Source organism: Sardina pilchardus, chromosome 13, assembly GCF_963854185.1.
Source record: "Sardina pilchardus chromosome 13, fSarPil1.1, whole genome shotgun sequence".
Lineage (NCBI taxonomy): Eukaryota > Metazoa > Chordata > Actinopteri > Clupeiformes > Clupeidae > Sardina > Sardina pilchardus.
The window spans coordinates 7,407,354-7,693,689 of record NC_085006.1 but is presented as its reverse complement, the minus strand read 5'-3'; the positions used below and the strand labels follow the sequence as shown (position 1 = coordinate 7,693,689).

At 41.9% G+C, this 286,336-nt stretch overlaps 17 protein-coding genes and 1 non-coding gene across 37 annotated transcripts in view; 11 read left to right on the top strand and 7 right to left on the bottom strand.

The window, feature by feature from the left end:
• The window catches only part of bcas3 (BCAS3 microtubule associated cell migration factor), a 273,081-nt gene extending 245,675 nt beyond the window's left edge, over positions 1 to 27,406 (bottom strand). For 2 of the 3 annotated variants that reach the window (XM_062552309.1, XM_062552311.1), the window contains exons 1-7: positions 19,229 to 19,304; positions 18,338 to 18,428; positions 17,637 to 17,691; positions 17,109 to 17,184; positions 9,835 to 9,941; positions 4,324 to 4,405; positions 690 to 762 (exon numbers count right to left, since the gene is read on the bottom strand). In XM_062552309.1, the coding sequence (XP_062408293.1) occupies positions 690 to 762; positions 4,324 to 4,405; positions 9,835 to 9,941; positions 17,109 to 17,184; positions 17,637 to 17,691; positions 18,338 to 18,408 (464 nt within the window). In that variant the 5' untranslated portion in view covers positions 18,409 to 18,428; positions 19,229 to 19,304. Of the gene's footprint in view, positions 1 to 689; positions 763 to 4,323; positions 4,406 to 9,834; positions 9,942 to 17,108; positions 17,185 to 17,636; positions 17,692 to 18,337; positions 18,429 to 19,228; positions 19,305 to 27,296 lie in introns of those variants that run through there. The other variant, XM_062552310.1, reaches the window with a different exon arrangement.
• A 2,090-nt stretch (positions 27,407 to 29,496) lies between these two features.
• On the top strand, positions 29,497 to 31,540 carry tirap (toll-interleukin 1 receptor (TIR) domain containing adaptor protein). Its single transcript, XM_062552719.1, has 3 exons — positions 29,497 to 29,612; positions 29,810 to 30,466; positions 31,232 to 31,540. The coding sequence occupies exons 2-3, from the start codon at positions 29,974 to 29,976 to the stop codon at positions 31,402 to 31,404; spliced, it is 666 nt and encodes a 221-aa protein (XP_062408703.1). The 5' UTR covers positions 29,497 to 29,612; positions 29,810 to 29,973; the 3' UTR covers positions 31,405 to 31,540.
• A 28,332-nt stretch (positions 31,541 to 59,872) lies between these two features.
• On the top strand, positions 59,873 to 109,665 carry st3gal4 (ST3 beta-galactoside alpha-2,3-sialyltransferase 4). Of its 3 annotated transcripts, XR_009941100.1 has the most exons (12): positions 59,876 to 60,251; positions 79,617 to 79,685; positions 81,302 to 81,374; positions 81,464 to 81,556; positions 83,835 to 83,932; positions 84,096 to 84,159; positions 85,023 to 85,118; positions 86,444 to 86,633; positions 87,731 to 87,868; positions 106,475 to 106,627; positions 106,775 to 106,955; positions 107,000 to 109,665. XR_009941100.1 is itself a non-coding variant. In XM_062551688.1 (11 exons), exons 2-11 carry the CDS (start codon positions 79,664 to 79,666, stop codon positions 106,862 to 106,864), a joined length of 1,017 nt encoding a protein of 338 aa, XP_062407672.1. In that variant the 5' UTR covers positions 59,876 to 60,251; positions 79,617 to 79,663; the 3' UTR covers positions 106,865 to 109,665. The 3 variants fall into 3 exon arrangements, 2 of the variants coding, with proteins under 2 accessions (XP_062407674.1, XP_062407672.1); XM_062551688.1 differs by having other exon boundaries at positions 106,775 to 109,665; XM_062551690.1 differs by lacking the exons at positions 106,775 to 106,955; positions 107,000 to 109,665 and having other exon boundaries at positions 59,873 to 60,251; positions 87,731 to 87,924; positions 106,475 to 106,609.
• Positions 109,666 to 114,185: 4,520 nt separating this feature from the next.
• Positions 114,186 to 114,272, bottom strand: trnastop-uca (transfer RNA opal suppressor (anticodon UCA)). The gene has a single exon. It is a non-coding gene; the product is annotated as a tRNA-Sec (tRNA).
• Positions 114,273 to 115,650: 1,378 nt separating this feature from the next.
• Positions 115,651 to 127,603, bottom strand: cul5a (cullin 5a). Its single transcript, XM_062552207.1, has 19 exons — positions 127,538 to 127,603; positions 126,373 to 126,482; positions 126,172 to 126,271; positions 125,864 to 126,040; positions 125,540 to 125,681; positions 124,982 to 125,127; positions 123,761 to 123,841; positions 123,368 to 123,461; positions 123,126 to 123,256; positions 122,721 to 122,828; positions 122,237 to 122,301; positions 121,931 to 122,063; positions 121,669 to 121,800; positions 121,433 to 121,556; positions 121,114 to 121,289; positions 120,774 to 120,935; positions 120,397 to 120,515; positions 119,853 to 119,976; positions 115,651 to 119,747 (listed from the first exon to the last, which is right to left on the bottom strand). Exons 1-19 carry the CDS (start codon positions 127,559 to 127,561, stop codon positions 119,553 to 119,555), a joined length of 2,343 nt encoding a protein of 780 aa, XP_062408191.1. The 5' UTR covers positions 127,562 to 127,603; the 3' UTR covers positions 115,651 to 119,552.
• A 550-nt stretch (positions 127,604 to 128,153) lies between these two features.
• Positions 128,154 to 144,697, bottom strand: itgae.2 (integrin, alpha E, tandem duplicate 2). 2 transcript variants are annotated; one of them, XM_062552594.1, is made up of 31 exons: positions 144,544 to 144,697; positions 144,041 to 144,143; positions 143,882 to 143,958; positions 143,714 to 143,793; positions 142,970 to 143,075; positions 142,545 to 142,670; positions 138,774 to 138,895; positions 138,320 to 138,471; positions 137,785 to 137,938; positions 137,539 to 137,695; positions 137,353 to 137,420; positions 137,023 to 137,179; positions 136,806 to 136,942; positions 135,148 to 135,291; positions 134,754 to 134,972; positions 134,513 to 134,646; positions 134,208 to 134,347; positions 133,910 to 134,064; positions 133,555 to 133,668; positions 133,357 to 133,427; positions 133,117 to 133,243; positions 132,925 to 133,020; positions 132,733 to 132,812; positions 132,541 to 132,621; positions 131,396 to 131,465; positions 131,214 to 131,312; positions 131,065 to 131,100; positions 130,896 to 130,976; positions 130,549 to 130,638; positions 130,331 to 130,441; positions 128,154 to 129,359 (listed from the first exon to the last, which is right to left on the bottom strand). In XM_062552594.1, exons 1-31 carry the CDS (start codon positions 144,569 to 144,571, stop codon positions 129,318 to 129,320), a joined length of 3,357 nt encoding a protein of 1,118 aa, XP_062408578.1. In that variant the 5' UTR covers positions 144,572 to 144,697; the 3' UTR covers positions 128,154 to 129,317. The 2 variants fall into 2 exon arrangements, with proteins under 2 accessions (XP_062408578.1, XP_062408579.1); XM_062552595.1 differs by having other exon boundaries at positions 134,754 to 134,969.
• Positions 144,698 to 150,581: 5,884 nt separating this feature from the next.
• Positions 150,582 to 157,302, top strand: LOC134099621 (uncharacterized). The gene is made up of 11 exons (XM_062552560.1): positions 150,582 to 150,872; positions 154,882 to 155,235; positions 155,475 to 155,588; positions 155,717 to 155,764; positions 155,890 to 155,976; positions 156,149 to 156,295; positions 156,392 to 156,418; positions 156,668 to 156,733; positions 156,828 to 156,881; positions 156,967 to 157,029; positions 157,174 to 157,302. The coding sequence occupies exons 1-11, from the start codon at positions 150,803 to 150,805 to the stop codon at positions 157,233 to 157,235; spliced, it is 1,092 nt and encodes a 363-aa protein (XP_062408544.1). The 5' UTR covers positions 150,582 to 150,802; the 3' UTR covers positions 157,236 to 157,302.
• Positions 157,303 to 157,953: 651 nt separating this feature from the next.
• On the top strand, positions 157,954 to 160,166 carry LOC134099756 (zona pellucida sperm-binding protein 4-like). 2 transcript variants are annotated; one of them, XM_062552746.1, is made up of 9 exons: positions 157,954 to 158,097; positions 158,196 to 158,295; positions 158,386 to 158,531; positions 158,651 to 158,745; positions 158,835 to 158,968; positions 159,045 to 159,231; positions 159,327 to 159,465; positions 159,649 to 159,715; positions 159,863 to 160,166. In XM_062552746.1, exons 1-9 carry the CDS (start codon positions 157,957 to 157,959, stop codon positions 159,958 to 159,960), a joined length of 1,107 nt encoding a protein of 368 aa, XP_062408730.1. In that variant the 5' UTR covers positions 157,954 to 157,956; the 3' UTR covers positions 159,961 to 160,166. The 2 variants fall into 2 exon arrangements, with proteins under 2 accessions (XP_062408730.1, XP_062408728.1); XM_062552744.1 differs by having other exon boundaries at positions 158,386 to 158,576; positions 159,863 to 160,163.
• Positions 160,167 to 160,169: 3 nt separating this feature from the next.
• dhx40 (DEAH (Asp-Glu-Ala-His) box polypeptide 40) lies at positions 160,170 to 165,104 on the top strand. 2 transcript variants are annotated; one of them, XM_062552743.1, is made up of 17 exons: positions 160,170 to 160,620; positions 160,695 to 160,840; positions 160,994 to 161,113; positions 161,412 to 161,642; positions 161,816 to 161,882; positions 161,981 to 162,112; positions 162,260 to 162,359; positions 162,475 to 162,561; positions 162,713 to 162,895; positions 163,005 to 163,085; positions 163,253 to 163,410; positions 163,509 to 163,623; positions 163,723 to 163,831; positions 163,916 to 164,010; positions 164,095 to 164,164; positions 164,256 to 164,484; positions 164,621 to 165,104. In XM_062552743.1, the coding sequence occupies exons 1-17, from the start codon at positions 160,458 to 160,460 to the stop codon at positions 164,737 to 164,739; spliced, it is 2,205 nt and encodes a 734-aa protein (XP_062408727.1). In that variant the 5' UTR covers positions 160,170 to 160,457; the 3' UTR covers positions 164,740 to 165,104. The 2 variants fall into 2 exon arrangements, with proteins under 2 accessions (XP_062408727.1, XP_062408726.1); XM_062552742.1 differs by having other exon boundaries at positions 164,618 to 165,104.
• An 834-nt stretch (positions 165,105 to 165,938) lies between these two features.
• On the top strand, positions 165,939 to 186,388 carry cltcb (clathrin, heavy chain b (Hc)). 2 transcript variants are annotated; one of them, XM_062551777.1, is made up of 33 exons: positions 165,939 to 166,303; positions 167,319 to 167,526; positions 170,361 to 170,629; positions 170,813 to 170,974; positions 171,116 to 171,229; positions 171,337 to 171,510; positions 172,747 to 172,944; positions 173,114 to 173,314; positions 173,440 to 173,592; positions 173,705 to 173,827; positions 173,948 to 174,085; positions 174,452 to 174,616; positions 175,195 to 175,375; positions 176,430 to 176,593; positions 176,711 to 176,836; positions 177,008 to 177,150; positions 177,515 to 177,749; positions 178,031 to 178,153; positions 178,371 to 178,516; positions 178,637 to 178,820; positions 178,907 to 179,099; positions 179,186 to 179,343; positions 179,456 to 179,620; positions 179,837 to 179,944; positions 180,222 to 180,389; positions 180,600 to 180,749; positions 180,921 to 181,052; positions 181,177 to 181,287; positions 181,388 to 181,558; positions 182,235 to 182,456; positions 183,071 to 183,091; positions 185,024 to 185,099; positions 185,281 to 186,388. In XM_062551777.1, exons 1-33 carry the CDS (start codon positions 166,262 to 166,264, stop codon positions 185,409 to 185,411), a joined length of 5,055 nt encoding a protein of 1,684 aa, XP_062407761.1. In that variant the 5' UTR covers positions 165,939 to 166,261; the 3' UTR covers positions 185,412 to 186,388. The 2 variants fall into 2 exon arrangements, with proteins under 2 accessions (XP_062407761.1, XP_062407762.1); XM_062551778.1 differs by lacking the exon at positions 183,071 to 183,091 and having other exon boundaries at positions 165,941 to 166,303.
• Positions 186,389 to 187,715: 1,327 nt separating this feature from the next.
• Positions 187,716 to 191,758, top strand: tubd1 (tubulin, delta 1). The gene is made up of 8 exons (XM_062552494.1): positions 187,716 to 188,037; positions 188,214 to 188,361; positions 188,473 to 188,689; positions 189,150 to 189,378; positions 189,486 to 189,650; positions 189,759 to 189,893; positions 190,313 to 190,496; positions 191,416 to 191,758. The coding sequence occupies exons 1-8, from the start codon at positions 187,887 to 187,889 to the stop codon at positions 191,516 to 191,518; spliced, it is 1,332 nt and encodes a 443-aa protein (XP_062408478.1). The 5' UTR covers positions 187,716 to 187,886; the 3' UTR covers positions 191,519 to 191,758.
• An 879-nt stretch (positions 191,759 to 192,637) lies between these two features.
• Positions 192,638 to 208,907, bottom strand: vmp1 (vacuole membrane protein 1). The gene is made up of 12 exons (XM_062552836.1): positions 208,823 to 208,907; positions 207,838 to 207,942; positions 207,423 to 207,555; positions 207,231 to 207,321; positions 206,652 to 206,762; positions 201,046 to 201,210; positions 200,381 to 200,512; positions 198,588 to 198,668; positions 198,266 to 198,382; positions 197,371 to 197,432; positions 193,913 to 194,015; positions 192,638 to 193,508 (listed from the first exon to the last, which is right to left on the bottom strand). Exons 2-12 carry the CDS (start codon positions 207,914 to 207,916, stop codon positions 193,365 to 193,367), a joined length of 1,218 nt encoding a protein of 405 aa, XP_062408820.1. The 5' UTR covers positions 207,917 to 207,942; positions 208,823 to 208,907; the 3' UTR covers positions 192,638 to 193,364.
• On the top strand, positions 208,335 to 237,139 carry LOC134099815 (tubulin-specific chaperone cofactor E-like protein). 7 transcript variants are annotated; one of them, XM_062552830.1, is made up of 9 exons: positions 227,449 to 227,492; positions 228,458 to 228,578; positions 229,200 to 229,367; positions 229,900 to 230,039; positions 230,201 to 230,382; positions 231,083 to 231,339; positions 232,236 to 232,362; positions 233,239 to 233,355; positions 233,744 to 237,139. In XM_062552830.1, the coding sequence occupies exons 3-9, from the start codon at positions 229,226 to 229,228 to the stop codon at positions 234,069 to 234,071; spliced, it is 1,293 nt and encodes a 430-aa protein (XP_062408814.1). In that variant the 5' UTR covers positions 227,449 to 227,492; positions 228,458 to 228,578; positions 229,200 to 229,225; the 3' UTR covers positions 234,072 to 237,139. The 7 variants fall into 7 exon arrangements, 6 of the variants coding, with proteins under 6 accessions (XP_062408813.1, XP_062408814.1, XP_062408817.1 ...); XM_062552833.1 differs by having other exon boundaries at positions 229,132 to 229,367; XM_062552834.1 differs by having other exon boundaries at positions 227,467 to 227,536.
• Positions 212,853 to 216,672, bottom strand: LOC134100063 (uncharacterized). The gene is made up of 3 exons (XM_062553111.1): positions 216,157 to 216,672; positions 215,146 to 216,023; positions 212,853 to 214,689 (listed from the first exon to the last, which is right to left on the bottom strand). The coding sequence occupies exons 1-3, from the start codon at positions 216,670 to 216,672 to the stop codon at positions 212,853 to 212,855; spliced, it is 3,231 nt and encodes a 1,076-aa protein (XP_062409095.1).
• Positions 237,140 to 238,148: 1,009 nt separating the features above from the next.
• usp2a (ubiquitin specific peptidase 2a) lies at positions 238,149 to 261,489 on the top strand. Of its 6 annotated transcripts, none has more exons than XM_062552826.1 (14): positions 238,149 to 238,330; positions 240,309 to 240,403; positions 243,766 to 244,550; positions 254,184 to 254,234; positions 254,750 to 254,873; positions 255,003 to 255,114; positions 255,460 to 255,570; positions 255,815 to 255,879; positions 255,987 to 256,090; positions 256,398 to 256,475; positions 256,889 to 256,967; positions 257,168 to 257,275; positions 257,391 to 257,511; positions 259,962 to 261,489. In XM_062552826.1, exons 3-14 carry the CDS (start codon positions 243,810 to 243,812, stop codon positions 260,044 to 260,046), a joined length of 1,779 nt encoding a protein of 592 aa, XP_062408810.1. In that variant the 5' UTR covers positions 238,149 to 238,330; positions 240,309 to 240,403; positions 243,766 to 243,809; the 3' UTR covers positions 260,047 to 261,489. The 6 variants fall into 6 exon arrangements, with proteins under 6 accessions (XP_062408810.1, XP_062408807.1, XP_062408809.1 ...); XM_062552823.1 differs by having other exon boundaries at positions 256,395 to 256,475; XM_062552825.1 differs by lacking the exon at positions 238,149 to 238,330 and adding an exon at positions 238,611 to 238,837 and having other exon boundaries at positions 256,395 to 256,475.
• Positions 261,490 to 262,073: 584 nt separating this feature from the next.
• LOC134099288 (TLC domain-containing protein 3A-like) lies at positions 262,074 to 265,656 on the top strand. Its single transcript, XM_062552081.1, has 6 exons — positions 262,074 to 262,317; positions 262,399 to 263,634; positions 263,959 to 264,042; positions 264,151 to 264,367; positions 264,461 to 264,556; positions 264,767 to 265,656. The coding sequence occupies exons 2-6, from the start codon at positions 263,513 to 263,515 to the stop codon at positions 265,052 to 265,054; spliced, it is 807 nt and encodes a 268-aa protein (XP_062408065.1). The 5' UTR covers positions 262,074 to 262,317; positions 262,399 to 263,512; the 3' UTR covers positions 265,055 to 265,656.
• A 9-nt stretch (positions 265,657 to 265,665) lies between these two features.
• gemin4 (gem (nuclear organelle) associated protein 4) lies at positions 265,666 to 269,364 on the bottom strand. Its single transcript, XM_062552079.1, has 2 exons — positions 269,189 to 269,364; positions 265,666 to 268,935 (listed from the first exon to the last, which is right to left on the bottom strand). The coding sequence occupies exons 1-2, from the start codon at positions 269,196 to 269,198 to the stop codon at positions 265,787 to 265,789; spliced, it is 3,159 nt and encodes a 1,052-aa protein (XP_062408063.1). The 5' UTR covers positions 269,199 to 269,364; the 3' UTR covers positions 265,666 to 265,786.
• A 276-nt stretch (positions 269,365 to 269,640) lies between these two features.
• dhrs13b.2 (dehydrogenase/reductase (SDR family) member 13b.2) lies at positions 269,641 to 275,567 on the top strand. The gene is made up of 8 exons (XM_062552080.1): positions 269,641 to 269,862; positions 270,064 to 270,249; positions 270,337 to 270,609; positions 270,709 to 271,038; positions 271,399 to 271,734; positions 273,369 to 273,461; positions 273,599 to 273,615; positions 273,878 to 275,567. Exons 1-8 carry the CDS (start codon positions 269,817 to 269,819, stop codon positions 273,890 to 273,892), a joined length of 1,296 nt encoding a protein of 431 aa, XP_062408064.1. The 5' UTR covers positions 269,641 to 269,816; the 3' UTR covers positions 273,893 to 275,567.
• The last annotated feature ends 10,769 nt before the right edge of the window (positions 275,568 to 286,336 follow it).

The window sequence follows — 286,336 nt, the reverse complement described above, 5'->3', positions numbered from 1 at the left end:
AGGCATCCAGCACAGCAGGCTGTGGCTTCCAGCTGGAGCCAACTGTGTTTGTGTGTGTCTGTGTGTGTGTGTGTCTGTGTGTGTGTGTGTGTGTGTGTGTGTGTGTGTGTGTAGCTGTGTGTGTGTGTGTGTGTGTGTGTGTAGCTGTGTGTGTGTAGCTGTGTGTGGTGTGTGTGTGTAGCTGTGTGTGGTGTGTGTGTGTGTGTGTGTGTGTGTATGTGTGTGTAGCTGTGTGTGGTGTGTGTGTGTGTGTGTGTGTGTGTATTTGCATGCACGCACCACCTCTCTCTATCATACACAATGTCCCACGCTACACTGGTCTGAGTGAGAGAGCTGGACAGAGCACTGATGGAGTGAGCTAGAGAGAGAGAGAGCTGCAAAGAGAAATGGAGAAAAAGAGCACAAAATACTTGGAACTCAAAAAGAAAGCCAAAGAGAAATGAAAGGGACACACAGTTCTGCATAGATGAACATCCACACAGAAAGGAGTGTACAAATGAATAGTGAGAAAGTGCTATGTGTGTGTGTGTGGGGGGGGGGGGGCGCATGTGTGTGTGTGTGTGTGTGTGTGTGTGTGTGTGTGTGTGTATGTGTGTGTGTGTGTGTGTGTATGGGCGCATGCGTGTGTGCATGTGTGTGTGTGTGTGTCCACTGTCTCTATGGGCGCCACTACCCTCCAACGCACTCACCCTGAGGACCCCGTGCTCTTGCACACGCCCAGTAGAGGCCTCTTCTCTGCGAAGCTGTCCGTCTTCAGGGGACCTGCACGCAGGGACACAGAGAAGAGGGGGGGCAGAGATGAGGGGGTGTGGGGAGGACGATGACAGAGAGGCATATTGACAAGTAACCGGCGGGGAAAAAAAACAAAACCAAAACACAAAGAGCAACATTCATTAGCGGCTCGCGCATGCGAAGGCTCTTGTCTGTTAGCCAGAGCCAGTCAGCCACCCACCTACCAGCCCACTCAGGCACTGCTACAGAGAAGAGAAGAGAAGAAGAAAAAACTGCCACTACCACCACAGGAAGTATGTTGACTACATTACAACAGTTGCTCTGTAATCAAATTATGCTTTCGGAAAGAGAGAGAGAGAGAGAGAGAGAGAGAGAGAGAGAGAGGGAGAGTCTGAGGACATAAAATATAAACAAATAAATAAATAAAAGCCGTCATTTCTTTCCTGTCAACTTAGGGACTCATCCTCTCTGACCACAAAGTAATTCTGGGTTCGCAGGGAGACTTATGGAGGGATCAAATGAAATTAAAATACCAGCATGCAAAACATTAGTGGAGAGACAGAGAACAGAAACCCCACTCAGAGCAATGTGTTGAACTCCAACCATCTCTGCTCCAACTAGGGCTGCGAGAAGACACACACACTCACACTCACACACACACGCATACACACACACACATGCACACATATACACACACACACACACACACACACACACACACAAAGCCCTTCAAAGCTTCGGAGGAGCCTTTGTCTGACTGTGTTTAATTTTGACGGGGGTGAAAGGGTGGGGAGAGGGATTACAGCATGGCAAATGGCCGGTAGGCATATTTCTGGGTGGAGAAAAACATGTTGCATTAGAGCCTGCAGATCCCATATTTACCTAATTTTGCTGATTTTAAAGAGGTGGAGGGAGAGGAGGATGGGTGAGAGTCAGGGTTGAGGGAGGAGGAGGGGGGGGCGTCCAATCTTGTCCAGATTGAACAAGATGTTAGGCTTTACTGAGGCTGTAATTTGGGGCGGCCATGCCATGACAGTAATCAGCTTCAGGAACGCCGGGATCCTGCGGCGTGGCGTGTGAGCGCAAATGTGCCGCTCTCTACCCGGCCTCCGACACTTTAAAGGGCCTCACTCCTTCCCGCTTGCTCGCACGCGCTTCCGTTCGTCCGCCCGCTCGTCCGCTCGCTTGCCCGCCCGCCTTCCCCTGCTCTGTCATCAGCCATTGCTGCTGCTGCTGCTGCGACTGCTCACGGTACCGAATTATAAGACAAAATATGATGGCTTTTGGTGGCCGACAGCTGCCTTCCATTTCGACGTCACAATTAAGAAGGGGAAACAAACCACTTGGGCCGCTTTTCAAGTGGCACGGGAGAGATTTGTTGACTGGGATGGTTCAGCTTTGAAAATGACAGGGCTTGCATGCGGGACAAGTGGGGTTTTTTTTTTTTCTCTTTGTGTTGGGCTAAATATTAAAATCATCATTTGTATGTCTGCGTCTGATTTAGTGTGAGGGAGAATGAGGACAATGTGTTTGCGTTTAGACTAAACAAAATGTCCTGTGCGCCTATAAATGTCATATGCACAGATTGCGGGTCACTATAGTGTAAATGGTACAATTATAGAGGCCTGGGAAGAGAAATAAACCCAAATGCCACTTCCTACATTCAAACTCTTTGACATTTCATCTAGACAGGACAAGAAGATGGGGGGGGGGGGGGTCCAGATGTCAGTTAGCCGTCAATGCCTGTGTCTTGTCCTCTTTTATCAATAAATACTTCACCAGATGAATGGGACATAAAGGCTATGTCACTAAAAGAATTATGGTTTTCTCCCTTTGGGAAAGCGGAACTTCCTCCTTTATTCGAGGAAGGACCTTTCCTTGCTAAAATCAACACCTATTTTCAGGACTTTCCAAATCCGCCCACCCAGGCTCCCCACAAGAAACAATTAGCCTTTTAACAGCCCGCTAACAGAGCAACACTGTTTGGGTCCCCCCTACAGATTGCAATCAGCTTTCCCCCGGCAGCACAATCCGTTTTATTCTATGCTGAGAATCACTGCACTCATATGTTGGATATCTGCTGCTTCTTATTACGGACACTTGCTTTTATCCGCATCCAGGGGTCTGTGAATGTAATCATTGTGCATTGTTGAAATTTGCCACAACGCCGGAACACGCAGCAGCACTGTGGGGGTGAGAAAAAAAAATGGAGGGGGGGAGGCGGGGGGATCCAGTAATGAATTGCAACACACAAGCCTCTTTCTATGGGTCTCATTAAATAAGCGAGGCAAACTGCAAAGAAGAGAGTCTATTATTTATCTATTTATTTCAATGCTAACTTTCCAACAGCAGGGCACGTATCAGACCTGCGTAAGACACCGGGGCTGTTAAGAGGATTAGGAGATGCCACAACATCAACTAAACGAGATCCTAATGACGCGGAAGCACTCTGGTCGACCAGAGCAGGGCTGCCGCTTCTGCTTTCTGCCTTCTGTGCAAGATATAATTACCAGTCACACGCAGACCCATGAACCAGGCTGCAGCTACAGAGAGAAGAGAGAGAGAGAGAAAAGAGAGAGAGAGAGAGAAAAACAGAGACAGAGAGAGGAGTGCGGAGGAGATGATGAAAAGAAAGAAAGAAAGAGGAAGGGACTAAGAACAGGGCAGATGTGGAGAAAGAAAAAGATGGAGAAAGTGAGAGGAAAGTGAAATGGAGCGAGAATGACAGGGAGACGAAAGAAAGAGAGAGCACTAGAGAGAGAGAGAAAGAGAGAAAGAAGAAGAGAGAGAGAAAGAGAAAGAGAGAGAGAGAGAAGTGGACAAGAGAAATAGAGGAACGTCTCCATGTCTGGCCTGAGCGGAGCTTTGGCAGAGGGGCTCGTCGTGTCTGTGAGTTAGCCAGCTGACAGGAGGCCAACACTAATCTTAAAGCACTGATTTTAATATTAGGATGGGAAGCAGCGGGGCACTGGCACCGGCTCCATGCCATTAAGGAACACGAGGCAGTCTTTAATTTGAACATCTATATATTAGAGGAGAAAAAAATATACTAGCCAGAACTGCATAAATTGTGTCATATTGAGGATCAAAGGCTCCAGAACTACAGCCAGAGTGGAATTTCAGTGACCTTTTCTACTGAACCGATAAATACAAAATATTTTACAGTATTAACAAAACACAATGCACAGTTATTTTACCTTAAAATAACAGCTTCCAACTCATTTTGATGGCACACAAATCTACGGTAAAATATGGACGATGGAGGGGCTGGCATTACGTTGCCCATTTGTGCCCGGAAACCTCACACTGCACAATGCAACGCTGCTGTCCGGGCAGGAGCAGGGGAGCTTTTTTTTGTCTGCTTTAGACAAATTGCTTACGGTACTCAATATATTGAAAATTCCTAAAAACCAGCATCCAACATGGTCCCTGACTTCATGCGCGTGTCTGATGGAAATAAGGGAGCTCTGAGGGGAGCAGCTCATGTGGGCCTGTGGGGCTGGAGGACTGTGGGGCTGGAGGACTGTGGGGCTGCTGTCTGGGGATGGCGGCGCTTTAGTGGGGGCTTGGCAGCGCTGGGCAGATACTCACTGATATGGGGAGCGGGCAGGAGCCGGGCGGCCCGCACTGGACCGTGGCGCACTGAGAACAGCTCCTGTGCCTCTCCACTCAGCTGTGGGCATAAAAACACACACACACACACACACACACGCACACACACACACAAAACAAAACAACAAGGGCTGATTATAGGGAGAGTAACCACCTGAGAACACTTAAAAGTACTGAACAAGTGCAGTGTGTAAGTACAAGACTGAAAACTTGACACAAGTGTGAGACAAACATACAGTAGGTTTCAAATTAGTTTGCATTTAATATATGGCACTGCCTGTATAAAGTATACAAACAACATTACAATTGTCTGTGCCTGTGTGAGTGTGTGTGTGTGTGTGTGTGTGTGTGTGTGTGTGTGTGAGAGAGAGAGAGACAGGGAGGAGTGCGGGTGACAGGTAGCAAAGAACCATAGCTCAAGGGTATCATATGACAGAGGTGCATGATGGGAAGAGAGCACTTAGAGTAGTGTGGGCAATCAGTGACAGTACTCCCGACATTAAAACCCACTATGGAGCAGTCACTGTGTACTTCCAGAAATCTGCCCTTCTGAAAAACCATTCGGCGGTCCATTTTCCCCTGTCTGAAGGGCCATGTGTAAAATAACAATGAGGATAGAGGAGGAGGAGGAGAAGAGGGAGGAGAGAGAGAGAGAGAGAGAGAGAGACAGGGCCTCCCTTGCACTCAAAAACATGAAAGTCAATTTGTTTACAGCAGGGAGAGAAATATCAAAGAAAACATTGTTTAGGCTGTGGTCGTGGAGAAGCGGTTCGGCTGAAAGACTTGCTCAGGGATCGCAAAGCCAAACACTGCTGCGTGTGATGGTAAACTGACTTTGGGGCCACACAGGGGAAAACTGTGTCGAGGAGCTATCTGGGAACGAGGGACGAAGGGGTGGAAAAAAAGGCACAAGTGGCTTTCAACATTGCCACTTGTGCATACAACATACACACGAGTCAGCAAAAACATTTGCAAAACAATTCACTAAAAGCAGGCAAATATAATGTAAGTGCATTATTAATAGCTTCTTACATATACATTATGACAAATTACAATGCGTAACTTAATACAATAATGCTATAGTTGCACCATGTTTGTTTGAATTAATAAACATTTATATTTATTAACACTCAGCCTAGATCAAAATGATAGGACAGAAAAACATTGTGATTACGGTACATTCTTGATCGTCATGAATCTAATGTGCTATAGGCTAAGTGAATACTTACACAGTGTGTGTGTGTGTGTGTGTGTGTGTGTGTGTGTGTGTGTGTGTGTGTGTGTGTGAGAGCGAGATTGAGTGATTGAGAGAACGAGAGCGAGAGAGCGGATCTGATTCGGTGTCTCCTGTAATGCAAAACCTCCTACCCCGCGTCCTCGCGGCCAAGAAACAGTTAAGCGCCGCGGCTGGCTCGGGAGCTGCGCCTGGCCTGGGTAATCAGGCTCATGCTTGGCGGGGTCACCCGTTTTAGAGGGACCTTATTAAGACGTTCCTTATAATCAATACAGACGTACTTCCAATTACGGCGGCTCTCGGGGCTAGAGAGGCCTCGTAATGCAATGATGGAATTATCAATGCTGCTGATAAACTTTGTGCAGCGGGAGGCTGAGGGAGAGGGGGCTGGGGGGGAAGGCAGACGTGGCCGTGAAAAACACAAGAGCCCATGTGGAGTGAGAACAAAGACAAATTTGTCTCACGCTGCAAGACAAATAATATCCAGACAACAGTGCGGAATGGGCTTCACGTGGCAAAGTTGAGGGGGGTAGTTGCGCAGTGAAAGCCAAACAAGTCAAATATGAAAGACGACGACACAAAGCAACGTGTAAACTTACATGTTCTGAAAACACAACAAAACTCAATAACTGTCTTTTCATGTCCCAAAACCATAAAGGCGACTCCTCCTTCTTTTCTCTTCTCTTCTTTTCTGTCTTTGTCTCTCTCTCTCCCTGACCCAACAGGTCTAATCTGCTTAGCTTCTACCTGACAAGACAGTTGGCGGTTTCATTTAGATGCGATTACAATATTTTCATTTCACTGATGACTGTTTGCACGGATGTAGACGTGACTGGATGTAGACAGGACTACCGCCTCCGTGTATGTGTGTGTGTGTGTGTGTGTGTGTTTGGGGGGGGGGGGGTATTAGTGCACCAGCTCTAAAGCATGGCCAGAGAGCCTCCTATCGTTCAGACAGCCCGGCAACTGTCGCTTCAGGTTCACCACCAGCCACCAACACCCCTCCCCCCCTCGCCTCTGTCCACTCCCCCGCAGCTATTGTTTTAAGAGTTGGAGGCTTTGTCATCCCCACCACCCCCCCACCCCCTGTATGTTAAATTACAGACAACGTGCATTATCACATTACTGGCCATAATCCACGTGTCCAAAGCAGATAAGCACATCCTGAGGATGATCGCTCTTTTGCTCAATTAGTAGCCTTTTCAGAGCGCTGGCCCCTGCAGATCAGAGCGAATGTTTTTATTAAGAGTGCTTGCGACAGACTTTAGCGGGAGACTGGGACGGGATGGGGATGGGGATGGGGTGGGGTGGGGTGGTGTTGGGGGTGGGGTGGGGTGGGGGGGGGGGGTGTAACAGCGGGAGAGATTAACGGTGAGATGTGGAGCACAGCAGGTTTAGAGGAGCATCCGCCCCACTCACACGCTCACGCAGGCAGCGCCTCTCCTCGCTCTCCCTTTCTCTCTCCCTCCCTCTCTCCCTCCCTCCCTTTCCCTCTCCCTCTCCCTCTCTCCCGGGTGGCTAAATCCCTTCGGCCGCTGACAAATGGCACGCTGGGAATAATGGAATTTGGCTGGATTGTGAGGTTTATATTAATGCCACTGTCATTCTGCATTACCCGCCACGCTCATCCGCCCCTCGTCTCGCCCTGGCCGCGGCCTCGCTGCACCGGCCATCCATCAGCCAGCGGTTTTGTGCGCTGCCAGCTGCATTACTGTTTATCGCTGCAATATGCAAAATTGCTTCTTTTTCTTGTTTGTCTGTGGTTGTGTGAATGCGTGTTTGTGTGGGAGAGAGAAAATGTGTGTGTGTGTGTGTGTGTGTGCATGTGTGCGTGTGTGCGTGTGTGCGTGTGTGCGTGTGTGTTATTTTGCATTTCATTTCATTCATGTCAATCCAGTGTCAAAACCTCTGCTCTCATACTCCATCTCTCATTTGCCCGCTCAGACTGAAAGAGCACAACACACACAAGCCGAAGGAAGAGATAAAAACAACACAAGGACAGAGAAGCAACGGAAAGGGCATTCTTTTGATTCTTGGATAGCAAAGACTGTCCAAGTAGCAGACATAATTTAAGCAGGAAAACACATATTTGCACAGATGCACCCGGGCACAGCACACACACACACACACACACACACACACACACAGAATGGATGAATAAGTGCTCTTTTGGCTGGATGATTAAGCTTTCAAAACATTTAGAATAAGACTGACTTTCCGAGACAGGCTTTTGACATGTAAAAATACTTCTGACAATGAATGTCAAACTTTTCAGGAGCTGGGAGAGTTTTGAGGACTCATTTAGTAGCCTGTTCAATTGTCCTCTATTTTACTCACATGGATGTCACCTGTCCAACGTGCCATATCCACCTTGCATACCCATGCTCTGATGTAATGACAACGGTAACAATTTCCAAATAAATGTCAAAACCAAACTTAGACACAGACGCAGACACACACATACACAGGCAGAGACACAGAGACAGAGACAGACACAGACACAGACTCAGACTCAGACACAGACACAGACACACACAGAGACACACACACACACACACACACACACACACACACACACACACACACACAGACACACACACACACACACACACACACACCTTAAGCGCACACAACCAATTAGCCCTGTCTAATCAGACTGTTATTTGCTACCCGTCTAAGACACCTCTTAAGTCTTGACCCAACAGTGAGGAGATACCATAAACTACACACACAAACTGAGGAGATGCTGCTAACACCACACACACACACACACACACACATTCCTGTAAGTGTGATTTAATGCACACTTTCAGAGGACACACGTTCTTTGAAGTAAGATCTAACATACGTGCACGCACACACACACACACACACACACACACACACACACACACACACACATACACACAGCTATTCCTTCCTTCCTCGACTCAACGCCATTATGGAGGGTGTCGGCTTAGCAGCTGTCACAAACACTTCACAGTCACTCATGGCCTGATACTGAGGTGCTTTCAACACTTTCCCTGCCTTGTAGAAAACAGACTCCCTCCCTAGGCCTACACAGACAAGAATATGTCAGAGTGATGTCAAGGCAACCACTGACCAATTCAACACTGACTTTTACTTTCCCTCTTATGGTCATCATCAACAAGAAATAATTCCACATGTTGCAAGAGTGGGCTCTATTTTTTTTCCAGTAGTTTGAAAATGAATTTAGACGTTATAATAAATAAAACTATTTGTCCTTCGTACATTTCATTACAGTTTATGTAACATTTTTCTCAGTCAATTGAACTGCATAATAACACCACAGAACATGGGACAGAGTTCCCTTGCAGCACTTCACCGACAGGCTATACTCTGCCTGACAGCACAGACAAACCTTTGTCTTTATTGACATCTAGTGGAGACTGACACAAACTACATCCACTTCAGTTCAGCTTCTGTTCTGCCCTAAACAACATTTGTTAATATTATCTTTTCCATTTGAGGATATTCTTTGTTAAATATTCTTGCATTATCATGAAAATAAACCTCTGTAAACACCTCTGTAAAAGTGTTTTAAGGGCACTAGCTTTAGCACTGAGACCACACAGCTTCAGAATTATTTGATAACACTGTTGCTACTGTGATCATCTCCCATACTCCCATGATGCATCTGATGGGAAAATGGACTTTGGTCACAAGGCCCATACAATATACACACAGATCGGTCTCAGACATTCCTATGCAGTCACACCATCATATGACTCACTATAAGAGTTCAATATGGGTGTTTACTGTTTACTCACTGCAGACACTTATCAAACAGGCTGCCTCAGATGACTTCACCTAATAGCTCACAGCAGTTCAACATGTCTACCGCAAAGACACTACTGAGCATGATAAACCACTGTAATCACTTGTAATTACTTGTAGTTGTATACCACTGATTGAGAAGAGGTGTAGGATCTGTTGATGAGTAGGCTGAAGCCCTCTTTGAGCACTGGGGCAAAGCAGAGGTGAGGGATACCGTAGGTTCTCATTAAGGGGTTTGCTCATTCACGCAGGTAGTTTACAAAAGAGCAAAGTAGGCAACAGGGAACTAAACAGAATCTCTATGGAGAGTTGCACAGGGCGTGAGTTAAGACTGCTTCAGACAGAGGAAATGGACACCACTTTTTTGACCAACACAAAACGGAAATGGACACAATACCTTTTCTGATCAGTTCAGTTCAATCTTTGAAACAAGTACAGGTAGTTGGATAAATACTCACCGATATGCTCCAAATCTGCATGCCGTCCGAGTAGCCGATCATCAAACACAGGGGAGGATCGTTGCCACTGCCCTGCATCTCCAGGAACTCCGGGGAGCGGGACACATCTGTGCACAAACATCAGAGAAACACTTGAGTCCGTCCTCGTACTACAGCTCTTTTATCGGCTTTTGCGAGCACCCAGGGCGCTTTACATATCATGCCTCACACTCATCCATTCACACACCGATGGTGGAGGCTGCCATTTAAGGCGCCAACCTGCTCATCGGGAGCACTTGGGTTAGGTGTCTTGCTCAAGGACTTGCACATCGAGTTCGTCACTTCGTCAGGAGAAGTTGGGCTCGAACCAGCAACCTTCCAGTTACTGGACGACTCCTCTACCTCCTGAGCCACTGTCACTTGTTTTTTTCCCCCATGCAGAAGACACAAGTTTAACTGGATGTTGAAAGACAACTGCAAGTTCTAAAGTCAATTGCTGTGACTGCTTTGGGAACAGACATGGTGCTGTATTTGGAGAGTGAGTGCATCCTAGCCTGGATGTTCCCATCCTGCCCCGCAGTGATTTCATTCACGCTACTAAGGCAGTCTGGAAACTACCGCCCTCATTTTTGCCTGAGATAGGGGACCAATCACAAAACAGGGGGGAATAGAAAGCAAGACGATGATGAGCTATGCACAGACGCATTTGATAAACATCCGTGGCGCCCAATGAACGGATCTGGGCATTTTTTTTTCAAATACGAGAAAATTAACGTCTGGTTGCCAGACTACGTCTCATTTGAGAAGTGGTAGGCGCTAGCCAGGCTATCATCTACCTCAGAGGTTCCCAAACTTTTTTCCCCCACAGACCATCTTCTAAATCCTGACTCGGTTCGCGTACCCCCACCATCTGACACATTAAAAAAGTAGCACATTCTACTAACGCAGCCCAGACATCATGTTTAATAATAAGCCACCTTTTTTAATGAAAACATAGCATGCTATAGAGTTTGCAAATTATTTCCTTTAATTTCATGTTTCTATGTCATTATAACCAGATTCTAAATTATTTATTTATTCATGACAATTTGAAAAGCTACATTTTAACACCTCTCCACCATAGCCCTTTTCATCTCGCATTTGTTGGTAGAGAACCCATCGTGAGTGTGTGTGTGTGTCTGGGACCCCAGATAGCACCGTTCAGCCTTCTGGAGGTGTTGTGTGCCTAATTCAATGAAACATCAATGAAGATGTCTGCTTGACAACCTCAGTGAAATTCTCTCCAAGGTTGTTCTGTTGGTGACGTTTTTGCACACAAAAGTTCTTAATGATTTTGTTTTGTGACTGCAAATAGGCTTGGCTGTTGATTGGCCACTGTGGGAAATCCCCTACCTATCCACGATATTCCTTAGCCAACAATGGACGTCACCATGACACTGGTATTCAGACAACGGTTTACTATTTCCAGCGAAAAAGCATTGTATCGATTTTAACGTGACGGTTGACAGTGCTTAACATATCATAACGCATATAAAAGTAAACTTTTATATTTTATATCGGTTATATATTATGTAGTATAGCCATGCTGAGGGCAGAATTTTCAACATTTCGAAAGAAATCGAAGTTGAAGCATACTCTAGTTAGCGTACTGAGAATGCACAAAGCTATAATGTAAACAGAATGAACGGAAGTTGAAAACCGGACAAATGTCTGGTTTAAGGGAAAAGGTAGATGGCATTAGGAATTTAACACCGCTCCTGTGTATTTGAAATTAGCCATCATTTGTTCATGCAAATTTAGTGCAGTTGTTTTTAGTACATTTTCAATTGTGTTTTTTTCTTCACTGTTCATTTAGGACAGTGAGTAGTGACAGGCAGTGAAGGGGAGAGAGAAATGGGTGGGATTTGGAAATGAATGCAGATTCAAGCCCCGGCCCCCAGGGGTACTTGGACCCAAAGGTGGTACAAATGCTGCAAACACTTGTGCCACAGGGGAACAACTAAGGCATACATTGACGGCAAAGAACCAAAAAACACATATCAACAGAGAAGAAAATAATGATTGTAAAAAGGTGTAGTTTGAAGCAGAGTGAGTGAGAAGTGAGCAAACCCTGATATTTAAGCATACTGCAGCAGGTCTTAAACCAGTATCCAAGCAATATTCCCACAACGTATACAGGAAGATGCTGCTCAGATAAGTCAAACACAATCACCCAAACAGAAGTGGAGCTGGACAAACTGAGGAGTAAACAACTTTAAAAGGGCCAATGTATTGCATCACTAAACAGGCCAGCTGTTGTAAGATCACAGTTCCTATCTGGCTCAAGCACACTGGTGTCACTGTGGAACGCACTAGCTATCACTCATGTCCGTAACGAAAAACAAACCATTGAGTGGTTCACAGGTAGCCTCTCTGTTTAGGACTTGTGTGCCTAAAGTGACAGAGTCTTTCTTTACATTCTAACTGTTGATCATCTGTTCATGATCTGATACAGAGTATGGTACTACATTTCATAATTGATGACTGTGTGTATAGGAAGATAACACGGCTCCACAGACTTTTTTGTGTTATTGAAAAACACAACAGTAGTGAGAGGGAGAAAAAAATACTAAATCGACAAAAAAAAACTCTCAGACCACTCAATGGAGAGACAAAGTTGCGCTTTTCATCTGTTATGGCTTAAAGACACTGTCATCTGTCAGTAACACCTTTTGAATAAACTATTTACAGCAACGACTGTTATTGTAAAGGTGGTCGGTGCCTGTGTAGGCCGGGCTATGTAAACACATACAGCCAAAATGCTGATTCAATTGACAACTGGGCAAGGAGAAAAACAATACTGCAGCCAGCCTCTAGAGGAGGCAAACACAGCTTTAAGTATCCCTTTACTACCATCTTTTCCCACAGTCTCTTATGGGAGTGTTGCCACTCTGTTTTCTCTACCGCCGTGGAGGATGTGCCATGTGCCTACGTTAAAGATAGCTTGAATCCTACAGAATTCCACACACCTTCCACACAACCCCCTTGTATCGGTTCAAGAGATTGGGTTTCAATGACAGATTCATTCAGCCTAATAAAACATAAAACCATAAGAAGGCTGACAGCCGACAGCTGACAGCAAACATTAGAAGGTACTTGTCCTCCACACTGGATCATCCTCACTCAATTCTTTATTTCATATTAAAGAAGCATTACAGACTCAGAGCTCATGCGCAAACTAGCGCTTGGCTTGGCCAAAATAGTTGACATTGATAAATGTATCAAAGTTTCCTAGTTTACTAACTACCAATTAAAAGATTTAGAGAATATTTTATGTATTTATGGCATGGCAGGATAATGGAATATAGACCTAGAGCCTAGTGCAGATTCTGCTCCTAATCTCACGACCACTAAAAACTGCAACAATAGCCTACGTACAGTATATGAGCAACTATTCAATGCTTCATTCAATTAACCCATTTCCTTCAACCTAATCACAGCTACTGAGTCATAGAGAATCAGATCTATCCTAATCATATGGCTATACACCAGCTGTGTCTTCAGTCTGTTTTTGACGTTTTGTCTTCCACATTCATGAAAGGGTTGGTACGAATGTTGTCATGTTTCATGAAACAGTCACGAATCGAATGCTTCATGTGGAGTTCATGACAACTGTTATGAATGTGTTATGAACGAACCCGTCACGTAAAGTGTTCGTTCATAACACATTCATTACATTAAATGTATTTTTTTTCCTGCAGCGCAGCTGTGCAGCCTTCATTGTATACAGTTTGGGAAACAATACTCCGCGTTAGCTACTCTACTCTATCTACTCTAACTTATACCCCTCCAACGCAGATTCTGTTGTTTCTGCCAGACGTTTTCAAACTCTCAAATCTCAGACTTACATAATCATGTCCAACCCAGCAGTTTCTCAAATGTTACAATACAATAGCAAATATGCAGTCTGTTTCCCATGTGTTGCTCCTTGTTCCTTAAGGGCTCAGTATATTCGACACAGTGATCGCTGTGCACACCAGTGTGCCATCAAAATGACATCAATACCAATAGCGTGCAGCACATTTCAGTCCCATTTCAACCAGTCATGTGCATCTCTATTCTTTCTAACTTGCACATCTGCAGGATAGATGAGCTAGAAGCCAAGATCAGATACCAGGTGTAACTCTACAGACATCAGGCACCACATCTTTGCTAAAGTTTATTCATAAATCAACGGAGGACAACATCAAGGCCGAGATCATTACAAATAAACTTTATATATAAGGCTATTTATCTCACACATATTAAATGGAAAATAAATATAATATATTTAAAAATGGGGATCAGAGGGTGAAGTTTGCAGTAGAATTGGAGAGGATTTGTAAACTGTAGAGTTGTGAAGTTTGAATAGTCAGTTGGAGAAGTTATCAAAGTTATCAGCAAGAGTTACAGCACAGAGGAATTAAGAGAAATGAACTAGAAATCAGGGACCTGGCAATATTCCACCAAGAAGCAATGAGGACATTTATTTTCATTCTCTCCCCTGTTCCAACCTCCAACAACAACAACATTCTAACTAGTCCTCTTGTTCACATTTGATGTGTCTTCAACAGTGTACAGATTTGATAGCAATTACCTTTCTACAGCGACGACACATCGAAAACTGGAACTAGAAGTATACAGTGGCAAAAAAAAAGTGTTCACCGGCCCTTCGATATTTACCCTTTCACTGTTTTTATGAATGGAATCTTGATCAATTTCATTTGCTCTTTTTTTATAATCATTTACAAAAATTACCTTTTTAAAATCAAAGTGAACGAAAATTTCTTCAAAGCAAGGTTAATTCATTAAAAACATAGCCTATAACGCAAAATAAGCACCTAAGCAACTTTGCAACTTTGCACAACCTAAGCAACTTTGCACAATTAAAGCATGGGGTCTGCATGGATAGATATCCATGAGGCTTCTGGATACTTAATTTTCACTCAATTTTTCTTTGCAAAACTGCTCAAGCTCTGTCAGGTTGGAAGGGCATCAGGTGTGAACAGCCCTTTTCAAGTCCAGCCACAGATTTTCTATAGGATCGAGGTCTGGGCTTTGGTTTGGCCACTCCAAAATATTCACCTTGTCTTTAAACCATTTCTGTGTAGGTTTCGCAGCATGCTTCAGCTCACTGTCTTGCTGTGAAGTAAATTTTCTTTCAAGTCGTAGTTTTCTTAAAGGGATAATCCGGAGTGAAATGCACTTTAGATCAATTTTTCGGACTATTGGGTGTACATACGTTGAGTTGACACCAAAATCATGTCATTCGGATGTATTTTGAGAAAGTTCGAGCTCACCGTTTTTAGCCAAACTCGTTAGCCTGGAAGTGACCGGGGCGTGTCCTTTCGCCGCTACAAAACGCTATTTTTATACATCTTCTACTGTTCCAAACAACACTACACTTACGTGGTAGTGAGTAGAGGTTCCCTAAAGCCAAACCGAAGTATCCGCACGTCTTTATGTGGTCGGATAGAGAGTCCAGAATGAATTTAATCGAGTCCGTACCTTTCCGGAAATGTTAGTAAAGTGTTGTGAAAACGTTGCTAGCTGCAGCAACGACATTTCCGGAAAGGTACTGACTCGATTAAATTCATTCTGGACTCTCTATCCGACCACATAAAGACGTGGGGATACTTCGGTTTGGCTTTAGGGACCCTCTACTCACTACCGCGTAAGTGTAGTGTTGTTTGGAACAGTAGAAGAGGTATAAAAATAGCGTTTTGTAGCGGCGAAAGGACCTGCCCCGGTCACTTCCAGGCTAACGAGTTTTGGCTAAAAACGGTCAGCTCGAACTTTCTCAAAATACATCCGAATGACATGATTTTGGTGTCAACTCAACGTATGTACGCCCAATAGTCCGAAAAATTGATCTAAAGTGCATTTCACTCCGGATTATCCCTTTAAGGTTACGACTCCCTTGAATCCTTGTGCAATAAAGAGCCAAGATAGAAATACACAAAACAACTCAGAGAAATCATATATTTTGCTGAATTCATTGTAACCTTTACTAGCCTTACCGGGCCTGTTGACATGAAGCATTCCCACAACACACCACCACATTTCAAATTAGGGAAGGTGCATTTGCAAACATGTGCAGTGTTTGCAGTCCGGCAAACATAACATGCAGTCTGATGGCCAAAAAGCTCAACTTTGGTCTCATCAGCCCGAAGAAGTCACTCAGTTTGCAGCCTGCTCTAGGAAGATTTACACATTTGCCATTTTCCTTACATTCCTTAATGTCCAGGGATGTCACAAATCAATGAAATTCGCTTTTTTGCCTTATTTCCAGTTATGTTTTGGGGGGCTCTTATTTTACAACCATTCCTACTGTGAGCTACTAAACAGAAAAGAGATAAACATAGACATAAACATAGTGAAATTCAATAACATGGAACGATAATATTATCATAGCACTCCAAAGTGCCACTCCAGGGGATGTTCAATGACTTAAAACATTCTTTGTATCTCTCCCCTTACTTATGCTTTTCAATTACATTTTCTCTGAGTTGTTTTGTGTTCTTTTGTGTTCATGGTGCAATTGTAGCAAGAAATACCGATTGACCAGTGACTGGCCCTTCCAGGCTTTATATTCTATATTACATTAATACACAGGATTAGATGTTAAAATCCCTTGTGCCAAAATCCAAGGCAAATACGGATTTCAATGAAGCCCATGAATAGGACTTCCTGCTTTCAATGATGTAAAATGATGATTTTTACATCATTGAAAGCAGGAAGTCCAACATTGAAATCCGTATTTCTCCCATCTCAAGGCAAACTGAAGGAATGATGCACGACCATTCAAAAACATGACTGGTTTTCTAAAGATACAAAACTTAATGCTAATCGGTGAAGTGTCCCTTTAAGGTGGGGGGTGAATAATTATGCAATCACTTATTTTGTGCTATATTTTCTTAACACGACTTTGTAGAAAATCTGACACTTTGACATTAAAGAGGGGATGTTTGTCATTTTTAGTAATAAAAGCTCAATTAAATTGATCAAGATTCCATTTTTAACAGCAGTAAAAGGAGAAATATCCAAGGAGGGTGAAGCTCTGACCAAAAACCCAAGGGTACACTGAGCTATTCACTGATGCACGCACCAACACCAACATTCCATACAGTTTCATCTTGACTAGATTATATTTCACTTCATATAATTCATTCATTTTTCTACTATGTTGTAATAATGTATGCAATGCCATGTAACCTGCATATATTCCAAAAACTTGAATGCTGAATGAATGCATGGAAGCAAGCATGAATACTTACCATTAAGATCAGCCTTTTCAAACCGCACCCAAACAATCTTCTCCTTCTCATCAGTTGGTGGAGTTCCTGTATATGCCTTGTTAGATGACAAAAAAAAAGGATCAGAGAAACACTGGAAAGCATGGACTGTTTAAAATGTAGGTTTAGTCATTTCTGACATTATATCCATCTATTGATCACCTATTGAAAAGAAAAAAGCTTAAATTAAGAGGATCTGTTGGGGGTCTGTTATCTCCAACAGCCCTCTTTACACTATTATTCCACTAATCAGTTAATTCAACAACCCAATATATTCAATATGAATGAGCCTGAGAGGGAGCTCACATCTTAAACTTAAACTAACCCAACTCATGTAACAATTCACTAATCCTCACAAGAAACACGAGGCTTGACGTGAGTGCAGTATACACTTTCAATTTACTGTACAGATTCAATGTGAAGCGCTATTGGTGTCTTGTTGTTGTTGTATTTCATTGTCATTTCATTCAAACCTCACACGCCACTCGCCATGATTAACATTACACTCACCTGAGGGACAACATCCTGTAGAAATGTGACCACACTCTCCATGTATGACTGTTCACTGAAAGACAATGCACAATGACAGAAAGACAGTCAGTAATACATCATTCTCATGTGTCCTCAATGCATATTAGTCATTGACTTAGACAGACAGACAGACAGACGGACGGACAGACGGACAGACGGACAGACAGACAGACAGACATCAAGGGTGCTGGACCAATCAGCGATGAGAGGGATGTTGCTAGCATCGAAAGTGACAGTGGTAAACAGTATTTATTATGTGTTCATGTCAGTATCAGTTTGTACAGGTTAGGCGAAGTGGGAATTCCTGATCAATGTGATTGTTTAGGCTGGACAAATTACTTCAAAGTTAATAAGTTTACGCCCCTTACGTTGCTAGAGTTGGAAACGTTTCCCAATAGTGAGAGGCCAGACTCGCTGAAGTACTGTAGCAAGTCTGAAAACCAGGCTATACATTTACAACCCAAGGCCTATGTTCATCAAACCACCTTAGGAGCCCTTTTCATACAGAGCTGTTGAATGGGCAGTGGATACTGTCAAAGAAAAGATCCCCTTCAGCAGTTCCGGTGAGTGTGCACAGATAACAAGGCTGTTTAAAGAATGGTGTTACAAGAAAACACTGAGCTATATCTAGTGTAGTGAATATGTCTCAAAGAGAATGTGTGTCTTCAGAAAATACTTACGTGGCAGCCTGGGCTCGAACAACAACCCCTCCAGCACAGCGGCTTGGTCTGCGAGGGGAGTCACTTGCCATCCTCTTGACAAGTTTTTAACCTGTATCAGGACCAAATGCAAAATGTCACATGAATCTTTTCTATACTGAGGCATGTTAGAACCAGAATCAATCTAAGCTCTCTGCCTAAACTAATTTTAAGACTATAACTACAGTATATGGGCAATATAGTGGTGCTGATTGGGTTATTGTTGCTGGTTCATATCCATTATCTTGGAGATAACGTTAAGGTTACTTGGTTACAAGACCTCAAACGAATTTGCTGCTATGGTCCTCTTGTAAGGTAACGTAACGGAATGTTAAACAATAACGGTACCCTATAAATGCCCATGTTTCATGTCGTTTGAGAGGGAAAGGATGTACGTTTATATTTTATATTTTAGGAGCAGTGAGGAACGTTAGAGTTGCAACTTCTTATCCATGTAAGACAGCTACGTTAACGTTACAAAGCTGGCAAGCTATGTTACTGGATGACTAACTAACTAGCTAGGAGGCTAACGGTCTGTTACATTTCAGGATCAGAAAACTGACAGCTAGGCAAAGTTGTTGTTGTCACACCTGACATGGCATTACAGAGGACACTACCAGCGATATACAATGCATCCCCCGGCATGTCACTTAAGTAAGCAAGCTGGCTAATGAGCTATCAAGCTCTTTCAAATAACTCTGAATACTTTGCAAGCCACCTACCTAACGTTAGCTAGCTGGCTACCGCTAGCAACAGTTCTCCTTTGTAAGGCATGACATTGTATACTACTCATAACATATTTTAGATATGACATTGTTTGAAATCATATCTTAGTATGCAGCAAGGTAGCCGAGATAATGTCATAAAACAAACCTTAATATGAACCAAAGATGGGTTTGCAGTCTTGTTCAAAGCAGAGGTCTTTATCGTACGCCTCAACACAACACAGCACAGCAGAAAAACAGCGGAACTAACCAGGGTACTACCAATCAGAGAAGAGGAAGAGCCTCATGTGACAAATCATCTTAGAAGGAGGGCGGGAGCGTGGCTGATTTTGACCCAATCAAAGTAACCTTCTCTTTGCTCATACTGGATGATTTGACGAGACGAGCACCCAATGTCAACTTAGAATGTTTACCTTATATTTTTTAGTACATAATTAAGGCCTGTCAAAATTCAGTAAACACGTATGTATTTTTTTTCGATAGCAATAATTTGTCTTCATCATGAACTGAATCGATAGGCATCACGCTGTTTTTGTGTTTGTTTACATCGACATCTCTGGTGACGTCAGCAAGCATGTTGCAGCGCACGGTCATTTTCTCAACACTGCATTGAAACCATGGAGGAAAGGCCAACTGGTTTATGGTTATGATCTATGGCTATGGTTATGCTATAGAATTTAAGATTTGGCAGACGCTGTTGTCCAAAACGACAGGATAAAAGTCGTACAATATTTAAAACGAACAGTAAACCGTTTTAAAAAATGGTAAGCCAACATTAATAATAACATAATGTGCAATATCAAATATAGCCTATTTAATGACAAAACAAATAGGCTACCATAGCCTACATATACAAACAGTAACTCTAAGAATTAATGAATTAAGTGTAAGTTGAACAGATGAGTCTTAAACCCCCTCATCCAAAACTGTCGCAGTAACGAGGCAATTCCACTAACGAAGAACCACTGAGGGGAAAAAAGCCTTGTATCTGACAGCATTGGTTGACACAACAGACGGTCTTCGGTGACCGCAGTGGGCAACTGGGGATGTAGGGCTGGATCATAGCATGGACCAGATCCAGAAAGTGGCTATGTGAAGAATTGGAATTTAATTCTGACTGCTGTAGGACGCCAATGAAGAGAAACTAGAAATGCAATTCCAAGGAATTACCAGTGCATGAAAATGCAAAAAAGTACAGATAGACAGGGCTGCCAAGTCACGCAATTTGACCCATTCTCACACCACATGCCATACTTGACATTTCTCACGCAAAATATTCCCCCATTCAGTGCACTATATGTATTTATTTTTCATGATAATAAACTTTGGTCCTTCCCTTGCCGTGGTTCAAGCAACTCTGATTGACTGACCGCAATAACCAATCCATCAGTCCTTTGTGCCTAAATCTAACCAACCACGGAAGGCATCACGCAATATAAACAAATCAGAAGCAACGGAAGGCGGGTCTTGGCGTCTCTAACTTATCTTTCAAACACAACAGCGCCAGCAAGTTCATTATTTTCATTGTTTAGGGTTGCTTACAATTGAATTGCAGACCAAACACCTTGAACTTAATCTTATGGCAGGTGGCCACCCCCACCTGCAGCAGCCCTCTCTCTCTCAGGCTTTAAGCATACAATCTCTCTGTGAAGACTACATATCCTGTTAAACTGTTTCCTCTGTCCACAACTGTTTCAAAATAAGTCCTCACCGCAATAATACACTATTAAATCATTTAACCATTGAAACTACTCAACTATTTAACTGTTCAACCATTCCAACTGTCAGTTATCATCAACTATGCCTCCAGTCAACTATAGATATGAAACCTCCATGTACCTAGCAACCAACAAAGCAACCATTCAAATTAAGTGTTTATGATAGTTTCCATAGCAACCAACATGATTATACTACAGTAACTTCTTTATTCCTGATAGTGGGCACCATGGATACCCTAGCAACTACTGTTTCAAAATAAAAGTCCTCAGTAGCAAGTTAGCTAGTTAGCATTGTTAACATAGTTAACAAAGTTAGCATTGTTAACATAGTAAGCATTTTAGCATAACTGCTAGAAATCATCAACTAAGTTAGCTAATCAACCTGGTTAGCATTGTTAACATAGTTAGCATTGTTAGCATTTTTACCATAACTGTTAGAAATCATTAGCTAAGTAAACCAATCAACCTGGTTATAATTGTTAGCATAGTTAACATTTTAACATACCTATTAATAATCATGAGTTAAGTTGGAACTAGAATGTTTAAGCTTTAAACTGTCTACCTTCACACTATAAACTCTCTTTAAACTATGCAACCACCATGTTTACCCTAGCTACACCTTAGTAACCATATCTACATGATCTATCGTTACATTTTTGCATTTTCATGCACTGGTAATTCCTTGGAATTGCATTTCTAGTTGCCCTATTATGATGTCATAATCACAATGTTAAGTCTATGGGGAAATTTTAATAGTTTTTATTTAATAGTTCAAAAAGTATTAAAGTTACAAAGTTGAAAAGTCATAGCAACCTGGTCCATTAGAAGACCTACGTGACACAGTTTGAATGAAGTTTCTAAGTAAAACGGTTGAAGAGAAATTGCGTACGGAAAAAGTGATCAGCGGAAGCCTAGGAGGAACAGTACAGTGCATTTTCATGCACTGTAATAAGAAGTCTAGGAAGAACAGTACAGTGCATTTTCATGCACTGTAATAAGAGGAGCTACTTGTGTCCTCTTTTGCAGTGGCCTCACTAAGTAAGTCACTAAGCTCGCAATGAGTTGCAATAGTCCATTTTGGAGATGACCATGGCCTGTAGGCTACAAGAAGTTGTGTGGCACACATATAAAGTCAGTTATAAAGAGGATATATGATATGATATGCACCCAGGCTTTTTTCGAGAGACAAAAGAGGACATCGATTTTCTAAAACGACGGCCAAGAGAAGGCTATTCAATCTAATTGAAACCCTTGTTGTTTCATGGGTCTCTCATTATAGATGTCTGATGAGCTTTATAGTGTTTCCCTAAAATGCCATATACTGCCACTGACATGACCACCACCACCACCACCATCACCATCATCATCATTAGCAGCAGCAGCAGCAACATCATCATTATTTGCAGTGGCCTAGGCTTAGTTCAGGCCTCAGTTCAAGCAATTGGACTTTATGTACACTGTTGTTCTGTAGAGCAATATAATTTACGGGCAATTCCATATCAGTTGGAACAGGTCCGACACCATGGTCCTCAGTTTTTCCTGATTTTTGGTCAGCCACTTCAAATGTGGATAGACGTGTCCCAAAAAAAGGCTGAAAATTACTGTATTTAATGAGCACCACTTTCTTTAAAACCTCTCTTACTTATCCTCTTCGTCCCAGTTGGGGCATAAGGCTACAATCATACTCTGCCACTGAACCCTGTCTCATGCTTTGGCCTGTGCTTTGTCCCAGGAAAGACCCATCCCCTTCAGCTCCGTCATCACTGTCCTTCGCCAGGTGTTCTTTGGTCTGCCCCTTTTTCTTTTCCCGATTGGTGTCCATCTCAAGGCAACTTTGGGTGGTCTTTCAGTGGGCATCCTCAATACATGGCCAAGCCATCTTAGTCTGCGCTTTTTGATGTCAAGAGACATATGGAAGCTGCCTGTCCTCTTGTAGAGTTCCTCATTTGAACTGATTTGGCCAAAATACGTTGCAGATTTTACGGAGGCAGCTGTTATGGTAGACGTCAACCTTTCTCATATCCTGCTTTGTTACTCTCCAGCACTCAGAACCATACAGCAGGACAGCCTTGACAATGCTGTTGTAGAGCTTGATCTTTGTTCTAAGGCTGTATTGTTTGGACTTCCAGATGTTGCGCAGTTGGCTGAAAGCACCTCTTGCTTTGTTTAGACGTGCCTTTATGTCTTTTTGTGCTCCACTTTCACTGCTTATAATGCTTCCAAGGTATGAAAATTCTTCATGTCAGCACCTCTCCATCGATGGTTATTGGAGGTGCTGTTGGGGTATTGATGCACATTACCTGGGTCTTTTTCTGGTTAATGTACAGACCAGTTTGCTTTGCATAATTGCTTAGCCGGTCAGTCTTTTCCTGAAAATGGCTATGGATGACTAGCCTAGAAATCTAGACACCCTAGAGGCAGCAAATGTAATTTGGCTGGCGGGGCAGTCTAGGCACGATCTATTGAGCCAGGGAGCTGAGAACCCCCAGCACCAGCGTTCCAATCACAGCGTGTATAGAGTCGGTGGGTGGGCTTAACATAATGGTGACTGACATGCGACCAGAGGTTGCGACGGTAACGCATCCTGTTATTTGAAAACAAGAAGATGATTCGTTTAGCGTTATCCTATTGCGTGGAGAGGGAAGGTTACGCATCCTGCTACTTGAAAACAAGAAGATGATTCGTTTAGCGTTATCCTATTGCGGGGAGGGAATTTGAAAGACAACTGTTTATCCCACCCCTCCGATTGCGCCCTGTCTACGGTGAGTGTCCAGACCCTACATCTTGATGTGGGTCTGGCTCGTCAGGCTAATGGATGACATGATCGCGAGGTCATCTGCAAAGTCAAGGTCCTCCATAAAAGAGAACAGGGTCCATTGGATTCCACGGGGACGGTCTGATGTTGTTTGACGCATCACCCAGTCGATGGTGATTAAAAACAGGGAGAGAACGCAGCCCTGTCTTACTCCAGAGTTGACAGGAAATGACTCTGTCAGGGTGTTATCAAAGATAGATTCAAAGTGTTCATAGAATGTTTTAATGATGTTGACAATTTTGGATGGTATTCCATATGCCCGTAGTATCTTCCATAGGCTCTCGCGGTGAACACTGTCAAATGCCTTCTTGAAATCAATGAAGTTAACATACAGGGGGGCATTCCACTCAATACTCTGTTCAATGATGTTGCGTATGGTAAAGATCTGGGGCCGGTTTCCCGAAGCCTTCTTAACGCTACGTAGTTCGTAACCTCTATCTTAAGCTCTACCTTAAGTACCTCACGCATTTCCCGAAACCTTCTTTGCTACGAATGTCTTTCGCACGTCGTTCGTTGGTAAGAGTGGTCTGGAGCACTCTCAGACCTCTCTTATCTGCACCTTAGCAATGTTTTGACTCGCGACGCTAGTCGCCGCCACTGTACCCTACAGCAATTTCCGTTACGCATGCAACTCATATGATACAAAATCACTATTTTGGTTCGCCAATGATTTTATGTAAGTATGCTAATTTAGAAAATAGTTTCTGGAAATGTTTTCATGCAAATAGGAAACGTGCACGCATTTGGAAATAGTTAAAAGCGCTTTATTCTTTGCTTCCCCCCACCGTCCTACAATGTTTAGGCCTAATGTGCGGGCTTGCTGTCATGTTTAATGTTAACCAATGGCACACAATACTGAATGAGGATGTTGGTCAATCAGCTGTGATTAAAAAAAGTCTACATAGCCTATTTCAACTAGAAAAGCACAAACCTCCCCCAAGCAAACACATGTAGCCTACGCCTCCTGCATCCAGACGGTGATACGAATCACTCACAAAATTAAAAAGTTTCTTCCTTGGGTCATTTCAGATCTTCCCTGGAAATTTAATCGAAATCCATCTTTAACTTTTAGAGTTAGCCTATCTTGCAAACAAACGGACAAACAAACAAACAAACAAACAAACTAGAAAAGCGCAGACCTCTGCTTTCAAACATGAAGCGTTCGAATATTTTTATCCATGCGGGAAACAAACTAACACACCAACAAACAAACCCAGATGAAAACATAACCTACTTACCTACGTAGATCATTTAATTTCTAGACTAGGCCTACGTGTTTTATCATTGTGTGCTAATAAGTTCATCCACGTTGAAGTTGCGTGAATGTTGTGGGGGCGATAGGCTATTATAAGCAATGGTTTTGGTGCAAAGAACGCTTTCATGAGTCTGTCAAGCCTCCGCGTGAAATAAAAAATCGATTTCTGAGCAATCGATGTCACCTAATTCAGCACCTTCATGGTGGACAGTGCCTTATACGTCGGACGTAAGGAGCTTTTCGTAAGAAGACTCCAAAGTGATAGTTCGGGAACCACGACTAGAAAGGTAAACAACTTTGGTAAGTTATACCTTTGGAGTCTTCGTAGCTCGCTAAGAGTGAACGTTATCGGGAAACCGGCCCCTGGTCAATACAGTCTCGACCTTTACGAAATCCTCCCTGCTCCTCTCTTAGCTTAATATCTATGGCACTATCAAGTCACTTTCAACAAGAATTCTCCAAAAGATCTTACTAGGGACGGACAAGAGTGTTATGCCTCGCCAGTTGTCACAATTTTTCCTGTCGCCTTTCTTGGGGAGCCTGCATATGAGGCCCTTAGTTCCAGTCTTTTGGTATGACATTTTGCTCCCATATCTTGGCAAAGAGTTCGGTCAGCACCCTGGAGGCTGTGGTGATATCTGCCATCAACATTTCTGCATGTAGCATGTCAATTCCTGGGGCTTTCCCCTTCTTTGTATTACTGATTGATTTTTCCACCTCAGTTTGGGAGGGAGGATCGGTGTTGATTTCAATGTCATCCAAGGGTTTTGGGTCTGCAGGCTCTTCTGGCACTGGTCCATTTAGCACTTCTTCAAAGTGTTGAGCCCATCTTTCAGCTTGTTCCTTTTCAGATGTTAACAGTTTACCTTGTTTATCTTTGACTAGTTTAGTGTTGATGTTCTTCCGACCACTTAGCTGTTTGGTGATCCTATACACTGTGCTGAGTTTTCCTTTCGCTGCAGCCATTTCTGCTGCACTTGCCAGGTTTTCCACAAATGCTCTCTTATCCCTTCTGGCACTCCTCTTGACCTCCAAGTCTTTCACCTTGTACTCCTTCTTCATAAGTTAAATTAGTCTGGGTGACTTTGCAATCATCAGTTTGTCTTTGGCTTTCTTCCTCTCATCAATTTTCACCCATGTCTGAGGGGTTATCCATTGTTTGTCTCCTTTCTTTCTAAAGCCTATGACACTCTCTGCTGTCTCTTTGTACAGTTTTGCGATGTTCCCCCATGATTTCTCAACATTTCTCTGGTCTCCATTTTCACCCCCATTTTCTTCCTCCAATGCCCTGAAGCATTTTTTAAGTTCGATGGTGAACTCTTTCTGGACTATTGGTACAAGAAGCTTGTTAATATCAAACACTTTGTGTTGCTGTTTGATGGTAGGTGTTGCTCTAAGTTTCAGCCTGGGGCCTATTGCACAAAACTAGGATAAGGGATTAACCCGGGATATCTTGGTTATCCTGGCTCAATTTATCCGTGATCCAGTTGCACAAAAGCGGGATAGGGGGCAGCAGGATATGTTATGGCATAAGTTACCATGGCGATTTATTCTGTGGAGCTAGCCTGCTCCTGACCAGGCTAACATCCAAGATAAGTTGATTCTAATGGTAATTACATTATCTGATTGGTTCAGCTAGCTGTCATTCAAATGAGACCTCCACGTGATTTTTTTAAAGAGCTGTACATTCCATTTATATATTATTTGCTACATGCATTTACTCGCAAAACACAAAATGTCTGCCTAATACCATATGGATGTCATTTAAATTATGGTGGTCTTATAATTAATAACATAGGCTTCTCGTTGTTTGCTTCTTTTTTGACAGATGTTTGATGAATAGGCTGCTGTAGTAGTTGATTGGAAGTGGAGGGGACATTTTTCGAAGGTGTTTTCAACTAATTCGGCTTTTAAGACAAATTAAGATACATTGTGCATCTTTGCGGTGGCAAAGCGCTTCCTTAATGACGTTGCGTGCCGAGACAAGGAAGCTACACACGTGGGTGCATACATAAATTTGCATTCAGTTGATCTGCCACACCTAGGCCTACTCCCGCTATGTAACAGAAATAATCATGATCCCCCATCCAAAAAAGTAAAACTTTACCTCGTTGTTAGTCTATATCAAAAGCGGTTATTCACTTTGTGTGCAAGACGCTATTTTTCGCGCCTTTTTTATTCCAACCGTGAGTTATTTGGGGGAGAAACGAGAACGCGCACACATACCGGATAACTTACACCTGGCTTGATGAATCCGTGTCTGCTGATCCTGGATTGGTCTTTGTGCAACCAATTAAGCCGGTATGCTCTTGTTTTGGATTCATTGAGCGCAGCTCAGTAACTTTAAGTTACTAACTTATAAGTATAAGTTACTAACTTATCCCGGATATCTTAATTCTGCTTTTGTGCAACGGGCCCCTGATCATACCTATCACCATATGGTGGTCGCTGCCGACATCAGCCCCCCGGTGGACTTTGACATCCAGAAGAGATCTTTGCCATTTCTTATTGACGATGATATGGTCGATCTGGTTGATAGTATGCCCATCTGGGGATCTCCAGGTTAGTTTATGTATGTGTAACAGTGCTGCTGCCCATTACAGCTACAGTTTATCTCACACTGGAGCTAAGTACACAAGACTGACAACACTATTTCCAAACACGCTTTATTTGCACACACAGGGACATTTAACAAACATTTCAAACACTCACCATGTGGCATTTTACTTCCCTGTCTGGGGACTGAGAGAAGACCAGACGGGAAGTCATGAGGGACATTTGAACTGTGGAGAGGGTGACCTCACTAACGAGAAGAGGCCAAGTCTGCAGGACCATGGGGGTGTTTGGGGTTTTTAAATATATTTGCTATGTGCTGAATTAGCGATTATTTGTAATTGTGTTGCATTGTGAGCCGTGTATAGTTTGGAGTGTGCTTATGAGGATGTTTATTGAGTTATGTCCGTTTGGTTAGTTAATTGATTTTGCTGCGATGGTTCAGGCCAGGGCTTTAAAGTCTCTGGGGGGAACTGGGCAGGGGGAGGTAGAATGGTCTGAGGTGAGCCACTGTGCACCTGCTAGAGGCCTAATACTCGGATGCTTGAACGTATACCCGATGATTGAAGGGGATTTTGCAAAGTTCATTTTGCTATATTTTGGAGAGTTTAATGATTGATTTGGAGCTATTGTTTGGAGCTTTGGTTTTCCTTTTATTTTTCCATTTTCTCCTTATGGGCGTGCTACCTGCTAACTACGGTGGAAATAAAAACGCTGCAAAAAAAAAGCCCATCTCAAGGCAAACTGAGGGAATGATGCACGACCATTCAAAAACATGACTGGTTTTCTAAAGATACAAAGCTTAATGCTAATCGGTAAAGTGTCCCTTTAAGAGAGGAGAGGGTTTTAAAAAAAGTGGCGCTCATTAAATACAGGAATTTTCAGCCTTTTCTTAGGACACGTCTATCCACATTTGAAGAGCCATATCTCAGAAACTAAACAAGATACCAAGCCAAAAATCAGGGAAAACTGAGGACCATGGTGTCGGACCTGTTCCAACTGATATGGAATTGCCCTTACATCTGATGACTACAGCTATTTGTCAAAGGTGTTTCTGCAAATGCAGACACTTTTGATTCACCTAAATGTAAAAAAAGATCAACTCCTACCAACATCTCCTGTACCCCAACCCCTGTTCCACCAACCCCTGTATTACACATAGACCTAAACAAGTAGGACTATACAAAATGGCAAAGTCAATCATATACGGATGTTTATTTTCAATGTTTAACTTCAATGGGTTTCATCATCTGTTCCTATCATTTACCATTACTGCAACATGTCATTACTTCCATAGTTATGGCTGCTGCAGTAAAGACTTCCTGAAATTACATTTCTCATGCCCAATAGTCACCAACCTTTTTGTGTTCAAAAAACCAAAGACACACACTAGTATAATACTAGGAATTCTTAGGAAGAAGTGAATGGCTAATGAAAAAAGCAGAACCTGAAACAGAATTGCAGAACATAAAGCAGCAATTAGAAACAGCGATATGGATTGTTATCACTAGATATTACAAAGAGAAAAAACATGAACCGGACACCAATCTTAAATTCACTGGCACTGAGTAAGTGCAGCCCCACCCAAGATGAGGCAGTTTAATTAAACAACGTTTAGGGAAAGCTTTTTGGATCCATGAATTTATCACAGTTGAAGCCTATGGATTTAATGAATTAATGGACACTGAGCAAGAAAAACCTAGTCAAATGCACAACAGCTACACAGCTTTTTGAGAGTGCACTGGTGAATCAGTTGTCAGACAAAATGATTTATCTCAGACTACTGTACCAGTATTGGCCATCTGAATTTAAATACCGTAATCCTTCCTTCCTCTTTTATGCATGCGCTTAATGTTCTTCCCTGTTTGCGTCAACTGTAGACTTAGTTGTTATGCTTGCAGTGAGTAGCTCACCCACCGCTTTCATGGATACCGAGCCCCTGGATACAATGTAAGTGTAAATAGAAGTAACAGAAACAAAAACTTGTTTTAGTGACATTTGATGAGATTTTCTGTTTGTGCTCGATAAAGTATAAAGAGAGCAACAGCTGCGTGAATAGATTGCTGGTCTAACTGAGGCACGTTGTCTTGCTAGATTGCTACAAGTTAATTGTGTATTTTTCTTCCCATATAATGGCATTAGGACCACAGGCAAAGAAAGAATTTAGGGTGGTAAGGTGAAAGTTGATATGGTAGGTACTGATATGGTAGGTAACTTTATTGATTTATTGAATGAATAGTTTGTGGACAAAATTAGTATGAAGCATTTTTAAGCATTATTAGTCAATCCCTAAATGTATCAGTGATTGGTTGCCTGCTTAATTTCAACTCTGAAGCAGTTTAACTAACTTTCACATTTCTTTCTATTTGTGGACTGGTTTGCATATAGGCTCACTGAGAAAGGAAATGAGTCACGACTGTCTCAGAGAACACCCCCCATCAGCACTCCTTATACTCCACTGCTTCTTCAGGGGCTTTTTCATCCAGCACATATGGTAATAGCTGTCTGTGTGCAATCCACAGAGACTGCATGCTCTGCTGCTGTTGTTTCTTATGCAAGTGGTCCCTTCCGATGGGGCCTCGCCCTCTCACGCATCTCAAGAGCAGAGTCTTCCGTCGGCCTTGACCAGTGCCTTTCGCTGGAGCCTGGAGTACGACTTGTGTGTGTGTCACAGTGACGATGACTACAGCGAGGCCGAATGTCTGGTCTCCTACCTCGAGGATACGGTCAGAGGCCTGCGCTGTTTTCTGCCAATGCGAGACTGTCCTCCCGGTAGCCCTATACCCACAGAGCTGTGCAGGGCTGTACAGAACAGCCACTGCTGGCTATTCTTGATGACATCACATTTCCTGCAGAGTGAGTGGTGTATTTACCAGATGCACCAAGCGTTGGCAGAAGCACCCATGTCAAACAGGATTATACCCACAGTCCTTCATTTGCCGTACTCAAGTTGTCCAAAGGAGATACGCTTCTATTACATTATAGACCTGATCCCAAAAGCTGGAAAGCATGAATATGATCGGGTTTACAAGGCAGTACTTCAATGTGAGTACAATATTTTAGACACTTTTTACATCATTGGTGCATATATGGGAAATTAATATGCTTTCTGTTGATTAATGATATTGTGGTACAAGCATACAGCACTAAATAGGTGACAGCTAAACATTGCATCTGAAGGCTCAAATAACTGAGGTAACAATATTTAACACCTAATTTCAAGTAAATGCAAGGCTTCAACATTGTGGAGGACCAAATGCGTATATTGCGTAAAATGTATTCCTTCCATTCCATTATACAGTATGTATAAATCCATGAACACGTAGGGTGATATGTATATTTTTATATTTCAAATACTGATTTTTGATTTTCATGTGCCACTCTCATCATCTGCCATTGAGGGTTAAACATATTTTAACCACAACTATAATCATATGAACATAATTCTGTGCATTGGTAAAAATAATGATAACTAGATAAATAAATAATAGTTAACATAATAGTTCATTAGTTTACATTTAGTTAGTACATTGAACAGTAGGCCTATAAGCTTCTAAGCTTATGGATGACTTTACTAAAGAGCTCCATTACTTTTGACACCAGATCCTGCTTATGTTTGTTTGCTGCCCATCAGCAGCTATGATATGGCTGGATAAATTTGTCAGTGATGGAATTTAAATACATATTTTTTACTGTGCACAGCGAAGGGGTCTTCTGTTTTTTTCAAATGTGCATCGAGTTTCCACTCACCCCTCAATCAAATTCTCATCATGATCCTGGTGATTGGTATCTTGTTGCTTTCTGTTTCAGATCTGGAAGGTGGTGTGGAGAAGGACAACAGTAGCTCAACCTCTACAGCTGCCATTTCTGACACGGAAAAAGATTTCAGTTCCTTACCGAAAACGGATGCAAATGTGCTTCATCGTTCAACCGCAGGGCAACAGAAGTCTCCACAGTCACGTAAGGTGTGCAACATCATGTGAGCTCATTGTTTACCGGGATTGGGAAGTGACGTTGACAAACACCTCATCTCAAGAAGACCAAGTATTTTACCTTTAATATGATGCATATTTTCTGCACAATGCATTTAAGCCATTGTGTAAAATGAATAGTAGATTACAACTTATGATAGTAGTAGAAGTAGTATAAGATTACAACTTACACTACTTATTACGTTTTAGCTATTTTTCATGACAAAAGAGTCAAAACCAACATTACAACTGTCATGTATTTTATTTGGGAATCGTTTATTGTTTGACATTTTACAATATTACACTATACTGTTTGACATATTACAATATTATTTAATATGTTTGTCATGTTTGATAGCTATGTTCCACCATATTATTTTAAATAATACTGTGTAGTTCCCCTTTTCATGGGTATTGTTGGATTCTAGTGGTTTGCGTTGTGTTTTAGTTCCAATGTCTGAATTGAAGATGGTCAATAAAGCTTGACAGCTGGATCAGGATCGGCGATTAGATGATGATTTATTGTAGAAGGTACAATTAGTAGATAACAGAACACAGGTTAAGTCTCAGACAGTGAAACTGCACAGTGTGAACAGTCGTGGTTGCTATCAGAAGCGGCGGCAGAGTATCTCTGCAGAAGATGCTCGGCACTTGGCTTTCTCGATCTGATTCAAAAGCTAAGACAATGTTAGTTACACTACAATCATGCCCACGTGAAGGTGGTAACAATTCCACAAGACCCACTCTGACCAGGTGGCAAATCCGGACACACAGCTCTGGCTGTTATCTCCTTTGGCCCATGTTACAGTATGACTGATGTTCCTGGGAAAGGCTTTCCCTTTGTGGTAAACAGGCCTACAGTAAATGTGCACTTAATATCAGAGCTTAATGTCAGCCTTTCTGGAGACTGGAGAAAGTCATGCACAATCATTGTATACCTTCCCACACATACAGTACCCTCCAGAATTATTGGCACCTTTGGTAAAGTTGACTAAAAAACAGGAATAACAAAAAAACAAAACAATTCTTTTGGTGATTTATTGTACTGCACAATGAAAACAATGAGGAAAAATTCACCAAGGAAAGGGTGTTATTGGCACCCCTGAAAAATCTTATACAAAATCTAACAGAAGCATTTTCCTAATTGCAACTTATGTAAGTAAAGTCTGCGAACTTTCAAAAGTAGTTCATGACTTTCTTTTTTAGTCATTCAGAGGCTAAATCCTCTAGAGTCTAGTACTACATTTAAATAAAAAGAAAGTGTGTTGACATTTGTAAGTCAGAGAATGCCTACTGTATGTCTAGCTGTTTTGCTAGGTATAATGCCTATATTTACAGTTAAAATGATGATGCAAAGATTCGGTAACACTTTACCTGACGGGTTCATTCATAACACATTCATAACAGCTATCATGAACTGCACATGAAGCATTCATGACTGATTCATGAAACATGACTCAACATTCATACCAACCCTTTCATGAATGTGAAAGACAAAACGTCAAAAACTTGTCAAAATAAAAGTCCAACAATCGCAAAGCAGCATTGCTGTCTTTTTTGTTTTAGCCAACCTGATCATGTCACATCTTAGTCAACAGATAAGTCCAGTGTCCAGGAGTATTTCATTTTTAGAATTTAGTCTGTTTATTTCATGATAGTAACCTCTGAAGAATGCATAATTGTCTACACCAATGACTATATATAGATATATAAAACAGGAATTTCCAACCATTCAGAGGTCCACAGATGGTCAGTAGTTCACTTCCCAGTATGATTAATACTTCACAACTCGTATAGTAAAGTGACATTTGAAGTAGATTTCATAAAATATTCATGAGATGTTTACAAACGCTGGAGAGGATTCATAATTCACCCTGTATATGGATTACTTGTTGGACTTGAAGTTTTCGTCGTTTTGTCTTCCACACTTGGAGGTCCGGGGCCTTTTCAGGCACTTTGAGGCAGTCAGCTATACCTTGAGATTTTTAAGTTTTTCATCTAACTAAAAACATCTATGCAAAAGTGGCACATATGTTTATATTCTAGAGGTCCTCCACAATAATTATATGAGAGTAAAGTGGATGTAGTGAAATCACTTTTTATTATAATTCAGTGTAAACACAACTATTTAAAAAACGATTTTCAAAGGTCAAAGATCAAAGGTAAAAAACCCACTGTAAATATATCGAGCTAAGACTTTTGAAGTTCGAACCTTCAAAACAACGGTGTTGGCTCCATATAAGTAAAAAAGAACTTTCAAAAATGTTATGCAGTTTGGATAATTGGAAAAAAGTCAGACTAAATGGGTCACTTACTGTAGTGAGTGTCTCTTCCAAATGCAAATTAGGTTCAATGGGTTTTGAATGGGCCTGCTGCAGATGAGAGGACTGAAATCCTAGGATTTTCTTTTATTGTTTTTACAAAGCCCCATTGATACATTCTCTTTTAAAACATATATATTTGGAAAGTAGTTGATTAAGGGTTTCTAATGGTGTCACTTATATGTTTCTAGGACAAAAACTAGCAGAGATGCAGACGTGTGTGCAGAGATTACCTCCAGTGTTAAACTCAGCGATTATGAATACTTCACAACTTGTTTAGTAAAGTGACATTTGATGTAGACTTGATAAAGATATGTGACATGGGTTGGAATAAATACGGTTGCTTCTTTGCGATTGTTGGGCTTTTATTTTGACAAGTTTTTCGTCGTTTGTCTTCCACATTCATGAAAGTGTTGGTATGAATATTGAGTCATGTTTCATGAATCAGTCATGAATGCTTCATGTGCAGTTCATGACAGCTGTTATGAATGTGTTATGAATGAACTCGTCAGGTAAAGTGTTACCAAAGATTCTAATCATCTGGAAATGTGACACATGCTTGGACATAGACCCATGGTTATTTTGCCCCTACAGTATGATGGATGGTATGATAGCCAGAAAATTCCATAAGAACCACTGTTGGAGAGTTACAGACAAAGCTATCATCTTGGGGTCACCAATTCCCCCAAAATCTTCAAAAGTGACCTCACTGCTAATAGATCATTTAGATGGCATGTAATTTTAAAGCCAGTCCGGTCATTTAATTACCTCCGTCAAGGAGGTATATGTTTCCATCGGGGACTGGCGTTTGTCTGTCTGTCTGTCTGTCTGTCTGTCTGTCTGTCTGTCTGTCTGTTTGTTAGCAAGATAACTCAAAAAATGATGGATGGATTTCGATGAGATTTTCAGGGAAGGTCAGACATGACCCAAGAAAGAAACAATTACATTTTGGGACTGATCCATAATTCTGTTGGGATTCAAGAGGCATTTATGTATTTAGCTTAGTGGTGTAATGGCATGGTATGGCCACAAGGTGGCGATTTGAATAGTTTCGGTTCAAATGTATGACAACCTAGGAAGAACAATGCAGGCGGAGGTAGCTGCGCTCTCTGAGTGCTTTTCTAGTTAACAATGTAAATGGCAGGAGTTGCTGAATGGTACAGTGACTTTGTCTGGAGTGTGGTCTATTGTCAGATTAAATGAAGATTGTGCTCTTTGGCTAAAACACTTTAGGTGTGTTTGGTGTACATAGAAGAATGACTATACTGAAAAGAATCCCATGCCTAATGAGAATTATGGTGGAGGGGCCGTGCTATTGTGGGGCTGTTTTTATTCCCAATGGCCTTGGGAACCTAATTAAGGTGTGCGGTATCATGAACACCAAGAAAAACCTGAACATTTTCCAAGGAAATCTGTCAATCTCTGCCAAGGCCCTTAAAGTTGGTCATGGTTGGATCATTCATCAGGTAAATAAACCAAAACAAATGTCCCCAGATCAAAACAAATATGGTTTACTGAACACAAAATCAATCTTCGGACATTACCATTGCAGGCCCCTGATCTAAACTCCATAGAAAAACAGTGGGGCGATTCAAAGAGGAGAATGCACTAGTGTGGACCTAGTCTGGACGATCTGGTGAGGATTTGTAAAGACAAATGATCTTAAATCCCTTGCTTTGTATTCTCCATTTTTATACGTGATTTCAGAATGTTGGTAAACAATGGCCTGAATGGGCCAAAAAATACTTCCGGGTGGCAGAACGCGAGTTGCTTCCATTGATTTACTACTGTAAACGGCTACTGTAAACGTAGTTAAAACATTGTTATTGATCAAGTAGTTAACGAAAACGTGTTGTGGCGACAGTTACATAACCAAAACCTGTTGCATTTAGGGTTGCGCCGCCAGATATTCAGCAAATTCAGTAGGGTTTTATCGGTTTGCTTCAGAAACATACTGTATATCTAGCGGAGACTACGGACTAGGTGAAGAGGGTAAGAGGACGCCAACAAAATGAGTGAGAAGATAGCAAGACTTCAGTTTCATGTGTAAAACTTGGTCAGTAATAAAATATATTAATGAAAGCATTTTCAGTGAACCTTTATTTTGACATTATACCATTTAGTAAAGTCAATAAACTATGTCGATGTATTAGTCTTCAAGTTCACGTTATCTGCCACACTGAAATAGCATGCTTAATGCACATTGTTTGTGTTAGTCTCTCGTACAGCAGTCATAGCCAATACGCTATCTTAAACGATATAGCCTACCGACTATATCTTTCTGTTTAGCTGTCACTCGTCAATTTCACCTGTCTAAAGTCAGTAAGGCGCTCATTGTCCTGGCGAGTCTGCTTGCTGTTCAACAGTGTCAACGTAGGCTAGCAGCTACTGTAAGTGCAAAATACATAGGGAGAAATGTACAAAAACATCGTTGGCTACCGCTGATGGATGATTGATGTGTGTAAAACATTGGTTTCATCGTTACCGCTAGTAGTTTGAGTGAATGCCTAGCGGAGTAGCGCTAGGCTACAGCGACATCATATTTCACCGTCAAAAAAGGTCACCGACATCCGATCCGAGCGACAGAAAACGATAGTGGCCTTTTTAATTGGATGACAGGGAAACAACCATCCATCATAGCCTAACACATTGTGAGTCAAAACAACAGTGACTCAATAACTACTCAATAGGCTGGGGCTCCTTTACAAATTACATGACAAAGGTACAGCATTCATATACGATCTTCTGAGTTTATTCCCTCATCTGTCTGAATTTTCACCACGTCTGTTCTTAAATCAGTTTACCTGTTGGCGATCTGAATCTTGTCCCAACTCAGAGAGAAACTGGGCGTCCGACAAAAGTTATCTCAAGACGTTGCATTGCATGCCTGCAGTCAGGACACTCCGATTAGGATCTTATGATGTTGGCTTTCATCGTGCCTGGTTAGGACACATGTCATAATCCTGTCCTGGCTCTCACAGATGACAACAACGTTTCGCAAATAGCTGTGTAACTCCAGCATATTTATTATGTTCATGCATAACGTGCATACAATCACCCTCTAGCTTCCCGCTTTCCTGCCTGTTCTGTTTTCTATCCCATAACTCCCCCGTGTTCTTAAAGGTATATCCCCCTAGTGCTGCAAACATCACAAAGCACCCAGCAACAAGAACATAATTCATTCAAACCATTTACTACGTTTTCTCAACCTCCCAAGCCTGGTTAAATTATATGGAAATGCTTGTTTAATAGTGAGAACGCTTCGCTTTAGCCACCCGGAAGAATTTTTCGTTTAAATTATGCTATTGTGACGTCGTAGTAAATTCACGTATAGGGTGTCATAGAATGATATTATACAAGCTGTTTTATTGGTAAAGGGAGGTTTAAAAAGTAGGGGTGCCACTGCCAATAATTGTGAGTGACGTGTTTTTGTTCAAAATATTTATTTTATTTGTGAGATTTTACTTTTTCTCAAAATAAAGTTGGTTTCTTTCAATGTTGGATTTTTCAATATGACAATATGAAAAATCCAATATGACAATAAATCACCAATAGATTATTTTTCATACTTTAGCAGAGGCGCCAATAATTCTGGAGGGTACTGTAGGCTATATAATATTCTATATATGAATAACATATCAACACATCAGAATACAGAATACCCCAGAACTCTGCAGTACCCATTTAGCACTAAGGGGGTACCTAATTCATCTGAAACTAATGAAAAGGGTCATGCTCATGTTATAGTGCAAAACCAGGCGGACATTCCCAGCCGCACTCCCCCTCCCGACAATTGCACTCCCACTAGTTTCTATTTATTGCAAATGTACATACTGCATTTATTCTTATACATAATCCTTATTCTACTGCCATTAATTCCATTCTTACGGTTCTGTATTTTGATATTTTTTTATGTTATTGTCGAGTGTTGTACTTTGACAGCAAAGATTACCCGGTGTCAAATTCCTTGTTTGTTTATGCAAACCTGGGGCCGGTTTCCCGATAACGTTCACTCTTAGCGAGTTACGAACACTCCAAAGGTATAACTTACCAAAGTTGTTTACCTTTCTAGTCGTGGTTCCCGAACTATCACTTAGCAGTCTTCTTACGAAAAGCTCCTTACGTCCGACGTATAAGGCACTGTCCACCATGAAGGTGCTGAATTAGGTGACATCGATTGCTCAGAAATCGATTTTTTATTTCACGCGGAGGCTTGACAGACTTATGAAAGCGTTCTTTGCACCAAAACCATTGCTTATAATAGCCTATCGCCCCCACAACATTCACGCAACTTCAACGTGGATGAACTTATTAGCACACAATGATAAAAAACGTAGTCTACAAATTAAATGATCTACGTAGGTAGGTAGGTTATGTTTTCATCTGGGTTTGTTTGTTGGTGTGTTAGTTTGTTTCCCGCATGGATAAAAAGATTCGAACGCTTCATATTTGAAAGCAGAGGTCTGCGCTCTCTGAGTGCTTTTCTAGAGTTTGTTTGTTTGTTTGTCCGTTTGTTTGCAAGATAGGCTAACTCTAAAAGTTAAAGATGGATTTCGATTAAATTTCCAGGGAAGATTTGAAATGACCCAAGGAAGAAACTATTTAATTTTGTGAGTGATTCGTATCACCGTCTGGATGCAGGAGGCGTAGGCTACATGTGTTTGCTTGGGGGAGGTTTGTGCTTTTCTAGTTGAAATAGGCTATGTAGACTTTTTTTAATCACAGCTGATTGACCAACATCCTCATCCAGTATTGTGTGCCTTTGGTTAACATTAAACATGACAGCAAGCCCGCACATTAGGCCTAAACATTGTAGGACGGTGGGGGGGGAAGCAAAGAATAAAGCGCTTTTAACTATTTTCAAATGCGTGCACGTTTCATATTTGCATGAAAACATTTCCAGAAACTATTTTCTAAATTAGCATACTTACATAAAATCACTGGCGAACCAAAATAGTGATTTTGTATCATATGAGTTGCATGCGTAACGGAAATTGCTGTAGGGTACAGTGGCGGCGACTAGCGTCGCGAGTCGAAACATTGCTTAGTTGCAGCTAAGAGAGGTCTGAGAGTGCTCCAGACCACTCTTACCAACGAACGACGTGCGAAAGACATTCGTAGCAAAGAAGGTTTCGGGAAATGCGTGAGGTACTTAAGGTAGAGCTTAAGATAGAGGTTACGAACTAGCGTTAAGAAGGCTTCGGGAAACCGGCCCCAGGCCGGTTTCCCGATAACGTTCACTCTTAGCGAGCTACGAAGACTCCAAAGGTATAACTTACCAAAGTTGTTTACCTTTCTAGTCGTGGTTCCCGAACTATCACTTAGTAGTCTTCTTACGAAAAGCTCCTTACGTCCGACGTATAAGGCACTGTCCACCATGAAGGTGCTGAATTAGGTGACATCGATTGCTCAGAAATCGATGTTTTATTTCACGCGGAGGCTTGACAGACTTATGAAAGCGTTCTTTGCACCAAAACCATTGCTTATAATAGCCTATTGCCCCCACAACATTCACGCAACGTCAACGTGGATGAACTTATTAGCACACAATGATAAAAAACGTAGTCTAGAAAATTAAAGAGTCACTTCACCCCATAACTCCACCCACTTCACATTTCTGAAAACGGCTTTGAAAATGGGCGAGACGTTCTGAAATTTGGAGAGAGAGTGCAGCACTGCTGCAACCAATCAACCATGGTGATTTCGTGTCAATCTGGGAATGAGTGCTGCAGACATGGCTTATCACAGGTAGGCTAATCAGGGCAGCAGGTGTTGGGGCGTTTCAGTCCTAATTTGTAACGACCCGGTGACGTAGTGTCGGACTAGAAGTGCAGGACAACGTCAGCATTCCAATAGTATTTTGGACCAACATGCCATGGCATGTTTTCAAACGGTAGTATGCGCGAGAGAGCAATATCTCCAATACAAAATCAGACGAAATGTTACTTTTGTCGAGAAACACGATTTTTGTCAATATTAACCCTGGTAATAGTACAGTTCACCACTTATAAGTATTTTCAATCAATCAACAGCTCAAAAAACCTATTTTAGGGTGCAGTGACCCTTTAAATGATCTACGTAGGTAAGTAGGTTATGTTTTCATCTGGGTTTGTTTGTTGGTGTGTTAGTTTGTTTCCCGCATGGATAAAAAGATTCGAACGCTTCATGTTTGAAAGCAGAGGTCTGCGCTCTCTGAGTGCTTTTCTAGTTTGTTTGTTTGTTTGTTTGTCCGTTAGTTTGCAAGATTGGCTAACTCTAAAAGTTAAAGATGGATTTCGATTAAATGTCCAGGGAAGATCTGAAATGACCCAAGGAAGAAACTATTTAATTTTGTGAGTGACTCATATCACCGTCTGGATGCAGGAGGCGTAGGCTACATGTGTTTGCTTGGGGGAGGTTTGTGCTTTTCTAGTTGAAATAGGCTATGTAGACTTTTTTTTAATCACAGCTGATTGACCAACATCCTCATTCAGTATTGTGTGCCTTTGGTTAACATTAAACATGACAGCAAGCCCGCACATTAGGCCTAAACATTGTAGGACGGTGGGGGGAAGCAAAGAATAAAGCGCTTTTAACTATTTTTAAATGCGTGCACGTTTCATATTTGCATGAAAACATTTCCAGAAACTATTTTCTAAATTAGCATACTTACATACAATCATTGGCGAACCAAAATAGTGATTTTGTATCATATGAGTTGCATGCGTAACGGAAATTGCTGTAGGGTACAGTGGCGGCGACTAGCGTCGCGAGTCGAAACATTGCTAAGGTGCAGCTAAGAGAGGTCTGAGAGTGCTCCAGACCACTCTTACCAACGAACGACGTGCGAAAGACATTCGTAGCAAAGAAGGTTTCGGGAAATGCGTGAGGTACTTAGGGTAGAGCTTAAGATAGAGGTTACGAACTACGTAGCGTTAAGAAGGCTTCGGGAAACCGGCCCCTGGCCAGTTATGCAACAGAGTTGGTTGTGAATCAGGTTCACCTGCTTTGATGTCAACGAAATTTACTACAGGTGTAGTAGAGGGCCGACTATGAGACGACCCCCAAAACAGGAATGGTTTTACAGGTGGTGGCAACTGGTAATTTTTCCATCTTTATCCTTCTTGACTGATTTTTCACTAGTTTTGCATTTGGATAGGGTCAGTGTTACTACTGGTACTGTAGCATAAGCCAGTATCTGGAGCCTACAGAGGTTACAAAGGTAGTCCAACTCCTCCAGAATGGCACAAGAATACGAGCTTGTAACCGGAGGGTTGCTGGTTCAATCCCCGACCAGTCCACGGCTGAAGTGCCCTAGAGCAAGGCACCTAACAGCTCACTGCTCCCCGAGCGCCGCTGGTTGGTGAGGCAGCTCACTGCTCTGGGTTAGCGTGTGCTTCACCTCACTGTGTATTCACTGTGTGCTGTGTGTTCACTAATTCACAAATTGGGATAAATGCAAAGACAGAATTTCCCTCACGTGATCAAAAAAGTACTTATACTTTATACGTACCATTGCCAGAAAGATTGCTGTGTCTCCAAGGATAGTCTCAAGAGCATTGAAGAGATTCCATGATACAGGCAGTTGCTCTAGGAGAGCAGGGCAGGGTAGGTCCTTAACCTACTGTACAGTAGTAGCAGGACCAGTATCTGCTCCATTATGCAAGGAGGAACAGTAGGAGCCCTAATAGAGCCCACAGAATGACCTCCAGCAGGTCACTGGTGTGAATGTCTCTGGTCACACTGTAAGAAACGGACTTCATGAATGTTGCCTGAGGGCCAAATGGCCTCTAGAGGGACCTGTGCTCACTGCCCAGCAGCGTGGAGCTCAAGTGACATTTGCCATAGAATACGAAATTGGCAGGTCCGCCACTAGCGCCCTGTGCTTTTCACAGATGAGAGCAGGTTCACCTTGAGCACATGTGACAGACACGAAAGGGTCTGGAGATGTCGTGGAGAACATGATGCAGCCTGCAACATCATTCAGCATGACCAATTTGGTGGTGGCTCAGTGATGGTCTGGGGAGACATACCCTTGAAGGGATACACAGACCTCTGTGGGCAAGACACCGACACTCTCACTGCTACTAGGATGAAATGTTCTGACCCTGTACTGGTGCAGTGGGCCTTGGGTTTCTCCTGGTGCACAACGATGGCCACATGTGGCAAGATTGTACAGACAGTTCCTGGAGGATGAAGGAATTGATACCAATGACTGTCCCCCACACTTCCCTGACTTTAATGCAATAGAACAGCTCCCAGACCCGGACATTATATTTTGGTCCATCCAACACCCTCCTTTCATTTCGTAACACATTAACCAGTCCATATCAGCATAGATATCCAGCATGATGTATCTGATGTGTTTTCAAAGTGTCCCATTTTTTGGGGCAGTCTATATATTAAGTCAATTTAGAGGCCTTTTTGCCTTTATTCAGATAGGACAAGCTCAAATGCTGAGGTGAATGAAACAATATCTGATTCCTTATTGAGGAGGAGTCCGTGACGGCACAGACTCAGGACTAGGCGGACACGTTTCAACAGGGAGTTTAATTGAAAAGGAGTAAGTCCAAAAGACAGGAGATCAGCTGACTCAGCAGAAAAGTGCAAAACACAGAAGATCAGCAAACTCACAGCAGAAGTCCAAAACACAGTAGATCAGCAAACTCACAGCAGAAGTCCAAAACACAGATCAGCAAACTCACAGGAAAAGTCCAAAACACAGGAGGTTCCGCAAACTCAACTTAACTGGAAGTGATCCAAAGGAGGTGTTGGGGCAAATCAGATGCAGGGGGAGTCCAGGGAGTCTAGGGCTTTGTTCACACTGGCGGTCGAAATCCGATGTCTTGCATATCCGATCAGAATCTGCTCAGATCCGATATAAATTACACACACCTGGATTCATTAGGTAGAGTTGTACATAACCAAGTCGTCATGGATGAAAGCGGATTTGCAGCAATGTCAATGCGGATGACACAGCAACGGGCCTGGCGCACACGCTGAATCAACCAATCAATCACTTCCGTCACTCAGAATTACGTTGCAATTGTTTGTCGCAGTGCAAATGACGAAAAGGGCATGTTGAAATCCTATTCAAGTGGTTCGACTGCTCAGATTGAGTCATATCCGATGGTAAGTGCTATTAGGCGCGTTCAACTCCAACTGACCTCTTCCAGCAGCAAGATCTGCCGGTGACAGCAGGGGCGGGGATACAAACGCTGCTATGTTGGACACTCTCTACTTCCCATAGTCTAGACGTGACCACGTGACGAAACATCAGGCACAGGCCCTTGTGGACATGAAGAGGCATCTAAACGTCAGCACATACATCAGGGATGTAAAAGCCAACTAGAAAATGTAATTCCATGGAAGGAATTACCATTGCATGTAAATGCGAAAAAGGTTGCTGACTGTGTAAAACATTGTAGGCTATTAGGCCTATAGTTAAAAAGACAACTAGGCTACAGAGAAGAATAGATAGGCTAAATAACAATAACCCAATTACAATTCCACTGAAAAGTCACATTTAAAAAGTGATTTATGAAAATGCATCAAAATTGTGGATATAGGCTATTATAGAAAATAAATCTTAATTTATTAGAATTTAAAAGACTGACATGAAGTTGCCAACTTCAAACGAGTTGCAAGAGCTGACACTTAGTAGCCTACAGTGAAACGACTGGTAGGATAGCTGTAGCCTTCATATCTACACTAATGCAGGTTAAAAGTAGGCCATACTAGACACCATTGGAATACAGAATAGGAATTGGAATACCTACAATCTCAAATAACGCCAATCAACGATGATGCAGCAACAGGTAGGATATCTAGCAAATGTAACGTTAGCTTACAGTAGGATATGTTATGTAGGCTATATTACAGGATGAGCTATGTTCTTCGAAGTGTCTCCAGGTTTGTGATTGTCCTAATAGGAATCTACAATAAGCTGTTAACAAAGGTTTTTAATTTGTGAATGATACCGAAAGCTTTAAATGATTGCCTGGTTGGCAAGTCCCCAAGCTGAAACGACTAGCTTGCTAACAAACAAACGTGAAATGATAGCAATGCAGTTTGTGCTAGAAACGACTGTGAGTAGGCTTGAACCTAAATGTCTATCAGGTTGGACTTCACTTAAAACGCTGGGTGAAGACAAAGTGTCTCTGGTGAAGATCGGTGTCGTGTAGGCTGCTCTGTGAGATGGCTAAAAGCCCTTGTGTAAGCCCTGTTGGCCTTGCAGCCTACCCTACGTTAAACCTAGCCTGGAGCAAGTTTGGTTGCCGTTAGCTACATACAGTGTTAAATTTACGTTGACGTTAGGTTAGATTGTCTTTAGCTGTTGATAACGTTACCGAGAGCAAACCGGTTACTGTAATGATATAAACAAATGTAAGGAGTAGTAGCTAGCCTAACAGGAGACAAGACGATAACGTCCTAGGTTACAGCAGTAGGCCTACAGCTTAATGAGTAGACATAACATTGAGGTTCAGCAGCCTGGTTTAGCCCAGTGGTGTGGATCCTTGATTACGGACAGCTGAGCACTGACGTAACAGAGGCTTCGTTGCCGCCAAAGCTTCTCAATGTTAACTCTATGAGATTTTTTAATTCTTTTATCGTAAATATCTTAAAAAGTATAAAGTTCACAAGTGTGAAAAATACATTCGTCAAATCTCCGTTACAAGACCTTTGTATGAGTGCTTGAATGACGTCAAACGGTTAAGTGGTTTTAGCGTCAAAAACCGTTGATTTTGGTCGGAGGAAGAATAATTATCCCGATAATAATAAAAAGAACAGGGATAACAGTACATTGCATTTACATGCAATGTAATTAGGGCAAAGTCCTGACGTCATGAAGGCAGGGTCTAGGCTACGCAGTACCTGGAGAGATAGCCTACTGCGCTGCTGCGCAGCAGCCGCCTTGCTCCCGCGATAAGTTAAGGCCATGTGATAGCGACTGCAGGGTCGTAAACACACCCATCTAGACCATCGTGGACAGATTTTAGGCGCGTTCAAGTTCAACTCCAAATGACCTCTTGCAGCAGCGAGAGCTGCCGGTGGCAGCAGGGGAGGGGATACAAACGCTGCTATGAAGTTGTACACTCTCTACTTCCCGTAGTGTAGACTTGACCATGTGACGAATCACGAGGCACGGACCCGCACGGACCCTTGTGGATATGAGGAGGCATCTAAACACCTGCATATACGTCAGGGATGTAAAAGCCAATTGGGGCAAAGTCCTGACGTCATGAAGGCAGGGTCTAGGCTCCGCAGCGCTCCGCAGTACCTATAGGCCTAGAGGTCGCTGCGCCGCTGCTCAGCAGCCGCCTGGCCACGCCTTGCTCCAGCGATAAGTTGAGGCCATGTGATACCGACTGCCGAGTCGAAAACACACCCATCTAGACCATCGTGGACAGATTTTTAACCATGTGCATCTTGTGCTGCGCAGTTTTTGTGCTGCGCAGCCATCTTGAACGCGCCTTTTATGTGCATCTTGTGCTGCGCAATTCTGCGCCATCACAAACTCGCCTATTGAAACCACCTTCGTATGTGGTGCGAATCAGCATTGGAAAAATCGCATTTCATGCGGTTTTGTGCCGTTCAGACCCAAAATTCAAGCTAGATACAATCCAGATAAGCAAAAACTCGGATTTCGACTGACAGTGTGAACAAAGCCTAGGAGAGTGTGTCATCTCAGCCGAGGCCAGACAGTGGGCGCCTCTCATTTGGGCTTTTATACGTCCTCCCTCGTTCCTCGGGCCTCGATCCTCACTGATCTACATAAAGAATGATGGGGCGAAAATAATGGGAGTCTATCCATTGTTGGATACAGATCAGTGGGAGCGCCCCTCGAGGATCGAGGATGCATGTTGAGAAGCACCTCCTGACTGAGGGGTTTAAGTAGGGAGTGAGGCTGATTGATGACAGGTGCAGGTCCTTAGTAGTCCGGAGAGTGAACGGATGAGGGGAGCTTCAGGAGAGTGAGCAGTGGGGTGTGGCTGTATGAGAACCTGGTGTGACAGACCTCTGGGAGATCCGGTATCTTGAGATTTTTTTCTACACTACGTTCCAAATTATTATGCAAATCACATTTTTCTCAGACTTCCTTAAATAGTTGATGCAAAAGCCAGTCAGTCTCATTTTAAAGTCATCAACCGTTAGAGAATAATTTGAATTTTATTGAACAAACCTCCCAATGACTACAGTATATTTTACAATTAAAACAAACAAAAAAAAAAAAACTCAGAATGCACTGTTCCAAAGGTTCTCAATAGGTTGAGGTCAGGGGGCCACACCATGAGAGTCTCTCCTTTTCCTGCCCATAGCAGCTAATGACCTAGAGGTATTCTGTGCAGCATGAGATGGTACATTTGTCATGTATAAATATGATTTTGCTACGTAAGGCACGGTTCTTCTTTTTATGCCTTAGGTCTGCACAAATCTGCCTGTGCTATGAATCAGCAACACATTTCTTCACAGTACCATGATCAAGCATATAAGTTTTCAGGAAATATCTAATGATTTCATTCCTTGTCCAAGGAAGTGACAATTTCATGCTTTTAAGCAGCAGAGAGATCCTTTTTCTTTCCCATATTGCTTGAAACCTGTGGCATGGCTGTAATAATGTGGAACATCCTTTTTAAGTAGTTTTCCTTTGATTGGGCTTACCTGGCAAACTAGTTATCACAGGTCTCAGAGATTGGTGTCTGAAATGTCCTATTTGTAGGCGAATTTCAGACCTCTGAAGTTCGCCTACAAAAAGGATCCAATGCCATCTTTGCCCATATGGAGATCCGGGAGTTAATTGAAGCTAACTGCCTATGGCAAGTTACATTTTTTTTATCCTTTATTTAACCAGGAGGGGGTCTCTTTTTCAAATGGTCCCTGGCCAAGAAAGGCAACACTTAAAACACCTAAAATATAGAGAGACCTCACCTCACCTACAGTGGACCAACCATGCACACATAAACAGCAATAAACACCAGTTAGTACAAACAAAGAACATACAAAGCAACAAACAGAGCACACCACATTTCACAACAACAAAACAGCACTGCACAAGCCACACCACATTAAACATAGCAAAGCACAGCACAACACAAGGACAACAATTGATATAACAGCAAACAAAACATAACATATAACAATCAAGACATCATACAACAAGCAATATAGAAAGCCACAAACAGAAAAAACAAGAGACAAGAATAGTAGACTATATACAACTACAGTTGTAGCTGAGGATCTCCGACACTGACACATATGCTTTAAAATCATTGACTGAAATAAAAGTGCTTAACTTCAACTGTTTCTGCAAAGCATTCCAGGTTGAAGGGGCATTGTAACGGAAAGCAGTCTTACCAAATTCAGATCGTACAGCAGGTGTAGCAAAAAAAGAATGCTGTTATTAGACCTAAGATTGTACCTATGATTTTCTATTGGGGATAATACTGATAAGTAGGAGGGCAACAATCCTATCACTGCCTTATAAATAAAAATAAGCCAGTGATGCTGTCTACGCATTGTAAGTTAGCTCTGGGGTATCAAGGATCAAAGTGTGCCATCTTCACCTACTGAAGATCACAGTATCCACTACGGCAGTGGACAAAATTGTGTAGCGTAAAACGTCTGCATTTCCAATGTCATCATCCCCGCGAGAGTTTAACAGGTGCGATAACTGAAAATCCCCATGTTATTTTCCCATAGAAAAAATCTCAAGATCGGATCTCCTTATTTGGGCAAAGATGGTGGCTTTTTTGTAGTATAAAATAAATGTATAAAATTTGGAACGAACCATGCTGCCAAGAGACTTTGAAAACAAAAAAGAAATTAAATTTGTGAACCAAACCTTGTGTGAATAAAATGTGAGAGATACCCAAGCACAAGGAAGGGTCAGGGAGTTTTTGCCAATGATATAACTTTGAAGTATTTGAAATTTTTATTTTTGAAATGTAATCATTTTTAAATGTAAGCCTGTGTAAGGTATGTGGTGACTGCAGGTGCACAGGATGTTCATATAACCACACGAGGGTAGGCTGTCTGCAAAGCCCACTGAAGACAAACCACAAAAGAACACAAGGTGCTCAGAGATATCTGAGTGGAACAATATCCAGAAAAGCAAACGTCAATGTGGCTGATCAGTATCCTGTGTAGGGGTCATAGCAAGGTAAATCATCTGACTGTCAAAAAAAATGGTTTACACCAGAATTGGGTGAAGTGTTGAAGTCTTAGGGAAAGGAGCATAAAAAGAGAGAACAAAGTTAAGTTCGGGGCTTTTTCGTGATGTAGCGACAGAGTTGGAAGCGGGCTGCTGGGACCTGGTGGGGGGTGGTCACGCAGGGTCGCTTCTTAGTTACCATGGGAAGAAGACAAATACTTTTGTTTTCCACTTTATTTGAACCATTTTTCCTGTTGGATTTTTGTGCTTTTTTGGTTGTTGCTTTTGAACCTGCATCGTGATTGGGTTGTTAACCTTTAGTCAGTGGGTTTTTCTTTGTTCTTTTATTTTGTATTCCAGTCCTATTTTTATACCTTATTACCTTTTACTTTTATTGGATTTTTACTTTACTATTACATTTATTGGAACCAAAAACAAAATAAAAACAGCTTCCAGTGGGGAAGAGAAAGACATTCTTTTGGTCCGAGTCTCCATCTTAAGGGGTTCTTTCCCCTCCCGGTGTGTATGAAGTAACCCTACTCTTTCTGTGGACATCACTGGCTGACCCTTGGGGGATCAGTTGTCGGGCTGGACGCCTGAGTCCAGAGAGCCTGTGTGTCTGGATAGAAAGAGGGGTAAGTCAAAGGTTGTCTCTACTCTCCTCCCCTGTTGGCCTGAGGGGGGGGGGGGAGCTCTGGTCATACGGCAAAAGGTTGTGATGTGTGGGTGACATGTTGGTCTGTACAGTAGAGTTCACGGTGTTTGTGTGTGTTTAGAGTAGGGACAGGTTTCATTGTGTGGGTTAGGGAGAGTTAGGCTTTGATGTTCCTAGCATCCTTGGGCCAGAGGTGTAAGCTAGATGAATAGACATTTCAGTAGGCAAACTTCAGAGGTCTATTAGGAAGGACCAAATGTACTGTACATGTTGCTTAAAATTAGTTCCTGCCATTCATTCATGATGTACAGTATGTTTCCTTTTAACGATGTCTAATTCCGTTTTTCTCATTTTGCCACTCTCATCTTATGCCATTGAGGGTTGAACAAATAATAACCATAATCATATGAACATAAATCTGTTTAATCTGAGAAAGAAAAAAAAAAAAGTTAACAAGAGTTTGATGTAGCTAGTTAAGCAGTACCTAGTTCAACTTAAAGAGCACTGATCAAATGCTACAGGAGGAGACGAAGGGCGGACAGAAAAGGCAGTGCGTATTCTCAGAAATAATGGCCAATCTGCACATCTGCTTTTTTCAATGGTATTTCATAATTCTACAACTTTCACATATAGTGAGCGATTGCGCAAGAGATGATCATTGTGTAAGTCAGTGGTTCTCAAACTTTTTCTGCCATTCCCCAATTTGAAGTTGGGGAATTTTAAACTCCCACATGCCACAGCCTTTATTTCCTGTTTGCTGGATCAGATGCTATTTTAATTCATATATCTCTGTTTCTTTATGACTTCTTTGATTCTTCGTTATGACTGATCTATGATCCTCCTTGTCAAAAAAGAAAGGCATTATTAAAGATAGGCACAAAAGGACAAATGTCCTCCTGTCCCTTGCTCCCCATCTGTCATGTCTCCCACCCCACACTTTGAGAACCACCATGGTGTACTGCAAGTCATTGTTTTCCTGGGAATTCTCTGTAATCAGTTTTCTTCACCCACTTCTGCACTTTTTCTCTGCCAGTTATTTAGTAGAGTGGTGTAGCCATCAAGTTAAAATAACATAATTGAAAAAGTATCAAAATTGTTATTTGTTGTCATTATTTTTTATTGTAATCTATCTATGTACCCTGGCTTGTTCTGATGCAATCTTCGTTGTGCAATCAGAGGTTGTGACAGAGCGCACCGCGTCTGTCACGCAAGCAGGCGCTTTCCCGCCAGTAATAACAATGAGAACGGAGTTTGGGCTTGAACACAGACATTACATTCAGTAGACACATACAGGAGATTAAGAAATTAAATGTTGAAATGCATATGTTGAAAAGTAAGGAATAACTATGTATTGTGCCTGTGTAGGATTCGAAGGAATATTGGTTAGGCCGTGCGCTAAACATGGCGGCTGATGCAAGGCATAATGTCGGGGCAGTTGTGGCGGGTTTCGTGTGCGCACAATTGTCATCTGAAATGAAACCGTTGCGACTGTGCCAATGTTTGTCTGTGTATTGGGTGTTTTGTATTGTGTATTGTTCATCTTACCTGAGGTCTACCTGTCTTCCGGGGTGCAACAAGAGTGTCGGAGGTGAGACCCAGTTAAAGGGACGGGGCGCGCTCCCATAAGGGAAGCGCTCATGGAGACAGGGGTGTTTCTAGTTTTGTTTTATTTGTTATTTTGGGGGACTTTAGCCAAGTAGTTATGATTGCACAGGAATGTGGTCAAGTAATGTATTGCGCTGGTATAGTATCTAGCCTAGGAGGATACGTTATTGCGCTAATTGATTGTTTGCTGTGTTTGGTCCGCGCCAATAGGATTTAACAGTATTGGGTGCTTCATTCGGGAGATGGGCCTCTGCCGTGAGAGGGCACATTGTCTCGGTCAGTATGGGTACGTAAAGGGCCTAGCTTTAGTGGGCATTATCCCATGTTTTGTTTTTCGTTTGATCAGTGTTTTCTTTTGTTTATGTCTAATGTCTAAACCTACCGGTAGCCTAATAAAAAAGGAAGTTTTCTTCTACTTGGCATCTCTCGACCTGAGTCTCTACATCTGCACGGACACATTATCACAGAGGTAATTTATGTTCCCCTTCGCAGTGATACTGTAGCAAATTGGCATTGACTTACTTCATTGCTCCATTGCATGTGAAGCTAGCTTACAGACCTTTTGTTGCAGCTGCTTGTGCCAAATAAACTTGTTCACTTCCGATTAGCAGCATATTCTTGATAACTTTGATATGAGCTGGAACAGAGAGGTGGAAGTGAAGAAAGAGAAGTGAGGACAATAAACAATGAGGCACATGTAGGCCTACTTTCCTGTCCCTGGTTGAGGCATGATCAGAGAGGCACTGGCATCTGGGTTCATTTGCTCCTCTGGGCCAGGTTCTGGGAATGTGACTTACAAAAAAAAGGAACAGTAACATAGTGCAGCAATAAGTATTCACAGAAGTGCTTGATTAAGCATGTCCATTTGTTAGTAGTGCAAGGAGAGGAGGTACTCTCGGAACAGTCGGGTCTTCAGGAGGATTTCAAAGGTATACAAGACACCCCTGCACTGGTAAGAACAATGCTTTCCACCAAACGGAGAGCGACAAACAGGTTTGGATTGCCGTGACCCTATAGTGACAGAGGAGCTGGATGTTGTTCATCAGAGGAGCGCTGAGGAAGCTGCATTTGATAGAGGACAGATGCATTCTAATAACAAAATATTGTCCTTGAGCAGGCTATCTATACGGTCTCTCTTCAAAATATGATCAATTAAAAAGGTGTTAATTTGTCCTGCCTCTCCCTGAAATTCAATATCGTAATGCCATCCAGTGAGAGGCTATCCAACCAGGCCAGTATGGTGAAGGAACCAGTTAGTCAAGCAACTTGAGTTTAAGGTGTGTTTAAATATGTAAAATATGTTAAATACATTATGAGTAATGACCCCAGCAATGATAGCCTACTGCAAAGTAAAGAAGCATGCCTCAGATGTTAGCTTCCTTGATTTAATCATCAACCAAAGGTGCATCGAATAATTCGGGAATGACCACAACCGATGTCCATCAAGGAAGCACAATGTTTTTTTTAAGGTGTGCACTTCTATGCATTATGTAATTTTCAATAATCCACTCTGTCACTAAGGGAAAAAACACTCTGTTCTCACATCAAAGGCTGCCAACTCCTTGTTGGAACTCATGGGTTGATTAATTCAGATGTTAGCTTCCTTGATTAATCATCAAACAAAGGAGCATCGAGACAATTCGGGAATGACCACAACCGATGTCCATCAAGGAAGCACAATGTTTTTTCAAGGTGTGCACTTCTATGCATTATGTAATTTTCAATAATCCACTCTGTCATCACCAAGGGAAAAAACACTCTGTCCTCACAGCTCACACCAAAGGCTGCCAACTCCTTGTTAGAACTCATGGGTTGATTAATTCATTTGTGCCCCAGCTTGACCCTCCCCAACTGTATTCAGGTATCCACTGGAGATCAGTTTGATGATCCATTCCCAAAATCAGGTTAAAATGTATATGGACTGAAGAAACATACCAGGGTCTCCATGCTCTGAACCCTGGACATTTTGAAGGGAACGGCAGGAGACGTTCTTGGAGGACAGACTCTTAACTGCTATTGGCCACCAAATGGTGCATTTGTACTCTGCTGTAATACTGAGAATAATTTGTCTCCATTAGAATTTTGTTTATTCTAAGATTTCTTAAGAGGTGTTGCTTGTTTTGGAATCCAAGGATTGTTTCTCTGTTTTTATTTAAGTAAATCAGAGTGTCTGTGAACTTTCAGAAGTACTTCATGACGTTCTTTTTCGATATGAAAATTAAGTTACTCAGAGGCTAAATCCTCTAGTCATTTTTCAACATTGGAAAGACAAGAGAATACACAAAATTGAAATAAAAATAAAGTGTGTTGACATTATTATGTAAGAGAATGTCTATGGAAACTAGGTATTTTGTTGAAAATATGCCTATATTTACCGTTAAAATTATGATTAAAAGGTTCTAATCATCTGGAAATGTGACAAACATGCTTGGACAAAGACCTATGGCTATCTTGCCCCCACGTACAGTATGGAGGATGGTACGATAGGCAAAAAATTCCATAAGCTCCACTGTTGGAGAGATACAGACAATCTTGGGGTCACCAAGTCCCCCAAAAAAATCTTCAAAAGTGACCTCACTGCTAATAGATTATTTAGACGGCTTGTGAGGTTGAAGTCAGTCCAGTCATTTAATTAACGATGTAAATGGAAGGAGTTACTGAATGGTACCATGACATGTCTGGGAGTGTGTCATATTGTCAGAAGAAAAGAAAATAGCGCTCTTTGGCTAAAAACACTTATGGTGTGTTTGGCGTACATAGAAGAATGACTTTACAGAGAGGAATCCCATGCCTAATGATAATTATAGTGGAGGGGCTGTGCTATGGTGGGGCTGTTTTATTTCCCAAAGGCCTTAATTAAGGTGCATGGTATCACAAACGCCATAAAAAAAAATTCAACGGAAATCAACCAATCTCTACCAAGGCCCTAAAAGTTGGTCATGATTGGATCATTCATCAGGTCAATGAACCAAAACAAATGTCCAGATCAAAACAAATATGATTTACTGAACACAAAATCAAGCTTCAGATATTACTATTGCAGTCTCTTAAACAGTGAGTCAAAGAGGGGAATGCAAGTGTGCACCTAGTAATCTGGACGATCTGGTAAGGTTTTGAAAATTAGATGAAGTAAATCCCTTATTTTGTATTCTCAATCTTTATGTGGTGTCAGAGAATAATACAAGCTGTTTTATTGACAAAGGGAGGTTTAAGAAGGTATTACAAGTAGGGTGCCAATAATTGAGTGACGTGTTTTTGTTAAACATATTTATTTCTTTATGAGATTTTCCTTTTTCTCAAAATAATTTGCTTCCTTTCGATGTTGGATTTTTCCTCATTTTGTTTAATTGAAAAATTACAATAAATCACCAGCAGATTACGGTATTTTTTATTCCTATTTGTAGTCAACTTTACCAAGGGGTGCCAATAATTCTGGAGGGTACTGTAATTAATATCACTCAATAATTGGGTGTATCGGTCTGCTGTGTACAGCCCACTAGCAGTAACAGATTCAACAGATTCAGAACCTGTTGATGGGCTTTCTCTGCAAAATGAAGGATGAAGCTGGATGTAAGCATAATGCTTCACTCCAGAATCTATGGGGTTCCAGTTAGAGCTATACCGAGTTATGCATTTGACATCTACCTCTTAATTTTAATCTTAATCTCAAATATGTCCTCAAATAAATATTTACATTTGCACAGCAGCATAATGTTTATTTAAAAACAAAATGTCTATTACTGTAATTGTGCATAAATGGGGGAAAAGGAAGTTTTACCATTTGGCCACTAGGGGGCAGATATGTAGAGTAATTGTATCAAGAAAATCTGACTTTTAATGATAATGTTTCATTGGGCTTCACTGGGTTTAATGATTAATTTCCAGTGGGCTTATATGAGCTTATGGAAGATGGACATATTGTAAAATTTGACTAGGACACATCAGAAAACCCTGACCTGACCATTCAATATGTTATACCTTTCAATAAAAGCTGATGCATGCAATCCATACATGGCAAACAGCTGCATTGGTATGACGTGCATGGCTACAATGCCTGTCAACTATCCATTACTATAATAATAATAATGATAATAATAATTATTATTATTATTATTAGTAGTAGTAGTAGTATCATTATTGTTATTATTATAATACACAGAGAGAATTGGAGGGAGGGATGAAAGTACTTTAAGGTAGAATTGGATTATGATCCTTAAACAGAAAAGCTATGGATAGGGCTAGGCAGAAGAGGCTTTGTGTCAGCAGGAATGAGTCATGCAATTTAGCAAGACCAGCAGCAGCCAATAACCATGGTTGATCAGTTCGGGACCATAAACTTGCATTGAAACACCTGCCTCTAAAAAAAGGAATGTCTTATAGGCTACATTTATAAGTAGCATTTTTACTGCAACATAGATTGTAGGTTTTTTGGTGTGTCTTGAATTTTGTTTGCCTTGTAAAGCGTGGTGTCATATTTGTTTCATGCCTCGCCCATACAATGTTTGGCAACCATCTGTCTCACCCACCCACAAGCCTCTCAATTTAGGTGAAAAACTGAATTTTTACATGAAGGAATTAGAAAAGCAGATCATTCTAATCTTGATCTGATACAAAAACAAAAATGATATTGTGCAAGGGATATAAAGGAAGGGTAAGCTGTAGCATGTAGGCTTGAAAGTGTAGGGTAGGCCTATACTGTACATAGAGTAGACAAAAATAAACACAATTATGCAATTCACTATTTACAATAGGCTTGACAAATTAACTAATTCCACTTATGGATTTGTATTGTTTTACTTGTTATTATTTTCATTTTTCCATGTCTGTCTGTGCTAGGTTGTGGTATACTGGTCAATCACAACATATTGTTTTTCTTAGTTTCACAGTTTCACTTAATTTAATTATTTGTTATTTGTTTGCTTATGTCCTAATGTCTCTGTGTGAAGCACTTTGAGTTGCACTAGAAAATGCACTTTATAAATTAAATGTAGGCTGCTTTACTTTACTTCACACTGATTCAGTGGCCAAAAGGGAGAGGTGAGGGAATCCAATAAGCCTTTAGCTGGAAGTGAACCTGGAATTCTATTCTTCTTATTATTCCTCTGGCTTGGGAGTCTATGCTCTTCGGTAAAAAGTTGATTATGGCAATTTGCCACATTGACTGGGGACAGTCCCATGATTCATGTCACCAAATTTCATGCGTAAAACCATCAAAACTAAAATGCCACATGGAAACGGCACCCCTGTCAAGGTAAACCTGTCGAATACTTTGAAACATTGAAGACTTCTCAAATGTAATGCCAACCATCTGTTCCAAACAAGTAGGTCATGCACCATTTAGGCTAACTCATCATATCCGTAGGTTTGAACGCAAAAATATATATATGGGTCGCGATTCTATGAATATGGGAAATTGTGGTCCAAGGCCAGAAGAACCAATGACAAATGAAACATTCCGCACGCTCCACTTTTGTGTATAGGCTAAATTGTGTTTGTTCAGATATGAAAGTGCAATTGTATTTGACAATGGACAGATGAAAGTTATTGCTAATGACAAAATATTAGCTTTCAGTGTGGTACGATCTGTTTGTTAATTAGGTGTAACTAAAAAGTGTTTCAATTGTCCCGGCTGTCACCTAGCCTGGTGTCAACTGAGGGAACCAAGTTGGTCAATGTGGATTTTAAATCCATTTTTTTGTTTGTTTTTATGTCAACCTGTAGACAGATTACAAGCATCCTTAAGAGCATGTCTGCATCAAACAATACAGAGAGCAAGCTCGCTACTCCCTCCCTCTCCCTCCCATGCACAGAGGAGACAGAGGAGATGCTTGCTGTATGTGACAACTTAATTTTTTATTTTTTTTTTACCTTTAATTAATTCCGTATAACACCTTACAGGATGTTATACTTGTCCCCCATGTTGTCAGTCATGTAGGCAATAGGCATGCATTTCTAGCACAAAAATGGAAATGCAGTTCAGTTTAAAAAGAGGCCGACCTATTCAATTTGCTGTACAGAAATTTATGGTAGGTATAGTAAATATTCAAAAAGGCAAGAGGAGAAAAGGCAATTGTGAAATAGATACTAAGTATGCAGTGTGTGAAGGTTGGCACATGTATGTTCCAAAAACATGTGAATGAGTTTAGTTCCAAACTTTTATGAAGATTTGTCTTAATTATTATAGCTTAAAATGAATACACAAAGGAGAAAATGTCAATATTGTACTCTCTGTAGAGAGAGCATCTGAACACAAGTGTTTGTGGTCAGTGAAACTTCTGTCTGTTCATCAGCTATTTATTCTTCATAACTCATGTTTTACAACATTCTGTCCATCCACTACTTATTTGACAAGAGTCAGGGTTTTTACTTACCAGCAGTTTGTCAGTCAGCTCTTTAAAATGCTATTTCAGGTTTATTATAACCGCTGCTAGTGTAGCGCCCTCCACAATTATTGGCACCCCTGGTTAAGATGTGTTCTTTAGCTTCTAATAAATTCATTTTTTTCCAAATAATATAGGACCACAATGAAAAAAAGCGTAAAATCCAACCTTTAATACAAGTGCATTTATTTAGAAGGGAAAAAATCCCACATTAAGAAATAATTATTCTTCATAAAATTACCTGTTCCACAATTATTGGCACCCCTAACAATTCCTAGGAAATAAATGTAATTAAAGTATTTCTGTCATTTCTGTCATTTCTACAGTAGTTTACAAAGTCAATCAGAGTATGTAGGAACATTTAATTAGTAATTCTTAACATCCTGTTTCCCTGGGCTATCAATATGACGTGACACAGAGGCCATTTCTCTTCAACATGGGAAAGACAAAGGAACACACTGTTCAAGTAAGGCAGATGTGTGTCGACCTTCACAAGTAAGGCAATGGCTATAAGAAAATAGCCACTCGCACACCTGCCCATATCTATGGTCAGAGGAATCGTTAAGAAGTTTAAAACAACTGGAACAGTGGTAAACAAGCCGGACACATGTTTATTTTGCCACCACGCACAGTGAGGAGGATGGTAAGAGAAATAAAAAAAATCTCCAAAACTCACTGTTACAGAATTGCATCAAATGGTTGCATCTTGGGGTCACAAAGTCTCCAAAACAACCATCAGGCACTATCTACATGCCAACAAGTTGTTTGGGAGGCATGCAGGGAAAACAACCTTTCTCACTCAAAATCATAAGCACAAACGTCTGGAGCGGTACTGGGCCTTCAACTGGGACCGTGTGCTTTGGTCAGATGAGACAAAGTTAGAGCTTTTTGGCAACAAACACTCTAAGTGGGTCTGGCGTAACAAAAAGATGAGTATGCAGAACAGCACCTCATGCCCGCTGTGAAGTATGGGGGAGGATCGGTGATGCTGTGGGCCTGTTTATCTTCCAAAGGGCCTGGGAACCTTGTTAGGGTGCATGGCATCATGAATGCTTTGAAATACCAGGACATTTTAAATCAAAATCTGGTGGCCTCTGCCCGAAAGCTGAAGATGGATCGTCACTGGGTCTTTCAGCAAGATAATGACCCTAAACATATGGCCAAGTCTACACAGAAATGGTTCACCAGACACCGTATCAAGCTCCTACCATGGCCATCTCAGTTCCCAGACCTCAACCCCATTGAAAACCTGTGTGGTGAGTTGAGGAGGAGAGTGCAGAGGAGAGAACCCAGGTCGTTGGATGATTTGGAGATTTTGTGCAAAGAGGAATGGTCGAAGATCCCTCTTTCTGTTTTCTCTAATCTTGTGAAACATTATAAGACAAGATTAGGTGGTGTTTTATTAGCAAAAGGGGGTTGTACAAAGCATTTACATCAGGGGTGCCAATAATTGTGGCACACATGATTTGATGTAAAATAATTATTTCTTAATGTGGGATTTTTTTCCTTCTAAATAAATGCACTTGTATTGAAGGTTGGATTTTATGCTTTTTTTCATTGTGGTCCTATATTATTTGAAAAAAAAAAATAATTTATCAGAAGCTAAAGAACACATCTTAACCAGGGGTGCCAATAATTGTGGAGGGCGCTGTATGTTGGAACAGGAAGGGGCCATCCCCGAGCTCGGCTTGGCCTCTTAGTTGCCGTGAAAGGAACTCTGAATGCTTCAGCATTAACCAAAAGATTTTGGACAATTCCATGCTCCCAGTCCCAACTTTGTGGAGCAGTTTGGAGATGGCCACTTCCTGTTCCAACGTGACTGCGTACCAGTGCACCAAGCAAAGTCCATACAGCATGGATGACAGAATTTGGTGTGGATGAACTTGACTGACCTGCACAGAGTCCTGACCTCAACCCAACAGAACACCTTTGGGATGAAATAAAGCGGAGACTGAGAGCCAGTCTCCTCATCCAACATCAGTGTGTGACTTCACAAATGCGCTTCTGAAAGAATGGTCAAAAATGCCCATAAACACACTCCACTTTGTGGAAAGCCTTCCCAGAAGAGTTGAAGCTGCAGCTGCAGCTGCAAAGGGTTCACCAATGTCATGTTAAGCCCAATGGAATAGGATGTGACTAAAGTTCATGTGGGGATCAAGGCAGGTGACCCAATACTTTTGGCAATAGTGTAACTTGTGAAATGATATAAATTATTGGCTATTTGGCCTTGTTGTTTAAAAAACACAGCACAGAAGACAGGAGAGAGAAATAAGACAGATAAGGAAAAGAGTTAGGAGGAGAAGAGAAAGAAATTGACAATATTTGCTACTCAATTCTTAAATTCTTAAAAACAGCCAATTTGGATAAAGGCTCTTGAGATACAGGTGAAAAATAGAATATTGTGGAAAAGTGTGTTGGTTTAAGTTATAACATGCTATAAACTGAACAAATCTATGGGCCATTGTTGGTAAAATGATCATGACAATTTATATTCAATATAGACAAATTGCCAAAAGCATCACTTGACTGGCATATGAACTTCAGTCACACATCCCATTCTTAATCCACAGGGTTCAGTATGATGTCTTGCATAGTCTTGTGTAGGCCTATAGTCCACTTTGCTAAATGAGCCATAGGTCTAATATGCTGTATCTACTTCATAGGAACTCCAACATACAGAATAGCCCTCTGCCATCAATAAATAGTGTTTCTTGTCTCTTGGGGATAGGCTTTCAATAATATGCCTATGCCTTGTCGTTTCTTTTAAAGGTTGGTATACAATGATTATTGAGTGTGTATTTTTCTAAATTACTAATTACTTGTATTTTAATTAAATACATTTTCCGCATCAGTATTTTGTATTTCATGCTGTCACATTTTATGAGCCAGTATTTGTAGCTTTTTTTTTTTTTTTTATGTAATTGTGCACACACACAGTAGGCCTACAGAGTGAAAGAACCACAGAGGCAAACACACACATGCACACGCTCATTTACATACACCAAAGTTGGAAGAGTAGGGGATGCAGTAGGAGATGGAGACAAATTGACAAGAGTGATTAATTTTTGTAGAGAATGTGCAGGACTGGGCAGCGGTCATATTTGTACCGCTCTGCGGTATATCTAGTTTAACATTTAAGGTGTCGAAATGTAGGGTTTCACACAGTGAATAATGACATGTGTAACTGACACTTGTTAAAGTGCTTAATGTACCTGTTTCAAGTTTTTCCTCCGGAATAACTTCTGCAGCTCAGCAGCAGGTTGGTAGAAGAGAGGCTATGGTTAGGGGATACAAGGAGATATGTCTATCTCAGCTGCAGCACATCGGAATGCAGTTAAATTGTGCGCATGCGCCACTCAAAAACTCTTGAATTTTGGGAACGTGTTGTGCCTAGTAGTAAGAAGTGAGTAGCATTGTCGTGCCGCATCCTGATGGCTTGCTCATCTTCCTGCAACTAATGGCAATATCTATTATAACAATGGGAGAAGCGAAATGACGGGAAATGTACCGCTGAAGGATTTGGCTATTTACCACTGTCGTGGCGAGTATCTATCTCATTTAACGTTAATTCACAGTGACCACCACCTCTGAAGCCAGCTCACGGCGCCTCCCACTCAAAATTTGTACCCTTTTTCATAAATTGATTTGTCACTGCAGTTACCACCGCATTTGGCCAGCTGAACTGTCTGGCTTTTTATCATCATCCTCTTGTACTATCAAGTTTCGACCTGTTTCGCGTAGTCCAAGGAACAGTTATAACGTTATAGGTAAGTCTGTTTTAACTTAACATTACTATTTTTTCCTCTCCTAACGTTAGATTACCTTGGTTCATGTAAAACGCTAGCGTTGTATTAGTTTCCAAATGGAGAGCTTTAGTCACTAACGTTGCAACAAATTATGAGGTGGTGGAAAGTTGCCAATAACGTTAACTAGTTCTTTGCGTTTTCAAAGCCACATTATTGTGCTGCTTATGAAGATAACGGTTAATGTTAGCTGACTAGGTTAGCCATCATCAGCTAACCTCAGCCAGAACCAACTACCATTGCATAACGTCACGTTAACTAGAGACTGGTAAATCTAACGTCAATACATAAAAGCAGGTTAAATAACTTAATGTTCGCTGCCACGGTTTTAACCAGTGGATATAACGTTTACGTTACAGGGCAGACAATCCATTGTGGTTAACGTTCATGTGAATGTAACGTTAAATGTCACATGCATTAGTTTTTTTCTTGCTTTAATGTTAACCCCCCGCATCTAGATGGCATCTACATGTCAATTTAGTAAGTTAGCTATCCAGATGTAAAAAAATGTGCAGGAGGACACGTCGCCTAAACAACACGGTAATGCTATCGTTTGGCTAACGGTAACGTACCTGAAGTGAACATGAAGTGGAGAAACCCTAACGTGCAAAATGTGCCCAAAACGATAAATTGCTGGCTGTCGATTAAATTCGACTGCCCTGTCCGACAATGTTTGTTTTTGTACTGTCAAGGATGCATATGATTAGCTGTGGTTAACCGAGCATCGTGTTCGACGTTAGGTAGGTTAGTTTGTTTTTGGTAACGTTAAGGTTAACATCCTTTTTAACATTATTTCTTGCCTTCGTTATGTTAACGTTAACGACATTTGGAAACAATGCAACGTAACTTTCCTAAAGCAGGCATTGCGAAAGCTGTCAATGAGGTTGACGCAATATTCTGAGGAGTGTCTTTGAGTTGTATTGGTATTGTTCATGATACGTTGCTTTCCCCCCTCGTATGTGAAATTAAAATCTCATTGTTGCTGATTTTTGTTAATGTGACGTCATTGCTGTGAATGATTTAGCACTGCACGCCAGGTGTAATAACAAACCAAATATTATTTAGAACATCATCGACTGTCTCTAACTTCACGGCAGTGTAGCCTATCCACTAAGTCAACATGTCTAGTCATCAAAAAGAACGTCCGTGTGATATCTCCGTGTAATATGTTTCCCTTTGTGCCGAAACATTACTCCCGCGTGTTGCACAGAACAAGCTGTTTCAAACACAACTAATGTTAGCCGTATTCAGCATGGGAGGAGAGAGATGGCAACCCACACCTTGAACACTGTTGTGATCAAATCTGGTGTTATTAGTAGCCTTACATGTCTGTACGTTTTTGCCTATTGAGACTGATAAGACTGGGCGTATGCTCTCATCTGAAATCTTATTACCGTGCAAGCTTCAACCAAGATTGCATGCATGGCCTTAAAGGGAAACCTGGAGAAGTACGATTGGAAACTGAGAAGGGGAAATTAAATTGTGTGGAGGGAGGTCCTTGTTAAGAGAGAAAAATGCCCCACTGTCATATTGTAATATAAAAACCAATTAGTCAGTGAAAGAATCAATAGTTGCAGCTTACATAGCCTACTGTGGGACTGCACCGATCTCAGCTGGGACAGGGGCGGTGTTTTTCATTTGGATGGTAGCATTGTTTGCTGTTAAAGGTGCCTGAGCAGTTATAGCCTAATTTTGTAATCAAGATATAATATAGGCCTACCGGTAATTGTGATATGCATCCTGTCAAGTCTCATGCTGTCAATTGATAACAAACACACCGTAAAAAGCCATAGATTTTTTGCTTTGTGATTTGACTCACATGATTCTAATCTAACACATAGTGTGTTGGTATAATATTAACAACCACCAGTCAAGGGCTTGTAAGGACTTAACTTGTGGGTTTCTTTGACGTGTCCATCGTGCATGCATATCTCCCTTGTGGTTTATACAACACACAGATTTTCGTTACAAGATGTTGTCAAGAAACCTTTATCAGTCCCCTCAAGTTACATTAAGGATATCCAACTCTGCCTGCTTTGCATCTCTTACAGCCACTATTTGCAGTCCTCATTTTTAGTAAATTTACCAACTGCATTGCAGGAGAAAGAGTGGCTAGGTTAATTATCTATTAAAGTTGAGTTTGCTGAATATTTTCTGTTCCTGTTAGGCCTGTTGTGGATAATTCAACCAACTTGATGATGGATTTGGCTGAGTTGCCCATGGCAAACTAGATATTTAATGTCATATCAGCATATAATGTTATAATAGTTTTGTTTTTAATACTCCAATTAAAAACTGAGAGATCTGGGAATCTTATTTGCATAACTTCAAAAGTTGTGACACTGGGCTATTTGTCCAATATCCAAACATCCAGTATTGGAGCCACAGTAATTTACCTTTATGATGTATTAAGTGGCTAGTACGCTGCCCAGGAATTTCTATTGTCAGGAAAACATGAACTTTATTTAGGCTAGTTTTCTCTTTCAGGTTGTTTATTGCATGATTCACTGTGCAAACGGTGAACTAGAACAGAAACAGATCATATATTGAAGGATTTATTTATTTAATAAACAATAGCTGCAGCCAGGGCAGCACTAACAAAGCTAATTATGTCACGCTGGTGTCAGAAATGTAAGGAGGTGTGTGCATCAGAGCTGATGTTTTAAATTGTTGGGGCCGGATTCTGAAGACCTGGCATTAGACTTACTTGGCCTATCGCGTTTGCAGGGTGTCTTGATTTTTATTATTATTATTTATTTTTTTTAATGAAAATCACCAGAGCCGGGCATCTCGTATGCTCTCAAGCAGGGATTCCCAAACTGTGGTATGTGTACCACCGGTGGTACACATGCTGCTTCTAGGGAGTAAACGAGATGAAAAGGGCTATGGTGGAAAGGAATGAACTTTTCAAATTTCCGGGAATTATTTAATTCATGAATGAATAAATAATTTTTAATCGGGGTTATAATGATGTGGAAACAAGACATTTAGTCCGGGAGCCAAATGCCATAATTTAGGTGAACCTGGCTTTGTCGGTTAAAGTTTTTTTTTTTGCAGAATCTAGTAGACTAGGGGTACCTCTTTAAGATTTAAGAGGGTGCCCGGTGATATCCCTTGGGCAATTTCATATATTAAGCCTTTCTTGTCCAATGTGTTGACTATAAGGCGGATATACTGCAGGTGAATAGGGTAAAAGAATTAACAAGCAGATATCACTATGAAACTTCACCAGTTGATTACTTAGATCAATATGAAAAATAAATGTATTACAAGTTTTCTGAAATGTAATGTTTGAATATGCAAATTAGGTATGATGTAATTAAATATGCGCTGATTTGCATAAACGTAAAAAGATCAAATCTGAACATTGGACAAAGCCAGCTTAAATTTTTTTCTTTTCATTTTGTTGACATAAGAGATGAAAAGTATTTTAGAGAGGGAATTATAGATATCTCATTTAGTTATTCAGTAAATCAGAAAATACTATACCAGCCTTTAAAAAATCCATTTTCGCCATGTTTTTTGGAATAAAATGTCATGTAAATCAGGCTAAGAATCATATATCAACAAACCCCTCTGCAAAATCCTTCTAAACATGGTTAGGTATAAGACTGAAAAGTTTGGTGTATGTAGATGCTTGTGAAGTGGAGATTTTGTTCTTCGAGTGAGAGAAGAAACTCATCCATATCCGCCTTATATTCAACACATTGGACAAGAAAGGCTTAATATACAAAATTGCCCAAGGGATATCACTGGGCACCCTCTTAAATCTTAAAGAGGTACACCTACTCTACTAGATTCAGCAAAAAAAAAAACTTTAACCAACAAAACCAGGTCGGACCTGGGTTGGTTGCAACCTGACCCCATGGCTTAGTGACTGGTCTGGTCTGCCAAAAGCTCACGAGAACCTTAAAGGAACACTTCACTTTTGTCGGTTAAAGTTTTTTTTTTTGCTGAATCTAGTAGAGTAGGTGTACCTCTTTAAGATTTAAGAGGGTGCCCGGTGATATCCCTTGGGCAATTTCGTATATGAAGCCTTTCTTGTCCAATGTGTTGAATATAAGGCAGATGGATGAGTTTCCTCTCTCACTCGGAGAACAAAATCTCCACTTCACAAGCATCTACATACACCAAACTTTTCAGTCTTGTACCTAACCATGTTTAGAGGGATTTTGCAGAGGGGTTTGTTGATATATTATTCTTAGCCTGATTTACATGACATTTTATTCCAAAAAACATGGCGAAAATTGATTTTTTAAAGGCTGGTATAGTATTTTCTGATTTACTGAATAACTAAATGAGATATCCATAATTCCCTCTCTAAAATACTTTTCATCTCTTATGTCAACAAAATGAAAAGAAAAAAATAGAAACTGGCTTTACCCAATGTTCAGATTTGATCTTTTTACGTTTATGCAAATCAGCGCATATTTAATTACATCATACCTAATTTGCATATTCAAACATTAAATTTCAGAAAACTTGTAATACATTTATTTTCCATATTGATCTAAGTAATCAACTGGTGAAGTTTCATAGTGATATCTGCTTGTTAATTTTTTTACCCTATTCACCTGTAGTATATCCGCCTTATAGTCAACACATTGGACAAGAAAGGCTTAATATACGAAATTGCCCAAGGGATATCACCGGGCACCCTCTTAAATCTTAAAGAGGTACCCCTAGTCTACTAGATTCTGCAAAAAAAAAAACTTTAACCGACAAAGCCAGGTCTGACCCCATGGCTCCCTGACTAATTTAAAGGAAATCATTTGTAAACTGTAGTAGGCTACGTTTTCATGAAATTAAAAAAAAATGGTGATGCCTGGAATGCGTCAATATAATGTGTTACTTTTTAATGTGTCGGATGGTGGAGGTACGCGAGCCGAGTTAGGACATAGAGGGTGGGCGGTGGGGGGGGGGGGTTGGGAACCGCTGCTCCTGCCCTAGAGCATGGCTCTGGTGCGACATGTTGCCTAACCTGTCAACACGGGAGCCAAAATTAATAAAGTCAATAGGCAGCTGTGTCACACATAACACAGCGTGAAACTTGCCATAGTTGGTGATCCTGACTGATGTCAAGTTTATATGGATTGACTTTGCTCATCAATATCAGTTTAGAGCTGTTTGTAAAGTTGGGACTTTGCATTCCCTCTGCCATATTTCTGTTACTCCCAGCTGGATGGAGATTTTAGTGGCAATGGCAACAGCCTGTGTACTAGAAATTACTTTATACCAAGTTGTTTACCTTCTTTGAATAAGAGTGCATACAGTAGGATTTGGTTGTATTTGATTGCTTCCACACCTGTCATTTCATTGTTGTATTGTACATGTAAATGTAAATGAAAATTTATTTCATAAATGTAAATTGTCAATGGTCATTCAGTGTGTTCATTTGTATTGGTTATATCCATTTCAGTCACATTTTCCTGTAAGGTCTTTCCGGTTCCCTCTCTCCACACACACACACTCACACACACACACACACACACACACTGAAATAGCAGCCCCACCCGATCTCACTGAGCATCCGTTGATTGCTTGCACGCCCTGGACCATTGTCCATCACCATTGTGTTGTGCACACAATTGAGCACTTCAAAGTTCATGACATCGCAGCGCAGTTCTGGTCAGAATAGTGGCTGCTATCATTAAATCTTTCAGTGAAAACACTTGGCCTACCTTCACACTAGAAGTGCAAAGTGTATTTAATGGTCTATTTAAAATGACTTTGAAGCATCTGAAATGTTGACATATTGTGGGTGTAACATACATTAGGTGTAGGCTAATTATTCTGGCTTTTGATAAGGTCACTGTAATTGTTTTGTCTACTAGGCTAAATGTTTTAATGAGTTGAAGAAGCATATTGGTTTAGTAAGCCAGTACACTATCTACAGCCAAAAGTCTAAACTATTAGCCGCGGCTTATACATTGATTTTCCTAAATTTCTTCCGCTATGAGGTTAATACAGGGGGGCAGTTAATATGGTGTTAATAATGATGGTTTTGTTTCTTATAACTAGCATAAAACACTGTCCTGTGGCTTATGCACAATACGGCTTATATGGTTATGGTTATGGTTATAATTATTTAGCAGACGCCTTTGTCCAAGGACATACAAATAGATAACAATACAAATTAAATTAACAGTGAACAATTACAAAATAGGGAGAATAGCAATATTATCAATAAAACTGTACATCATTTTAAGCACTAACCTAATGAGAAATAAAACAATGAATATGAAAATAGCAATCAAATAAGTCACTCAATTAATCATATACTAACAATAACTATGGCATGGTAAGGCTAAATTTAAGGACAATAGCAAAATATATCAATGTAAGGACAATATAAGGACAATGTCAAATTCTATCAATGGACAAATTATAACCAAACAATACTATTATACAAACCATAACACATAACAAACGCTCAAAAGACTAAGTGCATATTAAACAAATATGCCTTAAGACCCCTCTTAAAAGATCCAAAACTGTTGCTGGAACGGAGAGCACTGGGCAACTCATTCCACCAACATGGAACCACTGAAGAATAGGATCTACAATTTGACCTAGCATGTATGGTTGGTCGACATAACAGACAGAGACGGTTTATAAAGCGAGACAAGTCATATGAGGGTAAATTCCGGTTACCCTGTGACGTAGTGCCACTCCCATTTAGGAGGCAAACGGGAGAAATAAACCTTATCTCGGATTATGACCATTCCCTTAGCCCTACATTCAGCAATGCAAGTAACGAACCCATATTCTACAAGGCACACGTCTTTCTAACATTCCCACATTTAAATCGTATTTTCCAGCGTGATAAATACATAGAAAAATAACTTTGTTCACGACCTGTCCCTCCTGACCTGACCTGTCTCCGCTAATTGCGCAGGCCACCTGTTATCAACGGCACACTGCTTCTGCTGCTTCTACACTGGTCTAAACCGATTACTCGTCACTGGTCACGCCCAGATAGGAGGCGGAAGTGGGCACCATTTCATTCCATTGAAAACCCCCTTTATGATTCATCTTCCTAACTATGATCTTTGTAACAGACGCTCCTCAGAAGATCGCAATGGGCGGTTGGGAATGTACATGTTGATCAAAGAACTGAAGTAGCTGGGAGCAGATCCAGTCAGTGTCCTATAGGCCAGAGTGAGATATTTAGATTTAATTCTGGCTACTATAGGGAGCCAGTGGAGAGTAACTAGGAGAGGAGTTACGTGTCCTCTTTGGCTGATTGAAGACCAGTCGTGCCGCAGCATTCTGAATCAACTATAGAGGTCTTAATACACAAGCAGGTAGGCCAGCTAACAGGGAATTACAGTAGTCCAGCTTGGAGATAACCATTGCCTGTACAAGAAGCTGTGTAGAATCTTGTGTCAGATAAGGTCTGATCTTCCTAATGTTGTTCAGGGTATACCGACATGACTTTGCAATTGAGGCAACATGCTCAGAGAAATTAAGTTGGTCATCAATTATGACACCCAAGTTACGTGCCGATCTTTGGAGTCAGTGGGGATGAGTCAAGCTGGATGTTGATCTGTTGGGGAATAGCTGTTTTTGCTGGAAACACCAGAGCTCAGTTTTTGAAAGATTAAGCTGAAGGTGCTGATCCTTCATCCAGATTGAAATATCCTTTAGGCATTATATGCGTTATATTATATCATATTTATTACTGTACCAACAACCCAGCTTGTGTATTCTGGTAGTATGAATGCCATTACATGTTTGTGAGCACAAAAGATGTGTTACTCTGTCCTTCACATGACCATATACCAAAGAGAAAAATTGATTTGTAGTGTTTGCATATAGTAGCCTATGTTGTGTTGGTCAGCTCTGACCCCTTTGGAAACAAACAGAGTGAACAGATCAATAGTCAGAGACTTTATTGGCAGTACGTTGCAGTTAAACTCTAACTTTGCTGTCTCTGTTTCGTGAAATGTATTGCAATATATCTGCAACAAGGAGGAAGGGGGTAAGCCACAGAGAAGTGCAATGCATTGGTGAAGTGCAATGCATTGGTGAAGATCTGCAGGTACATGCACCTGAAGCTACGTAGATTACTATTTTGAATACATTTTAATGTTGAACAAGTATGTATTATGATGACGATAATTTTTTAGCCTCGTAGATGATATGCATTTTGTTGAATTCATTGTACAAAGACATGAAAACTACCCATGACTGTATAATGATGCTTGGTCATAGGTGTTTTGCATGCCGGTATTTTGTTTTGACTGTTACAGTTTTGAGAAACATCCATCATGTTCAACATCCATGACCTCTTATCATCAGCCTGGGTTGAAGGTCTACGCACATGGCTCATTTTGAGTTTTATGTCCATTATTTCCATCGCGGCATATGCACGTAGTGTTGTGCTTTGGACCTGTAGACTATAAGCGCCCATTGTGAGAGCAGACACGGGGCAATGAATGACCCCCACTTCCTTCTCAAGGCAGGCACATGCCTCTGCTGGTGTGGTACCTTGAATGAAACCCTTTTCACGTGCCACGTCGTAGAAAAATGCACACAGTAAAACAGGAAAAGGGCGTTGCTGAAATGCAACTGTAGGATTCTGTAGCATGATGGTTTTTTTTTTTTTCCATCCCATAGCCTACATTTTTGTTTCTTGGAAGTGTGTGGCTTGGCACTTATGAACTTGGCAGAGTGTGTGAAGCTTTTGCAGAACTGTCAAGATCAGAGCATTTAGTAGACATTCTATCTGCAAAACTTATACAGTACACTCACGTGATTAACGTAATACAGAAATTGGCACTCTGATCACTGTAACACTGTATTATTTTATTATTTCTTTTTATACATGGTTAATGCACAGCCTCTAGAGTCTAGACATTTCATCTTGAGTAAGCATTCTATTGAGATGGAGCGGTTACTTCACAAAAAACAGACTAGGTTGGCTCATTGCTTGATAGCTGATTTGTAACGTGGAGTAGCAGGCTATAGGCTACCCTCGGAGTGGACAGGTGGAGTGTTGATTAACATCGGTTAATGTCAATGAAGCTTTTGTCCCAAAATGCATGAAACTGTTGCCCCGTAGTCTATTATTAGGCTTCCAGTTTTCTCTTTCTGATATCATTGTTCACTATGAACTAGATACAGTTATCAGGCGTCAAAATGAATTTGTTAAACAAGGGGCCTGGGTAACACCACACATGCATAGATATCTAGAATTCTGATTATTGAGCTTTTGAGTTTTGAACCTGGCAAAGCATTTCATTTGGTGTGATTTTTTTGAAGTAAGACAGTTCCCATGGGATTCCACTGGACAAAGACCCAAACTACAAAAGACCGGCTCCTGCAGCAAATGCTTTGACATATTTACCAACAGTTCAGTTCTTAGCTAACTTACATTCACAACAAAACCTGATGGAGAAGAGGATGTATTAAGTTTAAGTCGAGCTTCGAGCTTGAATCGGGGTGTTGGCGGTCGGTCCGATCCTTGACCAGTCCACGGCTGAAGTGCCCTTGAGCAAGGCACCTAACCCCTCACTGCTCCCTTGGGCAGGCAGCTCACTGCTGGGATAGTGAATACTCCACCTCACTGTGTATTCACTGCGTTCTGTGTGTGTTCACTAATTCGCAAATTGAGATAAATGCAGAGACAGAATTTCCCTCAAAAAAGTATACACTTATACTTAAGTTACCAGGGAGTGTGGCTGTGTTTTACTCTTGATTGAATGTAGTGGGCAGTGCATCCCTTTCAACAGCAGTGGAGAAGGTGAACTCTCAGATGTTCCTAGATTAAGAAATGGGCGTAGCAGGAAAGGTAACTGGAGCTGGAGCATATATGTGGCAAATGTGTTAAATTATGCACTAATTAACATACCACCCTGTGTACATGATACCACTAAGCTTTTCTGCAAGACATACATTTTTGATGAGGGGGATTTTAACTTTTAAAATGTGCATGTAGCTGTCATAGCTGAGCATATCAGTAAGCATAAATAGCACATTTTCTACATCCTAATTTGTTGTTAAAAGAAGCTGTGACAAAGGACCTTAAACTAAGAAGTAGCTTAGTCATTCCAGTTCAGATATGTAGGCTATTGGTTTCCTTCTTTATTATACATTGTAACAGGATATCCTCTCTAGGCGAGCAACTGTCTTGAAACATTGAATGCTCTGACTGTTAATTATGCCCTTCTATCGATGCATATTTCTGAAAGTAAATAGAGATGTGGCATCCAACAAATGTTCTGCTTGATGCACTGCTTTGCATCGTGTACACATTCCAATTGAAAATAATATAATTAAACTGATGTTATCGCTAACAGCATCACATGTAGTTAGGATATGGTGTAAGACGGCAGTTTGTATTCTGAGTATTTCCACAAGACTTATTTGAGTCCCTGTTACGTCCCTCTGCACCCCCACTGCCCTTGCTGTGGCAGTGCTACAGCCTTTGGGTAAAGCATGGGCGGAATAGGTAAAATTGTCCATACCTGGCTGGCAAGGTCAGGTGTTCACCCTCAGAGAAGCATTTCGCACCACCACACCTGAGTGCACCATGCTCCGGTTTGTTGCTTTCATATTCAACCGCTAGATTTGAACCCAAATGACTCATTTGTTGAAATGGAATTCTCTACTTGATGTACTTGATAAACTCTGTTGTCTGTCTCCATTTATATTGTGGTTCCTGAGTCGGTTGTAACATGAATTGAGGCCTTGTCTTGGATATTTTTTACTTTTTGTTGGTGAGAATGGTTGTTTCAGTGTCAGTTTTTGCACTCCCTGGACAGATTTATCTGACTGGAGGCTATCTCAGGTAGTCTTCGGATGCTGCGGTTGGTTGTCCTAGGTTTACTGTGGTTTACGGAGTTTAGTGGTATGCCTCATTTTGATAGGTCCAGATATTGTTTTTTTTGTGCTTGATCTGATGAGCTATGTGATGTTGCAGCTGTGGGCATGGCCACTGTGTGCATGAGTCACCCTTTACGCAGTTGCATGGCGCGTCCGTTTTCAATTCAGCTCCTATGATAACAGGTTAGAGGTTGCACACTTCCTGTGTGATGCGCATGTTTCGCACCCACCACACAACAGACATGCCGCGCTCACGGTTCGCTGGCAGTCTGCAGCCGGCCTTATGGGTGCCTAGATTATATGAATAATCATGAGGTGACTGTTTACACTGATATTAGAACAGCTGTGGTAAGTTGTGGTAGTGCATCATTGCTACAGAACTAAATGTGGTGAAGCTGTATGTGTGCACGCATTGGATTTCTCAGTGCCAGAGAGCCAAAAATAGAAAGAGTTTTTGTAATGACGTGACATTTTCTCTTCTCTTTTAAATGTTTTCAGGTGTCTGATTGATTGGCCAGTGTCACCACCTGTTTGATTGACGTGTTCTTAACCTTTAACGGCTCTTTCTGTGGTTGAAATTGTTTTGAAGGAGAAAAATGTCTGTTTTTAAGAATACCTGGCTAAGTGTGGACATAGCCTCAGTTACTGTTGCCATGAGCTTGAACCAGTCTGGCCATTCTCTTCTGACCTTTGGCATCAACAACAGATTTATGCCTAGATAGCTTCTGCTCATTAGATATTTTCTCTTTATCGGACCATTCTCTGTAAACCTTTTGAGGTGGTTAAGAAATCCCTAGATCGACAGTTTCTGAACTACTCAGACCTGATGGTCTGGCACCAACAACCATGGCACATTTCAAGTCACTTAAATCACCTCTCCTCAATCTGATGCTTGGTTTGAACTTCAACAGATCATCTTGACTTTATTGTCATGCCTAAATGCATTGAGTTACTCCTATGTGATTGACTGATTGGATATTTGTGCTAATAAACAGTTGAACAGACCTGTGTACAGTGTACATAAGCGAATGGCCGATGTGTACCCAGCTGTCCATTTTATCTGGCATGTCATCCACTGCTGCTATAATGGAAATCTTATCTATCTATCTTTTTATTGTTGTTGCAAAAACGTATACACCTAGCTCCCAGTAGTCTAAAAACTCTAAGGGGAAAGCTTCAACATAGTCAGTTGCAGCACATACAGTGGTGAGACATTTGTTTTAATCATGGAAAGTTCAACCAATATTAAAGTAGGTAGGAAATCCTTTCTCATTTCTAGAACAGAATTGTTCAACGAGAGGGAGAGAGACCATGGATTTGCATCTATTGCCCCCTAGATGGACACTCAATTAATAAAATCATGACATGCCAGGTTGTCAATACATGAATAAATAACAAACAATTTTGTCAATTGGCCCAGAAAGTAATGCACTTATAAGGCATTGTCTGAAGGTGGTCTGTGCCATCTTTTTGTGAAGATGAGACCAAATCTGTTACCTGTGAAAATGTTTTTGTGTTTCTGACAATCCAAGATGGCAGCCAGATTGTTGTTTACAGTGACATCACAAGTTGCCATTTGTCAGCCTTAAGACCTACCACATCATTAACCACTAGTAAGCACCAAACACATCAACAGTTTCAAGTCTAAATGCATTTTGCTAAGTGCACATTTCTTGAGCATCCTCCTAATTGGGTCATTAGTCCACCAAGTTTGATTCCTAAAAGAGTTGCTAAGATATGAGCTCACTCCCTGTTTGGCAGCTTCGCTGTGAAATTCAAATGACTGTTGCGGGTGAATGCTTTTGTCAATTGTTCCAGAAAGTAATGGATTTATAAGGCATGAGCTGAGAGTCTGTGCGAATTTTGCTGACGATCAGATGAATTTTGTGACCTGTGAAAACTTTAAATCCAATATGGTGGCTGATCAATTATGTCAATGTTACAAGTTTACATGTGCTAAAAGAAAGACTTGCTGAAGACTTCCCACAGGCCAACATGCAGTTTTGCTAATTGCAGCACCCCCTACTGTAGGTCACAGGAGTCCCCTGATAGGGTCATAAGTGTAAATACCAAGTTTGATCATGATACATGAAACGGTTCCTGAGATATGCTCACCTGCTTTTTGGTGGCTTTGCTTCGCTGCTTGGCCCCTAACTAATAAAGCATAACATTTTTGTAAAACATAAGACATTCATGTAGTAGATATTCAAGCTGAAAAGATGAATGAAGTGATGTTTCATCATAAAGATGTGCAATCATCCAAGACTACCATATTGCTACTGTAACACACTGTTTATGGTTACTCCTTGATTATTGAATTCAGTTCCTTCATACTTCCTCAGTGCTTCATTGGTATTCAGCTGGCATTGGGTACGGTTATCACAATTGGTCTTATCTATTTCTGTCAGATGCCATGACCACATCTAAACAGACGTCTGGTGTTAATACTTCTGACTCACCCCTTCAATAAACTGAACTGAAACAGTGTTTGCTGTTTCCTTCCAGGCAGTGGAATTATGCTATAATGAAGTTATAGATGGCAGTTAGACATTTGAGTTAGGCCTGGTGCTTTTGTGGTGGCTCTGGTTCATGTAGACTTTGCAATGTATGACATTGAATGAATCAGGTTCAGAACTGGTTTTTATGTATAGCAGCCTATATATCCCTTTTTTTTGATCCCGTGAGGGAAATTCGTTCTTATACTTATGCTATGTACTTTTCTTGGATAATCCTTCTATGGTTACAAGAAAGGGTGCATGTAAAACTGTGGTGATTATGTAACGTTAACAGAGCTGCTATGAGAGTGGCTGCCAATTATGTTCAATTTAGTCCAATTTAATGGTAGAGAAAGACATCGTTGTGTTGCATGTGTATTTGACACCATCATCCTATGAACTCTATTGCAGGAATGAATGTGTTAAAAGAACCATATAAAGGACAATTTCTGCTGTGCCATAAGCAGTAAACAGCAGATGTGCCAACCTTTATACATTTTGCGTAGTATGTACCAGGGTGGGAATTTCGTCATTTTAGGGGCAAGGCCATTTGGCCTTCACCTTCTTCTTTTTTTTAGGGGCACCAAGGCCACATGATGGGGCACAAAGGCCACTGAGTAAAATTCGATGGTTTTACATTTCAGGGTTATCTCGACACAAATACATAGACCCGCTAGCCGCTGTAGGCTTTGAGAAACACTAACACAGCCTCAAACTTCTTTAAGTTGAGGCCCAATCATGGCAGACTTGCGTGATCAATTGCGCATCAAATTATCAGGTGAAGCACCGGACCTAATTTCACTCAAAGAGCAAAGAGCGTTCCGTATCAGTTCAATACGGAACAAGACTTTTACGTGTCAAATACGGGACGATTCCGTATCATACTGAATGGTTGGCAACCCTAAGTCAGGGGAATAAAGGCCACTGTGGCCTTATGATGGGTTTTTTTTCACAGGGCATCAAGGCCAAAGTGTAGGGCAACGGCGGCCATGGCCTCATGGCCTTGGTATAATTCCCACCCTGGTATGTACTGTATTTTGACATATAGGCTGGTTAGATTCACTTAAGGGTATGCAAAAAGCTGGTTACGCCTTTTGTTAGTTTGACATGGCAATTTTTGCCTTGCTAGTTCTGATCCGGCCAATTGCGCAAGATGCTACTCAAGTGTACGCCAACGAGCTTCTAGCCTGCCCAGATCCAAAGAGTGGGGATATTAGTAATAATATTGATTTTAATGATAATGATTTTAATTTTAATCGACGCACACATAAATCCTTTTACATCGTAATGTGGTGATTCACTATAGGTGCAACAACCAGCCGGGGGCGTGTAGACACTAAGTTCATTAACAATAGCAGCAGGTTCAAACACACCTGGCTCCACTGGAAACAAATTAACTACCTGAAGAGCCTTTCATGCAGGCCTATTGAAAATGACAATACAGGCTACATAGCTGTCGTTGAGAACTTCAATTGACCAAACCTGGCCAGGGCCCAACTGGTGCATTTGTTTCCCTTATTCATCAAACAATACACAACCACAAAGCAGATGCATCACTGTATTTTGTACATCCATCCAAAAGCCTGTGCAACTCGCATAACTGACTTATACGGTGCTACATAGCTGCCATTGGGAATATCAATTGACAAAACCTGTTCAGGGCACAATCAGTGCATTTTTGTGTCTCTTGTGTCATCAGACAATACAAAACCACAATGGTGTGTATAGCTGTCATTGGGAATATAAAACTTATAAACACATGCTCAAAACCTTGTCAGGACCCAGAGGGAAATGACAAAAGATTATGTCTGTACAGCTGGCAGCAGGCTTCTCCAGTGAACGAACATAAGTGAACAGAAGTCATATTGCATAGAAATCTTGTCAAAGAACGAAAAAAATAATGATATTAACCTGTTAACATTTTAGATAAACGTTCCTGTTCCAAAACATTAAAAAAATATATAAAGTTTCTGGTTTCATTTCTGTTCCTGCCAAAACATCAAACGCTTCTGTTTTCTGGTCAAAGCCTTGCTTAAGAGTAATATTATATTCATGTCCTCTTATCATTCAGTCATTCATGTTCAGGGGTGATTAAGGTTGTCTTCAGAGGTCAATTTGGGTTGGGCTGGGAGGAGTTGTTTCATTAAGAAACAACTCATGGACAAAAAAAATTCAGTTTTCCAATAAACCTCATGTGATAAAAAGAACACACCTACAGTGAACCTGTTGTTAAAACGTCTAGTTAAACTTATCAATCACCTTATCAACACAACTTATTAACATTTGTCCATTAAACCTGCGTAAGAGCTGCGAAGGCAAGGGCTCTTAAGATCCTTATCACTCTGCCCATTTTCCACACATACAAAATTGGTGATACCCTCCCTGCAGCCACATTGTGCCTATCACTGTTCAAATAAAAGAAGTACAGTCAAGTGAAAGAGCCAGATCAGATGAAAGCGGCAACCTCTTGACTGAACATATGACAAAGCATATCAAAATGAACAGCAAACCGGGGGCGCTGTGGCGCAGGCTACAGTGTCCATACCATTTACGGGTCCGAGTGCCCATGGGGACCCAGGTTCGAATCCGGCCTGCGGTCATATCCCGAGCCCACCCCATCTCTCCCTCCCACTTGTTTCCTGTCTACTTCTTCTCTGTCCTATCATAATAAAGGCAAAAAGGCCAAAAAATATACTTTAAAAAAAAAAAAAAAAAAAAATGAACAGCAAACCATACCAAATACGGGGATGTAGGCCTACAGCATGGGGCTTTACAATAAGAATTAACATTTCTACAATTCCAATGTAGAGACAACTCAAAATGATTAACTTGTTGTCCTTATCAAACAATCAAAAGTTGGTCTTGGCATGCACAGATCAACTGCAAATATACATGAACAGGTGACGTCAAGTCACAAATACAGAGTATTAGGCACTTTCTTCATCCATTGATTCAGTGAATAACAAATCCCACCGACCTAAAAATGAATGGTTATTTCTACTACCGTGCTTTGTGGTGAACTTAATGCAAAAGCGCAAATATGTTTCCCCTGATATAAAGGCTGACATAAGAGACATTTGCATATTATCACATTATACTTTCCCAGATAGGTAAAAATCCCTGGCGGTCTTGGGAAATACAACAAAACAAGATACAGTACAGCATGTATGTATACTGTAGCCCTTACAATACAAATGACACTGCCTAATAAAGATTAAAGGTACACTAAGCCGGTTTAGGTCATTTTGGCGCCTGTAGAGCTCCCTCTGAGCCACGCTCTCCTCCTGAACACGGTCACTCTGCCGTGCAATAGCCTATACATTTGCTTAACTCTCCTCACTGAATTTCAAACGGTTGTTGACATAGGCTACAATGTCCGTTTATCTGCTTCAACTTCACTTGCATGCGCGTTGTTTATCCATCCACGTGCTACCGAATTTTGGAACTGAACCAATGTGGAAGGGGAGCCTGATACGAGTTGTTATTGGGCCAGTCTAGTCAATATAGAACATGAACCAATGGGCTATTGACTGCCAACAACTAATTAATTAAGCAAATAATAATTGCATTCGATCAGCCCAAAAGGTAGCCTACGCCAGTCTTCCGGGAAAATGTGGTATGCCAGATGGCCAGTCCAGCCCTTCCCTCAAAGAACAAGATAGCACCTTAATCATATGAATTTAATAATTGACCTTTTTTATCAGAGCCTCCCCTATTCCAAAGAGCATCAACTGCCACTGGTTTATTGCACATAATAGCTCAGGCTACTTTGGATTATCTTTAGACTTTGATTAAACAAATAATTCTGACTGCAACCCATCTTCTGACCGCGACCCAAGCGATAATGCTCCCGAATTTATGACCTGCTACAGACATCGAGTGGTAGACAGGGCATGATGCCAATAGGCTACAATAGACTTGAATCACATCATTTTGATCAGCTACAGACATCGAGTGGCAGACAGAGCTTGATGTCACTGATGGTACCAGACATAGTCACATTGTTGCATATTTGATGTGCATGATGATGATGCATCATTCCACAAAATGGTGTCTCTTCTCTATCATCAAGTTATTCAATAGGCTAAGCAGCCTTAACTCGAAACAACTGTTTAGGCCTGTCATTTTGATCTATAAATTATTATTATTCAGTGCTTAGCTGGAGTGATGTTTTTCACTGTCATCCTATTTTTAAAGCAGGCCTACCTGCGGTCATGTAATTGGGCTATAGTTTTTCTACAGGAATAGTAGAAGGCATTGCACTAGTGCAGTGGTATTCAATCGGGGGTCTGCGGCGGTACTGCAGGGGGTCCGCCAAATTATTTCATCTGGAGCATTTTTTCCCCCTTCTTCCAAAAATGCAAAGCATGGGCTACATAAACATATAGTTGGAAATATATTTTTTATTTGTTTATATAAAAATATATAGGCTGCCTGAGTACCTGCAATCATGTGATCACCATGGGAACATGTGCATCATTTAGCATCAAAATCTTGCATCAGAATCTTTTACTGTCTATGATCAAAACATGTGACCTCCATGTGCCACTCCCCAGGGTCAGACCTCTCACTAGGCAGGCTATAAGATTTTACGTCCATATCTATTTTATACAGTCTATCATACTCAAGCTTATTTGCCCCACCTTAATTCAAATGTGATTGCACTGTGTCTCATCAGCTTAACAGTTAGCAATGTTGCCGGCAACACAGGGCAACGAATGAGGGCAACAGACAACTAGCAACTTTATTAGCAAAACCACCACTAGTTAGCTAAATACCATTCAATCTCAATGGAGCAATGGTAGCTAACAGTTTACTGGGGGAGAAACAATGTCCTCTTAACAACCTCAACAACCTTAGCAACAATATAAAAATAGATGTTAGTTGCTTTTTTAAGCATTTGATGCGTCTCTCAGCCAATAGGTCCTTGGGCTGAAAAAGGCAAGGCCCTTGCACTAGTGTATATGATTGATGTTCTTAACACTAATTACTATTGAGTTGAAGAAAAAAAAAATAGATGAAATAGCAGTATCCAAAGATACATTTCAGAAAAAGTTGTTCTTTCCAGACAATTCCCATTTCATCAAGAAATGCTGTGAGACTAGCCTAACACATCCACTTCAGATGAAATGATGTGAAAAGAAATGGTGTTAAATATTGTAGCACCATAGCAATCACATGGATCTACTTCAGATCAGATATTTTATTTGTTGTTTGTGAATTCAGTGGTCATGCCAAACAAACAGTCTGCTTTGAGTGCCTTTGTGCCATTGAGGCACTGTTGGCCTGAACCACTTTCAATGCTGGTGACATCAGTGGCCCTATAATCCATTGTAATCCTCTCTGAATCCAGAGCCCCCTTGAACACAGTCCGTAGGCACAGGTTATCTGACCTACATGCTACAGCCGGGGGATTGGAATACTCTTGGCGAGGGAAATATCCACCCATGTCATTTACACCCATAAGTCTGACTGCACCGGCTGGCTATTGCCATGGGCTTGCTATGCTGTTCCACAGTCAGTTTAATAACCTACATTTATGATGGGACCAAACGAGAACGTCTTTTTTGGTGTTTACCTATTTTAATTCCGGCTTAATACCGGCTGTTGTATTGTCCTAAGCGATGGGGTTATTGCTTCTGGAGAGGGGAAAGGCTGCTGACTGAAGCCTCCTTGCTGTGTCTTCGTGCCTGATATTCTGTACATCTGATACTCAGTGGATAGGTATGATGAAGTATGATGTCTGGAAATGGACATAGTAACTGGAGTGGAACCAAAAAACAGAAACTGTTGAAGGTTTGAAGAATGGGCATAGTGTTCACGTTCACTTGGAAAGTGGCATAGATCTCACGTGTATTTGTTCAGGTGTTAACTGAGCTGAGGTTACATTTTAGTGTGTGTAAGTATGAACACGGATATAATAATATAAAGTGACGCAGTTTGATGGTTATCTGTCCAGGTCCGCTTATGTGATGTTAACCCTTGTTGCGGTTCCTCGTTGCAGGTTAACATGTGCAGTTCAGAGATGCCAAGGTGGAGGAACATGTGAAGATGTCCCTGAAGGCAGCCAAAAGTAAGTACGGGATGTCAACACACCCACACAGCAGTTTTTGAATTCGTACTTCATAAACTATCTACTTCCTTTTTCGTGTGTGACAAGGAACACGTTATTCCTGAAACCACTGAAAATGTTACTGTTGAAACTGTTGATTACCCGTTTTTGGTAACACTTTACTTGAATAGTCTGCCCACAGATTCAAGTTCGTTGTGTAAAGTTATTGTTGAAGAGTACCTGAACATCACCTTAAATTCAATTCCCAAATTGTTAACAGTGTCAGCAGATAGTTTGAGCATCTGTAGATAGTCCGTGGTTAGACAGTGCAAGTAAAGTATGTAAAGGGGTTCTTGTTTTTTCACTCAGTAGTTCTTCATGTTTAGCTTTTTAATCAAAACAAGGATATGTTGCTTTTGCCTGGATTTAGTCTGTTGAGAAACTTTAAACAGTTAACTCATTCAGCTACTATTTAATTTCTACCCACCATTCACTGTGCTTTTATGTGTAGATAGTGTAGATACAGTGACCTGTCTGTTTGACATAACACATTACCTTACCATAGGTATGGATGAGTAAAATGTGCAGTTTTTGGACTGTGTATGTGTGTAGCGGGGAGCTGGGATGAGTTGCTGAGGAGACTCCTTCAGCATGTGTGCATCGGTTAATGAGCGCTCCAGAAAGGAGCGTCCGCACAGGCGGTGTTTAGCTTGGCCTCTGCCTCTTGACTTTACGGTATTCTGGGAAACCGGCATGGGAGTAAATGTACAGCATGCCTGTGGTAGCAGACTTTTTCTGCACAATTCAACCCAGATTTTCACAAAGACTGTGCATTATCATTTAAAAGCATGATGTTTCCAGGTAGCGTTCACCCCTTAAGGTAGCAAGCGTAATTTTAATCAGGCCAGAAAAAGAGGGACAATAGCTTGCCGCTTCCATCTCTTAGTGGGGGGACTTTGGAAAATATCTCTCAGTCTCCTCTTGGAAGTGCTAATCAATCTCAGGAAGGAGGAAATCACTTTGAGCTCAGCTCTGTTCCCAGCCTCCACAGGCTCTCAGGAAGTAAAGTGCTTTCCCATGCACTTGTGAGCTGGACTGCGTCGAGGGTAGAGTGAATGTTAACGGCAGACTACAGCATATCTTATCAAAGCAGAACGCACACTGTGGGTCAGTGAGCTGTCTTAACACACCCACTGCCTGCGTGCCTGTCTGCCTGCTGGATATCATTTACAGTTGGAACCTCTGAAGTGCTATACATTTTCTGAGGCTAAGAGTGTGTTTTACAAATGCCTAGAATGAATGTATACTTCGGGGTCTGGGCAACTGTTTTGGAAGCTTTGTCCATCTCATTTTGTCCTGCTTCCAAGACATATGACTAACGTTTGAGCCATTTTAAGACTGTTGGGCTCATGTGATTGCTTCTGAAGTGCTTTAGGCTCTTTGGTATCGTATCAATGGCTTGTGTGTTGAAGAGAAGAAAAGGGCACAGCTTCTCTCAGACACAGCCTCACCAAGACATGTGATCACGGTCAGATGAGCATAAAGAGTAGCACATTGGCTTTATTATTTTTACAAAATATCAAAATTCCTATATGCTCTTTTGTGTTTTTGTTGTTGTTGTTGTTGTTTGTTTGCAGCATGGTGCATTCGACTGGTCCCCCTCGTGTTGCTATTCGTTTCCTACTACTGTTTCAACTTCTACCTTCAGAGGTAAGCCTTGTCAGGGGATCTGTCTACTACTAGCTGCCGATTCGGTGGCGGGTTTGCACTGTGCCATGACCGCTGGTTTGTTTTTACAGCAATGGAGGCACCATTAAGGCCCCAGCTCCCACAAAGTCCCTGTGTGAGGAATGGATGGGGCAGGGGAAGAAATGGGAAAACCTCAACTTCACGTGAGTGTGTGTGTGTGTGTGTGTTTGTGTGTGTGTGTGTGTGTGTGTGTGTGTGTGTGTGTGTGTGTGAGAGAGAGAGAGATAGAGAGAGAGGGAGTCGGTTCTGTATGCATATTTTTGAGTCTTCTGATAAAAGTAATGGCCTACTGTTTGGGGAGGAAGAGAAGAGCACACCCCCTCAAATCCAAACAATGCTATCAGTTGGATATGGGTTAGAACATTTGTATGTGTTTGCTTATCAAGTTTCCTTCATGTAGAAGAAAAAGCTAGGAGGTAGCATCATTTTATACATTCTAGACATTTCTAGAATGTTTAAAGAGGAACTACAGTATGCAGGATTGGCGATTTCATCTCTGGTTTCGGTTTCGTTTTTCGTTTTCGCTCGTTTTATGCTTGCATATTTCTCTGCAGAGCTTCCCCGACAGCTTTAGCGTGTATATTTATACATATATAGGCTGTATATAAATATATAAATTGCAATCGTGGTTCTTCTTGTTCCTTACGCGTCTCAGACTTCCAGATGTAAACAATGAGCGATCGTCTCCTGCAGAAACTGCAAGGTTGCAATAGCGGATAGGGACACTGGGGGCGGGAGGAAATATTACTGTTTTCGATGAAACTGGTCAGTCAAGCAAAACAACGATTTCTGAGCGATTTTATGACTATGAAAAAATTGCATAGGGTCTCTTTAAGCCTTCCTTTATTTATTTCCCCTTGCAGACGGCATGGTCTTGAACAGATCCCCTTTGCTTTCTTTTTTTTTCTCCTATGCTTCGTTTTATCAGTTTGTACAGCTGGCTATCCCCTAACGCAGTCAGTGGTGTTTCTGTTCTCTGTTCAAGGATAGGACAGAGCTGCCATACCCCACCTGGGGCTTGACCCCTGCAAGTTTGGGGAAGGGGGTGGAGTGGTGGTTGGGAGGGCCTTTTTAAAAGCCTCTGATACCATGCAGCTGTACAGCTCAAAAAAAATGCTCTGAATCAATACGGCTTTCGGAGTCCACAATTTCACTTTCTTAGTGTCCTTTCTCTGCATCCAAGTTGCAAAGCATTGGAAAGTTGCATCAGGAAAGAGACTGTATCCCTTTAATCCAAGGAAAAGGACCTTTAACTCTTACTGCTGCAAGCATCTGGAACTTTCTCATACCCCGAAAAAAAGGCGGAATCCTCACAGAGCCATAACGCTACATACAGCACACCCATTCAAACTCTACATAGCACTACATAGCCTGTTCTATAAGTATGGATGGGATTTAATGGTTTAACGACTCATTATTATTTATATGATATATTTATATACAGCAGGGGAGAGAGGTCCTATTGTTGTAGTTTTGTTGGTTCACATGGAACAAAGCAAACGCACACGGATGCTAGACTGCGTCAGCTTGCCAGAAATAGTACTGTACATCACACAGTCTTGGCTATTGTAGAAAGGGACAAAAACAATGTCCAGTGTGAGGAATTCCAACCAAAGTCCAAACACAAGGACTACATACACAGCTGACACACTGGTCACATGTCCAAACACTGACCCTGACCAGAATGATGGCCCTGCCTCACGTACACACACAGTCAGAGAGAAAGGGAAAGGGATGCATGTGTTGGCGTATGCACACAGCTAAATGGCTCTGGTATGCCTAGCTCCTCAAGTGGACAACTAGGAACTTGTGGTGTGACATCATAGAAATGCACTGTTTGTCAGGGAAGGCTAATTGAAGGCAGCTTTGCGGTTTACAAGGGCTGGTTGCCCGCCAATTAGGAGCGATTTGTTCTCGGAAGGTCGGTTTTTTCATCTCCAGAGAGTACTTAGGACCTACTCATCAGCGAGACCTGAAAATGTCTGAAATGGATTTTCTCTCCGACTAGGCTCCCAATTCTCACGTTTTGTTTTGGTTTTTTTTTTTTCAGTCTCATGCTTTCTTGACTCAAGAACAAGATTTATTTAGGAGAGTGGCATAGAATCTCATGACAAGACAGCTTAGTAATAGGCACAGAACGTATTCCTGTGATCATTTAAAGCACAGAATACAATTTGGTTGGCCACAACTATTTGGAATCCCAGAGTAAAAATGTGGACATATCCGAATCCCTGATTTGCATGCAATTTACAGTAGCTCTTTTAATCTAAACCGTAGACTTTTTGACCTTAAGCTTTACAGTGTATTTGTTGTTGCCACTGGAGAGGAAACCTGTGTTGTATACATACATGGTCAGTAAATGATATTCTGTGTTGTAAGCTTCTTTTTTTATATGCCGTCCTTTGTCTCTTTTTGAAACAGCATCACCAGGAAGACCGACCTATTTTTACAACTGGAGGATTTCTTCTGGCGACAACATCTGGCAACGCTTGCATTGCCTTATGGTATTAAAGGCAGTGGTATGTTCCATTTTTCTCTCTCTCTTCTCTGCTGGGCCTTCTGTCAAGCCATAGATGAGAATTATATAATCTAATTTAACCCTGCATGACAGTCTGCTATACTGTAGCAAGCTTAGATGGCCAACCGGTTGATTTTGTATTGGCCTATATTTTCTCTTTTCAGAATCACTCCTGCTGAAGATTTTAGCGGTCACTGCCAATTGCAAAATGCCTGCCAGCATTGAGAAGTAAGAAGCTAATAGTAAAAGTTTAGTGTGTGCCTTTTGGGTTTTTGTTTTTTTATTTTGGTTTTGAATAAACTGCTTTAGTAGTTAGTAGCATTTGCAGTGCACTTTGGTTATCAAAGTCGAATGTTGTCAAAACAATAATTGAGGTAATGTGGCAATACATTACCCAAAAAGGTCCTATTGTAGAAGCTCTGTATGTTTAGAAGGTGGTAGTGTAGTGGCTCTGGAGCTGAGCTAGCAATGCATGCAGTAGCCAAGAAAAGTTGGGGGTGCAGTTCCTGGCTACAACCGAAGTGCCCTTAGGCACTTAACCCTAAATTGTTCCTGGGAGGCTGGCCCTGTTACTAATTGATATCTGTAAGTCGCTTTGGATAAAACATTAGCCATAGTGCGTAAGTAACACAACAAAACAGTCATATCAGATTTCTTTGGCCAAATGAGTTAAGTACAGACAAGGAATTTGATTTTGGCTATTTGTGTCACGCCAGTGGGTTTTGCCCCGTTAAAAGTAATGGCGATCTAAACTCACCTGCCAGTGGGTGTTGGCCTTAAAGCCCACTTCACACCAAAGATTGCCGACACGACGAGACAGAGTTGCAGCGGTGTGAATTAATTGTTGCGCGTAGTTGCAAGCCGTCGCAGAGCATTCAACATGTTTAGTGGCTGTTGCAAGGTTTTAGAATGTTGTGGCTTGCCTTGTCTCGTCGGGAATCTTTGGTCTGAACCCTACTTAAGACTCCCTTGATTTATTGTTGCTAGGTACATTGACAAATAGATGCATTGAATATTTTGTTGCAGCAAGATATGCTAAGCAAGTATTTTCAAAGATATTCTGACTGTTATAATGTTTTTTTCCCCTGCAGTCTGGATTGCAGAACCTGTGCAGTCATAGGGAATGGATATGCTATCAAAAATACCTCCCTTGGAGCTGCCATTAACAAGTACGACGTCGTTATCAGGTACGCTTGAAACTTGACCTTGTTTAGAATTTAAGAAAATGAATTATTATTATTATTATTATGTTATTTTTTTTCAACAGTCAGATTTACCAATTCAGTCATCTGAGTTGAACATTTCAAAGTGATCATTATTTTGAGGTGTACTTCTTCACTCCCTAGTAATCACTGCCTCTCTTAACTCTCCCTCTCAAATGCCAGTGAAATGCCAATGCTTCTTTCCACCATACCCTGTAAAATGTTGGCTTGGCAGACCCTCTTAAAAGGCTGTTTCGCTTCCCCAGCCAAGAAGCTCATGTGCCTATGTTTCACAATGTTATTTACGGCTTTAGAACGGCCACGCAGTTTTTAATTGTTTTTAAGCCTCTTACTGACCCCCCCCCCCCCTTTTTTTTGTTAAAGCACCAATCATTAACTGCCACCTTTCAACCCCCCTCCATCTGCATTTCACCCTCTCTTCCCAGAAGCTAAAGTGGAGTAAAACCTGGTTCATTGGCCTCGCTATTACAAACACCAAAGGGGGTCAGAGCATGGCCGCAGTTTCAAAATAGAGAATGCCATTTCACTCAGCCACATTTTAATCACATTGTTGTAAACAAGGGCATTAGAGCCCATGAAAAATACATTTTCTGCACACACGGTGCAGAGGCCTGCACTGTAGGGAGTAGTGGTGCAGAGGCCTGCACTGTAGAGAGAGTAGTGGTTGCTTCTAAGAAACAAGGCGCCAGGAAATGGAAAGTGCCATGTGTGGTTTCGACACGGATGTAGTGGAGGACGCTTTTAGAGAGGTCGCTAGGCTACTTCAGACATGCTACCGTAAGGACCCTTTAAAGCAGTTCATAAGTTCATGTATGACCAAAAATGACATGACAAAATCATTGTAAGCTTTAGTGGCCATTAGCAAAGATTTGGTCTTGAAAATGGTCTCTGGTGGTTTAGTTTGGACAGTATGTACAGTAGTTCTCAGGAAGACGATGCAGAAGTTCCCGTGATGAAACTAAGCACATAGGTTACTCGGAACATGACTGTTTGAGGAAGATTATGGTCTTGTAATGCTGTGACACACTCAGCACTTTACAGTTTGACAGGATTGCAAAATCCTTATAGATAAAAAAGTATAAGTAAAACATGGTCGCAGAAGTGGGTTTTAACTGACCTCATTGATTCTCTTCCCACTGTTCTCTTTCAGTACGGACGGTCACTGAAAGGGCAACACAACTATGCTGCAATATTGCTCAGTTACAGAACATGCTGACACAAACTATCCCTCTCCCTTTTTCTTCTTTTTTTTTATTTTTTAATTTTTTACTCTCATTGGGGTCATGCAGGCTCAACGACGCCCCAGTACGGGAATATGAGCAAGATGTGGGCAACAAGACCACCCTGCGCCTCTTCTACCCCGAGTCAGCCTTCTACAACCCCAGCCTCCACAACAACCCAGACACGCTCCTGGTGCTGGTACCGTTCAAGCAGCAGGACCTGCGCTGGCTCAAAGAGATCCTGTATGACGAGAAAAGGGTACGGCATGCCTGGACTTGCCCCTCCAGTTCCTTTCACCTGTCTTTTCATCTCTCTTATTTCTCCTGACGCTAAGCTCTGTGCTTAATGCGACCCAGCTAGTAGTTTTTGGCAGACTGTGATCGCAGAGAGAGTCTTGCACTCTTTCTCGCTCTCCCGCTCTCTCCCTCTCTCTCCCTCACTCTCTCTCTCTCCCTCTTTCTCTCTCTAGGGTGTTAATGGCCACAGTGGGTAATAAGCACGTTTGTGTACGCCTGGTCCCCAGCCATTGCCATGGCTAGTCGTTGACATTTAAGACGTTGTAACAGTGGCAGGCACTCGTTAAATCCAATTTTCATACTCCAGGTGTTCTGTGAAAAACAACACCGGTTACTTACGGCATGCCGGTCCCTCCACACACAGTGTTCTCTTTCCAGTTTTATGGTTGGCTATCTGATGAATCAGCTGCGTGGGGAGAAACAGTCGGTGCGGGTTTACATGGGCACATTTTGATCTGATTAGACTTGGATTCATGCCTCAATCGGAATAAAAAATGCTCCTATATAACACCTTGATCGAAATGACACCAGCCGATCTGAATTTCCGTCCAATTGAAAGGAGTGGCATATTCCTTTTTTGAATGATTCATTCTGCAGTCTGATTGAGCATTTATTAACATGGCTGCTCAATCAGTTTGCAGAAATGTGCATGACCATGACTTGTCTTATTTTGTGAAAAGAGTTGGCTTCATAACAATTACACTACCACTGTGATCATTTTCTGAGACAACTGGCAACACCAAAAAGGCAGTTTGTTGCGCTTGCTTCTTCCTTAGCTCGATGCTGTTGTTTCATAACTGGACTGAACAGATGATAGATTTGTAGTTTGAGCACATTTTAAGCCGTGCCCAGAATGAAATGTACACATCACACGGCTATTCTTAATAAACTGTTGCATTGTGCACCATACATTAAAATGGAAGGTATGCATGCTTAGAAGGCTAAATCAATAGAGTAAAGGCCACTGACATCACATGTCATGGTAACAGGTTTTTAGAAAATTGATGGTCTTTTTCCCTCTTTCTCCAACACCTCCCCCTCCCCCTGTCTGTCTGTTAGGTGAGGAAAGGCTTCTGGAAGCCTCCTCCACAGATCTGGTTGGGTAAGACCAGTCAGATCCGTGTGCTGGACCCATACTTTCTGCAACACACCGCCAGCAAACTGCTCCAGATCCCTCTAAATCCAAAGGGCAGAGAGGTGAGCCGCAGCCCCCACCCTCATGATGGATGTCAAAACCCTCGGGCCCATTAAAGGTGGAGTCAGCAATTTTGGCAGAAAAGTTAGCTGTTTTGAAACACACCTGTGAAAATAAATACACCCCTCTCACACACGCATGCTTTCTTGGCCAGTACACATGCGATAGGTTGGATCTTGTTATTACCTGTTAGAATATAGAGCTTTGGAGTTCAGGGTTTGATGGAAATTGAAACAAGCGAAAAATTATATATGATTATATTTGCTGACCACACCTTTAATGCTCAATATTTTTCCCATTTTTGATGAGGGTGTTTGCTTAGTCTGATTGCTATGTTATTCTCTTTCAATAATCATAACATAAGACAAACTTCTGTAGAATAACAGCATAAGTGACTTTTAAGCACATCAAATATATTGCGCGATGTTATGCTATAGGTCATTGCATCTCCAATGCTCCCATGTAAGATCCTGCATTGCCATCCCAGGTCAGGCTTTTATGTGCTCATCTGGTCATCATGGGCCCCTGCTGCCACAGGCCAATGAGAGGATGGTGTGACACGGTCACCTCATCTCCCCCTTTCTCTCTCTGTGTCTCTCCTAGCTTATGTCACCACACTTAATCCTTTTCTCTACGCTCCCCTTCTATCTTTGTGAGAAAGAAACATTCTCTTTATCCCACCCACTCCTCTCTTTCTCTCTCCCTCTGTGTCTCTCGCTTTCTCTCTCGCTTTCTCTCTCTCACACGCTCTGTCAAGACATCTATCTCTCTGACATGGGTGCCATGTTCTTGGCATGCAGCCACTGTGCTTAGGCAATGTCTGCTTAGGCAGCGATGACTGGCCTTCTGCCGGCAGACGAGTCAGGACAGGGGCCTCACAGAGGAGCGTAAACAAACATAGCCGTCTGCTAGTAGTCATTCGGACACACATTCACACACACAATTTCCCCCGTATTGAGATGAACAGTATGTGTACTGACACAGGCTTTGCATTCACACATTTTCATCAAAGGAAACACAGAAATAAAAACGCACACTTCACATGCATGCAGTCACACAAATGCAAACTTAGACCAGTCTAAGTCATGTGCATTCACACATATTCACTAACGCTCACATATGTTTAATAAAAAAGAAAAAAGGATCACCGCACACCATTGGACTACACTTTTAAGATTTTATTACTGAGCAACGCGTTTCGCCATAAGCTTCCTCAGGCTCATGATTTTATGATTTTTATTAATCATAAACCTGCAAGTCACCAGCACCCAACGACCCAACTTAATTGGCTGTGCAAGGGGATTTTGGATTTTTTGAGCTCACATATGTTTGTTCTTTGCATTGAAGAAAGTGCATTGTTTTCTTGGCAGTACATTATTCTCATTACACACCGTAGCTCCCACCCCCTAGCTGCCCTCAGGGCCCCAACTCTTCACATCTTATCAGGGTGTGAAGAGACACTTCCTTCAAGCAGTTTCTCTTCCCCCGGTATGGCGTACACTGAAGAGAAGGGGGGGGGGGGGGGGGAGGAGCTTTTCCTTAGGGCCAAGGCTGAAGCAAGGGCCAGACACAGACATCCTTTTTCTCGCAGGAAACGTGAGCCATGTCACAAAAGATTCAGCCTTGGGTGTGGACCTCCACCGCGGCCCTTCTCTGCGCTAGAACATAAAAACGGAACAAAGATTTTTTTTTTTTTAGTATTTAGGAGTGCCAGTGCTAGAGTGCTGGTTCTTGTTATCGCACAGTTCCTCAAACTGGCATTTTGTTATTGTCAAAATATCGGCACTGGCACTCTCTTTTGCTGTGAAAACATGCCAGATGTGACTGAAATAGTCCCCCATATTTGGGCATTCTCACTCTGGTTTGTAAAGAAATCTCAGTGACAAGACACACAACCCTCTAGTGACCGTGTCCTCCAGCGTTTGGCCTGCACCTGTACAGCTGCCACCTCAGTGATTTTGGTCTTTTGGTTTGAAAAGTTATCATGGGGACTAAAAACACATAATATCCTAATATTCAGGTTCTGTAGTTCCTGTACATCTTATTTGTATGCACCAGAGTCCTTTTGCAAGTATTTTGTGGTCATTTATTTTGATTAGGCATTATCAATGAATTTGCCTGGCATTTTCTCTTATAGTTTCTCCCCCTCCTGTGAGAATCATGTCTCGGCTTGTTTCTGCTCTCCTGCTATCTTGTGGGATAATTCCGTCAGGATTCTTGGGTGTGTGTAAATGCTGAGTGCTGGCTCGACAGCATGAGAGTACCTTGGAAACCAGAGCCAATGAAGTGAATTAAAATGGCAAATGACTTGAAACCTTTTCGTGAGAAAAGCAATACCAGAGGCCTGCGGGCAGCCAAAAAGTGAAGTGTTCGGAAACTTCCCCCCCACCCCCCCGCCCCACCCCTTTTCAGCGGTAGTCGTTGAAGGTCAATTCAGTGGATAGTCTCAAGCTTCCCGCTTTAGCATAGTTTTCTTTTTCCCAGTAGCCACTGAAGTGGAGGTTTAATGCTATTACACACTCAGTTCTGATGCACTTCAGACCCACACAAGAAAATGACCCACACAAGACTACAATAGCAAGGACAATTTTTGCACATAAATGTCAACCAGAGGAAGATGATCAATGTCATCGTATTAACATTTTGTGTGACTTAAGGCCTATTCGGACGGGATTAGTTTTATGGGGGGACGTACAGTAATGCAGGTTTATCATATGACCTCTGTAATATAATGTCCAATTCGGACGGGACTAGACATCTCTGTCATTTTACTTGACATGGGAGGAGTAACTACGTTTACGTTCTGCTGTCACATCTTCGTCGCTGTGCACGTGATACTTTGCGTCAGGTACGTGCGGCATTTTCAGATTTGAAAGACTACAAGTTGGTTAAACTAGCAAACGTTAGCTTTATGTTATGCCATAAGTAGTTTGAAATGGCTAACAATATCAAGCTAATAGGCAAACTAGCTAACGTCCTATTAGGAGCTACACAGCATGTCATGTTTTCATTCAGACTATGGTGGAATTGTTTTCCAATCAGGATGTGACGAAATATTACAGACATCTTTACAGAGGGTCGCGTTCGCACGGGATTAATATTACCTAAGGTAATTTCTCCGGACCGTTTTACGGAAGGTGAAAGTCTCTGTAAATTTCACCGACATACTCCGTTATGTTTACTGACATGGCGCGTCCGGACGGGACTACATTACCTGGTAATTATTACTTTACCTGATGTCACCCCATAAAACTAATCCCGTCCGAATAGGCCTTTAAACTAACCAATAAGAGGCATTGTTGACATAAACAAGGTTGTCAGTTATTCCCATGAAGTCCCATGGCAGCATAGAACCCAAAAGATGAGTCAAGTAACCTTGAAGGTCCTTCTTAATGGTTTAAATCCGTAATTAAAGTTGTAGTCTGTGATTCTCATCCCATAAGTGAATAGCTCCTCACGGTCCCATGGCTGTCCATTCAGTGTTTGCGATCAACACTGTGTTCACACACAGTTGCTCTGACTGAACCATAACATGCCTCAACCAGTCAGCTTTCACAAAAGTGAATCACAGACTGCATCTTAAACTTAATGATATTTTTTCTATTATCTATCTATTAATAATGCACAAAAACAACTTTTTTCTAAGTCATACAGAATAATGGCATATGATTTCATATATTTAATGTCTGAATGTGTATAAAGAAGGCTGGTACTATATGTAATAAGTTATTAGTTAATTGCCACTGATGGTTGTCATCAATACCAACACCCTATTGGTAACATACTGTAGGAAAAAGAGGCTTTAAAACCAAACGCTTTTTGCTCCTAGTGCCTGGGCCAGCTGTGTCATGTGCTTCTCCACCCTCAAACTCCCCGTGCTGTGGTGAAACCATTTTATCGGACACTCAGGCTGTAATCTAGGATCTCGTTCGGAAATGTAACCAGTTGTGCTCATGGCAAAGAACTGCAAATTAGCTAATCTTAACTACAGAGCATAGGCACTTTAATGTCTGTCATCGCCTGCTCCCTTGGGGTTAGAAGTCAGGAATGGACAAAAACTGGAGAACACACAGATACTAATACTGAAGTGTGTAATATAAAATGCTTGGCAAGTTGGTTCATTCTAATATCACCTGGGCTGTTTAATGTAAACATATTAACCTAATAATGACCGTTCTTATCAGTTTATGGTCAGATTTTGTTACCACATATCAAGCTGCTTATCTTTGTTGTGCTGTCTTAATAAAACAAGTCTCCTGTTTAACCCTTTCATGCACGCATTATGAAAAAAAGTGTCTAGATTTTTTTAGTATTGATTTTATTACTCTATATGAGCCCAATATTGAAAATCAGTTGGAATTTTTTAAAAATATGCTTTTATATAGAAGTTATGTTATTGTCCACGTATGTGGACAGTGCGCAACAAAGGGGTAAAAAAGAATAAAATGTAATGACAGAAAATGTGGAAACTATGGCCCTCTACTTCCTCCATACTGTTTACTCCATACCCAGCCCTCTACTACCCTCATACTACCCACCCACCTCTCTACTACCTCCATACTACCCACCCAACCCCTCTACTACCCCCATTATTGCTCACCGACCCTCACCCACCCCTCTACTACCCCCATATTACCCACCTCTACTACCACCACTACCCAACCACCCCTCTACTACATCCCTACTACCCACCCCTCTACTACTAACCCACCCACCCCTCTAGTACTCTCATACCCACCCCTCTACTACCCACCCACCCCTCTACTACCCCCATATTACCATACCACCTTGGCATTACCACATGTAATTAGGTCATTATTTATAAATATGTTTACCAAATGTTTGTTTCTTTGTAATTTAAAGCAATTAAAATCATATTTGAAAAAAAAGACAAAAAAAAAGTCCTAGTTACAAAATCTAATTTTTGGCCATTTAACTCCTCTGTTGCGCAACGTCCACATACGTGGACAGTTGCTTTTTAGGGTCTACAAACTCTATTTTACATCCGATTTAATTTCTGAAAACATAGAGTTGTTCAACACACTCTCCTGTACAGCATAATATTTTTTTTTACATGATTTTGCCTTCTTGAGTACTAGCTTTTTACAGATATGCCTGGAGCATTCAGCATATGGCCATTACTGTCACTCATGTTGAATTGATGATGTCATCAAGCAGTCAATATTCCAAATATAAGATGATACATATTGTTAATAAATTGCCAAGGACCTACTAAAACTGCCCTGAAGTGGATTGGTGTATATCAACATGATAAATAAGTAGAAAACAGAGTTAAAGTTACTGTCCACGCATGTAACTACCCACTGGCTATAGCTTAAAATCAGTGACTCCACGTCTCGTACTGATGTCCAATATCCATTTATTTTGTCGTTGGAACACCGTGAAAACTAGGACAAACAAACGGACAAACATACAAAACAATTTTACGCATAACATCACAAAATCAATACATACTTAATCCTTAAAAGTATACATATACATAAAACAGTTCATTACCGTGTGCGCCTGATAACCAGCAGTAGAATTCGACACTTGAAATTCGCATTCATGCGGTCTCATACTTAGTCCATTGTTTAGTCCATGGCGAACGCTAATGCGTCCGGGTCAAATAAGCAAAGGTCACACAAAACACACCTTCCCAATTAAGAACATTACACATTATGAATTCATTCTTCCTTATCAAAATACATACATGATACATACATAATACAACAACCCAACTCTTACATACAATATATAATGAATTTGTTTAAAATATTTTATTGTTTCCCCATGCTCCTAATTGATCAGCATCAGCGTCAGCTACACTCCCACCAAATTACCTTGATTCAATGGAACACAAACATTAATTGCATATCAATGGTAATTTCCAGGCAAGGGCTCATAGCATGGGACATTGGGACTACAAGATTCACTAAACCAATAATGCATGTTCCCTATGCTCCTTGATTAAAACTGACATGACATTACTATGCAACTACGAATGTCAGTAATTTAATAGTTTTATTGATAAGGCATGTATGTAGAATGAAACACTCGCTCAGTCTATAAAAAGGGGATCTTAACTTTTAGCCACAAGAACCACCAGCTTTTGAATAGGGCGTTCAATGTTTGAGGGCTTGGTGAGGCGCTCGCCCTTTTTCCCCAACATTCGTTCCCCAATCTGTACTGTAGCCTTTCGCACCAGTCCATCATCATCTTTGCTGACTTCAAGCACTCTGGCCAACTTCCATTCATTCCGAGGGACTTCATCCTTTACAATCACAACATCACCGACTTGGATGTTCCGTCTTGGAGTATGCCATTGTTGCCTTAGAGAGATATTGCCGAGATATTCTTTCCTCCACCTACTCCAGAATTGTTCACACAAATATTGCACTTGCCTCCATCGTTTCCGTGTGTAAAGGTCCTCCTTAACAAATGCACCTGGTGGGGGCAGGGGAACTGAGGATTTCATGGTGAGCAAGTGGTTAGGGGTTAGTGGTTCTAAACTTTTGGGATCACTGATGGCGTCTACAGTGAGAGGGCGGTTATTGACTATGGACATAGCTTCATAGAAAAATGTACGCAAGGAAACATCATTTAGTCTCCCGGCACATTGTGCCAAAACTGAAGTCATCACACCTCTCACTGTTCTAATCTGACGCTCCCAAATGCCCCCCGCATGGCTTGAACCAGGTGCATTGAAATGAAAATCACACTGCTTAGTTGTCAGATATGCAGCCACTCTCTCTTTACTGACACCTTTCATAGCTCTCTCCAGTTCATTTCTTGCTCCCACAAAGTTGGATCCTTGGTCTGATCTAATACGTCTGACTGCTCCACGGATGGCTATAAAACACCGCAATGCATTAATGAAGGCATCAGTTGTCATGTCTTCCAACATCTCAATGTGAACAGCTCTGGAACAAAGACATGTGAAAAGGAGGCCGTACCGTTTATACACCTTGCGACCTTGCTTGGTATGGAAAGGGCCAAAGCAGTCCATGCCACAATAAGTAAATGGCGGGGATGGATCGGTACGGTCAACAGGGAGGTCTGCCATTCGTTGCTCTTCTAGTGGTGCACGAGCTCTCCTACAGGGGACACACTGTCTGATATACTGGGCTACTGCCTTGCTGCCACCAATTATCCAGTAACCATTAGCTCTTAATTCATTAAGGGTCTGCCCTCTACCTTGATGTTGAATTATTTCATGATGGTGTGCAAGAATTAGTTGAGTAACAACACTATCTTTAGGAAGGATTGCAGGGTGTCTCACTTCAAGCGGAGCAGATGCTCTTCTCAGTCGTCCTCCCACCCTCAATATCCCATCTTGCAGGAAAGGGTCAAGCTGGTGCAGTTGGTGGTTGCGAAGCAGCTTTCCAGACTTGTGGGTCAATACATCCAATTCTTCCTTGAAGGCATAGTTTTGTGCAATCTGGATAAGTGTGTATGAAGCTTTCCTTCTTTCCTCCACACTGAGAGGTTCTGATGTCTTAATTCTCCTTGCTAGTCGTTGAATCCGGGCAATTACATTCACAACCGTGGACCATTTCGAGAACCGTGACAGTTGCTTTTGAAAATCCACCTGCGTTGTGGCCTCCGTTAACAATGTGTGAACCACCTTGACCTCAGGATCTCCCACCACTAGCTCTGATGTTTCTTGGTTGGCGACTATTTCTCTTTCCCAGAGGAATTGGGGTCCAGTAAGCCAAGTCGAATTGATAAGCTCCTCTACCTTCAAGCCCCGTGAAGCATGGTCCGCAGGGTTCTCCTCTGTCTTGATGTAATGCCACTGTCTTGGATCTGTAGATTCACGAATTCTCTGGACACGATTAGCAACAAAGACATGAAATCTTCTGGCTTCATTGTTAATGTAGCCAAGAACTACTTGCGAATCTGTCCAAAAGTATTCCCTGTCAACTTCCACTTCCAATTCTTGATGCAGCATATTGCTTACAGCAGCAGAGACCACAGCTGCAGTTAGCTCCAGCCTTGGTATAGTGACAACCTTTGTGGGTGCAACTCTTGCCTTCCCCATGATCAAAGCACAGTGGATCTTATCCTCACTCACCAATCTGATGTATGAACACTGGCCATATCCATGACTGCTAGCATCGGAAAAATGATGCAGTTCTGTTAGCAAAATTTTCCCAAAATTTTGAGGCATAAAGCATCTTGGGATCTGTATCCGTTCAAGGTCTAGTAAGTCCTTCAGCCAGCTCTCCCACCTTGGCCTCAACTCACTGGGTAGTGGCTCATCCCAACTGATGCCTTTTTGGCACATTTCTTGCAGCACCCTCTTTCCTAATAACACAAATGGGGCCAGAAATCCCAGTGGATCGTAAATAGAGGCCACGATTGAGAGAATACCGCGTCGTGTGGACGGTTTATCAGTGAGCGAAACTTTGAAGGAGAAGTAGTCATGCTCTACATTCCAGCTCACTCCCAAAACACTTTGCACTGGAAGGCTGTCTTGATTCAGATCAACATTCTTAACTTCAGCAGCACGGTCCGCCACACAGATGGACTCCAGCACCTCTCTATTGTTTGAAATGAATTTATGAAGACGTAGCTTTCCCTTGGCACACACAGCTTGAGCTTCTTTCATCAGCTTAATTGCCACGTCAGTAGATTCCACACTTATTAACCCATCGTCCACATAAAAATGATTTCTGATGAATTTGGCAGCCAAGGGAAACGTTCCTTCATTTAAACTGGCAAGGTGCTTCATGGCGTAATTGGCACAGCCTGGAGATGAGGATGCACCGAAAAGGTGCACTCTCATGCGATATTCACTAGCCTCTATGCCCGTATCTCCATTTTCCCACCACATGAAACGCAGATAGTCTCGGTCTTCTTTGGTGACATGAAATCTGTGGAACATTTTTTCAACATCACACATGATGGCAATTGGATGTTTGCGAAATCTGCAGAGTACCCCAGTCAGCCCGTTGGTAAGATCTGGCCCAGTCAAAAGATGGTCGTTCAAGGCTGTACCTTCATATTTAGCAGAGCAATCAAAAACTACCCTGATCTTTCCTGGCTTCTTCGGGTGGTAGACCCCTTGGTGTGGAATATACCACGTACGTCCCGCTTCTGGTTGCAACTCTGCTCTTTCTGCATCATTATCCTTGAAAACACCTTCCATGAATTTCACATAGTCATGTTTGAACTTAACGTCTCTATCCAATTTCCTCTTGAGATGCTTTAGACGGACTTGTGCAAGTTTTTTATTGTCTGGGAGAAAGGGTCTTGCTTTAAAGGGAAGGGGCATCTCTAGGTGGCCGCAATCATTTTGATGAATACCTCCCTTTAGAATCTCCAGGAACTGGATATCCTCCTGAGAGATGCTCCTTTCACCTGGTCTGGTATCTGCAAAGTCCATCTCTAGCATTTTAATGGCAGCAGATGGCGTCATAGAAGGGAGTTCTCTGACTGACACTCTGTGGCACAGACCTGTTACATCCTTAGAGTTCACACCTTGTGATGTACTCCCTACAATACTCCAGCCCAGATCAGTTCTAATTGCATAAGGCTCGTAGTCGCCACCGGTGATGACTTGCCGAGGCGCCAGTGCTCTGGAGCAATCATAACCAATTAAGAGCCCAACACCACAGTCCATCAACATGGGCATTTCATCAGCTATGGCTGCAAGATGTGTCCATTTTCTAGCTGTTTCACAGGTGGGGATATGTGCACGTTCAAGAGGAATAAAGTCCTTTGAATAAGCAGGGGGCAAATGAATAGAGTCATTTGAGGAGAATCCTCTAACTTTGAGTCCTTCAACTCTTTGGCTCGACACAATCGCTTCCTTTCCCATCATGGTGGAGAGTTTTAATTTGACAGGCTCCATTACTGCATGCAACACTTCACATATTTCCTGATCGACAAATGTATGGCTGCTTTGTGTATCTAATAAGGCATACACCAAGATTTCAGACTCTGTATTATGTGATGAGAGCCAGACTGGAACAATCATAGAGGTACTACCCCCTCCTCCCCCATTCACACAGCATGATGTGGAAGCGCCTTCACCTTGTGAGACTCGTTGTAAAGCTAGCCTGTCTGCTACGGGACGTTCTTCATGCAAAAGGGTTGGGTGACGTCTCTTGCATAATGCACAAGTGGCTCGGTTTCTGCAGTCCTTGGAAGTATGTCCCCTCCTCAAGCATGCAAAACACAGTTTATGGTCAAAGACAAACTTTTTCCTTTCATCTGTAGATCTTTCTATCAATTTTTGACATTTATGTATGGAGTGGCTTTCTCCACAACACACACATTTGACGAAACTAGGATCATTTGTCTGTGAGGTCTTACATTCCCTCAAATCTCCAAAGTCATTGGCATCATTTGAGTCAACCGTAGCACATGCTGCGTCTGAAGCCTTAACATTGGTGACGAATGTGTTTGCACGTGACTGTTTGGTTTCTCTTGACAGCCTTTCATCAGATGTCTTTAAAGCGTACAGTGATGATACTGGGTTGCATGCTATGCGTGCCTCCCTTGAGATGAAGGATGCAAACTCGCTGAAGTCAGGATATTCCTTGGCTTGGTCCAAGTGCTCTGTCACACGGCGGTTCCATCTACTCGTCACCCAGTCAGGGAGTTTGGCCAGCATCCTTTGGTTTTCCTCACAATCATTTAGCACTTGAAGACCCTTAACATGAGGCATAGCATCCCTGCATGACTGCAAGAAGTCACTAAATTCTCTTAACTTAATATACTCCTTTGCACCAATTTTTGTCCATCTATTAAGCCTTTCTCTGAAGGCGCGCTGCGTCACAAAGGAGTGACCATATCTTTCATTTAACTTATCCCAAGCTTGTTGATAGGCCTGATCATCTTTCCTGTAAAAACTGCCTTCCAGAGCCGATTTTGCATCGCCAGTAATATATTTCTGTAAATAGAACAGTCTATCCGCTGGGTCCGAGCACCGTCTTTCTATAAGAGCCTTGAAGCTTGTACTCCATTCAATAAACTTAAGAGGGTCCCCAGAAAATACGGAGGGTTCAGGAACAGGAAGACGTGTTAAAGACATTGACTCTTTGAGTGCTTGTAATAAAGAGGTTTCATTTTTTGTGACTTGCTCTTGCAGACTTGACATCGTATTGGCAAGCCGACTAGGTTCAGCTGTATCACTGTGTGTTTGACGACCTTGCACACTTTTAACCTTTGGCTCTTGCTGACAAGATTTATTATTGACAGGCAGACTGGAATCAATTACTTCACTACATGCTTGACTATATTGCACACTTTTAGCCTTTGACTCTTCTTCTGTATATACTTTTAGCTTGGCTTCCATAATCTCGATGTCTCTACGATTTTCAAGCTTTTTCAGTTGTTGCCGCTGTATCTCAATTTCTTCATCCATTCCAGCTTCCGCTTTCCTTGCCGCCAATTCTGCAGCAATCTCTGCCCTTCTAATGGAAATGCTTTCTGGCTCTGATAAAGGGTTGGAGTGATGACTAACAACTGTGGCTCTAGAAACTGTAGATCCAAATATGGACCTAGCATATTTGTTATCAAGCAGCATGCGTAATCTTGCCTTCTCTGCCTCAGGTTCAAAATCAATGTCATCTTCTGCTAAACGAACATTCATTAATTTAAATAGGTCTGCAGTCACCGCAACACATGCATCAATTTTCCTCCTGATATCTTGGTTTGGTGGTGCCTGGTCTCGCACATCGTTATATAAATCCTTCAATGCAGATTCTTGCTTCTCAACAATATCCATCATATTACACAGATCACTCTCTGAGCATTGTTGTTTTAAATTTGAACGAACATTTCGGACTTCCATTTTCCATTTTTCATATGCAGACGTAAATTTTCTCTCCCTTTGACAATGTTCCTGCTCTTTCAATTCTTGCATCTTTGGTGTCAGACGTTTCTCACGGACTGATTTCCTGGTTTCATCATTTGTCTTAGCTAAAGCTAAATTGAGCTCCTTTTGCCTTGCTTCAGATTTTGCTGTGCATGATGTGCAAGATACATGGCGATCCCTCACAACACCATCTACATTCTCACTTTCTGGTACAATCTCAGGGTTAATTATTATGTCTTCAACTAATGGGGAATCCTGTTGCCCTACTAGTTCACCATCCTGAGACGTTGATTCACCTTGTACTGACATTTTACTACTTTAAAATTTAAATTGACTGGACTTCTCATACAATTGTAACAGACACTTAAATGTAAACTAAACGTGCAGTAAAACAGTAAATGTCAACAAAGTACTCTTAGATTGAATAATATTGAACCAATACCTCCACATTCAACCATAGCAGGCTACTGGAATGACAACATAATTTGTACCAACATTAAACAAAGAAAACGTATTCATTCACAATGTAACAATCTTCACAGCAATCAAGAAGCAGTTGCAATAAGAGCATTGACATTTAAGTTCTTATTTTCAGTTCGTATCACTTTTTAAGACGCCATAAATCTTTTTTATCAAAGTTGCATTTTTGTAAGACACAGACCTGGAAATCCACGGCACCGCCTGTTGTTAGTAGAGGAGACTCCCACCGCCGCTGGAGCACAGCGGCGCGCTGAACTTTAGAGTCCGATGTAAACGCAGACGATGAAGCTTGTAGTGTACCACGAATGAACACAGTCCGTAATCCACGAGAGCAGGGTGTAACGAGTGCGATAGTCTGTAGTTCACCACGAGGAGCAGCCAAGTCTTTTACGAAGGTCCAGGAGCAGCGCAGCAAGGGGGCACGTTGAGCTTGGTGGGCTTCGTCACAGAAGCGGAGCAGGGCAGGCCTCGCGGTAGGAAGGAGGTAGCCTAGGACGTTTCCGACGGCCTAGCTTTCCACATTCAGGCACGTTTTCACTGTAACTACCCACTGGCTATAGCTTAAAATCAGTGACTCCACGTCTCGTACTGATGTCCAATATCCATTTATTTTGTCGTTGGAACACCGTGAAAACTAGGACAAACAAACGGACAAACATACAAAACAATTTTACGCATAACATCACAAAATCAATACATACTTAACCCTTTCATGCGCAACGTCCACATGCGTGGACAGTAACTTTAACTCTGTTTTCTACTTATTTATCATGTTGATATACACCAATCCACTTCAGGGCAGTTTTAGTAGGTCCTTGGCAATATATTAACAATATGTATCATCTTATATTTGGAACATTGACTGCTTGATGACATCATCAATTCAACATGAGTGACAGTAATGGCCATATGCTGAATGCTCCAGGCATATCTGTAAAAAGCTAGTACTCAAGAAGGCAAAATCATGTAAAAAAAAATATTATGCTGTACAGGAGAGTGTGTTGAACAATTCTATGTTTTCAGAAATTAAATCGGATGTAAAATGGAGTTTGTAGACCCTAAAAAGCAACTGTCCACGTATGTGGACGTTGCGCAACAGAGGAGTTAAATGGCCAAAAATTAGATTTTGTAACTAGGACTTTTTTTTTTTTTTTTTTTCAAATATGATTTTAATTGCTTTAAATTACAAAGAAACAAACATTTGGTAAACATATTTATAAATAATGACCTAATTACATGTGGTAATGCCAAGGTGGTATGGTAATATGGGGGTAGTAGAGGGGTGGGTATGAGAGTACTAGAGGGGTGGGTGGATTAGTAGTAGAGGGGTGGGTAGTAGGGATGTAGTAGAGGGGTGGTTGGGTAGTGGTGGTAGTAGAGGTGGGTAATATGGGGGTAGTAGAGGGGTGGGTGAGGGTCGGTGAGCAATAATGGGGGTAGTAGAGGGGTTGGGCGGGTAGTATGGAGGTAGTAGAGAGGTGGGTGGGTAGTATGGGGGTAGTAGAGGGCTGGGTGGGTAGTATGGAGGAAGTAGAGGGCCATAGTTTCCACATTTTCTGTCATTACATTTTATTCTTTTTTACCCCTTTGTTGCGCACTGTCCACATACGTGGACAATAACGTAACTTCTATATAAAAGCATATTTTTAAAAAATTCCAACTGATTTTCAATATTGGGCTCATATAGAGTAATAAAATCAATACTAAAAAAATCTAGACACTTTTTTTCATAATGCGTGCATGAAAGGGTTAATCCTTAAAAGTATACATATACATAAAACAGTTCATTACCGTGTGCGCCTGATAACCAGCAGTAGAATTCGACACTTGAAATTCGCATTCATGCGGTCTCATACTTAGTCCATTGTTTAGTCCATGGCGAACGCTAATGCGTCCGGGTCAAATAAGCAAAGGTCACACAAAACACACCTTCCCAATTAAGAACATTACACATTATGAATTCATTCTTCCTTATCAAAATACATACATGATACATACATAATACAACAACCCAACTCTTACATACAATATATAATGAATTTGTTTAAAATATTTTATTGTTTCCCCATGCTCCTAATTGATCAGCATCAGCGTCAGCTACAACGCATGTGGACGTTGCGCATGAAGTCTTCATACTAATAAAAGCAAGTTAAAGGAATCAGTCACTGCCCTAATAAACTAATAAATCCCTTGATTTAGATTTATATTTTGCAAGTGCATGTATCCTCTGTACAGGATTTCCAAGGCATCTAATTCAGTCATAATATGGTGTTGCTGTGTCCTGAACCTCAGCAAGGAGGCCTCCGCGGCGTATGCAGAGCTTTTGTGAAATGGAGGTTCGACCCTTCGGGTGATTCAGATATGTTGCTGACATGCTTACATTATGCGGTCATGTGAATGACGCCAATGCACACTAACAGAGTCTCTCTGTGGTTAAACAGGTTGAACGTGGTTGAACATGCACATGCACATTCATGGTTGAACATGTTGCATGTTCCTCACTTAGAATATGCAGACTTTAGTTACACCTAGGTCTGAAAGCAGCTTTAAGTGAAACACTACTGTTAGTTGGTTTTGAGGCTATCAGATTTTGGTCTACATATAAAAACTGTTATTAAAAGCTCTCTAGAAACCTTGTGACAGGAAGATCAACCATGACCGCAAGTTCTGGCACATTTGATTTGAATGATGTTCCTTCTTTATGTGGGAAGTATGTGAGTTTGGACAATAATCCATAATCTGCTTGGGGAAGTTGGACTCAGGAAAGGCTCTGCACAGACAGACAGACAGACAGACTCTGATGCAGTGCTGCTGTGTGTGTCATGCAGGCAGTGTGCAAGGTCTAACCTGTTAAAACAGACAGGTGAAATAGCTGCTATCCACTCGCCACTAGGCCTGTGTATTGGCAAGAATCTGATGGAATGATTCATGAGTTACGATTCAATATATTGCTATGCATTTCAGTAATGTGGAAATTCGATAATATCGGTATATTCTGCCTTCTAAGATACCTTAATTTTGTCAAATTTTGAAGGCAGCATATTTTGAAGGCACCATCTTTACTTACTAGCCCGTCCGAAATGAAGTTCAAAACTGGCATCTTGATGCCTGCTATGAAGACTCCATAGAGACTCATATGGAGTCAGAGAGTTTTAAGTCAAGAAAACATCACACCAGAAGTAAGTGTAACACTCAAAATAATAATAATATTGATTTAAACATGGTTCTGTCTCATAAGTGATATGAAGTGTTCACTACTGTAAAATTAAGAAATGTCCCGCCCTTTTTATAATTGCCTTGATTGGACAGAATGCCTGAAATGTTCCTAGGCTGCGTGAAACTGACAATGAATGAGCATCGTGTTACGCTCTGAAAGTTTAACCAGGTTCAACACTCATCTTCCTCGTCACTGGTGTAACACAATCAGCATCAACCCTTCCATTAGTGAACTGTAGTAAACTATAGAAAACCTACTGACTAGTGTAATCATCACCCAGCAGCTCAGCTAAATTCCTTGTTAGAACAGCTTTCAAAAACGTCAGGTTAAAAACAAAAAGTGTTGACTGACCAATCAAGAATGAAGAGAGAAAAGGAGATCAGAGTTCATGAACAGTTAAATAGACATTGTTAATGTATTTTAATTATTTATCTCTGCTTATCCTGTCTTGAAAGCCAAGCAAGCAGACATTCTAAACACAAAGAGAAGCATTGGGTTTCCAACACAAACACACACACACACACACACACACACACACACACACACACACACACACAGTGCAACCTTTTGAAAGATAATTTCCTGTCTGCGTCTCAGTGTGTGAGATTTCCATTTAAATGATGAGACCTGAGTCTTACTTCATATCGAAGTCTAATTTAGGGTTCAGACCAAAGATTTGCGACGAGACGAACCGCAACGTTCTAAAACCTTGCAACTACGACTGAACGTGTTGCTCTGCGATGGCCTGCAACTACAGGTAGTTGCAACATTTAACTCATTAACTGCCATTGACGTCTTTAAACGTCAATTTAGACACATACGTTGACTGCCATTGACGTCTATAGACGTCAATTGCCGTTTTCAATGGGGAGGGCTCCTGGGTGGGCTTGGGAACGATCTGGCAGAGTTTCAGGCTTGTAAACAGACTGCACTAGCGATCCAAACCTCTAGATGGCAACAGTGCCATTTGGATCATTAGTATCTGCCTAGAGTGCACGAGTCATGCAGAGACAACTAGCAAACACACTGAAGATCGACCACAGTGGATCTAGTTTGCACGCGATGCAGGGAATAAATATGCTTACTTCTTACATCAAGGATGGAAAACACGTGAACGGTATGATCCATTTACATTGGATATTGCGATATAGACTAACAACAACCTTGCTAGTGCTAGCTTGCTAAGTCTAGCATCCTGTTCAGAGTCTTTAGCGACCATCAGAGTCCCTAGCAACCTTGACGAGACTGACGAGATAACAGTGCAATCGTGGTTGACATACTACTGAAACGCTAACGTTAAAAAGTTGATTTTCACAAAAAGATCGTTTTCTCCATGTTTTGGTCAAAAACAGGTGTTTTTAGCAAAACTAACCCATGTTCTACTGACGATTACTAAAGAACGGAAAACGATAGAAACAAGCCGTTTTTTCCTGGTGAAAGAAGAGAGTCTAATCTTTCATTTGGTACCTTCGGTGTTTACATAGTCATAAAGCTCACCGTTCGGTGGATCTTGGAAAAACAGTCAAAATGCTGTAAAACGTCTGGCAGTATGGAGCGCTCTGCACTGAAAATCGCTGGCAGCCAATGAGTTAATCACTCGGTCTTGTCGTGTCAGAAATCCTTGGTCTGAATTGGGCTTAACACTTAGATCTCAACCTCAAAAAACAACCAGTGCCTGTTTGCATCTTCATACATATCACCTTTGTGTGAATTAATTACGTTTTCAGTCGTCTGATAAACATAACACTGTTTTTGTGTGTTGTTTCCCTCTTTGAATTTTGTTCTCCCAGATCAGGTGTCATAGAGGTAGTTTTTCATTCTAATATTGTTCAAGGCCGAAATAAAAGATAAGGATATTGATGATCACATTTCTTGCACACACTTGTATACCTGGGACAGATTGCAATATTATTTCTCTAATAATATTTAATATTTTTTTGGCCTAACAGGAAGGATGCACATTTTTCTGTCAGAAAGTTAGCACTTAGCAATGATGACCATGAAGGAAGCAGTCAAAGGTCTAAAAGCTCTGTGTCACGCTGGTCCACTCATCGAGTGACTGAGCAACATGGCCTGTTGACTGAGTTTGTGTCGCTCACATAATAATGTTGCACATTTCCTGCTACACATCACGTGAAGTGGGCTACCGAAACTGTTTGCGACGGAAGGTACTGGGTAGGGGATTTAAAAGAGAAGCGAGGGGGAGCACTGATCACAAAAAAGATAAAAGCACAAACAAGGTCAGGCACACACAGCCTACACACAAACAACAAGTAACAGGTTCATTCATACCAGTTGAAAAGTGGGTGAAAGGTTTAACACAATAACCTACCTGCATAGTAATTTAAGTAAATGCCAGATGACTTCTAAACACAGTGTGTAAATGACTAATATCATCTTATATCAAAACATCTTATATCTACGAAAGGTGGTGGTTAGAAACTGTGTACCTTTTTGTAACATATGGATGTTTGGCGAAATGTATAGTTTATATATAATCGTTGATTATCTTATTATCAAGATGGTGTGTGAATTATTTATTAAATTCATGGGCTGCACTGTCCCCACCATTTGGGGCTCCCCCCCATTTCTGTGAGTGAATGCAGTTTGTGGATCTGATCAAAGGTATGAACACGTGTGAGAACTTGGAATGACTGGACCAGGTGGCAAGAGTTACTTGGGTTGTGTGTGCGTGTGTGGGAGTGTACCCATGTACAGGAACAGCGTGGGTGCGTGGGTATATATGACTCTGCATGTGAGTGTGTGCTTATGGTGAAATCTCTCAAGGTTCTCAGTGTGTCATCTGCGTAGTTTTTCCAGAATCCCCCACCCGACCCCACCCCCCCATCCTTCCATCCCTCCAGTGGTCATGTGGAAACTTCTCACCATTCCCTTCCCTCTGCCTCCTCCATTAGCTAATCATTCACAGGATAGGTGGAGTAGCCCAGTCAGTGTCTAGTGTCACCCTTTTTCTCTCTCAGAATCACCATTAGTCAGACCCACACAGCAATGCTGCTGCCCCCTACAGTTTAAAAATGATATTGCTCATCTTTCCACTGTCTTCTGTTGTTTGTCCCCCAGAAACCCGTCCATCCAACCACTGGGATCTTAGCTGTGTTCATCGCTCTGAACTACTGTGACGTTGTGCACATAGCAGGCTTTGGATACCCCGAGGCCAAGAACCAGAGGCAGCCGATTCACTACTTTGGTTCCAATACTATGAAATCTATGAAAGTAGGCATCTCCACTCTTATAAATCTCAACTTATATAAATATCTTGCTGTTTTACTATACTGAATGAACGTTGTTGTTTGTGAACATTGATTGTTAATCATAGATGTTTCTACACCCTCATGAGTAATCTTTTCCTGTCTTTGTCAGGATTCTTACCATGACCTCGATCATGAGGCACAAATCCTGAGGAAACTGGAGGAGGCAGGAGCCATATTATATCTTCATCCACATTCCTGACACACATATTTATGTCGAGACACACTCGTATGCACAAACTTAAGTGCCCACAAGCGTATCACACACACAGAGACACACACAGACACACACAGACACACACACACACACACACACACACACACACACACACACACACACACACACACACACACACACACACACACATTTGTACATCTGAGTTGAATGTCTCTGTCTCTCACTCTATTGTTCTCTCTCCTCTGCCTTGACAGGTGTTAAGAGACATCTAGTCCTTGAGCCAGGCCCCCTAAATTTGGTCAGTTGGTAACATTCAAGGGGAATAAGTCTCAGTCATCTTTTCTTTTCTTTTTGTTCATAATTTTAGACATAGTCAAGTGAAATGTTTCTACAGTGAAATGTTTCTACAGTAGTGTGTGTAGTGTTTTAAATTTGGGTATTTTAGATCAAAATACTGTCAACAGCCATTAAAGCAACACCATGGAGTTTTTCAACCTTTTGGGGTTCGGGTACGAACCGGTACGAACCAAAGAACTACAAAATTCGACTGCTTTACGGCATATAGGGCCCACTTCCCCCACCACCTCCTCAAATTCTGTGCGAGCGTTGAATAGACAGTTGATGCCTTATAAACATGAGCTAGGCGTGATCTTTTGGCGTTTGAAAAAAATAAAACCCATGGAATTATATTCATATGATGATATGCTGAAATGCATGCTATGGGCTAGGCTACCTGGAATAGCTATACATTTCACACGCAACGCAGGCAGTCCGAGTTTGCCCAAGACGTGAGAACTCCTGCAGAAATCGGCTTATCAACAAAAGCACGTGTATCCTAGCTCTGTCATCTAGTCACTAGATTCTAATCTAGTGTCATCATGCTGCCAACCAAACTGCACGGGAGCTGGTTATGTGTGCTAGTTATAGCTCAACGTGTAAATCTACCGCCTAAAGGCTACTGACCAAACAATTATCTTGAAAAACAAAGTTATCACGTGTAAGATTCTGTCATCATATTATAAGAGCTCTGCCTCTCCAAACATTTTGGGCGTGCAAATATACGCCACTATGGACGTGAATACCATAGAATACAATATCTGGTGACCATCGAATTTTTTTTTATGTTATTAGACACTAAAAATGACCACCCTAGATTAGGCTATTGCTCATAAATATCGTAATCGTTTTTTTTTTTTTTTTTTTTTTAAATAAGTAATGACCAACAATAACCAACATCATCCCAATACCGAGAACGTGCACATACCTGAGCTGAAAGCCTAGTTTTACAAATGTATCACAACTGGTATCGTAGTAGGCTACCACATAATTTAATATTTAATGTGCAGCCTCAATCTAGCCTATAGGCTACTGTACGCTATGTCTAACTTGCTTCTGGTGTAACCGTGACAGATTTTACGACATGTAGAAGAAATTACCGTTTCCCAACTGTAGGGGGACCCCGAGAGCAAAACTTACATGGTGTTGCTTTAAAACTACAAACACTAACATTTTATGTAACATGGAAAGTAATTAAAAGTTCTGGAACATATACCGTAATTTTCCAACTATTAGCCACTGTCCTGCAGCTTATACACAATGCGGCTAATACACAGGAAATTACTGTATAGCATGGGTTTACATGGCGCAAGTTGAGGGGCAGCACCAAGCATGCATTTGGATCACACTACGACCAATTTTAACAGACTGTTTCCAGACTTTGACGTTGCAGCCTTTGTCCCGTTTCAGATGACTATAACACTGTATCCAGTGTTAAAATGTCTGTACTTGTAAATGTATGCACATTATGCACATCACAATATGACTGCTATGCTAGCTACACTAGCGGAGGTCATATCGTGATTGTCAAAGTTTTGTTATTCCGTCATCTGCTTCCTGAGTTTTTGGTCAACGATTCCCGGCACACCGTAACACCGGAATAGTTAACAAGCGTCAATTTATTTTTGTGCAATTTTGTGTTTCTGCAGTGGAGAAAGTGACGGTGCGCATCTTGGAAGAAAGTGCGTCCAAATTCACCCTTTCTTCTCTGTTGAACTACTCGCAAAGTTAGCCCACTTATCACACAGACATCACATGATGTATCGCATCCCACAAGAAAGATCTTTTTCTCAGCTTTTAAACGATGTTAGCCGCTAGTTGCCATGGTAAGCGGTTTGCGAGAAAAGTAACTTTTGAAAATCATATTATTCTACATACAGTTCTGCGCCCATCTCGGTGGAATACTTCACGAACTCTTCACTCAACACATGACCGACCAGAATAAACAGCAGACAGTGATCTACAGAAATCTACTACAAATGCAGTGCTATCACTTATTTCATAACTCGGTGGTATACCTTGCCAAAAATCACCTTGAGACTTATTCCTCTCAGATGGTACCGACCGACCCCACTGGCTCAAGGACAAATCCTTACATTTGTACTTCTGCACACATGAACTTGTGAATGTTTCCATCCATTAATAATGACTTGAAAATGTACAGGTACATACACACTATCTATATGACACCCGTGAATACATGCACATTCCCTATCTCTCTCTCCCTCGCACTTCCATATGGACCGAAGTGTGAAACATTCAACTCGTTCTGCGCTGGACTTCCTTCTCTATCTCATTCTGGATGAGATCAGAAATAATACTGCAATTCCAGAATTGTATGTCTGATTTTAGACAGACTTTTAATAAGAATAATTTGTAATTTAATTTTTTAGAATGATTTCTTCATAACTTCTACCACTGGATATTTTATTCTATGAATTGTTTAAATTTATATTAAAATGAAATCAAATAAAATATTTTTTTTGGTATGCTGTTCTCTCTTGTATCGTTACTGACTGTCTACAATGATACAATTTGACATGTTAACATCTTTGCAGGTTAAAATGATGCTGTAAATGATCTATCTTATGTCAAAGCATACATGCTTAATTGCAGTTTTTCCTCAATTGCGAAAGGCCATTTCTTGAAATCATGCCTCAGAAGGGAATGGGGTGAACAGTCTGTGGTTAGGGTTGGAACAGTCTTTGATGATACTGCACGCCTTTTGCAAGCATCTCTTGCCCTGGATGGCCTTGATGGAGGGGAGTGAGGTGATTCCTCACTCCTCACGACCCTCCCCCTCCCAATGGGCATTGAGCAGTTTTCACCTCTGCAGTGCTTTCCACTTGGAGGCAGAGTAGTTGCCATGTGACTGTTGGTGAGGATGCACTCTGGAGCAGTGGTAGAAATTCACCAGTATCTGAATAGACAGTTGGACCTTCTTTGGTGGTCCTTCTCCTCAGGAAGAAGAGATGCTGGTGAGCCTTCTTGATCAGGGTAGAAGTGTTGAGGGTCCAAAGAGATGTGGACACTAGCGAGTGAATGCTCCACCTCAGTCTCATTGATGAGAATGGGTGTGTGTGCTAGCTTTAGACTTCCTGAAGTCTACAATTAGCTCTTTGGTCTTGGTGTAATGAACCAGATTGTTGTCAGTGGATCACGATGTTGGGTGCTGGACCTCCTCCCTGTTGGGCATCATTGTTGCTGTGAGACAATCACCATTGTGTTGTCTGCAAACTTGGCATGGTGTTAGAGCCAGGTTTGTAGTCGTAGGTAAAGAGGGACTGAGGTCTGTTGGTTAGGAAGTCCAGAATCCAGTTACAGAGAGAGGTATTGATGTCCAGTTCACTTTTGTGAGTTTTGTGATCGGTCCAGCATTCAAAATCATCCCCTCCAAACTGAAGTCAATGAACAGCATTCTTACGTAGGTGTTTCTATTTTGTCAAGGTACTGTAGGACAGGGTACAGTGAAGTGAAGATGGCATCCTCTCTGCTCCTGTTCTAATTCTAACTCTTCACTCAACTTTAATAACAATAAATCTTAACAGCAGCTTGGTAGGCATTAAACAGCTCATTTCTAATCTACAACTTGGACGAGGTCATGTTTTTTGAGTGTTGATTTGAGCATTTGAAGAGCCAGAAGATTTCTTAGCCTCTGAGTTGTCTACAAACTAAATGTTTTGATCTTTCACTACAAATTGAAAAGTGCTCAAGTTTGAAACCATTAGATTTATTTCATTATTTACATAAATATTGTCACAAAGATCCCCCCCCCCCCAAAAAAAAAAATCCAGGTCATCCAAGAGTACCTTGTCTCCTAGCACTACCAACCACTGGACATGCTTACAGTAATCTAGGCCTACTCAACTATCCTCTGAGAGAAGCAAGGGGGGAGACATGTCAGATCTGTGAGGTAATTCTGTGTAATGATGAAAGCTGGTGACTCATTTGTTAAGAGGAAGGAGTGGGAATGGTTTACTGTCAAAAGGCTATTTTGAGAGGTTAGAATGGCAAACAAATGGGCTTCAGAAGTACATGCTCCCATAACCAAATATCAGTGTTAACCTTTAAAAGGGTGGGTTTTGAACATTCTAACACAAGATTCCATTCCGCAACAATTCAACATTCTAAAATTCTATGTTGAATTCAATGAACCCAGACATTCTTTAGAATGTTAATTTTCCAACACTCCAAACACACCGGTGTGACGGTACACTCGGGCATCAGATCCATATTTTAGCATAACCTACAGTTTTTGCCTATTTGCTGACACTTTTTGTAGCATTTGGCTCAAAGAAATGAAATGAGACATAGCACTTGGAGATAAACAACTCACATCGATACCAACATGAAACACTGCTATCAAAAATTCTTTCTAAAAATGTAAATATTGCAACAAAACCACACACCATTTGAATTACGCTTCAAATAACAGCAACACACTGAAGTGCTTTATATGAAACACTGCCGTCCTTATATTTTTAGTTTTATTCGATTGCTTGCAGAAGAGGCATATGGTTGGTAATAGGCTACATTTTATTGGCACACTGAAAATTATTATTTGATAGTTTATAGAAATGGGGAGTAAAGGGGCAAATATAGAACTATTCAAGAACTCAATGTAAAAGTACACAATTTTGCAACTACACTGTAGGCTGGTTCTATCAAAATAAAAGTGAAGCACTGCAACCAAAAGGCCTACATTGTCAAAATCAAACGTTTGCACCAAATGGTACACACTTTATTTATCAGAATTTTGTCTAACCTACACACTGTTGGGCAAAATAAAACACACTGTGTCTTTAGTATGCTTTCCCATAATTCTAAAATAGTTGTGTCTAATGCAGATAACCATGTTCAGTGCATTTAAAAAGTGCCATTTTAAATTACAAAATGTATTTAAGCAGAAAATGTGTTTAGACTTCTGGAGACATGAGAATAGGGTTTGCTCTCTGGGTGTCAGTTTAATTAATTGTGTCATTGGTTGGTGTTCAGTTTTCTCTGTAAGTGTTTTCAAGTAGCCTGTGTGTGGGTAATATTAATTACAAATGACCAATCAATCCAAACATAACAGAAGAAGAAAGTGTCTAAGAAACCGTGTTTGGCGTTTCACAATAAGTGTGTTGCAGAATTGCAAACAATGTGCAAAGCAGAAAATGTGTTCAAGCCGGTTACACAGTGTAGTCTAAAGTAAAATGTTAGTTTTTTCCAATTGCTAACACACTAAAATCACATGCATGGCACAATTTTCTAAACTGACACACATGTAAAACCTCTTCTCAAGTCTCCAAAAGTCTAAACACATTTTCTGCTTTAGGCCTACACGAATTTTGCAATTCAAAATGGACTAAACACGGTTACACAATCTGCCATAAAGTAACATGCCATTTCAAAACAGTGGCATTCGAAATGAAACTACATGGACGCTCTAGAAGTCCATAACAATCATATTCATAGCGCCCTTCATAGGACATGACATGGAACTACATCTATGTATATTAGTAATCCAATTTCATGAGGCTATATTTGTTTGAGGCGTTGGAGACAACGTGTGAAAAAGTCGACAAGAATATTTTGTGAACTTTCCACTAGCAACGTTCTGACAAACATTCCACTTACCATGGTTATGGAAGGTTACATCACACGTTGTCAAAACATATCCCTGACAACCAAAGATTTAGAGCGGAGCTCGACAACAATAAATTGCTGATGTCATTAAATAGTGACATCTAGTGGCATTAAATAGTGACATCTGAAATGTATTCAGGAAATAGGAAATATTTTATTAGTTCATCACCCAGCAAGTAAATAAAAAATTTAATGTTTAACAGTATAAGATAAACATCTGGTAGGACTACTCAGAGCAATATGACAAGTGTGAAATCATGAAATAATAGCACAAAACAACGCTAATTGTTGTTAGACCAATATTATTTTATTTTTTTTTTAAATGTGTAAACTGTAGCCAACACCATCTTGAAATTTCAGAGTCTGAAAGCCCATTCCATACTCTCTCTGGAGATGCATTCATGTCATACCTCTGTAATGGGGAGATGAAACATCATCCAAATGGATTATTTTCAGTTTTATGCTACAATCATACCATCAAAAATATAGATACCTCTTCATTATTGTTTTCAACGACAGTTTAAACACTGTAGATAGACATAGGCTAGTCAAATTTGTCAAACATTTTGTTCATAAATTGTGTAATGGAGAACCAAATGTGGGCGTTAGTCAGAAGCTTCCCTTAAACACACTAGGCTGACTTGTTTGTTGAATTTCAAAGAGGAATCAAAGTTTAAAAAAAATGGCAGTTTACAGCCAGTGGTCCAAGAGCATTTTCTTATCTTAAAAACAGAGCTGAGTGGACCAAAAATAATTAGCTCTGTTTTCTTTTCATTTAACTGTAAGAAATGTGCAGCCACACAGGGAGTAGCCAAAGCTTATAACAAAATATCCATTTTCAATGGAGATCTTCATTGTCTATGTTCAATCTTGCTTTTGATTATACTGTACAACACTTTGGTTAACTGTTGTTTTAAAATATGCTTCATGAATAAATTGACATTAGTGACATGAACAGAAATGGGTAGGGTTGTGGGCATGTTGGGTTGTCACTAGTATAAATCAACACACGATTAAAATTGAGGAGGAAGACATTAGGGTTTAGACATTAAAGGTAGCCTACAGTCTGTGACTGATCATCCAATATTACGCCATCAAATTCAGTGAGCTGCACTTCTAGCACTCTGTTCTGTGTGTACTGTACCCAAAAACATCAGTGTTCAGACACAGTCCTGGCTCTGCAAATGGGAAACAATAGAGCTCAAATTGATACACTAGCCTATTTGATCCTGCACACAACCTCATCCGAATCAGACTGTACCAAGAGGGACATTCTTCTTTGGAGCTTATATGGATTGAATAAATAAATTCATACAATCTATATACAGAATCTGTATGGGACTCCATCTTAAATTGTTGTTGACTAACAATGCAACATATCCGCCCGAAAGGTGGAATTGAACCACTCTGCCGCTAGGCAGCTACAGGTTTGAAGCCTGCACCCCGGACCACCGAGGATCATCCGGGCATCTAAAGGGAAGTGTACAGGAAGGTCTTATAGCTACAAAAATCGCTATGATTGTTACTCATGGTTGCAGTGAAACATTTGTTTACATTTGTAGCCTACCTTAATCGGAGGTATCGATCATATGTTATTCAAGCGCGTAGGCTACATATTTTACTTGTGTATCTTCTGTGAAAGTCAGGAATAAAGAAATTAGTAGATTTTGTGAAAGAAGTAGGCTATACCGCAATGCATCATTGGTAGAATATGCTAATAAGAGAGCATGCTATTGGCCAAATGTGGAATGTGGAAGAAACCCATCAGGAAACCATGTAGCCTGTTCGTTTCGGTTCGTTTGCCATTTCCAATAGAGCTTGAAGTAGGCTAAACTCTGTATGAATGATCAGTTTGGTTGGCTTTAACAATGGTCTGTGACGGGTTGTCTGTCTTAGGCAATTTTTAAACCGGGTTCTTTTTAGCAAAATATAAGCGCATTAAACGCCACAATCAGTTTGCATAATTCCTAGATTGTTTTCAGAATGACACACTTCAGTCAAAACATACACACATCAGTCAAAACATAGGCTACACACTTCAGTCAAAACATATGCACATATTTGTGAAAATACTATTAGTTATATACACTTAACAAACACAGTCCTCAATGATCAGACACTATTGCAGCCAGTTTCACACTGCAGTGATAAATGCAAAACACATTTGTAAAAAAGCTCATTTTAGGAAATAGCATATGTGCTAGATTTTTGCCCAGACATGTAAGGGATAATTTAGATGCATAAAGTATACACTTTGACTCTGAAGAACAACTACTGTAAGAGCAACAAGACTGTAGCACACCTGAGTGCTGGTTTTCAATTTTGCATGTGTGCTTACACACCTGGTGGATGTGATTATCCAATTTGTTCATTAGTGTAGTCATTGGCAATCCAGGGCTTTGTAATGACAAGGAAGTAACCTCACAATCCTTATCTGTGTCTAAGGTGTGGAAATGTGTGTAGACACAAATCACTGTGTGTTTTGCAAGAAGGGTGACGCAAACATTGTGTGTAATGTTTTGCAAATCTGTGGAGGTGTTTTGCTCCTTGGAGTAAAATTTTGCAAACTGTGTGAAAATTTGTATTTCAGTGTGTAAACAATCTTAAAAAACTGTAACATTCCCCATGGATAATATCAATCTATGGTAGGTTACTACGTTACCGACGCCAAAACATCAAACTTCTGGCTGAAATGTCTATATGTGCGGCAGTATTGAAACTTGTCATTATTATTATTATTATTAATCTAGAAGTCCAATTCAATTGAAATTCAATTGATTAGTGTGTGAGGCATAGGCTATGACAGGACAAGGGAAGATGGAAACAAACAAACAGAGAAACACATGCTCTTTACCGGACCTTTTTATTTGCCAGGAAATAAATTACACAACTTAAAAAAGTAACTCATTTAAAAATGCAGTACATCAAAGTAGTTCCAACCAGACTGCAAAAGAAGAAAAGAGAAGACATCCATTCAAACACTGTACGGCTTATGTCCTTGCTGAGTAGTGGCACACATTCAATTGATAAATACAAATAATGATGAAAGATTTTACTTCAAGTTTTCAGTTCACAAGGCTACAAACTCAGCTCCCCACCCTAAATGTCAGTATGATCATTGGCAAGGACTTGACTTATGTGGGTTCACCCTAGATCTGAAGAAACAGACATGCCTGCTCAGTTGCTATCCAGTCTTTTAAAGAAATGAAGATGAGATTGTGTTTTTTCAAACATAAAACCAAGAACAAGCCCATATCTTAGTTTAACAGTGCCTCCTAACACTGCAGTTTACATGGATTTTTTGAATGTCTACAAACATGTCTATTCAATGCGTTAATTACAGCACATGACTGCAAAAAAATATTAAATGTAAATGTTTAGGGCTAAAATACAATGTAAAATATGATGCGATTGATGGTAACAAGAAACATACACACACATACACATAAGGTTGGATCCTTTATGATCATTATGCTGCCAAATACTGAGGAGCACTGACGTGTTTCTGCTGTCTGCTACCAAAATTGCACAAGTGAATCCAGTTAAAGTTCTCCTGAACAAACAGATCATACTGAGAAACACACACATGGTGACCATCTCTGGTGCTTGTTCGATATCTGTTAATGAGGCAGCTACTCTGTCTGGGCTTTCAACTGATGGAATCTCATACTGCTACAGAAAGCAGTGAACTGAGTTTGCGATGACACTGGACTGATCAAGAAGAGTGGTGCACAGATAGTTTGGGAAGTTATGGCGAAGCATGAAGAATCTCATCAAGAATTTATGTGCTTGGAACTCAGTATTAACCTCTTTAAAATTAAGTAGGCTATATGGGGAAAATGAACATTTATTTTGCTTCGGTCCTCAACAAGTGGAAGTGGTAGCATGCTTTTTAAACCTGCTGTACTGAACATTAGGATAGTTGCTGAAGAGTGTAAAACAGTTTCCCAATACTGTTGTGTAGTCTATGCTTCTTGATTCTGTGTTTCAGGTATTTGTGTGTTTGATTTGATGTGCAAAAGCTTGCAATCTGTGAACATATTATGCAAGAAAAATCCTGTACCAGAAACAAGAAGCACAGAATACACATGTATGTATATATGAAAACCATCTTTTAATTATTTCTGCAGAATTACATGATTGTAGTCTTACACTATTTCCACCAGAAGGGAACAAGACTAACTGTAATGTACTGTAACTCAACTCTGCATTTCATATGGCAAGTGGTTAACATAGAAATACAATTTAATCCCAAAGTGTGTTTAAATTCATATAGTCCATATGTGTGTTATTAATTCACAAGTCATATGGTTATAAAAGTGCTGCAAAGCAGACTAGGCTTTTATGGACTGAAATGTAAAAACGTGTGACGAATGTGCAGAAATACTAATAACTGCTGTATGGGAAATAGCAACGGTCTAAAGGGTACTTTTCCCTTTACACGGAACAATAATAATTAAAAAAAAATAATAGGGAGCAAAAAGAACAGAAACAAAAACTGGTGAACTTCTGCATTGATATTTATGACAATTACAACAAAGGTTGTCATCTTTTTTTCTTACTGACACACAGGAACATGTCACTTTTTCTATCATTGAGACAAAAAAAACCTCTGCGAAATGCAAGAGATAGTGTTGCAACCTTCCCAACCTTTTTTCATTGAAACAAATTCAAAGTTATTATGTACAACCCTAAGAGGCAACATGTAGTAAAGGCTACACTCATTCTTTATCAAACATTCAATCACACATATATTCTGGCATAAATAACAAATAAATAACCAGGAAAGAAATCCCAATGGAATCTACGTCTCTTAAATCTGGGACATTGAAACTTGGTGGATAACAATGGCTACTTCCTCCTTAAATGATTGCAGCTTGACTGAGATGAGTTACACAAGACAAGATGAATAAAGAAACATCTAAAAATGTCATAAAATGACAGAGATTAATGAAAGCTGGCATAGGCCATCCTCCATGTGATCTACAGAAATGTTGTGACTGCAAAACTTTACTTTGGCAATGTGTGACCACGCAAGGGCATAAACCGGTGACAGGAGAAGCTCCACATTGCTCATCAAAGTGACGGGCAGTAACTCTTCCAAACTCTATGCACCACTTCCAATACAACTGCTGACGGGTTCAGAAGTGCTTTCTTTTCCTTCTTTTGCTAACCACGTCAACAGCAGCACCATCTTGTACCAAGGTCAAATGTAATCACTGTGTTATTACACATTTCTGTGCTGCAGTTCAGTCACTTCAACTCAGTGCCACCACAAACCTCAGTTTCACTTTTCTATTTCTTCAATGCAAAACTTAAAAAGTTGTAACAAACATTTCATCAAGCAAATGGCCAGGGTCTCACCTCTCAGTTGCTATCCAACACAGGCAGAATTGGCAATACACTTAGTTTCACATTGCGTCTGAGATGAGTGCTCAATCTTCACACCACACACTCTGGGAAGCGTCAGATGATAGAAGTTCATGTAACCATTTCAGAATAACTACCTCCATCTCAGCCCAAATGAGAGTGAAAACAGTAAATATGTCATGATCCAACGTTCTGTCTGACCTTGACATGGGATTGTAACCAAATGACAATGAATAGCAAGTTCACACTCAAACAAACAAAACTTTAGCAGTGGGAAAACAGGGCTTTCCCTGTTTGATGAATCAGGTGCCATTGGGGCTGCAGATCTTCAGTGAAGTTTGTACGCCAGAATGCTTAAAGCACTTCACACCCACAGCTAACCAATCAAGTATTGGCAAAAATTAAAGAACCAAACGATGAACTCAAACAAACAAACCAAACAAAATCTTGCAGAAAAAAAAAAGCATGGGATGAAACTGACAGACAGACAGACAAACAAACATAAACAAACAAACCAAAGAAAGCCATGCAGACATACTGTGAGCAAGTGAAAAGTGCTGATGCTTTCATCTAAGTCGTTTTCTGTATTTTTTTTCTCTTTTTATTTCCACGGGAACAACAGTGTGACGTTGGAGGCTGATGGGTTGCTCTTCTCTGCGACATCGTCAGTGGGTGGAAAGCGGGTGCGGTGGCTGCTCTTGCTCTTCTTCTTCAGTGCTGCTTGTGTTGGGATGTGTGCTGGGACAGGTGGCGCTGTGGCAGGTGGGTGTGGGGGGAGGCGGTTGGATGGGTGGCGGCGCGGCGGGGCGGGGGGGGATCGGGGGGAGGTGATAGTGGGGTAGGCTGGAGCTGAGACCTGTGGATGGGGAATAGGGACGTTTGTCCAAAACACTGCTCAAGTCCTGTAATGAACGGAAAGGGGCTCCACAGAGACAGCATGCTGAAGAAGATGTAGACACACAAACGGCGAACTGCCCACCATGCATCCTGTCTACCCATTGGCAAAAAAAAAATAAAAATAATAATAATAATTCTGTTTTATCACTTGTGTATCTTTTTTTTTTTCCTTTAAACATTTATCCCCTGGTTCATTTTTCTTGTTAAAATGTAACATAAGGCAGGGATTGTTTTGTTGTTGTGTTTTTTTTTTCTTTTCTTCTTCTGGCTATAATGAATTGTGACTGTTGATCTTAAAACCAGCCCGTTTTGTGTGCAGACGAGGGGGCCGGCAGCTAGGGCAGGATCCAGGAGGCATCCCGTTCCTATTACGGACGAAACCCCCCCACCGGCAACACCCTCCTCCTTCTCATCAAAGTCATCATCATCATCATCATCGTTGTTGTCAATCTCCTCCTTAGTGTCTGCAAATATGTCTCCGCTACGCCATATAGATGAAGGTGTTAATGTCCGTCTCGTCCCGCTTGATGTATTTGTGTTCGATGAGCCACTCGATCTGTTCTTTGATCATCTTCTTCTGCGGCAGGAACATGTTCTTCAGGATCTCCACCAGCTCCGTCTGCAGCTGTGCGTTGGTGATCTTCTTGCGCATCTTCATAATCTGGATGATGGCTTCCTGTTGGCCACACACACAGAGGAGGAATGAGGCACTGGTGACACTGGAGAACATCCACTGTGTTCTCTACCCATCTGTGGGAAAGGCCCTTCCTGATCCACTTACCTGCGTCCTTAATATTCTCAGCTGGACGATGCCTTCGTTCTCCTCTTCTCTCATCCTCTCCGTGGTCAGCTGGAGACGGCCGATCAGGTTGATTTTGCCCCTCTTCTGGACCTTGGAGTTTTTTCTGTGGGAGGAGAGACTTGAGCTGTAACACTAATCATATTGAATTCTCACAGCAAGATTTCCATCCTACTCAGCTAAGCAGCGTAAGTAATCACATTTAATTTACATGTTTATATTGTTACTTCCAGTGGTTTTCTTAATGGTGGGCCTCTCAAATAATATACCTTAGAATTCAAACTTAACAAAAAACTATCACAGCCAGTTATTGCTGCCTGATGCAATGCACATTTGCATATGAAGTCAGAGATAGTCTGTCAGTCACCCATTGCAGATCAATCTTTCTCTAATACAGGGAGTCTACCATTACAACTACAGTAGTTGCTCAGGAGATAAATAAATAAATAAAAATCTAGGAGAGGCCTAGCCTACTTTCAAAGTACTTGGCATTCTACTGTTAGACCAATGCAAATTGAATGCCTACATCAAGGAGAACTCTTGGTTGACGAAAAACAGCGTGCTGTCAGTGAAGTCTTTGGGTGAGCCAACTTGAGGTTCATATGACAGGACTTGACGTTTCAGCTTTGGGAAGGCAACAAGAGACTGCAAAGACATAGAAGACAAAGTGAGAAAAAACAATAGGGGCTAGACAATGGATAGTCAGTTTTAAGTCAGTTGTAGCCAAAAGCTAAGAAGTCAGTTGTAGCTAAATTGCTAGTTGGGTTGCACGTGCTTAAATGGTCATAAAAATGGCGAGACAAAATATTTGGCCATTCAGCTGGCCTACCGGACAAATGAAATAGAACCTTAAATCCCTCGGGTCATCCTCAGGGGACCACCTGTCTCTGCCCAGATTCTTACCCACAGCGTCCGCCTGAGCTCTGCGTCCGGCAGCTCTGTGGCCAGTTTCAGGTTCTCAAAACTGATCCTCTCTCGGGGTCTTTGGTTCCAGGCAAAGAGAACAGCCAGCTGGAAAGTGGTCACCTCCAGGTCATACTGCCCCACCTCATTCTTGAATGTGATCTGAAGGATTAAGACAATCATGAATTGTCTATGGCTTTGAGCTTCTGTTGAATCTGGCATGAACAGCAGTATTTTGAACAAGACACAATGATTGGCATGATAACTTGTATGGTTTTACGCTAATTTTCCTCAGCTGGACAACTTCCTGCTTAGCATGCAGGTGGAGTAGAACACTTACAATCCCATTGGACATGAGGTGGTGCCAGTGCAGCTTCCTGCCACTGTGGTTCTTCTTGTAGAACTCCTCCACCTCAGGGATTAAATCCTCCAGCTCTGTCGGCAGGGACACAAAGACTTTCTCCGAGCTTCGTGACCACGCACCCGCATTCAGGATCTTGATGTTGACAGAGTCCGCTATCAATCAAGACAAGAAAATCACTTTGACGCAAGAAAACCCAACCATCACCCAACGTAAAAATCAAAATGTCAAAGTCCGAAAGGACAAAAAAAAAAGTCCAACCATGGCTAAATCCCAGTGGTTAACAATGTGGCCTCACCTGGTAATGCTAATTTGTTGTGTTTATGCACCTCCTTAAAGACCTGGTTGAGATCCTCTGACACTTTGATATCCTGGAACATCCGGGCAAGCTTGTTTACATAATCTGCAGGCATACCTACTTCCTGTAGACGGCGAGTAAAAAAAGACGAAGGACATTTTAAACCCCAACATCCTTACAGAAAGTACAGCTGCCAATGCAAACAAACTGGCTGATCACTCCACGCCACTGCTCACCCTGAGCCACTCCACCATGTTCTCCTCTATCTCACTGTCTGCTGAGATGTCCAGGATCAGACGCCTCGTTAAATGGGCTTTATGATACCGCATGAAGACATCCTTATTCTGGACGTACTTCAACACCAATAGCTATGAAGTGGCAAAGATGAAAAGAGTGATGATGGTCAATTCAGTCAGAATAAATCATGAGATACTTTGTTTTTGACACGGAACGTCTCAAAATCAAAGATGGGGAGAAAAAGCACTGCTGGACTCTTACCACTTCCTTTAGTTTTAATTCTATCTCCTCCGAGGTGAGCTTCTTGCTGAGCGGAGTCTTCCTCAGCAGCATGTCACAGTAGTTGGCCAGCAGCTCTGGACACTTGGACTCCGGCTGTGTTTTCAAGCCCACACTGCAACAACATGCCCGCACGCGCACACACACACACACACGGTTATTTTTAGGGAATGCTGGCACAAAAATAACAGGAGTTCAGTACAGTAACATTATGAGTCAGTGTTTATCACTGGTAATGGAGCATCATACAAACACACAATGAAATTTGGCTCATCTTAAGTGACTCACCCCTTCTGTTTCGTTGGCAGTTCCAGCTTAAATATTGTGGCATCATTAACCACAGCTTTGTATGCCTGAAACAAGGATATTTTACATCATTATAACAAGGAACACAGAGGGAGTTCAGATCAATTGATTTCTTTGATTCAATCAAAATGGACTCCAAATGCAATGGAAGTTATCTTATTATCATGTGATTTTGAATGTAAACATACTGACAGGTTTTTATTGTGAGAAAGTCACATGCTTCAATGCAAGTAGCATTACTTAAAAGTTCAGTCTTTTTATTTGACAAACCAAGAGTCGAAATTCAAACCAAATTGTAGGTCCCACCACAGAAATTAACAATGATATTTTAGATACGTCATAACCTTGTCACTAATTAGCTACCAAAATGTCCGTATTCTCATCTCATGTGTCCTCGTGTCCAATAATTGACATTACTAAACAACTGACCCACACTGAAATGCAGATTTGTTTGGACTAAACCTACCTTGTCTCTGGCGGTCAGGAACCTAGGGTCATCCTGAAATGCCTCCTTCACTAATTTGCTGAAGCGGTTAAAGAGAGTGAGAAGCTGCTCCACGTACTTCTCAGAGTCCTGGACAAAGACGTCAACATTAACAAAGACATGAAGACAACAACATGCACAACATGGCACAACTAGCATATAAATCAAAACACTGTTTGACATGGAAGTAATTCTGGCATCTTTTATTTATGCTTACCAAGTACTTGCACCATAAACTACTCAAAACCAACACTCAGTTAATTTGAGCTTATTTACCTAATGTATGTTTTCTAAAATGCACCAAACAATTTCTGTAGGTAGACTAATCATAATGACCATGAATGCTTTCAATTCGTATGTACAGCACAGATCAATGTGCATACTCACAGTAGTGATGGTCTCAGCCGCAGCTACCATGTCTGCTAGTCCAGCATTGATGATGTGCTCCTCCAGGTCCTTGAGCATGGGTTCAATTCCACTGGGGACTTTGTCCATGAGCGAGAACATCAGGTGCAGCTCTAGGGAACAATCACAGAACATACTCTTCAGGCTCAAATACATCCAATGCTACTGATAAAAGCCAGTGCGATTCTAGACAGTACTGAACTCCATAGAGCTGCCTCACTCACTGTCAGTTTCGTTGCGTTTGATCATGCCAGGACATTCTGCCAGAATGGTTTCTTTGAAGGACGTCACAAGAGCATTCACACAACATTCCATAAGCTGCAAGAGACAGTACACCGTTAGATATTAGGTGTACTCTGACATCAAGATAATATTCATCCATTCTTACTTCTGTTCAATGTAAATAATACAATCAATTGTCCATTAAGTAGTGGTTAATTTGATGAACTCTTCAATAACAAGCAAAACTAATAATAATGTAACAAAATTTGAGGGTGAATCTTCACAGATGTTCTTAAAATCACATATAGCTTTAGCCTAAATTAACCTTAAACAATTATAATGACAATAGTTAAATCACAATGTCACATGATACATCAACGTATATTAACACTCACTGCTTGGACAGAGTTACATTCACGCCGCGTCTCCAAATACCGAAGTGCACGTTTCTCCTCCTCCCTCAGCTTAGCATCTGCCTGTAAAACACAATGAATACAACAGAACTTTGTTCAGGTACAAAACCACCACTGGAAATTGGCCTCACCACTCGAGATGTCCATGAATAGGTGATACGGGGGGTTGGACAATAAAACTGAAACACTGGTCAATTTAGTGTTTAATGTTTCATGCCCAGTCTGGTGGCAAACCCGGATCAATCCGAAAACAAACCCCCCATAAAACACAGCTCTTCACTGTAAAATTAAATATGCACTTCAACTCTCCAAAACTGTTCAGCAGGACCTCCACAAGGTCAATTATTCATGGTCGGGCTGCTCTTGGATGAGTCCACTTTCACTGCACAGTCACCAGATCTGAATATTATTGAGCCACTCTGGGGTGTACTGGAGGGGTGAGTCAGGAAACATTATGCTCCACCAGCATCATGTAGTGACCCGGCCAGTGTTCTGGAATGACTCAGAATCCCTCTGACCACCAAGCAGGATTTGTATCTGTCATTTCCATACTACACATATTAAATGGAGGCCCTACACCCAAGTCCTTTCAGGCAAGTCTTGCCACTCAGAGGCCATCTTGGTATTGTCTCCAGGTGGTTATTTCGGACTAAGAAGATCAAACCGATATTCAAATGATTGGGAAGACATATGTAACTCCAAATAGGGAGGACATATTGACACAAAATGTTCATCAGGTGAATCCTTATCTGATCTTAAATGTGGTATAAACATCTCACCCCAAATCACTAATATAAGGTGTAACAATGTTATTCTTTATGTTAACTTGCTCATTTCTGTTTGGTCAACAGTTGCCTCTTGGTAGGGAAGGGGTGGATATGTGTAGAAAACCACCATCTTGGTGTTAGGAACAGTCCTCGTACATTTGTATGGAGGATTCTTTAAGTACCTTTTCTTCTCTATACGGTCCCTGCCTACACCATACTAATACACTGTGGTCTAACTGGTGATTCAGTTTAACAATCCGACCCCTGTATATCCAACACCACACGCACACTCATATCCTCAGACACACCGATCTTAGTCAGAGAGAGAAAAAAAATCAATCAGTCTTACAGCTCCACAGCATCTAACTAGACCATACATCATCGCACACAATAGGAATCACTAAAACCCTGGCTGCTTGAATTAATCGATGCCTACATATTTCATGTAATTCTGCACGCCATTCTGCTGCAGGTATGAGGGCGCCTGTGTCCTGTAGAATCTCTCAGTGGAGTCCAGGTACGCCTTCTCAAAGTTGTCCCTGTAGATCTGCAGCTTGTCCTCTGGGTTGGAGCACAGATTCACTGAGGAGAGACATGGGACATTGTCAGCGACATGATCTGACAAAAGCATCCAGCCTATTTTTTTTTAAAAATGGACAGAATCTCTATGGCATTCAATAATTTTATGAAGATTAACTCATTATGTACACATTCATATAAAATTGGGTGTAAGCAAAACCACTTCTACTGAATGGCCTAATGTATCATCAACATCTGCCAAGGATGTAAGGTTGTTATTTTAAAATGTCACAACACCAACAGGAAATTAAGCATCACGCAATATGATTTGCTTGTTATCTTTCCATTAGAAGATAGATTGTACTAAATTTGTACTGTTATGAAGCTGACACCAAGTGTAGAATTTGATGGGACAGTTCAATCACATTTCCACAATACTCTGCGCTACTGAAGATGGGTGGTTAGCCAATCTCACCATATGACTCCCGCACCCCAATGACCAGCTGTGAATCGAAGGCCTCTCCTAGCCTCTCTGCATGGACCAGTTTCATGGCACTGTCCTGCAAGCGGTTCTTGATGTTCGAGAAGATGGATTCATTCCAAGTGTCCAACATGAGCTTCAAACAAGACCAGACAGGATTCAGCTTCAACAGGCTAAAATTACAGTAACATTATCAAAACCTACTGACCCACAATAATGGCTCACCCCCCTCTTTTGTGCCGTAAACCCCCATCTCTCTTCATTCCCAGTCATTGCTCTACTGCCCTTTCCCCCCACCCACCCCCATCTAGTCCTCACCTTCCTCACTATACTGTCCTCCACATTAGATTTCTTGTTGCTGCCCTGTTTGCCCATCAAAGTGATCTCCAGCTGGCAGAAAGGCTTGGGTAGGATGTCACACTGCGTGAAGAACTTCCTCCACTCCACAATGTAGGCCTTGAGCAGAGCGGTGTCATCCTGATGGCTGAGTACTCGCTGGACATTTGGTAGGGAAGGAGGCGGAGATGATAGATCAATGCATACTGTATACATTATATGACATTTGCATTTGTGGGTTGTGCTATAAAATCAAGAAACTGACAGAATGGTCAAAGCATTTAACTCACAGCCTGAGCTTGCTTGATAAAGTCTAAGATGTCCTCCTTCAGTGCCTGGTGGATCTTTGCAGGACCTTTATCATCCCACAGGCAGACGGCATGGACATCTCTGTGACGGGAACAAAGTGACAGGCATCAGCCATCACATGCACCAGAAACTAAAAGCAGATTATTGTTTCAAGAAAATGAACATTATCATCTTCGCCTTACGAGAACAGGTCGAACCACTGCTGCTTGGTCACAGACTCTTGACGAAGCAGCTTCAGGACAATTGGCCGCATCAAATCCCATTTGTCCTCGAACTGGAGGGACCCTTTGTTCTGGGGGTAAAATGGAACATGACTTAGGCCTAGAACCTAAAAGCAAAGCATTCCTAACAAACTTAACAAAGGGCTTGTTCAATCAGAAAGTAAAATACACTGCCATCTCCCCTTTTTGTTTAGAAACATTCTTTTAACATTGAAATATTAGGGTTACAATGGGGAAAATTAGGCTTTTGAACATTGGAAATTTAGATGGCTGTCAGAATTGCACAACAAAAATATGAAGAAGAATAAAAACGGTCAGATTATTCCCATTCAATCAAGTTCGGTAGTTGTAAGGTACATTCGTTTTTGATGAGATCACAATAAATTTGTTACATGGCCTATGCTGACTGTTGTGGAGGACACGACCATGCAAAAGAAACGTAGTCCTTTTTTAAAATTAAATGATGATATTAACTATTTGAGCAGCACCGGGTAGACAGAATCAACAGAATATGTAAGCAAAACCCTTTCCCCTCAAAACAGCTTGGAGTTTTGCCAATCTATGTTTGATACCTTGGAGGTAATTACTTCAATCTGTCAGGGGCTAATTACATTCTATGACAATGTTTACATACAATATAAATCCCGAAAATCAACTGAGGAATAGCTGCGACTCCAGCATTAACATTAGCCAGCTAAGTGTTGCATTTATGAACTCTGAGGTGGTTATGAAATGGCACTGGAAAAGGACGACAATATTTTTCAAATAACACTGCATTCTGCCGTTTTTCACATGACTTATTCTCACTGTGTTAGTCTTGGTGATTATATTTCGGCAGACTAACGTTATTCCAAGCTAAATTGCTAGCTAAATAGCTAGCTATGTGCCTAACGAACGAGTTAGCCAGCAAATGTTGGCTTTCGGCAAGACCTTGTTAGCAAGCTAGCAGGCTAAGAGCTTTATGTTTTACTGACTGAACAGCAGCCAAAAGAACAGAAAATGTCGCCTCTCGCGTGCTTAGCGTGTTTAACATAAAATGCTCTTATTATGCAGCTGTACAACTGGGCATACCAAGCAGAAGCATTATAGCACAATATTGGGAACATTGAATTGAAGTGCCTCCTACCTTTAACAAATTAGACGTCGCCATATTTCCTCAACTTATCCCCTCGTTCAATCTCGCGAGTGTTACTTGGGTAACGTTATGCTGTCAGATAGTGCTGTCAAATAATGTGCTGCCAATGCATCGAGGCCGTTCACGTTTCTTGATTCATTATAGGCCTACAAACCTCTATGCATACAGTCTATGACTTATAAAAAAAAAAAAACTATTTCGAAATGTAACGGGCTGGGCTATTCGTTTTTTCCTCGCAGTTTCAGCAGTTAAGTTAAGCAATAGCATAGCAAAGCACAACAGATTTGACTAGCCAAGTGCTAAACTTAGATTCAAATGCAATGAGTTCCATAAAAGGAGGCGTCGTCACACGTCAAGGATACGACCCCACTGGTTTCACACAGTCTAAGCGAGAAGGAATACCTGGACTTGCGTTTAGATAACATAAAACAACAAATATTCTTTATATCAGGGGTTAAGGCCCATCTTTCTCCTACTCGTTACGAATGGTGCAACTAAATTGATAAATGATAATTAATTTAAACGTCTAAAAATGGTCTAAAAGTGTACAAAAACAGGGCAAATGTCTGCAGCATCCAGCACCATCCATAGTTCACTCTCAATGGAGTTCGAGTTTAAGTTACAATTTATTGTCATGTGCTCATAAATAATCATTTATCAGTAATGACATTTCTTATGCACAAGAACCAGCTCAACTGTAAGAATAAAAATATACCAACTGTCAATTTATAGGCCTAGCCTACATTCAATCAAACCATTGATACATTGTAGGCTACAAACATTCTAACATATGAACATGGTAACAATCTTATTTTGGCACAGCTTCCGATAGATAGCCATAGGAAACCAGTTCCATGAAGACACAGAGTATAGCAGGAATAATACAGAAATACATGTACATATCAATTTACATTTCAGGTTTTATGAAGAGAGCTGATAGTCTGGCTATCACCATACTAAGCTCAATCTTTTAAGATTGAACAATAGTCTGGGGAGTCTGTGCTTTGTTTCTATTGCACAAGAAGCGAACTAAGCGTCAATGGGCATAGTTCAAATGACTGCACGCTTTTGGATAGTCCTTCAACCAATCAGACCAACGATCCAGGTGCACCTTTTGGATAAGGTAGTTTGTGATTGGACCCAGAAGATGTGGAAAGGAAGCAGGAGATATAGGGTGCCTCTCGTTATGCCTCCTCGATCCTCGATGCTCGATCCTCGAGGGGCGTGCCCACTGATCTATAACTAACACTGGATACTATCCCATTGTTTCCCCCCCATCATTCTTTATGTAGATCAGTGAGGATCGAGGCATCGAGGAGCGAGGGAGGACGTATAAACGTTGCATGAAACGAACCCCTAGATGTGCAGGTTTCCAGCCTGAGCTGCAGGGCGAAATCCAAATCGCCGGCAGATCAGGCAGGGTTTACCTACAGTAGCCTATAGAGTTGATACTTTCAATACAGAGCTTGAATGTGTTTTATGGAGTTAAACAGCAAAACATGGGCTTTTAAAATAATTTCATTGGTTGAAAAAGAAATGGCAAAAATAATTTTCAGAAAAATAACAGCAGAGGCAAAAGGCAAAAAATACTTTTATAATACACTGTTATATGAATATAAAATAACACTATCATGAAGAAATATAATTAAATCATAATTTCCCATACAATTTTTTTTTTTAAAAGACTTGGAGAACAACTAAGTTCAGCTTAGAAGGCCTTGAGCATGAGAACCTCCTCCTCCATGCATGTGAACATCCCTTGGCTGCTGTTCTATTCTTGAGCCACTTGATGGCGCCTTTTGAAAAACCCACACTAAAGAGAGGAACAGAGAAATCACAGAAATGTCACACTCACTGTACGCAGACTGCAGAGTTCTCACTCCTTCTTCAACATCAAATTTAAAGACTTGGGTCTGTTTCACACTGTGAGGCCATTTCCCCCAAAATTCAAGGACCTCATAGTGTGAGACGGATCAAGGTCAGTTTAATAGAAGTGATATGGAGGCGCTGTGGCACAATAACATTCAGGTCCATGAGTCTGACCCTGGTAATGTACCCCTATCTCTCTCCCATTACCTTCCAGTCATTCTCTTCACTGTTTTGTCCGATTAAAAGCATAAAAAACAAAGAATGTATTAAAAAAAAGAAGTCACTGGAATGTGATGCCGATAAGATTTGAACAAATTACTGAGTATCCGTGTCAGTTCATTAATAGGCTCACACCTCACTATGACCACAGTATCAGAAGTTAGCTTTGCTGACTTTCCAAGCAGATGGCCCGGGTCCCATTCCCATTCCTGCCCAATTTTATTCACTCAGTATAGAGAGTAACTTCGACAGCTTACACTGACTAAGCCGGGTCAAGGAGGCTCACTGAGGCCACTAGGCCGTGTAAGGCGCACCCTAGAGAGCGTGCTAGCTAGCCGAGGTGCCCGTGCCAATCAAATCTGACCCCACATCAATTCAGCATCAAACTATGGTAGTATTCGCCACAGTGAGGGAGGCAACAGCCTTTTCCCATGGACTAACACCATGTTCCCTGATGGGACTTTCACATATGCAGCAAAAGCACCACCGTTCTCTGACAGTAATTATTGTGCTGTGCAACTACACGGTGTAACAGTTTTCAAGCTATTGTTTGTTACTGAATCAAATTCTCTGCATCAGGTCTATATGTTCCATTGGATCTTTATTGTAAGCCAGTATGTGTGTGTGTGTGTGTGTGTGTGTGTGTGTGTGTGTGTGTGTGTGTGTTTGTGTGTGTGTTTTTGATTTACTATTTACCTTCCAAAGGATGACAATAATAATGGCTAAGAACAGAAAACCTCCAACGGACCCTCCAATGATTGATGGCATTGATTTGACAACAGTCAGTTTCCTTACTGTAACCACCACCTTTAAGAGAGAGAGAGAGAGGGGGGGGGGGGGGGGGGGGGGGGTCAAGATAATTTGCAGTGGAACACAACAGCCTTTCTGTATGAAGAGACTGAGGTGTCACTTGCCTCCTTCTTCAGTCGATTCCTGTCCAGTGACACAAAAGTGCTTTGGTCAAAGCCCAGCTCTCCTGTGACCACAATCTTTTCATCTTGCTCCTATTTTAAAGAATAAGGTTAAAGTACAAAGAAAAGGTAAATAAATGTTTCTGACTGAATCATTACATGTTACAGACTCCCTTGTCTGTAACCTGTCCTTAAATGGCAAAATACATTCATATAAACATTATTTATACATTACAATATTTATGATACATTATTTATACATTTATAATTATACATTCATTAATACATTAATGTAATTATTTACAACTATTTCAGTTGTTTCTCTACATTCAAACCATCTAAACTCCAACCTGTGTTTTAAAGATTTCCACATCCATGTTGATGCTAATCTCTTTGAGGTTTGTCTGAACACAGTGCATCTGGTAAACTCCCTGGAGGAGAAACAGCCACACATTTAATTCCACACCACTTTATAATGTCAAATGTTTGAGTTATTTCAGGACTGATTTAGTTTCTTACTTTGATTTCACCTGTATATGGTAATATACATCCACTCTGAAAAACATGGACACAGTCAAAGTTATTAGTTATTACTGATCATTCTTTATCACCTGAATATTGATTAATATAGTATCAGAACAAACTAAGAAAATCTTGCATGATGGTACCTCTGGGGAACTTGCGATAGACACCTTGGTGTGAGTTGTCTCCAATTTTATGGTGATGGTAATATTTAAAGTGGCATTGTGTTTGTTCTCACCATCAAGCTGGAAAGGAAATCAGTGTTTCATATCTTTCTTATGTGTGGATAGACATTTTTTTTTTTTTTAAAGTTAGCATTCTACTGTACCCTAAATATGATCTTCAATGGTTTCTTGACATCCTCGTCCTCATTCTTCAGTGAAGAAGGTTCAGAATTGCTGCATGCAAGTACAATATAACAGATGCCAATGATAAGATTAAATCATATCTCAGCTGTCTGACAGTGCCTCTATATAATCCATATTATGTACTGTAAGTTGTTTTGGACAAAAGCATCTGCCAAATACCACCAACATTAACTTAGTCGTGATGATTTACATTTAGCTGAAGTGATTAGGCAGATGCTTTTATCCAAAGTAATTTGCAATTCATCAACATAACACAAAAGGCTGATTGTAGGAATGCACAAAAAGCTAATTGTCATAAAGGTATTTGTTTGTTTGATGATGATGATGCGGATGCTTTTAGAGTTAAATGTCCACATTATAAGGGCTGTGCCATTTTAACCACCTACTGTAGTATCCACCTAGTATCTTCATTATCTATTGGCTATCCAAACTGTCTCTCTCCATGTCAAATGAAGCTTGGAGGAAAAATGGAGTAGCAATGACGTTTGTCTCATCAGTCTACTGCTGACTTTGAGACAGCAATTCGCTTACAGTACCTGTATAGCATTACTACCCACTTCATGGACACTCTTTATAACAACCTACAGTATGTCAAACCAGAGAGGGTTAAAGCGGAGCGAGAGGCGCAAACGTTCGATCATTTCCGCGTTCTGTCTTCGCAAAGGGGAGGGGGGCGAAATCCCCCCTTAAGCAGACCTGTTAGTATTCGAACTGAACTGCTTGCCAATCTGACAGAGATCGATATCCTACTATGATGTCTTTGCGACACGCCTCTTTAAGCAGACAGGAACTTTTCGAATTTTTCTTCCATAGAGACGCATGATGTTGCTCTATCTTGTCAGTAATTAAGGATCTTTGGTCAAACTGAGGTTCTCCTTGTGTGATAAAAAAATAGTAGTGAAAAGGGTTTAAAAATCATCTGCAAACAGTCATGCTCACCAGACCAAATATACCCAGCATTCAGTATATATCTATAACCTTCACAAAATGACCAAGATTGGTAAAACAGTAAAGTGTATTGAGACCATGCTGCATGGTAATACTGCACTATAAACAATACATTCATTTATTGACTCAGTGCCCCAGTATTTCTAGTCACACTCACCCGTCAATTCCCACTCTCAGAGCATTCTCTATTCCAAAAGTAAAATTCCTCTGATCCAGGATCTGAGAGCCATTATTTTCACTGTAGTCGATGGGGAGAAAAGACTTTAAGAATTATGGAAATCAATCCACAACATATTTATTTAAAAGTAAAGAAAAAGACAACTAATGGTGAGCTAAGACATTTTTTTACTTGGCTAAGATGACACTGATATCAGCAGTTTTTTGATCTGATTTTGTTCCCTCAATCTGCCATGAGATGGACAACATGGCCTGAAAAATAAACCACATACAGAGATCTTTAAGTTTAACATAAGGTGTATTTAAGTGTATATTTGAATGTTGGAATAACATCACAAACACATTGTAACCAATGAACAAATACCTGAGATGAGCTTCTGAAGATTGGGTGACTGAAATTACACTTCAGCTTAGTAAACATTTCACTGATTACATTTTCACAGGAAGCTCTCTCTGGTTTCTGTAATGCATCAAAATTGCATTAGGCTGAAGTTCCTTTACAGCCCTGATTGAAATGTCTCATTTATTGTCATGAAACAATATAATATTTGTTTACCTTCGATAAGAGAAGGATGTTGGGATAAGTCAAAGTCAGTGTTGTCTTATAGGAATCATATCCGGTATTTGTAAGATTTAAAGTTATGTCCAAGTCTTGAGTGGCTCCAATTATGATATTTTGTTTGCTGTAATCATACAACAATCATATTCTTAAGTCAAAACAGCGTTTTAATTTGTATAAAGTAAAATGGAAACTTATGTTATGACATGTGAACAACCTGTAAATCATCTTACCCACCTGAGGCGTGAATCTGACAGGCTTATATTTGCTGGACATAGTTCCTGTTCACACTGTCTCTCAAATTCAATCTATAGTTTGTACAATGAACCATATTTCCCATGTTACAATAATGTATTAATCTGATTAATCTTAAAAGGAATATAATGGTTCTGTGGCTAAATGTCTCAGTCATAATGCAAAAAATGACAAATGTACCTTTGCTGATATCTCTGTTGGGGTAAATGCATCCAGAACATAAGGAAGTGCTGTTGTTGAGTCGAGTTTAAAATTAACCTTGACTAGGATCGGTGAAAAACAGTCAGAGCATCCCTTTGTAAAAGATTAAATAAATCAGTTTAATCATGAATCAACAATTGGTTGTCATCTACATGTTGTCTTTTCAGTGGCAACATTATTGGTTGAGTAGTAGTCACTGTAATACTGTATTATACCACATAAATACTCACTGTATACACTTTATACAGACTTTAACCGTTTCTATCTAGATAGTACTATCCCTCCCGTAACAGAGTTTCTCACAAGGGTAAATATAGGAGTAAATTAGGCATACCAAAAAATGTAAGTTCATTCCAGTGGTGCAGTCGAAATCTGCAGTCAAATTCATCATGTGTTGTTGTGATGCCATGTTATTAGGAAATATAAGACGCTTCTTAGCTTGATCAGCATCCAAGTCAATGTCGTATCGAACAAGAATGCTAGAGACCTCTAGATCAGAAAGAATGAAATGTTTAACAAATGATGAACAATATTTAAGACTGTCCCAGTAAAATAATTTAATTAGTGTGTACTGTATATGACATGTACATCAAGTTATATCATGTAATAATATGTGATCCATATGTTCTTACCTTCAATATCTGTACGCCGTGCATTGAAACAGATTTTGAGTGGTACCTCTAATTTGTTGGAAATGTCCTTTGCCTGATTAGAGCGCTTAATCTCTACAGGAACAGTCATTTTAGGGTTGAGGACAATCACAGGAAGTGTTCTGTTGAGTAGAAATTACTATATGATCAAATAATAAATGTCATTAATATACAACAATATTTAGATTTAAAAAATAAAAGATCTCTAGCCTCCTTATCTGCCTCTGAAGGAGTGATTTGTAGCTTGTTATCCTCTAAAAACATGCAACTCTTTTCTGTTGACATACTTTAACACCGTGACGTTTCCTTCACTCCCAACACTGATATACTCCTGTCTCCTTTTATTCCCAGCTTCCGCCATGGGGCTCACAGACTGGCCAAAGTATTTCAGCTTCATCCCCATTTCTGCTGCTGAAATTCTCTTGGGAGAGGGGAAACACAACACAGCAAATACCTTTCAGCTGATCTGAATGGACATGAAGAATGACACTCTGATGAACCAATCAACCAAAAACATCCTGTAGTTACTTGTGAGTGCTCCTGTCGAAGGCCACCACTGAATCCATTGTAAATGTAGATACTTCCAGATGTCCCTCCATCCCTCTCTTCAAGAGGGGCTCCAACAGCCACATCATTGTAATCATTCCCATCTACATCTCCAATGTTTGCTATGGCAGACCCAAATCTAGCAAAGGCATACTTAGGCACACCTGACCACTCCCAGTCCAGCTTTTGAAATCCATGCTGCTGCAGAAGATAAAATACATTATCATTATTATCCTATCATGTCATATTTCAAAGAAATGGTTAAAGTCTGTATGAAGTGTATACAGTGAATATATTATAAAAATCGTTCAGTGACTCAAACTGAAATGAAGTCACCTGGCTCTAAAGTAACACAAACAATGCTTAATTAACCTACCTCATGCAGTTTGTAGATGAAAACCTTTCCCTCTTCTCCCTTTCTGTGAAAGTATGGCGCTCCAACTAATAAATAGACTATTTTCCGTGTGTTGGCTTTGTCAACGTTCAGGACACAGAGAACGGACCCAAAATATGAGCCCACCTACAACACAAAATAACAATACTTTTTTATGACAAATGGTGTTTATGTTACTAGGCATCCTCAGGTCTCTCTTGTGGGAGTTTTGTACTTTGGTGCATACCAATAGCCACTCTTTTAAACTGCCAAACTGTCAAACTGAGATTCTACTTGTGTGATAAAAAAAAAATCATAGTGAAGAGGGTTTACTCTAGACTGACTTCAGCTCATTTACATCTCTCTCCATACTCCGTCTGGCAAAGCTTCATCCAGCTTTCCGGCGAATGCATCTCTGCCCAATCAGCGAACAGAGGGCATTAGCGATTGAACTCCAATGAATTCAAACTTCAAGCAAGCGTCCACAAATACAGTACTCATATTGACCCATCATCGATCATTGCCATTTTTGGAGTAGCACCACAAGAATTTGGCATAGGGGATAAAACAGTGATAGCATTTGTAACTATTTTAGCCAGACGCATTAGTCTCCACCTGTATTTAAACACTGGATTAACGATGCTATGCACTATTTAACACTTGAGCAAATTCGTTATAATTTGCAAGGTTATAACATTAAATTCAGTAATATCTGGCAACCTGTTCTTACATTGATTGAACAGATGGACTCTAATAGACCTCTGAAGTTCGCCTACAAAAAGGATCCAAAGATGCCATCTTTGCCCATATAAGGAGATCCGGGAGTTAATTGAAGCTAACTGCCTATGGCAAGTTGCATTGTAAGTTAGCTCTGGGGTAGCGAAGATCAAAGTGTACCATCTTCACCTACCGAAGATCACAGTATGCACTTGAAGGCAGAGGACAAAACTTTGTAGCGCAAAACGTCTGCATTTCCAATTTCTTCGCCCCCGTGAGAGTTTAACAGGTGCGATAATTCAAAATCCCCATGTTATTTTCCCATAGAAAAAATCTTGAGATACCGGATCTCCTTATTTGGGCAAAGATGGTGGCTTTTTTGTAGGCGAACTTCAGAGGTCTATGACATTGTATGATGTGATTGTTGTTTTCCTCCTCCCTAACCTTTTTGTTTTGTTTTTGCTGTCTTTTTCTTTACATTAGCAGTGCGATGTGGGTGTGTGGGTTCTGGGTTGTTATGTGTCTTTTGTTTGTTGTATGTGAAAATACAATAAAATGACTTTGATAAAAAAAAAGATTGAGCATTTAGCCTAAATTATTACATTTTACCATTTTTAAATGAAATATTGCTTCCAAAACCCTATACCTCCATTTTAGAAAACATTAATATGGCATGCTATTTAATTGTGTATTTCAGGTAATATCAATACAATTGCAGTTGTGTTGTTTTGATTGTGCAAAGATACATCGAATAGCAATAACCCAATTACAGTTTCATTGAAAAATTATCCATGAAAATTCATTAAAATAGAGTATATAGAAATGTGGAACCAAACTTTTGAAATTAATAACATAGAAAACATATGTACTGTACACAAGGAAATAAATAACCCATCAGAGTGACATGATGAGATATCAAGAATTTTCTTCTGGTCTGGTCATACCTGGTCTCCAGGTAGTAACTGTCGCAGGTCATGTGTCTTTCCGCTGAAAATAAAAACTCCTCCTGTCAAGTTGTATCTGGGTGCTCCAGAGACGTAGAGTGTTTCGCTCGACCCCTGTGCAGATGTCACACTGTAACCTACAAACAACATTGATGAAGTAAGTGCCTTGGTCAAAGGACTCTGAGAACCTCAATCGTCAATGCCAGAAAACTCTTACCCAAGTATGAAAACTTCTGTGCCTTCCCAGCTGTCTTAGGAATTCTTGGTTCATTGTTTGTTACATTTAGAAACGCTGTTGAGCTAGTTTCAATGTTTTTTACAATCAATCCACCACTCCAGTCAAAGGCACCCACGGCACCAAAAAGAAGGGTTTTCTGAAAAACAATTATAAATTAAGTGACATAAGTACTTTGTGAATGAACGTGAATGAGAACGAGAATTACAGCTCACTGAACTTTCTAAATAAATTTCAAGTAACACTCCTGTTAATTAAGTCACGAAAACCTCACTGCAGTGCATCATATGGTACAAGGCATCTCTAACTCACATCAGGGGCAATATGAGAGCTGAACCCAGCTTCTGCATAATCAAAGCGGAATCCTACTCCTTTGGTGCCTACATGATCAGGTTAAAAAAAAAAAAGTTAAAACTTTCAACAAGTCCACAAATTAAGTCAAAACAGGTATATGTTTAGATATCAGCTGAATTTGTGATACCAAAAATGGTGGCGTACCCTCAATACCCCCCAAAATGCCTTTTTGTAATTCTGACAAAATCTTCTCCAGTCCACTGTAATCATCAGCTCCAAAAAAATGCTTTTCATCTGGGTCTGAAGCTATCTCTTTCATCTCTTTAAGTGCAATGGAATGGTTCAGCACCTGAGGTCCAACCTGCATTTATAAAAAAAAAAAACACTGTAAGGGTTCTGTTGCTCTAAACAGACACAATCAAAAATGCAATATTAAATACTTCAGCTCACCCCTATTGCAAAGCGGGTAATGTTTTTCATTTTGGGCTTCTGCAAAACTTCTGTAAGTGTCATGTTATCCATAAATATACGTCCATCTGACACCACAATAATATATTTCTTAGAGTCCGGTTTTGATCCATGTTGTGGAACAAAAACATGTTCCCTGAAAAGGAAATATTTTCTTTTAGTCACCATTCACCAAAAAGGTCTATAGAGTATATTGCCAAAAGTATTCGCCTACATTTATAAAAAATAGGTTTAGAGAACTATTTTTGTTATTTAGGAGCTTTCTATGTATTTGGCTACACACACAAGCCACAAAAATAATACTAGCAATGTGGAAGCACATTTTCATGTGGAGTAAGAAATCAATACATTTTCTTGGGGGATTTTAGTAGAGTTAATAAGAGATGAAGAATTGAGCTGAGAATTGATGTCAGGCCAAACTTGAACCTCTTTATCATGGGCACTCAGGTGGCAAAAGTGCCTGACCTTGATGCTGATAGTGTGGCGTAGTGTAACAGGAGAACTGTTTTATACTTACAGAACATGGTTGATGGCTGATGCCGTCACGGTGACTTGTCCTATCTGCTCTATGTCAGGAATCTTTGCAAAGGCTTTGGATGGATCATCATTTTCCTTTAGTGAAAGCTCAGTTCTGACAATATCTCCATATTGTACAACTGCAAAATTACACTGATGAGGAAATAACAATAATACATGACATGATCTCCCAGTCCCTCTATCTAGACTCAACAATCTTTAGATCTTTTAATGAAAGATTTTTTTAATGTGAATTAAAAATTATTCTCCATGCCAACAGGATATACAGTATAAGGCTAGGCTGGGATTTGTGAGAGGTGAGACTAAAGGGAATTACAAGTACAGGAATTTGATCATTAATACATCGTTCAACTCAGAGATGACTAACACAGCATGCATTTTTGTTAGTGTTGGTGTTATAGTCAATATGAGAGATATGAAAGATATTTACTTACATCAAAACATGTTAACCAGACATTTTCCATAACTTGAGCAATAAAATCTTTGGCCTTGATGAAATCATCAGGATCAATGCTTCCTGAGCCATCCAGAACAAAGGCAATCTCTGTTCCTGGGTCTTTGAATCCAAAAGAGAAAACAACTGATCATAAACAGAGCCATTTGTGCTTTATCTCCAGAAACACTATAGGCCTATACTAAAGGTATACAGTGCCCTCCATAAGTATTGGAACACATGCTAAAGTTGACTATAAAGGCAGGCAGATTTTCTTTTAAATGTTATTTCATGGATCCAGGACACTATGCACCCTGATAAAGTTCCCTTGGCCTTTAGAATTAAAATAGCCCGATATCATCACATACCCTTCACCATACCTAAAGATTGCCATGGTTTTATTTCAGTTAGCCTATTAGCTGGTTTCATTCTCATTGAGCTCAATGCAAATCAAACCAGCTAATACACTAACTCAGGCCCGGCCCTAACCAATTTGGCGCACTAGGCAAGATTTCAGGTTCAGTCAATTCTATTCTATTCTATCTATCTATCTATCTATCTATCTATCTATCTATCTATCTCATGCATCAGTCAGGAGCCATAGCCAATGCAAAATACATAATAATAATTTTAGTGTGTCAGTGTCACAATTGTCAAGAATTGTAATACTTTCTTGATTTGATTGGGGAGCCCCCCACCACACCAGTGGAGATCAAAGACATTACGAGGCATATACTACGAGGCATATACTACGAGGCATATACTTCCCCCAACACACACAAAAGGTGGCTTCATATTATATGTTTGCATTTCAAACATATGACACATTCTCTACATTCTCATCTGGCGTAATAATCAAGGCAACTTGCAAACGTACCATGGGCGCAGTGATATCACGCAGCACCTGAAAATAGACCCCATAGACAACAAGCAGTAGTAGTGCCAGTAGTTTGCAAGTTGCCTTGATTATTATGCCAGATGAGAGTGTAGTTTCATGTCAAATCAGCCTAGAAAAACTCCAGGTTTCATTTTCAGTTGGTCTTATTGCACTTTCTAACTTGAGAAGAGACACGTTTTAAATGGGAAAATTACCGGAAATCTTAGTCAGTTTCAAACATTATGCTAGCAGGCGATATGCTACAGGTCTAATCCGTTTCAATGATCTATGCTAGGCTGAAGCTAAAAGTTGTATCGCCAGACTCACAGAATGGCTGGATGAACGGGAAAAAGGTAAATATCAACTGTTTTGCTCGAGGGGAGGTGGAAAATTAGCATATTTCCAAAAAATGGCAGAATATCCCTTTAAGTTTATTTTATTTATGATCTGCGTAGCTGATATACATAGGCCTAGTAAGTTGACTATTTCATATTGTTTTTTTAATTCGACTTACAATTGTCATATTGACTTAGATTTATCTTTGATGTCACACTGTATGTCAAATTCAGTGCCCGTCACTTTAAGAGTGTGAGAGTATAGGCTTCAGCCATGGTTTTCGGCTAGTCTAAAAATAGGCATAATGCATGAATATGTGGAAGCAACGCTTATGTTTTCAATGTAATTCTATTAAATAAATGTAAAAAAACTCAAAAAAACAAGTGGAAGAACACAATATTCAAGCAATAGTTGGTCATTATTGTGGGGTCCTATGACATAGAGCCTGAAGTTGGAGACCAAGTAGAAATGTGTTTAACAACTGGATTACTCGGGGATGGCATATTGTACAAATGAAAGCTTCATATCCTCGTATCTGGTAAGGTCTGCCGTTTATATAGGTAGGCTATATGGTTTGCCATGTGTTAAGCGAAGACCTTGTGATATATTCCACCGAGAGTAATGGTCGTGGAGATGGAATGCAAATACTATGATTACATTTCATGTAAATTCACATTGATTATCTCGCAAACCGTTTATTACAGCAACTAGTGTTAATACCATCGGAAACCTAAGATCGTGCTCTGTCAGGTGATATGCATATGATATCAGTGTGATTAGAACTTCAAGGAACCACCCCTTGGTGCTCCCCAACCCCTCTTTTTTATAGTATTTATTTATTTATTTTTCTTTTTGATTTATTTCTGTAGTGGAATGGACACTTGAGCACAAGGAATTGTAATACTTAAATGCTTATTTATGAGTACATGACAATAAACATGACAATGAACTTGAACTTGAACTCAACTTTTTTTTTAGATTATTTTTTGGGCTTTTTATGCCTTTATTTGGACAGGACAGTAGAGAGAATGACAGGAAGTGAGTGGGAGAGAGTCGGGGTGGGATCTGGAAAGGACCACGGGGCGGGAATCGAACCCGGGTCGCCAGCGTACGGTGCAGGTGCCCCAGCCAGTTGCGCCACTGCCGGGGCCGTGCATTTCGCATTTTTCGCCTGTCGCAGATAATGTGCAGAATGTATCACGCCCCTATATAGGCTACAGTATGCTCGTTTTAATGGCCTCGCCCCTAGAATTTACGCCATGAGATCATTAGTGATCTCGAGCCACAGTGACGTCCGGCTGAACCTTGTTCATTTTGACAGCTAGAAGCTGTCATCAAGGAAGGCGGGAAACTAGAGCGATTTAAGTGCAACAGACTTTATTTTAGCAGAGAGAACGCATCATATTATAAATACATTCATTACAAAACCATACAACACTGAAATTTGCCCTTTGAAAATAATTTAAAATACATAATTCATGAATGTTGCGTTTGCCAAAGACAAAGTATTCATCTCCTATATGGCTATTCTAAGCCATCAAATCTGTCAATATAATACTGTAGGCTACAGCAAATAGGCTGCACATGTAGGCCTACAGGAAAGGTGTTATGTCCGAGATAGTCCATGCATTCAACTCTTCAACTTTCTAATGCACCGTCGATTTACTGCTGCACGGTGCTATGCCGCCTGAAAAACTTGCGTATGCGAGTTCAGACTAGACGTGAGATTTGAGCGTATACCACCGATCACGTTCAAATTGTGGAAACAAGCGTACAACTGTCATACGCCTGTTTTTGGTCGTACGCACGTTTCATAAATGAGGGCCAATGCATGCTGGGATTTACGAAATGCTTAAAACAAATATGGTTTCCTGAACACAAAATCAAGCTTCCGACATTACCATTGCAGGCCCCTGATCTAAACTCCATAGAAAAACAGTGGGGCGATTCAAAGAGGAGAATGCACAAGAAGGAATCTGGACGATCTGGGGAGAATTTGTTAAGACTAACGGTCTTAAATTCCTTGTTTTATATTCTCCATCTTTATGGGGTGTCAGAGAAGAATATTACAAGATGTTTTATTGGCAAAGGGAGGCTTAAGGAGGTATTACAAGTAGGGATGCAAGTAATTGTAAACATATTTATTTCTTTATGGCTCTGCACTGAAAACAAACAAAATGGGTGCAGCCTGCAGTGTGGAGTTTCTTGGGGAGCACTGGTAATTGAGAACAATGTTTGAGTCCTTTTGTCACTTTTGGGAAATAGGCTGGTGGTTGGATGAGCAATGCTAATGCTGACGGTGGGTGCTTCAGACTGAGCTACGCACAGAGACGAGAAGTATCATCTAATCTAACTCTGGGGGAAATGGTGAATAAGCTCATTTCCTAAAATGTTTTTCCTTTAACTTACCAATGTCCGTCACTAAACCGTATAGTTGGGCTAAATAAATTCCTGAACTATGTTATAGTTGCAATTGTTAAGATATAAATGATACACTGTATTAGTTATTATAACAAACATCAACTAGTAAACATTAGTTGATGTTTGAACATTCATTACCTTCCTCCTCATCGTCGCCATTGCTGTTGTTGTTGTTTTTATTGTTATTGTTGTTGTTGTTATTATTATTGTTGTTGTTGTTGTTGCTCTCTTTGTTCGTGTTATTAGCCAGAGTTATGTTATTTGCTGAAAATAAAACAGAAATTCAACATACTGCACATACATTCTGAATATGGGGGTTCTAACTTTTTAAAATATATGTACAAGATTTTTTTTTCACACATCATAGAACCTTTCCAAAGGTCTCTGACGTTAACCATCAATTTTGAAAGCACCATGTACACTGCTTTGATTACAACTTTATTTATCACTATGAACAACAAGCTTGATCAGGAATTAGTAGTATTGTGTCTCAAATACCACTATGCCTTGTTGCATCACATATATTACAGTTCAAGGCCCCAATTGATTTTGAGCTGTCATACCTTCTTCAGCAGGATTGATATTTATTTCCTGGCTTGGAGAAACCTTATACGAACATTGACCATTCAAGTTTTCTTGTGGTTTTCTGGTGTATCTCTGCTGACAAACCTGAAGGGAATAGAAGGTGAAGAGGCAGAGGACTATAAATGCTGAAGTGGGTGTAACAGCACCTGCAGTGCTACACAAATGCTTCTATACATCTTTTAGAGAGGATGCATTACAACAGAGCAATACACTGTTTTTAAGATTACATCTACTGTACTTTATTTCTGTTGAGACACAGTTGTATGATCAATGGACATAATGGCAAAATAAATATAACATGACGAATGCCAAACTGAGAAAGTTCATTAAGACTAAAACTTCACAGGACTATTTGTTCACCAAACAGGCTTCCTTATTAGGTGAGACAGACCGTGACAAAGTCTGCTGTCTGACGCCAAAGAGGGGAAACTGTGGGTTTTGTGGAGAAACAGCTCTTGACAGCTCATATGCTGTCTGGTCTGCAATGTGCACCAGAATACTTCTCATTTTTCATACACTAGTATCTCAACAATAATCTAGCCAGAGATCATTTTTGAAATGTATCTGAGGACGACTCATACACAGAAGATTTTAGACCACAAGAAAGCACTGACTTTTCCTAAGGAAATGTGTTAATAAAACGTTAGTGTTAATGTGCAACTCAGATACTTTTGCTAACCATTCAGTGTTCACAGAATTAGCCCTAAAGTCGTGTAACTTACCAAGTGCTGCTCCTCTTCTTTTTGTCCAGTCACCAAGCTAGAGGCTGATTGGACGGGTCTTCGACGCTTTTGTGTACCTCCTGCAATACAACACATGACAAGCTCTGAGAAATAGTTTCTTTTAAAAATAGATACACAAACTATACTCAAACAGCAAATATACCCTACCTGTGACAACAGAGCAGTTTTTAGTTTGTAGGTCACATCTGAACAATTTCCCAGATGAGGGGGAAGTAACAAAAATCCTATAGAAGGAAATATAGATGTTACAGAATAAACGTTGTCTACAGCCTGACAGCATTTGTGCGTCAATTGAAGCCTTCATACCCATTTTTGGACTGAATAGTCTCTTGTCCGAAAAGGGGGTCATCTTCGTTAAAAACCACGGCATCTTTTGTCAAGATATTGAATCCGGCCGTTGTGACAAGGGCTGGCAGAGCAGAGCATGTTATATTAATACAAATCTAAATGTCAAACAATAAGTTGGATAGAATTGTAATAGTCTACTCATAAGATATATAACAGTAGCCTATCCCAATCTAGCCACACATCTCTCAATCTCGAAAGCCATAGAAAGAAAGTTTACTAGTTGCTGTGAAGCAAATACAACATAACTAATGAGATGAACACCATCCTGGACTCACAATACACTGTAATAATAAATCATATTTGTCATTATGTTAACCCACCCACCCACCCTCCCTCCTCCTCTCCCGCCTAAAATCAAACTCATTCTCCTTCATGTAGGCAAAGGAATTTTAAAACACAGTTTAAACTGTAGTTTGGTGTGTAACATTGGCTAATATTTAGACTTATTTCAAAATGCTTACCCGTCAGAAATAGAAACGCGGTTATCATGTTCCTGCCAGCTCTCTAAACTCTCTACACGTCTACGCGTCATCTACAATCCACAAAGAGGCGCAGCAGTGAAAAGCATTTCCTTCTCTGCATGTCTGTCGATGTCTCATACTGCGAGATGCTTCCTTAGAAGCGAGTCTCTGAATGAAAGATGGTGAAATATTGTGTGTATGAAGTGAAAAGCATGACCAAAGGGCAAATTGAAGCAATAACAATGGTTCTAATCACTATTTAGTCAGTTGATAGCATAGTTTTCCAAAAATACAGGAAGAAGAAGTGTGAAATAAGATTTTGACTTTGGAAAGAGATAAGAAAATAATATAGATATATAATCTAATAATACAGTTTTTCTCAAATGCTAAAGCACATTTCACAAACGTTTCCTCCATGTTCCCCAATGTCTAAACACAATACCCTAAAGTTGTTTTTTTTTTTTTTTTTAAATATGCATTGGCACTTATGAAACAAAGAACCTTCTCACAAATTGAGCATTGTGTTTTCAATTGTTTTGCTGTAGTGTGTAATGATGTTTATAGTGTTTACATTTTTGAAAGCTTCGAGCTGCTCTTTTGGTGTGAAAGTTTGAGTTTTGAAGTGAGAAGGTGTGGTTGTGCTTATTTAGCTTTAGAAAAGGGTATTGTGTTTAGACATTGGGGAACATGGAGGAAACGTTTGTGAAATGTGTTTTAGCATTTGAGAAAAACTGTAATATCTTTACACAATAAAAGCAAAACAACTGCATTTTTATTGATATCACCTGAAACACAATTACTGTAAATACAGTAACATGATTTGTTACAGTACAGTAATGTTTTCAAAAATCTATCTATTGCACACAACAGTACTCTTGAAAACATGATCAGGGTGTGAAGTTCTTTTACAGTATTTTCTTCATTCACACCACACACACACACCACAGTCACTGTGCGCATTAGCAACAAGTGTCTTCGATTTTGAGTCGTTGTGTGTAATAAATGACGCCAGGTGTGTTCATTGTGTTCAGTTATTGCTGACTGTGGCAAGCATTTTGCATCACATGAGCTTTCATTTGCGAATATGTTTTGCAACATGTGTTTTAGCAAGGAAAAATGTGCTTAGATTTATGAGAACGGAGGATTGTGTTTTGTGAATTGTGTCTTCATGTGAAATGTGTTTATGGTATTGGAAAATTGTGGCTAGATTTGGTAAATGTGTTTAGACAACTGGTCATTTGGTTTAGAGGATTGGCTTTTGTGTTTTAGCATTTGAGAAAAACTGTAATATATAATATATAATATATAATAAAAACGGGTGGGTAACGGGAGTAAGAATCATGTGATAGTAGTTCTTTCACTCGGAATTTACAATATGTACACAGTCTTGTTTTTTTTGTTTTTCTGGTAGTTTTTTAGAAGTACGACACCATACTTGAGAAGTTCAGGGTGTATTTCTCACTGATTGCTCACCACAGAAAAACATTGTGTATGAAAGGTATGTGTTCAGGTCATGCATGCAACGGTTCGACAAAACTTTTGATTGCTTTGTGGCCGATTTGAAGCATACATGACAGTGCCAAGGTATCTGTAGTCAAAAATAAGATAAAAAAAAAAAAAAACACAGGCCTACTCCACAAAAGAAAAACTCCTGCATTGTGGTAGCAGACGTGAGCCCTGGCAGTGCCCTGCCTATGGCAAAAGATGTTCCAATTGCAATGGTGTCATGTGACAATGTAAAAGATGGATGTCAAAGAGGATAATGTTAGGCACTTAGAAAATTAAGATACATGGATTGTGTCATTGCCAATTAATGGAGCTTTAGTAGCGCTAAGGATTGACACAGGTGCACAAGCAAACTTGATCAGCATGACAGAAATTAAAGCCATGAAAGAAAAGCCTAAAATAATCAAGAAAACTTTGTAACTGAAAAACTACAATGGAAAATACATAGAAAGCAACGGTCAGTGCAGACTGAAAGTAACAGTAAAGGACAAAAGCTACAGTGTACTGTTCTCCGCTGTACCTGTGGGCCGAGAATCACTGCTGCTTGGTGGCGTCTTAAATTGAACCTGGTGAGGAGAGTTTACCACATCAACTGCTCAGAAGCAGTAAAGGCCTAGATACACCGCCCAGACTCAAGCCAACTCCCGACTCCCGACGTTGGCGTCGCCTAGCGTTGGCTGAGATCAACCGACGACAAACTGCGAAACACACCACTGCGACGTCAATTGACCCCGCCCCGGGGGTGGCACCAGGGGCGTAGGGTGGCTAGTCTCGTGAGCAGCACATAAAAAAAGCAAACACATTTCAATTACATGCCCCTTTTCACGTGTCCGATGTCCGCTAGCCAAGAAAGTATCTTGTTGTAGTAGTAGGCTAGTAGTAGCAAAACGCACAAGTGCTAGACTAGCAAACAAAGCAAGCCATTTTTTTTGCAACCAACACTGACAACTAGTAGTAAACAAAACAAACCAAACCAGCCTGTGCTACACTAGCAAACAAAGCAAGCCAAGGAGTAGCCATTTCGAGGTGCAGCAACCAACACCTCCCACACAGTGCGTGTCTGTAGGCCTACACGTCACACACGCAATTAGCACAACCAATCAGAGTACCCCAACGCCCAACACCCCGACGCCGAAGCTAGCCCCGACTGAGCAAGCTCAGAGTCTCCCGACGAGATCCCGACGGGAAAAAAGTCTCCCGACCACCTCCGACCAACTGGGACACACCGGACCAATTTCTTCCCAACCCCATCCAACCCTCCAGGGTTGGTGTATCTTCTGCTTAAAGGGACACTTCATCGATTAGCATTAAGCTTTGTATCTTTAGAAAACCAGTCATGTTTTTGGATGGCCGTGCATCATTCCCTCAGTTTGCCTTGAGATGGGAGAAATACGGATTTCAATGTTGGACTTCCTGCTTTCAATGATGATTTTACATCATTGAAAGCAGGAAGTCCTATTCATGGGTTTCATTGAAATCCGTATTTCTCCCATCTCAAGGCAAACTGAATAATGGTGTGTGACCTCACAAATGCACTCCTGAAAGAATGGTCAAAAAATCCCATAAACACACTCCTAAACCTTGTGGAAAGTATTCTCAGAAGAGTTGAAGCTGTTATAACTGCAAAGAGTGGACCGACGTTATCATAAACCCTATGGCAGGATGGGATGTGACCGAAGTTCATATGTGAGTCAAGGAAGGTGAGCGAATACTTTTGGCTTAAGATAATCGATCCTTTTCTGTCTTTGGTCGGAAGGGGGGAAATCGGGGCAAAATCAGCCCGATTATCTTTATGTGTGTACCCCCCCTATAGACATGCCGTGCCCCACAGACAAAGTGTGCTCAGAATAATGGGAATGATCAATTTTATTGTAAATTTCATATCCAACCTTTCAGTAAAAAACCTCAGCACTGAGAGAACTTGCACCCGTGCTTGCGTATTATTATCCCAACAAGAGACTAAAGATTTCAACAGATGCGTTGAAGGATGGACTTGGATACCAAAGACTGAAGTGAGTGACAATGGTCCTTGTTATAATAGCAGGGAATGGCAACAATTTGCAAGCATGCACAGGCAAATGGCAAAGCTGAAAAGGGAGTGCATATCATCAAGCAGCTCCTCAAAAAGGCCACAAACAGCAGGTCGGATCCTTATTTAGCTCAACTAAGCTAAATAAGAACAGCCCCGCTTGAATGTGGTTTATCTCCAGCAGAACTGTTGATGAATCACAAGTTACGCACAACCTTACCTTGCTACACAGACATCAAGGAGAATGCAGAGACACAGACAAAACTGGAGAATATGAAATGGAAACAAAAACAGTGTTATGACAAGTCAATGAGAACACTCAGACCACTTGCCAAAGACGATGTGGTGCGTATCCAAGACCAGGATGCGTGGAACCGAAAAGCTATGTTCTCCAGGAGGTCGGACCGAGATCATGAAGTAAGGACTGAAGAGGGTCACATGGTCTGAAAGAACCGTCGCAACCTCCTTATAACCAAAGAGACTTTCAGAGAAACAGAATGTGAAGATGAGTATGCTTCTGTGTCACATGCTGAAACAGTCCCTGACATGAAATCAGATGGACGTGTGAATGTGGACACAAGTGATGGTCACTCAGGATCACTTGTCTTCAGGAGATCTAAGCATCAAGCCAAAAGACCAGTCAGACTTGATCTGTGAATCAATGGACTGAATATGTGATGTTCTAATTTTTTCAGCAGCGATCACATTAATATTTACGGTAAATACTCAATGAAAATTACTATAAACTGCATTGCCACATACATATATTACTCAATGAAAATGCATTTTTATGCACACGACCATAAGTCATGTAGAAAAGTCTTATGATAACACCTGAGATATTCATTCATTTCCCCATTGAGAGGAACTATTGAACGACCATGACATACCGGATGTGCTGCCATTTTTTGGACACGGGAGTGAATGGTTGTGTCGCAACTTTGAGATATCGATGGCTTTGCTACAGGCTAGGTGGTGATGATGTTCGTTCTAACATTAAAAGTTTGAGCACAAACTCATTGTGAATTAAACAAGGTGTCATCATTAAGACACGAATAACACACTGATTAGTTATAGCGTCCGTTATGTGTGGGAGGGGACAAAGGGGGTCGCTAGAGGGGGACCTTTCTCTTACCCAGGAGGTTTGTCGCAATATGATAAGCCTACCACACTGACTACTAGTGAGAAACGGTAGCGTACTGTTGAAATATTATAAATGATGAAAACAATTTCAGGACTTCTCCTTTGTAATTCTTCATATTTTACGGTCTTTGATGATGGTGTTGGTGTGGATGCAATTCATGCAATTGGTGTTGATGCAATTCAATTCAATTGGATGATTAAAGTAAGCTGCTAGCCTATGTTATTATTTATTCAATGCAGATAGGCCCACAAAGATTAGACATTGGCATAGATTCATCAATCTGCTTAGCTTTCTCATTCCTTTTCTAAAACATCACTGACTTCATCAGTAAGACTGTGCAGATCCACATCCACCCTCTCAAGCCTCTCCCTGACTGACCCAAACAGCAGTCTAATAAGGCTCTTGATGTTCTGATTTCCTGTGCTCCTCTCTACCAAAATGAAGCGCTCTCTAGAACCGATAGTAACCCTGCGTAATATGGACCATATTATATTTTATTCACTAATACGTCTCAAGTCAATTATTCAAGTGTATCTTCTGGAAGATATGCAAGACCAGGTCTTTATCAAGGCATTCACAACTGTATTTCTGTCTATCATGTGACATGGACAGATGCATCTGCAAATGTGATAAAGAAACTATTACTGTACATTGCAAACACACAGAAGGAAAATGTCTGTGGTTGAGCTGATCATTTTGCAAGTCAATCCTCTGTCTTGCTAGAGAGGAAGCTGTATATGCAATCATGCCCTTTCTGTTGCCGTCGATCATATGTCACATCATACATTGTGTGAGATCACAATACCCACAGTTCACAGTGTCATGTGAAAGGAAGTGAGAATTGACTCATGCATTTCCAACAACATATCAAAATGACCACTAGAGCTGGAGTTGAAAAGAAGGGCAATGCAGTGTTATGTCACTGACATTTGGAGAGCTCAAACAGTAGCAGTCTCATGTAAAAAGTTAAACATTTAATATAAATACACATGTATGCAAATATGTCTGACACTTCCTCCTACAGAATAGATGCCACCACAAATGACTCATGGCTCAGTGTGCGCCTAAAGCATCTGTGTTGTTAAACACACTACAGTATATTTATGTTTCAAGTGTGTGTACATGCTGAAAGCCTACTTGGTGGTAAGTTGTAAAGTGTAACAGTGCATCTGTGCAGGTGCGTATCATCGTATTGTGCTGGATTGGAAACAGGATGTATATGTGGTAAACCGGGTTCAGAGACCATGCTTCTTTGAGCTTCCTGTTCACATAACAGGGCTGTTGCTCATAAAGTTCAAACAACATTTTATCTTAAATTTAAAATAGGACATGAGTTTTACAGCAAGGTTGGTTGCCTAATGTTAGATCTATTAACATAGATACTCAATAATTTCCACTGAAATGGGTTATTTACCAAGGTTGAACACTACTGGTTCTGTAGGTATTTATAGGCATGAAAAGACCTTTGCTTTGTACTGGAAATAAGAATGCACACTCAGGAAATGACCGGTCATGTCATTTTTCTTGCCCACCTGACAAAAGTCATCCCCTTAATTTGAGTTAACATTTATTAGTAAGATATGTATTTTAAACGTGGCATAAGTTGTGCGAGATGGATGGTATTTTTGGGATTTTTCATACCAACATTTGGTAAGTCATCAAAAGTAAAATTATTCTACAATTAATTGAACTGTGGGCTACTGGTGCGCTACTCTATTCGAACTCCATTACAAACACATTTTTGTAGAATAGTCATTGAAACCTGAGAATTATACATTACAGTCAGTAGCCATATGTGGAAAGCTTTTCAAGTTAACAGTTTATCTTATCCGTATTGAAGGTTTTATTTTATCATATTGTAAACTGAGCCCTAAGTTTCTAAATCAACGTAACAAAGAAATCTAAAAACATAATAATGTCATGTCATGACATTATTAATGTCATAATGTCAGCAAGTCATCATATTTATTCTATGTAGCTACATAATATCATACAGTGAAAATCACATTGAAATCAGCGTCTTAAGTTTCTCAGTCAAAGTATCAAAGAAATCTAAATACAACATGTCAGCAAGTCATTATATTTATATACATAAAATCATACACCGAAATTTAAACGTGTCAATTTGTTCATTCAGCTCTCATTGTGTTCACATTAGAATTCATTATGATTCACTTTAATGAGCTCATCTAAAGTAATCAGAGACTTAGTAGTACATCACAGTACCACATACATTTGGATTAGTTGGCTATATCTTCTAACAGGGAAATGAGCCTGTGATTTTGTTTCCCAAAACAGTTCAAAAACAAAAGGGCTTGAACCAGTTTATGGTAGTCATTCCACTGCCTATAACACCAGCAAATGTTTGTTAAGAAGAATGTTGCTTGTCAATGTTCCTTTTAATTCTGTCTTTGTGACTAAATGTGCCTATAATGTCTACTGAAATAACACTATGCAGGAATTTATCGCTTTTTGTAATCAGTTTCGGCATCATCTTCCAAAATAAACTGATGGTATATGGCCAGACCATAGACTGTAACAAATAGATGAACACATCTATTGTTCTCTATTGCACCATGGTTATGAGCTATGTTGTTATGTGGTCTAGGACAGACCACTCTGCTAAAAGATAAGAAAAGCTTTCATAAATCAACAACTCCATCACCAAAAGTCATCAGTTAACAATGGCATGGTGTGCTTTTACGATTATTCTGATGTTGATGATGCTGGGCACCAGAGGTGTGGACTCGAGTCATGTGACTTGGACTCGAGTCAGACTCGAGTCATGAATTTGATGACTTTAGACTCGACTTGACAAAATATAAAAAGACTTGCAACTCGACTTGGACTTTAACATCAATGACTCGGACTTTCACTTGGACTTGCGCCTATTGACTTGTAAAGACTTGCTACTTCCCATAAAAAAACGAAAGACAAAAAGATAAAATGTAGACACGGACTGATCTATCTATATTTATGTGTGCGCGCCTGTGCGTGAGACAATGCGCGTAGCCTATTCGGCACAAAATCCAATCAAATCACTTACTGTAGCCTAGATTGTTTTGATTCGACAGCGGCCAACCACGCGGAACAAGCTAGACATCACGCAGGGCCAGACAACGGACGTGAATGCGCCAGCAAAATGATAGGCTACATAAGATTATTTCGTTAATTCGTTTGCCTACAAAAATTACGTGGAGACCAACAAGAAACGAATGACTGAGTAGAACTTGTTAAATTCCTCCCAGCTTCATCCTAGCCTGCTTTTGACATATGCCTGGTAGGCTACTATGAAACCAAACTGGTAGCCTACCCTACTGATTCTGTTGTCTAATTGATGGATTTAACCACGATTAGGATTAGGCTTTTAAAAGGTGGAACATTTTCACCTCAAATGTGCGCTGTATCATATAGTCTTTTTGTGTACACTCATATTAAATCCATTCCACTAACATTATCAAGAGGAGAATAGGCTAGCCTACCATAACGTTTTATTTTGAGCACTGGTTGTTACTCATTGGATACATCAAACTCCATGTCATGGTAGAGTAAGTTAAGCACCCACCCAATTAAACATGACCAAGGAAAAAGGGGCAACAATGCCATGCCACGGTAACCTACCTAAATCATAGAAGTTAACATTGCAAGATATTTTCTATGACATCAGAAATATTTTCTTTACCTTGTCAGTTTTTTGAACATTCATTTTATTTAATGAAAACATATGTCCTTGAACTATGTGTGACTATTTTTCTAACCGAATGAAACCTAATTATGTTCACGTACTTCTTAAAGTGACAGGCACTCAATTAGACCTACACACCACCCTGTAATATCATTAAAGACAAGTGTAATCAATATGAAGTATTCAAATTACTGAATATTTTTAGCTATAAGTAATTATGCAGATCCTAAAATACTATAAATTGTTCACAAAATATGTCAAGTTTATAAATTCAAAATATGAAATAGACACAAGACACACCATTTTCTGTGTGTGTGGACTGGAGGTTTGAGCAGAGACTAGGATTGCCACTGCTGTGAGTTATCTGTATCCCCCTTATGGCAATACGGTTTTGCCTACATTTTTGTAATGTAATAAACATGGTCACACGTTATAAAACTATTTCAGCTTGTGTAGGCCTATGGTTTCTTAACAAATTGAACACATATTTTAACACATAGGGCCTATATTTCATTGAGAATGTGCTAGAGATTCCATTTGACATTTCTGCTAGACAGATTTGCATCTCAATCTCTCCAGCACACACAAATTCAATTGACAAAATACCTGTTTCACTCGATTTTTAAAAAGACTCGAAAGGACTCGAAAGTCAGACCGTAGGACTTGGGACTTGACTTGAGACTTGTTGGCCTTTGACTTGGACTTGACTCGGGACTTGCCTGTCTTGACTCGGGACTTGACTCGGGACTTGAGGGCAATGAATTGAGACTAAAGGCCTATTCGGACGGGATTAGTTTTATGGGGTGACATCAGGTAAAGTAATAATTACCAGGTAATGTAGTCCCGTCCGGACGCGCCATGTCAGTAAACATAACGGAGTATGTCGGTGACATTTACAGACACTTTTACCTTCCGTAAAACGGTCCGGAGAAATTACCTTAGGTAATATTAATCCCGTGCGAACGCGACCCTCTGTAAAGATGTCTGTAATATTTCGTCACATCCTGATTGGAAAACAATTCCACCATAGTCTGAATGAAAACATGACATGCTGTGTAGCTCCTAATAGGACGTTAGCTAGTTTGCCTATTAGCTTGATATTGTTAGCCATTTCAAACTACTTATGGCATAATATAAAGCTAACGTTTGCTAGTTTAACCAACTTGTGTAGTCTTTCAAATCTGAATGCCGCACGTACCTGACGCAAAACATCACGTGCACGGCGACGAAGATGTGACGGCAGAACGTAAACATATAGTTACTCCTCCCATGTCAGGTAAAATGACAGAGATGTCTAGTCCCGTCCGAATTGGACATTTATATTACAGAGGTCATATGATAAACCTACGTCCCCCCATAAAACTAATCCCGTCCGAATAGGCCTTAACTTGTGACTTGCCAAACAATGACTTTGTCCCACCTCTGCTGGGCACCATAAAGCTTTATGGGTGCTGTTAGTCTACAACCAACGGAAATGTCCATGCTCCTATACCCACGACAACAATGTTAACGCATCAGCAGTGCCAGAGACTCATTATCTGTATCGTAAGTCGGGGTAACATCAAAATGAGTTTTAAGCAGTGATTTTAAGATAAAAGTACTACATTATGTTCCTTTAAGACTAAATCAAATCAACAGTGGAGGAAGTTATTGTATAAAGTCTAGTCCCAAGTCACAAAAGGTGAAGTTACAATCAACTGCTTACAATTACGCACATGGACACTCTCGACAAATAGATAATATCTGCTCAGATAAAAATCTTGTTTCACACAATGTTTTACTGATTGGAGATGAGCTTATTTTGTGTCTATATTCAAGTGTGGATTTATTTAGGGTTCTACTGTACCTCACCTGTCCTGCATGTTATCATACCTTTACTATAAACCACTGTACAATTGACTCCTACTTGACTCCAGTTCATCTCATGCAATATGTCTGCACATAAATGATGTAACTGTTCTTATTTGTCCCCAGAACACAAGCTGTGCAGTGGTGAATGCGGTAACATGACAATGGTCAAAGGTCTCTTGGACTCAACCGTGATCCTCCCATGCAGTTTTAACCACAGCGTGAATAAGACTGTGCTGTGGAGAAAAGACGAGGACAGCATCATCCGTATCAGTAGCGCAACCAGTGTCGATTTCCTGGACCATAAGATGGGCAGAGTGATTGTTTTCCCAAATTTGTATCAGAGAGGAAATTTTTCACTCCGCATTGACCGGTTCCAGGATCTAGATGTGGGTGTGTATTGCTGTGTGCAAGGAAACCAGTGCAGGAGAGTGGAAGTCAAGCAAGGGCAGTCAAAAGCAGCGAAGCCCAATGAGCCGGGTAACTGCATTCCTACATTAAGCAATGCACAACACAATGTAGGCCTTCTGTACATGCTGCTAAGACGAAAATAAATAAGGCTAGCAGATCTAAGGATTTTAAAACTTAAGAATGTTAAAACATGTCGACATGAAAAGTATAATAATGAAAACACTTATACTTATCATAATATACCATCAATCTGGGGTAAGGGGATAGGTTCAACTTGGCTAACTAAATTAATGTTTTTTTAATGATAGAAACGACAGTAACGACAGTAAAAGATCTTCCTATTGGAATCTACATCATTATTGCAGCAACTGTTATCTTGATTGCTCTTGTCATCGCATGTGGCTACATGCTCAAAAACAAATGTGAGTTACAGTATGAGAATCTTGACTGCTATTCATATAATCATTACTAATACAAAGACAAAGTGCATGTTTCTCTGCTTTAAGAATATTTTGCACATTATATTGGCCTAAAATACATTGCTTTTCAGGGATTTTTGTTAATAGGGTTGAATACCACGTCAATCATAATAATAAAGGTAATTTTAATACTCGTCCCTCCATGATTTATGAAACCAAGATCAGACAGTGTGTCACAATTTGATAACATATTTTAGTTTGAATGATTTATTCAGTGATATTATGTAATCTATTCTGATCAAAGTCACCATCACAGCCAGCACCGAGGCCAGCGCCCCACCCCATCCTCATGACCAGCAAGTCACTCCAAACGACGCCCCTCAGGACAGAGGTATAATGGGTCTTGTGTGGAATGACTGAAGTCTCAGTTAGTTATTTTCAAGTTAGTTCCAAGTTATTTTATACCTGGAATACAACAGCCTAGCCCCAAGACAAGAAGGAAAAAGACTATACAAAATGATCAAACCAGACCATGCTTACAGCAATACTATTTCTTTCTATAGGAGACTCTAATGAGAGCAGTGTGCGTGAGCTCACTTGGAATGAAGCAGTTATGCAGAACAAATCTCACCAGGTGGTTGGTGATGTCCTCATTCCCCATCGAGGATTCTCATATTTTAACAATGACCTACAGAGAGGTGGAGTAAGAGGTAATGGCTTGATTCTACAGCATAGACAACCAGAAACCAAAATAAACTCTGTTGATATAGAATTAAATTGTTGTTCTTTTCTCTTCTTTCTTGCAGTTCACAGACCAGACAGTGTGGTGTATGGTATGCTTATAATTTCTCATTTCTTTGAATTAATATAGCACTTTAAAAGTATATTAGTTGTATAATGAAAATTAGAGAACAACCTTAACAGTTGTTGCTGTTTTTAGCGAGGAACTTCATTTTGTTGTTACATGGTCTTTTGTGAGGCAAACTGCCCATCAACAATCCAAAGATCCCAATTACAGTCTTGAGACCATGGGGGCTCTCACATGTTTACACATATAACACACATGCTTCCTCAACATTCAGAAAATGATGAACATGACCCTGAACATAAGCGAGTGGAGACATCTCTTAACACTAATTTTCAAAAAGGTATTCTAATTGTTTCTGTTTCTATTTTAGCTATTGAAATACAAGTCTTGGGAACATTGCTCTTTACTGCAAAATACTTTATATTCACAAACAGATACCCGCAGTTCACCTCGGAATCGGATTCCACCTGTTGCCCAACCAAACTATGGTAACTGAATATCTATCCAACTTAAACTTAATTTAAATATTTCAAATGAACTGGAATAGTGATATGTTTCTATGATTTGCAACAGCAAACCAGTCAGAAATTAATAAAGCTGAGAAACCAGTTAAAGAGGCTCAGAGACAAGGCCGAAGTAAGTAGGCTACCTCAAGAATTTCACCTGTCATGTCATTAGAAAAAACATGCCATCATCAAAATATAGCATAATTTATATGAATCTGTATTGCTGTTGTTTGTCGTCCCCCCCCCCCCCCCCCCCCCCCCTCCTTTTTGACAGGATCTGAGATTCGAAATCCCATCTATGGCAACAGTACTGAGTGTCTGATGCAGGATGAATGACACTTATTTTGCTTTTTCCAAAATGTAAAAATGTATCAATATGAGCTACAATAAATGTATTAATTAACTCCTGTGTGTATAGTGTAATTGATGGACACTGAACTTTCCTATTGCTACGATTTGCAAAACCAAGTTGAGGAGCTCCACAGCTAGCCTAGCTGCTAGCCAATTGTGCACGGAGGTGGTTTCAGGCAGTGGGTGGCGCCAGAGATTTGTTTCTGCAGGTGGCTTTTTATCGAGGATGCTATTAAATGATTGTCATGTGCACTCCAGTTATACACTCAAATGCTAATGAATACCCATGTTACATTCATATACTAATGAATACCCATATTGCATTCAAATGCTGCAACCAGAACTCACTAGCACAGTAACGTAGCTGCTAGCATTGTATCCTAGCCACAATATACAAGAAAAGTGCTTATTCTCAAAATTACTCAGTCTTAAAGTCTTCAATAACTAAGGTCATGAAATAGGCTAACTCAATAAAACGAACTTTCTAACCAAGATATTTCATATTTTACTGCCTCATGAAAATAACGTGACTTACCTGGTTGATGGCATAGCACAAGAAAAAAAATATGTTCTACGTTAAAGACCAAAAGACGCATCAACCCTACGGTGTATCAGAGGGAACATACAGAGTTAAACTTACGAAAACTAAATCATAAATGGTCCTGCAGAGACACCTAGTGGCGCTAAAAAATACACTGCCTTACATATGCGGCTGTTTTCACGGAAGATCCACGTCAGCGACATTTTAGAGGATCAAATAATGCACGAATCTCACCGAATGCTACTTTTCATTTTTATCTTTCATACTCTACCTGACGAAAAACATTGTGTCAGATTTTCAACAAAGGTAAGCCAGCTGACAAAGGAACAACTTGTATTTGTAACAACAAAACAATTTCGAGCGCCAGGCCTTCTTCCTCAACTTTAACTTACTTTCTTCTTCAGGGTGCAAACTTAGTGGAACTTAATCAAAATGGAGAGGACCCAATTTCAAGCAGCCTTGGCCTACTTGCACTTAATGGAATGCAACAAGTCTTGCTCAAAGGTTAATTCCAGTTTCACACTATCAAATGAGCCTGCCTACCTTGCGGCTAAAAAGTCTGTGGAACTCATTTATGCATTGTTTGATGTTTAGATAAACTGCCTGGCTACTGTGACAACAGGGGATTTCACATCATCATTCAAAATAATGTCACAGTTCCTCCACTGGCCTTAGACTCAGTCCATATTGCCTACAACAGAAGCTCCACTTGCAAGCCGAAGTTCAAGAACAGTCAGTGGGTGATGTTTCAGTTCCCACTGACAGACTGCGGTTCAAAGTTCAAGGTCTGATGTAGTATGAGGTCTTCCATTTCATTTTGTTCAAATTTCTCCCTTAAACCTGATTTTCCCTGTTGAAGCTTTTTAGAGGGCACATTTCCTACTGGGTTACTATAATTGGAGGAAAAGCTTTTCATCTTAAGCTTGGGTCAATATTCCGTGATCCTCAGTTCAAGTAAGCATTCGTTGTTAAGAAACTGTGTTTGTTTCTATGGTTTAAGTTTCATACTGAAACATTGAATTGACTGATGAGTGTTTCCCCAGACTCACTGTACAGTGCACTTACATGCTCCATGGTGCAGTCACACTAAGAACTGAAGTCCAGAAAGCCATATCTGCCCAATACTTCTCTGTGAAAGATGAGGGGTTGCTCCGTATCAAAATGAGATTTGCTAAAGGTATAGTAGAAAGACATGGGCCTAGGGATTGCATCCAAAAAATGAGGATGTCCGCTGATCCTTCAATGTTTTTCAGATGCATCTTATAGCTCCTTTCACAAGGATAGTGATTCATCAAAATATGTGTTGGGAGATCCTGTTTTTGCTGAAGTACTCCTTCTCAAACGGGAAGATAGGGAACTCGTTCTATACTTAAAAGACTGTTGGGCAACACCATCAGAAGATCCCCGAGACATGCATAGATGGAATCTACTCATTGATGGGTACTGCTATTACTCAAACCCCTGCCGCAATGTTCATAATTGTACCACCGAAACAAAGCTTCATTCTCAGCTCTTCACTTTTGTTCCCACGGCAGGTGTCCCTTTCGTGGAGACAGCCACCACACTGAAGTCATCAGTGTCGCCCATGGGGACAGAGTGAAGTTTCCACAGCACCACAAGCGGTTCATGATCCGCATGTTTTCCTTTGTGAAATCCCAAGTGTCTCAAGCCTTAGTATGTGTCTGTCCACCACATCGCCCTCAAAATGTTTCTCTCTTTTAATAACTTAGCCTGCATCAGGTGCCCAGTGGGGGTATTAAGTCTTGCATCATACAATTAGTGGTCGCTAAATTAAGTTAAATGAAAGGAAATAACAGGATGTCTTTCTCTCTGAGCTAAGGAAACTGTTCACTGCAGGTTTACATTCACTGTAATGCTGAGGTCTGCAAAGGAGTTGAGTGCTCTGTGACTTCCTGTAACCAGGGTATGTGTTCTTATTCACTGCATAAGAAGATATTGCAAGGCACTGCAGATATAAAGTAGGCCAGTAAACAGTAGGCCTATAGTCCATTCAATGCCATGCATTTTAACATGGCATATTCACATTGAGTATTGTTTGTTTTTCTTCTAGAGCCGAGGCACCTAAAGCCAAACCAAGATGAAGAAAATGGAGATGAAGCTTTTCAAAATGCTTTAGTTTCTAAAGGCCCCCTTTTACTGGAAATATAGCCTAAAATACAAAGAAGTTGTCATACTGTATGTCTTTTCTCATGTTGTGCATATTTTTTGAGCTATGTAACTTGTAAGCATGAAAAAGGCACGCCAGTTACAATATCAGTTGGCCTAATCTGTGTTCTCAATAAACATGGTTTACCAGTGATGTATGACACTACGTACTCCAATCCACTTGGTGGCGGTAAGGAGAAGTATGACAGATTTGTCACGCGGATGAAGTACAGTGTGGAAGAGTCAAGCAAACAAGCTACAGATGTTAAACATTTGTTTGTGTTATCGTCTGTGTGTGCACACGGAGTAGACATTTGACATTTACCTGTCAGCTGTTTAGGGTTTATAGCTGCGTAATAGGCTGTGGTATAAGTTATGGTATCATGGTGAATTTTCATCCGCTGGTGAATTTACTTATTCATTTGCTCAGTCAACGTCTTTAACTAGCATAGGTAGCGCAAAAGCCTTTCTAACCCTGTATGTTGTAGGTGTCTGTGGCCATGTCTACCCAAGTATTCTATTCTTCGGAAGCTTGTAAACTTCCCATTTATCAGTTCAAGAAAGAGCTCATCCAGGCGGTGAAAGACAACACCTTTCTGGTTGTCACTGGGGAGACTGGTAGTGGAAAAACAACACAGCTGCCTCAGTACCTCTACGAAGCAGGTAACTCATTTGACTTTCTCACAATCATATTGTCTATGTACAAATATTGAGCAGGCTATTGTCTGCCTCTGTAGGTCTATGTAAGGATGGTAAAATTGGCGTAACGCAGCCTCGGAGGGTGGCAGCCATCACTGTGGCGCAGAGGGTCTCCCAGGAGATGGGCTTGAGACTTGGGGAAGAAGTTGGTTATCAAGTACGCTTTGATGACTGCACATCCAAGGTAAGACACCTAATACGTGGGTTGATAAGAACATACCTGGTTGATGGAGATGCATTAACTGTGCAGTATGAGCTCATGCTCAAGATCCAAGCCTAGTTTTAAGCAGGGAGCTGGGAGAGTGTGCTAAATGTACTTTTATTTGAATGCTCTCAGAACACCATGATCAAGTACATGACCGATGGGTGCATGCTGAGGGAAATTCTTGCAGATTCAGTCCTCACTCATTACAGTGTCGTCGTTCTTGATGAGGCCCATGAACGGAGTTTAAACACGGTAGGTTGAGTTTGTTTGTTACCATTTCTTGGAAGAGAGAATAACTAGCAACTTTGATTTCACAGAGGATTTCCCTTAACAATACAATGCACTAAGCACAATTCTTTGATTTGTACTGTAATTGAGTGATATTTCTCAGTACATTGAGATTTTTGTTCATTTCTTTTTACAAAACAAATTCTAACCATAGATGTAGTAGAATAGAGGTACTGATATTTATTTTCTTAATTTACCTGTAGCTTATTTGTGATTACACTACATTATATTACATATTTACACATCTTGCTTATATTTGCAGGACATCTTGATTGGGCTTTTGAAAAAGACTATGTCCAAAAAGGCCTCACATGGCCGGAGAGTGCATCTGAAAGTGGTCGTCATGTCTGCAACCTTGGAAACAGAGAAACTCTCGGCTTTCTTGGGACACTGCCCAGTGTTCACCATCCCTGGTCGAACATTTCCTGTTACTGAGAAGTTCCTCAACTTGATTGGTCCAAAGGACACAGAGCGTTCAGCTTATGTTAAAGAGGTGGGTTGTAGATGGGTTTTCTGTCAGCTATTTGGTTCATAAAATAAATTTCTTTATTCGTTGGTTTGTCTGAACTTCACAGAATTGCCTGTGTACTGGAGAGATAAAGCAATATTGTCAGTATAGATATACGTAATTGAGGCCAAACTTTGTTTATGTTTGTCATCAACCAGGTTGTCAAGGTGGCTCTTGATGTGCACACCAATGAAAGGGCCGGGGATATACTGATATTTCTGACAGGTGAGGATAAACATAGAAGTGTATGTATAAGTGTATATGTCTCTTTTTATATCCAATCTAATACGTTTCTTTTTTACACTCCTGTAAAAAACAACCAGGTCAATCAGAAATCCAGAAAGCTTGTGACCTGTTGTTCCAGAAGGCTGAGGCCATAGACTACCGTTACGATGTGAACGACTCATCTGTTGAGGGCCTTCTTATCCTTCCTCTGTATGGAGCCATGCCAACAGGTAATAAACTGCAGTGTTGTTGAATGTCATATGAACAGCATCTATGTATGAATCACAAACTAATTTTCTGAAAGGTGCACAGAAGACTGAAATGATGCTCTCATGTTTGTTTCATTGTAATTGAGTCTGAATGCAACTGCTTTGTAGATCAGCAAAAGCAGATATTTCAGCCTCCTCCTGAAGGTATCAGGAAATGTGTGGTGGCCACTAATATAGCGGCTACATCTCTGACCATCAACGGAATAAGGTGAGTAACAAAGGTGGCTTTTTCCAACCATGGATTTGCTTTTGCAATAAAAAATAAAATATGGTTCCATAATACTAAAAGAATATGAGATGTTCCACTTGTCTCTCTTTCACAGATATATTGTTGACAGTGGATTTGTGAAACAACTAAACCACAGCCCCAGGGTTGGCATGGACCTACTTGAAGTTGTTCCCATATCAAAGTGAGAGTAACCTCTGGTGGTATTCTTTTTGCACTTCATTAGACTGACGGGCAGTAAAAAGTTGTGTTGAGGATAAAGAAGCATGTACTACCTGATCATGTAGTAGAACCTCTCACCCTTTTTAACTCTGGCTGGTTTGGTTGTTGCACAGGAGTGAGGCCCAGCAGCGAGCAGGCAGGGCAGGGAGAACCTCAGCGGGGAAATGTTTCCGTATCTACAGCAAGGACTACTGGGAGAAGTGCATGCCAGACTACACAGTTCCTGAGATTCAGAGGACTAGTCTCACCGCAGTCATCCTCACACTGAAGTGCCTAGGTGTTCATGATGTCATCAGGTACTGTGGGGTTTGTGTCTATGAACACTGAAGCCCTTATTTAATCAATATTGAGGAGTAATGGAGAGCAAAGAGTGTTTAATTCCCCTGTTCGCTTTTTGTGTTCAAGGTTTCCATATTTGGATCGTCCAGAGGAGAGACTCATACTGACTGCTTTGAAGCAGCTCTATCAATATGATGCAATAGACAGGTACATGTAATTCTTATGTTAAATGGCTTCTGCTTGGTTCTCTGATAACTGAGGTTGACAGGAAAACAGGGATGCAAGACATGTGGGATGTTCTGTTTTGTGTTTGTGCAACAGTGATGCTGTTAATGTTAAATGTATAGCCCGATTGATTGTTCACTGACTGGCAGGAGAGGTCAGGTTACCGGCTTGGGTAAGCTGATGGTAGAGTTCCCCCTCCACCCTGGCCTGACTAGAGCCCTGCTCAAGGCTGCTGCTCTGGACTGCGAGGACATCATGCTGCCTGTGGCTGCTATGTTGTCTGTGGAGAACATCTTCATTCGACCAGGTACAGAGTACAGACTAGACAGTGCATATGTAAAGAGTGCTGTGTTTATGTCCTGACGGATTTGTCAGAGTGTGAAGATGCATGATGATTTTTCACAGGCCAGCCAGAGACACAGAAGGAAGCAGATCAAAAACATCAACAGGTTGCTTTGGAGGCTGGCAGCTATAATGATTTTGCCATGCTCCTGAATGTGTTTGAAAAATGCAAAGCAAGGTGTGTGTGACTTTTGGAGCATTACAAATAGTCTTTTCATGACTTCATTATTGCTTCATCTGAACACAAAAGTAACGCCTCCATCCTTTCTTGGAGCAGTGACAGTCCATCTGCCTGGTGCAGAGATCACTGGATCCACTGGAGGGCTGTGAAATCAGCAATCAGTGTGGAGTCTCAGCTCAGAGAGATCCTACACAGATTAGAGCAGGTACCTACCAGCCAGCTGACTTTGTTTACCATTGAGAAACGATGCAGTGCTTTGGCCTTATTTATTCCCTTATTTGTCTCTTAGCAGGGAGTGGTTAAGAAGGAGAAGTGGGATGGCAACAGGAGTGAGCTCTTCAGAAGATGTCTGTGCCTTGGGTACTTCACCAATGTCGCCAGGAGGTATTTATGGAAGAATATCCTCACCTGTAAATGTCTATTTGTTTATCAGAAGAGGCCACTAATTATTTTTTCTTTCTTTCCAAGGTCTATAGGGAAATCATTCTCCACAATGGATGGGCATGGATCTACTGTACACATTCACCCAGCTTCAGCGGTATGCAAGACCCATCCATGCAATCTGCACACTCGTGTTCAGTCTCATCTTGCCCACCTCTTCTGCTAACCTGACTCTACTCCCTCCACAGCTCTCTGGTCAGGAGTCCCAGCTGGACTGGATCATCTTCCACGATGTGCTAGCCACCTCTCGGATGTTTGTGCGGACAGTGTGCCCAATCCGCTATGAGTGGGTGAAGGACTTGCTGCCTAAGTTGCATGAGGTGGACGTGTATGAGCTGAGCAGTGTTGCACGAGAGGAAGTGACCGACGAGGAGGTTGCGAAGTGGGAATCCAAAGAAGCCTTGAAAAGACAAGCTGGTAAGCAGTTTTATAAGAGCTTATGTGACATGCTTCATTGTGATCCATGTATTTGTCTTGCACTTACAATAAATTCACTTCCATTGTGATGCTGGATTGACATGAGGCCCTGGATGTACTCGCACTGTTTCAGCAGAATCATCTGAAGATGTCTCTAAGAAGCTTGAGAAGAGGAATAACGAAAATTCTATCACAGAAGCCCGTGCACGGTACATGCAACGGAAACAGGAACGTCAACAAGGGAAAAATCTATGAGAATCTAAGAGAGGGACATAAGATCCTCAAGTATATTTTTCTGTTGAATTCCTAGAAATCTTTCAAGGCATCACTGTGAAATGTACATTCAATATTGTGCCATATTTTGTATTACCGGTGATTATATTTTTATACCTATATTGCAGTTCTAGAACACTGACTGTTTGTATAAAGTTGCAAAGATTGCACTGGACACATTTGGCCTTTGGGGTGTGTCTTGGTATAACCTGTATATTACTGTCTGTTGCTTCTCTATTGACTTCAGTTTTGAAGGAAAGCTATGATCAAAAACATGTTTTGTCATTGTGTGTGTTATTTCACTTTTTATTATTATTTATATTGCTAATGCTGAAGACAGAACAGTACTACTTTTTTGTTACAATTTGTGCTGTATCAGTGCGCAATTAGGGTTTTAGCAATTGGTGTTCATCAAGACAGGAACACATCTGCAACTACTTTGTATCTGAGCTGTCCCAACATTTTTTTTTTCCAGAAAGTATGTGTGGTATGTTGCTGGGAATGTTAGTGTTAGCAGGAACCATTGAGTAACAGAGGGTATATGCAACATAGGACTACTTCACTAAATCATGCAGTATTTGTTTTCTCCATCAAGTTGATAACAATGTATGTCATGCTTATACTATAAAATATTGGGTCACAAGGGATAGGGAAGTCGATATGAATCAGGCATTTCACAGTAAGTTCATACCTTAACTGTACAGGAAAGGATACATACAGTAAATATCCATCCAGGCAGGTGACCATAAACAGCCAGAACAAATCGAGTTCCACAGCAGCATCATGCAGGGTTGTGTATTTGTGTTCCGGTGATACTCAGTATCACTCAGAGGACAGTGTTTTTCCTTACGGTTAAGCCCTGCAACCAGTTAATGTATGCAAAGTGTGAAAGCAAGTGAAAACAACCCAATTCCACAGCAATTCATTCGTCCCATGACTTGCCAATGCCAAGTGCCAGGTCAATGCATTACCCGGAACTGACGTACACTTACCAGACTGAATGATGTGGCAAAAATACCGAGAAATTGCGCAGGTGTAATATCTCACTGCATTTATCACCTTGGCGTACACATAACCAACAAAAATAATGTGACCATTAGTGAAACTGATGCTGTTCTTATTAATAATGTAAATCTAAGCCATAATTCCCCAATTCATTTATTGTGTCCTTCCGCCGCATAGGTCCCAATCTGCGGCTTCCGGATTGTATCTCTTCCTAGCTAGCTGCTTCCGCCGCCATTGCGGGTTTTCGGAGTTAGGTGCTGGGGCCACTCAATACCTTAAAGGCGGTGGAGAAAAGCACAAACATCCGGCGGGGTGATTGTCACCATACATACATTATTAGTGAACCCCCCAGCTAACCGAGATTTACTGCTGTCTCAATTTGTCTCCCTATTTTGACTGGCTGCGACTGACCGCGTCTGTGGAGGAGGTCGTGGCTCTAACCCACTCGTAGAATATTCAGGATTCCGGCCGGGAGGATTGAAAGCAGAGAGGAACAGCCATGGCTCAAATCCTACCTATCCGCTTTCAAGAGCATTTGCAGGTTTGTTAGAAAGAGCAAACTCATTTTCTGTGGCATGGTGTAGTATTGCAAATGAAAACCCTTTACAGTCTAGCGCGATGGCTTTAGTAAGCTAAATATCCAGCTGGTTTAACGTTAACTGCTCTCGTCCCTGTTGACAGTGCTAACGTTAGTCGGCTAACCTTAGCAAACTAGCTAGCTAGCGGAGAGAAATCAAATGAATGACCTCCCATCCTCCATCGTTTGAAATGCTAAAACAACGATATTTTTTCTATTGTTTTCAATAACCGTGTAATCATTGCATCTCATATTCACGTATTTCTTATCTAGACTTTGAATCTTGTTTTGTAGCGGCATCTTTATAAAAGATTAATGTTAGCCACTGTTAGCTAATAACGCTAACATTAGTTGTAAACAGGTAGCAGCATTAATTTCATTGGGAAATTAGTCACATTGTAGCGAGCTTCCATACGCTCAGCAAGATTACGCGCTCAGCTGATCTCGTGTGGTGTTCAAAGAATGTTGCTACAATGTCGCTGCTCCAGTGTGAGAGTTCTATTTTTCATTTGCTATGAATGCTTGAATTAAAATACAGTGCAAACCGTATCTGAGCGCCACATATTGAACCAGCAGGCACTGACTGAAATGATCTCTGCTTGAAATAAACGAATTCATGAAACATTTTAGACTAATTTGTCAGTAAAAGTCACACAGAAAGAATTGAAATATGCATGTGTTCGTCGTTGAAGCAAGACACGAAAAGATCAAATCAACTCGTTTCATTTGGCCTGGATTAACTTGCAATGCACATCAGCAGGCTACAGCCTGTTTCCCCCATCTTTTCATTAAACGATGATCGGTAGGACTTGACAGGCCATGGACAGTCCTGATTGTCTACAGTCAAATATTTAATATTTCAATTAAATATATGTTTTGAATTACAACGGATGATCTCAGTTCTAAATTGTGTAGTTTTTGTTGTCAATTTCAGCTTGCAATGACTATCAAATGCTAATATAAAAATGATCTCCCACAGCTCCAGAACTTGGGGATCAACCCTGCCAACATTGGCTTCAGTACACTGACTATGGAGTCAGATAAATTCATCTGTATTCGGGAGAAAGTTGGCGAGCAGGCACAGGTAGTGATTATCGACATGAGTGACCCCAACACTCCTATCCGCAGGCCCATTTCAGCAGACAGTGCCATCATGAACCCGGCCAGCAAAGTTATTGCGCTCAAAGGTAAGCAAGCCTGCATCTCACCCTCCCAAGGGTAAACGCAGAGTTAAGCATACCACTCTGTATGTCCACCTTACTGTGTAGCAATAGCAATTTAACTGCATTAACTTGATCACATTTCCATACTGAATGTTTATTCAAGGCCATGTCTTAAACTTGTCATGACATGTTTTTGTGTGCCTACTGAATGCAATTTTATGATGTGGACATGGTCCTCCCGCCCTCTGTGTGTGTGCGTGTTCAAAATGATAGCTGTAATATAGGTTCTACTGGCCTCTTTATCTTGTTCAATTTGTAGTTTAAAAAAATGACTTGAGTAAAAGTGTCAATTTTCAATGTCTTTCTATCATAAATGCTTTGTCTGTTTTTTGCTTTTTGTTCTTTGTTTCGTTTCTTACTGCTTCTTATATGTTTGCAGACGGTGAGTTAAACTTTATACATCATGATGAGTTGTGGGATATGTAATCCTGTGTAAATGTGAACTAAATTAGCATGTGATGAAAAATAAATGAAAATTGAATGTATGGAGGACGTCAGTACATGACACTTTGAGGGATACACTTACATACATGACACCTTGTCAATATGAACAGTTACATATCAGTTCTCCTTTTTTGTTTTTTAAGGATTGTTTTTAAAGTTGCCAAAAGACAGTAAATCTACTATTTTTAGGCCTGCTCCTCACTGGGCAAATAGATTATTAGACTAACAGAATATGCTCTGATATTAGTGCCTTTACTAGATTAAATTGCACCTTTTTCAATGCTGGTAGAGCATTTAGCATTATTACATCCCTTACTAACTTGTATGTTTGATAATACTCTTGCGTTTTTTGATTGCATTGTTAGGTTTAAATAACCTCTCTTATAGCATAGAATCTGGCAAGATAAACTGAAAAAGGAAATATATGTATTGTGTTTGGAGACTAGTGTTCATATTTAGTTTGATCTTCACATGGAAATTGCATTTTGTGCAACAGGATGAACATGACAATTCTAATTTTTGACAAATTTACACTCAAAGTGAAATGTAGTCTCTGCTGGAATAGATTTCAACAACATGAAAGCACGTCCACATAATGATTTACTGTGGTTTATTAGGCTTCCAATTAATTTCAATTGCTTTACAAAAAAATGTCAAAAGCACTAAGACAATACATGTATTCTTTAAAATAAAAAAAAGACCCATACTAACTTATTCATAGGACACGCAAAATGCCACTAAACATAAAACAAATAAACGATGACCATTGGGAAGTTTTGGAATACTCAAGTTGGATATGATGTATCAACAGCTAAAATATAATCGTCATTCTCCTCAGTTCAGAATTTATCTGAAGTTGTTCTCTAGAAAGTATGTTTTATGATGAGCTTTACAGAATAGCATTCCACAACCTGATTAAACCTGGAAATGTTAACTTTGAAGCCATAGTCTTGTAGTAAAGTCCTAAGAAATCAGTTACTACAATTATTTGATTATGGAGTATTACAATACTAAAGCCAAATACATTTTGACAATGATTGTTTTGGGAGTGGGTGTTACAGACGGTAATGAAACTACAGTAAAGTGACAATTTCATTCCCATGGCAATGGTTTCTGTCTCTTATACTGTTCCTCTAATCTGCATTCAGGCTTGAGCCTGCTCTGGCACGGCATCCTGCTGTTTGACAGGCATAGAAACTGGAGCTAGACAGAATGACATGCTAGCAGTGTCTTCATATGCTTGATATATGGCAAGCACTGAAATTTACGGTCACCCTCCTTTACCCTCTTGATCTATTATGTCTTGCAATTCAAGGTTAATGTTAGTGAGTTGCTGAAAAGAAAATACAAACAAATAGGCTTATATACATATTTGGTAGATTTGGTCCAGGATTCTTGTTCTTGGCAACAGAACTCAAGTTGAGTATGATTGTCAGCAACAGAATACAGAATTTCTATAAACTAGAGAAAATGGTGGACATTCCAGAGAGATTTACTCCTTATTACTAGTAATATATTGACCCAGGACGTGACATTTATATATGTAGTAGTTATATGTAAACTCTATGAATGAATGGGGGGGCATAACAATAGTTGCGAAGTGGTTTGGCTAACCTTTAAGCCAAGAGTGTATGCACATAATGACAGGGTGTGTGCAAACATGGTGATTCAATTCTTGCCCGTTTGAACCCTGACTGTGTCCAATCACACTTGGAAGCATGATTTCCTGCTTGCTTGAGTTGAAAGGAGTCATTATTACTTCTGTGCTCATTGGTTGGCTGGTGGTGAATCTATGAAAAGATATTTGTCCTGAAAGTCAGAGATGCTGATTTGACCTGTAGTTTAATTTCAATACTTGAAATGAATGCTATGATTTAGCTCTTTCTCCCATGAGGCAGAAATGAGAGGAAACAATTAGGGATCTCAGTAATTCCACAGATTACACACATTTGAAGTCCGCTCACAATGATCTCGATCGACAAATCATTTATTCAGCCAATTTGGTGTAATTGTCCCTCCTGCGTGCACTCACTGAAATCTGTGTAGTCCCCCCTGTGTACTCATAATATGTAGTCGTCCACATACTGGTGATTTGAATGCCTTTCCTAACATCTGACTGGATGTCTGTAACATTTTTCATGTTTGTTTTTGATTTCTGCATTGCGCCTGCTGTGTTGTCTGAAGTCATGGTGAAATGCTACCACGGCTACCAATATTTCTCAATCAAGTGGAAATTGGTGTCTATCATCTTGTCAGATTTCTGTGTTTTATGTGGCATTGCATCTGGTTCTTAATTGAGCCCATGCACAACAATTCCCTACATTGGAATTGAGTTTTTTTTTTGTCCTTTCCAGCTGCAAAAACACTTCAAATTTTTAACATTGAAATGAAGAGCAAAATGAAGGCCCACACCATGACTGATGATGTCACATTCTGGAAGTGGATCTCCCTCAATACTGTAGCACTTGTGACAGACAACGCTGTTTACCATTGGAGCATGGAAGGAGACTCTCAGCCAATCAAAGTCTTTGACAGACACTCCAGTTTAGCAGGCTGTCAAATCATAAACTACCGCACTGACGCCAAACAGAAATGGCTGCTTCTTATTGGGATCTCTGCACAGGTACTTTTGAAAGTCTGATATTTAACATCTGCATCTACAGGATAAACAATATGTGATAAAAACATGTTTTTTTGTGATGCTAACTCAGATTTCTTGGCCAGAAAATCACTCGTGCTGCATGTTTGCTTTGTTATTAGGAAAAATATGATTTTTAATGGACAATTCTTTTTTTCCCTCTCAAAGCAAAACCGTGTAGTGGGTGCAATGCAACTGTACTCTGTGGACAGAAAGGTCTCCCAGCCCATTGAGGGCCACGCAGCCGGTTTTGCCCAATTCAAAATGGAGGGAAATGCTGAGGAATCGACCCTGTTCTGTTTTGCTGTGCGAGGACAAGCAGGGGGAAAGGTACAGTTAAGGATGGTCCAGATGCTATCTTGCACATAAAGCTCTGAGATTATATCAAGAGCTGTCATGTCTTCCGCACCAGCGGAGAGAAAGAGAGGACGCAGAGTGAGTAATTTCTGCTGCGTCTGTCTCCTCTTTCAGCTACACATCATTGAAGTTGGTACTCCACCGACGGGCAACCAGCCATTTCCAAAGAAAGCCGTGGATGTGTTTTTCCCTCCAGAGGCCCAGAACGACTTCCCTGTCGCTATGCAGGTACCCACCAGCCATTTGCTCTAAGATTCAACCATTGTGCTCAACTTAAGTTGTTGATGTTTAGGATCACTAAACATATATATCAATTTGTCTCCCTTTCCCCCTAGATAAGCTCCAAGCAGGATGTTGTCTTTCTCATCACCAAATATGGCTACATCCACCTGTATGACCTTGAGACGGGCACATGCATCTACATGAACAGGATCAGTGGAGAGACCATCTTTGTCACAGCCCCCCATGAGCCCACTTCTGGCATCATTGGAGTCAACCGCAAAGGACAGGTACTGTGCCATATTAATCCAGCAGAGTGTTACGAAAAATCAATATGTGTGTTGTGCCGTGCCTTGTTAGTCTCCGTGGAATATCAGATCCATTGAAGAGTAGACGGCAGGTGTTTGGGCTGTGTTTGCTTGTGTAAGTACACGGGCCACAAAGAAGGGCTGGACTCCTGTTGTTGTGTTGTAACTGTAGTCCTCTTCCTAATAAATTATTTTCTAGCTCAACCCCAAACCCCATGAAATATTCAGCGTAGGAGTGTCTCGTCCTTCTTGTGAATGGCCTTGCCATTTTCACTGTAGTGTGTGTGTGTGTGTGTGCACAGACTTATGTCTCATTTGTGTCTGCGTGGCAAGGTGCTATTACACCCTGACTTTGCATTTGGACAGTCCCTGAAAATAACTCCTCATAGGGCCTTCTTCCCCTTGGCACCAGGCGGTAAAAACAGCATGTGACACTTACCGCGAAGCTCCAGGAGGCGTCCTAATCCTCTTAAGGCTCCTCTTTAGGGCTTTCCTCCCACACTTCTGTGGCAAACTCTGGTGCGCCGATCAGTCCACGCAGGGATGTTTTGGCGAGAGGTGTCACTCCCGTCCCCTAAGCCCAGCCAGTTTGTTCATTTTTGTGATGGATGAACTTTTTCTCAAGCAAGTCTGTTGTTGGGTGTCAGAATGTGAGAAATGATTGGTCCCTCTAGGAATAAGAAACTTGATAAAAAGTTGTAGAAATTGTAGTTTCCCCCCGTAGTTTCTGTAATATTACCGTGAAATGGACCAACCTGAATAGATTGTAGAAAAGTAAACATTTGCCATTTTCATTTGATGTGCTGATGTTCTCACCTCGGCATTAATAGTGGGACTTGTCTGATGTTTTCTTTGTAAATTCTGAAAAAAATGACTAACTGAACAGATAGAATGGGATTTGTTGCATTTATTTTTCTGATGGGGCCATATCGGATGACCTCATATCTTCAGTTATGCAAGCTGCAAATTTAGTTTTTGTGGAATAACCTCCAGTGTACTAATGCTTTAATGAGGATTTGTTGAACTTGGCTGATAAGCCTTACCAGGTATTGCATGACATGCAAGCTTATAGTTGCCCATCATGTACTATTCCTAAACAGAGATTAGCTTCATCGCGCTCACTGGTTGCAACACTAATATGACATTTAGGTTTTCGGTCTCACCTTTTGAGGTTTTTCACGCTCATCTCATCTCTGACCACCTGCGTCCTGCGTTCAGGTGCTGTCCGTGTGTGTGGAGGAGGAGAACATCATCCCCTACATCACCAACGTGCTGCAGAACCCAGACCTGGCGCTGCGCATGGCGGTGCGCAACAACCTGGCCGGTGCCGAGGAGCTCTTCGCCCGCAAGTTCAACAACCTCTTTGCCAGCGGCAACTACTCGGAGGCTGCCAAAGTGGCCGCCAACGCACCCAAGGTACCTCCACCCACACCCCACCTTTATTGAGATGGCACTGGGGGGGAACTGCAGTAGACAAAGTCTCGAGTATTGATCATCTTGAGTTGCAGACCGATGCAAAACTGTTGCTGTGTCGCATTGACGCTGGCGTTGTGTAAACTCTGATCTGTCTGTGTCCTCCAATCAGGGAATTCTGCGGACTCCAGACACCATCCGGCGCTTCCAGAGTGTCCCGGCGCAGCCCGGCCAGACCTCGCCGCTGCTCCAGTACTTTGGGATCCTGCTGGATCAGGGCCAGCTGAACAAGTTCGAGTCCCTGGAGCTGTGCCGGCCCGTGCTGCAGCAGGGACGCAAGCAGCTGCTGGAGAAATGGCTGAAGGAAGATAAGGTAGGAGACCCGTCAACGGGGCCGGACACACCGAACACTGTGTTAAAAGTCCATGAGAGGAGGTGGAGGTTTAACCAGCATGACTTGACAAGAGTCTTCTCTTTTTTTTGTTGTTGTTTTTGTAGCTTGAATGCTCTGAGGAGCTCGGCGATCTGGTGAAGTCCGTGGATCCCACCCTGGCTCTTAGTGTCTACCTGAGGGCCAACGTCCCCAACAAAGTCATCCAGTGCTTTGCAGAGACTGGGCAATTCCAGAAGATCGTCCTCTATGCCAAAAAGGTAACTCCACAATTCCAGCGTTGGTGTATCCACAGTGCTCTGCCCTTTGTAATGAACAGGCCTCCGTCATGTTTATTATTATAATCATGGACCTTTGACCGTGTTCTTCCAGGTTGGCTACACTCCAGACTGGATCTTCCTGCTGAGGAACGTGATGCGCATCAGCCCAGAACAGGGCCTGCAGTTCTCCCAGATGCTTGTGCAGGACGAGGAGCCGCTGGCTGACATTACACAGGTTAGAGGAGCAGTTGCTCCCCCTTAACACTGGTCCTGTCAGGTCATCGCTCATCGTCTCAGATGATCACTGATGGTTTGGCTAACATGCTCTCTCCTCTGCCCCTCTCCACTCCCCCAGATTGTAGACGTGTTCATGGAGTACAACCTGATCCAGCAGTGCACCTCCTTCCTGTTGGACGCCCTGAAGAACAACCGGCCCACGGAGGGACCACTGCAGACCCGCCTGCTGGAGATGAACCTGATGCACGCACCACAGGTGTGGCCCCTCACCAGCAACTTCTGCTCTCTTTTAACCTCTTTTGTTGTCTTGGTCATATTCTATAGCCTTGCCTTTTCTGAATTTGAATCAGAAACAGGTTTTATTGGCCAAGTGTGTTGGGACTATCATTGAATTTGACATTCTGCCAGTCATTGTAGCTCTACAGACAATATGTAGACAGTGCACAAGCAATATAAAATTATATATTGCACAAATTATACAGACTATATAAGACAAATAATGTACGTTGCCGTTTGCACACATTGCACTTAATGCATATCATGTATGCTAATCTCATCTCTCTCTCTCTCTCCATGAGCTAGCTTAATGAGTTTTTAATTGCGCTGCTGTTTCTGTCCGCAGGTTGCCGATGCCATCCTCGGGAACCAGATGTTCACCCATTATGACCGCGCCCACGTGGCCCAGCTGTGCGAGAAGGCAGGGCTGCTGCAGAGAGCTCTGGAGCACTACACCGACCTGTACGACATCAAGCGGGCCGTGGTGCACACTCACCTGCTCAACCCAGAGGTAAAGCCCATCGTGCTCATTTGGGATATTAAAAGGACTATGGTTGACATGCTTTTAATGGAAAACCTGGAAAAGTCATGGAATTGTAACATTCCATTTCCCAGTCCTGACGAAATCAAGGAATTCGGTAAATTCATTTCATTTTGGACTACCAGGGATGTAGATAGTAGATAGCATTCATCATGTCGCATAATTCAATTGCTTCCTTCATAGATAAAGAATGGTGGGCGATAATACATTCATCTGATCTCGTTGTTTGAGTCCCATTTCATAATTAGCCTCAACCTGTGGCGCAACTTTGCAATTTTGTACTTCGACTGTGAAAAGTCGTTCAAGGTCATCGAAAAGTAATGAAACATTTATGAAACTGTCAGTGAAATGGGTAGGAGCTCTGGTGGTTTTCCAAGAACCCCGATATTGGATCGAGGCCACCTAATTTCTTGTTTACCACGAGACCAAAAACAATTTAGAGCACTTTCGTAGAGAGTCTTAATGCATCATCATTGAAATTCCATCAGGCACCATTAGTCACGTATCAGCACCGAGCGTGGCAGTGAGCTGAGTGTTCTTGTGTGCAGTGGCTGGTGAACTTCTTTGGCGCTCTGTCAGTGGAGGACTCTCTGGAGTGCCTGAGGGCCATGCTGTCGGCCAACATCCGCCAGAACCTGCAGATCTGCGTGCAGGTGGCCTCCAAGTACCACGAGCAGCTCTCCACCCAGACCCTCATCGAGCTCTTCGAGTCCTTCAAGAGCTTCGAGGGTAACTACTGCTTGCTCTTAAAGGGATATTCCGCCATTTTTGGAAATACGCTCATTTTCCACCTCCCCTCGAGCAAAACAATCGATATTTACCTTGTTCCCGTTCATCCAGCCATTCTGTGAGTCTGGCGATACAACTTTTAGCTTCAGCCTAGCATAGATCACTGAATCGGATTAGACCATTAGCTTCTCGCCTGCTAGCTTCATGTTTAAAAGTGACTAAGATTTCTGATAATTTTCCCATTTAAAACGCGTCTCCTCTCAAGTTAGAAAGTGCAATAAGACCAACTGAAAATGAAACCTGGCGTTTTTCTAGGCTGATTCGACATGGAACTACACTCTCATCTGGCGTAATAATCAAGGCAACTTGCAAACGTACCATAGGCGCAGTGATATCGTACGCAGCATCTGAAAATAGTCCCCATAGACATCAAGCAGTAGTAGTGCCAGTAGCTGCAAGTTGCCTTGATTATTACGCCAGATGAGAATGTAGTTCCATGTCAAATCAGCCTAGAAAAACGGCAGGGTTCATTTTCAGTTGGTCTTATTGCACTTTCTAACTTGAGAGGACACACGTTTTAAATGGGAAAATTACCAGAAATATTAGTCACTTTTAAACATGAAGCTAGCAGGCGAGAAGCTAATGGTCTAATCCGATTCAATGATCTATGCTAGGCTGAAGCTAAAAGTTGTATCGCCAGACTCACAGAATGGCTGGATGAACGGGAACAAGGTAAATATCGATTGTTTTGCTCGAGGGAAGGTGGAAAATGAGCGTATTTCCAAAAATGGCGGAATATCCCTTTAACAGTGTGTGTGCTGACACTGGTACATTCACAAACATGGTCATTATTGTGATTAAATAGATAATAGTAAGTAAGTAAATGAATGAATGAATGAAATAAAGAAATAAGAAGTGTATTATGTTCTATCTCGGCTCCTAAGTGTAGAACAATAACGTAAATGGTATCTTGTATGTAATAGACAGCCAGTGCAGGTAATGTTTTTCATTGATGTCTGATTGAAAAGTTGAAATATGATTGTCTCTGTTCCAGGTCTCTTTTATTTCCTGGGCTCTATTGTGAACTTTAGCCAGGACCCAGAGGTGCACTTCAAGTACATCCAGGCAGCATGCAAAACTGGGCAAATTAAGGAAGTGGAGAGAATCTGCAGGGAGAGCAACTGCTACGATCCTGAGCGTGTGAAGAACTTCCTGAAGGTATGATTTTTGCCTTGGATGTATGTTAATGTCTAATATAGATGTTAATGTCTTACTGTAACTTTTAAATGTGATCTTGTGAAATGTAACACATACATTTTTTTTCTCTTCTAACAGGAAGCTAAGCTGACTGATCAGCTGCCCCTGATTATTGTGTGCGATCGCTTTGACTTTGTCCACGACCTTGTGCTCTACCTGTACCGCAACAACCTGCAGAAGTACATTGAGATCTATGTTCAGAAGGTAAGCCATTCAGACTTCTTATTAGAGATCAGTCACTGCAGAGAAGATGTGCACTACATTTTTATTGTCACTTGTTTGTCAGCAGCACTTTGGTCAGCTGCCATATAAAAGTGCTCTATAAATACATCGACACTAACCGAATGTATGATTTTACTCGCTTGCTTTCTTCAGGTGAACCCCAGCCGTCTGCCTGTGGTGATTGGAGGTCTGCTGGATGTCGACTGCTCCGAGGACGTCATCAAGAACCTCATCCTGGTGGTGCGGGGCCAGTTCTCCACCGACGAGCTGGTGGCCGAGGTGGAGAAGAGGAACAGGTGCGCTGCTGAGGGCCCAGCTTTAGGACCCAGCCTCCTCTCCCTGAGGCCTCGCCTCACGCAGGCAGTACAGCCACATGTAGAGAGACACAGAGGGCATAGCTGAGCTTAAGCCATGATGAGAATGTGCTGTTTATTTACAAAACCAAAATAGGTACTTTAATTAAGATAGCACATCACAATATGATAATGTTGGAGCTAATTTAAGAAGTTGAAAAATGTTATTTTTTTTTTAATTATTATTATTTATTTATTTATTTATTTATTTTGATCAATATTCTTGGCTTTTTGAAATGTGTCTCCCGTATGTCAAAATGGCTGTGCGTATGTGAGATGTTAAATATGTAATGCTGTGCTATGACAGACTGAAGCTCCTGCTGCCTTGGCTAGAAGCCCGCATCCACGAGGGCTGTGAGGAGCCGGCTACCCACAACGCCCTGGCCAAGATCTACATCGACAGCAACAACAACCCGGAGCGCTTCCTGCGGGAGAACCCCTTCTACGACAGCCGTGTGGTGGGGAAGTACTGCGAGAAGAGGGATCCCCACCTGGCCTGCGTGGCTTACGAGCGAGGACAGTGCGACCAGGAGCTCATTAACGTACGTGCCCAGTCCTCAGTCCTCAGACGCAAGAGTGACCTACATAACACTGACACCGTTTCAGTAGACATGCACTAGTCTGGTGGCCACGATTTAAAATAGATGCCGTTTAAAAAAAGAAAAAGAAAACTCCTCAGATCTTCCACAGCTATCAAAAAGATTACTTTCAAAGTAATGGGTGTACTCCCTTGCCGATTACTTTGTGTGTTACGGGGGTATGATGAAGACATTTTAAGGTTGAAAGTGTGAGTGACTGACCTGCCGAACTCTGTTCTCTTCAGGTGTGCAATGAGAACTCCCTGTTTAAGAGCCTGTCCCGGTACCTGGTGCGCCGGAAGGACCCAGAGCTGTGGGCCAGCGTGCTGCTGGAGACTAACCCCTTCAGGAGGCCTCTCATCGACCAGGTAACGTTACAGCCTGCCCTCACCGCACTGCACAACTCAAAGATCAGCCCTCAGGGAAGTGGGAGATGAGCTTAAGGGTCCTAAAAGTTAAAGTTAAATCATCACGTATGGATAAACTAATCAGATGCTGATGGATTTGTGGATGGGATAATGAAAATGAGGAGGATGAGGATGATTTTCTGTGTACAATTAAATATAATCTTTGTGTGCCTTGCAGGTCGTTCAGACTGCCCTCTCCGAAACTCAAGATCCTGAGGAGGTGTCCGTTACTGTCAAGGCCTTCATGACTGCTGATCTACCCAACGAACTCATCGAGCTTCTGGAGAAGATTGTTTTGGATAACTCTGTCTTCAGTGAACACAGGTATGGTGAAGTACTTGTATTTACCTTTTGAGATGTTTATGACTGTTGTATAATTAATGAATGGCATGCATGCTGGCGTGTGTTCATGGTGAAGACTGACCTCTGAACTCTCCACCACAGGAACCTTCAGAACCTCCTGATCCTCACGGCTATAAAGGCAGACCGCACCCGTGTGATGGAGTACATCAACCGCCTGGACAACTACGATGCCCCTGACATTGCAAACATTGCCATCAGCAACGAGCTCTTCGAGGAGGCCTTTGCCATATTCCGCAAGTTTGACGTCAACACATCAGCTGTGCAGGTCAGTCCTACAGCAGCTCCCTAAATCCTTCCCGCACCAAGTCATTCAGCTGCATTCTCTGACCGTATGTCTCCGCTCTATTGCAGGTGCTCATCGAGCACATCGGCAATCTGGACCGCGCCTATGAGTTCGCCGAGCGCTGCAACGAGCCGGCCGTGTGGAGCCAGCTGGCCAAGGCCCAGCTGCAGAAGGGCCTGGTGAAGGAGGCCATCGACTCCTACATCAAAGCTGATGACCCCTCCGCCTACATGGAGGTCGGACAGGCCGCAGCTCAGAGTGGTAAGGGATGGAGGTCAGCGCAGGGTCTTGCATATCCTTCAGCCGTCTTCGTCGTTTGGTTAAAAATGTTGCGTATTCTGCTGCAGGTAACTGGGAGGACCTGGTGAAGTTCCTGCAGATGGCCCGTAAGAAGTCCCGCGAGTCCTACGTGGAGACCGAGCTCATCTTCGCCCTGGCCAAGACCAACCGGCTGGCCGAGCTGGAGGAGTTTATCAACGGCCCTAACAACGCACACATTCAGCAGGTACACAGCGAATACAAAATTCCCAGCTTGGGTCTACACACAATACTGGATTGACTGGAAATGAGCAGACTGAATTGCATCTTTAATGACCTTCACTTAACCTCTGGTGTAGGTTGGAGACCGATGTTATGATGAGAAGATGTACGACGCCGCCAAGTTGCTGTACAACAACGTATCAAACTTTGGCCGCCTGGCCTCCACTCTGGTGCACCTGGGCGAATATCAGGCAGCTGTGGACGGCGCGCGCAAGGCCAACAGCACGAGGACCTGGAAGGAGGTGAGGAAAACGAGAACGTGTATCATCATCACCACCATCATTTCACCACTGTCTGACAAGAGCTTTGATTTGATGCCGGTCGATAATCTCATCTCCTTCATACTGACAATATAAATCTCCTCCCAAAATAGTTTTTTGTTTGTGAACTAATGAGAAATGGGGGTGTTGTCCTTGAAGGGGGTCGTGAGTGAGTATTGATCCGTTTCCCTCTGGTAGGTCTGCTTCGCCTGCGTGGATGGGAAGGAGTTCCGGCTGGCCCAGATGTGTGGGCTGCACATCGTGGTACACGCTGATGAACTGGAGGAGCTCATCAATTACTACCAGGTGCATACTTGCATGCAATGAGTGTGTGTGTGCCACTGCTACACACTGAAACACCACATCAATAGCACTATGCAAATGCACCACATAGCAGTGATAACAAAACTCCCTTGTCAGATAAATAATTATAATATATTCATATGTATTAATAATTTAAATAGTTATAAATTATTATATTGGGGGAGTAAGGGAAGCCCTGAGGCTAGAATAAATCTCAGGTCAGAAATCTAATAACGGTGGTGCTTGTTAATGAGTGGCTGTGGCGGTGTTTCTCCCGCAGGGCCGGGGCTACTTCGAGGAGCTGATCACCATGCTGGAGGCGGCCCTGGGCCTGGAGCGCGCTCACATGGGCATGTTCACCGAGCTGGCCATCCTCTACTCCAAATTCAAGCCGCAGAAGATGAGGGAGCACCTGGAGCTCTTCTGGTCACGCGTCAACATTCCAAAGGTAAGGTGCTGTGAGCAGCCAGCAAACTGGCCAATGGAGCCTGCTGTAGCTTGGCAGTTTAGGAAATAGCGATGTCGGAAGAGTGTGGTTTTGAATTTCTGTGTGTAAAGATACTCATTTGACAAGAATCAATGATCTTTGAATGTTTGTTGATTGCCATAATAATGGGATGCAAATGAGTTGAATGAAAACTGTGTGTGTGTGTTGCAGGTTCTGAGAGCCGCTGAGCAGGCCCATCTCTGGGCAGAGCTGGTGTTCCTGTACGACAAGTACGAGGAGTACGACAACGCCATCCTCACCATGATGAACCACCCCTCAGACGCCTGGAAAGAGGGACAGTTCAAAGACATCATCACCAAGGTAACGCCCAGGCGCACTTGACCCCTCCGTCAGCACCCAGCCCTCAAGGCTGACTGGATGGCTTAACGTGACTCATTATCAGCTCTGGGGTTGAACCAGGAGGCAGGAGTTTTGTCATCACTTTCTTTTCTTCTTTTCTTTTTTTCTTCTCTCTCTCTCCATTTCTCTTAGGTGGCCAATGTGGAGCTGTACTACAGAGCTGTCCAGTTCTATTTGGAATTCAAGCCCTTGTTACTGAATGACCTGCTCATAGTTTTATCCCCAAGACTTGATCATTCTCGAGCAGTCATTTTCTTCAGCAAGGTACAGTGATGGTCTCACTACTTGACTACTTTGTGGTCTTACTGCTTTATCAATGATGAAATCGGTGTTGTGCATCTTGACATTCTGGGCCAGTGGATGAATGCAGTTCTTGTCTTGTTGATAGGTCAAGCAGTTGCCTTTGGTAAAACCCTACCTGAGGTCAGTACAGAGCCATAACAACAAGTCGGTTAATGAGGCACTAAATAACCTTTTCATAACCGAGGAGGATTATCAGGTACGTGTATTTTGAGCGAATGGAAACCTCTAGAACATTAGCTTGTGTAGAAGCAAGAAAGGCCGTCTCATCTCGATGTGCGTCTCTTCCCTCCGCTCAGGCTCTGCGCGCGTCCATCGACGCCTACGACAACTTTGACAACATCACTCTGGCTCAAGGCCTTGAGAAGCACGAGCTCATCGAGTTCAGGAGAATCGCGGCGTACCTTTTCAAGGGCAACAACCGCTGGAAGCAGAGTGTCGAACTTTGCAAGAAGGACAAGCTCTACAAGGTTGAGTCCCTCCCATGTTGTTTTTTTCTATTGCAAAAAGCATCTTTTTTTTTGTCCCCAAGTTGCCATTAGCTCCATGTTTTCTGTGCCGCCGGGAAATTCCGTAGGAACGCACACGTTTGCATATAGACCCTTTCAACAGCATAAACACTGTGCAGTAAACACAGACATCATTCATAGCAAGGTTTAAATACCCAAGTAAAAAACGCCTGTGTCAGCAGTGTATTATCCTCAAGCTGAAACACTGTTCCGATTTAATGAATTGGTGCGTTAACAATTAAGCTCTTAATAGGAGCGGTTATGTTCAGACCAAAGACTTCAGCACTTGAATAACAGACCACATTATCAACCGTGCATCTTCCTCTCTATAGTGATGTAGAGGTATCAGTGTAAAGAATTAGGTTATCAGTTTATCTAAAAACCCTAGAAGATAAGTTTATAGTTCATGCTAACTTCAGACAGACTTGTTCTAAGTGGGAGCTCAGTATTGCTGTCAATGTGAAATAAGCCGGCTGAAAGAGTTTCAGCATATGTATTTCTCACTGCAGCTTTGTGTTAAGCTGTTTGCAGAATTGTATCAACCACATTGCCAGTGAAACATCTCCCTCTTCTCTGCCTGTCGCCTGTTGTGTCTGCCGGCTTTGACCCCCGTGGTGTTGCTCCGTCTCTTCCGCAGGACGCCATGCAGTACGCGTCCGAGTCCAAGGACATCGAGCTGGCGGAGGAGCTGCTGCAGTGGTTCCTCCTGGAGGAGAAGAGGGAGTGCTTCGCCGCCTGCCTCTTCTCCTGCTACGACCTGCTGCGGCCCGACGTGGTGCTGGAGACCGCCTGGAGGCACAACATCATGGACTTCTCCATGCCCTACTTCATTCAGGTCATGAGGGAGTACCTGAGCAAGGTGAGCTGCCGCCGCCCGCCGCCGCGAGGTCACGAGGGGACACACGTCACATTCCGTAGGAAGTTACCCAGTTGGTTTCCAGCTCATGCGTTGAGACGTTTCTTAGCTTGCTATTATGGAATTTATTTTAGGTCATGAAGTATATAGGCTACTTCAGCTGAATCTATTGAGAAATTTACATTTCCAAAACCTGTAAGAGTAGAGCTGCTAGTTTGGGGTGTTTATGGAATAGGAAAGCTCTCTCAGTGCCTACCCTGTTTATCCAACACCCACACAGAAATAATTGCTGCCGTTCAATGACCTGAGAAGACATTTAACAGTAATGAATTAATTCATTAATAAACCCAACACATAGGAAGAAGGTGTTGCCTTCTTTTCATTGACACAAATAAGTAAGCTGTATGTTTGTTGAGGCTCTAACTCTGTAGCAGCTGTGTAACATGGTGGTTGTGAAATGCTAGCACTCTTCTGTGATTTCCCTCTGGTTTCCTTTAACGCTCTCCCAGTGATTTGTTTTTCTGCATTTGTTTCTTTTCTCTACCTTGCTTTTTGTCAATGCTGGAGACATAAGTTTGCTTTTTCTCCTAAGCTGCTGCTCTTGAATTCCCTTTCAGGTTGATGCAATTAAAGAAAAGGTGAAGGTCGACTCTTATTCCATCTATTGTATTTTACCCTTGTAGTGTGGAGGACTGAATTTTTCAGGAATATGCATGAGTTGTTCCCTCCCATATCACTCTGCTGCTTCTGAACACACCTTTTGACTAGAGCCCTCGACTCCCCCCCCCCCCCCCCCCCCCCCCCTCAAAGCCTCCTGTAGATGACTGACCCGCCGCTAGCCAGGCACAGCAGAAAGCTCAGATCAACCCTTTAGATACTCAGACGCTGCTCTCTCCTCCCTCCAGCCTCCTGTGCTCATATGGCTGTGTAGAGACTTAGGAATGTTACGAGTCTTCAGTGAGTTCCTACAGCCCCTAAGGAGTCCTCAGTAAGGAATGGGAAAGGTCTTAAGTCATCTGAAATCCAAGTTAGAATTTAGAAGATTGGGTTAAAGTTATTTTCCATGTAATGGGTCACTTTAAAAGCTGTGTTATGCTGTAGTTGTTCAGGGCTCAGTGGGGTTGCCATCATTGTTGACTGTAGCTAACCACCTCATAGATAGTTTTTAGGAGTAAGTACAGAGTAACAGTCTAGCCCTTTGTTATCCAGTGTAGGTGTGTGTGTGGTTGTGTGTGTGTGTGTGTGTGTGTGCGCGCACTGCAAGAGTGAGCAGGCCTATTGCTATGTGCAGTAGACACCGTACAAGCATGTGTTGTTCTCTAGCTGTAGATGCACCCTCCAGTGGTTAGAAAACGTGGCTGTTGGCTGTGCCTGTCCCCTGGAAGCCGTGAATGGCCGTCCAAACCATCCTCCACCCTCTCACTCCTTCTTCCACTCTGAAACGGCCTCTCTCTTTCTTTCTTTCTTTCTTTCTTTCTTTCTTTCTTTCTTTCTTTCTCTCTCTCTCGTTCTCATGCACACTTTTAACAAAAGGAATAACACCTTGTGGCATGTTCTCTTTCTCTCCTTCTCAATGAAACCACAACTTTCAAAACAAGCCTGCTAAAATACTACTCATTCGAACTTATTAGAGTTGACAAACCTCTGTATGTAGAGAACTGAACCCAAACACATTCATAGTAACTATTAAATGAATGGTCAAGATCAGTTTAATTGTACACATGTTTCTTTCAAAAGGTTGTCAAAATGATGACATGAAGTAAAAATGTAGGCAGACAACTTTGGTTCACATGGTAAGTGCAAACTTTCCTTGTCATGGTTTTTTGAAAAGACGATTCATGTTGTCCTGTCTGCCAGATGGGGAATGAATAGTGTTTTCCACAAGCTGTGACACTGCCAGTTTGCACGAACTTTTATGTGGACGTACTTAGCCAATCATTTTAGTGCTGTCTACAAACCTCATATGTACAGTTATTTTTTGTTGTTGTAAGGCCACCAAGCGAATAACTACATTACCATTTAAACATGTTAATGTTACTGTAGTTTTGTACTCACAGAACTAAGGACCAGACAGGGACTTTGTATTCTGTGCATTCATTTACATTAGTCACTCTTTGAAATGGGTTCGGTTTTCTATATACTCCTCAATTAATATCTAGTTTTAATACTCTTGGCTGATTGGAGGGACCATTGTCTATTTTCTGTATCTATTGGCTTTTTTTTGTGTGATTATGTCTAAGGCTACCTCCTAAACCTGACCTCTTGAAGGTTTATTTTCCGCTAAGAAATAGAAGCACAACCGTAATGAGTTTCAAACACATCCTCAGGACACACTGCTGTCATGTTAAGGGTGTTGGTTGAGGCCACAGACTGGGCTGTGTAAAAGCATTTTGCACCTTGTACACGCAGCTTGGCTTCTAGCATCTCCCATGAATGGTCCCATCTGTCAGTCATTTCTTCCGTTGACCAATGAAGGCCTGACACGGTGTTGCAGCATTGTCCATTGGCGACTCCCCACCGCTCGCGACCGAGTGTCTCCGCTGACATGCCTGCCCTTGCCTCCTTTTCAGGTGGACAAGCTGGACGCCTCAGAGTCGTTACGGCAACAGGAAGAGCAAGCAACCGAGGCACAGCCCATCGTTTACGGTAAGATGCCCCACCTTTTGAAGTCAGCAGCCACAACTGCATAAGATCATCCATCCGATCTCTCAAAGTCCACTCCACACACAGCAGTCGCATTGCCGTCTAAGAAATGGTTGGCACAGGTTTGATAGGTTTGTGTGTTCCTTAGCGCCGTTACTCACTGCCTGTGTTGTGTTTGTTCCAGGTACCCCCCAGTTGATGCTTACTGCTGGCCCCAACGTGGCCGTCCCTCCCCAGCAGGCCCCCTATGGCTATGGCTACACTGCACCTGCTGGCTATGTCCAGCCTCAGCCCGGCTTTGGCTATGGCATGTAAAAGCCCCGCTGCCCACAGTCGTCCGTCTGTTCTTGCGTTCCTCACCAGCTTATTATGGTCTGTCATCACAACAGGGGATTTTAAAGAAGCAAGTCAGAAAGTTGTGCATTTTAAATTATTCTCCTTTTTTCCTTAAACCACAATGAAGGACTTCATTTTTATTTGTTTCATTCAAGAAATGAGTCGGACCACCTTCTTTTTTGTTTTCTTTTTTTTTTCACATTCCATATTTAAGCATATTCGCATTTACTAGCATTTTTGTGTTCTATTTTTTTTAAGGGGTATCAGGGGTCTTGTATGTAAGTGGACTTGTGAGAAGAGCAATTAACCTAAAGTATGTTGTTTAAGCATCAGATTTGCACTCTGTTGTGAGAGGAAACTAATGTAGAATCTCTTTAATTTTTTTTCTTTGATGTACTGTATGTGAAAAAGCTTACACTGTCTGTCTGTATAATGCATTTCATTATTGTATATTATGATAAATATGGCTACAAATAATATTTGAACGTAAATGCATCCATGGATACATCTAGCAACACTAAGTAATAATCGTAATATTCTACACAAACGTGTAGCTGTGTGGAATTTTAAATGCATACAGACATATAAGTAAGCAATTTTAATCCCTTCCAGCCTAAACCAGTTCTCCAGTCAACCCGTATAGAAGTTACTAGCATCTTTTCATCCACTCCATGTGTAACAGGTGACCTTTTGTTGTGCTGTATACAGTGCTCTTGTGTGAGATCATTTCCATAATGAACAATGGGGATAACAAACTTATTCTTCTGACCTGTGTATTTACTCACCGACTTATGTTGAGGTTTGTGTATGCCAGGTGTTGTGATGTTCTAGCTCTCACTATTTTGAGTGTACAGAAGAATGAATATAGAAATGGTTACATTGCTTGTCCTGTCCATTTTGTTTTTTGTGCAGTTGGCACTCGGAACAAATCAAGAATAAACAGGATTGTGATCATATTTGGGTCTTTGTTGTGAACATGACTGGCTTCTAAATTTCTCATAATTACACATTATGGCTAGCCTGGTTAGCATGCAAACCTTATCAATTGTGATTTAGAGTGGGTCTGGAAAAGGTTAATTGACTTAAGACTTTTAGCAGGGGTGTAACTAGTAATGAAATTGAACTTGAATTGGTGTGTTAAACTCTTGCCAAATCGTTTCAGAAGTGTAGCAATCCCATAAAAGGTTTCAAATGCAGTTTAAATGCTTGTCCATGCTGGAATAGCGATTTTATTTGTGTGCCTGTTCTTTTTAAGGGACATTAGAAATGGGCTTCAATGGCCACTAGGCCAGACTGACCTGTAGAGCAAATCTTGCCTATCTTGCCAAAGGCTCGTATGGCTATTATTGGCGGCAAAAATGTTTTTTTTTATGTATTGTCTATTTACCTTATAGAAATATAGATAATTTCCATAACAGTTTCCAACATTCTGTCATCAAATAGTCCAAGATGGCCTCTTGAATTCAATTGATAATCCAAAGATACAATACTGCCTTTGAACATTGCACACAAATTGCTCACACAGGTTTTGGTTGGAGACGTAGACCCATCTGTCAAGCTAGTGTTTTTTACTGTGTTCTGGCAAACATGAAAATCATCCCTCGACTGTGAGAACTAGAATGAACAATCTGGGTTTTTTGAATAGCAGCCCAAGGCCTGAACCCATAAGGAGAGCATACACAAGGTCCTGGTTTTATCTGAATCTGCATAGAGGGTATGCCTGCACCACACATCCGTTTGATAATACGCCAGATGGTAGACTAAAGAGTTTTGGAAGAAGGTGGCAATAAAAAGAGCAGATCCCATCTGCTTGGGGCTGCTTGGTAGAGGTATGGAAAGGGAGTCGTGGATGAAGGGTAGCATGACAAGATGATAAAGAGGCTTTGGCAGGCAGATCATTCATACATAGCAAACACTTCGATTATACACTGATCAGACTTCAAGAGAACTGAGTGTCATAGCAGTGACTCTTGTGTTGGAAAGGTACTGGGGAAGTTTAGAGCTGCAAGTGACAATACCAGTCAAGTGGTGGTGCTGTTGATCAACTTTGCTCGATCACTTTTCACCTACCTATCTCTCAGCTTTTGTGTAACATAAACCAAAGTCCTTACGATATAGGATTCTGTAATAGCAACACTTTAATAATTGCACTGTAAAAAAATGAATAATAATAATACAAAATACGGCTGAAATAGTAAAATCTAAAAAAAGGAGAAAAAAGATCGTGACCCGGAAGAAATGTTATTTGGCAATTACGCATCACGTGACCGGTAACATTTTGTTGACGGCGGGTGTTCGAATTCAGTAACATAACAAAACAGAGATTAAGCGAGGAAAAATATGCTTTTCACAACGTTTATATAGGAATGTCTTTCAGTCGTTAATTTCTCACATGGCAGGTTGCTTGACAGTTGTTTGTTTACTTATGTCAGCCGTTGACCCACCTAAACGGTCATGTCTGTGGTGACGGTGCAGTTGGGACAGTGTGGAAATCAAGTTGGCCAGGAGTTCTTCAGTGTCCTTTGCAACGATTCCAACAATGGCAAAGATAAACTGTACAAGGATTGCGGTCATGAGCGGTTCTTCAGGGAGGGGCCCTCACAAGGTACCGAACTGTTAAAACTACGCAAGCTCAGAGGCTCAGTTATCCATGTCTAATGTTGACAAATGAACTGTCAGTTGATTCTCCTCACAAATTCACATGCAAAGCTGTCATCCATTAAGCCAACAATGAGGGTGAAAATGTACATTCGACTGAACCATATTTTGTCTTACCTCTAGACCTCACGGCTCGTGCGATACTTATCGACATGGAGCCTAAAGTGATTTCTCAGACCATTGCTAAAGCAGCCAAATCTGGAAAGTGGAGATATGGAGACCATGCACACTTCTGTCAGAAACAGGGCTCTGGAAACAACTGGGCAAATGGGTGAGTGGTGGTTAAGATAGAGATGAGCCTCTCCCTGAACACTTGAATACAGTTTTACATATGTGACTGTCAACAGTAGACCTACCTGAGATTGTAGGCCTTGCCTTGTAGGTTTTCTGTGCATGGGCCAAAACATAAAGAAGTTATCCAGGATCTTGTGCGCAAAGAAGTGGAGCAGTGCGACCGCCTGTCGGGCATCCTCACCATGATGAGCTTGGCAGGAGGCACAGGGTCCGGCATGGGAACCTACATCACCCAGTGCCTACGGGACATGTACCCCCATACCTCCATTCTCAATCATGTCACTTGGCCTTATAACACTGGAGAGGTAATGTTGTCTTGTAAGATATACATTTGTAAAGCAGCAGTCTTGCCGTGGATTGAAATAAATTAAGTACTGGTGATCCTTACACTCAGGGCTGTAGGCTAAACGCAGTTTATCCACCTCTAAAATTTCACAAATAGTTTATCCACCTCAAAAGAGTTTATTCACCAATTTCAACGTTTTAACACACACACATGCTGTTTTGCAATATGTACACTTATCAACACTCTAGGAAGCATTTAATAGCACTGATATTGTTATAAACACTGGACAATAACCTCCACATCATCAAACATGCTATAAATGCATTTTTAAAAAATGGCATAGTCAACATTACTGTGATCACAGAATTAATAGTTTACCCACCTCTTATTTTACCACTACACTCCTAACATACACTGTTATGTGTCAGAGGAGTTAAACTAATATTTGTCTTTTTCTGTTCTCTTTTCTCTTTGTTTAGGTGATAGTCCAAAACTACAACTCAGTCCTCACACTGTCTCATCTGTACCAGTTCTCTGATGCTGTTTTGGTGCATGAAAATGACACAGTGCATAAAATCTGTGCTCAGCTCATGAATATCAAACACATTTCCTTCAGCGATGTTAACAAAGTCATCACCCACCATCTGGGCAGTGTGCTGCAACCTGTATACACTGCCAGCTCCTCACATTACAATAGGGATCCCTTTGGTTAGTGGCCTTGCTATATTTACAAACATTTCATCATAATATATGAATTGACCTGTGCCATCTGTAGTATGTTAACTACATACTGCTTTCTTTTTCTGGGCTTTCAGGTGAATTCATGAGTTCACTGGTGAATCATCCAGAATACAAATTGTTGACCCTCCAAAACATCCCCCAAATGTCTAGTACATCACTGGCTTACAGTGTGTTCAACTGGCCTGGCCTGCTCAAACATCTGCGCCAGATGCTTATTGCTAATGCCAGGATGGAAGAAGGTGAGAGGTCGCTCTTTGTTTGGATCCACGTAGCATAATGACCTGCTGAACCAGGACTGCCGCAAGCAACTAGAGGACAATTCATTAAACCCGGACTTTGTCTTTCAGGTATTGACTGGACCGTGAGAGCACCATCTGTGAGCAGGTCTGACAGAGGAAGGCCCACTAGGGAGCTGGGCTTCAACAGATCTTTGGCAAACCTCCTAATATTACGAGGAAAAGATGTGGCAAGTGCTGAAATAGGTGGGTTGCAGTCAACAATGGGCTATAGCTTCATCAGCTTTGCTTTGAATGCATAATCTGGGTAAAGGCATAGCCATAAAATGTTGGGTGAATGTGTAGGTCAAAATAAAAAGACTAAACTTGCTAGACCCAGAAGTTGATGATCAGTCACATTCAGCTTCTGTAGGGGCCTGTGCTGTGGTATCATCTTCAACAATCAGTTTGCATAAGGATGGGTAGACATATCTGTTGCTCCCACTGACCACCCAGACAACTGGCATGGTAGCTACAAAGATTTCACCAGTGTGTCATTGTTCGTAGTCACCTGTTATGACTTTCTGGTAGTTAGCGCTTACTGCTATAAGAAAGAAACAAAAATCTAATTAATAAAATGTGCCTTTTGTGTCTAACCAAACCGCTTTCGTTCTGATGGGCACCAGGTGGTTTTAAAGATCCAGCACTTTATGTACCCTGGCTGCCAGTTGAAAGTGCCTTCAGCTCTTGGAGTTCTGCTGTTCCCTTCAATGGTTATGAAAAGTCAGCAACACTAGTCAGCAATAGCCAGTCTTTACTAGGACCCTTGAACAACATGGTGGGGAAGGCATGGAACATGTTTGCTTCCAGGTGAGGTTTCCATTGGTTTGTACTGTTCTCCAAGGCATGCAACATGAAAATGTCATTTAACTTTTTTTCATTCATGCTAGCTAGTTTTACATGAAATTGGAATGTTTCTGTTAAATTTAACTAAAATGTATTTCTGTTTCTGCTAAGTGGTGCATTTCTGTAATGAACTCTAGTGTATTGCCTGTATTTCACATTTCACTACAGTAAGTCCTCAGTTTTGGTCTCCATTTCCAGACTCATCCACTTTCTTGCATGTAGACCTTCAGTGGGATTTAGTGTGTGTGTGTGTGTGTGTGTGTGTATGAGTGAGAAACACAATTCTCATAATTCCCTTTGGAATCTTATTTTAGGGCCAGTGGGAGAGATCTGACCAATCATATAATAGATTACACAACCATGTAGGCACTGTGTGAGAGTCGGGGGTGTATTTGTCCAGGTATGCGTGGGTTGTTGGAGTAGAGCACAAGAGCAGGTCGTGCAGTGGATGAAAGCCGTGGGTAGAAATTGCTGTTGTGAGATGTTCTCAACAGGCCAAAGAGGCTTTCCAATTCTTATGAAATCAGCTCAGCAATTCAGTTGTTTCTGAATTATCTTTGTAAATGGAATGTAAAATGATAAATATTGAGTTTAGGCTTTGTTCTGGTTATCTTTTTCATAGACGTATAAACATCCAGAGAAACCATTTCACTTTTTAGAGGCACCAAGGCAACTATAGATGGCATTTGTAATGATTATTGGGAGGAGATGCAAAGTAAAGTACTGCAAGAACAGAGGTGTAACATCTTATTCTAAAACTAGAGGGGCACCTGTTTGGGGCTATTGACAATAACAAAGCTGCATTCTTTTGATGTTCATTTATTTATATCCTACTGACATGCAAGATATTGGGACAATCTGAGCTATGTCTTTTGTCAAATAGAGCCTACATCCACCAGTACATGAAATTTGGTATCGCAGAGGAGGACTTCCTAGACAGTTTCACCGTTTTGGAGCAGGTCATCTCCAGCTACTCACAGCTCTGAGAAACACACCCAGCAGGTTTGGGGAAATTGGCAGTCAGACTGTATGTTATCTATCGTCTCCGTCTACATCACAGAACAACTTTGAAGACTACTTTGGTTTAAGAGTATAATGAGATGTGTGTCATTTGTTTGATGTGCAAGCCTATGGAATGAGTTTTTTTTAAATGTGTGATTAACTTATACCTCAATGTACGTTTTGCCACGTTTGTCTAAACAAATAAAAATCTATGTTTTATATTTTATCATATAAAGATCATGTATTTTCAGGTAGGAAAAGCCTATTTAAGCCCTATACATCAACTGGAGGGGAAAAAACAAATTCACATAAGGACTGGACAAGATCTCACTGAGTTGTGCACATTTAAGGCAGATGTCGGCATCTGAATAATCTTTTAAAACGACAATTCCACATTGATATTTCAACATCTTTATTGGTATTATATGCGACAACTGTCCACTGCATCATGTGTGGTATCCAGAGATAGAGGTACTCAGTGGTATGCAAAGTAGTAATTACCATTGCAAAGATTAATCTGAATAAGAAAATCTTGGTTAAATAGCATTAGACATGAATAGCCATTACTACATTTTCTAATATTGATATGCCACAAGGAACTAGATACATGTTTAGGCTGATGATCAAACCCGAAACTTCAGACAGCTTACAGATCGTTGTTGACATCATAGCACAGCCAACACCAGTCTGATAAGCTATCTGACTGAATGGGATGGCAAACAAAGAAGTCTGTAGAGATTCAAACAAAGAACTTCAATATGATTTTAAACCTTGCTACCAAACTATCAAAACACATATAACTGATTAGCACATTATACATTATATGACATTACTTTGTATACATTTTCTTTTACATACTGTACATAACCAAGCATACAAATCACTTGCAATACTTACCTCTAAATTCTACTATGAACATCATGAAAAGTTCCATGGAAAACAGGGATATTGAATCTTCCCACTGATCAATTATGTCTAGGTTTGCTTTTACACACATTTTATTTCTATTGCAAAGACTACACCTTACATTAATAGTTCCAGTTCAACTGTATTTCTACAAATAATCTTTATTAGAAACAATAATTCCAGACAGTGAAACAAGACAGATTGAGGCAGTTTTATAGAATCTGGTAACATGTTAAGTTTTAACTGTACATATTAAAATGGCCATATAAGATATTTATTAGGTATAGTCACTATGGGTACTTTCTTATGCGTTAAGATTTTACTTCTGTTCAGACATCAAAATGCATGTCAATTGTGTCAAAAAATGATAACTATTTACACAATGTGCAAAAATGGTAAAATACCACGTTGACCGGATTTAATATTGCTATCTTTGATGAACAATCATAAACAATGACAATATAACAAAGAAAATAACCCAAGAACAACCCATCATTCCGCATTACGTCATTCCCATACACATAGAACCAACATCTAACCTTTCACACAGTTATGCACAGAAATTAAATAAAATCAATCTAGTGATTAAGATCGGTTTTCACTTCAATAGAAGCATCATCCCCATCGTTGCATAAGGCATAAGGCAACACCTTTCGTAAACTGCTGCCTATGCTAGTCTGCAAGGTCCTGATAAGACGATAATGAGTAGAACATTTAATGTGTAAATCATACAATCACCCACTCACCTGACAGACTGAAGAAACGGCTGCAGAAACTTAAGGGACCCAATGTCAGAAAAATAAGCACACATGGAGTAGGCCCTCCTTTGCCGGTTTTAGCTTCTTACAAAAACGTTTGTCTTTTTTTTTTTTTAGTATTATTTTTTAAGCTTCCTGATGATAGCAGGACGTGAGTATGAGTCTATCATTTAGTTTTCTCCTCACAGTACTTCTTCTGCTGGATGCGTTTAGCATAGCTTTGTGCCATAGAGTTAACGATTGAGATGATGAAGTAGCAGACCATGATGAGGACGACTTTCTCAAACACCCAGGACAGCCAGTTCTCTCCCTGTGTAGACAAGGAAGCAGGAACAGCTCTCAGTATTCAAAAATCTCCCAAGGACTTGGCTCACAAAGAACGGCCTATAATACTGTGCTTAGAGACTAATCAGAGAATTCCCAACATATGGCCTGGCCTGACTGCAAAGCCAAACTTGCAAGAAAGACAGCTCTTCAGTTTTAGTTCAGGAGCTTCTCCATGTTCAGCCTTGGCCTTTTTCTACTCCTTGTTCTACTCCAACAGCATTGCTCAAGAAGTGAAACTTAATGAAAACCAAAACTCGCTCATTCTTAACTAATATGCTAAAGCTGAAAGCCTAGACAAGGGAATCTTAACAAAGACAACCACAAGCTTCTCAGCTCTCTTTGTCCACGATCACTTTCCTGCCAGACAAAAGACAGGCCCGAACTTACCGCAGGAGTGCCCTCTCCAGCCCGATGGTGCAGCTTGAGTCTCTGGGCCTCCAGATACTCCTGGAAAGGCTTCTGAAGGGATGGACCGAACCCTGGAATACTCCTGTGGAGAGGGGAAAAGGATGTGAATCACCACTTACCCAAGCCGAACCCCAGGAGCAACAGAGGGTGAATACAAGATCCAGAGCATCTCTGGGATCCAAGAGTGTCCTCTTCCCCGGTCTCACTCTTACTGGTGTGCCGAGGCCACTGCTGACTGAGCTCTAAGAAGCCCTCACTTATAACTCAGAGGTTCCTGTGACGACTGGTTTCAGCCAATTAATGGGGAAGTGAGTCGTTCTTGTGTCATCGCTGCCTTATAGGAAGAGCCAGGCACCACCCAGATGAGGGCAGGCGTGACCATCCAATACCAACACAGCCCATATTAGGAACCAATTTCAAACAAAAGATAAAAAAGATGACATTGACACACTAGCCTCAAATTCAGACAATAACTCAAAAGTAACCCAACAAGTCACCCTTTCATTTTCAAAATAAGTAACACTATCAAAATGCCTCAAAATGTGCAATGGCATCCAGTGATGTAAAAACCTATCTGTAACCATACTGCATTTGAGCAGTGCGTTCATTCATCGACATATTCAATTTTAATAATGCAGCAAAATAAGGCACTTCTTGGCAACAGATGACTCAGTCAGCCACTTGCCGTCATCAGAATCAGGCCACTGACTCAGCAGCACTGTCCAGAATGCTTATCATTGCACCACTGTGTCATACCACTCTCAACAGATACTGTCTGAATCGTGGACCTCTACAAAGATTACATTATTAACTCAGGGACACTTGCTCTGTTCCACACACATATAACATTAATATGAAAAGATCCCCACAAAAAGCAAAAGCACCAAACAGGATCAAATTATCCAGTGATTTTTCCATTTACTGAAATTGATGGTTGAAGACGCTTACAAGTAGGGTGCAATTTAAAGGAAAAAGCCATTGAAGGTCCCTATTTGACTTCAACAGCGCAACATGAGTAAACATTCTCGCTTGTGTCTCAGGTTCGCATTAAATGAAAACTAAGCGGTCAACGTGGTTTCAATATCTGTAACTCAAACGGCATCTGACTCATTTGCCTGTCTATCTGATACTACGCGTTTCCGTCATGTATCCAACTAGAACACCATCTCCTCACAACCATGACGTAACTGAGAAAAGCATATTTGAGTCTGACATGTTGCCTTTTCTAAACTAATGCGTGGGTACATGGAAGACTAAAGTAGCATATTTAAGTCAGTCCAAACAAAATAATTTCACACCATCATAATCAGACTGTTCAATTTAATCAGAAATTAAGTCTGACATACCACCTGAATTTGTTGCTACTCCATCCGTCTCAAGTCTATGCACACTTCAGTGATTAGGTTGTTTGAATGTTTGAGCTCAATACATCTGTGACTTATTGTTGAGGTATCCCATAAACAGCTTCAGTCAAACTGTATACCTACTGTAGTTAATTCTACGGATTCCACATCTCCCACTAAAAGGTCTGAAAAAATAGCCATCATTTGTAAAACATGTGTTCTTAATGTATTTATTTATTATAAGTAACTCGGTTGATGCAGTGACTACTAGGTCCCAGGTAGTGATGCCATCTACCCACGGCATGTTGCTCCATCCCAGTCACCACAGCGCGTGAGGTATGAACCAACGTCTTAGTTAGCAACAGAAATAAGGCAGCAAAATGAATCATCTTTCGTCACACAAAGAGATTCCTGCTCTCATTTTCTACCATCATCTAACATGCTATCAGTGTCCCAGTATCAATGGCATTATATTTTGTGAAAGTGCAATTGTTCAATTTCAACCTTTTCACTCATTTCTATTCAACTAATTAGCTTTGGATATTCTAACTATGAGCCTTCTTTTGTCCATAAGGGTAGGAACAGGCTTCACTCAGAGCAGGCTTCACTCTTCACTCCTTCTTTTGTCCAGGCATGAGCTTTCAGGTAGAATTTAACGGCACATTATTTTAGTCATTGTGGAACAAATATATTTTTGACTACTAAATTGTAAAAAATTATCAAACTGTTGAAAAAAGTGAGTCATGCGGGAAAAGGTTTTGTGTGTGTTGCAATGTCCTAACGTCTACGGTTGTGAGACACACCCAGTTTTATGTCACCAAATCAAAATCCTTTCTGTCGAGTATACTAAATTCTAAAATATATATATATATATATAATCATTATGTATGGGTTTTTTTAAATTATTATTTCCATTACAGAATTCAAATAGAGGAAACCTCTAAATAAGTAAACATAAATTGACAAAGGATTTCTCTACCATTCTTCGATTTACTTTTAACTGACTAAATAAATCGCCTAAGCATGTGTAAACTCCACAGCATTCTTCTGAAAGTAAAGTTTGTCTATTGTACCAATAGACAATAGACATGCATCTTGAATTCCCCCTTGGGGATCAATAAAGTATTTATCTACAGTATCTATGGATCTATCTATCTATCTATCTATCTATCTATCTATCTATCTATCTATCTATCTATCTATCTATCTATCTATCTATCTATCTATCTATCCATCTATCTATCTATCTATCTATCTATCTTAGTGCAAGACAAAACCGTCTTATTCCAGTTTAGATTAGGGAAATTAACCTGTGGTACTATCTGGATATTTTAATACCTGGTAAATACATAAATAATACAGATTATATAAACAGGCTATGGTATGGTTTCTCTACAAATGAGGTGTGACGCATCATTTCACAAATACACCAACTACCACCAGTATAGTTAGCATACTACTAAATTACAAAATCAATCACACACATTTAGATGTCCTAATTTCTCACATATGGAATGACCCAGGCTCCCTCATCTATTTAATAAATGTGATTTATTTAACATTTTAGTGTAAATATTTTAGGGTTCATAAAATGACCATGCCAATAAATACACAAGATTAAAATGACCAAAGCATCGATGCCGACGTCATTCCCACTGAAGGGGACCAACACTCGAGTGCTGAGTAACTAGTGGTCAGTTTCCAGCGGATGATCTGAACTCTAGTCACTGCCTCTCACACACTTCGGTGATTTATCTTCTCATACACTCAAACACTGAATGGATTTTCTGCTTCAGAGCTGGTGTTGGCAAAAATTCATGCCAAATAATGATTATGGATGATGTGAAATTGAATGACTGTTCTCACTTGATGTGGTATAATGCTATAATTTCCATCCAGGCATCCCAGAGAATGACTGATATGCATAACGAACTCCAGAGCTCAAGTTTAACCATAATTACAATAAGATTACCTGGGGTAAACCCATTCTGTAATTTCTGATCAATTTAGTTGATATATTTGGCTGTCATATGCAAAAACTATGATGTTCCTACCAACAAAAATGTCCCCCTTGTGAGAACCGTGATTACTCACCCCAAAAGTGACACCATCTGCTCCACTATGTGCTTGCTGAAGGTTATGATAACAAACAGTTTCTGTGGGAGAAAAAAAGATGAGATGTGAACACAGGGCCTCAGACAGTGATTCAACAGTGATCATGATTATTCTGATAGAGCCAGACAATGTAAGTTTGAGACAAGCATGGCTGGAGGGGGCAACATCCTGCACGAGACAAGCCTGCCAGCCAAGGAGAGGAAATGACACAAGAGGCCTGGGGGCACACACACACGCGCGCTCATACACACACAGGCCTCTGAGAGAACAGCGGAAGCCTGTGAGATGGCGGCCTGCCGCAGGGTCACACTGTGTGTGTGTGTGTGTGTGTGTGTGTGTGGACTGCTTTGATGGTTAGAGTTGCTTTTTCACAGTCTGGAGAGTGATTAGTCAGCCACTGGTGTGGGCTCAACAAGCAAAGCAAAATATACCCCCCATCACGGGAGACCCTGGTTTGAAGTGCTCAGTCCAAATACATTCCATCTCATTTGTATGGCGAGTCTTTAAACAAAGGGCATGGATAACGTTTTTGTTATGTGGAATTTGTTTAAAGACAATCGTTTTCTTTTCTCTCACATCCTGACATTAACAAGACCACCAGCAGGCAGACTTCCCCTAAACAGGGGTACAAAAGATAATCTGAAAACCACGGACATCATTAACCAGCCACCAACACTGTTCCTATAAATAATCTAATACATCTAATGGGTTTCTAAATGAAAGCGGGGAATTCCACTTAACATTTTAGAACATCACGAACACACTACAACCATTTCGTAAAACGGACACCAAATCTACCACAGAAAATGTACATCTTAAATGAACTTCTGTTGCATCAATTTTTGAAAACGGAACGCGCCAGATATACCCTTACCTGGATGTGCATCTTGATAATTGCTTTCCCTATGAGAGTTGCTCCAAAGAAGGTCCAGAAGGGTACCAGAAAATGGCCGCATGTGATTCCAGCAAGATCAAACAGGGGGTTGGGAATCTACCAAAAGGACACAAGTGAGATGCAGGTTTATAATACATTCAAAGCTCTCAAGTAGATTTACTTGATTCATTATCACCTATACACACACACACACTCACACACACACATATATCAGAAGGACAACACTGCATTCTCATGAGCACATTATGCTAACCCTATCAATGGAATAAGCAGTCATGCTTAATAAGGATCATGTACTTACAGATGCACAACCAAGAATGCCAAAGAAGCCCACTCTTTGGACCATGTTCTGTACAGCTAGTTTTGCTCTTGTTACAAAGTCCTAAAAAGATGACAGACAAAGCAAGGCAATTTAATCTGTAAAGCAGTTGAATGAATACATAAATACGTAAATATACACATGGCATTTTGAACTGCTTCATTAAGGCAACTTAACAAAAGTACAAAAGTAGAAAAATATATAAATGAATATAGATGCATGATCACAACAATAAAATCTCTGTAAACACAATTACTGTATTTGAATTTTTTACATTATTTATAAATGTGCACATATACATTGAAGGGGAAACAGTATCTCAACAAATGATGCTAAATGATCCATAATTTCTCTCATTTAGCAACTTTGGAAGACAAGACTAGAATGACAAGAAATTATGGTTAAAAAGAATTGAGTGGTACAAGAAGCAAAGGCATTATGCAGTCATACACCCTTGGATTTAAAACAAGAACACACAGCTGTAAAATGCTGTATTTGTTTTTATTTATAGCTTTTTTTTATTTCTAGTTTAAACAAAAGCCTTGAAATTATGTGCAGGTTTTCAAACTACATGCATCGGTGAAAAACGCTATTTAAACCAAATATGCCAAGATGACTAGGTACCACTTGCAGACTAAAAAAAGGCCTCGACCAGCATCTCTAAAGTGAGATAATTTCAGTGTGGAATAAGTGGCAGTCCTGCCGTTCAAAATGGCCTCCGCCACTTCAGTCACATGGCTCTCTCATTAAGACCATGAACTCTGGCACTACTGATCAGGACTCGGTGCACTATGGCCGGAATGCATCTCCGTTTACAGCTATACATCCTGTAGTTACTGGGGCGGCTATGATCAAGACCTCTATAGGGGGGCCATGAGACATGCAGCAGGAGGGGTGGGGTCAAATCAATGGGGCTTTTGTGGAAACCAACTGACAGCACCTCAAACAAGACTAATCTAAATCCCATGGAGAGACAAAGGGCCCCCCCACGCTGACTAAGGGGTTGTGTGAGGGACAGACTGTCCGTATGGGCTCATGTTTAGCAGCTGACAATCTGAAGCACTCACGGAGAAAGAGGAGAGCACCTCAAGGGTCCAGTCTCCGCTAACAGGCTATGATTAAAGGGAAGCTTTGCACTCTGAGTCACCATCTGTTTAAACGGGTTTACTGGAAGTCTGGGGAGGGGCTCTGTGGGGAAGTCATGTGATCAGTCTGGACCAACCACAGCACGGAGGAGCTTCAGTGGCAGGACATGGCCGATGAGAAGGGAAGAACCTTAGGATAGTGTTTTTTATGCTTACTGCTTTTTGTGTCATCTTCAGGGGGATGACATCAAGTTCCCACGGCCTTCTGTTTAAAAGCTCATCTACCTTTCCCACTGGGACATGTCTAACTGCTCTTTGCAGACACCAATAAACTCTCGACTCCATCCCACCTATTGTCTCTCTGCTGTCTTTGCTCAGAGACATTCCATGATAGCGTTCAGCCTTTGATGTGATGCATCAGTGTGCTGGGCAGCTGCCCCTGCTCTTTGTTCTCTCGACTGAGACTACAGTACGGTATCGGCCTCCCCTCTTGCAGTGGGAAAACCTCAGATGTTTCACCACTTCATTATTCTGCCTGGGTTCAGTCCAGAAGTCGACAGCTCTGATTCAGCACCCGCAGCCGTTAAAAGAGAGAGAGGCAGGGAAAGAGAGAGAGAGAGAAAGAGAGGCCTGTCTGTCATGTGGGGCGTGTGAGAGCAGAGCAGAGCAGGGCAGTGGGAGTAGGCTCACCTGGGCCGTCTCAGCCTGCCCCAGCATCTCCTCAAATTCCTCGTAGTCTTCATCATCAGGCTCAGCTCCGGACATTCGTGCTGCCCGGGCCATGAAGTACGGGGGGAGTTCCCCGATGGCTGTACCAGCCCCCTGAATTCACATACACACACACACACACACACACCAAAAAACACTGTGAATTCATTGCCATGTGTTAATCTATGAGCAAAAACATTGTGTAAATGTTTCAGCGAGTATTCTAAATTGTGTTATTCTTTTGTACTTTGTTGAACGTAGACACCACGAGAGCAGGCGGAGAGTGCATTTCTTAAAGGAGAAATCCATGCGAGTTTCCACACCGATAGTGCTCGGTGACCTGGAGATCTATATGAAAACTCGCCGAATTTCTCCTTTAATCTTTCACCTAAGCACTCTTGACGTGGACTATTGGGGCTACTAATGAGGGCCATAGTTTGGTGGAGTGTGTGTGTGTGTGTGTGTGTGTGTGTGTGTGTGTGTGTGTGTGTGTGTGTGTGTGTGTGTGTGTGTGTGTGTGTGTGTGTGTGTGTGTGTGTGTGTGTGTGTGTGTGTGTGTGTGTGTGTGTGTGTGTGTGTGTGTGTGTGTGTGTGTGTGTGTGTGCACGCGCGCGCATGTAGTGGTGTTCCGGCTTGGGCTGACTCACCCACATACAGGCCTCCAAGCGGACCTTGGACATGATGGTCCAGAGCGTGATGGCGCCCTGTGCTGCCCCTGATGGGCACACGATCTGGTCGGGGTACGGTGGCTCAGGGAAGTTGACTGAGCCACACTCATATGCAGCCAGGGTGACCGAGGCTATATGCGGACCCTGAGGACATATAACAAAAGGAAACGTGTTGGTGAATACACATGAATGACCACAAAAAAAAGAAAGAAACGGACTGGCAAGAGGGAATCTTTCAACACAAAATGAGCGATGACTTAAAGGATTCCACTGCTCTGTCATCATAAGCGGACAAGCCCACGGAAGCCTCTGTTTGCATGGAAAAGGGAAAGAAGGCAGCAACATCATCAGTCAACTAATGTGTCAGCCAAAAGTATGCAGGGGAGTTCAACTATGGGGAGGTGCTCGTCAGATTTTTTAATGCCTTCACACAAGTCCTCTATGTTGTAAGCCTCAGGGAAATTTTTCCAGATGATGAAATGTCTATCTGAGACATCACCATCTGGAAAAGGTTTAGCATTACCAAAGCATAAGTGTGGGAAAAATGACCCCCTCAGTGACTGCAAGGTTTGGGATAACTAAAATGGTCCCTACTATATATACACACACACACACACACACACACACACACACTGTACATATACTCTATAAATAATGTATCTGGACGTAGGAGGTTTTCCCTCATCCATCCAATACACAAAATTACTTTAGGTCTTATTGACATCACATAGCAGTAAAAGGCATCTCAACCCTGAAAGACATCTGATTGTGTGTATGTGGCTCCATGACACCTATTTGCCATGATTTCCATCCATTTTATTTTCAGATTATAACTTGCGTGTAGGTATGCAGCAATCAGAGACTCTGTGTATGCTGTGGCTCACATTCAAATGTATTTTCAAAGGGAACTCCTCCATTCAGTTTGTCTCCAGCAGTTAATTAAAAACAAAAGTGTGTGTGTGCGTGCACGTGTGTGTGTGTGTGTGTGTGTGTGTGTGTGTGTGTGTGTGTGTGTGTGTGTGTGTGTGTGTGTGTGTGTGCTCTTGCACTGCGCCACATTCTGCCAGGCTGACACCATTTTGATGGTATGTGGTGGGGATTTCACGTGTGACCCTGAAGACCACTAACTGCTCAGGGCACACATAGTTCCTGAACCTCCCACAAAAAGCCTCCTGCAAAGGCATAACCTCACCTTTGAGGGAGGCACATTCAAAGGGTGCCTCTGTCTAGACCCTCTCTTTCAAACAAGAACATTTTATGTTTGCAGCTGGACTTTGCAGCCATGGATACAACAGTCTGTATCAGTCATCATTTTTTGGAGAGAAAACAATCTGATGCCCAATAAATAAGCTCTGTTCACTCAACAGTACACTCTTGAGGGGAACAGCCATGTTGTTATAGTAATGTAGTTTTCTACAGTGCACTATACAATACCCACGTGCACCACAAACTCCTTCACTAGTATACAGTTCATTGCAAGGTGCCCAGAAGATCCATTCACTAATTTGCTTGTACCATTCAAAAGTTTTCAGACACTTCAAATTACTTGTTTTCCATGAAAACATGAATCCCATGAGTTTGAATAGGAAATATTGAATACTAGCTAAATGAATACAACATGTGGTCATTTACAAGGCTCAAAATAGTGACTTTTAATGAAAGCAATAATTGAACCCTTCAAACTCTGTCTTCATCAAAACATTCTCCATCTGCTTCATGCAGGAAAAACAAGCAAATGTCCCTACATTTTTTAACAGTGTGTATTTTTGATTTTTTACTTCTTAGGCTAGCATAACTAATGTGAATGTGAAGTGGAAGGAATCAACAAAATCCGAGTGAGTGATGAGATGCAAATGAAACTCTTTAACATGACCCATATCCACTGCCGCTTAGTGAAGTATGAATTTCCATTACCTTGTAAAGGTATTTTGCTCTTTTTACTGAAGTTAGGCAGTTCAGCCAGGTACTCTCTAAGCTATTGACATCAGTTGGAATGTAGTGTCCAAAATCTGCTGTTAGTTTTAGCGTCATACAGTACGTGATGTTTCAATATATGGCATAGTGATGAGTGAATAATTGGACAGTGCTTTATCTGATAATACACCGCTTTATCTGATCAAGCTGTACACTTCCTTTAGTTACTTGGAACAGAGCTGTTAACTCCTTTCTCCTTGCTCAGTGAGTAACTGAGCAGTCTTAAAAAAGACAAAGATTTTCAAAATACTTGGGAGGTACCACATACTGAAGCTGGCTAACACCATGGGATTGAGACACAGGCTGTTTCTTCGTAAAAGGTCAAAGTATAATGCAACTCTAGAAGTGGAAAACCCCTGGAAGGCTAAAAATGGGCAAGACCAAACTGTCGGCTTATATTATGAATTGAAAAAAGGCATTCCTTCAGAAATCCTTGACAAAAATCTGAGAAAAATCTCAGAGTGAAAGAATGCTGGGGGCTAACAGTCAAAACATTCCTCACATTACAACTTAAAATTACTCCACAACAGGCATACAAGGCCATCCCTTAACTGTGCAGTGTGCCTGGACTGAGGCACCGAAACACTGAAAGTCTTGGTCAGCACAGTCAGGTCTCCAGAGAAGGAAGTGTGCTTACAGTAAATGCAGTGTCACGAAAGACAAAAATATAGAGGAAAGAGCCAGTTCTTCCACGTGGTGGATTTCCTAGATCACAGAAAATAACTACAGGGTTAAAGGAGACTCCATCTGCTAAAAGTGAGTTACAAGCCACGCATGCTACATATACTGTAGAAACACTGAAAGTCTTGGTCAGCACAGTCAGGTCTCCAGAGAAGGAAGTGTGCTTACAGTAAATGCAGTGTCACGAAAGACAAAAATATAGAGGAAAGAGCCAGTTCTTCCACGTGGTGGATTTCCTAGATCACAGAAAATAACTACAGGGTTAAAGGAGACTCCATCTGCTAAAAGTGAGTTACAAGCCACGCATGCTACATATACTGTATGTTACCTTCTGTAAGTAACAAACTGCATGCACAGAAGTGGTGGTTCAACCAATGGAGATTATGATCTAATTTTACAGGAAATTGAACCCTCCCCAAAGATCAACACAATTGCAGACACTATGGTAGACCACATTTTTTTATTTCATATGAAATGAGAAGGGGAGTCTTTGTACTCTAGTAATACTTCATAAATCTGCCAGGGTGACTATACACCGGGTATTCTGTACCCTGATTACAGCTGTGAACCATTTCTGAATAAAGTCAGTTAGGAAGGTCTTTGTCACATCAGGAACCCCTCTACTAACACACTCCTCTTATGAGTAGACACAGCACCACATTATATAAATACTTCACATCAAACAAACTAATTGTTTTTGAAGACCAGGCCACAACAAACTAGATGAGTTTACCAGCAGCCCACTCTGAAAAGGTCACTGCTGAGTCTACGTACAATATTTCCAGAGCTCAGGTTTGGAAGCGCCACGTAAAGTGCCACAGCAGGTCCCTCTGTGTGAGAGAGACGCTCAGTGATGGCTCAGCACTGCCTTCTGGTCAGATGTATTTCTGTCCTGCGAGACCACTGCTGTTAGCGAGGTGGGATGAGCGCATGGGGGGTTCATCATGTGAGCAACAAAATAAAACTCACACCCACACATCACCCCCCCTCCGAAACGAGTCGCATGAACAACAGAATTGATGATTCTACATGAAGTCACTAAGATGAGTCGCCATGTTCCCTCACATCATGTGCAGTGAGATCAGGGGTACAAGCCAACCCTCACTAACCATATCTCATTTGTTTCAATCATGAAAGGCTGTGCTACATCAGAGATAGAATAGGCCCTTCCTGTCAGACTGCACAACACAACTCCTTACTCAAGCACCCGTCATCTCATGTGCGGACTACAACATGGCCCTACCAGCCCCTCTGCCAACGTGTTCGGACAGGCCTGTTCACAAGATTCAGAATGGGGAGGTTTGGACTGTTTACCTCCTCCTCTAATCAACCATCAGGGTTCAACTCGGTGCTTGTTGACCAACAAAGTAGTCATCACAGCAACACACACATGCATACAACACTCATCTAGACACACTAGCCACGTTTACATGGACAGTTTTTGTCATTCCGATTGAACTATTCCGACTGAAATGGGGCCCGTCCTATTCTGATCGGATGCTTTCAAGCGCGTTCGAATCTTTGATTGGAATAACCGTTGTTAGCGACTTTTCATTGGGAAGATATAGAAGAGTTTTCGATGTAGAACTTTCCATTCTTCAAAGTAAACAAATACAAATAGTTCACACTGCCATCGTTGTCTTGAATCTCTTCTTTCCCTTATGGGTATTTTGCTGTGGGCAACCTACTTCTATTCCTTACTGGGTTGTCCAAACTCCTCACAGCTCCTCAGAGCAGAGCGTAGTGAAAACTGAACATAGACATAGCACTTCCTATGATCACCCATTTGCTTAAGCTGTACTTCATAGAATAATCCTTCATAAAATAACCAGTCAAAATCTTATTAGTAGTTAATTACTGAAGACAGCAGTCTGCCAGGCAGTAAGATGGTCACACTAAGCAGAGATCAGGAAGATCCAGTTTAAGTGGACACTTTCGCTTCCCTGTCTGTCACATTACTGAGGACACAACCACACCGCAGGAAACTTTTTCTCAATCACAAAAATGTGCCTTATGACTTGGCCACAATGAAACATTTTTTCCTGTCTTTCCAGTTTTGTTTGCGTCAAAAGGATGTTGGTGAACAGTGTGACCCGATTTAAAAAAAAATACGATTGACATCACCAACCACACGCAAGAATTAAAACCATGGAAACCAGTTTATCAACTAATTGTTGATCAGCAGTTTTATATCATTTAAACACACTGTTCAGGAATACACTGAAAGATTTGTATTTTTACACTTTTAAGATTTGTAAATTACACTGTATATCTTGCTTATAGTAGAGAATAGAGTAGTGTGTAGAGTTCTCTCTGGAACCACCCTTATTGACACAGTCTTTGATGAAGACAACTGAAACATGAACATCTCACCGCATGGCTTCTTTCTCAGGATAGTTACATGCCTCAAGAATTAATAACCACTTTTATTTTATTTTAATCGCTTATTTTTTCAGGCAAGTATATTTGCTGTTAATTAATTTCTAGAGTGTGCTTACATTTATTTTAGAGCATGTATGTATATACTGTTATGATAAATATTCTTGTAAACAATAATATTTTAGTGTAATCTACAATCATTATTTTTTTAAAATCATTACTTTTGCTCTTATTCTAATATGTATCTTTTTTTTAATGGGATGCTCAAGATAAAACCATCAGCCAAATACTTGAACCTAAACTTAATCTGGAGGAAGGTGAAAAAATATGTGGTATAAGGAAACAACATGACAAGCTCGTGGACTGTGCATTTGGTGAAGAATTCTTTCAGAATTCAAAATCTGTACACTCTTTATTTAGACTGCAAAACAACTGGGGAATACCTAATTCTTCAAATTATGCATTACATGCAGATATCTCTTCAAACTACACTCCAAATGATATATACAGTTCCACAAAGGATGCAATAATGATGATACAGATGTCCTTACCAAGTAGAGCAAGAAGGTGTGCAGCCCTGTTCCAAGGCCTACTGAAGACAGGATACCCAAGCCTACCCAGTAGGCACACCACAGGAATTTCTTCTCCATATACTGTATATACTTTAACAAACAAACAGGACATCACAATAAATAAATGAAGCAATGCAGCCTCACGCAAGAGTGATAATGGTTTCTTTTTCACCCCAGGCTTATATAGATGAAAAGGGGCAGTTTTGCACACATCAATCGAGCCTGGTCCCAGACTAAAGCTTCAATGAAGATCTCCATTACAAATAACATTTTAGTCAAGGATTAGGCTTTATCCATGCCTGGGAAACCGGGCCAAGACCTGAATTTAACGATTAATGTGCTGGTATGTGGCATCAGTAGATAATGTGCTAAAACTTAAAATACTTAAAACACTGCAGATTTGAGGATATTATTTTAGCCACAAACAACTTGGAAACAACATGCCAACTAGTTGAGTGGTTCTGTAAAATTTAAACAGGCATCAGAAAACATTGTAGTTAGTCATATTACACATTAACAGAAAGAAACTGATCATTTGCAATAGATAACCATCCCTACCGTCTGATGAGCTCCTTCTGAAGAGTAGGCCATTGACAGAATAGATAGTAGTACCAAGAGTAAAAACACTATGCCTCTTCGATTCCATAATCTGTAGATGGGACAAGAGACAAAAGTGAGTTAACAGCATTGAGGGCACATTGAGGGTGCTGAAAAAGTAAGCGAAAGCCTTTTCAATCACTCACTACTCACTTCAGTGTCCACTCTTTCAAGGTGATAAGAGTTTCTAGAAATGAATACTGTAGGGTTTGGACTGGTCTCCTCCACAGGACTAATGACATACGCTCTTCTCTGTCCTGCTGTCTTCTCTCCCGAAGGGAGGAATCTGGTACAGAAAAGAAGGACACTTTACAGATCAAGAATCATGTAAGGTAGACAGACATACAATGTCATGCTTATATTACAAAGATAAAGGAGGAGAAAACCTATTAAATCAGTTCTGCAACTCAATGGCAAGAATTGCACCAACAAAATGACTGAAATACTGTGTAGTGTTTACTTACTCCTGTCAACTGAGTTGATGATTAAATTAAAAATGTCATCCTCAGATGTTTCATTAATTGGTCATCTACCTGGACAATTATCATTCAAAGAGTATTCTGCCAACCTGTGACATTTCCATTTTGCCTCTCTCTGGCTCCAGCCCGTTGCTGTGCTCCTTCACCGTCTACTCCATTTTCAGCCATCTCATTGATTTGGTTAGGGTACAGACCTGCAAACACGTTTTATAATAACTTCAGAGAAAGCACCTTTAACAGCAATGGACATTCCAGGGTACTAGACTCATGGTCCACAAGGTCACCTCATTTAGCCCACCGCAATGGATGGTGCTCGTCTATTAATAAGGGAGGCCTGCAGCTGTTACCTCGGACTTTTAACCCAGAGAGTTCGATAGACAGATAAGATACTCAGACTACGTGGCCAATGTGTCAATAAAATAACAGATATACGATCCATCTTGCCAACGAATATGAGGTAGTTCAAAGAACACAGTGATAATTCTTCATCAAATGTTGCCTGTTAACGCTACCTAGCTAACTTAGATGCAGGGTAAAATATATTCATATGGTTTACAAGGAGTAATGTGAGGACTTGTCATGTTATGTTGACCTGTCGTTAGGGACCAACAACCACATAAGAGTGCGAGCAAATCCGAAGAACCCCGCTTCTGGTACCGGTTAGTTGCATGTTTGTCAGTGTGTACCTTACCGTAAAACGTCATGTTAGCAATGAATTGAATTACCTGATCTGCTAGCTAGTTAGACATTTTAGCGTAATATACTACTCTTTTTGATATTTTTATACCGGTAACTCAAATTATATGATATACAAAGCATAACGTTAACTTTAAGGTCAGAAAACCTGTCTAACAAATGTCCAATTATCTACAGACTTGGTAGCTAGTTGCTAGGCTAATGTTAACGCTAAGTAGCCGGTGGATGACCAGGGCTGGTAAGGTGAACGCGTGATGGAATTTAAAGAACAAGTGTCGGTGTTACGATATGTTTCCATAATATATACATATGAAAGATGACATAAACCTGACTGTCCGACAACAACAGTTTGTATGTGGCCTGAATGCACAGTCATACCTTATTTCCTCGGCGACACCCAGTTAACTAACGCAGCTAAAACACGCTACAACACCGGATCACGTGACCGGAAACTGACCACAACTCATTCATGCAGTTCAGAACCTAGGTACAGAATATCTATGGTTTCTGTCTGATTGAAGAAGTTCAAAGTTAGTTTGAAAATTAACCAAACGACCAAGCAATAAAATAGATATGTAAATGAATAATGTAATAGAGCGACATGTTAACAACTCTTTTTTTTTTTTTTTTTACTTCGGCTATACCTTTTTGGTGTTAGGCTACCTGTCTTTTTGTTCATTGTTAGGCCTAGGCCTACTTTTTTTTTTTTCTTTGTCCCCTCTTATTTAATTATTGTTGTATATCAGGGTATTGCTTGAAAAGAGCTTAAAGCTCAGTCAAGTTCCCCTGAATAATGAATAAAGAATAATAAGTGTGTAGAATGTTAGCGCATAAGGGTCGTTAGGCTAATTTATTTATGTCCATCAAAGTACTGAACTATGCTATTCCAACAAATAGCCTACAAGCATAAATGAATATCAATACATAAACATAGAAGCCTTAACAATTGTTATTTTAGGAACAGACATTGGTGGCATTGTAGTTAAATGGACCCTTGAGCACAAGGAATTTCATTTCTTAAATGCATTTCATGAGTAGGCTACAGGCTACATGACAATAAACTTTGAACTTGAACTACTATGTAGCCTGGGCCTATTTTCTGCTTTCAGATTTAGAACATTCCGTAGCTGTTGAAAGACTGTATTGTGAATACAATAGGCTGATAGTTAGGCTATATGGATAATAATTATGGGGTAGAGAATAACTAAGCAACAACACATGATGCCAAAATAGAAATTAGGCCTAGGCCTACTGTTTCTTGTAACTTTGAAAATTAATTTCTAAATGAAAAAAAAATATATAAATGTTTTTGGCTGGTTTTCACCGAAGTCTTGCAATACAACGAAAACGTTGAGGTATAATGTTGTCATGTCATTTGTAATGTAGCCCATTCAATTAATCAAAGACAGCACATATTAATGAACATTAGGCCTAGCCTATTAAATGTCCTAATATTGTGGGGGGGGTTTTCGCCAGGTAAATACTTCAGTAAGATTTTGGAGTCGTGTTTTTTATTTTGCATATGTGTTGAGTTTGATAGAAAATGGAATAATGTAAATAAATAAATAAATAAATAAATACATACATACATACATACATACATACATACATACATAGGCTACATACATACATACATTTAAAAAATCGGAAAGTGCATGCGCTGCTGGGGAAACCTCGCGCCATTCCCTGATCAGTGGCCGCGCGTAGAAAACGCAGGCGACTCGTTGCGTTTCCGTGCGCTTTAACCTATGTTAAATCTATGTGCCTATGTACATTTGCTATGACTTATTGTTGTATGTACTCTAACATACATTATTATGGAAGATATTATTTGTATATTCCTGTAAATCATTTCTAACATCAACCTCTAATTCCCTAGGTCCTGTGTTGGTGCAAATATCACATTCATTGTCATACACAAAACTGCTTGATCATCAACAGTTTAATGATGAAGTTAAACTGGGCACAAGGCCATAGAAGACAGGGAGGGTTCACTTGAGTGTAACAATACAAGTGGACATTTAGATAGATAGTATAACATTAATTCTGCAATTACAGTGGTCATGTTCCTCTGCCTGTTGTAAAGACAATTGTAATGCAGAATTAATGTTGCAACTGTTGCTGAGGGGAGTCCACGCTATTGAATCCTCTTGGGGTCAGCTTCACAAACAGAGCACAGTGACAACATCAGCAGCCTAGTGTAGCCTACAGGATAGGCTACACCAGGATAAGTGAGAGAAAATCATGAATTGACTTATTCAGTAGCCTACCGCTTGACTCACACATACTGGAGCATATTGATAACAGCCCCCAAGGTTCAGCATCACGCATTTATTTTTACTGAAAGTAGGGACCAGCTACAGTAGGCCTATACGTAACTTAGAAGTGGGGACTTTTATTTTTAATGCAGCGGTACAACCACATAACGTGTAGCCTACACGAGATAAGGCCTATAAAATAGGCCTATTAGACACACACAGAAACAGTGATCAAAGATGTAATCTTTTGTTTTACAAACACAGCCTGTATAACATGGTTTACAAGAGGATGTAGGCAAGCTAGCAGAGTTTGTTATGTAGGCCTAAGCTATGAGAGAATATAGGATAGAGATAATAGTCCAGGCTAATTTAAATCGTTGAGTCCCAAATAGTGTAGGCCTACAGAAGATGTCACAATTCAAGACTTGTTATTATTATAAAAATGTTAAGTAGGCTAGTGATGCCAGAGGAAAATGTAGGCTAACTAAGGGTCACTCTGGTTCGAAACTTTGCAGCAATTAGATTGTATAAGCACAACTATTATTATTTTGTCCATATATTTATAATGTGTCTGAAACACTTGATAGCCATAGTAGTCTAATTGTCTAGTCTAAGTTTGGTGCTTTAGCATTTCCCACACCTAATGAACCTGTTAGGCCTACATACTTACAACCTGTTCTTCAAACGTGTCTGATCCACAGAAAACGTTAGGCTATTTCATAGCCACGGTTCTCTGAGGGAGATGAGTGAGACACAGACCGTGACTCTATGGGGATAGCGCCCTCGCGCGACCGCTCTTGAAGCCTTTTTAAACACGCCTATTGGCGGAGAGAGCTGTCACTCACAGGTAGCCCCGCCTACCTATAATAAATTACAGTGACGCTCGCTCCTCTTCACATTGACCAGCTTCTTCAAGACGAGCATGCAGAAGGGGCATCGTTGGTCTGTGTCTCACTCATCTCCCTCAGAGAACCGTGGCTATGAAATAGCCTAACGTTCTCTTTCGGTCGACTCGTTCGACACAGACCGTGACTCTATGGGAGCCTTAAAAACGCCCCTGATGCCCAGCCGGTACAACATGACCATAACCAGAGCCAACTGAGTCCTGCACTAAGCAGTGTCCGTAAGCCCCGGCCCACTCACCCCGAGTACAGCGTGCGCAACAACCGGCGCCGTAACATCAAGGCGGTAATGCTTAACAAAAGTATGTGAGGAAGCCCAGCCAGCGGCCGCACATACAGTCTGAATAGGCACACCTCGAAAAGCAGCCCAGGACGTAGCCACACCCCTAGTGGAGTGCGCTCTGACCGCACCAGGGGAATCCTTACCCTTGGCCCGATAGGCCATAGATATAGCCTCCACAATCCAATGGGACAGCCTCTGTGTAGAGAGTGCGCGTCCCTTAGCCCCAGTTGCGAAGCACACAAACAGTTGCTCACTGCGACGGAAAGATTCGGTCCTTTCCAAATACACGCGTAATGCACGGACAGGGCACAGCGCATGAAGTCTCTCCTGCGCCTCCGAAGAAAACGGAGGGGGGCAAAAGGAAGAGAGCCGCAGATCAGAGCAGCCATAAGACATAGGCACTTTAGGCATGAACGCAATGTTAGGTCGTAAAGTAACGCTGTCGCCACCCACACCGAACTCCAAACATGATGGATGTGTGGAGAGGGCATGAATCTCGCTCACCCTTTTGGCGGAAACGAGTGCGAGCAAAAGCGCTGTCTTATAGGAAACAACCTTTATGTCCGCTTGCTGCAAGGGCTCGAATGGTGCATCGCAAAGAGCGTCCAGCACCATGGCCAGGTCCCAAGTCGGAAAAGTATGTCTGGCCGCCGGACGGAGGCGGCGGACGCCCTTAAGGAACCTGCTAGCAAGAGGGTGCGCTCCAGGGGAGACGCCGTCATAGCCTACATGACAGGCTGAAATGGCCGACAGGTAGACTTTAAGCGTCGAGTGAGCTTTGCCTTGTTCAAACAGTTCTTGAAGGAACGTAAGCACTGTCGCGATCGAGCACTGGAAAGCGACAATGCCCCTGTGGTCACACCACTTTTCGAATGCTGACCATTTTAAGTCATATAGAGACCTCGTAGAGGAGGCTCTGGCACTCTGAATGGTTGCGATAACATTCTGCGGCAGCCCTGCGGAACTCAGCGCTTCCCGCTCACGAGGAAGGCGTACAGGTTCCAAATGCACGGGTTCGGATGGAGGAGTTCTCCTCCCATCTGAGACAAGAGGTCCGTGTGGTTGGGGAGGCGCCAAGGCACTCCGACCAAGAGCTGGAAGATTTCCGCCAGCCATGGCCTGTTCGTCCACCACGGAGCGACCAATATCAAGGTGAGGCCCCCGTCCCTCACCCTCGCCAGCACGTTCGGGACCAGGTGAACTGGGGGGAATGCATAGAGAAGGACATTCGGCCACGTATGCGCCAGCGCATCCGTGCCCAACGGTGCGTCCCAGTCCAGGATGGAGAAGAACAGTTCGCAGTGCGTGTTCTCCTTCGACGCAAACAAGTCGATCTCCGCCCGTCCGAATCGAGCCCATATGTGTTCTATCACTGACGGATGAACCCTCCATTCCTGGTTGGAGAGAGAGGCTCTCGACAGTCTGTCTGCCCTTATGTTCAATCGTCCCGGGACATGAGTGGCCCTGAGCGATTTCAAATGAGCGTTTGACCACGTCAAAACGGCATAGGCAAGACGGTGAAGGCGAAGTGACCGTAGCCCCCCTTGACGGTTTATGTATGACACCACAGCTGTATTGTCGGTGCGGATCAATACATGTTGTCGCGATAAAATTGGAAGAAAATGTTTCAGAGACAGAAACACTGCCAGCAGTTCCAAAACATTTATATGAAGCTGGCTCTGCAGAGCTGACCATGAGCCGCCCACAGCCCAGTTCTCTAGAGTGGCACCCCAGCCGGTCAACGACGCATCCGTGGTTAACACTTTGCGCACAGCTATCAGGCCCATTGAAGCACCCCGCGACAGCAGCGAGGGGTCTCGCCACATTCGCAGTGCGTGCATGCACGATGTCGAGACGGATATCATTTTGTTCATGTGTGCGCCCCGCTCCGCACACAAGCCCAGAGAGAACACCCATCTCTGCATATCCCTCATAAACAGTTGGCCCAGTGGCACTACTGCTATCATCGATGCCATCAAGCCTAAGAGGCGAAGGCAAGCGCGAAATTTCACTCTCCTCCCCAGCTGGAAGGCAGAGAGGCAGTTGCGGAATGACACAGCTCGCTGAGAGGTGACCGTCGCCCTGAACGGGACAGAGTTTAGTGTGAGGCCCAGAAAGTTTATTGTCTGGGTTGGGATAAGTATGCTTTTCTGGTAGTTTATGAGAAAACCCAGAGACTCCAGATGTCTGAGGAATAACTCTGTGTGTTCTTTTGCTTGTCGGGCCGACTGAGCACATAGAAGGTAGTCGTCTATGTACCCATATATTCTGAGACCCCGTTCTCTGAGGGGGGCGGTAACGAATTGCATCACCCTCGAGAACGCCCTGGGGGCGGTGGCTATTCCAAATGGGATAGTTTGGAATTCTAGGGCCCTGCCTTCGAAATAAAAGCGCAGGAACTGCCTGTGGGGTCCGTAGATCCCTATGTGAAAATACGCCCGTTTCAGGTCTAGCTTCGTGAACCAGTCTCCCTGTCTCATTGACGCCAGGAGCTGTCTGTGTGTGAGCATTTTGAACTTGTAAGTGCGTATGTAGCTGTTCAGAGCTCTTAGGTCCAAAATGGGACGTGAGCCTCCGTCTCTTTTGGGGACAACAAAGTATCTGCTGTAAAACCCCGAATGCGCCTCGTTTTGAGGAACTATTCGCACTGCGTTCTGCTTGAGGAGGGATTCTATCTCCTCTCTCAGTATTTGTTTTGACTGTGCATTGGGCACTGACTGCAACAGACCCCGGAAGCCTGGGGGTCTTCGAGCAAACTGTATTCTGTAACCCTGTTCCATCGTAGATAGAACCCAAGGACAACTTACATGCCGTCGCCAAACCGGGAGAAATTTCGCCGGTATCGGCTGAATCAAATTGGGCGAATTTGTTCGTGTGTACATACTCCCCTCTAGTGGCCGAAAACAGTGTGACACCTGAGGTGCGTGAGTTAAGGCCACGGGGCTCATTGCAGAGCAACCGTGTGGGTGCGCTGAATTTATTCTCACCACAGACAGAGATTTTGTGTTTGTGGGGTGACAAGTGTGTGTTTGATCTAAACCCAGAGGAGAAACCGTGGGACTTAGACAATCTGATTGAGGGGACACTTGTGGGCATGAAGCCTTTATTTTTGTCACGTACAAGGGATATGTGCTTGTGTGACACACGATGAACACCCCCAGAGCTGAGCGTGGGGGGTTTATGCATGAGTGTCGGGCAAGGCGTGATATAGCCGGCCCGACACCTCGCATGTATGTGCGGGGCTTGCACTCCCGCTACGCCGGCCTCTTTTTCTTGGCCATCGGGCCACGGCGTGGCGGACGGCCAGTGTTGGCGTCGAGCTGGATCGTCGGACGGCGTGCCCAGGCGCCCTGCACCACCGCGGGGGATGGTTGTGGCTGTGGCTGTGGCTGGCGGGGTGTCGTCGACTGAAAACGCTTGCTCGGCCACTGGCGTGCGGGCTTAGCTGGCTGTGGCGAGTGAGAGCGTTGCGCAGCAGCCGAAGTCGAGGTCGACGGAGCAAGTCTGCGGGGGAGGAGGTAGCTGAAAGCCTCGTTCTCCTTCTTCTTAGACTCACAGCGGGTCTGCATGGCCTGGACCGCTGAACCGAACAACCCGCTGGGGTCCACAGGGGCGTCCAGGAAAGCATGCCTATCCTTGTCAGGGACCTTAGACAGGTTGAGCCAGAGATGTCGCTGGGCTACCACTGTCAGCCCCATAGCCCTCCCGACAGCCTGGTTGGAGCAGCGCGTGGACCTCATCACGAAGTCCATCGCGGTGCGGATTTCAGTCCACAAGTCCTTCACCGGTTTGCCCTCTTCGAGGGCTGCACCCACCTCAGCCTGCAACTCGGCCACATAGGCGAGGAGCAGCGACACGGTGTTCTGAGCTCGGGCTGCCTGACCAAGAGCTTTGTAGTTCTTCTCCAGTAGCTGGGAGGTGAACTTAGGCTGCTTGTGCGGCAGTTGGGAGGAAGCGGTCAAGCCCATGTTGGTGTCCGGAGCCAGGTAGGATGCCAGTGACTGTTCGGCCCTGGGACAATCCAGCAGCCCCCTCTCAGCGGCGCCCTCCATCTCCGTTAGAGAGCCGAAACCGCCGATGACCACCCGGTTAGAAAACGGCTTGCCCCAGGTCTTCGCCACGTCGTCCAGGCAGTCCTGGAACGGGGGGACCGAAGGCTTGGGAGCAGGTGATGGAGGGGGGAGGAAATTCCCATCTAGCCTGTTGTTCACAGGCGTCGGCGGCGGACGCGGCCACTTGACGCCAAGCCGGCTAGCAGCGCGTTGGCACGTGTCCAGGAACAGCTTGCCCGCTGGTGTGAGACTCCGCCGTAGCAGGCTCCCCCAAAACCGACGCAGCAGTCGAGGCCGGTGCGGGCTGAGAGGGGGGGAAAAGCAGTTCGCCGTCCACACACTCCTCCATTGCTACGTCCTCCTCAGATGAGTACTCCAGCGCTTCCAGAGCGGGGAGTGGCATCGGCGACGGACGCGCCATAGAGGAGGCTCCTTGTGACCCAGACCAGTCGAGGAGCTGAGCCTCGTCCTCCTCGCTCATGACGAGTTCGGAGAGCAGGGGGTCCGAACTGCCCTGAGTCGGGAGATTGAGTCCGAAGTCATCAAACCGGTGCTGCAGTGTTCTGAGCCCGAAGCGAGAACAGGCAGCGCATCCCTGCGGGTTGTCCAAGGCCTCTCGGGCATGCTGGAGCCCCAAGCAGAAGACGCAGGCGGTATGGGTATCCTTCCTCTCAATCGAGTGGCCACAAGCATTAGGGCAAGGTCGAAGTTTGGGACGTGCCGCAGAATGCATGGCTTTTAATTGAAGGCAATATCTAGTTGCAGGTTATAGCTAGTGGAGAAGCGAGCAACGCGGCTAATCTCCAGGCTACACGGCAACGTTAGCAATTAGCTAAAGTTCGAAAAGAGGCGAGCTGAAGCGGCCAGATATTTCGAACCGTCCTTTTTTCTTATTCTTTTTCTTTTCTTTCTTTCTTTCTTGACTAATGTCCCGACGTTTCGTGGGGTCGAGTAAACTTCTTCCCCAAGGAAACAGTTTAGCCGGAACACTCGAAGTAAATTTCGTTGGCGTGGGTAGTAACTCTTCGTTAAGGCTTCTTTAGCGAGTCTTGAAGAGCGAAAAATGTGAAGAGGAGCGAGCGTCACTGTAATTTATTATAGGTAGGCGGGGCTACCTGTGAGTGACAGCTCTCTCCGCCAATAGGCGTGTTTAAAAAGGCTTCAAGAGCGGTCGCGCGAGGGCGCTATCCCCATAGAGTCACGTAGTCTGTCTCAAACCGACTACTTCCGTGAGTACACTTTCGTACAGCACCCTATGTGCCCTGTGTGCTTACTGGCATAGTGTGCACATTTTAACAGAATAGTGTCGTCTCATATCAAACGCTAACCTCCGTGCACTTCACGGAAATGACGATCGTAACGTTTAAATATGTTTTTATTGGTGTCCTCAATTCCACCGTGACATGGTTGTACTGTGTCAAAACATGAACAGTTTATGTTGTAACTTGCTTGTACCTCTGTAAAGTGTGTTTTCCACCGCTGCTGCTTCAGATTTCTCTACCGCGATTTTTACGAGTTTGAAAATACTCCCTCCCCTTCCGTTAGTTAGCCAACATGGCGTCCGTTGAGGGCGAGAAGTGTCCAGCGTTCCACACTCAACTTTTTGACCGTTATGAGTGCACCATCCGGGGACTTGCAGTGCCCTTCGTATCGTTCGAAATTTCAGTGTGAACGCCCTCACGCACTCAAATTAAGTATTTTAAGTGCAGAAGTGCGCGGTTTGAGACACAGTGACGGTCTGTGTCGAACGAGTCGACCGAAAGAGAACTAACGCACTTTACTGTAATAATTTCATCACACCTGCTGTTGCAGCATCCTAATCAGTCCAGAAGGGGGCACAAACGACTCTATAGGGCACTAGCAAAAGGGCACTAGCAAAATCTAGTGCCCTTTATGTGGCAAAATCCATTCTTTTGTGCCCCCTTCTGGACTGATTAGGATGCTGCAACAGCAGGTGTGATGAAATTAAAGGCGAATACATCAAATAGGCGAGCTTGCAGATAGACTGAACATTACAGTTTTTCTCAGTCGCTTTGGTACATTTCTCAGATCAGAGTTGAATTTCTCAAAACTACCTGTTCAATCTTCACATCATTGTGTCACTTGTGCACATCAAAAAAGCAGTTTCTCATTGCTTTGATCAAGTTTAGTACATCCATGCAAATGATTATGTACAATTCTCTGTTTTTTTCCTACATTGTCAATTGCTTATGTCTTGTTGATCAAAATGAATTATAATGGGTCTCTGTTGAATAGTCTCACCCCCCACAACATTTAGGCATTAGTTCAAGTCTTTACATGCAAAATGGTTGAACATGTTGAGAATTTGTGGCCCAAAAGACAGGAACATCAGGAGGTGTAGGAAGTCTGCACTGTTTCCTACAACACTGCATTTACAGTTTTCCCTAACGAGATTGTCCTATGGTCAAATTTCTACTTTATTTCATTTTTCCCCTTTATATGCAGTGCTGTCTTTTCCTTTCTGTAGCACAATGATAGGGTCTGTCAACAAATTACAGTAAAAAACAGTGGCAGCGTAAATGTGAATATTGTCGATCCAACTCCCACATACACTAAGGTGTAACCTACAATTTACAAAAAAATTCATAGAATTTTAGCCATAGTTTACATCAGAACATCCCTCTAGAGTCCAGAGTACACTGTTATACTGACAACATGACTAAGCCATTTGACTGTAAGTGCATTGGGATTTTGTCATCTCTAGGTAGTTCTCATGAAGATGCGGATAGGCTGTGGATAGCAGCTTTTTTGTCAGTCCTCCAGTGCTGGCTTTCAGGTAGCGGTAGCGTTTCCCTGACTGTAGCACAGAGAAGAGTATATTGTTGCCTGTAAAATGAAGGAGGGATACAAGTATGTGCTGCCTAGATCATTGATTGGAACATTTACTTTTAAAAAACAGCCTCATGGTATTGATAAAAAATAGATTAAAATAAAGTCCTCTGCAATGTCTGCAGCAAGGAATTTGCATATCACCGGAGTTCAGCAACTCTAAAGTACCACATCAATGCAAAGAAAGATAGTGTTGACATTGTGTCCTATAGGTTATAACTGGCATTAAATGCCTTGTATGTGAAAAATAATAATAATAAAAGTTTTTAAACTTTAATGTCACTAATGCTGATTATTCAATGATTCAGTTGAATTGAAATATGTTGAATATTTTAACAACAAAAAGTGATTAATTTAGATTAATTAATTAATTACAGAGTAGGCTATATATTTAATTTGATTATTTGTTTTAATCGATTGACAGCCCTACTATAAACATGATCATATAAACATAAAATATTATATATTTTTTTGTAAACCCATATGTGAAAAACATAACTTGATATGACAGCTACTAACTAATGAGACGTGTTAGCTTTGGAGTAAACTAAGTTGTCGATGTATCCACTAGGGGGCGATAGTAGCAAGATTGTCCCAGAGCCGTATATTTTCTGGAAACTTGCTCACTTCTTTAGTGTTTTCCTGGTGTTTTCCTGTGCGGGCTCACTTTAGTGTTTTTCTTTGATAGGGGCATTCGAGTGTGATGATTTGATATATGAATCGTAGTATTTAGAAGTGATTCAATTATATTTATATGGTGTGAGGTTTCATAATCGCGATTTGAACATCTAGCTGCTATCCATGAAAACGTGTTAGCCTAACATGGCGAAACCATAGACAGTAAAGTTGAAGCGGAAGTAATCAATCTGAAGATTAAGAAGACTGGATACCACAAAACAATACGGCCTGGCCGCAAAATGGTTAGCTGTGTCGACCCAGCACTAGTGCCCTGAGTTGATAGCCATTCAGAGAAGACTGTGGGCCCCAGCCTTCAACCGAAGGATATCAACTGGCACTGGTACGAACCGTCCGTATCAACTGACACTGGTACGATCGTCCATCAGAGGGTCACCCGGGTCGCCCCAGGTTCGAACTCATGACCCTGCGATTTTGGGTCGGGACCGCTAACCATTGTCCTACAGTCGGACAAATATATAGTTGTATGAAGTATATTTATCTTTAACGTCTATGACACAAGATTTATGTCATAATGGTGTTAGGTGTCATGGTTGTTAAGCAACCAACTTGGTTAGCTAACCTGGTTGGTGGCTAGAGGCTAATGCTAGCTGACGCTAATGTGTTGGCCAAAGATGCTTTTTCAACCGTCTCTGTGTTGGCCCATGCCTTTGGCTAGGTCCATGGAGGGATAACGCTTGGCTACGAGTCCTTTATTAGGCCAGTCAATCTAGCTCAAAAAAGGGCCAAAACTTAAACTAAATTGCAATAGTAATGGTTCATACTTTTTATTGATCCTTAAACCCTCCTGCATCACATATTAAAAATCTACCCATTTATATTTAGAGGAACATACTTTTATTCAAGGTCAAAGGTAGCAATTTCCAATGCATTTTGCCATTGGGATTTACTACAGGTGAAATGGGTAAAATTTTAAACCATAGATATCAAATTGAAACTTTCACAGTTGTTTACTCACATTAAGGCAAAGGTTTTTTGTATTGCAAGTTTTCTGAAATGTGATGTTTAGATATGCAAATGAGACCAGTTTTACTTATATGCAATAATTTGCATATATTTCTAGAAAACTAAATCTGAACAATAGGTACAGTCAACTTCAAAATAATTGCTGCATTTTGCTTCTATATTGGATACCAAAAGCCTATGCAAAGGGAATATTAGATATCACTTCATATCACCTCAGAAATGAGGAAATCAAGTCGAGTCAAAATCAATGCGTTTCAATGGAAGTACATTATAGAACAAATGATTGTCAATGATATGGTATGATGGAAGTATCTCAAGTCACATGCCAAGTCACATAAGGAAGATATTGACCTTTAGACAACATATCAAGTGAGTTGGCATGGACTGAGATACTTCCATCATACCATATCATGAAATAAATAAATATATGCAAATTGTTGCATTTTAAAGTAAAACTGGTCTCATTTGCATATCTAAACATCACATTTCAGAAAACTTGCAATACAAAAAATCTTTGCCTTAATGTGAGTAAACAACTGTGAAAGTTTCAATTTGATATCTATAGTTTAAAATGTTACCCATTTCACCAGTAGTAAATCCCAATGGCAAAATGCATTGGAAATTGCTACCTTTGACATTGAAAAAAAGTATGTTCCACTAAATATAAATGGGTAGATTTTTTATATGTTAATTACATATACCTAGGGGTCACAAAAAACTTGCAATGATTACTATTGCAATTAGTTATGGGTCAAACGCTAGATTGACTGGCCTATTATGCCCTACCAGTCCCTTCCCTTTACGACTCCTATTATAACATGTAAAGGCAAGGCATACTACGTGGATTTAGCCCCACTAACACAATTTTTAATTGTTTGTTAGCTAACTCACGTTTGTTGTGATAGCCGTTCAATTAGATTGTGTGTAGGCCTACTTTCTTAAAGAGACCCTATGCAACTTTTTCATAGTCATAAAATCGCTTAGAAATCGTTGTTTTGCTTGACTGACCAGTTTTATCGAAAACAGTCACATTTCCTCCCGCCCCTGGTGTCCCTATCCGCTATTGCAACCTTGCAACTTTCTGATAAACGATCGTTTGCTGTTTACATCTGGAAGTCAGAGACGCATAAGGAACAAGAAGAACCACGCTTGCAATTTATATATTTATATATAGCCTATATATGTAGAAATATACACGCTAAATCTGTCGGGGAAGCTCTGCAGAGAAATATGCAAGCATAAAACGAGCGAAAACGAAAAACGAAACCGAAACTAGAGATGAAATCGCCAATCCTGCATTGTTCCTCTTTAATATTCATGACAAGTTCAATTTAAAGAGATGGTTGTCCAACAGCGGACCAGAAGTGGCAAGCCATCGGCGGTATGCCACCAGTGGTCCACTTTCTGCCAATCAGATTTTACTCTCTGCAGAGAACCGTGTTCAGTGTACAGTATCTAAAAAGTGCCATTTTAGAAAATGTGCTTGAGAAGAGGTTTTGCTCTCTGTGTATCAGTTGAAATAATTATGCCATGCATTTCCTTTTAGTGTCTTAGCAAGTAGGAAAAAGAGAATTGGAGAATTGATCAAATTGATTTTCAGTGATCTCATCAACAATGGTTTGATAATGTCACATCTAAAAACATAATTCCTCACAATAGAGCCCATGATTAATTATCTGGTGGCCCATTGACTCTGGTATAGTTCTAGATACAGATAGCCCATGTGAAGATCACATCGTGTGTGCATATCTGTGAAGTTTCTGTGCATGTGAAGTAATATTATTGATATATGAGTGTTGGCTATCAAAGTAAGGGATAATGGCCGACGAGGTCACCGGTTCGATGGAAATAATGGCTAGGTGGAGGTCTAGAACTCCGGCGACGTGCGAAGCGATATGGTGATATTGTTATGGTCTTACAGTAGTTTTGTCAAATATATGTATCCCAGCTATTACTATTGTAAACAGTCAATCCTTTTTAATGATATCCAAAGCTAAATTCAGGCCAGAAAAGTGTATGGCCAGTTTAAAATAGTAGGGTTCTTCCCTGTTTTATTCAAAACATCGATCAAATGCTAATTGCTAATTAAATCTTTGCCTTTAACCATCGTATAGCCTATAAGATATAATAATACTTGTGCTTAGCTTATTGCTGCAAAGTTTTGAACCGTGACCCTTCGTTTTTCCTCTAGCATCACTAGCCTACTTAAAGGAGCATTTCACCCATTTACATTAAGCTTTTTATTGTTAGAAACCCAGTCATATTTTTGAATGGTCGTGCATCATTCCCTCATTTTCCCCTGAGATGGGAGAAAAAAGCTGAAATGTACATTTGGGTCATGTGGATAAAATCCAACAACTCCCAGAGTTCCCTGCCTTTCACTGCCTTACCAGCACCCACCAGGAAGTAGACAAGTAGCCTATACAGAAGGACTCATTAATGTAACACTTTGGCATTAATAACGATTCTAAATTTAAAACGATCATTGTTTTATGTTGCACTCAATCTTGTGGCCATATATCAATGTTGCTGGTCTTCAAAAGGAATTAGCGAAAAAATCGCGAAAAAAAACAAAACGTTAATTTTACATATTTCCATGTCAAATGTCCCGCAAATTGACAGCATATGCTAGAATACCCGACCTTTAACAAGTATTAGTATCGCTAATACTATTTGTGCAATAACCTGTGAATAACATTAGGATAACTGACCTTGTGTCCATTCTAGTTTGAGCCAGCCCAGGCAAAGGCTAATCGACAGCCAATGATCCTAATCGATGTTCAGGCTTGCTGCAGGCCTTGATGGAGGCCTTGATGTTCCGTGCTGTATTACAGCTCGTACAGGTCATCTCGTGCATCAAATTCCCATACCAGATCTTCAGAATCCCCATTTGCCATATCAGTTTCAATATCAGCATTCAATGAATTAGTATTTAATATTAAATCGTAGTTACTTATCAGCTTTCTCCACAGACCGGGAGCCTATAGCTTCCAAAAAAGATGGCGGCTATATGTTTTTGTTTCTGCAAGTGAAGTCCCACTGCTAGCGCCCCCTCTTGGAAAAATGAAGAGTGTTTGTAGTTTCATCTACTCGACAAAGATATAGGACTTCCTGCTTTCAATGATGTAAAATGACGATTTTTACATAATTGAAAGCAGGAAGTTCAACATTGAAAACCGTATTTCTCCCGTCTCAAGGCAAATTGAGGGAATGTTGCACGGCCATTCAAAAACATGACTGGTTTTCTAAAGATACAAAGCTTAATGCTAATAGTAGGGGAGATTATGTGAAAAATCGTTACGTGGCGGATAGAAGCATGAAATTTGGTAGATATGTTCCTTGGGTGATCCTAAGACATCCTAGAAGGGGTGCCCAAAAATATCTCAAACAGGAAGTGAGATTTTGGAGAAATTCAAAATGGCCGCCAATACAATTGATAGCTGATTCAAAAACTACCTATACAACCTCCTAAAAGCTTGAAATTTGGTGTATATGTTCATTGGGTAATCCTAAATCATCCTGGAAGATTAAACCAAAATTCTCAAACAGGAAGTGAGGTTTTTGAAAAAAACTAAAAAATACTGCGCTTCCTGCCACAAAATTGGCAGCTCCTTCAAAGACTGCCTAAACAACCTCTAAAATGCTTGAAATTTGGTATACATGTTCCTTGGGTGATGTTAAGACATCCCAGAAGGGGTGCCCAAAAATATCTCAAACAGGAAGTGAGATTTTGGAGAAATTCAATATGGCCGCCAATACAATTGATAGCTGATTCAAAAACTACCTATACAACCTCCTAAAAGCTTGAAATTTGGTGTGTATGCTCATTGGGTGATCCTAAGTCATCCTGGAAGATTAAACCAAAATTCTCAAACAGGAAGTGAGGTTTTTGCAAAAAACAAAAAAATACTGCGCTTCCTGCCACAAAATTGGCAGCTCCTTCAAAGACTGCCCAAACAACCTCTAAAATGCTTGAAATTTGGTATACATGTTCCTTGGGTGATCCTAAGACATCCCAGAAGGGGTGCCCAAAAATATCTCAAACAGGAAGTGAGATTTTGAAGAAATTCAAAATGGCCGCCGAAACAATTGATAGCTGATTCAAAAACTATTGGAAAAGGCTGTACTGCCCGCCGCAAAATTGGCAGCTAGTTCAAAGACCATCTAAACAACCCCTAAAAAGCCTGAAAGATGGTATATGTTCATTGGGTGATCCTAAGACATCCTAGAAGGAGTGTCCAATATGTCTCTAACAGGAAGTTAGAGTTTTTAAAGAAATTGAAAAAGGCAGTGCTGCTCGCCACAAAATTGTCAGCTATTTCAAATGCCAATTAAATAACGTCTAATAAACTTGAAATTTGGTGTTCCTTGGGTGATCCTAAAGGCTCTTCTCATTCATCATTCATCATTCATCTTTTTATATCCTCTCTTCCTTCCTTCCTAGATAAAGAATGATGGGCCAGCAACAATGGGATAGTCTATCTAGTGTTCTTTATAGATCAGTGGGAACAAGCCGGAGAACCGAGGAAGGAAGGAAGGATAGATAAAAAGACGAATTAGCCTTAAGACATCCTAGAAGGGGTGCCCAAAACTATCCCTTAACAGGTAGTGAGTTTTTAAAGAAATTGAAAAAGGTTGCGCTAAGGTCGTGCCCACCACATAATTGGCAGCTAATTCAAAGACCATCTAAACAACCTCTAAAAAGCTTGAAATTGGGTATGTTCCTTGGGTGATCCTAAGACATCCTAGAAGGAATGCCCCAAATATCTAGGGTAAGAAGAACTGTCTTAAAAGAAAATAAATTATGAAAAGAAATACACTATGGCTACCTATATATCCACTAACTATCTCAAGGATACTGTAAACACAGAGAAGCACCTCAGGCAGATCTCATAAAATCATAAAATTATGCACACATGTCCCCTGTAACTTTGTAAGACATAGTATGACACCACACTAGATTACAGCAGTACATTAGTCATAGCCTACATACTGCATATTCTCATCTATTCACATGCTCCAGCACATTGGCATAATGCTGTGCAAGGCAACCCAGCATCCTGGCATCCTGGCATCGGCACTCGGCAGAGAGGCTCAGCTTTGCTGTCACATTAAGAAGTTCTCTACATACTTCCGCTGCCTCTGGTAAAAGTGTCCATAAAGGTGTCCAAGAATCATCTAATTTAGTCCATCCATATTTTTCAGGAGAAAGCACTGACTGGATAGCTTGCAGACCTTTGGACCAAATGCTAGCTTAGTACACTGCACTATTTGAATGCTAGGGGTATTTTCCATTGAGAGACATTTTTGAGAAAACAAATCCTTCCTGAGATCATTGAATTTTTCAAGATTGGTTGTCTTATCGTAAAGAACACAAGTGTACCTCAATGCAAATATGTTTGTTTCCTGGCTAAGTAATTCAAAAAGATTTAATGTCATAGCAGTGAAGGCACCTGTTACTTCTGGAAATTATTTCCATGCAGCCCATGCTGACTTTTTGCCCTAAAGGTTGTATCACAACCTGAAAAAGAGAGAAAAGCTGGGAGAGCCAAACTTGCTCTTTTCCTCAAGGTTTTGAAAACACTATTGATGTGTATTTCCTGAAAGTTTTGCCCTATACCAAAAGCAACCTATACTGTACACTAATTGCCAAAAGTATTTGGTCACCTGCCTTGACTCACATATGAATTTCAGTCACAACCCATTCTTAATCCATAGGGTTTAATATGATGTCGGTCCACCCTTTGCAGCTATAACAGCTTCAGGGAAGACTTTCCACAGTGTTTTGAGACACAGCCTTACTCAATGTACATTTTACACACCTTAGTACTAGCTGGCTACCATTACTGTAGTACAAATCTAAATTTCATAGTTCCTATAACATTATGCCCGAAAGAATACAACAATACCCCCCAGGAAGATCCGAAGGGCACAAATACGCAAAAAAAGACCCCAAGTGATCACAGGGACACAATTAGCCTAGGAATACCTTTGTTTGCCAAGCTTTAACTCAACCCAGCTGGTGGGTCTACATTGGCTAATGCTAATGCTAACGCTAGCATAACAGGAGTTGTGTTCCTATTTAGGGCTAGATCTCTGCTCATGTGGACAATTAAACAATAAGCTGTCTTTTGAAAATGATTAAGTGACTCTTCCAAAAGTTTTTAAGAATATTAATGTTGTGCATAAATGAATAATTAACTACTCAGGTGAGGATTCACTGGGAGAGTCATGCCATTCTGACCGTTTTAAGCCTGTTTTTTCCACTTTAAAGTTGTATAATAGACATGTAAGATTGCTTACGTGGGTTATCTTGCATATATTATTTGTTAACCATCTCTATATATTAAATGTGAAGTGATAAAGTAGCAGAATAAATCAAGATGCCCAAACTATGCAATGTTTTATTATCCTAAGGCCGTTTCTGGCAGCCATCTTGGATTTTCCCTTAAAAAATGACCTTAATGAACCAGAAATTTGGGGCACCCCTTCTGATATGATGAGATACATCATAAAGAGTGTCTGTACCAATTTTGGTGCTTCTATCCGACGCGTAACGATTAGGCCCTTTTTTGTTGATAATCCCCCCTACTATAATCGGTGAAGTGTCCCTTTGACATTTTTACAATAATAACAAGTCTTGAATTGTGACATTATCTTCTGTAGGCCTACACTATTTGGGGCTCAACGATTTATATTAGCCTGGACTATTATCTCTATCCTATATTCTCTCATAGCTTGGCCTAGGCTACATAACAAACTCTGCTTAGCTTGCCTACACATCCTCTTGTAAATCATGTCTCCTTATACAGGCTGTGTCTAAATAATGTAGCCTACACGTTGTAAAACAAAAGATTACATCTTTGATCACTGTCTCTGTGTGTGTCTAATAGGCCTATTTTATCCTTTATCTCTTTAGCCCACAGACAATTTTATGGTGAATTATGCTACGTCACTTCCTACTAGAAGGCGGTCGCTTGTCTGACAGCTGAATCAACAATAACAAAAAAAAAAAACCGCACGTACAGGTTCACAGCTAAGGTGAGCACAACACATTCCACAACAATTTACCCAACAGTATAACGGTACGTCTGAAAAATATGTACATCAAATATGTAGCGTTAACCACAGTCCGCAATCACTGGTTGTTGTACGGCTATGTAGTCTAAGCCAGAGAACATCATTCGTGCTTATTTTTGTGCGATGTATTTCCCGTCTCAATCATCCGTTTGTGTATCCGTAGCCTGATTACATAGCGCATCCTTTGAGTAGCACTATATTGTCATTTCCAAAATAGTCGTCCTAAGTTATCTGGACGAACATAGCATACACCAAGTTCGAGTCTTGTCAGTAGCTTTGGCTAGTTTCGCATCGTTTTTCGCCGAAACGCAATGCTTCCCATACTTTGAATCTATGTAGGTTATCTTATTTAGATTTTGCTAATTCGATGTAGGCTTGATATAACCGTATGTTGGACTGATGTAGCGTACAGTCAGTGCATCTTTTGACATCTGTTATAGACTGCCAATTTCATCCTGTAGCCTACAGCAAGATACATCTAGTGTGTTCAATAGTAGAATATCCTAGGACACAACCAGTTGTGTGTTGTCATTTAAAATGTCAATTATGTCTTTAGAACTGTGACAGAGAACAAGCAATAGCCTACATGGACATTAATATTTTATATCACTGTCTCACTGGTGCTGTTATTGCAGATTTTCATCTGCAATTCAAAAAACAAATATGCCAACATCTTAAGGATACAAGGATACAAGTATGTTTATTTGTCTCGTTGTTGTGGTCTGTGTTGGGATAGGCTACATCAGGAGAAATTATAGACAACATACAGGCCTACAATATTTTCTTGTGGGACTCTTGGAGTGATCGGCTAACCTCTCAATTTCAGTTGCTATTGACTGTTTGACCTGACTGTCATGAAACAGAAGACTTTCATTCTGTTATGGTAACATATTACGAGAAATTTGAACTCCCCTCTGTTTGTTCAGTGTTGGCCTGTTAGAGGTGACCTGCGTGTGCCTCAGCCACCCTCCCAGCCCCCCACTGGAGAGACACGGCAGCTCAGAGGAAACAGAGGACTCACCTCTGCAGGTGGCCAGCCAGTGGAAGGTATCATTCAAACCTTTAATTGTAGCTGATGTCTTGTAGTAGACAACGCAAACCCCATACTGCTATAGACTAACAGTGCTAGCTGCATCTAGTGTAGTGGAGCAGTACCACGTTCAGGCTTGGGTCATTCTGATCTGAGTTAATTTACAGTTTATTTTGAATACACAGTATACATTCCACATTTTCTTTCAATTAATGTGTAATTACTGCTGCATAATTATGTATGATTCGCAGAACTCATCTGGATACATGTGATTATACATATGTCGAGATCCAAGCTCAAATAGTGCACTTCAGAATATGGTCTGACTGCTGATGGAATTGTCTATCTAACCTTCCAACTGCACAGCAATGATAAGCTGATAAGACACCTCCCACTCCCTATCCCTCTCTCACTCTTGTTTATGGCCTTGGGTAGAAAGGCTGGTGTCCTCCTGGCTCTAGGTCTGTGTATTTAAACAGTCAGTGGTATCACTTTACAAGGCCTCTGTACTTACTGGTGCAACAACTGCTTTTTTTTGCCCGGTGTGTGTGTCTGGTGGTTCTCATGCAGCTAGTGTGGTGAGTATCCAGTGTTACCTCTCCTGTATGTGGCTCTTTCCCCCGCTGTGGGACGGTCAGCTCCATAGGGCTCGTGGGACAGGACGATGGAGCAGCATGAGGAGGAGGGCCGCAGCTTCATGCAGGTGATCAGTGAGAAGTACAGTCCAGAGAACTTCCCGTACCGCCGAGGCCCTGGCATGGGAGTGGTGGTAGTGCCCACTGGCCCGCAAGGATCACCCATGAAGGGTAAGGCTAAAGTAGGGTTCAGTCTAAAGATTCCCGACGAGACGAGACGAGACGAAACGTTCTTAAACCTTGCAACTGCGATTAAACATGTTGAATGCTCTGTGACGGCTTCCAACTACGTGTAACTTCCATTCACACCGCTGCAACTCCGTCTCGTCGCGTCAGGAATCTTTGGTGTGAATTGGGCTTAAGGCTGACATTCACCAAATAGCTAGATATTTCATAATTAAACAGTATATTAAGCCAGAGTTATCCTGTTTTGTGTTTGGCATTGAAAATGTATTAAATAATGTGAATGATTTGACAAGAAGTAGTAGAGAATTATTTAGATGTTGTGGTATGTATATAGTTCATCATTAAAAAAAGTGAAGTGTGAAATGGCTTGAACACATCTGAGGATAGATGGAGGAATACATTTGTAATGAATTCCACTGTTCATGGTCCAGACTCCAGAGGGTGTCAACTACTATATCACTGTGAAGGCCACTAAATGTCGTGAGATGCCATCATGACTGAGTTATTGTCTGCACAGACCGGCTGAACCTCCCCAGTATACTGGTGCTGAATGGCTGTGGGATGAGTCGTGCTGGAGATCAAGGGGAGATAGCTGCCTTCTGTGCCCATGTGATGGAGCTAGATCTGTCCAACAACAAGCTCCGAGACTGGCATGAGGTAAGTCAGCAGATCACTGAAGTCAGACCGCAGAACTTTCTTAGGAATTGTAAAAGATGTGATTTTAAAATGTCCCCTGTTGATATTTCTATATTTGCTGTGCATTTTTGCTTATTTGTTTTTGAGTATTTGCATTCTGCTCTCTCTAATTCACATTTCAGATCAGTAAGATTGTGTCCAACATCCCACACCTGGACTTTCTCAACCTTAGCTCAAACCCCCTGAATGAGGCTGTGCTGGAGCCCAGCTGTGCCGAGGCCTTTTCTCGTGTCCATCGTCTTGTCCTTAACAATACTCAAGTCTCCTGGAACACAGTGCACACCCTTACCCGAGAGATCCCAGAGTAAGGAGTCACTATTTTTTTCATACATCAGCAATCAGTGTGCTCTCACTGATTGATTTTCCCCCATCTTAACAACAATGGAATATGAAGGGAAATAATTTTGCTGGTGCCACTATGTTGGTATGGCAAGAAACACGATTCCTTTCCAGACAGACACTATTCTTAGACATTTGTTACAACCTTAAGCTATGTTTTAACCTAAGTTCTACGACATAGCCAGGGATACAGTATATGATTGTTTAATGTTATGAAGTTACTATTGTTATTTGTACTCAGATTCTTTCTTTACTGCCCCTTTTTCATTTACTTCATTCCTCATTCCATAGTACCAACTTTTACGGTATGTATAAATTCACAAAGCTTTCTGTAGCAAAGAGAGTGAGAGCTATCACCCCACCCGGCCCTGAACCTGGGTCTGTGGGGTATGACACCTGCAACTTGACTACAACGCCAAAGAGCCAGGTTGGCATTCAGTGCGCATATTCAACTGTAGAGACGGCACTCCGTCACACTTTCACTAGTACTCTGTGTTTTTGTTTCTTTTTTTCATGGTGTTTCACTCATGAAAAAAAAAACAATTGCGTCATGAATCATAATTCAGTGTCACTTGGATTATCCCTTCAGGTAACTTTGAGAGGTGTGGAGGATCTCCACAGTGCTAAAGTGTTTTTTGTTGTGGTTGTGTGTGTGTGGTGGTCAGGTTGGAGGAGCTGTTCCTGTGCCTTAATGAGTACACCACTGTGTCACCCTCCACCGTGTCCTGCACGACACTCCGCCTGCTGCACATCACCGACAACAACCTGCACGACTGGGACGAGGTGCGCAAGTTTGGGACCATTTTCCCCTCGCTGGATACTCTGGTCATGGCCAACAACAACCTCAGCTCAATTCCGGATGCTGGAGACACACTGCGACGACTCTTCCCGAACTTACGCAGCATCAATCTGCACAACGCAGGTACTGTTCATGCTAATGTAAATTAATTTGACCTCACTAGTCAATGCAATCAGTGGTCATTGAAAGTACTCTATTTACTTTATTAATATTGTGTATCATGGGTACTATTAATGTCATTACCAAGTTGTAACATCTAATATTGTTTTCTAGTACTGCAACTACATTTAAGGCATACTGATGATTATTTGAATATATCATACTCTGGGAGAACTTGTCATTTCGATTTTTAATACCTTTTCAATTTACTGTCACCTCAATTACATCTCCTTGTTAGTGTTTATAGTGCCATGTAAATCCTGTGGCTAAGCAGGGTATCAGTTGTGTACTTACCCTAAACTGAATGATGCATATTCACAAATGTGCAAAACCATCAAGTGTGTACTGTAAAGGAGCATCAACAGTGAAATCTACTGTACTAAAGGAAAATATTTAAGTCATGGCCTGCCCCCTAGTGGACATTGCATTTAACACTGCAGTAGACTTCAGAAGTTCACCTACAAAACCTACCATCTTTGCCCATATACTGTAATGAGATCTGGTATCTTGTGATTTTTTTCCTTTGAGAAAATAACATGGGGATTTTGACGTGTTAAACTCTTGTAGGGGCGAAGAAACCTGAAATGCAGACATTTTGCTCTTCACTTTTGTCCTCTGCCTATGAGTAGGTACTATGATTTTCAGGACATTAAGATGGCAAACTTCGATGTTTGCTACCCCAGAGCTAATTAGCGATACATCTTGCCATAGTTAGCTTCAATTAACACCTGGATCGCCTACAGATGGCAGGTTTGGGTACTTTTTGCAGGCGAACATCATGTGACCTCCTAGGGCTTGTTTCCCCAGTGTCAAAAGTCAAAAGCTTTAGTCACCATTAATGTAAGAATTAATGTGTTTAGGTCTTCAGCAATGGGAAGATATCGAGAAGCTCAACTTTTTCCCAAAACTTGAAGAAGTAAGAATTAGAGGGATACCTTTACTACAGAACTATACGAATACTGAACGCCGAAGCCTCATGATAGCACAGTAAGTAATCATTAATCTTTTTGGGAAAATATGATACGCCAAACTGTACGCTTCCTCTCATTATTCTAAAGACAATAAAACACATTTGGAAGCAGAATCAAGTCTGAAGTTACTGCAAACATCATAGTGATCATTATTTGGTTCAGCACTTTGAACATACATGCCACAATATTAGGTAACACCCTCCCAGTTACTATGCCAGAAAAAAAACATTGCTGCTGACTCTACATTGTGAAGATCCAGTGCAGCAGATTATGTCAAAGTAAAGAATGAACATTACAGTCATGAGTGAACTGTATGGCTGTGAAATCAACACTGATGGCTGTTCATTTAACACAGCAAAAGGAAAGAGGATTTGATTGACATTACATGACATCCCAGCAACTAGTCATTGTTTTAGCAGTTCATATCCATATGACTAGTTTTGTCCTTTATGAAGATATGAGAAAACTTAGCCCCTCATGATTGGGTACAGTAAAGGTACTGCATAATTACTGGGCCATGTCAGTTACCGTGCAAGTACTCAGTGACTAGTAATTACTCTCAAATGAATGTTTATGCAGGTGAATGTGTATACGGATGTCATTTGCAGGTGATAATGAATGGATGCATTTGGTGCTATGATAAGCAGTTTTAAAATACACAGTAGCCAGGAGACACTGACATGGCTCTTTTTTCAACCTCAGTAAAACTTAGCGAAAACATGTCACTGTACATTTTTGCTTTGATTGCTTTAAGGGCTCACAACCCTCAAGTTTATTCTTTCAATATAACACATTTGAGTGGAACTGACCCAAGTTAAGCTATGTGGTCTCAGAGTTATCCCTTTGAGCAGTGCACACTTTTCATTCTGACGGTGTGCTTCTGCTGCTTTAGTTTACCCACAGTGACCAACCTCAACGGAAGTGTGGTGACCGACAGCGAGCGAGAGGACGCCGAGAGGTTCTTCATCCGTTATTATCTGAACCGCCCATCAGGGGAGCAGCCGGACAGGTACGCCAGTCTCATAGCAATCTCACTCAGACACAGCTTCAGTATGGCTCTAGGGGGAAACTAGTTGGGTTAAGTAGGTCTCCATCACAATTGGAAAGCATTGATAAAAAAAGAGCACAATAGTGAAAGGGAAAAAAAGCCTTTTTAGACATGGAATAAATCATGAGAATCATTTATATTAATATTCATATTTCCTGTTTCAATGTATGACTTGTACCTTGTAGTCAACAAGGAATGAATTTACCAGTCTGGGCTAAAGTGAAATAACGTTCAATTCTATTTAGCACATTAAAAGGGGACCATTAGTTCAGAAGCAAGAGGATCAAAACTAGTACTCTTTGGATATTGCTTTTGAGTTGACAGTCAAAGGCTCTATTTACTTCTGAAGGTACCACTGCTTGGTGACCAAGTACGGGAAGCTGGAGCCATTGGCCGAGATTGACCTGCGGCCCAAATTTCATGCCAAGGTAGAAGTTCACTGTGAGGAAAAAGTGGAGCAGGTGAGCATCCGGCTGGATCAGACGGTGGCTGAGCTGAAGAAACAGCTGAAGACAGTGGTGCGGCTCTCCACCAACAACATGCGCCTCTACTACATAGACAAGGACCTGCACAGCCCCTTCGGACCAGAGGAGATGACATCATACAGCACACGGGCCCTCTACTCCTACAGCATCCGCGATGGCGATGAGATTCTGGTGGTGCCCAAGACCAAATAAGTGACCTGAGCACGGGAACAACTGTGTAACGTTCCCAATCCCTCCACCTCCCGACCCCACTACACACCTTAATCTAGTAAGACCTCTACCAACCTTATTCCCACAGACACCATCTAAGTCACATTTGATGTGAGCCACACTTTCAGGAAGAAAAAAAAACTGCCACCCCTTTGCTTGCTTCAGTTCTTGAATGTGCAGGCCTCTCTGTCAGCTGCTGTCAACTAGAGTCTGATAGCTGTATGTAGCCCTGCACTGAACTGCACTGACATGTGAGCGGACATCTGTATTCACAACTTTCCTTTTTCTTCTTTGATCCTGTTTCTTTTTCTTTCTTTTTTTTCAAAGACATGTCGTCTATGGGCTAGTGCACATAGAGGGCATAGGGCCATCATCAAGGGCTCCCAGTGCATTTGGAAACAATCATTTAGAGCTCAAACTGTTGCCTGTTTGACAGATGGCCTGAACCCTAGACTGTTGCTTTCTTTGTTATGCTGTGTTTTTTTTAAATGTTTGATGTGAATGCAAATATTTAAAGAAAAGATTTTTTTTTCTCTTATTGAAGAGTTTCGTAAGGATGTTTTAGCCTTACTTATTAAATTTACCACATTTGGAGAGCCTTTATTAAGAATTTATTAGAGTAACATATCGCCCATTGTGAGGCTGCAATGGTGGAAAGTGGACGTCAGTTCAGCTTATTTGAGGTGGTTCATGCAAGTGTTAATGGATATTTGTGCTTAATTCAATCTCACAGCCCAATACAATTTATGGAGATTATTAAACAGAATGTTTGACGAATATTACTAATATTTTTGGTTTTCCAAGAGTAGAAATATATTGAGTGCACCATTATTGACCATGTAAATTTCAAATTCAACTTATGTTTACAAATTCTGTGTGCAACTTGATTGTGGCCTGTGAGTTCTGGAATCACAGCCTTGTGGAGACAGTTATGGCTGAATAACTGAACATTCTTTTTTCTGTGTGAGACAGAACTGCACTGATCTCAGCTTTTTTCCACCAAAGATTCAGTTGCTGATCCTTGGCATGGTCATGATATCGATAATATTGTTGCTTTGTATAACAGGCTCATCGATGCTTGGTGATGTTGTTTATTTTAACGACACTGGTCACAGAGGTCCTGCTACTTTATCACACTATTTATTTGTTTGTTTGTATTGCTGTTGTTTTGCATTGTTCAGGCAAAAGTGTTATGTATACCATTCAGAGAATGTTTGGCTATAATCAAGACTAGAAAATATATGGTCCCACATATTAAATTCTATGGGAAATACATAATCCCAGTGTTATTGCCCAGAGCAAAGACTAGAGAGGTGAGATTTGTTGGTAAACTCTCTCAGGTTTGTGTCTGAAATACACTGCACATCCCATGATCACAGGAACAGTCCGTTTGAAAATAACAACATGTATTGAAGTGAATTTCAGTATTTCACATGCTAATCAATCAATCACGTCAACAGTTTAAAACGTGATTAATGTTGAATTGTTTTTCAGCTGTGTGGGGGTTTCCTGGATGTCACATTGCATAACTGATGTAAAAAGACAAGTTGTGAAGATTTCATACATTATGTTTCATAATTTACAGGCCACTACATTGTTACATTATTATGTTTATGATATTTAACAACAAAGGTCAAGCTTTAGAGACTTAATGTTTTAGGGCAATGTGTACATAACGGAAATACTATTTCTGAAATAACCAGTGGTGTATTATTGCATTTATCCTGCAGCTATTTCATGATGAGAAGGTTAGAGGACCTAAAAGTAACAAGGAATTAATTCTGCCTCTATTTCAGAGTGTATGGAGTGGTTTTGTGCTGGACCACACATTAATGGAAGTGATATAAGGGACTTAGTACAGGAGCATTGAAAAGCAACGTGTAGCTTTGTAATACATGCTTGCTGAGTGCTCCCTTAGACGGAGAAGTATTTGGGTACAGATGCATGGCGTAGGGTAACATATTTTGTTTCCGTGTAACAGAGAGGAACATTCTGATATACAGGGAAGACATTAACCCTTAAATGACATACTCCTTAGTAGACGTGTAGTAGGCTACGCTGTGATCATTTAAGCCTCATGGGCTTAAATGGAAGCAGTGTTGTAGATGGCTTTGACTGGCTGTAGGTTAGGTCTATCTGGATGCCACTTATGGTAAAGAACAAAAGTATCATACAGTATTGAGTTGACTATATAATATTCTTACACACATGAGGCATACCTAATAGTAGAGAAAACTTGTGCAATAGCCTATGTTGGTTCCATAAGCCATGAAATGTGTCTGCTTTTTTCTTGATGTTGCATTGTTGGTTATGGTTGAGTATCTTTTGGGACCAACTTGATGACTGCTGGCATGCTTGTTAGTGAACTTATATGTCTGGGAGGTATTACAGTTTGCCATTTTGTGTAGTTGAATTACTTTTGACAATATGTTAATACAACATTAATTATATCATTGGGCAACCTAAAGTCATTGGTTGTTTGTAGTCTCAGGTTTATTTATGTATTTATATTGAATTAGTAAAACATGTTTTTTGTTCTTTATTATTTGAATTATTAATGTAGCCATTTTAAAACACATGGGCCTATCTAAAACTGGAGAGACACTATCTTACACCCACCATGCCCCTGAAAAACATATCTGAGTAGCACGAAGTATGATGACAGCTGATTACAACTTTGGAAAACAATAGGATATTTGTTCCCCATCCTCACTGTGCATGTGGGCAGGGTGGTTGGGAACAGTAAAACTGGTTAATCAAATTATGCAAACGGCCAAAAAACCAACAGGACTGTTCAGTAGAAAAGTTGTCAGTGTGGATCTATACTCATTTCTGCCTTGATTAATCATGTTGTTTATCCAGCTGTGTATGTAAAAGTTTTATGCTGAATATGTGTGACAAAAAAAGTATAAAGTATGTATGTAGGCTATTCTATTCATAATTCACAGAGCAGCTGACATGGCTTGAGTGTAGGCCTAATTTCTTCAACATCCATATCCTCTCTCACCTGTCAAGCAAAAATGTAAATAAAGAACAAGATTAAGAATGAATTCTTTGTATCTATGTAACATACATGTTAATAATTGAACAGTTCATCTCACTCACATGATTAGCCTACACAGATATATAAATTAGACTCACAAATGGTCATTGCAAATTCTAATTCATTAGGGCCTAATGATTAGGCTACTGTGGCTCATATTGATTCATGTAGGCTATATCATTTTTCATAAGAATAATGCAGCCACTGCGCTCAAATGTAACACTCATGGTAAAACGTGCAACATAATTTAGGACTAAGTATTTTATGAACACCAACGTTAGACTAGTTCTGTCAGACGATGAGCTACCACTAGATGACGTTAGCTCATAAGGACAGAAATCGGTCATTTGTAGGCTGTTGCACAGGGTAGTGGTCCAAAATGGGCTGGAAAATACCATTTCAATCACCTACATTGTTGCTAGTGAAAGTGAAATATTTGCAGGTAGGCCTACATGTAGTTCAGCCATACAAAGACTGCATTACGTTAATGTAGCAAAACAGTGATGGTTAGCTACAGTTTTAGTTAAAACCAAAACTACACATTCTTCTGGATATATCTTTCGTTTCTGACTGATGTGATGATAACTTTTGATTGCCAGCTGACTTACTACAGAGACGGTTTATAAAGCGAGACGATTCATATGAGGGTAAATTCTGGTTTCATTGTGACGCAACTGCCACTCCCATTTAGGAGGCAAACGGAGGTATTTATATGGGAGAAATAATTCTACACCTTTCTAAACCGATTATTTCGTCACTGAACACGCCCCTTTAGGAGGCAGGAAGTGCTGCTATTTCGTTCCATTGAAAAACCCCTTTATGATTCATCTTAGTAACTATACGATCTTTGCTTACTACTTCTAGTTATTTATTTCATCAAATTGGGGTGTTTATTTTCGTCGCCAAGGTGATTGTGTGGGAGGTGGCGATGGTATTACGTCAGAAGACGAGCGTAAACCAATCATCCAAAGGAATTGGCAAAGTTACGTCACATTTAAAGCTAGAGATCCGTTATTTAGTTACTGTGTGGAATGTAACGTTGGTTACTACAAGGGCAAACACATCAAAAACGAGTAAATAGAGCTTCTATCAGTAAATTAAGCTGTTCGCATAATAGTAAATACCATTATTTGGTTTATCGGTTGGATTGTGACATCTCCCTGCAAGAGGAGAACAGGATGACATCTCACTGTGAAGGGTAGGTTGCTATCCGGCTGCTAACAGAAGCTATCATTGGAATTACAGTGGAAATTCCGGATGAAATTTCGCTTTCCAAACTTATCCAAAGTCCGAAGTTGTCGAATAGTTGGATGAAACAAACGAATTGTTTGTGAATCAAACAAGACAGCTTTCACTGTTACACGTTATTGTTCTGACTTGTTGTAGCGAGCTAGCTGGTGCTGGTTCTCACTTGCATACCACCGTTGACTGTCAGCAGTCATGAATTTCTATTAGATGGCAAGTTATCTAACTCAGCAGTACTCCCACCCTACGTTTTAGTTACCGTTTCCTAGGCGGCTAACTCCACAAACGAACAAACGCCATTGTTGTAAAGTAATGTTAGCAAAGGTTTTAATCTAATGTCCACAAGATTGCGGCTGATAACTAATGTTACCGCGAAATTCTACCTGCGGTCCTACTAGACTACGAAATAGATAACGGGCTCAGCTAATGAAAAAAATAATACTGAGCTAGCTAACATTGGGTAAGTATAGTTAGCTAGTATCGCTAATCTGTTTTGCTATTGTGATGATACAGTTAAAATATAACAGTATGTCATGTTAAATGCTTGTTTATTGGGTTTTGACAAGTTAGTCTTCCTTCAACTCGACCGTCACTGCCAAGTAGCTGCTAAGCCTTCATCCAAACTTAACTCGCAAGTTTAATGTCATTGGTAATGTTGACGGTAAAAACTGACTCTGGCAACTTAACAACTAGAGTTTTGTTTTGTTGTTTGTTTGTTTCTAAATGAAAGTTAGCTTAAAAGCGTGTCAGTCCATTTGAATAGGTATAGCTTGTGATTATGCACGGGGAGTTAGGTATATGTTTTAAAAGAGTAGCATTACAGTTTATCCTACATTGATGCCATTGGAAGTTCGCACTGCTCCATTGAAAATTGAACATAAATGACACTGCCAGTGCTGCACACCGCTCTGCCCATAAAAAGCCTCAATGCTGTCTAGTCCTTTAAGAGCGGGTTGGAATGCCAGTGAGTGTAGTGTTACCCACAGAGGTCATAGGCAATTGCTATATTTACCAGCCTTGTAATATGATCTTTGGTATTCTGGATGGCTGTGCGCATACAATCCCTCTCTGGTCCACTCACTGTAGGGCCACAGCCTCCATACAGCACGCTTGTCCACAGAATACAGAACACTGGTGAGCCAGTTGTACCGTTTTTACCTGCTTGTTGTTGCTCTGGCACATCCATCTGTCTGCACTGTATACCGTTTCATAGGTAGCAAGCCTTACCAAATAAGGGATTACATAGGATATGGCATATCTGCGCTTGTGGTCAGAGCCGAGTTGAAATGTTCATTAACAGTGGCATGATGGATTGTTTATCCGAGGATTTTTCCATAGTGACTGACTCATACTGTTTTGATGCCACTTGTGTCCTGTTCCGAAAGTCTTAATACTGTGATGTGTAATTTAGGACTTTGATATGCAGTGATTCATGATGTACAGTACACTGATTTGGAGGAAACACTCTTAATTAGAGGGACAGGCTCTTTTTGTAAAGTTTTGGAAGTATTCTAGAATGATCTGGCAACATAGCCTATGTGTGTATGTTTTTTTTTCTGAAACCTAGTGTATAACTACATCATAATTACCATCATAATTCTCTTTTGTGTCAATCCATACACATAGGCCCACTTTTCTTTTTTGTTATGAAAGAGTACTGTAGCCTAAGCTACAATTTCAAGTTGATTGCTTCCTTGTTGATAGCCTTATATTAAGAAGGGGCTATAGCACAACAATCAAAGGGGCATGTGGGATATTGACAGACAAATGAGAAAGAACCAAATGCTATTTAATATTATAATAACTTTCCTGCTGAACTTTGTCTCGTGTCTTGTGAAAAAGACCCCTGAATGTGAAAATTGCCTCAGAGTCTGTGAGTCTGACTGTTCATCACTGCTCATCATGCTAATTTTGTGTCTTGTTCTCTGAAGGTTTGAGCTCTAGTTGAATGTAAGTGCACTACAATGACCTGCCCTCTCCCCTCTGCTCTCTGCTGGGACTGAGAAGCTGCCTTCACTTACAGCAGGTACTTGAGCAGTCAACACAACACACTTGCTATTATGGCTGTAAATAACATGTGATAACAAATAACAATGATTTTCATCGCCAAATTAATCTGTTGATTATTTTCTCGATTAGTTGATTAATCAGTGCCTTTTCAGAAAACTTTGTCACAAGATTTTGTCCATAAATGCTTTGTTTTGTCCACACACTAAAAGGTTACTGTCAAAGAGCAGTTAGTAAAGTAGAAAATGTTAAGGTTTTAAGAAGCTGAAAACAATAAAGTTTGAGGCATTTTCCCTAATAAATGACCCAAATCGATTAACCGATGAACAGGAAATGGTAGGTTATTCATTTAATAGTTGATAACCAATCGTTTAATCGATTAATTGTTGCAGGCTTACTTTCTGTCTGTGTTTACATTCGGTAAGCTGCACACTTTCATCCATACTATCAGTTTTGGACTGGAAACACAGTCAGTTCAGGCTAGCTTTGTCATACAGCACTTCTGTTAGGTGATGTCATTATGTGACGCAAGTGAAATTGCTTGTTTGGATACTACAGTACTGATTACACATTGCTATTGGATTGCGAAAGTGGAACTTAAGCAATATTCGTTGTTTTGGCATTTGCCTGTACTCTGATATGATATGAATACCGGTAATACCCTGGTTTAGAGGATAGAAGTAGAATGCTTGTGAAACATCTCTGCCCTACAGTGATTTTTTAATTGAATTTTCACCTTAGGAAGAGTGTAGCAGAGATACTTAGGATTGCAGGTCCACTCCATTTCCCCCCCTCTTTTTTGTGCTAACTGGTTGAAAAGTGTTATAAGATAAAATATGTAATTATTATTATTATTATTATTATTGTTATTATTATTACTGATACAAAACGGTTTTAAAAGTCTTGAAAATGAACCAGCCTCCTGCCTCACCCCCTGTGCCTGTTGCTGTGGATTAGAGCAAAATGTGCTCATGGTTACGTTATTAGATGTGGGGGCTCTACGTGGTTATTAAAGCAAGTTTTTTGAACAGGGCTACGGACAGACTGGCGAGGGTGGGAGGCCTAGGCGTCAGCCCAACCCTCACAGGCCTTGTGCTCTTATCTGCTCACATTTCAGGGTAAATATAGCTGTGCTGTGCCTAAGACTCACGGTGTGGAAAGCAGAAGACATATTCAGAATTGTGCCCAGTAGACAGAACGGGCAAAGTATTCTTACGCAAGTGTCAACTCTTCGCATGAAACATTAATTTTGCCTATACATACAGCCTGATTGTTCTTTTATCATCATGACACTAGTAGATGTCTCAAATGAAGGTGTCGGAACAGGTTGTGGCGTAGACAGGTCAAGTGCCAAAGTGGTGAAGGAGTTTATTTATGGACTCTATAGTGATAGTCGCCACGGTGCCGTGCGGAGGTTTGTCACAGGGTGGCAAGAGCAGGAGCCCCATTTGTGTGTGTGTGTGTGTGTGTGTGTGTGTGTGTGTGTGTGTGTGTGTGTGTGTGTGTGTGTGTGTGCCTGTCACAGACAGCAAGCCCTCTGTCTGAGCCGCGCCAGACGTCTGGTGCTGGTTAGAGCGCGGCCAGAGGTGCGGCCACAAGCCTGAGTCAGCCTCGGCTGACCACAGGGTTCTCTCAGTCCCCCGCCGCATGGCTTCACCTCTCTCCACGGCCTCCACGGAAACCTCATGCTGAGCAAACAGTCTTCAGGGCACTGTCACCAGTGTTGTGGCGCTACCGACATGCAGCACCCCATCCTCGCGTTGCGCTTCTTCCCAACCTCGCTTAAGTGTTTGGCAGCCGCAAACAGGCACACTCAGGCATGGACGCGAGTCTTTGACAAGGCCAAGCCAACATGCCTGTACTGACTGCTGTCTCACTCTGTGTGTCTCTACGGCGTCTCAAATCTAATGTACGGAAAGCACTGAAGTGGAAGAATCCCTCAGAATGTTCTGCGATCGTAGTTGGCATTTAGACATGAGATCACATTTGGCAAAACTGATGCGTCAGTTCTTTATGTGCCAAGACTAAGCAAGACTTGAAGCTATTTGATTGCTGACTGGTTTCCCCCAAAAGAAAAATAGATCTTTGACAGATTATCCTGACTTGACCTTCTGCTTCTGTGGGCCAGCAAGCAAGCCAGCATGCACCACACTTCCCTGGTTCACAAGGGAAGCTTTTTAGTCATCCTGTGACTAGTGTTCCCTTCTGCTCAGTAGCAAACACGTGAACCATGTTTTTGTTATCCTATGTTGATCAACTTCGAAGAGGGTGGTCTGTACTTCACTTGCAGTCTCTTCTCCAGATTTCTATGTTTGCGATGGCTTGAACGTAGGTCTTCTAAGGGAGCAGGGCTCTATCATAACAGCATCAGTATGAGTGAAAGTAGCGCTCCCTAAATACTGTGGATACTATTGATATTGGTGCTTAAAGCTGTTGTTTGCCTCCGAACTTGGGACAGAATCCAAGATGGTGTTGGGTTTGAGAGTGTTTGTGTGTGTGTGTGTGTACGTATGTGTGCGTGCGCGCAAAAGCTTTGCTGTGAATTCTTAGTGGGGCTCCAGGCCTGAGACTTGCCTGCCGTTGGGCCAGAGCAGCAGCGGCGCAATGGAGCCGTGTGCTTTGGACTGCCTCCAGCATGCTGCCTACTCCAGATCTATGTGTTGAATTATTGATGTCTCTGTGGTCTGAAATGAGGCACGGCAGAGAGAGAGAGAGGGAGAGAGAGTAGGAGAGGGAGAGAGTTTGAGAGAGAGAGAGAGAGAGAGAGAGAGTGGGAGAGGGAGAGAATGAGGGAGGGGAAGTGAGTGAGTAAGAGAGAGAGAGATTAAAGAAATAGGAGCCTTTCAGCTGAACCCAACACGGATCAACAACACCAGATACTTTTATTTATTCAGATGCTGCACTGCCTTGTGAACAAGACCCTGTCTCTCTGCAAGAACAGGCTGTGCCACCTTAACATCCAGTTCCTCTGCGGGGACTCTTGCTGCCAGATAAATAGCAGGAGCTATGCTGTGCCACTGTTACCACAGTTGTGTTGCAGTGCCACAGCTGGCCTGCAGAGCAGGGATAAAACAGTCTAAATGGACAGTTGTAGTATAAATATTGACAGATATAATGAAGATTTGAGGCATATTATTATTTTGTTTCAGAAGCATGAATGCTCCCTCTTGTCTAGACCAATATTACATTGGTTAACTTACTACATTGGTATAAATGTTATATGGGTATAAGAATCGCCAGGCCAGGCCTATAAATATTTTGGTGGATTTGGAATAATTTTGGATTGTATCCAGTTTTTAACATGTGTAAATTGGCAAAGCTGCCATCTGTTGCAAAGGCTCATCTAACAGCTTGTGGTTGTTGTTGATTTCTCTGTTGCAGTCGATGCAGTCTGCTACTGCGAGGCCAGTGGCTGAGTCCCCAGCATGTCTCGCGTGTCCTCCACGGCTAAGCGCTATGCTGGCACCTCCTATACCAGCCACTACAGCTCATATGGCTCCTCCCTGATGCCCAGCCTGAGCTCGTACAGCGAGCGAGACAAGCTGCCGTACAAGAGCTCCTCGTCCGGCTACAGCTCGTCCAGCTACCTGAGCTCCAGCCGCACGCGCAACTACAGCACCTCGTCCGAGCCCGACAGGGGCCGGCCGATCCCGCGCACCGACCTGCTGGGGAGCCGCCGCAGCGAGAGCCTTAGCCGCACGCCCGTCAAGACCTATGGCAGCTCGGGCCTGAGCGGCGGCGCCGGCTACTCCAGCTACAGCTACTCGTCCCCCACGCAGTCCAGCTACCTCTCCACCTCGCCGCCTGTGGCCAGCGCCTCGTCCGCCGCCGCCTCCTCCTCGTCCTCGGGCATCTCGCTCAGCCGGCGCCGGTCGGTGAGCCAGAGCGACCTGTCGCGCGACCTCTCCCTGCTGGGCCTGAGCGAGTCCTCGTCCAGCAGCAGCAGCCTGAGGCACGCCTACCGCAGCCGGGCCAGCGAGGTGGCCGACTCCTACGGCACCAGCAGCACCAGCGCCCGCTCCAGCTACGGGCTGTCGCGCAGTTCCACGCAGGATGCCATCAGTAGCAGCAGCAGCAGCGGCCTTAAGGGCAGCAGTGGCCGCTTCACCGCCTCCTGGGAGAGGAGCTCCAGTGGCCGCTCCAGCTCTCCATCCCGTGACTCCACGGTAAGACAAATCTGCTTGTTTTTTTTTTTTTGCTATGAGGAATGGATGGTGGCTGCAGGTCTCTGTTGTGACCTTTAGAGGGCGCTATGGACCAGTGGGCACAGGTTGTGCCTCCGTGGTGGGTGTGTTTTTCCTCTCAGTGAGTGTCTTGATATCAGCTGACCTTCTATCATAATGATAAGAGGAAAAAATAGCAAACTGACTACTGGCACAGCACCTGCTGTTCAAGCCTTAACACACGCACGTATGTCAACAGTAGAGGAGTGGTAGTGTGCTGTTATCAGAGCTGTCCTACAGGGTGGGCCGATGTATGATAACTTCATCGATATCCGTTATCCAGCAGTCCCATAAACCTTGTGGAATTGAAAAGCACAGCCAACAAGATACAAGAAAATCTGTATCAACATTGGACATTAGTTTGCCTTAGCTGCAGCTAATTGAAGTAGAGCAAGCCAAACACAAACAAAAAAAATTAATAAATCAAAATGATCAAAAAACAAGCCTAAAATGTGAATGTTATCCAGTCTCAATTGTTTTTGTGATGCTTGTGTATTCAATCGCAGTGTCCATGTCATAGTCTGTAGTTGATTTAACTGGCTCATGAGATGTGCAAGATGGTCTAAGATGGTCTAAGATGATGGTGTCAGGTGAATATTGGCGACTTAACTCTGTTGGTACTAATAATAGGCAAACTGAGACTGGGTTGGTTGACGTTATTTCTTGTTCACAGAGCGAATGGACTCATGGTATACAGGGTGCTACTGCTGAGAGTTAGTGATAGATTAAAAGGCACCATCAGGAGGCCAAGTGACATTTTGTGACATTTGTTTAATTTAATAGCTGTCTAGCCATCCACTTAAATATGAGGCTGGAAGGAACATTGATTGACAGGAGGTTTCTGTTCATCCTCCATGCTGGGCAGCATGTGAGTGGCCTGCGCAGACAGCCAAGTGTGTTTCATGGCCGAGACGCTGCTATTGTGCACACATGCACTCTATGTTTTCTAGTTCTTGCTCTTGTTCTCGTTCTTCTTTCTTTTATTCTTCTTGTAGAATACCAGGTAGGTGCACTCAGCATGACTCTGTAGAATTAGGAAATCTGGTCAGACTGTCAAAAGCTGTGTCGTGAGAGCAGAAATGATTTTTGGCCCTCTCGCCTCTGCTAGCTCCCCTATTAATTGGGCTGAGGTGACTGACGTGGAGCAGAATGTAACTTGATCAGGCACCAGATTTGTGCACTGAGCTGAACGGCGAGGGGAGTCGAGCCATGGAGTGTTGTGCTGCGGAGGGCGTTGTTATTCTGGGCACGCTGGATCATTACGAGCCACTGGTCGTCTTATTTGGGAGTTCCAAAACATTGCCACAACAGCCCAAAACAGCTCAAGTGGGTCTTTGCCCAGACTGATGATCAGTGACTGTTGGCAGTGCCTCGGGCTCGGTCAGCATAACCGCATTAACACAGTTTCTCAGCAATAATAATTCTCCCAGCCACCATGTCTGGCTGAAATGGTGTCATTTCATTGCTTATTGAATTGGCTGGTGCTGTTCTCATGGAGTTTTTTTCATCCAGAGCAAAGTGTTTTTGTGTGTGTGTGTGTGTGTGTGTGTGTGTGTGTGTGTGTGTGTGTGTGTGTGTGTGTGTTCATGTGCCTTGTTCTCCTCATGTTCAGGATCATTGCCTCTCAGGATGTTTCTGTTCTCCTACATGGTAAAGTGACTCCCTATTAAACTTAATATGATACTATCACAACATTTACACACTGAAGGAACGGTAATGTGAAAAATGTGTGAAAATGTAATTTGTGTGGAGAGAGGTGGCGTTCATCTCCTCCCAGCCTGAACTGGGCCTGCGTAAAAAAAAAGCCCTCAGTACTGGGCAACCCGGCTCCCGTTGGCATGGAAACCAACGCACTCTTTGATGTTGGCACTTAAATTGTAACATGATGACAGAACATTCTATCCTGCCCAGACGTTTTATGCTTTTGGCTGTAGGACACCGGCTGAATGGCAGCCCTTGTATCAGCCTCAGGAATGTCCGGTGTGGAACAGCATGTTGTGTCCTTGTATCTGCGCGGTTGTTTAGGTTCTTGTGGCAAATTCAGGTATTTTATCATTTAGAATCTCAAAACAGTGTGTTTTGTTTTCAAACACTTTCACAGGTGTTGTAGGTGTCTCAAAATAGAAATGTTTCATTTGAAGTTATAAAAGCTTGATGTGAATCGATTTTGAGACTACAAATACATGGTAATCAATAGTTTTTTGATAGCTGTTCTAGCACCATGCCAAAGGTTCAGGTGATCTGCTTCTGTCAGGGTAATGTGCAGCAGGCTTTGACCTGATGGGAAGTTAAACATTTGCCACATCAGAGGCCTTATGATCAATTGCTACAGAAAGCATCTGTTCCCCGCACCCCTCTCTCTGCGCTCTCCGCTGTCTTCTCTTTGATTTGAGTGCATTGCTCTGTACTTTTCCACCCCCAGGCTCACCATGTTCTTCCTTCACTCCAGCTCAGGCTCTTCCACATAGACAGTCACTTTCTCCCTCTCACTGAAGAGCACACACACACACACACACACACACACACACACACACACACACACACACACACACACACAGGCACACACACTCTCACACACACTCTCACACACACACACACACACACACACACACACAAACAACACCCAGATGCACATGTACTGGGTGGTGATGGAATCTGTTCCTGAGCCGTTTGTTGTGTACACAGGCCGGGGTCATAAGACCGGCAGGAACACGCTGCTCTCTCATTTACACCTCAGCGGTTCCTCTCTGTCCCACAGGCCTCGTGCAGCCAACCCGGGGCGCAGCGGCCAGCCCTGCGCTGGAGACGTGCTTTCCCATAAGAGGAGAGGCCTCCTTATGAGGGGTCCATGACTGAAGCCTGTCCCTCTGACTGTCTACCAGCATGAGGATCACTCATCATGGTCTGGTGACAGAGCACAGCTGACTGCTGATGTTTTTATGGCACAGCAGTGTAGTACTTTGCTGGCTTGCATGGTCCTGTTTTCAGAGGTAAAAATGCTGTTTGAAGCCTGGTAAACAGAAATGTCAATAGTTAGAGAAGGATTTCAGATATGAGCTGCTGTTTTGCATCAGCCATTTTGACCACTTGAAAACAGATTCTTTGGCAATCAAAGGTAGGAGCAAAAGGCAAGCAGGCTGGTAAACAAATCAACTTTTCCAATCAGGCCAACTGAGTTCTGTATTTGGGAAGCTGGCTTATGTGTACTCCATGCAGTATGAAGCTAAAGTTAGCCTCCTTATTCTTAGCATTCTTCACAAATGGAACAAAATTAGTATCTCATTCAGCAGTCTTGTTTGTTGTCGTGGGCACTTTCAAAATTAGAAGATGTCATTAAAGAACATCATTAAAGACTTTTCCCAATGTAGCAGTGTAACTACACAGATTAAAAATTATGAGCAGAGCTGAGCTTCAACTGGCTCAAATGCAATAGCCTGTCCAAATGCAGTCTGGAAGACAATAAGAATACTTTGTCTTTAATTTTAGTTATACACACCGGGCGAAGGATTACATTTCTTGCCCTATTGAATATGAATTTCCCATGATGGGCAGAGCAATTCATTTGAAGATATACTCGTAGTTCTTCCACTGATACAATAACCGAATAACCTGAATGAATTTTAGAAGTGGAGACAATGTCAGTGTCAGGCAACAATTCAATGGTGTCAGACAACAATCACTTTGTGCGATATCAGTTACTTCGTGATTTGACCCAGTGACCAAGATGGGCATTGTTGTGGGTTACTAAAGAGGTAGGTAGGTAGACAGGTATAGCTGACATAATTACACACAGCATTCTCAGGTGTTGAATCCTTAATCAAAGAGAAGCTGGCTGAGTGACCATCCAGCCCACTGCCTTCATGTTGAGAAATATTTGACTTGGCGGTCCCTGCTTCCTGAAAACATCGCCTAGTTGGAACATTCTAGTTGCCTCAGCTCACCTTGTGGTTATATGCGGCTGCTCCATGAATTGGGTCAGAATCGTGTGGCCAAACACAGGTGAAGTGCATTGTGTGTGCCGCGTCCCCCCACCCTCTCTGGTTTATAATCACGTCTCAATCACTAAGTTACACTGAAGGCACTTTCCAACCCTGTGCAGTGTATTGTTGCCGTGAAAAGAGCTGCTTAGCATACCTGAAGGCTACAGCCACACTGGACCAGATTAGACACACTGGCCCAGTTTTCATCACTCTCACCGGTACACAAGAGTCTTAAATTATCAAACCTCTCAGTTCAGGGCTATTTTTGTACTGTACTAGATACATGTGAAATTGTGAATACAATGGAATGAACTTCTCCAGAATAACTGACAGAAATATGTTAAGGAATGAACATTAATAGGCATTTTATTGGGTTTAATAATATGATTTTTATAAGGCATCATCATCCTCTAAAAGCAGTGGATTCAGTTTATCCATGGGATAAACCCTTTCCAGGAACAGTCGTTTTGTGTGTCACTCTGCATCCTCTCTGTATCATGATGTTTGTCACGGAACATATAAGTCAAATGCAGTTTAAGTGCATTCCTGCATTAAAAAGGATAGATTGATTCATGTAACATGTTGAGGTGGGTGACGTCGAAAAGCATGGAGGCAGCGCCTGACGTCTTTACTAAGCTGTTGTGGGCGTGAGCTAAACGGAGTGAAAAGACATGACCAGATTTGCGTCTTTCTGGATTTAAGGTCAGATTCGCGAATGCCTCAGAGACGATGCGCATGCCGAACTTCACGTCAAACGGGAATATAGCTATCAGTGTAACTTGTTGTATGTTTCGGCATTAGTTTTCGCTGTTGAAATAGAATTTAGAAAAAAGAAACGTGACTTGATTTACATTGAGAGTATAATATTTTTGTCATGTGTAAGGTCGCCTTTTATGATTTGTCGGTTTTTAAAACGTTGCTGTTTAAAAGCAGCAATACAAGCTCGTCTGTTTATTTTGTAAAATTTGGAGACAGCCCCAGAGAATAACGGATAGTTCGTGCCATATAATACGTAAGCAACTGGCCTGCGTTTAATTTTCACGTGGAGCGCACATCTCCGACATCGGTTCTCAGCATGCGACAGTCATACACGGTAACCATTCCTGAGGATCCACCAGCAACCGCTTTTCCATTCCTGAAGCAAGACATGCGGCGAAAGGGCTCCTCCGTCTCCGGCTCGGTGTTAGTGTCCACTTTTGTGGGGCTTCTCATTAATCAAGCTAAGGTAAGGGCTCACCTTAGTTCGTGAGGGCGCATAGTTTAAACGAGCAGTGCATTGTAAACATAAGATATCCGCACTGGACGAAATGTGCCTATATATTCTGCTCTGGTAAATATTGCAAACGTGTATGGGAAAAATACATGTTGAGTACCTCGATCCGCTTTTCCACTGATGGTGACACTCTCGGAAGCAGAGATCAGCACACAGTACACCCGTTAAGCCGCTGTAAAGGATCAGCTCACTGTTAGGTCACTAGCTGTTATATAACAATAAATTAATTTGACTCCCTGTAATCGCACTTGTGCCTCACACTCATGCGTTGCATTTTATATAACTATGTCAACAAACAGAAACATTCTCTGGAATATCATGACAGCGTTGTGGTTCTAATGTTTATGGCTTCTCAGGAATCCTGGTGGACAGTTTGGATAAAGTCTAAAATTGGTAGGGTCATCATCAGCAGTGATGTATTAGCTAACTAGTAACACAGTCAATGCCTATTGTGAGTGTTTGAGCTCAGGTAATATAACATAGCCATGCAATTTTGTCATTAAGGAGCCATAGAGGCCTAAATGTTTTGATGTGTGTGGGTTATAATAGGTCCTCATTTAGTGCCCCAGAGCCCACTCGAGCAGCTGATGCTGGCTGTGATAATGAAGAGGGAGAGATGAAAGGCTGCGGGCATTAGCCGCACGCTGTGCTAAGAGCTGCACAGCTGTCTCTCCGCGTTATATAACGAGAGCAGGCTGTCCGTGGAAATGCTGATGGTGGCTGGAGATGTGCTGCTTCCTCCAAGCATCCACACACGAGCACACACACACACACACACACACACACACACAAGCACACACACACACACACGAGCACACACACACACACACGGATGCACATGCACACCTGCTTCACCTCCTACATGGTGGATGGTTTGCATGCTGAAGGAAGAAGGTGTTCGATGACTAGGGGCCACATCACTCTGCCATTTCTATTATCTACCTGTATAATTGTGAAAGAAGCACAAATCCAAATATAACTTGAGAATTTTTACACCTATTCGATTATAACAACTCATCAGGACAAACATAATAGGCATGTTATTGTGCAATGTATCCTAGTGCAGTGCCCAGTGGTGATTGGTCTCTTGTTTTCCGAGACTTTGTTGTCTGGTCTCCTGTTGCTCCACCTCCGCATCTGTGCCCTGCCCCAGCTGGGTGTGTTGATGGTTTGACAGCTCCCCTACGAATGTGAGGCTGGGCGAGGCATCAGGAGCAGTGGGGGCCGCAGCCTACGCCACTGGGCTTCAAGTTGTTGTTTTCGAGCCGCGAGAGAGGAAGGTCAGAACCGAGTGTTCTTCGGCACCCGTTCAAGACCGGTGCCAACTAATTATTATTCGGCATTCCACGGAGCAAGGTGGAGCCGGACACCTTGCGCATCACAGCAGGCGGAGGTTAACTCTGTCCTCGCTCGGCTCCTCAGCACCTGTGCAAGGACAGGCCCCATCCCCGATGCTCTCTGTCCAAACAAATCCTCCTCATGTTAATGTGATGTTCCCCAGGTAATTACTTCAGGGTCTCTCCAATCCAGCACTAGGCTGATATGAAACCTCTCCATCATTATTTAGTGTTAGGCTTAACTGCTCAGTCTGTTTTCTGAACACCATTCATGTAGTTTAGGCCGTCCATGGTGTACTCACTGCTTGAGTGTCATGAATGTGGATAGTGAAGGTACTCCATGAAATGGGTCAAAGTATTTAGCCCATACGAAGGGTCAGCAGTTGTTGCCGCTGCGCTTAATCCGGCAGCTACCTTTGATCAAGGCTGGAGTCGCCGTCCGCATCTTACTCTCAGGGAGCACGTTATAAAAGCAGGATTAGTCCCTGCTCACCTACTCCCGCCGGGGACTCATACACTGTGACCCACTTCCGGCGACGAGGAGCGAGAGGGAGAGAAGGAGAGAGAGAGTGAGGCAGGAGGATTACAGAGCCGCCGTGCTACTGCTCTAATTAAGTCTCCACAGAAAGCCCTAGGTATAGGCATTGTCTTTCATTATTTACACAGCCTCTACACCTCCTAAATGCAAAGTAAATGTTCTCTCGGAAGTGCTTAAAAGTACTCCATAGCTTTGCGTTTTCCCCCTCGGTTCTGCAGTCAGCGCGATAGTCATACTTTTGCTCAGAAGCCATTAAAATATCAAGTCTTGTAAGCATCACTGTGAACTCATAATCATACAATTACTTATTTATCCACAAGTACTCTTCTCTGACAATGTTTCTTTGAGCTTACTGTATGAAGCACTCTATCGTGATGTGGTTATTTCACCCTTGCCATTTGTTTCTCAATAGGAATAGATTGTGTTATAACAGTGTGGTAAATGAGTTGGTAGAAAAATAGATTATCATTATGTAAAACTAGGGCTTAAACATTTGGTGTGGCTTGGTGTGTTAATGCATCTCAGCTGTTTGTCGGCCTAATTCATAACACAAAGCCATGGGTGTAGAGTGCACAGGGGATTTTATCAGACTGTAGTCTTGAGACATCACAAACAAGCACTGCAACCCAGCTGACATGGTGTTCTGTTGTAATTAACAGTTTGGCCCAACTCTACCCGCCCCGAAGCTTGTTGTAGCTTGTCAGTCACACACTCATTAGCAGACTCCACAAGCTGCTTGCCCATGAACGCCTGGAACAGCCTCTCCACGGGCTGCGCCCCTCGCTCCAGTTCTGCGAACAGCCCTTAAAGACATCACAGTCATCATCACATGATCGTGTTTACTGCTTGCCATGCGTATGGAAGTGTGCTTTGTGCGGGCCTCCGCCGTTACAATGTTCTAACGACCTTGTCTCATTCTTGGAATAGGCCCTGCGCTTGTTTCGGAGTGCGAACGTGTTGATTTGGTTTGGGCAAGGGGGGGGTTGGTGGGGGCGGCTCACAGAAATGGAGCTGGCTGCTGGAAGCTGACAGCACTGGCTGGGTGTCTTTTCTCGTCGCCGCTGTGGCATCCGTGACGTGCGTGAGGCCGTCATCTCAGCCAATGAGCGGGTGGCTGGTGCCAGCGGAGGGGCTGCTATTTTGGGCGCTGATGATATTACTCAGCAGAGTGCCGCCGATTCTGACGGCCATCCTGTTTTTGAAATCCCAGGAGATGACAAGCAGGCCCTCCTGACAAGAGGCTCTGTATGACACAGAGCCTCCTCATCACACGGACGCATGGGCTCAGATTTACGAGGGGACTTGAGTGACAAGCACTGACCGTTCCGTACGCCACCAGCTTTCAGCCCATTTTGTTCATTTTGACCATGGAATGCAGAGAGAGAGAGAGAGAGAGACGGCTTTAGGTAATCCACTGTTAATTAAACTAGTTTCTGGTGGATAAGGACAGATGGTGGGTATTTTTTGTAGAATGCGAAATGCCACAGCTATTCCCAGCTTTGTTCACATAACTAGATAAGCTAGAAAGGGGCCACCCATCACCGCAGCGCTCCGTCTCCCCCTGAGGACCCAGTTGTCCCTGTCCTCGCTGCTCCCGCCCGGGGTGCACTCAGCAGCCAGGTGAGGGCCACTGCGGAGCGCCCGGGTCACCTCATTGTCAGATTGAGTACCGGCGGAGAACAGGATCGCCTTTCCTCTCTCCAGCACGCGGCGGCACATTACCCCAGAAAAACAACACAGTGTCAGGTGACCGGCTCGTCTGTCCGAGCGCTGTGTGCCACTCTCCCAGGAACCATTTCACAGCATTTGTAAGGTTGCAGAGCCTGGCAGCAGAATGGTCAGCTGGTAGCCTAATTCTCCAGTAGTCTAAAAGTCTGAGTTTGAATTTGTGTAATTCTGAAGTAGGCTAAACTGGAGGCCCAAAATTACGTAGGCTTAATTACAGCTCACATTGGAGTTTGTGTAGGTACATTACAGTTTCTGGAGTTACACATGTTTGTCGTCATTTTGACCATGAGTTCAAGCACTGACTCAGCCTACCCTGTCTCTCATGTTTGCCCAAAGAGGGATAATGAACCTTGTATGACCCTGTAGTGTCAATGTGGTCAACAGTGGAAATGGGTTTGGTCCATAAAATGCTGTTTTCTAAATTTGGTACATATGTTAAAAATAAACAAATGAGTCATAGAGACATAGCTCTGGATGAACCTGCTGACTCATCAGACTATGATGCATAATATGAATGACTGTATGACTGATGCTTATTATTGCATATTATTGTTATCAAAAGAGCACACTTCATAGAATGAATATGTTCTGTGTTTTGTGATCAAATCTATGTGAAATGTGTATATGAAATAAATAGTTGATATGAGAGATTTTTTAGTCATGGATAGATGCCTTTTGGCCAGAACTAACGCTTGTATTTTGTCTTTTATTCCACACCAGAACTCCAAGAGTGCCCAAGGCCTTGTAGGGCTTCGGAATCTGGGGAATACAGTAAGTAGAGACATTTATGATCTTCATTCACTATCCCGTCCAGATACAGAAAAGTATGTCTTCTGTAGTAGCAGGAGCCTTTAGTTGTTTAGTTGTAGGCTACTTGCACCTTCTTCCATACTGCAGCAAGTGCACTAACCATACCTTGAATCACACTTTCTCAGACTGTTAGCAAAATCAGCAGCAGTCGAGTGTTGTGCTATCGCTTACACATTCCATCAGCTATTTTCATATGCAAAGATGATTTGTCATGCGATCTCCCACCCCAGGATGTGTTTAGCTGGGGATGGCTTTGCCAGGCAACAGGCTGAGGAGGATCCAAAAATAAATCATTACTCAGTTACCGAGTCAAGAGCGCCCAGTTTATTTCACTCCAGGCCCAAGCTCCTGTTGTTGTATTGATACAGAACTCTGTTTATTGATAAAGAGGCAGAGCTATTAGCAGGTTGCTCAGGCCTTTTAGCCATGGCCTCTGGTTGGTCACTCTCACCTTGTCTTCCCATCTCTCTCCACAGTGCTTTATGAACTCCATCCTTCAGTGTCTTAGCAACACTCAGAGCCTGCGTGACTACTGTCTGCACAACTCCCACCGCAGAGACCTCAACAACAACAACCGCACAAACACTGCTCTCATGGAGGGTGAGTCGAGTCGACACACACTCGGCTCCCGCGACGCCCTGAATACACACACAAAACTATTCACGTGTCCCTTTCTGTGAGTGTGCGTTGGCGGTCTCTGACTGTTGTCATGTCTTCTGTCTCTCCCAGAATTTGCCAAGCTCATCCAGACTCTGTGGACGTCCTCAGGTAGCGAGGCGGTCAGCCCGTCTGAGTTTAAAACTCAGATTCAGAGATACGCGCCCCGATTTGTGGGCTATAAGTAAGTTGACTGATGCTTCTTGACCATAGTGTTATTATTTGTATAGATCTGCTTTTTCAGAATACAATTACACAGTCTGAAGACCCAATGAGAATTGATTGTGAGATACAGTATTCTTACCTACATTAGATTTTGAGTTACCGATTCAATCTCTATGCAGTATATGTTAGAAGCCCTCGGCTATTGTTTGACAATTGCCAACACCAATTACCAAAGAGTCAGGCCAGTGTTCACTAGACCAATTTAATGAGATTTACAATCCCCCCTGTCCTTCAAAAAGTTAATGTTGTTTGTGAAAGATGTGCCCTGGAATGCTAATATTGTTTTGTGTTTGTCCGCTCTTAGTCAGCAGGATGCCCAGGAGTTCCTCCGCTTCTTGCTGGACGGACTGCACAACGAGGTGAACAGGGTGACGGTGCGGCCGCGGGGCAGCACGGAGGACTTTGACCATTTGCCGTGAGTGTCCCTGCTCCCCCGCCTCCATCTCTGCTCACTAACCTGCCCAGTCTTTGTCCTGAGCTCTGGCCAAGTCAATGTTTACTGTGGCCCAGGTCACAAGACAGCCACTGAGCTTTGGGGTGGCACGTGTGTGTGTGTGTGTGTGTGTGTGTGAGAAAGAGAGAGAGAGAGATTGTGCGGCTATCCATCTAATTGTGCTTGTGAGTCCCTTGACGTTCCCCCGTGCTCTCCTCCTTGACAGTGATCAAGAGAAAGGGAAGAAGATGTGGAGCAAGTACCTTGAGCGAGAGGACAGCAAAATCGTAGGTAAGTAGCTGTTATTTCTCCTCTCTACCCTCCGGGGTCTGCTCCTGCCCAGAGGTCTCTGCTTTGGGTGTGTAATGATTCTAAGGAGGTATGCATTTGCTTGGCAGATTTGTTTGTCGGCCAGCTGAAGAGCTCATTGACATGCACTGAGTGCGGCTACTGTTCCACGGTGTTCGACCCTTTCTGGGACCTCTCCTTACCCATCGCCAAGGTCAGTGCATTTGCTCACACACACACACACACACACACACACACACACACACACACACACACACACACACACACTACCACCACCACCACCAAGGACTCACATGCTGCAAGTATTGTGACTTCAATATCAAAGTCTTGAAAAAGGGAAAAGAAAAAACTGAATCGGATTCTCTCCTGTGGCTGTGTTTATATGTGGGCTTTATGTTTGTTCATGTGTATGTTTGCGTACCTGTATGTTGCTTGTATGCCTGTGTGTGTGTGTGTGTGTGTTTTATGTGTGTCTATGTACCTGTGATTCTGTCCAGAAGGGCTATGGAGAGGTGAGTCTGATGGACTGCATGAGGCTCTTCACAAAAGAAGACGTGTTGGACGGAGATGAGAAGCCTGTAAGTCTGCCCTTTCCGCTTGTTCTGTTACAGTAACTCTACATTCCGTCATACGGGTACTGTACACTGTTAAAGTAATAATGCACAGGAGGAAATACTCTTATCTTACTTATTAGTTGTATTCTCAACAAGGCGATTTGAAAATGGTCATTTGAGATTTTGATTTTATTTGCTCTCCGCCCACTTCTAAGATACCAACGCAAGTATTGTGTGTTGCCTAGCAACGCTTACTTTACACTTACTTTAGCTCTGTAAATGAAAGGGTGGCATACAACGCCAGTGCTATCACTCATGGAGTATAGTTTGTTCGTTCAAATCACTCTACTGGAATGGAGTGTTTTGTCAGTGTTCTGTTGAGCTTAACTGGACCAGGCTAATTCACTTGTTTCCTTTTATCTTGTTTGAATTTCTAGACCTGCTACAGGTGTAAGGCCAGAAGAAGATGCACAAAGAAGTTCACTGTACAGAAGTTTCCTAAAATATTAGTGTTACGTATCCTTTTTTGCATATGAATAAATAACTAAATGTGCTGTTTATACTTTCTCAACATATGACTTCATTTTTATCATTGACTACATTGTAAGTAGTTATAGTGGTATAATATGTGTGGAGCAATGGAGCTTGTCTCCTGGTTTGCTGCAGGATATTCTGTTGTAGATGTATGTTTGCCTTGACTGGTTTGCCTCCTCCAGATCTGAAGCGTTTTTCTGAAGCCAGGGTCAGAACCAGCAAACTATCCACATTTGTAAACTTCCCACTGAAGGACCTGGACCTTAGAGAGTTTGCCTCTGGAAGCAGTGGTGAGTTTTATCTCCAGATAATGGACTTTAAAAAAAGCCTTACTGTTATTGTTATTGTGTCATTGTTATCGTTCCTATTTCTAACTCATCTCCCTCTGTGGTCTCTTGTCCTCAGTTGATGCAGTCTACAACCTGTATGCAGTGTCTAATCATTCAGGCACCACCATGGGAGGCCACTACACAGCCTACTGTCGCAACCCCACGTCAGGAGAGTGGTACACATTCAACGACTCCAGGTAAAAACCTCAACCTCTGTAGCTCTACCTGCATCAGGTCTAGGGTTGGGTATCGTTTGAATTTGAACGATTCCGATTCCGATTCCGATTCCTTGTTTCGATTCCGGTTCCTAACGATTCTCGATTCCGATTCTTGTAAAAGGCAGGGTCAAAAAAGTTTGGATATTTTAAATGAGCTAGCTAACCAACGGTCTTTCTGAATGACATTTACTATAAATTTCTCACAGGGCTGTTTTCAACTACAATATAAATCGTCTTCTTGTTGCCTCAGCTCGGTTATGCAAACACCTTCTTCGTTGGTGTTTAGCAGCTTCTTCTTCCGATTCGCGGACTGGGAATCGATAATAGGAATTGAAATTTAAACTTTTGAACGATTCCGGGAGAATTGGAAAGCTAGTCCCGGTTCCCATCGATTCTCGATTCTCGATACCCAACCCTAATCAGGTCTCCCCTGAGAATGATTAAACTGGAATACTCATGCTCACAAAAGGCTCGCCTTTGTGTTTGTACCTAATATTAGCTTTGTATTAATATATTACTCATGGCCAATTCTGATGCACTCTATCAATTTCTTTTTAGAATAATTTCCTTGTTAAACACACGCCCCAGGACAAATGCAAACTTCTTTGAAGTGTTTCCTGAAGTAGTAGTTAATAACCGTTTAACGAATTTCGCAGTAATGCATTACAGCTTGAACACTGCATACACGTCATGTCACGGATTGGCTCTGTTGTGTGTTGGTGTTCATTTCTGCACCCATTGTAACCAGTTAAAGCAGCCACACTGCCTCTGTCTCGGGCAAGGCTTGAACATGTGATAAACACATCCCTACTAAATGGATTGGGTGGCTATGTTTTTCCACTTGACGCGAGTGGTCCTCTGCAGAAGAGACCATCTCATGGTCTACCATCGTCATTTGTGTTTAAAAGGGGAATGTGGAGGCTACATGTGTGCTGTAAAGTGGCAAAGCCTGCAAATAGGTTATTACATTCTGTTGATAACAGTTAACAGATGTTAACAGAAGTTAACAGAACATTAGGTGAAGAACTGTTTTTCTGAGCTCCCTCTCCCTCTCCCTCTCTCGCTCTCTCTCTATGGCAACTGAAGGTAAACAAAATGATTTCTGGAAACCACTGGTCTGGTCTTCATTTCAGCCCATTAATGTTCCTTGTGTATTTATGACCATTATCAAAGGCAAACTTTATAGATAGTAGCAGCTCTGCACCCGTGCCACTTCAGAGATGTTTCCAGTCTAAACACACACACACACACACACACACACACACACACACAGTGCATGCCATTCCGCAAATGTGACTGAGGCACTGTGTCCTCGCCATCAGAATATCCTCCTTGAGAAGATGGTTTGCAAAAATGTTTCAAATGACCTTTCACCTGCAGACATACGTAGCCTGTGAGGTTACAATAGGCACAGTATCTCTTTTATTTATACGCAATGCCAAAAATAGACTTTCTTAATTTAAGTAGCAGAGCACTCTCCGTGCCCTTTATCCACTCTGCATGTTCCTCTGTGTGCTTGCATGTACTATACTGTAGGCACACTTAAGAGCTCCTCGGGCTTTTGCTCACTGGAACGTGTCTGCTATCTCACACACTGTTCCCATGTCACTGCGTTGTGACATCAACGAATAAGGAATAACCTCAAATGAATAATTGATTTAACTGAGAATCGGATAGTGGCAACCTATGACGTTAACGCGTTTTGACCTGTCGGATGTGCCAGAGAGGGTTTAAACGGATTCTTAAAAGTGCTCGTTTCCCAGATCCCATGGCAGCTTATGCCATGTTACCCCATGTCAGTATTGTTCTTTAAAGTGTGTTGCCTCTCTCTCTTTCTTTCCTCTCTCTCTCTCTCTCCCTCTCTCTCTCTCTCTCTTTCTTCTCTTTTCTCTTGATTCTTTCTCTCTCTGCAACTGCTGCTGCTCTCACCTCTCTCCCACTCGCCACCTCCCCAAAGCCTCCACCATTCTCTTGGCCATCTGTGCCGCCCACCGACGCTCCACAGTGCCCATTCACGTCAAGCCAATTGCGCCTCATGATGTGCTGGGCTTGCTGTGCTTCAGGGCTCCTGGTTGGATGTGCTAGGACATAGTCCAGGGAGATTTAGATTGAGATCGCAGTCCAACATCCTACACATATTTCTGCTTAACTGTGATTGTCCCAACCCATCCACTTTTCTTTTGGAACAAGAACAGTTTTAAAGATGACTAAAGGTTGTTGCTAGAAGGCATTACTTTCTAAGTCCCTCTGTTTTAGTATGATGACAATAGGCTGCCAGTGCTGCCGGTGATTTTGTTGACATTATCTGAGATGTATTTACTTACTCTGTTCTCTGGTCTGTTTTTGTTTCTATATCACTTTCTCTCTCTCTCTCTCTCTCTCTCTCTCTCTCTCTCTCTCTCCCTCTCTCTCTATTTGTTCTCTTGTAGGGTAACGCCAATGTCCTCCAGCCAAGTACGCAGCAGTGATGGCTACGTGCTGTTCTACGAGCTGGCCTCGTCCTCTCGCATCTAAAGGGGCTCACGGGAGGGGCCGAGACGGCAGCAGAAACGGGAGCACAGGACCCTGGCCCCTTGGGGCACACCACACACACACACACACACACACATGGAATCACACACACAGCAGAAACAGACACACAAGATCACGTGTAGAAGCACACGCGCACACACACACACACACACACACACACACACACACTCACTCTCAAGAGGCTATTTCCACCCCCTGCAGAGAAGGCTGGAGCTCCCTCTGCTGGCTACCTTGAGGAATAAAAAGAACCTGCATCTACTCCCCTCTCTCGATCTCCTGCTCTTTCTCCCAGCTTTTTTGGGAGCAGCGTAACCAGAGGAGGCTGTTGGTGGCCTGTTGAATTTGTGTGTGTGTGTTGGAGACGGTGAGGGAGTGTGTATGTGAATGTGTGTGTGTGTGTGTGTGTGTGTGTATGAGTGTGAGGGTAGCACACGGGGTCATCTTCAGGCAGTAAACCTCCTGGAGGCTCCTTCTCAGAGTCCCCCCTCTATGCACTGCAACAGAACTCTCATCCCGACTGCGCCTTCTTCTTGTTCAAGATCGCCTCAATATTAAAGACTTGTTTCACTTTTGAAGTTTTATTTTATCACTTTTTTTTTGTTTTTGGATCTTTTGTTTTTGTTGTTGATTTTTTTTAAAGTGTTTGTAACCCACCCCACCCCACCCACCTCCCTTCCTGGAAGATGGAACTGTTACCAAGCTCCTTAATGGAAGTAGGGAAAGATTGCGCCCTCTAAGCAACAGACTTCTCTCCGGGTGTTATGAAACGACTGACAGTTTTTCTCTTGTATACACTCCTGTATTTATCCACCTTTCCTCCTCACTACCACATCTGCTCTTCTTATGGACACTTGTACATGTGCATATTGTCCAGAATACCCATTACCCACCACTCCCTTTCTTTTCTTTTTTTTTGCTCCTACTTTGCCCACCTCTCCTCCATATACTCTCTCTTGAGGGCAAGAGGGAACAGGTCACATGGTACAGAGTCAGGTGGATGCTTGGAGGACACCTTGTAAAGTGTTTTTTTTTCCCCTTCCTTTATTTTTCTTCTTCTTTTCCTTGTCAGTGTGGCTGCTACTGATCTTTCTGAAATGCTGTGAATGAAAGGACAATCCATTTCCAAACAATAATAATATCCGTAATAATAATAGTCTTGACAGTATGGACTGGGTTGTCCTTGATTTCATGCCATTGAACAACATGGATAGAATGTTTGGAGAAAAAAAACACTATCTGTATATTTTTATATATGATGCAATATAGAGAATGTACTATACAGTGGTGCTGAAAATGACCCCGTACTGTTTTCAGTTAATTTAAATGGTTTTAAAAAGAAAGGGTATTTATGCTTACAGCTGATGTGATATAAGTCACACTTTTTAACAGTTGCAGTCAAAAACATTAATAAAAATTATACATATAAATAAACATCTCTGTCTCCGTCATAAAACATCAGACCTGCAGCATGGAACATCTCTGACTGTGATATAGCTTTGTTAGGATTATGGTCATATATGGAAACAGTTTTAAAAAGTTGGAAAGACTACATTAAGGAGAGCAGCAATAATAAACAATGTATATGCAATCAATTAGCCAAATGATAATAAACAAATACTATAGTATAATGTAAAAATCATAACTCATAAAAAAAAACACTTAATTAACTACCGTATGTGCATGCTGAACAGATATGCCTTTAGACCCCTCTTAATAGATTGTAATATCAGCATTAGTTTTATATCAGGTGTTTACTGTTGAAAGCTCTAACAGAAATCAGTATTCTTGAAGTTTATTTAGTGATGTAAAGCATACTAGATTCCTCCAATGTCTATGAAGTCCAAGGTTCCTCCCCGCCCACATACCTTGTTTACTGCTGCCTCAGTTTCTCTGGAATCGAGTTGGTAGATGGTTAACTCAGTTCATATGTCTCTTGAGACAATGGTTAATCATGACTGCATTTGTAGGTTTCCAAGGAACAAGTTGTAGATAGAGAGATAGATACTGTATACTTTATTGAAACCCAAGGGGAAATTCAAGGGTGTCACCACCCTCTGTTTTTATGGTTATGGTATTAGCCATAGCGACATAAAAATAAATATAAATAGCTTTGGGGGATGACCACTTACTTTTCCATGGTCACACCTGCCCAAAGGTGAACAGGATAATTTCCATGAACACATCGGCTACTTGAAATCTAACATCAACCAAGACAGTTGGGGGAAATGGAGTTCGGAATGGCTTCTCAACTAAGTAAGTAGCCTATAGATCAACATCTTGTTTTGGAATTAAGTATTAACGTTTATTTAAAAAAATAAATATTTTGTACCCTAGCTGGACAACACTCCGATTCAGTTTTGTGGATTGTGCTTTTGGGAAGAAGACATTCAGGAAAGAGTTCAACGGGAAACAGTATCCTTGGAAAAAAGGAATTTGAAACTGGGAAAAAAACAACCGTGTCGGAAAGACGCATCGGTTCTGTTGATGGGCAGCGGGTGGGTGTTGTGGACACACCTGGCTGGAGTCTCTTTAACCTCGCCAAACCCGAGAGGGTGAGACAGGAGATTATGCGCATCCCAAGTCTTAGCAGCTACGGCCTGCGGGTCTACCTGTTGATTATTCCTGTGGATTCTTTTAAGGAGAAAGACAGAAAAGCAGTGGAAAAACACGTCAACCTGTTAGGTGACAGAGTGTGGTGGCATACCATTGTACTCTTTTCGTGGGGTGATCTGCTACGGGGCAAACGCATTGAGGAACACATCGAACAACTAGGGGAGCCTCTACAATGGGTCCTGCGTAAATGTGCCAACAGATACTGTGTCATCAGTAATGCTGGATATGACACTCAAAATACTCATCTATTGCAGTACATTCGAACTCACGTGGCATCTATTTCTCTGGACTCCTCGTGTGTCATGCCACACAGAAATAACTTTACGGGTGGAGCTCGATATTGGAGAGCGCGAGTTCGCACGGATGCATCATATGAAGTGAACATGGACATGCCAAACTTACAACAACATTTCTAGTTGCTTGCTTTGTAACATTGAGGTCATAGGATTACTGTAGGCTACCATTTTGTTTAACTGAGTTTTTACTTTCCTTTCGTTATGGTAGACGTCCATGACCGGGCTGCACCCGATCCCTATCTCAATAGCCTATTAGTGATTGCCTGATCATCATTTGACAAGGGGTATGGATAGGGAATAGGGTAGTAGGTAGAGTAGGCTGCCTCGCACTGTATGCGGAAATATATGAGTTGGGGTCATTTTAGGATAACATGGCTGCACGGTCTTAGGAGGTTACCTTTATTTTTGATTCCCACATTTTTATCTCATATAGTTTCGGTAAGCCTGATGTTCACCCGGTTTGGTAATACCTTATAAACACGAATTTCGCGGAGTCATTGTCTCAAACTGAAAGTTGTCAGTCCACATTTAGCCTAGAGATGCTAACAACAGTTTTGTCTGGATTCGTATTTTTTCCGGGGCTTTTCTTCACTTTGAAACACATCTTTAAAACTCATTTCAAGAAGTGGAAAGACGCGGATGTGGCTTTAATCAGTGAACGGTAATGCTTAGAGTTTAAGACATGCTCTATTGGCCAGTGTCAAGGACAAATAGGCTACATAATATGCGATAGAGTTCATTTCAGTGGCCTGTAACCATTGCAGTATTTTGAAGTGCTGGATACAATGTAAGCTTATCATATAGCCTGCTGATATGACTAGCCTACAACTTCTCGTATCATATTTTCTTTTTCTGCACTTAACAGAGTAGATTGTACGAGTGTGCGTTAGAAATTATGTCAATGGATCAATCATAACTTGGAATACTTTATGGTCATCATGCGTAATTACCATGTTATTTTGTTCAAAACTCGTTCTACCTGAAGGATGGTGTCCTCTATCCATGCCATTATGGCTTCCACAGCAGGTGTCTTAATTGTGGCTTCTTGCAGTGACATCATGACTGACAGGTAAGAAAGAACAATGTAGGCCTATGCATCTGTTTAAAGCATTATTTCTGAATGCTTCTAATGACCGACCAAACCGCACTGAATATGCACCCATATTTGTCATTTTAGACACAGGCTTGCAACTGACTTTGTGTTGTTTGGAGCGCCTTATATGGCCTATGACATCTATGCCATGTACCAGGTTCACTACCTGAGTGAACAGGATAAAGGGCATGAGGCATACAAAGGTCATTCACGTCACACAGTCACTAAGTTCCTCCACAAAGACTTCCTGTTGGTCCTTCATCACATTGCCTTGATCACTATCTTCATGCCCGTGACTCTGGTCAGTATTTGGAGAATGAATCTTCACAGATGTATTTCTTGTAAAACAAAAACAAACAGCAATCCTTGCATTTTGTTTGTTTTTTTGGTTTAGTTCCTGCGGAGAGGCCTTGGAGACTTCTTTATCGGATGTTTCTTCACAACAGAACTAAGCACCCCATTTGTGTCAATAGGAAAGGTTCTCATTCAGGTTGGAAGAAGTTCAGCATGATTTCTGACTTCAAATATGTGTGGATCTTAATAGAAGTTTCTATTGTCTCAAATGTCACTGTATGTCAATCTTATGTTTTCATCCCAATGTAATTGTTGCACTTAGTGTTGCAGTTGAGGATGAGACAAAGATTTGACCTTGACTTTCCTTAATCACTGTTCTTACTCAGGTTTTTCTGTTTGCTTGTAGTTGGGATTACAAGACTCCACATTGCACAAAATCAACGGTCTGATGGTTCTCCTTACATTCTTCCTTTGTAGAATATTACTCTTTCCCTTCATGTACTGGGTCTATGGTCGTAACTATAATATACCTTTTCACCAAGTGGCCCTCCATCTTCCATTGCATTGCAACATTGGGAACCTCTGTATACTAGCACCACAGGTGTATTGGTTCATCCTTCTATGTCGGAAGGCTCGACGCCTCTACCATCGGCAGCACAAGAAACTGAACAGCGATACTCCAAAAACAAAATGACACTTCTTTTGTGTCTATTTTTTCTTTTTTTTTTTACCAACAAGTCTCTCAGGATTTTATTGTACTTGTCTTGTTGAAGGAATGTGAAGCGTTTTAAGTTTCAGCATTTCTTACATCACAGGTGAATAGGCAAAAAATATATATTCTCATATTAGGGTGGTATACCTTGTCAACAATCACAATGAGACTTATTCCCCTTGACCAAATTTACCAAAATTAGGACGTCTGGCTCTGGGACTATTATGCACCACTGCTTTCCTTCATGGCATTTGGAAATACTGTTTTTCCAAATATATATGCTGTGAACCTAAATCATTTTAATGTCCTTTGTCGCTGGAATAGGACAGCCCCATCTACCAAGAGCCCTGACATTTCTCAATATGTGTGAATAAATGTGTTCTTTCTGTTCCTGTACAATTATTTATTTGATTTTGTTTCAAAACAATGTCAGTCAACAATAATTAATTCTGTTTTGTTGCACCAATCTGTACATAGATAAAAGCGGTTGATAGAATGTAATGTAACAGACAGAAAATGTTATTGAAGATGGTTCTATGAAGAGTAAAGAGTTGTAAAGAGTTGTAATAAAATTTGTACTTGAATTAAGCATATCGTTTATTAATAATATTTATTTCTACAAGCATCTAGTAAAGAGACATGAATGGAGTTGCAATTCAAGGGAAAATGAACACTGACCCTGAAGTCATAAAAAATAAACGTAATGTAATTACATCAGAGCTGTGTGATCTTCTGCAGGAGAATAGATTTCATGTGTTCGTTATCCAAGTTGTCTGTGATGGTCTTGAGAAAGTGCCGTGTGTTATCACCTTCAAGAGAAGTGCAGCTTTTGGGGTGCGCGGCAAGGGTCGCCTCATAGAGCGTCAGAATTTCCAAAGCGCACAGGAACAGTGGCTCCGACTGGCCCGGCATCATCACGTGCACGTGCATCACGTGGCAGAACAGCTGGGTCAGGACGAACAGCACCTCCTGGCTGCCCACCTCACCCCCAGGCCTCGGGTCACTCGAGGGCGAGCTGCTGGGCGGGAGTTTGGCCTTGAGCGCGTCCAGCGTCTCTCGGGTGGTGCTGGCGTACAGCCGGCCCACGTGGTGCCAGCCAGGAGGAGGGAGCCAATCAGCACAGCTGGCGCCGCAGAGCAGCTGGAGCACTCGCAGCAGGAGCACCGACAGGCGCAGCTCACAGGCGAACGCCCGCAGGTCCAGCAGGGGCAGGAACTCGGCGTACTCCAGAGAGTAAGGCACGTGGAGTCGGCCGGAGGTAAGGAGATGTTTCACTGCTCGTATGACCCTGGCCCACTCCACCAGAGTGCACCATGGAAGGGTCTGTGAGAGAGTCAGTAACAAGCCTTTGCTAAACATGCTGACAGTGTCCGGCGAGAGCTGGTCTAGAGACAGGGAGTCCAGCATGATTTCCTGAATCGCATCTGATAAAGAACAGCACTCCAGCCATGCCAACAGTCCTGTGCCCTGCCCATACTGATCCAACTTCATACCAGACCACTCGTGTTCCGGCAAGTCGCACACTTCTAGCAGTGAGCTTGGCACCTCGTTTTTAAAGTGATCTCTCCATAATGCTTTCAGATGAAAACGCACAGTCCAATCTAGAGCCTCCACTTTGCTGTAAAGCCAGAAGAGAGCTCGGGACCAGGTGCTCGGTGCTGCAGCAACTTCCTTACCGACCACCTCGCTCAGTCGGCCCAGAATGGAGGTGAGAACTTCTTTAGACTCCATAGATATATGTACAGCATCTGAGGTCACCTCCCAACACCTGCAACTCTCGCTCAATAACTGGCACAGACAGTAAAGAAGGGGAAAAGGGGAGCAGTCCATCACCCAGTGAGAGGAGCCATCCTGGGGTTCCAGAACCAGAGCGGAATGCAGCAGCTTCAAACACATTTCAAGGCTGTAGTGGTGTGACGATGGGGAGGAAAGGTAGGGAAAGATGAAAGTGTGGAATACCTCATGAAGTGGAACAAAACTTCTCCCAGAGTCACCAGAGGGTTCCATCAGGGCACCCAGAAACTGGAGGAAATTCTCCTGCTCCTGAGAAGAGGCCAGTTTGTCTTTTACAGTTTTCTGCAGACAGCGGCACAGCAAGCTTCCACCAGTCTTCCCGCTCTCCTTGTCGCTTGGCTGAGCACCCAGTCCAGAGAGGCACTTCAGAATTTTGCTTAGATGAATATGAGCTCCAAGGTTCACCACAGCTAGGTGGCAGCACTGATGTAAAGTGGCCTCTGGGTTTTGAAAGGCAACACGGGCTATGGCAGACACAGCCAAGTCAGAGTTACTTTGTGCTCCTCCCTGGATAATGCAGTTGAATGCTAAATTAAGTTCCTCACTAAATCCTGCTGTTAGTGCCTGTGGCAGATGTCCATGCAGCCCCTTCTTAGAAAGATTGATCATGTCAACTAGTGTGTTGTTCTTGTCTGATGTCGGGAGTTCACAGAAGAGGTCAACAACAAGATCTTTGAGTCTTCTGCAATGCTGAATGTCCTCGTCAGTTTGGCATTTGGCAATGAGAATGGAAACCAACTTCATTACCAGTTCTCTTTGTTGAAATGCAGTTTTATTTCTCTCAAGGCAGCTGATCCAGTCATTTCCATTGAGAGACCAGCTCAAATCAGCAACAAATAATGGGACAAACTGCTGATACCCCTCCAAACGATGGTCAATGATAACCATGGCAATGGAAGCCATTTCAAGAGACCTCTTTGTTGGCTCATTATTCTGCATATCCTCTGATATTTTTTTCAAGGCATTCTTGAGTTCGTTTCCACTTCCTCCTTCTTCAGTCTCCAGCCCAGAACACTGATCCAAGGACTGAAGCATTCGATGGATGCTGTTCCTCAGACCTAGTGCATTCCTGCTTTGGTCACATTTCTCTTCCACTTTCAGCAAGCCTTTCTTCTCCCAAACTTGTAGAAGGCAAAGAGCCGTCTGCATAGCTTTTGTAAAGGTGAGTCCAGCTGGCTTAACCTTTGAAGGAGTCTCAACAGCAGTGATGTCTTTCTGTGCTTCGCGAATAACCTTAACCAGGTCGAATCTCTCTGATTTGTTATGCTGTTTTGCGAGAGCAACCTCCACTGAAAGCCTCTCCAGCTTCTTATGAGCAGAGCGTTCCACCTGATGGCCTAACAGGTATGATGTATATATTGCGTCAAGGCAATTGGACAGTGCAAAGCAGCATAAATCCGATGAATTGATGTCATCTTTGATTTCCCTCACAGCACTAAAGAGATGGAACATCACACCTTTGCTTGGAGTTTCCGGGTCAAGCTTGGCTCTTTTGGGGGCTGGAGATGGTGCATCTGTAAACTGGTCTGCAAAGACGCTGTCAAAGGTCTCTGTGCCTCCCCAGCTGCCTCTCCACAGCCCCCTCCACACCTCCAGCAGGAGCAGGGCATCCTCAGAAGTCGTATCAGTGGTGACATACTGGACCAGATGCTCCACCTCTAGACATAAGTCAGGAGGCTGAAGACACAAAAGCAACTCCACATATATTTTGTAGAAGTCCATTGACTTCACCACCTCAAACAGCACTGTGCGGTTGATGTCAGGGAGCTGGTTAAGGATAGAAAAGAGTGCGTTTTCCTTCCAGCTGGTCTCCACATCCTTTTCCCGCTCTTTCTCCAAAAGCTTACTCCATACGATGCAAAGAATCTTCTTCCTCCTGTTGATCTGCTCTGCATGCTCACTTTGCCCTTGTCCACAGAGCAGCTCTTTCATGGAGTCAATTACTGGACGGCCAACTGTGCTCCACTCTTCCTTTTTTGCAGCAGAAAGTGATCCTGCCTGACAGAGCTTATCTGCCAGTAAGAATCCACCCTGAAGCACTGCAGCCATGTCCCCCTTCAGCCAAGGTTCTGCAAGCACAATAGCATTTCGATCGTCATAATGTATAATAACAAACGTGTAGGAGAATGTAACGACGTCCCTCATAGCCAACACATGTATCAACAGTATACAAATAGTAAAACTAATTCAAAGGTTAGTCTTAAAATTAATAAGCTTCACATTAACGTTACAGCAACAGGCAATCAACATACAAACCTGTCAAACACGCGAGTTAGTCTGGCTACACACAGCGTGGATGCACAATGTTAAAATTCACTTTACCTTGAAACATAGCTGCGTGTGATTATGGGATCCAATCCTTTCACAGCAAAATCCAACAATAAAATCGAAATTACACTTTCGATTTACAGAACACCTACTACTAGAGGCTATACAAAACGTGCCATGATAGCATTTATGAAATTTTCTCGCACTTCTGGATTTGAAAGAAGGAAGTGATTCTTTACGACCAACGAGTGTGAGATCACGGTAAAGAGAAGACAATACTCGACTAAGTTGCGCTTTGAATCTACAGTGCCACACAGTGGACGTTTTATGTAGTACATTTCTTCATGCGTTAAACCCATAGACTGTATACAGTCTATGGTTAAACCAGACTGTATTCTTGAAACAAAGTTATTTTCTGTGCAAGGAGGAATGTTTTCGGGAAGTTTGTAAAAATAAACTTTATTTGTATTGATATTGTTTATTATGGTGCAGGCTAGGCTGTAATCGTACTCCTCTGGCAAATACAGTTTAGGCTAGCCTACTTGAAGTCTGACACGCAGGCGCCAAGCCACAGTGCATTTCTAGCCTGCAACTCCTGAAATGAAAGCGAAAGTTCGTGATCTATCTTGTGGGTCTATGGATAGGCTAACTGTGTGCAGCTTTGAAGAAACTTCAATCAAAAATGATTTTGTTTTTTGTTGGTCTTCTTCCCGTGCTGCTTTTCACAGGTACAAACCTTGTGGTTGTGGTGTGGGTTTTATTGGTGCCATAATAACTCATGAATTATGAATACCTGTCGCTTTCACTTAGACCTACTGTAGGCTATGGTAAATCGCTTTACTTCTTTAGCCCTAGACGTCAAGACTCTAATTTGGTAACATTTGAATTTTACAATACGCTATATTTCGTGCATTCTTTTCCTTTTACAGCTGTTGACTCACAGTCCATACATGATCAAGTTCCCTGGCTGCCATGTCAGTTTGTAGACGAATATTTTGTGACCAATGAGGAAGGACACAGGGAAACAAAATATCACCATCGAGATGCAGGGCTGCAGTTTGGCCAGCTTGGAGATAGTCTTGTGCACTCTGAATTGGTAACCTTCCTTGTCACAGGTGAGAGAATAGGCTATTCAGCATACATTCCATTTTCATTAATTATTATGGTATGGTAAAGATGATCTGTCTGATGTTATCATGCAGCATCTAAGGTGGACATGCGACGGTACGTGAAAGGAGGAGTGGACACTTTGCAGTGCGAGGTCCGCAGGCACAGCACGGATGGGATTCTAATGCGCTGGCCTGGCCTGGGAGCGCAGGAGCATGACGTTTGGTTTACCTGCACACTGCGTCATACAGAGGGCCTTTTTGTGATTACTACTTTCCTCAGACATAGTCCCAGTGTTCCCAGTGGTGTGCAACCAGACTCAGAACAGCGGATTTCTGTTGCAGATAAAGACACTATCAGCACCACAGGTAAGGCTAAAGTCAATACAGTATGGCCTGCAGTCGTGGCTCTACACTGTGCATAAGGATGGGATAGAGGGATAACTCTTTCTTTATTTCTGTGGCTAGCTGTAATGGTGGTGTTGACCAACACCCCTTCCGTGGATGTTGGCCTGATGAAAGAGCAGACACTGAACTGTGAGTATGCCGTAGACCACAAGTCGGCCCACCTCACTGTGGAGTGGCGACTGCAACGCAGAGGTGACCGCACCAAGATCTTCAGCTACTCCAGCCGCACGAGCAAGAGCGAGGGCAGCGGCGTCTCCATGAAGGCCCTCAGCAGGGGCGACGCCTCTCTCAAGGTCCCTCTCACAAAGCATGCCAGTGAGGGCACCTACATCTGCTCTGTATACGTGCCTCCGCTCTACGGCAGCCATGACATCAACCTGCACATCATGGGTGAGACTGTGATCCAAAGACATGGCTTTAAAGATGTAGTGAGCTATGCGCAGGAGCTGTGAATGGCAAAATAAAATCGCTTTAGAGTCCTACACTGTTCCTTCAACTATGAAATGTTGCTTGAGGAGAATGGTTTGGTGTTATTTTATTTACTGATGAGCTCAAATATCAAAAAGCTTTTGTCAGAATTGAGGACATCTTTAATGGTCCAGCTTTGTTTTGTTTTCTAGGGGGAGTGTTTTTGAAATAGGCCAAAGCTAAAGCCATTTATACCTCAGAAATGGCTTCAAACCCCTAACCCAGACTCTGATCTTCATGTTTCTGTGTAGATAGGCTGATCATTATGACCCTTCATTTCAGAGCCTCCCCGAGTGTCCCTCAGCGTGAGCTCAGAGCTGTCTCTGGTGGAGGGTGCGGAGCAGAAGGTGGTGTGCGAGGCGACTGGCTACTACCCGCTGGATGTGCACATCGAGTGGCTCAAGGAGTCTCTGAACCCGGGGTCGAGTCGCATGCCTGACGTGCTGAAGAACGTCATGTTCTCCAGCCACCGGCACCACCTGGACAGCACTTACTCCCTCTCTGCCTTCTTCCTACTCAAGCCCACCCTCCAGGACTCCGGCTACCGCTACACATGCCGAGTGTCTCACGTCGCGCTGCGAGTGCCCATCAGGAAGACCTTTAGCCTCAGTGTCACAGGTGAGTCACTCACCGTCCTGATGAGTAAAGTTGTACAGCTTTATGTTTCTATGAGAAAAGCATACATTTAGGAGTAAAACAGGGCATTCCTGATTTATATCTCTCATTCTATACTGATGCCATAAGTCATGTCAGTAACCAGCAGGGCTATTTCTGGCCTACTACATTTGGGGGGGCTGGTAGAAATTTTGGGTGGGCAACATAGCAATGTGGTCAAATTGTATCAAAATTGACATAAGCACAAAACACAAACACAAAAAAAATCAGTACTACCTAGCTCGATTTGCTGCAGCCAACAGCCAAAGATGAGCAGTAGTTCTTTCTGATACAGTATTTCAAATACAAAGTAGTATTTTGTCATTTGTATTTTATATTGTTGATAAAACAAATGGCTTTGTATTTTGTATCAAAATACTTTAAAGGTATTTACTTTTGTAGTTTACTGGCAAATAGTTTTGGTAAAACCAATAGCTTACTGTACATTGTGGTGTGATGACGTCATAAAAGTGCAAAACAATGAATGTACTGTAGCCTTTGACTGGTGCTGACTTAGTCATTTGCCCAGACTTGTTGTGATTATGATATTGAGATTCCGGAAGATTATCCAGTGCAAGATGAGTAGCTTGTAGGTTGATCAAACATAACTCACACAAACCTCAAGTTTCTTGGGAACTTTAATGATCAGTTTTTTGAGAATGTTAGTCATCCAATTGGAACATATGGAACCGGTTATGTGGTAGCCCTGCAACATTGCTCAATCTGGGCATGTCACAGACTTGTCTCCACTTTGTACCATGTAATTCAGTTGTGTCTTTTTTTGAATGCATCTGATATGGTATTTAGGCTATGAGAGGTAATAGGCAGATCAGCATAGTTTATCTGTTGACTGTTTGCAGTTTATGGCATGTCTCATAGGCAGAGAAAAGCTTTTGCTCTCGAACAATGGACTGATGATGGAATAGATTAAATGAACAGATATGGAAGGTTTGCAAAGTGACATTATGCTCCATTTAAAGAGCATTTTTAGTACTTTCAAAATACATGGTGTGGCTAATGTATTTTGTAGTTTATTTTGATGCACATACAGTACACCTACATTTTGATGTATTTTTGCCCATCCTTGCCAACAGCTAGCAGCGAGGCAGCTCCAGTGTTTCACTTTGGGGGCATCTTTAAAATCATGCCCCCCAGAGTGAAGTAGGCTACTGGAGCTGCCAGGCTGCTCTTGTTGTTGGCTGCAGTAACGAGAGCAAGGTAGCACGTTTTCCCTTTGTCTTGTACTGACAGTACTCTGTGACTTTGAGAAACAGATATCTATGTGAAAAATGACCAGAAATTTCTTTTGAGGCATCAGGAGAGGGTTTACCTAATGCATATGGCCTACTGGACAACTGTGTTCCAGCTAGCTACTGTACCACTACACTCCAACTCTTGTACATTCACGCTGGGTTTGAGGCTGCACACTGCACAAATACACAACTGAAAAAAAAGTTGATTGACTTTGTTAGGGTGGGCAAGACACAATACTTGTGTGGGTTTAGCCCACCCTGGCCCTGCCTAGAGCCGGCCATGGTGCCCAGTGAGAAGAACAGAAATGTTAATGGTGTTCATTGTATTTTCTCTGGACATTGCAGAGGAGAGTTCAGCTCTAGGGTACATGGTCGCTGTTGGGTTTATTCTGGCTATGATTGGAATCCTGTATGTGCTGCTATCCAAACTACATTCAGGTAAATAAACAGCAGCATCTTTTACTTACTGTACATGTGTCCTGCAACAGATTTGAGTGAATTGTGAGATAATTTACGGTATATGTTACTTGTTCAACATTGTAGTAATTAAGTTATTCTTACTTTTTCTTTTTCAGTAAGAGAAGCAAATAAGGTAAGACCAGTGTTCACAACATTATGTAACTTAATGTGTGGTTTAGACTGACAGCACTTTGACACCTGAAATTGGACCATGAGTCAGTATGGCCATGGGTTCTACCCACAGCTCCCAAGCAACAGATATTACTAAATCTCAACATTTCACTTTACTGAGGCTCTTTTGAGTCATAAGATATTTTTGTTGTCATACAACACACGTAATATACAGCCTACCTACCTGTCCGTATATAACAAGTTCATTGTATGTCATTTAACAGAGGAAACCCTATTGAAGAGGAGGTCATCCCCTGCTGCCTCTAGAACAGAACCATGCAGATCTGGGACAGATATGCAGCTGACTAAGTAGGCTATGAGATACTGAGATGTCCATCTCAATTCTCAGTTTTGCTATATCTGACTTTATCATCTGTATGTACATTGTGCACTAATCTCAAGAGACTGGGGTGACCTGTGTGAATAAGACTCCAGTTTCGTTGAACCTCCAGGATAAATATGTTTTGAAAAAGATTTCAATTTATTTTTTAATGATGAAATGTGTGCTTTTGTTTCACTGTGGTTCCATTAGTATGATTGTACTCTGTCTTGTGTGTGAGAGTCTAGCTATTTTTACCTGCACTTAAATGGAATAGGGTTGGAGTTATTCAAATATTATTCAAGACATTGCACCAGTGGGGAGAGAGAGGAGAGGTCTGTAACATAATGTTTTGAAAATGGTTTTGCTGTTTTTGTTGTTTCTTTCTGATTGCAATTTGCCAAATCTTTCTTTCTGATACAGCATTTGTAATGCCTGATGGTTTTCAGTAGTTATGTTGCCTGCATGTAAAGAGACAGTGACCAAATCAGTGTCAGTCATTATTCATAATTTATTGCAAGCAAAATGGTTAATATAAAGACATCGGGGCACATTCAGTAGCATTCTCTTAAAATTGTCTAATATTCCCTCTCTAAAAATAAGTCAACTTCAGATGCACCAAATGCATAATAATCCAAATCTGTTTGTCAGACACTATTTGTGTTTTCATGGTTTTCATGAATTGGACAATCAATTTTTGGGCCGTGATTTTTAAAAATCTTCTGAGCCACTTATACAATTTTCTCTTACCTACGTGCAAAATAAGAAAACACTGAAACACAAAAATCAGGCTAATAACATAGGAAAACATAGGAAGTTGAGGATACCAACCAAGAGGAAATTTGTTACTGCACGTGGCTCAGTGTCTGTTAATTAAAGACCATGCTCTGCTGTGTGTCCTACTGTAATGTTGTGTCTGCTTTAGCATATTGAAGATGTGTCTGCAGTTGTTGCTTTGAACTCTTATCTGAAAACCCAAATGGTCGTTTCCATAAAAGGTACTGCAGAAAGTATTCACTTTCCTATAATACTTTGTATTATAGATAGCCTACTATTAAAGATAGCCTACTATTGTCAGCCGAGGCTAACTGGAAAGTTTTTAAAACAACACAATAAAACTGTTTGATAATTGTTTAAATGAAGGTTTTGTTAGCTTGCAAGTTTTAGACCAAAACTCCTTGCTGTGGGGCTGTTTTTGTGAATCTGTTTCTTAAGGATGACAGTTGCTGTTTTTCATGAATGTAACCCTGTTTATATCCATACTCTGTACTGATCTCATATGGACAAAAATGTGTACTGTAGTGTGTGGCAGTTTGTGTTGTTGTGTTGGTACTATCAAGAACCACATGGAGGCAGTATTGTCATCAAAAATAACCAAATCTAAGCCAAATCAGCCAAAAACTTGATGAAAATGTTGGTCTTTTAATTGACAGTGATCTAAATTTCAATAGTGAATGCAATAATTAATCCAGCGATCAAGATTAGTTGAACCATCATTTTGAAAAGATCTTTATTTTTGTTGTGAAATGTGTTTTATTGTGATTCTTTAATTATGATTGCACTCTGTCTTGAAGAAATAAATGTGTGTGAGTCTATTTACTATTTTAACCTGCACTTGAATTGAATTTAAGATGGGAGTTACTAATTGTAAGAGAGATGCAACCACAGCCGAAAAAGAGGAGCGGTCATATGAAAGCAATAACTTAATCAGCTGATTACCACACCTCAAAATCATTGCCAAACTTAGCAGTCTTATGGCAAAACATGACGTAGAAACACTGACTCGTGCATTTATCTCCAGCAGGGTTGATTGCTGCAGCTTTTCAAAAGGGCATCAAACAACTTCAGGTGATACAAAATGCAGCAGGGAGGGTTCTCAAAAGCTGATCACATATACATGTGTATAAAATGTGTTATGCAAATAAACTTGACCATGAAAATAAGTGATTATTCTGTCACCGAATTATGACAAGCATCATTCAAGAACACATTGATGTGCACAAGTGGGTTGCTAGCTTTTGTTTTCACTGGATGAACTATTTTCTTCTTATGCTATTAGGAATCATAGAGGCTCTAATTCATTAAGGGCCGTGTTTATATGCAGAAGACAATGCCAGACCAATAGCCATTCTCCCATTTTATCTGTCTGCCAGATAGTACTAGCTTATGAAAGCTGGTGGCCAAAGTAAACAAATAAATGAAATGAGAGAAATCCATTCTTAATTTGTTCCTTATGGGGAGGCCACTTCAATGTTCTGGTTTGCTCATGATTAGTATGAAATACATGTTGTCAACAGCCAAACCAGTGCAGTCTTTTGAGTATGTGTGACACACATGGACGTGTCTGTTTGCGTGTGTGTGTGTGTGTGTGTCTGTGTGTCAGGACTGGAGTTAGAGCAGAAGTGATTTGTCATGTTCTTTGTCTATAAAAACATAAGTTCCTATCATGAAACCCAAAACCACTGGCTTATTATAGGATCTGCTGAGGTTTCAGGATATACCTGGCTAATTTGTCATCTGTGGTGCCTGCAAGGCGTTCTGTGCCATCTTCCATCACTCTCAGTCTCGGCATAGTTAAATACATGATAAACATTTCACTCAGGAATGACAGCTGTTCCCCACTGGCACAATATGCATTTAGCCACCTTCCTCCTCACCCCCCTCACCACCAGCACCACCACCACATTTCTTACCCTAGCATTCGCTTACACACACACACACACACACACACATACTTCTTTATTTGTTGGAAAATCTGTTTATATCTTTTACAACCTGATGTCCAGTTGATATGTGTATCGCTCGACAGATCTGTCTGCAGTGTGATCCGATTTCATCCGTGTGTGCGCTGTTGTTGGGGGAAAGGTCTTTTGTTTGGCCCAGTGCGGTCTCTTGTGCCCGGACCAGGGCTGTGGGGAGAAACGCAGTGGAAACTGGCATGCCGGCCGGGTCAGGAGGAGTCAGACGTCGGTCAGAGCTGTAGGAAACACAACATCTCTGGGGAGACAAGAGAAGCAGCGGGCTCAAGGCTGGCTGGGTAGTGTTACATAAACACAAGTTTAGATGAAGACCCTCTGACTCCCACCTGAGCGGGTGATTTTTGTTCCCACCACTTATCACTTGCCAGTGTTGTTCGAGTGCTTATACCTTCTAAAGCACTTTGAATGAATGTTATGCAAACGTTTGGGGTTAAATGCACAAAGGACACCTGGGAGGATTTCACCTGAAGCTTAGCAGTCTTCTGTGGGCCTGCGTCAGCGCAGCATCCCCTGAGGGAGAGCATGTGTCTCTGTGATTGATCGCAGATGAGACGGTGAAAACAAACAGGCCCCTGATCCCTCTGCTGGGCCGGCCGACAGGAGCTGGTGAAGGTGGATGAAAGTGAGGCTGACCAGAAGGGCTTTGTCTCCAGTCCCAAACCTGGACGCGTTCCCAGGTGCATACCTGCAAGCCTGCCGATGTGTGGATAATTTTACCTTCTTTACATGGGGAATCAATCACACACACACACACACACACACACACACACACACACATGCGCACACGCACTCACATACATTCTCACACACATTCTCACACACTATTTTCCAATAAATAGAAGTAAATGAAAAATAATTGTCTTAAGGCTTAGACTGTTTACTCTGCCTATGTATTTACATGTTTCCTGAATTTTTTATAGGGGAAACACATAAAAATCCGTGACTCAGTATTTTCCATTCTTTTCCGCAGGCTGAGGTAGGAGAGTGGAAAGAATGGAGTTTTCTGTACCATTCATTTCTATACTCACTGATCTCTCATTGCAGGCTAGATGTGTGTTCCAGGTTGGAATTCTTTTCTTTTATCATTAGACAGCAGTGACTGGCCCCTTGGGTGAAGTGAACGGACCCCACCGCCCTGTGGCCTGCCTGGCCTTCTGGTAACTTAAGCAGAGTGGAAACTCAGGGTCAAGAGCAGGGACTTTCCCCCTGTTCTCTCCGTATCACCATCTGAACCACAGCGCAGTTGACCAGAACACTTCTGGCCCTGATCTGAAGTGCATATCTGCCGGATCAGGCCCACATCAGAGCCAGATCTGGGCCAGATCCATCTGCTACACTATCAGCTGTCATCAGGGGATACGTCTTCTTTACATGGCTCATGAAACCACAGTCCGCACGATCAGCAGGCTAATGCACATTTAATCACCGCGCATTCAGCACTCACGGAAAGACTCCTTGGAGTTTGTGTCTCTCGTTCTATCTGTCTGCCTACATTAATCTGTCTGCGGCTTTCTCCTTTAAATTCTACACTCGCGACACGCTCTCTTTTCCTCATGGTCTCGTCTGGCTTTACTCTCAAATGGCTTTTGCAGATCGTGGTTGCCAGTAAAACCCTGTCACAAAATGGCACTGCATTGAAGCTTAACAAAATATCCACAGCGTACTGCTGAGTCTCAGAGATACCCTGTATTACTCTGATGGAGAAACTGCTGGGTGAACAGACAGGGAGGCACATTCTTTTAGGTTGAAAAACATATATCTTTTTAGACGTATGATAGTATGGTCTATTTGCACCAGGCTTAATTACTGTTTGCTATTCCCGTATGATGTCAGACCAGTGAAAGGATTTGATCCTATGCTTACAAAATAGAGAAAATACACACATCTCACCTCTACACTCATTTCCTCTCACATAAACCTGCTATTCAATAAAAGACGATGAAAGAAAGTCGAAAGGTGTGTCGACACAATGGCTCAGAAACCGGTGTGCCAGTTTCTGTGATTGCCCAACTCACACAAGTGATATCCAGAGAGATGATCTCATATTCAGCAGGGTAATTCCTCTGCCATCCTTGAGAGGAGTAGGTCGGCATTTACAATGCTGTCATTTAAATGTGGCCGTGCCTGTACACGAGCAACAGTACAACATTGGCCCACTTGGAATCCAACATGATCTCATAGCCATGCAATCTCTTTTGGTGATCAACTAGTTATGTGATATTTATGTGCCTGGGTTACTGCAGGATACCAAAATAACCGAACGAGCCTCGGGAGAAGGACTCTATCAAGTGATTTAAAATGGTCAGTATTATGACCCACTATTTACAATGGGAATATTCTGGACAGTAAGAGAGAGTTTTTTAGATGTTCATTATTTTATAGGCCTGTTCAAGATGTTAAATGGCCCGCTCATGATTGCCAACGTGTATCGTCAGTCCGTCTAGGCCTCAGAAGGATTGGGGCAGTTCCTTCGGTCAGACATTCAATAATTCAGAGGCCCTGTAAAAGAAATGCAAACTGTGAGTGAAAGGAGCTGAATGCGTTGTTTTCCCTCTTAAACTGGAGGTGGAACAAATCGCCACATCTGTGCCAAATCAGCCTCCGCTAAGAAAACAACAAGTGAAACATGCCCCGCTACCCTCTCTCCCAGCAAATAAAGGCAGGATCAGGGGGCACAGCAGGCAAACTGCGGCTGCTCCGCTCCTCTTTCAAACCTCCATCCATCTCGCCGAGGATGGAGGCCCCTGTTCGAGTGTATGTGTGCCCGGACACATCACGGGTGTTACTCATATTATTACAGTGCACTCTTGTCATGGGGGTGAATTATTGCCTGGCATACCACGCTGAGCACAGTATGACGACTGTCTGAATCATCTGCCTCGGAGACTTTGCCATGATTTGTCCTCACTGCCTTCCACATGCTGTCCACATTAGCAGGGAGCCATCAGCTGAAAGCTGAGCTTCAGCCCTGCCTGACACTGGCCCTGCAAGTAATGGGGCTTCTATGCCCAGGCGCTGCTCCCTGGCCCCGCACAGTAATTTAGAGTCAGGGCACGGGAGCGGACTGGATATTTAAGATGAGTCTGCTGCAGGGGAGGCCTCATCTAACTGAGATTTAAGTTACCAGATTTGAGATGATTTTTCGAAGGAGTAGACTGGTGGAATTGTGTTGACTTCAGGCATTTTGGAGGGATTATTTGAGGTGCTTACCTGCAGAGGATGAAAATGAGAGGGAATCAGAAAATGGCACGGTGTTCCTATAACACTGATCTGCACTAAAGCACATCCATCAGTGGTTATAAAACCTGCTGTGATGTTACAAACTGTGGCTTATTCGCTACATCCCCTGGAGGTTGAGGTTTTACCCTGACTCATACCTCATACTCGGAACAATGCACAATGTTTTGTCATCACCACACTGCATTCTTTTATTGCAGATCCGTGGTCTACACTACAGAGGCCACCATGAACATGGTTAGCAGTTAACAATTAATTATCTATTTTATTAGCAGACAATATTTGGGTTTGATGATTGACGGTCGTGATAAACTGCACATTTCCCCTTTCTGCATTCCAGCCAAACCCTGAAAGACAGGAAATGAAATGCAGTGGTGTACAAATGACTGCAGTGTTTTGCTGATTGTATTGATGAGTCCATGATGACTCTGAGTGCCATTGAGACATTAGCAGCAATCTTATTTGCACAGAACAAGTCGAAGGGGTCAGGGGGCAAGATCAGACCCCCTCCCTAGAAGCGCTACACGGGAGAGGTCATAGGGGCAGATTCCCAGCCAGTAAAGTACTCTGTCAGGAACGGAAAATGGGTCCCCTCCTCCCATTCCCTTAACCCCTCACCAGGTTACTGTCTCCTCGTCCACCCCTAGGCCTCAGCTCCAGGAAGTGAGATCATTCACACAGTGTTTTATCAGGCCAGCTAGGAGCCAGTAAATCAGGGCTGTCTCCCTCACTTTCTCTCTCTCTTTGTCTGTCTCTGTGTCTGTCTTTTGCTATCATCCTCTGTCTCCTTCTTGTCTCTGAGATAATGGAACATGGACACAAATTGCATGATAGAAAATATGGTCCCTTTCCCTATGTTTATGCTCTCCCTCTCTCTCTCTCTCTCACTCTCCCTCTCTGCACTCTGTGTCTTGGCTTTCTTTCATCTCCAATTAAAGCCTCCATAAATCAGGGTGAGCGGAGGCCACGTCGTGTCAGCTGAGGCCAGTCGCCCTGATGCGTGCCAGATCAGGTCCGGGTCTCCCTCTCCCGACAGCACCGCGCCGCCGCAGCGCTGGGACTGCTGCGCTCACTCATTACTCCGCCGCGGCCTGAAATCTCATATCCTGACGCGGGGCCGCCCCGCAGGCAAGGACGACGGCATCTGCACAAGTCGTGCTCACCTCGGCAGGGATTTTTACGAGCTGCGTGTCCTCCAGCGCGCCGTCTCGGTGGGGAAGCGAACAGGGTGGCCGGAGTTTCTGATGAGTTAGGAGTCGGCCCAGTGTCCTGTTAGCGATAAGGGGGAGAGACCCATGATGGAACTGTGCAATTAATTCCTCAGGATCTGATATATGGGGCTCAAGGAGAGCTTCATGGCTCCAGTGTCTCTCCTCCCTCCCCCCCCCACTTACACCACCTCTCCCGGGACACTCTGCCTCCGTGTTCTAGTTCATGCGTGACAGATGACCTGAGCTCTAACCCAGACTAACCCTTCAGACTGTTGGTATTTGCTCCCTGGCTCCTCATATAGACCACCTCAGAGCCAAACACCCCTTTCCTCCTCTTTCCACACAGCATGGCGATGTGTCCCAGTGAAATCCTCCAGCCTCCTGTGTTTACATGCAGCTCTTCCTTGTTTACCCAGTTGTGAGCTGCTCCCTCGGGTACGGACACCCTCCGCGTCCGTGGCCAGCTGTGGGCCTGCAGTGTGCCGGCGTCCGCTAGCAGGTTCAAGGAGAGAGGGTTGCGTGGCGTGCCAGGAGTGGAGAGGTCACCGGTGTGTTACGATCACACGCAGGTGTCTGGCTGATTTACCGCTTCTTGGCTCGGCTCCCCGCAGTGCAGGTGAGCGCACGCACGTACCTCACGTCACGCCATCTCGGCGCTGTTATCAGCCGAACTCATCAGATACACTCTCGTTCTGACCTGGCACCAGATGTGGTCCCAAAAAAAAATCCCCACACACTCATGCAAACGATAGGCATCAGCTCAAAGACTTGTTGCTTTATTTTGCTTATGAGGTAAGGAGGAAATGTTTTTATGTCAATAGCATGTCATTCATCACTCGCTGCACGTATGCCAGAACCAGAGCAGACTGCTCTGTTTGTGCTCGCTCTCACTCCCAGGCTGACGGTTTAATTCACAGAGGCCCAGCCCCAGGGCCTTGGGCTGCAGTCACACTCCCACTGACCACCGCTAATAGCTAACACTGCGCAAAGCGTTTAACTGCACCCTAATACCCTCTGCTCTCAGCCTGACTTATGTCTCTGTTTAGCCCTTAACTCCATTTGAGCCGAAGGTGAGGGAGAGGGAGTGAACGACTCGAAGGCTGGCTGACTGTTTTGGCAATCAAGTGGATCACATTCATCACAGAAACAGGATTTCTTCAAAAATGTTTTGGCAGATTTTCGCCTCGGGCCAACGCCACGCCCAATCACAAAAGCCCAAATGAAACCTTCCATCCTGCCCTCGCTGTCTGTTTTAACAGTGTATCATTAAAGTTTATGAGTGCACTTCTCTGTATTCATGTGGTTGTCTGTTGTTGTGGATGGGAGGGTCTGAGGGAGCGAGAAAATGTCCTCGGGCCAAGCAAGGTATCGTTCCAAGGTCTCTAAGCAGTGCTTAGCTCAGCATGGCTCTTGTATTTTCACAGAGAAAAACTCAACCAAAGGCTCTGCACGCCCACAGGGGGGGAAAAAATGTAAAGTCATGACGGTCTTTTCCTTCAGAGGAATCGAGGCTAATCTATTTTTCAAGGTAAGCCCCCTGCCCCAGTTTCTCGACTAAATCTCCCCTCCTTCAGGGAGCTCCAGTAAACAGTGCAGGAGCCATCCGTTTCTGATCGGTGACACTAATTGCGCTGATGGGTTCGACTGGGCAAGTGCCTCGGAGGGCCTCAGCGGTTAGAGGGAGAGGATGATGTCATGCTGATTCAGCCTCGGTCTGCCAGAGGGGAGAGTAAGAGAGTAAAAACTCGATTGAAAAGAGAGAGAGAGAGAGAGAGAGAGAGAGAGGGAGAGAGAGAGAGAGAGAGAGAGAGAGAGAGAGAGAGAGAGGGGGAGAGGAGGAGGAGATTGTGGGAACAATTGATGGATATGACAGAGATGTATTTTGGCAAGGGCTGTGCGTATGACATCACCCCTGTTTCGCTTCCTTGGGAGTCTGTCAGCACCAAGGTATCAGTGCCGTCTCGGGCAGTGCACAGGCTGATAGCTCTGGACTGCTGGGAAAGGACCTGTGTCCTGTACGTGTGTCTCAGTGTGTACGTGAGGGCCTCTGTGATCTTTCGGCTGCACTTAAGTAAAGCCACACTACGACTTATGCACATAAACTGCGATGTTTGTTTTTCCTGCTCAGCCGATATGAGAGATGGGCCTGTTTCTCTGAAACGCTGCCTGGACCAGATGACTCATCCCCCTCGTCACTAATATTCCTCCACACATGGTCACTTTTCTAACACTCACGGGCCACAGCTGTGGAGCACAGGTGTACGTTAATAATTCAATACATGAGACATTCAATCAATATCAATTTGATACAAACAGCAAGAACATACGGAGACTTTCCTTCTTAATGCTGCCAAGCTGTTTGGAGCTTAATTCTTCCATGTGTGATAGAAGAGAGAGGGAGAAAGAAAGAGAGAGAGAGGAGAGAGAGAGAGTGAGACTGAGGGACCAAGATCAATGAAAGAAAGTGGGGGTTTGTGTGAGCTTTGGAGCCGTGCAGTGTGGCTCACCCGAGCCTGGGAGCAGGGCAGGCAGGGCTGTAATTATCCGGAGCCAGTGATCTCAGGAGGTCGGCTGGGCTTCAGGGAATGTGTCCCCCTCCTTCACCCTGCCGTCACCCTCAGAGAGGGTGTCCTCTGTTCCAGCGCTCTCTTGCAGACCCTCACCCACATATCTGTCATGTCAACGACTTCAAGGCACAGGCCATTAGGCATCGCAATATGCACTGCACCAGCTCCTTTATTTGGACCCTGCACCATTCCCCCTGTCACCCTTTCACATTGTGCGAGAATTATGTGAATTGAAGTGTTGGGGGTTTATATGTTAGTGTGGTAATAGAGGGGTAATAACAGGCTAGCCATAGGGAAAGAGTTAAAAGCCCACAGAATAGGGTAACAACACTCTCTGATCACCTTGTGGCTGATTATGTCAGAGCTGTCTGTTCAGAGACAATGCCAACATCACTAAACCAATAGTCTTAAATCAACTTTATTGTCCTTCAGTCTGTTCCTGCAGTCTCCTCTCTCTCTCTCTCTCCCTCACTCTCTCTCTCTCTCTACCCCTCACTCTCTCTCTCTCTCTCTCTTGGCAGCATGTGCTGTTAATTAAATCTACTTTGAAGTGACGATGACATCATCAACTGGTTGTTATTCTTCTGGACGTGTTTGCACTTCATGGTTCCCATGGAAACTGTGATCTCATGGCCACACAGGCTTGTTGTGTGCATGGAACCCACACGGCCAGCGCACACGGTCGGAGGAAAGTGAGCTGTTGTGTTTTTTGAGGGATCAGCGGTTTGTCAACGGCTGTCTCCAGGATGAAAGCCAATGGGGATTCGTGTCTCTCCACGGCAGGGCCAGGCAGGCATACCTCCGCCCGTGCCAGCGTGAGAGCGCTCCGCCATCGCGCCGATGGACGTGCCGATAAACATTTAGCCTCACTTCAAGGAAAGGGAGGTGAAGAGTGTAGGACTTAAGGCAGCCGAGGCGCTCATTGGCGGAGGCCGGTCGGTGTGCGTATATCACAGGAAAGCGGACACTTAAAGTTTCATGACCGCCTGATAAGTGTGCGTGTCTCGGGGCGGAGTTTAAGATTGCGCTGACGTAGTGCGTGCGTGTGGATGTATACAGTGTTGTGAGTGTATGTGCAGTTTAATGGGTGAACTTGCCAGCCCTCATTTAACATTTACGGCCTCCTGCAACAGGCGCATTTGAGTGATTATAAGGGAGCAGGGTGGGGAGGGAATGGGAAGGAAGGAAATGACTGGTGGTGGTGGTCATACAGCTGCTGAACTGGGAATGTTTTTTTAAGGAAATAAAACAATAACAATGATCATTACTAACTGTAATGAGATTACCTAAAGTGTATTATATTCCACTATGTGAGTGAGAATTCCCTTTCCGTTTTGTCATCAGTCATGCTCACCAACAAACTGTCAACAATGATACCAGAACACTCATACTCATATTGAAACAATATATCATCTTTTTCCGCCTCATAGTTTTACAATGGTCCCTTTGGAAATAGCAGCTTAATAATTCTCGACCGACTCGGTTATGCTTACGCAAGCGTCCTTCATGAATGCATGTAATGAAATTGATGGATTTCTGTGGAAAGGATTGTTCATGTATGCATGTCTGTTTGGATGTATGTGAGTCTGAGTGCGTAAAAAGGCCACGAGTGTTTATGGACAGTCTGTGTAACGTCAACATTACCCCACACACGTGTCACACAGACCCCCACTGTAATACCGCGAAGTGCCTTGCCAGGAATTGCTGTGGGAAATGCACCATGACCACGTATGTGTCATAGGCTTAGTCTGTGCTGCTTCCTGCGTCACTTGATTTCCTCCTTATCGCCCCCCTCCACCTCTAACGTCGCAACACCTGAGTGACTCAGCGCTATCAGAGATCTCGCCTGTGATCAGACAGGCCTTTCTTCTGGGATCTTGTGGGCTCAGTGCTCCCACTTTAGCTTCAGTGAAGCGCAGAGCTCCCAGGGTACCGTTGGGTTACTCGCCCATTCATTTCATGGGGGGGGGGGGGCTTGTCTCCCCCTCCAACTCCCCCTTAATCTCCCTTCTGTTCAATCAGATAAGGGGCGAAAGCTGGCGGAGAATAGAGGTGAGTGGTCTTTGGTAACAATAACAAACTTTGGTGGGTAAGTGCAGTGCAGCGCAGCGCCACACAGCACCGCAGAGCCCGGTGCAGTTCGCGAACCCCTCCTCATTTCGCCCTGCTAATGCTGAGCGACGTTTACGACCTGAGCTGAACGCACGGCGGTTAGGGGGAGGGTCGGGGGGGTACTGACGTCACCCCAAGATGGAAATCATCATATTCGGCCGCTAAAGGGGGAAAAAAAGGGAAAAGAACGGGGAAAAAAAACACATACACTCCGGCAAAAGCTGCAGCTGTTGAGGGGCCAAAAGTGAAAGCTGCTCTCTGTCTGTCCCACAAGAGAGCTCTCCATAAAGTCCTTCCGCACTACATTGTCTAATGGAAGAGCTTTGCTTACTCTTTGGGCGCTTCCAGGACCTGCTCAGAGGGCTTAGCGGGACAGTGATGGATCGATGGCGTATTTGTTTAGGGTCTCCGGGGCTGTGAGAGTTCCCCCCACTGACTGGCGGTTAGGATGTCCGCGCGGTGCTCTTATGTAAAGCTT

Bases quoted from the DNA above. Each gene is read 5' to 3' on its own strand.
- tirap (XM_062552719.1), top strand. From the start codon at position 29,974: ATGCAAGTGGTCCCTTCCGATGGGGCCTCGCCCTCTCACGCATCTCAA. The intron at 30,467-31,231 runs GTGAGTACAATA...TTTCTGTTTCAG, and splicing joins TTACAAGGCAGTACTTCAAT to ATCTGGAAGGTGGTGTGGAG.
- st3gal4 (XM_062551688.1), top strand. From the start codon at position 79,664: ATGTCCCTGAAGGCAGCCAAAA. The intron at 79,686-81,301 runs GTAAGTACGGGA...GTTTGTTTGCAG, and splicing joins GTCCCTGAAGGCAGCCAAAA to CATGGTGCATTCGACTGGTC. The intron at 86,634-87,730 runs GTACGGCATGCC...TCTGTCTGTTAG, and splicing joins TCCTGTATGACGAGAAAAGG to GTGAGGAAAGGCTTCTGGAA.
- cul5a (XM_062552207.1), bottom strand. From the start codon at position 127,561: ATGGCGACGTCTAATTTGTTAAAG. The intron at 123,257-123,367 runs GTGAGTGAGGCA...ATTGTTCCCTAG, and splicing joins CAAACGCAACGAAACTGACA to AGCTGCACCTGATGTTCTCG. The intron at 120,516-120,773 runs GTAAGAATCTGG...ATGTCTTTGCAG, and splicing joins AGCTCAGGCGGACGCTGTGG to TCTCTTGTTGCCTTCCCAAA.
- itgae.2 (XM_062552594.1), bottom strand. From the start codon at position 144,571: ATGATAACCGCGTTTCTATTTCTGACGG. The intron at 138,472-138,773 runs GTAAGTAAATAT...TTTCCTCATCAG, and splicing joins TCTGGTTAACATGTTTTGAT to TGTAATTTTGCAGTTGTACA. The intron at 137,939-138,319 runs GTAAGTATAAAA...TTTCCTTTTCAG, and splicing joins TCAGCCATCAACCATGTTCT to GGAACATGTTTTTGTTCCAC.
- LOC134099621 (XM_062552560.1), top strand. From the start codon at position 150,803: ATGTATTTTAAACGTGGCATAAGTTGTGCGAGATGGATGGTATTTTTG. The intron at 156,296-156,391 runs GTAATGGCTTGA...TCTTTCTTGCAG, and splicing joins ACAGAGAGGTGGAGTAAGAG to TTCACAGACCAGACAGTGTG. The intron at 156,419-156,667 runs GTATGCTTATAA...CTCAACATTCAG, and splicing joins ACCAGACAGTGTGGTGTATG to AAAATGATGAACATGACCCT.
- LOC134099756 (XM_062552744.1), top strand. From the start codon at position 157,957: ATGCGGCTGTTTTCACGGAAGATCCACGTCAGCGACATTTTAGAGGAT. The intron at 158,296-158,385 runs GTTAATTCCAGT...TTTGATGTTTAG, and splicing joins GCAACAAGTCTTGCTCAAAG to ATAAACTGCCTGGCTACTGT. The intron at 159,716-159,862 runs GTATGTGTTCTT...TTTTTCTTCTAG, and splicing joins TGTGACTTCCTGTAACCAGG to AGCCGAGGCACCTAAAGCCA.
- dhx40 (XM_062552742.1), top strand. From the start codon at position 160,458: ATGTCTACCCAAGTATTCTATTCTTCGGAAGCTTGTAAACTTCCCATT. The intron at 162,896-163,004 runs GTACTGTGGGGT...TTTGTGTTCAAG, and splicing joins GGTGTTCATGATGTCATCAG to GTTTCCATATTTGGATCGTC. The intron at 163,086-163,252 runs GTACATGTAATT...ACTGACTGGCAG, and splicing joins CAATATGATGCAATAGACAG to GAGAGGTCAGGTTACCGGCT.
- cltcb (XM_062551777.1), top strand. From the start codon at position 166,262: ATGGCTCAAATCCTACCTATCCGCTTTCAAGAGCATTTGCAG. The intron at 175,376-176,429 runs GTAACTACTGCT...TCTCTGTTCCAG, and splicing joins GTCCTTCAAGAGCTTCGAGG to GTCTCTTTTATTTCCTGGGC. The intron at 179,945-180,221 runs GTGCATACTTGC...TTTCTCCCGCAG, and splicing joins AGCTCATCAATTACTACCAG to GGCCGGGGCTACTTCGAGGA.
- tubd1 (XM_062552494.1), top strand. From the start codon at position 187,887: ATGTCTGTGGTGACGGTGCAGTTGGGACAGTGTGGAAATCAAGTTGGC. The intron at 189,651-189,758 runs GTGAGAGGTCGC...TTTGTCTTTCAG, and splicing joins TAATGCCAGGATGGAAGAAG to GTATTGACTGGACCGTGAGA. The intron at 189,894-190,312 runs GTGGGTTGCAGT...GATGGGCACCAG, and splicing joins TGTGGCAAGTGCTGAAATAG to GTGGTTTTAAAGATCCAGCA.
- vmp1 (XM_062552836.1), bottom strand. From the start codon at position 207,916: ATGGCTGAAAATGGAGTAGACGGTGAAGGAGCACAGCAACGGGCTGGA. The intron at 207,322-207,422 runs GTGAGTAGTGAG...TCCCATCTACAG, and splicing joins TTGAAAGAGTGGACACTGAA to ATTATGGAATCGAAGAGGCA. The intron at 201,211-206,651 runs GTAAGGACATCT...ATATGTCCTCAG, and splicing joins ACACCTTCTTGCTCTACTTG to GGTCCGCATATAGCCTCGGT.
- LOC134100063 (XM_062553111.1), bottom strand. From the start codon at position 216,672: ATGCATTCTGCGGCACGTCCCAAACTTCGACCTTGCCCTAATGCTTGT. The intron at 216,024-216,156 runs GTGCCAACGCGC...CCCCCGTTCCAG, and splicing joins GGCAAGCTGTTCCTGGACAC to GACTGCCTGGACGACGTGGC. The intron at 214,690-215,145 runs GTAGCGGGAGTG...ACGGCATGTAAG, and splicing joins GCCAAGAAAAAGAGGCCGGC to TTGTCCTTGGGTTCTATCTA.
- LOC134099815 (XM_062552829.1), top strand. From the start codon at position 229,226: ATGGAGCAGCATGAGGAGGAGGGCCGCAGCTTCATGCAGGTGATCAGT. The intron at 230,383-231,082 runs GTAAGGAGTCAC...TGTGGTGGTCAG, and splicing joins CTTACCCGAGAGATCCCAGA to GTTGGAGGAGCTGTTCCTGT. The intron at 233,356-233,743 runs GTACGCCAGTCT...TTACTTCTGAAG, and splicing joins TCAGGGGAGCAGCCGGACAG to GTACCACTGCTTGGTGACCA.
- usp2a (XM_062552823.1), top strand. From the start codon at position 243,810: ATGTCTCGCGTGTCCTCCACGGCTAAGCGCTATGCTGGCACCTCCTAT. The intron at 255,880-255,986 runs GTAAGTAGCTGT...TTTGCTTGGCAG, and splicing joins AGAGGACAGCAAAATCGTAG to ATTTGTTTGTCGGCCAGCTG. The intron at 257,276-257,390 runs GTGAGTTTTATC...TCTTGTCCTCAG, and splicing joins GTTTGCCTCTGGAAGCAGTG to TTGATGCAGTCTACAACCTG.
- LOC134099288 (XM_062552081.1), top strand. From the start codon at position 263,513: ATGCTAACAACAGTTTTGTCTGGATTCGTATTTTTTCCGGGGCTTTTC. The intron at 264,043-264,150 runs GTAAGAAAGAAC...TTGTCATTTTAG, and splicing joins AGTGACATCATGACTGACAG to ACACAGGCTTGCAACTGACT. The intron at 264,368-264,460 runs GTCAGTATTTGG...TTTTTGGTTTAG, and splicing joins TCTTCATGCCCGTGACTCTG to TTCCTGCGGAGAGGCCTTGG.
- dhrs13b.2 (XM_062552080.1), top strand. From the start codon at position 269,817: ATGATTTTGTTTTTTGTTGGTCTTCTTCCCGTGCTGCTTTTCACAG. The intron at 269,863-270,063 runs GTACAAACCTTG...TTCCTTTTACAG, and splicing joins TCCCGTGCTGCTTTTCACAG to CTGTTGACTCACAGTCCATA. The intron at 271,735-273,368 runs GTGAGTCACTCA...TGGACATTGCAG, and splicing joins CTTTAGCCTCAGTGTCACAG to AGGAGAGTTCAGCTCTAGGG.